Consider the following 288,358-nt stretch of genomic DNA (forward strand, 5'->3'; position numbering starts at 1 on the left):
TGGATTAAGTTGGATATATTACATTTAGGAATTATTTTTTTATATTAGGGGAGAGTTTATGATAAACTTGTCTACAAGTCTACATTTATTTCTCATGTACCTGAAGAATTTACACATTATACATGCACTAGGACCTTTTTCGGTTAAATTTTCAGTATTCAATGTGCCATTTTCAACTTACGAGACGAGTTTTTAACGTTAGGCCAAAAGAAGGGTGTATGGTACAGTGACGTTTGGTCGAAGCAATAATTTAGATAGAAATAGACCGATCACTCTGGATTAAGGTAATGTAATATATGTTTGTTAGGGTAAATACAGTTTTATTTTAAAATAACCTTTAGAGATATATTCGCTAATGCATGGAGATCAGAAAGGGCATTTTGAGCACAATCCAAAAGGATTAGAAGGCATTAAACGTACGCCCTGCATATAGTTTTATAATCAGGCCTAAATAAAAACCTCTGAATTTTAACAGAAAAAGGTCACGTGGGAAGAGAGCTCAAAGAAGTCAGCAGAGCTGCCAGATGCAGGGAACTGCCAAAAGCCTCCCTTACGAAGTAAAATTAAACGTTTACACTTTTTTAAAACTTCAGTTGTAAATGAGTCTTTCAATTTACAACTACAATAATTTCCTTAAACAAATTAAAGGGAAAGTCATTTTCGAAATCATATTTGATTATAAACTTATTTCCTTGGCATAAAGGAATAAATAAAAAGACCCCTCATTGATGCTATAACTTATGCACATATTTAGAACTTTAACATTTATATTTAGCTGTTTTTTGAGTTTAGTGGAAAGATTCCCTGTATTGCCAACATAAAATACCTGTAATTGCTTGTGGCCGATATTTTTCGAATCTCATATCGTCGCTGAAGTTACATTAAAAGGCTAAGAATTTAAATCAAATATGTTTCCAATAAAATATCGATTACATCTTCTACTTGATGCAACGATTCATGTGAATACACAATGAAGCAATTGGGTATTGTATGCGAAGTTGCGAGTAAATCGATTTTGATACAATTTGAAACATTTTATATAGGTAATAACATTAACTAGAATACTTTATTCCAATTGAAACTAAAAACATAATTTAATTTTAAAATTTTTATCACATGTTACAGTCTATGAAAAAGACAAACAATATTAATAATATAAATACAAATTCTTAAAATTTGAATCATCTCTCAAATGTAGGCCCGTGACAATTAGATTTGGCAAGTTTGAGATTAGTTTGAGGTTAGTTTTAATAGTTCACAGTTCGACAATAACTTGGGGAAATAACAACAGTTAGATAATATTATACCGTTACAGAAGTACTTTAGCAAATGCTCCAACTTAAGTACACCACTTTACTAGATGAAGGGGCGGTATCTGCTCTCCACTCAGTAGTTAAATTTACGCCCTTACATTACTTATTACATGCATTCTTTATGTACCATATATTTCACGGGTTTCAATTCATAATGCTTTACAAATACTTAATAGTGAATCTAGAAATAAATAGAAACAACATATTAGTTTACAGAGCAATTTTTGTCTTATAGTGGCAAATTCCAATAATATAAAATTTCCTAGAATTGTCAGTACTTTAGTATATTTAGTTTTTATTATTTATTTTACTAAATTATTATATTTAGTATTTTAGTATATATATATATATATATATATATATATATATATATTATATTAAATTATATTATTATATAATATTAAAATTAAATAAGGCTATTGCCATTTAATATAATATATATATACATTAATTGTATAAATGGCAATAGCCTTATTTAATTTTAATGTTAATTTTAATAAACATTGAATCGCAAAAAGTACTTGCTCCGCCGGGAGTCGAACCCGGATCTCTCACTTGCCGGGTGAATGTGCTACCATTACACCACAGAGCGCTTACTTTTTCCGATTCAATTATTTTCTATTTGGCCGTATCTGTCACATATGCTTTTTTAAATAAGTAAACTAACATATGATCGGAAGACCAAATACCTGTCAAACGAATTTATTTACATTATTTACATTGCGATTCAATGTTTATTAAAATTATATATATATATATAGTTATTTAGTATATTTATTTATTAACAACATATTTTATTTATATGCAATAAAAAATTTTTACTTTGTGTCAAGAGTGTACTTATATTATTATATCATATTAGTCATGTTACCATTGATATTGACATAAATGTGTGTCATGGAAATCGTTTATTTAAATTAATTTTCATTAAAGGAAGAAGTCTGTTCCATTTTGCGCTTAAAAGTTGAAAGGACAGCCCGTCTGCTGTTAATTCGTATGTGGGATAGTTCTAAATACGAAAATCATAAAGACTTAGAAATTCATACTTCATAATTATTCATGGAGAGTGAGGCCTTCTACCTCTTCGCCTATTCGTTGACACATTTGTTCAGTTCATACATTCTGACAGATATTGTATACTCCGTTGTATTGGTTTGCTAATACTAAATATTATAGAATAGAAAATGAATATAATATATAAATTATAAATCTAATATGTTTTATGAATGAGGGATAAATTCTCCATAGTTTTAAACACATCAAATCAGTTATCTAGAAGAAACATTATTTGCAAAATTGGTCAATTATTTTGTGTGACAAATAGAGTAACGTTTACATATACAAATAGGCACACAGAGAGACATTCGATATATCAAAACAAAATTATTAAAACTAAGTTTTACTTGTACACACCATAGCATAAAGACCCAAAATATGTCAAAATTTATAAAACTAAGATCACAATATTTTTTCAAAATATGGATGGAGAGAAATTAAATTATGTAGTCTTTAAACTTTAATAATATTTTCCATGTAATGGTCGGTAAATGATTAAAATAGACAAAATTACTTATTCTATGATTGTTCAGTATACCTTCCGTTGGTAAAGAATATACGAATATATAATATTTATAATCACGATTGTGGCTTTAACTCTTAACACATCTTACGAAAATTCATAAATGGTAATTCCCTCAGATTAGTTGTACGTTATTAATAAATACCAAGTACGTCACATGTACAGTTAAACCAATTGTAAACTTAATTAACTCTATAAAATTGTTACAAGACTCTCTGAACTACTGCACCAGAGGAATAATGCACGCCACAAACTTCCTGAGAGATGAACGTCACCTATAAAGTTAAACCAATTGTAAAGCTTGTAGTAGTGTAAAGTTAACTCTATATGATTACTGCAAAACTCGATGAACTACTGCAACAGAGGAATAACGCACACCTCAGACTTCCTGAGAGATGAATAGTTCTAGTGTTACTAAAGTACTTGGTAACTCTTGTTAACTTAGTTTAAAATAACAAAAAATCTTCATGTTTAGATCGTTCTTCGCCGTGAGATATTTGCAAAGTGTAATGTACCTCCTTTGAAGTGTTTAGAGATAAGATTTTCGTTACAGTTAAACTAAACAGAGTGTTGTATCCCCGCTCAACAGGTGTTTCAATGTTTCAGTCAACTGCAAATTAGTTTAAGAAATATATTTATTGTGTATTTAAGTTCTATCGATTGTTCAAAGTACCTCAATCAGAAAAAAGGTAACATTATAGGAAAAAAATTGCATCCATTCATGTCAGGACGGTATGTCAGTTAGATTCCTATGACAGTACTGCATTCACGTTTGAGTCAGCTTTTGATTAATTACTCGTTTAAAACTGAAAATTAGCCTTCTATTTTGAATAAACCCAGTTATAAATAGCCTTCTAATATAACATACTAGTGATGCGAGATAATCAACTATTATCTAATATAAATCTGTTCATACCTTTTGCAAAATATTCAAATGTATTTTGATGAGACTGATTTTCCTCCTGGAAACATAAACAGTACATATAGCGCAATCAATTATCCTGCATCTTCTGTTAAATGCATGTTTGTTCTACTGATACATCGTACACGCATATTTATAAACAGTACATATAGCGCAATCAATTATCCTGTATCTTTTATTAAATGCATGTTTGTTCTACTGATAAATCGTACACGCATATTTATAAACAGTACATATAGCACAATCAATTATCCTGCATCTTTTATTAAATGCATGTTTGTTCTACTGATACATCGTACACGCATACAATCGTACGCATATTTATAAACAGTACATATAGCACAATCAATTATCCTGCATCTTTTGTTAAATGCATGTTTGTTCTACTGATAAATCGTACACGCATATTTATAAACAGTACATATAGCGCAATCAATTATCCTGCATCTTTTGTTAAATGCATGTTTGTTCTACTGATAAATCGTACACGCATATTTATAATCATTATGTAGAACAAAGGTTAGTAGTAAATTTTTGAACGGAAACACGCATTGTGTAGCATTCCTTTGGTTGTACAGTGTTTTTCCAACTTTGAACAACTAATTGTGTTAATTGTTTCATGCATGTTACGCCAATCCTTATTAAACCTAATCAATTCCATATTACCTCTAACAATGCCAATGACATTTATGTTATTTATAGTTCATTGATATTATAATTTAAAACGATTTCTTTCTATTCATAATGTTTTTTCCATATTCGTTATAAATTTAAAATGCTATGACATCATAAAATCAGTTAAATTAAAAATATATTATCTTATTAAATTATTGGATGAAGGTATCTGTTAAAAAAGCTATAATTTTTATTAATATCCGCTTCATAAAAACCTAAAATGTTATAAATAAAATGGAATTAGAAAATAAATCTTCTCGTTTAACTTTATGATGTTAATATTAAATAAAACTTTTATAAACAAAACTCTTTTAAAATTTAAGGCTTAAATAAATGTGTTTAAAGATGACAGACAACACATATTAGTTACAATATTATTATATAATTATGAAAATTAAAACTTTGGAAAAGTTTTGACTTTTATGGAATTCAAATAAGTTTATTATACATAAAAAAAAATACTGTAGTATTTTAAACGGATTTTGAGATATTGACTAGATGTAAATCCATTCATGTCAATAAACCAAGAACACTTAAGAGGAATGCTGAATCAAGTTAAAACTTTGGTACATATATTGAACTGTTTAATATCTTGTGCACGTTTATGAGCCAGCTTAGTAGCATTGTTCTGGGACACATATGAGTTTTACTAACATTTTTTATATTCATTGTTTTATATGTCAAGAGTTTTCGAGATATTTAGGTACATGCAAAATCCATGAGGATAGGTTAATAATATTTCAGTTATCAAAAAAAATACCTTACGTACATCTTATGACTAAACCAAGATGTCCTTAATACAGTTTTCGGACTGATATTAAAATATACAGATTTAACTTGGTGCACAAGATAGCACGCAACGTGTTTATTTGTTATACCCAGTATTGACCAATAAAAAGTTTCAAGATGGTGGATTATTGTATCCCTGCAAAAATGATCACTCAACTACTTCTCAATATTACCCCTAAACTATAAATAAAAAAAAATATATTATGTATATATATATATATATATATATATATATATATATATATAAACTAATTTTAGTATTTTTAAATGTTTCAATGTTTCAAGATGACAAGAACTTAAAGATTGGAAAAGAAAATGGCTATATAACATCAACTAGCAGTTACACGCAGCTTCGCAAGTAACTTCCAATTGGAAAAAGGGACACATTGGACATATTCTTTTTAAATATCATTTTAAACACTCCTGAAATAAATGAAAGTCACTGAAAGATTTCAAATTTATAATCCATGTTTAATATCAGTGTAAAGAACAGAGTTTTAGTATCCTGAATTCGGATAAACATTTATAGGAGTAACCCATGAAATAACTCGAATTTACCTAAATAAGGCTTAATATTTCATTGGATATCTTAAAAAAATAGCATATTTGGATATATTCTGAAATAGCAGTCGAACAAATATTTAAGTAGTACACGACATTTTGGGATTAATTTTGAAAAAGATTAGTGCTATTAATAGATTTAAACAAAACGTACAGAGACAGTACTTACACATAGCTTGGTTGAGTTCGATAGATAATCCTATGGCAAACTGACTATTGGATCTTAAAAAAATTATATCTATTGCTGTAGTATGGGTAAACCAATAACCATTGTAACTTACCTGAATTAATTTTATTCAAGCTCAGATATTACTATAAAAGAATAATTTAAAATAGTTAAATAACTGCTTTATAAAGTAACCTTTTACTTTTTACGACTTAGGAGTTAGATACAGCTATGAGAAATGCTTTATGTTGTTAATTTTATAATTATTGTCAGGTATTCCATTACTTGATGATCAGTACAGATATTTGCTAAATTAATATGTTTTATCTTACTCCCGTGACAATAAACACGTATAAACACTTAATTAATTAAACTTACAATCTCCGGATCAAGACAAGATCTAGTGGGAGGAAGGGGTGTTTAATAATTTATACGCTTTGAATTACGAAATAAGTTTTTGATTTTTGTTGCCATTAATACTATCGTTTTAGCAAAGTTTTTTATGTTTCCAAACTAGAAAACATCGTTTTCTATGTGGTATAGTTTTTTTCTATTTTGATCCTATAGTTATGGGCTTCATATTTACAGCACAGAAAGAAATGAGTGCGCGTGTGTGTGTATTTGGTATTGTGTATCTTGTATGAAATAATAGTATAACGGTACAATCAGGTGGTTATTGGTGTAAGGAGTCACCAATACACCCATATGTTTTATGTCATATTAGATCTAGTGTTCCATGTAATGTACAGAATGATATTTATTATTACGAGAAGTCAACCCTGAGATTCCAGAGTCCAGTTTGATAATTCAGGAACAAATAAGTGTTTTGTAGAAAGAACGAAAATTGAGATGTACATTTATGATTGTTTAACTGAACAGAGCAATATTACATGTGAGCTGTGAGAGTAATGTTTTGGAAGCTTTTATTTTAATTTTATTTGGTGTGAAAAAGTAAAAAATAAATTTAGTATCTTGCTTTATTTAAGCAAAAATTGTTTTTACAGGGCTAGAGCAAATTATACATTACGTAACGTTAATGTTGCTGTTTGAGTGTTGCATCAACAACGGGTCAACTGGGCAACTAAGGAAGAATGTTGTTTAAGTGGTGATAGATTTCATATGTTGTTAATGGAAATTAATGCATGGCCAAGCGAAGAGTCTATTTCATAAAAAAGGTTTGCCATTGTTGGTTCCGACTTCCCTGATTGTACATAATATTATATAATATTCAATGCCTCACCTACCAAAGCGTAAATTTTCTCTGATAATTTATAGATGCTTATTCTCACTGAAATGATATTTAATTAAACATCTAATATTCAATCTCAGGTACTTTCAAGACAAAAATCCGTCTATTACTTTTGTGCATACATTTCTTTAGTAGTACTTTAATGAAAAACATAACATACTCGTATAACTCGTACTGATACTCCAGGAAAAGGGAAAGTTTATCTACCGTCCACATTTTGGCCACATAGAACATATTATTAAAGTTAAATCTTGAACGGTAGAAGCTGTTTGTTCATAACTCTCTTGCAGGTGCCCAGTTAATGTTTTCTCTTAGATTGTACAAGTTTCAGAGAGGATAAATGATTTATATAAATGAGGTGTGCTGAAGCCCGAAGGACTATTTCCGTTAGTTCAGATATCTGACGCTAGGGCTGCACCACGCCAAGCAAGTGACTGTACTTAATCTTCTTCCAAGGTATTCGAAAGCTTTCAAGAAAATTAACTTTTATCTGTTAACAGCTAATTAATAGTCATGCCTATGCTTTTACTACAGCTCATTTCCTTACACAGTTAGCAGCGCTACACTTCAAAAGCGGGCAGAATCCCAGACACTCGACACAAAAAGTGTCATCACCTCATCACTTGCTACATCATCAACGTACTGATTGAAATAAGATAAATATGATAGCCTGAGAGGAAGACTGTACCGCCTGTTACCCTCAAAAAGCGTCCGAGCTTTCAATTGTATCCTGCTCCAATTTTTACGGCACAATATGGGTTGTCTCTTGGGTAACTAGAATAATAAATTGTTTCAACCTGACAATTCCAATTTTATAAGTAGTTTATATTGTTACCATCTAAATTGAATATACGTTAGCTCTATTTTATATTATATAATTTGGATTTGGAAAAGTAATCTCCAAGTATGTAATAGAGATGTATCATTTATACAGAATATTAATATTAGTTTAAAGAAGTTTCAATTTGTAAAATGAGCAGTTATTGGACGTTTTGTCTAAAATAAAGTATCACTAGTAGCTAGATATGGTAAAAATATTAGTAAATGCAAAGTAATGATCTGATCATACTCAATTTACTACGCGTACACTACAAATCATATTGCTTAGAAGTCCTCTTTTCACATAACGATGAATCGAAAAGATTTTAACCGTACCACAGGAAATATCTTCCACTGGAACTAGACTACACCAGCTCTAAGTAGATCATTTTAAAGGATAATAATATATATTATTTATCTTAGGCGTTAAATTCAACCATGCACTAGATATATAATTAATTCGAAACATAAGTGATCTTTAAAGCACAAACCAGAAAAAAAAACACCAATATGCGACAACTAACTTTGTAAAGCCTGTCATGAAAAGAATGAACGTAGTCATAGTATTAGAGGATGCCTGGACAATAGTGGAGATATCAGTCCAAAAAAGGCATGTTTCCATTGTAGCACATATTGAGTACAAATTGCAGTAATCCTCTTGACCATCCATTGATTAAGAATAAGTAAAAATTCACTCATCGATTCGTAGTTAATGAATTGTAAATTGTTTATAAATTTGGCTGCTAAGTGCGATACTAATTGTTAATATTATATTTTTGATTAATAGACTTACATATAACAATCTCATTAGTGAAATACTTCTAGTTGCATTCTGAGTTGCGAATTAATGTTTCGTTCAAAATACTGCATACAGAAGTAATGAATGACGGATAAAGTTGTGTTGGCAACGAAATTACGTGGTGCATTGTAAGAAGAATTAATGAAAAACAACATCAAACAGTCTCACAGGAAATTCTATTACATTATGTTTTGTTGACTTCAACTTCAATCCTTTACAATGAAAGTTTTCCTCCTGACTTGTCTATTTACTAAGACAAGTCAATACAAGGTTTGGGATTTCCCAGAGGACAAGCGCCATCTTGAACCGGGAAGACTTTGTCTTGATCAAGTCAATTACAGTTCAAATCTCAAGCGTCAGAGGGTGGTGATGTTCTGTGGTAAGTTTCGCGGAGGGGGGAGAGGGAGAATCTTAACTTAACGTTCATGTTTTTGTCTCTCCTGACTTTATCTTGCCCTAAAACATCAGGTGACAGGTATGTTAATAGAATACCCCATCGGGAAAGAAACTTACTTATACTTTATATATATTTATATTTATTGAATTTATTGAAAATCAAATAATTTTACTGATAATTAATTTTATTGAATATTTGATATTTTTTTATATACAAATATTGACCACACTAAAGGCATGGAAGCTGTAAAACAATTTCTAAACAAAAGGTCTTAAAATTCTAAACAAAGCACTAATTTCATAATTTCTCTCATATATTTGTATTGTCTTCTAATTGTTTCAGATTTCGAAACAATTTGTACTTATAAAAGAAAGGCATAGCCATGGGTACTCGAATGGCCCCATAATATGCAAATCTTTTTATGGCGGAATTTGAACTACAGTTTCTACATTCTCAATCGTTTAAACCTTTATTCTGGACGAAATACACACACGATCTTTTAACCTTTTATATTTCATAAACGCATTGGAACTCCTTTTATAACAATTTACATTAAAGAAAGTTACTTTACAAAACTCAAACAAAAATTAATGTAAAACCTATTATACTAACACTTTTCAATATTTTGACTACAACAATTGCCATCCTGTATACGTAAAGAGATCAATGCCTAAAGGTCTGGCTACACGAGCAACAAAATTATGCAGCGAAAAGTGAAGGTTCTTAAAAATGACTGTAATGACATACCTAAATGCATTTTTAAAACGGGGATATTCTGAGAATCTATTGAAGGAAAATTTACAGTTCAATGAAAGTAACCATAATAATAATGGAAATAAAAAGAAAGATTATTATTACACAGAGAGTCTAAATTAATTACACAGTATCATACTGGTCTTTAAAAAATTACCAAAATTATTAAAGTAGCTTACAAAACTCTTAAAAATTCTCCATTGACAGATTCATTTCTAAAAAGTATTGTTTTTAAAAGTTGTCCTAGTTTAAAGGACATTCTATCAAAATGAAAATTACCTCCTGATTCTGATGTAGAATCTAAATTCAAGGGAGCACATAAAAGTAATAAATCAAGATGCATGGTATGTAATCAAATATAAGAGTCATCTGAATTCAAAAGAAATTCAATATAAAAATGTTTGAAAATTCTAGGGATTTGACATGTGATACGAAAAACTTAGTGTATCAAATGCAATGTAGCAAATGCCCGAAAGAATATTTTGGCTCTTCAACAAACTGTATAAGAATAAGAACGAAAGTTCACTGTTATGATTTCAAAAAAAAAAAATGATGAAACAACACCATTAGACATGCATGGCAAAATGCACAATCTTTTGAAAATGTATGTAAAGTAAAACCAATACGAACAATTATTAATCATTCAAATTCGTAAAAAATAAGAAATTTAGAATAAGGATGTCAAGTTGTCACAAAATCCAAATTTGTTTATGGATTGAATCTTCGATCAATTATTTCACTCTTCACGACTTTACAACCATAGTTTTACCATCTGCCTTGTGTTTAAAAAATATTATTTTTGTTTATTATTATTTATTTATTTGTTTGTGTTTTAGGTTTTTTGTTATGTCATGTGTTTAATTTTGTTAAATTTTACCTGATGAAGCGTAATACGAAATATATAACACATCAAAAGTAATATGTTGGCCTTACATATACATATAAACCGAGTAAATTTAGTCCTGATACGCCTGGATATATTCCGAATGTATTGAGATATTAATGTAAAACCTTCATCATACTTATTATATTAATATTTTGGAGTTTGTAAAGAGTAAAAAAATCACCACCCCTTAACAATTAGGGGATATCGCAGTAACTTTAAACTTTCAAACCGCAACCACTATCTTGTGACATTTCATTTTAAATGTCTATGCAATAGAAACACAAAACACCTGTACCCCGTTTCTATGGGCAAAAACTCAAAAATATAATAATCTGTAGGGACTCTATATTTATATACGAGTATTACAATCATGTCACCAGGAAAGAAGGTGTGAATGGCTCCGTTAGGTTGCTATTGCTAACCTACCCCATACCTGTAATAGCAGGTGGGATTTTAGCACCCACACTTTTATCTCTATGTCTAAGAATTAGAAAATTAGCATAGCGACGTGCCACTCCTTGACATCAATGGGTATTTACAGGGCATATCGATTGTTGCAGTACCCAGTACATGTTCAACTTGAATATATAAACTAGCCATACGCGAACCCTTTAAGTAAACACCTTAGAAGAAAAAGACAAAAAGGTAGTTTTAGAATGATTTTGTTACAAAACTTATCTATCTACAGGAAATGTATGATTAATAGGTTTTCAATTTCGGATTCGAGATTCTTAAATACATTGAATAATGTATATTGTCTTAAATAATTTACTATTGATTATATGGATTTAAAGACGGCCATTTATTTAGTTTTGTTATACTGAAAACAGTTATCATCCTATCAACAATCATGGGTAAAACCTAATAGAAACAAATATATCAAACGATGTATTAATCAAGTTATGAGACAATAATATGACCCGATATTTTTTTTGTGATTTTAATCTAATAATTTAAAAATACAACTTTAAAAATGGATGAATGATAAGAAGACATTTACGGTAGAAAAGGACTTTCAATAATTTTAAGAATTAAATGCCACATAAGTTGCTAAACTTATGTGAACCTATTACTCCATAAATTGGAACAATCTCGTTTATATGTGTCTGGTTGTATGCACGATATTTCAAAAACGACTTACATATAGGCACACCACAGTCAACATAGATGTGCATGTTATTCTGTGGGATTAGAGTGGGCGACAGCGAAACACATTAACTTGTTTTTTTCGGGTAACCATTAAGGTAACACGAATATGCAAATAAATCAATGTGTAAATAGACTAAGTACATCGTGATTAATGTGATAGGTACAACATCCGTGTTGCTGGTAATCTTCTTATATAGCTTGAGAGAGTTTAGAGTAAGGATTAATTCCAAATCGGTTAACAGAGATATGTAGCAGGGAAATCGAGTAACACGTGGAAACTTTAGGGAAACTGAGTAATGAGAATTCTAAACCACCTAAACCCCCCCCCCAATCATATTAAAGCAGCGGGTTTAAGGCTTTGAGCTCAGTGAGACCGAATTTAATCCCTGCTTAAGGGGGTTCGGTATGCCCTATCCTTCCCATGTTAATTTGGCCAATTTTATGTACCTTTTTCTCAGAAACCTTTAATGCTATCATCATCAAACTTTAGGACACTACTATTTAGACCTTTGTTCACATTTAGAGCGGAACAAAGTTTAAAAAAAGAAGTTTTTTATTTAATTTGTTGTAAATAGTTTTTTTAAAATAGATTTTTATAATGTCTTCCGCTCTAAATGTGAACAAAGGTCTAAATAGTAGTGTCCTAAAGTTTGATGATGATAGCATTAAAGGTTTCTGAGAAAAAGGTACATAAAATTGGCCAAATTAACATGGGAAGGATAGGGCATACCGAACCCCCTTAAGTTTACGTGGTTAATATATTTTGTAGTGTAACACCTACTAATACTCAGTAAAGGTTGTCACAAATTCCTGTATTTAACTGTTATTCAATTCGTGATTGTAGGAAAATGTACATATAACACAATTAAAATTTGTTGGATGTAATTAATTACAGAACATCGTTTAGGTAATTACTAAACATAGTCTGCTTATAATTAGTCCTGCATTTCGAATTCACTTTGATTAGTATACTGTATATATATTTTAGTAATGTTGATTTACAGGATCACCTGCTCGTTACATGATAGCAAATATAACAAAGAGTAGAGTTGAGGTAAGGGTTTTAAGAACGATGTTAAGTAAGGCTTGGAGGACAATTTTTTGTTATAAGCTGTGACATCATACTATATACTACGGTTACATTAAAATATGTTCATAGATTCCTGTTTGTCATCCCCACATCCTTGTTAAAAGCAAGAATACATTATTAAAACTGTTGTGCGTACTCAAAGTACGTATGCGTAAGTACGTATACGACTAGATAAAATACGTATATATAATCTTCTGTAAAAGTGACATTTTAATTCAATCTAAAAATAAACTGTGAACTCAACAGGTTTCAATAATTAATTGTATTACTTACAGTAAAATGACACGGAGCTACATAATAAGGCGTTTCCCTTAGGGTTTCATAAAGAATTCGTAATAAAGAAATGAAACTAGATTAAACTGTTAAATAGTTGAATTTTTAAATCTAAAACCACCGGTGTTTCGAATTCAGTTTAACTTACACTAGCGTAATATTTTTTGACATTTATAGATACTTCCACCGTATAGTTTATATTGTTTTGGATGAATACCTACCTAATTATCATTAATTATATTTTTCAGCGTGATTGTTATATTTTCAATATTTTTTTATATAAAAGAAAATATAGTCTTATTTCAAACAGGAGGCATTTTGTGATGCAATTTAAACGTTTCTCATATTATCTCATTTTTGAAAGGAGAATAAATAAATGAATGAATACAGTCTTTATTAATATCTCTGGATGGATATCTTATAAATGATGATTGCTAATTAAATTTATTAATTCATAAGGAATCATCAATTATACCTTGTAAATAAATTAATGTATCATTACTCTACATTTATTATAAGTTGAAAAATTTTGTTTTCCATCAGTGTTTATTGTCACAAACAAGCCTTCCTAATGTCTGCTCAAAGTATTTGTGCGAACTCAAACTACATCAATATCCTTTGTTAAAACATATAATCGACGAAAATGAACATCAAAACATTTTGTCGAACATGTCAAATGCATTGTTATAACTCTACAAATAAGTTCATAAAAGCGACATACATCATTAGGTTGAATTGTTTGTTCTTTTAATGTACACATCATTCTTCTTGTAATAATAAACTTTAATCAGTGTTCAGATTTTCTCTATTTTAGTAGCTCTAGTTTTTAAATCGTATCACTTACGTTTTATTACAAAATATTACTTTATTGAATTATGACTATACAAATAAGGTATTAAATTAATTCTTTATAAAGACTAATATATAAAAAATAGTTAAATCTGATTAGATACTTTTTAATAAAATGATTTTAAACTAAAATATAACTATTAATTATTATATTACTAACAAACTAAAAGACATTTACTACCCAAATACAATTTAAAACGGAAACAGTATGTGAGAAAAACAGAATGAAACAAGGTGTGCCCTTACAGATGTAAGGCAATATTATCCCAGTAAATTTCCAGCAGAAAGTAGCGAGTCGCTTTGAGTGTTGTTGCAGAGGTTCAGAGAGATAAGATTGGCTTCAGGAAAAGTAAACATCGCTTGTGACGTCAGAACTGATGGGATTGTGGTCTAAGCCCCGAGTGTTTTGTCGTGCCACCTGGCTTTTAAATTACGGCTCCAGACTTTAGGTCTCATTCACGTTAAGGTTTCATTGTATATGGTATATAAAGGTGCAAATTAAACATAAATAAAATTAAAATTATTTTTAAAGTTGTACTGAATTAAAATGATGAAAGTAGGCTAGTGGTTTAATAGTTTTTCTTGTAAAAAATAAAACTTATAATTTTTAAAACAGTTCATGATATAAATAGTGTACGTCGAAAGTTTTCGGGAATTGAACATTATTTATTTTTCTTAAGTCCTAATATACTTTTGGTAACTTTTTTGAGTATACAATTTTCAATAAAAACCTAATTAAAGCTGTTTGTTTTTAGACTTTTAACACCCTTTACATTTACTGCAAGATACATTTTAAACATTTTTTAACGATCTGTATCAAGAGACCTTAAATATAAGATACTACAAAACCACTTTTACATTTAAAATATTTACTAAAACAATCCCTCATACCTGAAATATACAACCTACAAATTTCTTAGTGGGTTCAACGTAATTTTATAATATTATTTGCCAAAATATAGGGGAGTACAGTTTAAATTTTAATTCTATATTTAAGTTTCATACCGCTACAATTAGTGGCCCAGACAGTCTGGTTCACTCAGTATACGTTTATTTGTGATTATTTCGAAAGATGTCATAAATTTTTCAATTTCTCTTCGGCATTTTTGTGTCGTAGTCTGAGTCGTAGGTTCAGTAAATTGAATTGAATAAGTTTCCCCATAAGTATTAAAAGCCTCAAGCATAATTTTACATATTTCGTTTTAACAATCATTTTGTATTACTATTAATTTAATTGGTTAACAAATTATTTTTCACATAGACGAGGCGTGCTGAGGTTCGGTTGTGTTAGATCTGTGGTTCGAAGTAAGAGCTGCGCCACGACCATTGCTTATGCGTGTTTGGTCTTATTTCATATTATGAAAGCTTTCTTAAAAGTCAACCACCTTTTATGTTAATAGTTAATGTATTTTCAGGCCGAGAGACGGCGCTAGCGTAGGTTCATTCAACTTCCACCGTCGGTAGAGCTGTACTTGGAAGGCGGAATATACCTTTGTGCTGACCAGAAAACAGGGATTTCTAACAGTACAATTAAAGGTAATACAAATATTTTATATGAGTACTAGCAGTCACTCACGGCTTCGCACGCAATTTCCTAGGCTTTGCAAGTGAATGAGTAATTCTGGTTACGACATAGCCAATAAATATGTCAAGAAGTGTATAATTATGTCCGTTGTATTTTACAGGGTATTAGTATTTTCTCCATGGTTTATTTTTCCTATATATACACAATTTTTAGAAGCCTACTTCTCTAAAAAGACAACTTATTCGGGTTTTATAAGTCTTTAATTTATATTACAAGTGCGATAGTAAGTAAGGGGTAAAATTCTCCCAATTTAGGGAGACCGCTACGCTAAAAAATGATATCCTTGCCACATTTTAGTATTGTGGCCCAGCGCTTAAAAGCAATCAGATATTCAATCTTAACAAAATTCTTGTTACTATTAGCCTACTTCTAGCTACAAGGATATGTAAATTTAGTGGATATATTCAATACAGATAAAAGTAAAAATTGATCATCAAATCAGAATTTTTATTATTTCTGTTGTTTGAAATATTTAATTTTGAGGCTTGGTACCAAAACTGAATGCTAGGGTAACAGTGCTCCCAGGATTAAATTAATAATTAATATTTTAAATAAATACCATTATTTATTAAATTTTAACATTACGTATAGCTCCGATTACCACAATATACAGATTATGCGTTCAAAACATTAATACATGCTACATAGGCTTTAAGATGCATAACGTGACAATCTTAACAACTCCTTTAGCAATATGCCATATAAGCGCTTGTTAGTATATAGCTAAACCCATATTATTTAGTGGCCGTCTTAAAATTAATAATAAATGGCAATAATCTGGCACAAATTAATAATTAGTACCTAGCAAAAAACAATACTGCCTGACTAGGCCGGTGCCACTGCTGCTGAAATAATCATGAAAGAACGGGGATTACACAGTTTGATGAAAAAAATAAAACGAACTTAGTTAGCTACTTAAAATACAACGAATCAATATTGTTTGTTTGCTGAATATTTCCAGAAGTAATGTCGCCGAAGTAAATTCAGGCTCCTTATATTGGACTGTGACAGAAAAATGATGTCCCAAAATTACACTTAGGTTGTCGCCCACCACAATTGGACGCGAACTCTCAAAGATTAGTCCCACGAATAAAACATTTTGTCAAAAAGAGAATATACTACCGTTATAAATCACTCCGATATTGGTATGTTTTGTTCTAAAAGTCTTTAAATTATTTAAAAATGTAGGTAATAACTTTATCCTTGAGTTCATCGCAGTACTGACCAATCACTGCATACTCATTTTTACTACAATTACGAATACTTTTTTACCTGGATATTTCCTTATTCTGTTCTCAACGAAGGGGTTGAAAAAGATATTGAAAAGATAAGTTACTAATATTATCAACCTTATTTCATGCATTAAACACTATTAATTTAAAAAATTGAAAATAATGGTTAAATTAACTATTCATAAACAAAATAAAAAAAAACTAATGACTGACTAATTGTATATATTATTTGTCATTTATATATATATATATATATATATATATAAATAATGTGTCAGTTGCAGATGTCACTGACACTGACTACGAAAGTTGGCCAAGAGTCTTAATTCCTTGATTCGCAATCTGTTTTAATTACAGCTGGCCTGACGCTCGAAATCTACATTGATCGTTAACAAAACACAACTTTCACTGATGTGTATTCCTCTTACTTTTAGTTAGAGCATATTGGTATATTATATATTTATAAATATATTAACAAAAATAGAAAAATAATGTTTTTAGTCTTATATTTTCACAGGATTTAATAATTGTGTTAAAATAAATACTAAGATTATTCTCATTTGAAGATATCAAAACTAAAACTTTCAGGTATATTTTGAATACAATATAATCCTATTGCTCATGTTTTTTTTGTATAATTTAAGGAAAATTTCCGCATAACTCCACCATATATTCCAATGTTAGATCACATTGGGTTATCGTATCGTGATCGTAGGGAGGCGCCACCTGAAGGAAAAATAAAGAAATCACTCGCGACATTACTTAAAATTAAACTTAGATCACGCAAGCGTTCATTAAAATTCTATATTTAAATACACACGTATGTATTTACCTAAGTAAATAACCTAATAACAAAATGTATGTAGGGTTATAATGACGTCACCTCGTGAAATCGCTTTCCGTGAGACAATCTTGAGAAGAACTTATTGTCATAATGACATTTAATTTTCACAGTATGCCATATGCAGTAGGATATTTCTAATTTTGACGTTTTAGTTCCTCGCAAGCAAACTCTTCCATAGTAGCATCTTGATAGTACCAAAATAGCATATTTTATTAAAAGTACCATTGCATTTTTATAATATATTTTATATTGATTTCCCTTAGCACACTGTGAAAAACACAGATTATTTCCCTTATTTTGTCCTCGTTTAGTACAAGACGTGTGTTTTAAAACTTTGAGTTGATACGAGTAGTGACTTATTCTATGTTAGTACAACGATTATGGAAGTTGACAAGCAATAAGTATACGTATTATAATAAATACATGTTTTATGAATATGCAGATTGATTTGAGGGCCGGCCTGAAAGGTAGTATAAGTACAGGTTTTAGAACCGATATATTACACAGTGCTCTTCCGTGTGTACTCTATTATATGTGTTTACGTCTCAGATTTTTTTTTATTTTGGATCAATTTGGGGGAAACTGAATTGAAAATAATAAAATATAATGTTAAATATTACCTTTATAAACATTAAACCTTTGCTGCTTGTGTTAGTTTTTATATTTTAGCAGTTGGCTGCACAACAATAAAATAAAGATTAATATTTTTCGTTTAAAACACAAATATTGTTCTAGTAGAACTGCACTATTATTCCGCTTTTTCACTTAACACAAGCGAAGGAATTCGTTCATCACTTACAGAACGACAGTGTATTCAAAAAAGGTATACTACAAGGAGGGGTAGTGGGCACTATTCTCAGTAATTTCATGTGGAAAAAGGGTGTTGGAAAATAATACTGCTTCCCCTCCCCTTACTGAAGATAAAAGGAACTGTGATTTACGGTCAATTAGTTTGTCTTCAAATGCCTAACAAGGAAATATTTCAATTAATCGTAAAAAAATAACTCTGTATTTTTATGTAGTTGGAAGGAAGAAAGTTTGATATTGTGACAAACGGGCCGTAAAAATCTCCCTTCGTCTGAAAATTTGAAAGAATTCTCCCTCCGAGAAGAGGTGGTATGGAGTGAGGAGTGGTCTGAGTGGACAGTGGGCAGCAGAACAGATCCACCGAGAACGTTCACGGGACGAGACGGAAGTAACAACGATGACGACACCCGGGAGGAGGCACGGCGGGACACCAACGGCCCTGGATTGGATAGCGATGCCGGTCAGCCGGGAGTGACTTTATCTTAATGTGTTCGAAAGTTTGTAAAGTTATGTTTTGTTTAGTGAAGTTAATAGAGAGGGCATCGTTCAACTCCACAAATGAATAAGTGAAAAGTAAACATTTATAAATTATTTTATTTCGTATCCCTTGCTACTACCTTCCCCCACCCGCGAAATAATTCTACTGAGAAGTACGTGACATCAAAATTAGCGTCACTAAGAAAACTTATCCAATATATGGTAAATTGGACTGTACCTCGAACAATTCCATTTACCATCTAACCCGTAGGGTTTGTCCCAAGGACTACATTGAGCAAACCTTTTGCGGGTAAGAATGTCCGGTCACCATTTTTCTATTAATCAAAAAGACGAAAAAACCAATAGCCTTACACGCTATTCACCTTAAGAAAAGCTTTGAGGATTGTTATAAACTCAAAGCTATAAGCAAAATTACACCTTGTGAAATAGCTCTCGGAATGATTTGAATTTAAGGAATAATGAATTGGCACAACAACATTTTATTAAAATCTAACCAACTATATGAACGTTGCATTCGCTATTGTTTTCCACTTTAATCCTTAGATTCTGATCTGCAAGTTTACTTAAATTCAAAGTTATATTATATTATGCTATTATTTTTTAAAAGTAACAACAAATCAAAATGTGTTTAAATGTCAAAGTTTAAATTAATTTAGAAAGTTTATTATCAGGTGTTTCTTCTTCCGTTAATTTATTTTATTCAGTGTATGTTTATAAAGTGTACGTGATAAAGTTGTAATTACAAGGAAATATTGTACAGAAAATAACTGGAGTTCTTTAAAACTGATCTAAGGGAATATCTAAGCCACTAGGCAACACACTTCAAGACGTTAAGAATTTTAATAAAACCTACTGGTAAAGAACAATCATCACTTTCATCATCACACACTTTACTCCATAGCTAAACAATGAAGTGTTCATCTGAGATTGTATATATATATTTAACATTAGGAGGAAATTTAAATCTAAATAACAGTCTAATAAATTTAAGAAAATTTTAAAACGCACATTAATAAATTTTTAAATCAAGGCAACCAGATGCGTTGCACCTAAGATGATTCTGTTTTCCTTCTTATATACATTTTTAGTTCTATGTAAACATTTACAAATATTCGAAATACAGCTGATTGGAATCTTGTTGTATATGGTGTTTATTTATTAAAATTCTTTTTTGGTTATGTTTTTAATTCTTGATTTGAGTTCTGTTTCTATGTTTTATTAATTCAGTGTGTTTTCGATGAAGGGGTTCTGGAAATTCGAAAATTAAACATGAACACTGGATTTTCTGTTTTGTTTATGCTTTAAACTATTTAAAGCGTATTGAAACCAAATGGTATTACAAGAGATATATACATATAAACTATACATTTTTGAGTTAAAACCACGATCAAATGTAACTAAGGGGAATTCAACCAACCCTCACGTCCTAACGTTAGACCGAGATCATCTTCACTACAAGACGCCAGTATAAAGTTTTAAGATACTATCATATAACCCTATGGTTATACTAAAATGTTGTCAGTAGGAACACAATATAAAGTTAGCGCAGTGTAATAGATTATCATCTTATCACTTTCTTCATTTAATTTACAAAGCCATTCTTCTATAGTCTATTATAACTGGCTACTTTGATGAAGACTTAATTGGACTATATGAAAGTTAATTAAGATAACTAAAGATTCGAGGGTTGATAGCAACCCTAGTACTGTTAATCGACAAAATTTTGTCCGTCAATGCCGCTTCTGTGGTGTTACCCGTCAACATTTTGTCGGTCAAACATTCCCTCGTATAATTACTTTTTACAATATACTCCGGTAACGTATCGATATAATTCATGCACCGTTGGATTTTTGAAGAAAAATGCTAGGAAAAAGATGACTTTTGTTCCTCATTGTATTATGGTTATGACGTAGCAAGCTTGTCATTTTGAACGTAAAAGAAAACGACGCAGTTTGTTGTGACCGCCATATTGCCGCTGTAGTTCTGTATCACTTTCGTGCCGAGCTGTGGATATTTGTAAGTTTTAATAGTTTTTTACACGCGTGTTTTAGTGTCGTATTTAATGTGTAGTGTGTTGTTTGATGTCGTTAGTAGTGTAAACATATATATTTTAGAATAAATCAATTTCTATTTACTGAAATATGTTTGAGAAATTACCGGCTTTGTGTAGGCTATGGCAAAATGACTTGGCTAAAATTCATTTCACATAGTTTGTTATTGTTTTCACTTACTAAACGTTATTTATAGCACTCTTTTAGCTCTGAAGTAACTATTTATTTTTGGTAAATAGATAGTTTTTACAATAAAATAAATATTTCCTGTAATTTCTTTGGTTATATATAATAACTGTTTGGGTTATTCTATAATTTTTCCATATATTTAGTTATATTTATAGTTTTCTAACTACAAAATATTTCCTATTACTTATAAACCATAAATTTATAAATTTTGATTTAGTACAAGCTTTAGAAACGATTTTATATTTTCTGAATGAAAATTTTGTGCAAAATTTTTGAATAATGGCAAAATGCAACGTTTTTTTACTTAAAAAAAAAACAATTTATGGTAATTATTTCATTAGTACTGTATATTCTATTTTATTCTAAGTAAGAAAATATGCAATATAACATGTATTCATAGATAAATGTATTACAAAAACTTGTTTTTAACCAAAGTTGTACCTGTAAACCTGATTAGTAGTATACTTTGGCCGTTTTCCTGGGACAAACGCACACCCGAGACCGGTTTCTGGGACAAACCGTGTGAGACCGAATCTGGGACAGAAAATTGTTAGAGAGCGACTAAGAGTGTGAGTACGGGTGGTCAGAACCGCGCCGCGCGAATCACCACGCATGTCATCGCTGTCCCGTCACAGACACCACGCGTTTTTATTTACCACAATTGTGAGTATGTATGTGTTTGTGATTTACTGATCAGATCTAAATAGAGGATGTTGTTTACATATGGGTTCCACCCGTTCTGGAGCAGTTGGTTGTTTTGTATCTTAGGCCCCCCCCCCCCCAGGGGTGGGGGGGGGGGGTCAAGTGTGATTGTGATCTGTTGAATCTTTCGTAAAACAAACCGCTCCGAAAGAGGTATGTAGTGTTGTTTTTCTTGAGGTGATTGAGATATTTTGTAGCCGTGTGTGTGGGTACATTAGGGGAAAAGGGAGTAGAGGATTGCTGTCTCCAAAATGTTTGTGAGAGTGAACATCATGATTGACAAGACTGTTGTTGACAATATTGCAGTGATACCTCGATGACTACATCAACGCCTCTGAGATTCGGTGGAGTCTTCGATGCAATTACATTTTCATTTGAGTTGATGAAAGTAAGACGATTCTTTTTGTAAGTTTGTTGCATCAGATTTTTCAAAACCTAAGAGATCACTAACGGTTTTATCCAAGTAGAATTTAATTGGAGAATTAATTGATATTTTGTCACCGGTATACTTATAGTAATAGATTACAGCGTTATTCTTCAAATCTTTCAAGTCACGTTTACACTGGAACGTCAAATTACGTTTATGGACGTCAAATTACGTTTATACTTAAACGTCAAATTACGTTTTATGAAACGTCAAATTACGTTTATACTTAAACGTCAAATTACGTTTTATGAACGTTAAATTACGTTTATACTTAAACGTCAAATTACGTTTATGAACGTTAAATTAACGTTTATACTTACTTAAACGTCAAATTACGTTTATGAACGTTAAATTACGTTTATACTTAAACGTCAAATTACGTTTATGAACTTAAATTACGTTTATACTTAAACGTCAAATTACGTTTATGAACGTTAAATTACGTTTTATGAACGTTAAATTACGTTTATGAACGTTAAATTACGTTTATACTTAAACGTCAAATTACGTTTAATGAACGTTAAATTACGTTTATGAACGTTAAATTACGTTTATACTTAAACGTCAAATTACGTTTATGAACGTTAAAATTACGTTCTATCACTTAAACGTCAAATTAACGGTTTATGAACGTTAAAATTACGTTTAATATACTGGTTATAACGTTTTACAACGAAGTATTATTCAACACTTAGTTTCCTTTTTAAATTGCACATGTATTTCCTTTTTTTGTGGTTTTTTAGCTGTTGTATTAATAGATATGAACCCATGAGGTGTTTTTCCAGCACTCAAAACAGAGAGCCTTCAAATTGGTTGAAAGTCATGTCAGAACCTACAAAGTCCTGGAAACACTCTCTTTGTATAGTAACTTGTTCATTGTAAAACAGACACAACAGATTAACATTGTTTCGTATGACCTGCATATCAACTCGACCATAGCTCTGACTCAGGTAGACACAAGAAATCCCTTTATGACGTCCCTCTAATGAAATAGTCTTTGATTTTAGTTTGCTCTTCTAGGAGGCAGTCATCAAATACCACAAGTGAGTTTGGTATTGCAGTCATCGATAGAAATGAGATCTTGACCAGGACGAATAGAAAAACGCTATTTGTCTTCTAAGGTTTTTTTTTCCTAATCTAACTGTATTGTTCACGCGCAGATCTACATATGCAGGTTGTTGTTCTAATTGAAAAACGACTGAAACACGTATAGATTCTTGAACGGAACTCCATCTTTGTTGTAAATGAAATTCAATAACAAGTTCGTTTTTACCACTCCCAGACGGTCCTACAATAAGACACCGTAACGGTCTAGGTAAAAATTGGTCTTCGAATTTATCTTTGCAATACACTTGAATTTCCATAGTATGTTCTCTTACATACATTTACAATTTAACAGTTTTCGCATATTCTATGAATGACCCCAATGCTAGGGTTCGGATATTGTCTTCGAGTACGAAACGCTTGTCGTCCTTTGATGAAAGTACCACTTTATTATGGTGTTCTACGCTGTAGAGATTGTGTGCTTGACTCCGAATTGTAATTCATCGTTTTGTAGTGCTCTGATGTTACTAAACAAACAGTCTTTATAGTTGCTAAAGGTAATTTCATTTTCAACTACAGCTTTTTTCACGCCCTTAGACCTCTTTATGAAATGGTTGTCTTCTATATTGCTCGCATACATCTTGAGATCGTAGTCCTACAAACTCTCGCATGATTCGACCCATTAAGTTCATCTTTCATTTTACCCAGAACTTTTTTGTTTACGTGGGGAAGCCCAATATTGGTTGGGGTTGGGGTATGTCACTTGTATCAAATAATCCAATTAAATGTTTCATGTCTTCATAGAAGTTTTTCGTTTTGATGTCATATATCAGGGAATCGGTATCGGTGTACACCATTTTTTATATTAGATCCATACTTCTCTTTCATTACATTGTAGTGGAAATCATACATCAGTGTCTTTGATATGTCTAGAATACTCATACCTACGTAAATAGGTTTATTTAACAAAAGTTTTTTCTTACTAAAATGTACAGCAACTAGTTTTTCTGTAAAGATGGTTCGACTCTTAAAGTTCGGTTTGCTAACCCATCTTTCCACTAATTTGGACTTAGTACCCAAACGAATGTCTAGCACGGTTTCTCATATTTTCCATAGTTTTTTCCAAAAACTGAGTTGTTCATAAGTTTGAAAAAGTATTCAGATTAATGTACGGTTGCAACCAATTGCTTTGACTGAAACTAAGAACTCTATGAACATGTTTTTAGTTTCATACCCAGACTCAAATAAAAGCTTTAAATTTTTGTAGTGTACGACATACTTTTCTTTGCTGTAGAGAGTTGTCAGAAGCTTTGCCATTTTTCGATCCTGGTGGGACTCTACGTTTCTGGAGCGAGAGGTAGATCAGAGTGATACGTCGTGTAGTTTCTTCAGGATATTCCAAATCAACTTTCTAATATGTAGCCTGTGGGTGAATCGTCACTAACTTTCATTACATCGATGTCTGTACTGCTCCACTGAAAGTTTGCATATGGTAGTTTTACAGACATTGCCCACCCATACAGGTTGTTTGCATCCAAGTACATGCATGAGGTAGTTATTTGGTTTCGATTTGTCGTAGTCTTTCATGTAGGGATTGTTTTGCCTTCGCATATCGATGAGAACACTGTGAAATACCACCACGAATACCCTTTTCAAACCATGAGTACCATATCGATGTCAGTCAATAGAGACAGTTCGACTTTTGTAATTTTTAGCATTGCGTTTCCAAGCCAACCCAGGTGCTGTGAAATACCATGCAGGATCTAATTTGTATGTATTGAGACATACATCCCTGAAGTTTTCCATAACATCTGCAAGCAGCAAGACATCGGTTTCGTTATATAGCATTGTATATTCTTTTCATGTTTATCTGAATGATAAAAAGGCGGGTCCATACATCGCACGCATGTTTGTAATCTTCATTTGTTATGTGTTGTTTATTCAGTCTATTGTAAAATTCTTCTTGACTAGGTAGTGATGTTTCACTATATTTTTCTATACTGTCCATGTAGTCGTAAGGGTACACTCCTTTTCGTAGCAATAAATTGAGGTCCTTACCATTGTAATATGTTGAGAGAATGTGTTTTGAATTGAGGACTAGTCAGATTCTTTGCCAACCTATCGAGACTTTGTGACATGAACTTGAATGAATCGATGAATCGTAGTTCAATTCCACCTTCCACACTGACCGTAAAGGAAATGTACCGCTCCTCGTTGTTGGGTATCAATGATATGCGATTTTCGAACTTACCAAACTCTTTAATGAATAGGTGAGTGTCGTAACCTGCTAAATTATGAATGAAAACAGGAATGAACCTAGGTTTTTTGAAATTGATGTTACACTTGTTGTGAGCTGCTCCTCTAAACAAACCCGTCAAATGGTTATGGTCTCTAACACGATCATCACCAAGATAATTTCCACAGATATGACACGTAGTTGTAGATTCAAACATTTCCTGTTGCTCTTTTGTCATCAACTGCATGGGGACAATTGCTTCACTCTTGTAAAGTTCATTAATCCTTATCGACTCCTCAATCAATGATTTTACAAATACATGTGCAGCATCGTCCTCCAAAGTATTTAATCGTGGTTTGGAAAAGCCGTCTTCTGACACCCCATACATACAGAAGGAAATGGCATTATGTTTCTGATATTTGATAGTGAACGACTGATGATTACCATTACAATCCACTTTACACGGTTGACATGTTGAAATAGGTGCTAGACAGCATTCAAAGTCTGCGTAATACACAAAGGGCACTCTCATTGAGCAATTGAAATCTTTAAATCTAATTACAGTTCCTGGCTCTGGTAGTTCCAATTTCACATGCATCGTGTGTGTTTACAGTCTTCTCTAAGCTTGATGAGTAAATCCTCCTCTCTCGTAAAGTGTTGCAAACACCTATTGCATATCCACATCTTATGTCCATTTCGTGAGATCTGTGAACTAACCAAACGGGGACATATCTTTGATCCAGCAGTAGTGAGTGTTTTGTTTTTTCTCTGATAAACAGTAGATTAACATGTTTTTCCATCTCGTTATCAGTTATTCTCAGCGGGAATATATCGAACTTGTCATCATAAGCATAGACATTAACAGAAATGCCACTAAGTCCTTTCAAACTTTGCTATATCATCAAGTTTCATGGGGCATTCGCAAGTTGCTAGTGCATGAAGCAGCTCTCGTTTGAAAGGTTCGTAATTGCTGATTCTTTCTGGATGAACCTTAACTGGATGTAAAGCTGCCAGAATAGACCACATAAAACATTTCTGATCTTCGTTTTTTTTTTACATTAATAACAGCCTTTTTGGGATTGAATCTGTTTTGGTAGAACCACATAGCTGGAATCCGTGAAAAGGAAACGATATCGGTTGACTCTTGATCTCCAAGTCTTTCACACTTTTTAGTGACCATTGAGAACCGTTTGCCTCAAACTCCTCCATCTCAACCAACATCTTAAGTTTTGCTGAGTTATAATAGTCCAGACAGAGACGTTGTCGAGTAAAAGAATTTCATTTTTCCGTTTTTAAAAAGTTCATGACTTGAGTCACCTCCACATCGTTTAATATTTTCTTGAATTCAGCATGATAAACCCATGTTTTACCTTAAGATTCTTTTCTTTTACAGCTTCCTGAAGTTTGTCAACAAACGAGTGGTTTTGCATATTCTCAAGAAACATTTTTGGATCTTTGATCCCACGTTTTTGTTCATAATCACATACGTTTTTCAATCTTCCCGTGAATGCCGACTGGACTTTCTGATATTTCATCAAGTATTGTCTGTGACTCCTCTGGAGTACGTACCTGGAACCAGATGAGGTGTTGAAGGTGATTCTGTTTCAGACAGAAGCTGTCTCTCTTCCATGGTAGGACTAAAATCGAATTCTCACTATTAATTGTACTAGTCGGTGTCTCACTAATTAATCTTTTTCACACCTGTAGTAATCTTTTGCGGTCTATTCGGTTTTCGGATCATCGCTTCAAGAGCTATATCGTTTGTATTGACCTTCCGTTACTTGTTTGACTTCCCTTGGTCGTTTTGGGTATTTCTTTACCAGCATGTTGATGTCTGGAGTAGGTGCCCGGCAGTCTTGGTGTCAGTCTCGTAATGGGTAATATTTCACTCCTGTATCGAGGACCTTCATGAAGTGCTGACAAACGGATATGACGTTTCGATTGTTTGTGACGGTTCCAGTTGGATGACTCTATTGGTGTTTCACATAATCCAACACATTTTACTTTTAGGAGCTGGTTTGATTTCCATCTTTTTCAGAACGTTCGTTAATATGTCATACCATGCTGGTTTTTGGCACATTTCTGAGATTTTTGGTGCCGAGCCATGTTGGAAACCGTTATTTTCCTTACTGCATTTTGGACATGGTTTCTTCTGGGGTTTTATTTGAGAGCACGTACATCGGTCGGACTAAGCACGTTGTATGTTGGACTCTCTGGGATAATGTAGTGGTGAATGGTATACAGGACTATATGGTAATATGCAGTGAATAGTCTGACTTAATCCGGAACTTCAAATGGTGGTGGACCAAGTATTGATATAATTTTTCGATGAATCGGGGTGTATCCTTTTTTACTGGTGGATTCAAACTTTGGAGCGTCAGCCTGTAGATGGACCAATTATAGCACTAATTTTGGAATAGAAATCTTGGAGTGTCTAACATAGGACAAATCAAAATCAGCAATCGCGTCTTGTTCTTCAGGTCTGAGATTTGAAATAGGACTCTGGCAATATAGACATATCAAAAATCAGCAATCACTCTTGTTCTTCAGGTCGGAGATTTGAATAGGACTCTGGCAACATAGACATATCAAAAATCAGCAATCACGTTCTGGAATTGATTGTCACTCACAGCATCAGCGTAGTTTTCCAACATAGACATATCAAAATCCGAGTTTGTCTATCTAACGTGGACATGCAATTTCTTTGTTTTTTTATGGCGGGACATGGAGGAGTTCCTGACTTCAACACCACACCTTGAACATACTTGTTTCATCGAAGGAGGTTTTTCATTGAATCCGTTGGAAGAAGCATAAGCTGGTGGATTTGGACGCTGACATACACTTCTTTGTTTTTTGGTGGCGGGGTAGGTTAGATGCAGTAACCTCTGCTCCACAATTCGGACATTTCTTCACTAATGATCTTAGAAGACCATCCGTAGCATTGGAGAAATGCTGTTTGCTTGCTAGCAGGAGAAAACGCCATTATTACAGAGCTGGCTACTCTCTTACTGTATGGACGATTGAACGATGGATAAGAATGAGGTATGGATACACTTCTTTGTTTTTTTGGTGGCGGGATAGGTTAGATGCAGTAACCTCTTCTCCACAATTCGGACATTTCTTGACTGATGATCTTCGAAGACCATCCGTAGCATTGAGAAATGCTGTTTGCTTGCTAGCAGGAGAAAACGCCATTATTATAGAGCTGGCTACTCTCTTATTGTATGGGCGATTGACGATGGAAAAGGATGAGGTATGGATTGGATTGAGAATAGGAAGAGGAGTAGGAAGAGGGTGGGTGTGTGGGATGAGTGGAAGGAAGGATGAGAGCATTATTAATACATTTGACTCTAAAAGGAGGAGGAGGAGTAGGAAGAGGGTGTGGGTGAGTGGGAGTGAGTGGAAGGAAGGATGAGAGCCTTACTAATACATTTGACTCTGAACTAGAACATAGTTTTTTGTTAACTCTTTTTCATAAAACGATCCTATTATTTCCTCACCAGACTGGTCTGCGATTTTTGTAGGTAACAGGGCAAGTTTTGTTGACAGCCACAATCCGAAAAATTTCTCTTGTCCAATTTCTGCGGTATTTATTTTCCCAAATACATCTTTCTTTTATAGTAATTCTTACGCGGTCTCCAACCGAAAGTCTGGGTCTGAATACTAGACATTCGTCCAGTGTTTGCGTACATGTTTCTTAAAGTTTGTTCATTGCTTGAATTCACTTCTGATGGTTCTCATCTTTATAGTGCTATGAAATTTACTGTTATATTGATGTAGAAGCTTCTGTAAATGTGACACCCATCTAAAAGAGTTTTGAATTTCAAAGTTCACTTTCATTTTTTCATTGAGAGTTCTATGGAAAACGCTCTATAATGGCACTTTTTTTCCTCATTTTCAGTATGGTATAAACTTTATTTGATTTTTGTGTGAAAACTCTCTAAATTCCTTATTAACAAATTCTCGTCCTTTATCCGTGTGAAGAAGGTTCGGGGGTTTGTGACCAACCAATTTCGCTCTTCTTAATAATTTTACCAAACGATTTAGTAACCTCTTGTGAGCTTTTTAGTTTTTTTTAATGGTTTGTGACCACGCATATTTTGAAAACGTATCAATTACATTAAGTATGTATCTGAATCCATCATTTTCCTTTGAAAACCTAATCATTACAACAAGGTCTGCAGCCCACAAATCATCAATACCCAAAGTTACAATTTTTCTCTTAGGTGAATCGCTTAACCACAGGTTTATGAACCTCTAATGCTCGAAGCAGGATTTCTTTCCGACTTTTCTGCTTCATTAATTCCTGATACTATCCACAATACACTTACATTTATACCAAACTAGTAATTTATAAGGTTGCGGTGTCTCGCGGGGCGCGGCGCGGTGACTGGACAGTGACGAGGCGCGTAAACGATTGTTTGTATACTTATAGAAACAACACGCGGTGTCTCACACGGCGCGGTGGTGGTGGTGACGGTTCAGCAGTCGCGCGGGCGCGGTGCTGTGACGAGGCGCGTGCCAATTGCTTGGTGGTGACGGTTCAGCAGTCGCGCGGCGCGGTGCTGACGAGGCGCGTGCCGATTGCCTGTATACTTACAGTAACAACGCGTGGTGTCTGCGCTGGTGGCGGGACAGGCGATGCCCATGCGTTGGTGATTCGCGCGCGGCGCGGTTCTGACTATCCGTACTCACACTCTTAGTCGCTCTCTAACAATTTTCTGTCCCAGATTCGGTCCTCACACACGGTTTTGTCCCAGATCCGGTCTCGGGTGCGTTGTCCCAGGAAACGGCCAAAGTATTACTACTCTGATTTTCAGAATTTATGCGCATCGCTGCTTTTTGTTCTATAGATTTATGATGCTTTCATAAATGTGTATAATTTTTATTTTTTTTCTGAAACTAGATCAAATTTGACACATAATGGCTATCTCACTTTTAAATATATCTCACTCTAACTTCATTTGCTATTTATGGTCCCCCCAAATTTAAGAAATATTTTTCGTAAATTTTATATTTGATTAAAAAAAGTGTTTATTAAAAAATTTTGTATGGTTAATTTTACAATATAGTATAATTCTACGTTTTAATCCTGAACAACAAATAATATATACTTTTATTTATATTGCTTTTATTTGTATATTTTTAATAATTAAAAAAAAACCTTGCGCGAAGCTCCAAAACAGGCCTGACACTACAGGATGAAATGACCGCCAGTTCTAGGGAAGTAATATTCTCTCACTTAAACTTTTAAGTTTAAAATAACACGTTTCTGATTTTACACGTTGAAAAATTGAGTTTATTTGCTTTAGAGTTATTTTACAGTTCGATGAGAAAGTTTCATGAACGTTCAATTAAGACTGAAAAAAAAACTCTTATTACATTATTTGAAACTTTTTATAAACAAATTTCCAATTAAAATTTCTCTACTATGAATTTTGAATATCTAGAGAAAAGTTCGTCTACGGTTTTTAGTTTAGCATAAATTGTATTTCTGTACATCGAAGATTTTTTTCTATGATTGTGTTTGTCCATCCATCGGGATTGGGTGAGTGTCATGGAAGCTTGTCACCCAAGGAGCTAGCAAAATACATCTTATGTAAGTATGGGGTTGTGTAAGTTTTTCTTTACGTCTATCCACAAAATACATTGAGAACGAAGTATATTATTTTGCATGTTACGTTTAGCGACGTCTCTTATTAGAGACGTGGCATACTCCAACCTAAATTCAGTATATCTTAATCATAAAATAATGATAAAATTTAGTAATCTATTGAAGGGTCCTCACATGAAATTGGGATTGTTTGTACACTGGCACACTTAACGTCCTTGAAGAAGGAATACATATTTTACATAATTAATTAAAGAAACAAGCATGTGCTACTTTTAAATAAATTTCAACCTATATCCCGACAATAAAGTACTAACAAGAGGCAACATGCTTTAAAACACACCTACCGGAAGTCCCTTATTATAAGAAAAGGAATAGACCTAATTAAAAATAGTCTAAACAGTTGGTTGTATACAATTCAAATTAAAGTTTACAATTAAAGTTTTAAAAACTTTAACTTCTAGTTGATAGCTTTGATGATGCAGAATGCAGTAAGCTAATACATGGATTTTATTTTAGTTTTCTTGATAGGTGGTGGGATAGTACAAAATACGTCATTAAAGAAACCCCCCTTGCGGTAGGACCATAAGTTTTAAAGATGATAAAGTTGTGCAAAGTAAAATGATAATAATATGTAACACTATTGAGTAAACTAGATCTGTATACAATTGAAATAACAAGTTGAAGCGGAGCTTGTCAGAAGGGTTTTTGAAGTAAATTTAGATGAATTTGTATTCATAATATTCATATTTAACATATATAAATGTTGCAAATGAAACACGAGTGGAGTAATAAGATACATGTAAGAAATATTTAATTAAATAATTACAATGTCTTTCCTCCGTCCCTGTTTTGTCTGATAATCCAAAATTCACAGAGTTAAGAGAGAATATACCGCTTAATTTTTGGATCCATTTGCATATTACATTTTAGTTCAATCCTTAAACAAAATATCTCCGTTCAATAAAAGCCCTCCAACATAGATTTCTATTCATAATTATAAAGAATTCTAATTTAATATAATTCTCCTCTCCTAATCCCTAAGCATGTGGGTCTTACGATTTACGTATAACAATCAAGTATCCGATAAAAAAATTTTTGTTATTGCTTTATCAAATTAGAAGAAGCTAGCAATCAACATTTAAGATACATTTATCAATAAGAAATATAATAAAGTTATAAAGTGTACTTATATTGGATGTGAGGTTTAATTTAGATGGTGCAAGCGCAAGCGAAAAAATAAATTGAAGTTTTTGATTATTAGTTTTATATCCTCATTTCTAGCGGGCCGATGAAACAATAAGCATTATCACACTGGGGGAAACCAATGTTATTCTTTGTAACCTTATCACTTGTTAGAGAAAACTTAATAAAAAATGAGGTTTTATGTTCGTCAAGTTGAGAAATCGAAAATTAAATGCCTTAAGTTTTCACTATTAATCTACTTTTGTCCCTCAATCTCATATTATTGGTTTCTTGATTTAACAAGGGAAATACCACTCAGTATAATAACAACATCTCACAGGAATAATCACTTACATAAAATATAACACACCGATCAATTACAATACTGTGTAAACACAGGATCAACACCAACCGCTCCGAACTCCGGTATTAAGCCTAGATTCAAATTACCAGTTTTTGTGTATATGTCTGAATGCTATGGATCTTGTAAATAAATTAACTCAACACGTTAATAAATACCACAAACGATTGTGATTAATTCGATCCAAATCTAAACCCTACAGGTCATGAGAACCAGATGTTTTATGCCGTGTTACTAATGTGACAGCTAGATGTAGAGGTAAACATTTGACCAAGTTTAAAACCTACCTCCATTATTAGCCATTTAAAATCTGTAACTAGGTCAAATGGTCCTTTATTGGTGTCCCGTTGTAGCGCCATTTTGAGCGTTAGCCCGATTAGCAGGAGTCTCTCTTTGGAAAATTCATTTAAAGAGTTATTCCCTTTCATAGGCCGTTCTTAAAAGATCGGTATCTAATTTAAACAGAAACCAAACTTCATTATATTTTGGTTTTGGATTTCTATCAGAGTAAAAGTGCTTCGCCGTTCACTCAATTCTGGAGCAGTACCTGTCTAACAAAACCAGCCTTACTTTAGGAAGAGTGGGGTTGGTAGAGTAATCCTCTCTGGGGATGATGTTGCCGACTCTAGACGCTGCCATATAAGAAGGATGGTGAAAACTGCTAACTAAACTTTCCAAACAATCAACATTTGAGAAATACAAACTGAGTTTCCACTACAATAAGCCTGACAATATTTGAGTAGAAATCTTTTTAGATTGCTCTAACTGTGCTTTAGAGATCTGTCCCTAAAAACGATTCTTATAATGAGCAACGCCAAGCTGGTTCAGTTGATCTAGAACAAAGTGTAGAATACCTCCTCAAACCAGAATACAACTTATATTTTGTAGCCGTAGGTGTATTGTTTTAAATTCCTAAGTGTTTAGATAGATGAGCTTTAAATTTCAGCTTTTTTCTTCTCACCGGTAATAGTTTTTAGGATCTCTCAACTCGACAAAATATGATATCAGATTCCAATTAGTCAATGTCCTAGTGGTGATAGCGTCCAGACCAATGCCATATAGACCGTCTGGCAATTGAGGGAGTAAGTGAGTAACCTGAAGCTGGATAACTCTAATCATTTCACATTTGATGTATAGTTTTTTTTTTTTAAATATATTGAAGTCTAGCATGCCAATTAGTTTTTGAGATGTGGTTTTAACACAGAATTATTTTGGGTTGTGAAATTAGAGAGATTAAAATAGGAAACCTGTAATTATATATTTTTTTTATTGTAACAGTTGAAAATGTTATATTGCCTAACTTGTTGAAATTTAAATATATTTTATTTGGGCCTTATTTAAAAATTATTTAATATGTTCACTGTTGATGCCACGACCCTGCCCTCACGTTAAACTTTAACAAACCCATTAAATCTCTAGATAGACTTTGTGTTTTTCTATGAATACAAATATTAAATAAAAAAAAAAATTATTTGGTGTATGCCCACACTAATAAATAATGACTTCCCTAATAATAGCTGAGTACTAAATGGCCTAAAGTTAAATTTGAAGATTGGATCTCTCCTAGACTAGACCATAACTCCAGACTATGGTGTAAATTTTTGGTTATGGAACAACATTTTTTATAACTGTAATAAAAATAGATTTATGGTGGTGGTTAAATTATAACACACCAATTTGCATAATATAGTTGCCAAATAACAACATTCTTTTATGTATATTTATTAATATTCTATAATGCAACATGAAAATTTGCAAAATGTATACAATTTTCACACAACTGCATAATATTGCCAAATACTCCAGTCTACATCTTATGTATCATTTTAACATACGCGGTTAGGTAAAACATTAGGATACACAGTTTGAAATCGGATCTATTAGATGCTGAAACTTATACCAGTAATCTTCATATGAATATAACGGTTTAACCTACTTCACGTGGAGTGGGCGGATCTCGTTATCTATCTTGTTAAAAAATGGTTTTAGATATGAAACTGTATTGTTTTATTTTTTTGTTGTTTAATTTTTATTTTGTTTTATTTAATGGTTTTTTTTGTTTTGTTTTATTTTTTTTTTTTTTTTCGTATATTAAAATACTTCTTACATCCACAATATTCCAGGGTCGTGATTTAAAATTAAAAGGTGTAATAAAAGTTTATGAACTCCTCCACGGTTTACAAATCGCAAAACATGGACACAAACATGATGCGTATGTTCTAATGGTCGGTGGTTTTATCGAGAGTCCAAAAAATCAAACCCAGGCCTTTTCTTTTATTTGGAAGTATCTCGTGTTTCTAAATTAAAATTTATAGAAAAGCTGAAATATTTGTATACCTACTAAAGTTTTAAATCCGAGAATTGGTAAGAAGACATTTTTTGTTTTGAAAATAAGATTTAATGTTGTGAATCACAAGCGGAGCCTAGTCTGTTTACCAACCCACTCACTCATGATTTAATTGACCATTGAATTTAATAGAGAATAACCATAAGCGTTCCATAAATGTACCTAAATAATTAGATACGGTTTAAATTAGACCAAAATTTTGACCGAAGAATTAGATTTAAACGTAATCCAAGTAAGGTAGAGTTGTTCAAAGAAGATTGAGTTTGAGAAGGTAGGTATCATCATGTTGAGAGAAAATTCCCATCCGTTGAAATATCTTAAATTACATTTAATAATTTTATCACTTTTCAAAAAAGAGCAAAAAAAAAATAAATACAGAAAGTGTGACGTCCAATCTGTAATTGGCGTGTCTTTCCTCACCCTCATAGGTAGTAAGCTTATATGGCTGAGTTCCCAAAAATATCAACCTTCAAATTTGCCTATATAAACTAATTTTTGTGTCGCCATTTTTATCAATAATTTTATACACTAAAAGGTTAAAAAAGTGCAATATGTAGTTCAACCTTAAATTCCTTTCAAAAATTTTTAAATTATTATTGTGCTAATTTCTCCCTGCCCCCTTGACAAATATATTAAAACTAATAATATGGCGGAGGCATTATTTAATAAAAATGCTCTTTTAATACTTTATATAATTTAATATCAATAAACAATTGGCTACATTAGGACGATATAAGCGTTGTTTAAAAATGATTAGAGCTTTAATACCACTTAGTTTACGTGAAAAGTTTAGATAATATTTAAAAATAGTCCGTTTCGATTTTAGCGTACAGGGGTGTATAACTACAAGGTTAGGATCCTTTTTGTATGTGTTTTATATTTCTTAATTAATTATCTATAAAAGAAAGTCACAATTCTTCACCAATAAATGTTTCTATAAGTTATCAACAGGAGGCCTCTCGACATCAAAGAGATTGCCATCATCAGGGTGGTAGATATGCAAAAATTATAAAACATAAATACCTTAAGCTGAGTAAAGAACTTAATACTAAATTTTTTATGTGGGTTTTATAAAAGCTAAAATGAAATTATAAGTAATAATTCTAGTATATTGAATAATAACTGTTTCTGGGTCAAACATATTTTTAGGGTTATATATATTTTTAAAGGTCATAAGGCTGTGAATTTTGTGAATCGGTTTATGAAATAATTCATTTGAGGTTTGAAATACTTTTTTTTCTTTATTGGTGTTGGATTAAGTAGATATATGTATTTTCATAATGTGGGTATCGAGGTTTCTGTCGTCCTTGGATTGATGGGACTTTGTTTTTTAATAATGCTTTAAAGGTTTATTAAAAGGTTGTGGTTTCTTTCAAATGCCATGTTTAATCAATAGCTGAATTTTTTCAAGTTTGTCATCGTATTTATATAAATTATCTTTCCGTGTGTTTTTTTTTGTTTTTTTTTTTTTTTATTTTTTTGTTTTTTTGTTTATTTTTTTTTTTCTTTTTTTTGTTTTTTTTTTTTTTTTTTTAGTTTGTTTTTTTTTTTTTTTTTATTTTATGTTTTTTTTTTTGTTTTTTTTTTTTTATTTGGTTATTTTTTTTTTACCCATTGAATACCTTTTTTTAATTGGTTTATATTTTTATAAAAGGTTAGGAGTCAGCACACCCGATACAAAACTTTTTGGAGTAAAATAGCTTCGCGCTTTGAGCTACCATATCATTCAAAATTTTAAAATCATATTGTTCATTTTTAAAATAAGCCACAATTAGGTTACCTAATGGTCACAGCGTTTAAAAAATTTGCCTTATTATCCGTTTACTGTAGTTCGTGTCAAACCAAATTACTTTCGTTGGTACCGGGTGGGAACGTCTATTATCAGTTTACATGGCCCTCAGACAACGTCTGTCAAATATGATGGAGATTGAACATAAAATTTATTAAAATTAGGATTTTTCCTAATATCATAAATAAAGAAATGAGTCTATGCAACAACTTCAAGTCCTATAGTGTCTAGTACTTCTCGCAGATTTTCGCAGTGGGGTATGGAAAAGAAGGTTAAACAGAAAATGTTTATTGTTGGCACCTCAAATATGAATTGGGTCTTTGCCCTACGGCAACTGCCCAATAATAATTATAAATATGATGTTTCGTAATGTCTAGTACATCGTCAAATAAAGAACGAACATTCATTTAAGGTGTGTGAACATGATTTTTGAACGGCCTTCAGGGGTTATTTACGACTAGAGACTGGTTTGAATTTTATCAATGTAAGTAAACATAAGCAGTCTTAATGACTGCCAAGCTAGATCCCCCCCCCCCACCCCCCCCCCCCCCCACCCCCCCCCCCCCCCACCCCCCCCCCCCCCCACCCCCCCCCCCCCCCACCCCCCCCCCCCCCCACCCCCCCATGCCAAGAATACGACCTGACTTAGGTCTGCTTGGTTAGCTAGTCCTACTGATACTGTACATGTGAAATATACAGCAATCAAATGGGTTTTGTAAAGTTAAAGCCAAAAAAATTATGTACTGATGATGAATGATTTTATGCGCCAGTTTTAAACTACAGCCAAATCTAAAAATGAGATATTTCCCAAAGAAAAATGGATACAAATACGTCGATTGAATGTCTTTTGCGCAATATTTAATAAAAATTGAATATTTTAAATAAAATGAATTCGAAACCAGCTCAAAGAGATAGATATTCTCATCAATGAAATCTAATCATCCACCTGCACAAAAAAGCAGCAACATTTAATTTCTATGTTTTTACATACTTTTGAATAACTACCACTCACAACAAAAAAACTAACAATAGAGAAATAAAATTTACATACCAAATTACGATTCACTGTATTAACTATGGTCGATGGTTATACTACACAATTGATTGAAAATATGGAAGAGAAAAAAAAAAAAAAAAAAAAAACGCATTGAAGAGAAGAATTAGAAAAAATAAGAAACAAAAAATATATATAAAAACAAATAAGATTAAACCTCTAGACACAAAACAAGATTTTATTTGCACAACATATCAGCACTTCTCACTTCTTTCATTTCCGAACCAATTATGCAAAATAAAAAAAAAAAACCAAAAATAAAACTGTTCACTCACAGAAATAAGCAACAAACTAATCACAAATTTTAGGAAACTCATAAAATGACCAAATTTCAAATGAAAATAAAATCTGGGAATTTATGGAATTGGATGCGAATGACGGACTGTTGACAAAAATTTTATATTTTGGACAAACCCAAAAAGGAAAATAAAAAACAAGATTTAAAATAGCATTTTATCGTAACGAAGAAATATAGGATGAGTTTTAACCCTATGTAGCCAACTCCTTCAAGAACAACTTTTACAAAAAAAAAACCCCAAATTGTCGGAAGGAAAGTATAGAAGGAGCAAGCAAAACTTCGCTTTTCATACTACACATCGAAGCTTAAGGAGGAAAGTAGGCCTAATTCCTAGCGCAGCCAAACTACTTTCAAGAACATTTTCGATACCCAATTGTCTGAAGGAAAGTAGAAAAGGAGCAGCAAAGTTTCCGGTTTTCGTACTACCACATCTAAGCTTAAAGAGGGAAAAGAGGCTCAATCCCTAACTGATAGCCAAACTTCCTTTCATAGTGAACAATTTTAAACCCAATTGCCTGAAGGAAAGAGTAGAAAAGGAGCAGCAAAGTTCGCTTTTACGTACTACACATCGAAGCTTAAGGAGGGAAGAGGCATTCTTAAGTAGCCCAACTCTTTCAAGAACAACTTTAAACCCAATTGCCCTGAAAGGAACGTAGAAAAGGAGCAGCAAAGTTCGCTTAATACGATTACTACACATCGATAGCTTAAGAGGAGGGAGAGGGCTTTACCCAACTCTTTCAAGAAACAAAACTTTAAACCGAATTTTGCCTAAAGGAAACGTAGAAAAGGAGCAGCACATTTCGCTTTCGTACTACACGTCGAGAGCTTCCAGCCAAAACATCTCTTCTAGAACTCCCACAATACAAGGGCAGACCCTCGCGTCACGATTGGAGGATGTTCCTGCTCCTCCTTGCTGCGCCAGATCTCAGAACGATTGGATATCGGACCTACACTGGTGCCCAATCAGATCAAGGTTATGGACTTATGTAAAAAACATCATCGATTTCTTTAGTCAATAAAACTGGACTTCTACCAATTTTATGTAGTGATCTATAAGATCTATCATGTACATAGGCCATCCCCTTCTCACCATTGAAATAGAGGAATCGGGCCTAGGAATATGGACAGAAAGGGTTTTTATAATATTATACTAAATCATCCAAAACTGGACTTAATGTTTTTGGAATTATAAAGACAGGACAGGAAATGCTTATGACTAACAGAAGTTTTCACCATAACCCCAACATTAAAATGCTGGCTGTACTATCAGATTCTATCCCTATAAGAGCAATGCTAAACTTAAACACTTATGCTCGTAATGGGTCGGAGTTTGGTTAGAACTTTCGGTACTTTATGAATTAAACGGAGGCTGACTCATTAACAATATTTAGCCAATTTTAGGGTGGGCAGTTACACAATATATACTAGACGATTAGATTGGGTTAGGTTGGGGGGTTAGTGTTAGGCTAGCATAGGATAGATGTTAGGTTAGAAACGCTATGTTTAGATTAGGTATGGTAGGTTAGGTGTTAGGTTAGGGTAAAGGTGGTTAGAGGTTTGTTTGTTAGTTTGGTTTTGTGTTAGTTAGGTTGTCAGAGGTGAAAAAAATCTGCTGGTAGCCAAGCACTGCATCGAATCAGGACTACAGAAACATCAATTAAAAAATCTAAAGTTAGTAAAAGAAGTAAAAAAACAATGAAATTAAATGCTTGGGAAACACTACACATAAACATAAATAAAGAAATACTCATAAACTATAAAGATGGCCCTATTAAAAATAATTTCAGTCTTCTTTCTCCTAAAATTTTATTCAAAAAATATACTGTAGACATAGATAATGTTTTTATAATGGCTGAAAATATTACCAAAATCTTTGTATATGAATATTTAAACGATACGGTATTTTAATTGTAATAATAAATATGTAAATATTTATTTGTGGAGTCGCCTGATGATGAAAACCTTTGGTTTCGAAAGGCCTCGTCCGAGAAAGATAAATATAATGGAAATATTGTTATTCTTTACATTTAGTAGGTATTTTAAAAGTTTTTTCCAATTGCTCCAAGGAAGGTCTTCAATTATCACAGAGATTATTGCCCTAAGAGATAAACAGTATGTCACTGCTTACCTTGTTTAAGGTCAAAATCACTCCAGGCATTAATCAGTCATGAGTAGGATTCATGTTCCCTAATTTTTTTATTAATCCTAAGTAGCTTTCTAGATAAATACAAAATTATCCTTTTATTTTGTAGAGGACGTTTTTCCTTTCGTTTTGTACACTTCGCTCATTAGTACAAGGAATTTAAGATTTCATATTTAATACTCTTTCATTAGGGGTATTGTTTATTACCAAAGTGAAAAAGGCAAAACTATTTATATTATAATCGAAGGGTTCTTTGCAACATTTTTATTATAATCGTAAATCAATAAAATATATTTGAAAGTCTAGGTCATAAAATAATCATGACATATTATCTAATAAACTAAGAAAGTTGGGCTCCCAACGAACTATGCATTCTTCTTATCGTATTAGGTAATACTAGCACTTCCTTGAGTTCAAAGGATGGCTTTATCAGTCAAAGGCTCATAAGGTTTTTTTTGTGTCAAAACTCAGAGGGTTTAGTCAGCTATATTTTTAGTATTCACTTGGAAACCTCAACAGCCAAACGATAACACATCGCTTTAAATGTCTAATACAAATGTCAATTTTTACAACTCTAAACGTCTAAAATTCCTATTAAGATATAAAAAAATTATTACTAGGTGTTCTAGTAATTAGGATAGAAAATTTTAAATCTATTATAACATATAATTTAATCTCCATGAAGTGAATGTACAATACAGTGTGTATAACAGGATAAAATATGTTTTATACACTTAGGCCAACTTAGAAGCTGAGTTACTAAAATTACTCGATGCATGCATAGTAAGGTACTAGGAGTTCTATATTTCCTATTTTGTGCGCATTACGTTACAACAAGAAACTTTAGAGTAAACAATAGTAAAAGTACAAGTAAAGTAAACAAAGATAGTATAGTAAAAGTAATGTAGACCGTGTTGCTTCTTTTCGCTAACCAAACTATGCTCTCAAAATCCCTTATTAGAATTATATACAATTTATCATTTGTTTTTAGCGAGTCATGGGTCACTCAAACTATGTATTCATTCTGCACCTTAAACTTTCCTATAGAGGTTCATATTTCGATAGGTTATTAATTTCAGTTAGGTCAATATGCCAAATTAACTGATATATTACAAACAATGATATTAAATGTATATAATACGTACCACTGCATATATTAAATTACTTTTTACGTTGAATAATGAAACACGAGATCGGTATTAATTAGTGTTATCCCAACAATCGGACAATACCCACCCGACATTGATACAATACCCACCCGACATTGATACAATACCTGTCAGGACAGGTGTTTCAATGATTTTACTGTTATTGTTTTTGGTCATCTGCTTTATGAACTGACATATTCCCATCCCTCATTCTTTTCCATTAATGGTTAATAAAGTGTAATTGGATTATTAATTTATAGCTACTTTTACTGTGTTAAACTTTAGTTTTTTATGCCTGATGTAATGAAGTTATATTTTGAAATTTACATTTATTTAATTAAAAACGAATTTCTACATACCAATATCATATTATGCGATATAAAAAGAATTAAAACTAGGTTGTGCCTTAACAAACAAACAATAATGAAAAGAACTTTTATTGAATCTAACTGAATTTTTTGAGCCATTTGGAAAACTGTAAGGAAATCTGATTAACCGTTACATACAAACCATATTCGCCAAGCTTTATGATACCGACTGAAAGGATATCGTCTTTTGTTGATGATCAGTTGCAAGTACATGTAAAATCTCTTCCATGATATGTAAAAAATTCATTGCATTTCATCGATCAAAATTTCCTCTATCAACAACCTAGCATTACCTGATGTCTCTATTTTAGTAACAGTGGATGTCAATTCCCTATACACTAACATCCCACATGAAGATGGAGTAAAAGCAGCAGAATATTTTTAACTTTCACGACCAAATAATACTAAACCTACAACACAATTTATTATAATATTAATCAGTATGATACTTACTATGAACAATTTTAAATTCAATAGCCAAAATTATATAAAAACTTCTGGTACTGCAATGGGAACTAGAATGGCCCCATCTTATGCAAGTCTATTTATGGGTTTATTTGAAAAAGAATTTTTAGATACACAACGCTTAATACCTTTGAAATGGCTACGTTATATAGATGATATTTTTTTCATCTGGTATCATGGAGTCGATTTATTAACACAATTTCTTAATGATCTTCAAGATTTCTCTTTTTTAAAATTTTCATGGATATATTCAAAATCTAAAGTCACGTTTCTAGATTTAGATGTTTTTATTAAATCTGGATTTCTCCAAACTAAATTTACACATAAAAGAGACTAACAGTATGAATTACCTACATTTCTCCAGCTGTCATCCAATGTACGTCAAAAAATCTATTCCAAAAAGCTTGTCAGTAAGAGCAATAAAACTATGCAGCAGCCAATCTGATTTCTTAAACTACATTGAAAAATTCTGTAAGACCTTAAAAGATTTGGATTACACCGAAAAAATTTAAAAAAATCAAATTAATAAACCAAAATGTCCAAAAAAATTCATATGATTATTCAAAAGAACCTAAATTTATTACTCAATTCTTCCCTGGTATACAAAAAAATTAATTCTATTATAAAAATTGGATTTAATTTACTTCAAAGTTCCCCTGAAACTTCAAATTTTATTTAAAAAGCACCTCGAGTAATTTTTAGAAGACCTCCAAATTTGAAAAACAAGCTTGTTAACACTCTAGTTCCAGAATCTATCAACTATACAAGAAATGGATGTGATCCATGTAAAAAACCACGATGTGGAACATGTAAGATTATGAGTTCTTTAAGTGAATTCAATAGCAGTAGTACTGGAAGGACCTATCCTATAATTGGCAAAATCGACTGTAATTCAAAAATGTAATATACCAAAATTAACCCCTATATATATATATATCACTTTAATGACAAAAAACTTTAGATTTCGAGAACACAAATCACATTTTCCTTTCGCCACCTAATATCCGCTTAATATATATGCTAGTCTCTTTGTCTCCAGCAGGAAACTATTTGTTATACAGTAGATACGTGATATTGAACATAATGCTGGCCCCCATTCACTGTCATACCTTACTGGGTATTATTACTACGCACATAATACCTGGACAAAAGAGACTGGACAATGGATTTACTTGGATATGAAGGTTCAGAGGATGGCAGTATGTATAGCAATATGGAGATACAACACTGTCGTTGAATTATCGTATACTCATACCCATTATACAATTATTATTCAATAGTTTACTATTACCTCATCCTATTTATTTTTAAGTGGTAAAATAACGTAGTGCTTTCATAAATAAAAGATTTTCACAATTTTCCCTGATAAAAAAAAATTATTTATTACTGGTTATTTCTGTATCTCTTAGAATATACTTCCATTTATTTTTAAATGCTTCAGAAAATCAATAAAATTAAAATAATTATTTTGATTTCCTCCAAGAACAAATAATTACATTTATTAACCGATCTATTCCGCACATATTTTTATATATAGTTTTGTACTCAACACAATTTGTATTAAGAGTAAAAATTGTGTTTCAAACTTTTATATAGTAAATACATTTTATATTATAGGGGTGTATATAATATAATAAGGAGGAGAAGTACCAATAACGTAACATAGTGATTTAATGTGTTATTCAACGGTTAAAAATCACAAAAAGATGTTAAATATTCACCTGAAACGAGGAGTAAATTTTAGTAAAGAGGAGTTTTTATCAATGCACTAAATCATATCATTATCAGCGGATATTTTATAAACATTTTTATTTTATACTTAAGAAGAAATTATTCCATAAGAATCTATGTGTATTTTGTGATTATTCAATACATTCATTATAAAAGTATTATTTTACTTTAATGAGGTGAAGTGAGATAAAGATACATGTTTAAATACTACCACGATTTCTTAAGAGGTCATTATCCTATCATATCATGCAAAATTGTTAAATCACGAGGAAGATTTTAATAACTAATACAAAACAGATACACGCAAAACCTAACTTTACATTTGTGACATAAGTGATTTTATTGGCAATGTAAATTATTTAATTATGCAGGCTGAAAAATATTATTACGATAACTCAAGGTACAAGGTCTTTTTTCAACACTTCTTTCAAATTGAATTTTAGTTTTGAACTGATTTATTAAAGTTATAACCTGATAAAAATAATAGATAAGTTCTATCAAGAAATGATAATGTTCCATGTAGATCGTCATTTCACCTCTAAAACAGTTGTGTATGCTATGAAATGTTATAAAAGATTTGTCTTTTTAATTTAAAAATAACGATTAAGAGCTTTTTCCCTCTTAAAGGGATTTTCTAACGAAGCGTTGAGTGAAAAGCGGCAACAATTTAATCACCACATTTGTGAGGCAAATTGGAGAGCCTGCTTGAAATGTTAATGTTTTGCTCGGACGGTGGAAGTGAAAAATTATTGTTATGGGATATTAATTACTACTAGCTTGTTTGAATTTATTGCTGCATTGTTTTCATAAGATTTTTTCGCATAATTATGTATGTGATTAAAACATTTTAGGTAATTTTTCGATTTACGGTTTTAATTGTAATACATTTTTATTTTAAAATTTCGTGTTACATTGATATAGCGTTCTTTATCAAATTAGAATTAGTATTTTAGTTGCTTCTATCAGACATTGAATTATTAATTATTATACTTTTATAATGTATTAGGACAATTATTTTATTAATTAGAAGCATACCCGAAACTTTCCTTATAGCTCATTATGCACAATACTGTTTTGTGGAGTATTTAATAAAAATGTACCTATTTAAAAGTCCTCATGATAAAATATTTGGTGTAATTTGTTGGATTTTATAAAATTTTCTTTGATCATGGTCGCCAGAAACCCAAAAACCATCATTATGTAGAATATATCACTCAAGACCTGATACACCTAAATATATCCCAAACGTATTGAGATATCGATGTATTATCTTCACCATAACCTATTAAAAACACTGTTTTTGGAATTTTTTTAGGATAAAAATGTTCCCTCCGCTTTTTGAAAGGTGGTTAGAGAGGGGTACCATTATACTTTAAAATATTGTGACATGTTGTTTGAAAGTTAAACTTGAAAGAAAAACAATGCCTTTGAAAAAACATCTCTGCGACGATCCTAGCAAAAGTTACATGCTAACTATCCCTTATATCTAATTGTGTAAATTAAGACCTGATACGCCTGGAAATATTTCAATCTAATTGAGATATCAATTTTTAACTTTCACTAGACTTATTAAAATTACCTTTTTACAGTTTAAAATGTAATTGAAAAAAATTCTAAAGTCACATTGAGTGACTCATTCTTGCTAGCGTGTACGTATATATATACAGATATAATAATAAAACACACACACACACACACACACACACACACACACACATTCCTATATATATATATATAATTTTAAATTTACAGATCAAAATTACCTACAAGTTAATGGTACTTTAGCAATGGGAACTAGGATGGCACCATCCTATGGAAACCTATTTATGGGTAAGCTCGAAGAAGATTTTCTAAAATCTCAGCCACACAAACCTCTTGTTTGGCTGAGATTTATAGATGATATTTTTGTGATCTGGGAACATGGTAAAACATTATTGAGAAAACGTTTTTTATAACAACTCAATTTATTTTCATTTTAAAAAATACAATTACATGGGAATTTTTCCTCTAAAACTGTAACCTTCTTGGACCTTGACATTTGTATACAACACGGCTATCTAAAGACAAAAAATTCATGTAAAGGAAACTAATACCATGCATTACCTACACTATAACAGTTGCCATCCTGTTCACATTAAAAAGTCCATAACAAAAAGCCTATCAATCCGAGTAAACCATTTATGTTCAAACAACTCGGGTTACCATCATTATATAGAAACATTATCTAAAGCTTTTACTGCTAGGAACTATTCCTACCAAGATTATTAGAAATCAAATTCACAAATCGAAAATAAATAACAACAGCAGCATGAACAAGAAAAATGTTATAATGATGATCCTAAATTTATTACGCAATATTTCCCGGGGCTAAATAAAACTAATAATATATTAAAGACGGCTTACAACATTTTAGAATCATCTCCCTTGACAAATAGTTTGTTTCTCAAAACCCCCGAAAATTATTTTCAGTAGAGCCCCTAATTCTGAAGAACCTTCTGGTAAGACCTAAATTATTGCCTAAAACCAAATTCCAAATTCAGATGCTGAAAACAAGTGTTTAGGTTGCCATTCTTGCGAAGACAAGCGTTGTGCTACATGCAAAATTCTAAATCCTTCTAAAACTATTACAAGTAGCACAACTAATAAAACATATCAAATTTCAAATAACATTAACTGTAAATCGAATAATGTAATCTATCAGTTGTCTTGCAAATTTAATCGCAAGTACTATATTGGTTTTAATGACAAATCCCTTACATAGTAGGATGAATAACCATCGGTATTCATCCAACAGAAAAGACGACAAAATTGGTTTCGCAACATGCATTGGCTCATAACGAAATATTTAATAATTGTTACACATTAAAAGGGATTTGTAAAGTACCAGAAGATTCTTCCAAAATTCAATTAGAACATTTAGAACAAGCATATCAATTAGTCACTAAGTCAAAATTAACTTTTGGATTAAATAAAGAAATAATCTGTTAAAAATAGTCTAAATTAATTTCGCAAATCTAAAACAATGTTTTGTCTATATTTTAATTTATTTATTTGATTTATTTATTTATTATGAATGTACCCTACAACATTTTTAATATTTAATTTAATTTTAAGATGTTAGAACGCCTTTTTATATTATTCATCTAAATTTTAATTTTAATATAAAGCCCTTTTTCGTATAATATACCAAGGCGTTTATAAAATTACACTATAAATCAGAATAGAACATTTCAGCTGATTCAAAAAATTTTATTCTTAGATTATATACATATTTTTATCCTTTTTTTAAACGAAAATATAGTCCGAAATATTAAAGGATTTATGTGAAGTCTTTTTCTTCTATTGTTTATATATATATATATATATATATATATATATATATATATATATATATATATATATATATTTAATTTATTTCAAACATTGAATCGCAAAAAGTACTTGCTCCTCCGAGTACTCGAACCCGGATCTCTGACTTGCCGGGTGATTGTGCTACTATTACACCATAGAGCCCTCACTTTTTTACGATTCAATTATTTTTTATTTGGCCGTTTCTTTTACATATGTGTTTAAATAACCAAACTTAAACATATGATCGGAAGATTAAATACCTGTCAAATGACTTCCATTTACATTCATTAAATTTGGTATAAATGGCAATAGCCGAATTTAATTTATTTCAATAAACATTGAATCGCAAAAAGTACTTGCTCCGCCGGGACTCAAACCCGGATCTCTCACTTGCCGGTTGAATGTGCTACCATTACACCACAGAGCCCTCACTTTTTACGATTCAATTATTTTTTATTTGGCCGTTTCTTTCACCATATATATTTTTGTAAATATATATATATATATATATATATATATATATATATATATATATATATATATATATATATATATATATATATATATATATATATAATGTATACATACAAAAAATATTTGATTGAAATAAAAGATTAAATACTAATTTTGAAACATATTTTTTCCACCCGTTCTGGAACCGTTCTCAGATATCTACATCTAGGTGTTTAAAATTACCGTTTCTTTTGTAATGGTTGTGAATGAAATACATGAGACTCTTATTTACACGTATTATCACTATTTAGTCTCTTTTTATTTTTTACTTTGTTAGTTTAAGGGCAAATATCCTTACATTTATGATAGTCGCTACTAAAATATCACCAGCTTGAGCTCCCGTGTAACAATTGCCTTACTCTGAGAAACTGTTGGCATTTATCTAAAATAAGGTGGCGGCCATAACTGTAACCGTTAGCCTTTACTATAATGGTACACGTGTCCTTGGATATGAGGATAAATAACATTATATGATATGAAACAAGTTATTTAGGTAAGGAAACAGTTAACTTTACTAAATAATTCCAATCTGAACAAGGTTAAACAGTAACAGTCCGAGCGTTAGTTAAATCTATTACTACCAGGACTAAAAAATTTCAGTTTGTCTCTCTACACGTCATCTCGTACACGTTTTTGAGGACTCCTATAACCTAAAATTAGTTATAAAATAATGTTTTCTATTACGAAATCTGCAAAACTGCATTACAAAATCCTATCAGGTGTAAATGTAAACTTATCAGATCCTAAATTAAAAATGGAGTCAATGAAACTTACTATTGGCATAAGAGGAATTAAATATTTGTGAATTTTTGGTATTCCACACAAATGTGGTTAGTGCCTTTGAATATTGAGGGCTTAATTTTACAATAAGATGTTTACCTAGTTCATATTAATGATTTCTTAGTGTTTGTTTTATAATTTTCTCAATTTTTAGTTTATCATTCTTATTTTATAGAATTATATTCATCGCAGTTAATTAATTTATAAGTTTTACTATCATACTTTTCCTTGTCCAGGATAACTATGTTTTTACCCTTATCTGCGGGAAGAATTACTATTGATTGATCATTTCTTAGCGATTTAAGAGCACTAATAACTGTAAAAACTAAGGTTAATTTTGGGTCTATGTTACTAAATTTAACATCTGTACTGTTTTAAATCACCCAAAAATCTAACAAATTACTTAAACAAACAACAGGAAACTATGAATGTAATATACCAAATTGACTTTGGATGCAAAAATACTTATATTGGATAAACAACAAGACCTATGGAAACGAGGTTAAAAACATATTAATAATTATAAAAAAGAAAGCATTGAAAAATGTAAATTAGTTGAACGTGGTATGAAAGAAAATCAGCATATAATATCTGAATCATCAAGTATAGTTTTAAAAGAATCTTCCTGGACTATTAGAAACAAAATTGAAAGTGCATGTATGACTGTTTTGAAAGATGGATGTATTTCTCAGACTTCTGTACATCTCAGTACATTTTTATACCATCAATCAAAAAGTACATTCAAAAATTATGAATTGCAAACCATACTTTTATACAAAATACTCTTATAAATTATTAGTTTTTTATATTTACACCATTGTAAAACTCAATTTTATCCTAACTCTTTCATCATATGTTTTTTTGTTTTATAAATTTTTTCTCTTGACTATAACAGATGATGTCTTAACCGGCGAAAGCGCTTTTAATAATAAATACAACTGTGTTAGGAAAAACAATGCCTTTTATATTAAAACCAAGTTACTTCCATCAAGTATGCATTACATAAAATTTTGAATTGTTGCTGTTTTTTGTCTGTATTAAAATGGCATTACAAAAACGTTCCGTTCAAACATTTATTCTTAGAACGTGCTTCAACCCAATTCATATGATTTGGGACCCTTTCTCGTGTTTTCTTTGTACTCTTTTATCCTTACGTTTTAGTGGTCTTTTTGTCTCGCCTATTTATTCCTTATTGCAACTACATTTTATACTGTAAACACAGTTTTTGGAATCCTGTGTGCCATTTTTTGGTTTAGTTTTTACGAGACTTTGTCTAAGAGTGTTGTGTGTTTTAAACGCGGTTCTAATGTTGTACTTTCTACCTACTCTTCTAATTTTTTCTGATAATCCCGGCACATAAGGGATTGACATAAACGCAAATTTATCACAATTCTGTTTTTCTGACTCAGGAATGATTCTTCTGGTTCTTTTTCCACTTATTTATTATTAATTGAGGGTATCCATTGCTTCTGAGATCCGATTCAATTTTCTTAAATTCTTCTTTTAGTCCATCTTTATCTGAGCACAAGCTCTTTGCTCTATCAAACAACGAGTAGGCTACTCCTTCTTTGACAGATTTTTGATGGTTGGATTGATAATTTAAATATTTTCCTGTGTGTGTTATCTTTCGAAAAACAGTTGTCTTAAGGACATTCCTATCTCTTAATACACACACATCCAAAAAGGGAAGCTTGTTTTGGACTTCCACTTCCATTGTGAGGTGGATGGAAGGAGAAATACTATTAATGTGATTCAAAAAAATTATTTAATTCCATGTCTCCATGAGAAAAAATAACAAAGGTATCATCCACATACCTCCACCAAATCTTCGGTTTGAACTGAGCTGAAGCCAAAGCTTTTCGCTCAAATTCCTCCATAACGATATTGGCGAAAATAGGAGACAGTGGAGAACCCATTGCCATCCCCTCATCTTGACGGTAAATCTTACCCTCTAACTCAAAATAATTGCATTGAGTGCATAGTTCTAACAGTTCCATAAATTACTGAATAATATTCCATCTATTGAATAATAAACGTTATTCAATAGATGACTAGCAACAGGTAAATAAATAGATATATAATTCAAAATTATAATCACAACAATCAGTAACAAATAAGACACCAGATGGTATACAGCGTTAATTGATCTTAATCTGAGACATCGCGGTCTCTCAACCTGTTCCACAGCTCAAGGCCTATCAGCATTCAGGAGAATGAAGCGGACCTACTTTCTGAAACTGGAGTATATGAAGTCCTGAAAAAACATATGGGTTGAAACCTTGTTACCCAGCCCCATAAGTGGAGAGATAGCTGCATAATGGTAGTTCGTCGGATGGGATCGGTTGGCAAAAAAACGCTTAGCTCCGTTTCCTAGAATAGATCTTATCTCCAGCGAGGCAATCGATATCTACAGATAGCAGCTTGTATAGGAGGCATAGGTTAATTATATTTTGTAACAACAAAGAACTAGTTACGCTATATGATTGTGTCTACAGTTAGAGAAGACACAGTATGAAACAACCAGAAACCTCTAACTTCCACACTGAGCCCTATTAGACCGTTTGCAAACTATACACGCTTTGACAGACATGAAGCGATTAAATTGCCATGTCGATGTGTTTTCTTAGCAGAAAAATGCGTAATATCTGACGTGACAAGAATATTTTATTTTGCAACTTCCGCTCTTTATTTTAGAAATATCTTCAATAAATTTTGTAAAATTTTGCGTCAGGTATCTTTACTTTAGTACTAAAATAAAAAACTAAAAGATGGTTTGAAATTGCTTAGATGATTTCATCACTAACCGTATGGACTTAATATTTTCCTCGACTGAGGTGTATACATTAAAAGGAATAAGTTGTATTGATAAAGGTAAAGGAAATGGTAAAGGAATAGTGTGTTGATAAGGATGTATCACATCCAAGCGCAAGGCTTCTGAATTTCATGTGATTTATAAAACTTATAAAAGTTCCAATATATCCAAAACTGATTGTTCCTCATATGTCTTAATATAACTCTATCACCACTTATACGACAAATAACAGAGATGCAAAAATTATTGTTCGAGTTATGTATTTGATTTTAGACATTTATTATAAATATGATTTCAGAAAACGTTTATGCTTGATAATCTATTCTAAAATTGGAAAATTTATGATTATTAAAAGTAATGAAATTAATATACTCTCCACCTAACTTTGGAGATCCAAATAATGAGGAGTATCTGGCTCAGAAATTCTAACTCAATTTTGAAACGAGCAAGCAGAAATAAGAATGGCCTCGGTTATGCCACTTATTCCTCGCTAATGAATCTTAAATTACAAATTACTGTCATCTTGTCATTAATGCTTGCCGAGCATAGAATTCTTCCTGATCGTATTATCTCAACACTAAATCTGTGTGCAGCTTTACCGAAAGCTTAACTACTGCTAAAAATTTTGGCGATGATTTAGTTGTAAGTTTAGGGGGGTAGATAGCGTAGTAGTAAATATGTGTTTCCTATTAAATTAAAAAATTGTATTTCAAATATTTTAGAATCGACAAAGTGTTTTGTAATTTATTAAGCTACTCTTTAACTTCATTATCATACAGAGTTAATTCAAGATCTGAATACTGTGATTTTTCTTAAATTTGCATATTACTTTATACCAAAAATAAAATCTATTGTCCTTTTGCCATTAAGTTGTTTACATACTTTATTTTTTATTATGTTTACTTTGCAATAAATAAAAGGTAGGTGTTGGTAAGTTGAGGAAAACATTTAAAAGTAAGACATGACAATTGACAACATAGATAGTCTAAACTAAAGGAACAATATGTGTATGAAGTTTGATTTCCCAGGACACATTTCACCCTGTCTATTATTTATCAACAGAAAACTGCTACGGTATATTTTACAAAATATATTGCGTTTTATTGCTAAATAAATATAATAAATACACACGTGTGTGGACTTACCCTTACAGACGAAAGCTTATTATTGGCAGTTTTAGATTAACGTTTAATGCTTTTCGCAAGGAGGCCAACACAATTAAAGAATTGTATTTGGAAAGCATAGTTTCGTGCGGTATGAACGGGAAAAACGAGATGTTAGTTACGACAACGGTTACGTATTTCAAAAATAGTAGGTATTTTTCTTTTTTACTTTCCATCAAATATACTTGGCTACAACTGAACTTTATGTTTAAAAGATGAGACGGAAGTAACTACAGACGACCAAAGAAGTACAACAAAACTTTGTTTCCGAAACTTTACTGAAGTAGTCTCATGTTTCCAATACACTATCTCTCTTGGGGTATATTTTCAATAGTAAAATAAATTTATTTTGCATCTTGAATTTTAATTCTTTTTATATAAATTTAGTAAAACTTTTAAGAATCGCACCGAGTGCAATAGTTTGTTTGGTTTCTTTAGTTTCCATTTTAAATTACTTTTAACATCTGGTATTGAGTTAGTTTTAAGAATGAAGTGCCCAACCAGCAATTACAATATTTAAATATATGTTTGAAGTGTTTCAAAATTTCTAAGTAACCATTCTCAAAATTAAATAATAATACTGGCAACTCGCAGAACTGGCACCTACATTTTGAATGCTGTCTTAGAAGGTACTATATCATAAAATTTTACTAGTGGAACCCGAAACAGGTTAAGAAATTTTCATTATTTTATATAGAAATTTAATAATATATTTATTTAGCCTTCACATTTAATATAGTAGCATTCAAGGAATGCGAATATTGAGGCAGAGGGGTGTTGTTTGAGTCTTTTTATTTATTTAAAAAAAACATTATTTTTCTTTAAACAGTACATATTTAATATTTCAATTAACAAATACATTATCTTGACCATTCCTTTTATGGAATAATTGTATTACGTTTCTTAAATTGTATGGGCCTTTTAAGGTTATATTTAACTTACGTGATTCACAACAATATATAATTCAGTCAGCGGCAATGTGAAGAACGCTTTCCGAACACATATTTAAATTATAAATAGTCCTTAGTATTCTAAAATCTGCATTCTTCCTGTAGTATTTGTAATAATTTTAGGTTTCTTAATAACATAATAATCTTAACGTTATACCACGTTATATTATTTAAATGTGTACTTCATAAACAACTTCCTTGTGTCCCTTCAAATAAAAAAATCTCAGATTGGGAATATTTTCAATAAATCTAATCTAGTTGTAGATTTAATAACATTTAGTTTCATAAAAAATGTGTGACATGCAAAAAAATACTTTTCACATAGCAAAATTTTAAAATATTTTTACTTGACTTGCTAAAAAATTGACTGCTAAGATTATCTGTTGGTGCTTTAAACTTAAACTTTTAGATATATGACGCAATAAATAATTACAACCTTAACATTTTCAAACAGATTTTTTCATTCTTTACTAATGCCGTATGTAGCAAGAACAAAATTAGGAATAATTTGGTAGCATTCAACCAGAGTAGACGGTACACACAATGAATATACGCACTATTTTATAAGTTATACAAGCCTTGTTTTAAAGCCCAGTTCCTTGTATAAATGGACTAGGTTACACTATGATATTATGACAAACATTTATATGAGATTATTAAAAAAATAATTTTTCGTTGATCATTCATTATACTACGAATACATTTTGTCAAATACAGAGCCTCAAAATGTGATAGATGTTTTAAAGGCAGACTCGCAACCTTTATTTTGGGAGTTTTCCTTTATTCTGGAGTTGAAATCAAACCGGTAAAAAATTACGCGACAGAATGAAGAATATCAATATATCTTGAACGAACGGCAAGGAGAGATATAGTGCAGAGCGAATGGAATGGCGAGGAAAGGAATTTACGAATGAATGAAGGATGGATGATGGTAAAACAATTTATCGCGAATGTAAGGGTGATGGTTGGGTGGTAGGTGAACAATTCAGAGAATGAAGGTAAGAGGAATGTAAACAATGTTGGTGCTTTTGAGGAGATTGACATTAAATCAAGACTGGGGTTGCACATTTTATATATGCTTTTTGAATAATTTAATTTATTTATTTATGGAATATTTGTATATCCTGTACATTTTATATGGGCATAGATCGTCCTAAATTCTGTAAAATTGCAATGTGGACTACGTTTGCTAAGAAAACTTTATAACAATTTCATGTATGTTTCTGGAATTTTAATAATTGTATTGACTGGACTTAAAACTGTTGTAAACGAAATGCTAAACTCAGATGACTCAATTATTAAAGCATACTCACTCCTTTCTCACATATTTTTATAGACAAGCAATATATAAGTACAAGTTTTATAACCTACCTTTATAAGTTGCTTTAATACCGTACATACATTTTCATTGCGCTTATTAATACTTTGTATATAAATTAAATCAGTGATAGATACTAAAAGTGTATTATTGGACATCCATAAAGCTTTTACAAGCCAACTAAAAAAAATAATCCATTTGATTAACTAAGTAATCACTTAATTTAGTACAATGAAAAAATTTGACTATTTACCTGACCACATACTAGTTTCTAACACGAAACAGAAAAAAAACTAAATTCTAAAGTTACTTTTAGTCTCCTAATGTACGTATAACTTACATATTGGTTCCACAATTCAACCACAAACATTGATCATACAACCGATCAGTAAAAAATATACAAAACAGTTTTCCTTGTATAACCATGAGCGTATAGGAAAAATATTTTCCCAGATTCTGAAAATGTATTTTTAATTTTTTCCTCATTTATTAAATCGCATTATATAGGCATACAACAAATTTCAACCTATAAAAACTGGCAATGCTTAAATTTAAATTTAAAATAGTCAAATAAAATATTGCGTCATTCTAGGTAATTATTGACTTTTATAAAGTTTTTAATGTGATATTTTGGTATATATATATATATATATATATATATATATATATATATATATATATATATATATATATATATATATATATATATATATATATATATTAATAAGGGTCAAGAATAGCACCTGGTAATACTGGTAGAGTTCTGAGCTGGCATTAAGGACATTCAACCCAAGCCAAAAAGGTCGATTTTTTACCAATGTCTAACTGTACTAACTTTGATATTTACTATTTGGAATCTCAGTATATTGTTTTTTACCTGATATGCGCATAAAAATTATGCTTGCCTATTTTGCAGCCGCCCATTCTGGAATCACAGTTATGAATGAAGACAGTGAAGAAAGTAACTTTCACAGAAGGCAACACAAGAGAGCAATTTTTCTTGAATGTCTATTGAAGTGGACAATACATACAGCAAACCTGACTACAACCTTCAAACCAGTGACAGCGATGATAATGATCAGTAAAGGTACATTATCAACATCAGTAAAGTTAATTTTGATGTCAAACTCCTGTTTGTATTGTTGTTAATTTAGTCTTTTTTGCTATAAATTGACTGGATGAACTTCTTCTGTAGAAAATTATACATTTCACTTTCAAGTTGTCCCAAATATTATTTCCATTGATTTCTTTCAGAAATATAAAATTTTGAAAAACAGAAGAAAAATACGAGTTAAAACATCACTTTAAGGAAATTTAAACAGGAAAACCCACCATAAAACCAACCTATTGTCAAAATATAGAGTAAAGAAACATTTAAAACTGATCCTATCGCTCTGCACGAACCGTCTTACATACTAATGGACTCTGCGGATTGGAGTTACGAAAGGTTTGTTGAGGAACATCATGACGTTGACATTCTCTTTAGTAGGTTTTGATACAAAAGTGCATCTTGATAGTCTTATAGAAATATAAACTCTGATTTATATAATGTGTGGAAGATCTATTCTAGGCTGAAGTTTATATGTTTAAGAAAATAGTATTTGTGTGAATAATATAGGAAAAAAACATTTTCTAAGCGACCTATTTTTTTGGTCAGTTCAGATCATTGTAAGAATTAATAAATACATTTTACATGACTATTATACTATATAAGGGGAAAATATAAAACAAATTTTCAAACGGACTTTCAAACGATGTTAATGCGTTAAACATACATTTGCTTTACATTTATACAGTCCTTGCCTTTATTATAGAAAATATGATAATAACTGAAGGGATTGCTAAAAGTTTATCGTGAAGTACAAAATATTTATCCGTACATACTCAGAATAAATAATAATTCATTTAAGTAGTTTCAAATCTCATAAAGTAATGAAAGGTTCATTAAAGATACTTGTTAATAAAGTGATCCATTACCTGTTCCGCTTCACAAACTCTAATAATGAAACATGATGTCTTCTACAAGTACATGTACCTTGTAACTTGAGCGTGAATTCAGCAAAACTTCGTATATAGCAACTATGTAATTAAGACCTGTAACTGTATAATATTGGCTTAGTATTTATAAATAAAACACATTTGATGAAGAATTTGTAGGTCCAAAAATAACTAATGGCCAAATTATGGAATTGTTTCTATGAATATATCAAATAACTTAAATTTTAATAACTATTAAAAAAGAAGTTAAAAAAATAAAAACTACATAAAGGATTTTCCGAATTTAAACCATTTTAAAATGAAAAGTGGGTTTGTTTGCAACATATTGTCACAGACAGCTTATTGCACTTGTACAAATACAAACAATTTGAAAACTCTGGAGCATTGTAGATATTGTGATATTAAGGCCACGCACTAAAATAAGGCCGGAGGCGGCTAGCCTATACTCCAACCACTCGAGACCTACGTCCTCATGTTTCTGTTTCAGATGAAGCACAGATAGGCTAATGGGCTCCTAGTTATTGCGTTTACCTTCGTTAATTCTGAAGTGACGTATTGTTTTTTATCTTGGTTCATGTGCTCTGAAATTGCTTGGTCCATTCTCTCCAGTCTGATATTCATTGCCGTTTGTGATGTATCGCTTATTATTTATTATCGCATTTGGAGGAGGGAGTACTTCATTGGCACGCACTTCAGTATTTTACTATCTTAGAACATTTTTTACTACTGAGTAATAGGATGGATTTCAATTTTTGAAAATTATATTTTTTGTAACAAATAACGATGAGAAGTGTTCGAAATTGTATATACTTTTAAACTATCCATCGTAAATAACAAAATTTTGAACAAAAAATATATGTTTGTCATTTTTTACAGACTCGAGTAAAAATCAGTGGATGTATATCTGTACAGGAAACATACCTGGAGATGTTGCAATTGAATTGACTATTGTAAAATGTAGAGTTGTGTTCTTAAACGGTATTTATACGAGATATTAAAACATTAGCCACTAAGAAGGGTAATTCGCTGACCGTTTAGCGCAGTCCGTCCGTAGTTTACAGCGTTAGTATATTTGTTTATTTGTGTGTGTCCATCTAAATGTATGAAAGCTTACGAATGGGTTAACTTAAGCGGGTAAAAAATTCACTAATAAACTAAAAAAAATTATTTTTTTCTACAGATAATTGGCGCTTTTTGTTCTAATTCTTTGTTTGCTGTGGGATGCATAACGCGTAGACCCGCTGTTTATAAAATTAGCAAAAATGCTTACTAGTTAAGAGAACACCTTAATAAGTATTAAATGCATAACGTACAACTTATTAAAGGGTAATAAAAATTAATTGTATATTGTTTAATAAACATTTTAATATAATATTCATATAGATCGAAACACACTCAAATTTTATTCACATTATTGGACAATAACAAATAATAATTTGCATGTAAATTGCTAAATAAATTAATACGTAAATTTGATGTACTTTTATGTTTGAACGAAATAATTTTATTTTATTTAAATTGATGCACTTATAGCAGCTTTATTTAATAATATAAATAACTCACATTTACTTGCAGCGGAATGTAAAATATGAATAAATGTTTAATCTATGAGAATAATGATAATTTATAATTTTATTGAATGGTAATTTTAGAATATTGGAAACTTCCAGAGATTAAATATTAACATATCGCTAAGACTATATATTCTCTATCAACCAACTTAGTTGAATTTTGGAAAAGAAGAAATTTGAACTTTCATAGAAAGATTTCATATGCGAAACTTGTTATAACATTTTATTTCTTACATTACAATGACTAAGCACATTAATTTTGTTTCATTAATAACTCAGTTATTATTTATAAGACCTGTTGAACAGGTATGTATGATAGAAAAATCATCAGTCTACATGAACATTCAATCATATATTTTTATGACTTTTGATACATTTAAAAAACAACTGTCTTCATATCCTTATTTCGTATAACTTGCAAGCTCGTGATACGTAGGTAAAACATATAATATATAGGGAGTAATAAGAACATACTTATCAACTGTAGTCTAAGTTGTGAAAGACATATTAGCAATTCTAATATGTAAATGAATGAACAGGACCTCTATTGAAAGTGTCGATGTTGGTCATGCAAACTGTTGAAGGCTTCTACCCAATGGGATTGTGGGAAGGTGAATTCATTATAGAAACTACTTATGAATCCAAAAATATTGGATCATTTTTTTTATTTGGCAAAGTAAATTTAAAAATTTTTTCTGTACATCTGTCTGTCTACCCGCAGGTTACCTCATGCAAAAACCGTAATAGACCTTAAGTTTTTCATGTAACCTCAGAGAAGAATGTAACTCATGACATTTGATGTTGCAAACTCTTAACTTTTCAATTTGCAAGTTAAAAATGTGAAGTAGTTCCTTCTCACCTACCGAAAACAATATATATATATATATATATTATATATATATATATATATATATATATATATATATTGTATCCGACAAGACACAATATGGACTTTATTCAGAACATGTTATTGGAAAAAGATACAAAGCTTTTTTTGAATAATGGGCCTGTAAACCATAGTGATAGCTAAAAAACCCACACTCATGTGGGGGACTGTGTTTTAAACTTGAAGTGTTTTGCACCGCCAGCTCCTCTCTTTTTGCGGGAAATCCTTTTTCTTCTTTTTGCTGGTAGGTGCTCGTTGCTGTTCCGTTGGCTGTTCCATCTACTTCTTCTGCTTCTCCTATGCATAGAGTTGATTGCTGGTTAAGTAATAACAGTTACTGTCCAGAGTCTCGCCGCCTGGAACATGAACCAGTCGCAAGAGGACTTGACATGATCAAATTGTCTCCATCGCTTTTGTGTACTGTGGATAAAAAATATTCACTTATCTCGTAGGCCCAATGGTATCGCCGCTTCATCTCCGCCAGTGATTATGGAGATAACGGCTGCACTGAACGGCTGCGCTGTGCCAACGAGGGTACGGCCTTCTTTGGGAGGTCAATAGTGGATGTCATGGGAGTAGAAACGACACATACAGCAGAAGTGGAATTAAAGCGGCTTCCAGGGGGAAGTAGCCGGGAGACACTAAACCACTGCTGGAATAACAGCAGGCGTCCTTGATGTAGAAGCTGCAAACTAATAGCACTAGCTGCAATCTGAAAAGATGTCTGAGGAATTGAGTCTCCCGGTAGATGCATTGCTACTAGACGGTAGAGTGGGAATATGAGAGGTACCGGCCTCCCGGTGTTGATCACTTCGGCGCTGAAGGTTGCTCCTCCAGGTGGTGGCCCTAATAGGCCACACAGCCGCTTGCGAAACCGAAACTGCGGGGCCTCGGCGAGGACAGAGATGTGTAGCCACTGTCCGACAGAAAGCGCCGTCTGAGGTTTCCAAAACATTTTTTTTTAATTGGGTCCTCACAAGAGACCGTCACAGTCCGGTAATCGGTGATGGTTGAGACTAGGAGAGGGTGTTATAGCGATGGTAAAATTTATGGAGGAATGGTCGCTGCAGGATACGTTTTGGGGGGGCACCAAACTAGTAAAAATTTTCTCGAGGATCAAAATAGCCAAGATTTATGCAAAGTATACACTTTTATCTTAGCCAAAAGGCCGATAATACTATTTTTAAGAATCAAAGGTAATACAGCGAAATAAGTACGTATTGTATTACCAAATGTTTATTAACCAGAATTTTAATTTAATTGCATACTTCAACTACAATAAGAAATTAATAACTGGTAATATACATATAAAACATTGTCTATTCCAGTTTTATTTATTTACTGGTCATTTTTGCCACGTTATTTACGGTTAATGATGTATATTATTATTATGAATTATCTACGTATTGCATTACTCCTTAATGTAAATAATTAAAATATTACTATCATAATTATACGGAAATGGAACAAACAATTCTTAAACATAATGACTGTTTGAAGATTATTAATTACTTTACGTAAAAGGAAACACTTAACAGCTCAAAATACAATTATCTCGAGGAAAGTGTTTAAAATAATGTTCGTAAAAGAATCTCAGGTTTTATTTATAACTTAAAAGGTAGGTGTTGATAAACGTTGGCAGCTTCCCTTTCAGAGTCATGTCATTTATTTAATGCACTCTCCCTTATATTAACACCGGTATTCACCTCTGCTTTCATGTTATATTTTGGTCTTCTCAATCCGTCTCTGATGAAAAATATTAGTAAATGCGTTAAATCGTGGAATCATAATTAATTACCTGAACCCAAAAAGAAATAAAATAATATTGATCGAAAATTTACCACATTAGTATACACAATTAATACTGCTGAAAATGTTGTTTTAGCGTTTTTCTAATTTAAAAGTATTATTTAATTTCCCTACATGAAACTTCTCAAATGTTTGGAAATGAATTTAAGAGGGAATGTGAAAGGTATGTATTCAATCAATATTGTAAAGACTTCGTCAAATGATTAGACTATTGCGAATGTTAGTGGAATTAATTAAAACCTATTGACTTAGCATGTTTCAGAAAGAATAAGTGATACCTCAATAGTGTGTAGGGTATGAATATAAAAGCGGGTATAACTCACACAACTCAGATCAGTTCACTTTGCGCCAATCAATCACAGTAATTACTCCTGAAGTTGTTATGCTTTCACATGTTGTGAAACAACAATCTGCTGTGCCTGTGAACTTTGAACTACTGTCACCACGCCTGAACAGTTTACGAACTAGACTTATTGCTCTAGTAAATCAATTTCAGTGTTCACAATACTGGGAATGAGAGGGTTAAAATAATGAAACATCATATTATATGTACTGATTACATCACACCAAGGAACTATGAGGGAATGTACTACTGATAAGTACACAAATCAATCATCGATTGTTACTACTGATACGTACACAAAATCAATCACCGATTGTTACTACTGATAAGTACATGAATCAATCAACGTTTGTTACTACTGATAAGTAAGCATACCTGAAAGATTTATAACCATAGCTTGAATAATATAAGAGCCAATTGGCTTTTGTATGTATATATTTTTACATACTCGTATTTATTACAAATATTTATAATAACAAAAATTAATAATTATAATTTATTATTAATTATTAATTAATTATTATTAATTTATTTAATAATATTTATAATATTTTATAATAATTTATAATATTTATAATTTTTAAATATGGGAAATGTATACTTTTAAAGTCTTAATAATACGAATCCAAAATATCTTTATAAGTTTTAAATTATTATTGATGATTGAAAACTAATGATTTAAGTTCTTGATTGTTTGATATTCTAAAATGTGTAATATAAAAGCAACTAGGAATAGTTTGCATATTATATTTAAAATGCATATGTACAAAATTCAAAATAATTGAAATGTAATAAGTAACGGCACTGGGGTGTAATGGTACCACATTCACCCGTAAGTGAGAGATCTGGATTCGAGTCCCGGCGGAGCAAGTACTATTTGTGATTGAATGTTTATTGAAATTAAATTACGCTATTGCCACTTACACAAATTTAATGAATCTATATACATTCATTAAATTTGTATATAATTTTACATATATATATATATATATTATATATATATATATATATATATATATATTATATATATATGTGTGTGTGTGTGTGTGTGTGTGTGTGTGTGTGTGTATAGCAAAATTCAAGACGTTTAAATTTTTTTAGTCCCACAAATCAAGATCGTTTCGTTAAAGCCGGCTCTCAAGCCCATTTTTTCAAGGATGGAAAATTTGCATGTGTAAACACTGAACCGCTACATCGCAGATCATGAATTTTATATTTTATTGTATGCAAAAAAAAGCAGCCTATTTCACTGTGGAAACGGTTACTTCAATTTTTGAGTATCAAGTTCTACATACAACTAAGTATAATACGCTTGTATTTTGGTTTATGTACTGTGCAATTACAAAAAATGCCTACATGTGTACCGATCGATGCACAAAACCAACCATTTATCGAGGCAGCTGTTAACAAAATTAGTGGGGCATTATTTCAGGACTATTTTTGTAAAACACATTGGAGCATTGAGATGTATGTTCACCAAGTTTATACTTGCATAATATCAATGACTCCAATAGTTTTAAACTGGATAAGCAATAAAGGCCTATAATGTGTTTTGTTGCAATAAATGTTGTGTCACATAACTGTTGTTAGTAGTTCGTTATTGTGAGTAAACGTATTCTAACCCACATTATTTAGGTTGTTAAAAAGCTGTTCATAATCAAAATTATGGTTGCTACAAACATCGTAAAGTAGAAGATAATGATTTACTGAGAACACTTTTTCCAGGTCACACTTCTTGTAGTTTGGCGCAAATTACCACGATTTATCAATATCATTAGCATCCATGGGCAAAATATATCATATGGTGTATGATTGGGAACTTCCGGTAGGATAATATATAGAAAATGAGAAGTGGTTGTCTCAACAGACGACGAAAAGACAAAATCTAGAATAACTCAGCTTTGATTGGGGTCAGTATTAATTTGTTTAAGTGAGAAAGAGTAGGCTGACTCCTGAATACTACGAGCAGAGGAGGTAAACTAGCAACATTATCTGTGAGCAATTAGTTGATGCAACAGCCACGTAGAGAGCTAAACAGAAATCTTAAACAAAGTTGTGGTGGTTGACCGAGAGGAATTTCACGACCATCTGTTAAGAGGACAAAGATACTTTCATTACCGAGGGAATCAGTTTGAAGGCCATTGGCAGGATAACCTTTCTTCGTAGCAGTGAGGTACTCACCCGCTGTGCTCTACACCAGTTTCGCCGAAACAATCGTTCCAAAACACATTGAAGTTTGAGGCACCAACATTGAGTTTTCACGATATGTGTGCGTTACTTGGCAGTTAAGTCACGGGAAATAGTGAAATCGGCCATGGAGCTCTCAGTTTTAGTGATATCTTCCTTTCAGAACATTTTGAAGAAAGCAACCGCCTCCTCTTTTCAGGACAGTATTAGTTCGATAGGACGAGGAAAAGAGCCAGAAGGTTTGCCAATGCGGAAAAAGCTGCCATGTGTAAAACTGAGTGCAATAACATTAAAAATTATGGTAAACTTATCAAAATGTACTTTTTTCAGTCGGTTTTGAGGGTGCTAGAGCACATCGGGTATTTTTATCGACAATCATATTTGGAAATCGGTTGCCCCGATCATAAACTTTCCTCGAACCAGAAGTCCAAAACACGTGCAAGCAATACGAAATTGCGTGCAAAACCTCGGGTAACTGTCAGTTGCTAAGTAAATAGGAGCAGTTTTATTTGTGAAATTAGGTTTTGAAAATTAAGTTATATTAAAATAAAAATAAATTTTTAAGTAATGATAATTATGGTAATATATTCCTTTTATAGAATCTCACAGTCTTCTGAAAACTTCCAGTCGTTAAATATTAACATCTTACTAAGAGAGTCTTCGCTACCAACCAACTTTTTGCATGGAAGTCTACTTCAATTTTAATAAAAGATTTTCTTATGCAAATCTTTCTACAAAGTCTCTATTTTTATATCACCCCCCCCCCCCCCCACCCCAAGAATATATATATATATATATATATATATATATATATATATATATATATATATAATTTCAATAAAAATTGGAATCCCAAAAAGTACTTGCTCCGCCGGGAGTCGAACCCGGATCTCTCACTTGCCGGGTGAATGTGCTACCATTACGTTAATTATTTGGCACTTGGTATGTACGGTTTTAAATGTAGCTAAAACCTACCAAATTACTAATTTACGCCCCATAGATCACGCCAAATCCGTATATAAACCCAGTTGTCAATATGCCTCCTTCATTGGAAATGGCGAGAGAAGAATAAAAGGACGAATAAGGTCAATAAGGTTAAATTGGACCAAAAAGATAAATTTTTTCCAACTGGTGACAACATTGAAAAAAATGTTTAGTGGTAATTTGAAGCGTAGTTTTAATTGTAAGACCGACCACTTGTGGATTTCGACTTTGAATAGTGTTGAAGATGTGTTTAAAAACACTGCGAGGATGGTAATTTATTGTAACCTACATTGGTGTTAAATACTGTGACCGGTGGATGTTTGATTTTGAGTAAAAATATTAAAATAAACAAATGGTTTGACTATTACAAATTTTTTTATGAAAATTAAAATTAATATGTTTGTTTAGTGCAAAAATTAACATAAATTAAATAGTGAACATGATTTTGCAGGCGGTTTATATTATTGAAGCTGTAATAAGTTTGCAAAAAAGTAAATATTATAATTTAGTAAATTTATTTGCATATGTACAAATCGAATTTAAATTCAAATCCTTCAGCTTTGTGTTTGGTACATATTAGATTACCAAAACCTACTTGTTATACGTTTATTAATATACAACGTGTATCAAAATGAATGACCTGATTTTAAAACTCAATATCTATTGCAAAAAATTTACTACAAAAATAATATTTATTGCAAACAACTCACAAAATCTTAAACGTTTAAGGTATGTTATTACAAATGTTCTATATGTCCGCCAGCAAGCAGCAAGAACAACATCCAGACGATAGCTAAATTCCTCATAAACCTTTACACAAACGTATTTGCGTTCACACACCTTATTGCGACAGTTATTCTGTTCTTTTAGTTCTTCGATGTCATGAGTTAGAGGGGGAACAAACACTTTTGCCTTCACATATCCCCACAAGAAAAAGTCGCATGGGCTCAGGTCTGGTGATAGGGCTTACGCATTCACATTAAACGTAATTTATCTTTAACGATAGTAACGATTTATTTTAGTGTACGGTTTTCTAAACCATCATATCAACAATTAACAACAACCAGCAATCACAGGTGAAACATAATATACACAATATGCAAACATTGTTGGTTTATTAAGTTATGAGATTATAATATGACTCGATTTTTCATATTTTAGGAATAGAATCCATTAATTTGATAATTCCAATTTGGTAAAATGGATGAATGCTAAGAAGACGTCCCCTGCTTGCGAGAGGGGACTTGCAAACATTCAACGATTTTAATATTTTTAATTCCGTATAAAAACATTATCTAAACGTTTATGAAGCCTATTTATCATTCAAAATATTGAAACGATCTCATTTATATATGTCTGTCTGTACGCTTGATATTTCTATTAAACGAACTTACCTACAGGTAAAACACAGGAAACATAGCATTCAATGATATGCATCTTAATCCATCGGATTTGAGTAAATGTCAATGAGACTTCTCAATTTGACTTTTTTCAGGTGGCTATTACGGCAACAGAATTTTTTTTAGAACAAATAAATCTATAAATGAAGTGAGAGTACAGCAAGTAGTAGTGTGATAGGTACAACATCCATGTTGCTGGTAATCTTCTTATATAGCTTGAGAGAGTTTAGAGTTAGGATTAATTCCAAATCAGTTACACAGTGATGTTTAGCCGGGGGGAAGCGAGCAAACATGTGGAAACTATAGAGAATCTGAGTAATGACTAGGTTTGGTAGTTAAATGAGAATTCTAAACCACCTTCCTCCCCCCCTCAATCAAGTTAAAACAGCGGGTTTAAGGCTTTGAGTTCAGTGAGACCGAATTTAATCCCTGCTTAAGTTTACGTGGTTAATATATTTTGTAGAGTAACACCCTACTAGTACTCAGTAAAAGCTTGTCACAAAATTCCTGTATTTCACTGTTATTCAATTCGTTATTCTAGGAAAATGTACATATAACGCAATTACAATTTGTTGTATGTGATTCATTACAGAACATCGCTTAGGTAATTACTAAACATAGTCTGTTTATAAGTTAGTCCTGCATTTCGAATTCACTTTGATTAGTCCCATACATATAACAGACGCATGTGTAACTCACTGACTGACTGACATATAATGATACTAATTCTAACATAGTTCTAGAAGTGCTGGAAACGTGACATTTTGCACGCACGTCGCTAGTATCTTCAAAACTGCGGGAAAAGTCTGAAATCTTTGTACTTTTGAACTCGTCAAAAAAATTCCCGAATGGACCCCAGTTTTGCCCTTGCAGGCTTTCCTTTGAAGCCCGATAGCGGGCGAACCGTTAGAGCTTCAATCTGACGAAAAAAATTTAGTGGGGAATGAAGTGGTCTACAAGAAAGGTCCAGTGACGTTTGATCTATCTCCGTCGTTTTGGCCACAAAACGCGATAAAGTGAAACTTTTTTGAAAATTTCGCCGAAAAGTTTACCTTTTTTGGCTTGATAGCGGAATAAACGGTTCGTCCTAGCTAAAAAAAAAAAAATTTAATATATTTAGTAAATTGCGTGATCTACAAAAATATTTCAGTAAACATTTTGCCCTATCCTCAACGGTTTGGCCACATAACGCGTTTTAAAGTATTGATTTTTTAAGTTTTACGTGATATTATGTTTTATGGCCTTTATTGTGAACGAACCCTTTACTATAGTACGTAATAAAAATTTTATTTTAATACAAAATTAGGCTTTATACAAAAAAGGTCCAGTGAGGTTTTGCTCTACCTCCATCGGTTTGGGTAATAAATGTCAATATTTTGTAATTTTGACGTGATTATTTTGTTACAGGAGTCCATCGCGGTTGACCCAATTATGCTAGCTCAAATATCAAAACATTTATACATAGCTATCGACTGGATCTACAAAAAAGGTTTAGTAGCTTATTGCTGTATATATTACCGTAAGCCTGTTATACGCTCTCAAAGGCAAATATGTTTTGTGAATTGGTAATTATAGGGGTATTGATTGTTATGACTAACATTTGTGCAATTTGTTATGAGTTCCAGATTGAGTTTGTATTATTAAGTAAAACGAGTGACTAGTAAAACGCGTACTAGAGCACATCATTAATTGGCTGAGCGTTAGCGAAGTTCAATAGTAGATAGGGAAAGAGTGAATTTTATTTATGATCACAAACACAACACTCTCCAAGAGGCACAAGTGTGGCTTAACCCCCGGTATCATTAAACCCTCCTCCCGGAATTTCCTGGTATGACCAGATAATCCCCTGAGTAAATTAAACCCCCGAAAAATTTATAAAAACAGCCCAGTGCAGTGCAGCTTAAATCTGATGGCATAATTATTAAATTAAATTTCCTACAAGAAAGGTCCAATCACTTTTTGTCGTATCTCTAACGGTTAAGCAGCTAAATGCCCTTTAAGCCAAAATTATGATTAAAACTTGAAAATTTAATAAAAACTGGTCAAATTTAATTCAGAATTCTGCTTATCCCCGAATTTGGCCAACACAAAAAAGAGGGCCTGGGGGGCGTAAGCCCAGCGAGCCGAAGGTGCAAAACGCGTTTTAACATACAATAATGATTTTTATTTTACAGAAATATTAATTTTATTCCAGAAAAATCCCGATTGCGACCGGACGATCACCAATAGCTCAAATTTATTTTCCAGTGTCCTGTTAGAAAATGAGGAGATATACGAAACAAAAAAGGCCCTTTGCACGTTTCCCGTATCTTTTACAGTTGGTTTACGGAAATGGAAATTTTGTAGGATAGGTAGAAAAAATGATAGTAGGTAGGGACAGAATAACCTTTAGTTAGTAGAAAATAGCGGCTAAACTAGAGGGTTAATAAAAAATCTAAGGTCAAAACACTTAAAACAAATTATCTTTCCTACATAAATTGTCCAGTCTTTTTTTCAAATCTTCAAAGGTTAAGCGACAAAACGTCCTGAAAGTTAAACGTTTGTTTAACCTTGTAAAATTCAGTCTATCCCTATCTACTATATTTGAAGATTGTGTCTGGTTGGCTCTGTACAGGACGTAACAGAGTACCTTAGGCCGTGTGGAACAGAGGCTGATCTATTCGTACATTCGTAGATAGGGATGGAGAAAGTTTCGAATACAAAACATTCTGAAGGCTTTGAATTATTTGAACAATACTTAATTAAATAAATCAGTTTTATGAACAGATTGAAGGAACAGCAATGGGAAACCCTTTATCACGTTTCATTGCAAACATTTTCCTGGCTCATTTTGAATTAAACGCAAAACAAAATATGACGTATTTCCCCAGAGTGAGGTTACGTTATTTTGATGATACTTTCGCCATATTTAATAAGAACAGAGATCTTCAAAATTTAATTATCCAATTAAATTCATTTTATCCGACTATTAAATTTACTTATGAAATTGAAACAAATTCATCATTGCCATTTTTAGACGTATTATTAAAAAAATCAAAAGAAGAATTTATTAAAAACATCAAGAACTTCAAAAAGCGAACAAGAAGAAAAACGAAACTGGCAATCCCTGGGTTATGGTCCATTTTATATAGAAATTATAAAAGTATTCAGAAAAAATTGTTGACATAAACATAACATTTTGCACAAATATTTTAAACAATCTAATTGGAAATCCAAAAGAAAAAAATGTAAATGAAAATAAAAGTGGAATTTACAAAATTAACTGTGAAGACTGTGATAAGATTTACATTGGTCAGACAAAAATAACCATTTAAAAAAAAGATTTAAAGAATACGAAAGATATTACAACTTCGGACAAACTAAAAAATCAGCCTGGAAAAAGTTACCTCCCAAGTACGTTCACTGGTTATAGCCAAACATGCATTGGAAACAAATCACACTTTTAAAAATGTCACATTATTAAAACAAGTCCGTAAGCAAGAAGAACTTGACGGTTATGAAACATTACACATAACAAAACCTAAAGATAAAATATTGAACAATGGTTTCGGACCGATTCAAAATTCACCTTCCTTTAAAATATAACAGCATTATTTTTGACCCAAACTTTTATACATATAATAATATTTATTTTATTTTACTTTAAATTAAACAAATCGTTTATTATCTGATAATTATTTTGAGTGTTAAATATTTATATTATTCAAATTGTTGTTTCACACCTAACGATGGCAACTTTGATGCTGAAAGGCTTCGTGTATAAAAATAAATTTATTGGAGAATTGTGACTTTTCGTTCATCAATTATTACAAAGTACTACTTAATTAGTCTTCCAAGTTAATGTTTTTCTAGTAACTCTTTTGATTATTGATTTGTTCACGGTACTGACTATGTCGTTTTGTTGCGTTGCTAAGGGCTCTTTCCATCAAGGGAACGAGAAGTTGTTTCCGACGAGCAAAAACTCTAAGTGCACTACGATTTCTGCTTGTGCCCTTGCCTGGAAGACTCTAAGATTGGAATTTTCCACCGCGGCCATCGATAGGATTCTTATAACTGGCGATTCTATTTATAATACATTGCGGAGTGAGAATCGTATGGGTGGAAACCGGTACTTGTGACCTGATGAACTTCCTACCGATTGTCTCATTCATGAACAGTCCGTATCCGTTGAAGAAAATTCCTTTGTGCACGACGCTCTGTATCTTCTGACAGTGGGAGATATGGGCGACTGTATTTTATCTCTGTCCAAGGGTTTGATGGCCGAGGATTTTGAAAACACAGTGTTTCTCTTCACTGGACAAACAGTTACAGTTGCTTTTTGGCGTTCTCATGAAAAGCTGTACCTGTTTGATCCTCATCCGGTGCATGAGGAGAAAATTTATGATCTGGCTAACGAGAACAATAACGTGGCGTGGCTCTTTCAGTGCGAGAGTTATCCTGCACTCGCCTCGTTATTGTTGTGTAACGCTGCTCTTGACGGAGCGATTAGACAGTTCACTATAACTCGGATGAGTTTTTACCAACCACAGGCATGCATCAAAATTGAACATATCCAATCTGATTCTCCGACTTTTGACATCCTACCAAGAATATGAAATACACAACCCAGAGAAAAACACACTTACACTTATGATGATCCCAAACTTAAACAGAGCCCTAGAGTGATTCTGTCTCCATTTAAATGTATAATGGAACGTAAAGCAATTGGGAGGCCTAAAAAGGTACGTTGTGGACGCCCTAAAAGTCTTACAACATCAAGATTCGAGTAAGTGAGAGACGCTAAAAAGAGACACGTTCAACGGAACCCAATAATCTGCCGTGACGCAGTTTGCCGATATATTGAACAGCATCCTGAAGTCCAAAGGGAGGCTTACTGGAGTAACAGTTAATATAATCCTGAGGCCCATAGAACTGCTGTTCTTCGTTACAGCCAAAATCATCCTGAGGTGCACAGAGATGCTGTCCGCCGTTACGATCAACAGCACCCCAAAATACACAGACATGCCGTACAACGTTATAGCAAACATCACCCTCACGTGAGCAGGGAAGCGTTACGAGGAACGAAATGTTGGCGCATGTCTGAATAGGGTTCAGTATTTTTGCTTGAGGAATCCTAGACTGAGTGACCTCCGGCACCTGCCTATCTCACTGGCCCGACTTTGCATTGCCAACTGACCAATGGCGCATTGGAATGGTTTATTACTTTTAAATGTAAACTCCTACAAACTAAAGAAAACTAGTCTCTGGGATGATGACGTTTACATGTGCCCTCACTGCCAAGCACCTCTGTTTGATGAAGAAGAGGATAGAAGGAAATGGTGTTGCGGCGAGGGGGCCTACAATGTTACAAAGTTGCCCCCTCTAAATACACCATTCTATTCCAACCGCCGCTTCCTCGACAGAGCGAGGGCCCTACAATGACCTATGTGCCCTGTACAAAGACGCGGAACAGTCACCACACTCGCGAGGCCCGAAGATAAACGAACGCAACGGCAGCTGCCGTCCGTGCTTTTACAACAACGGGTGCGATCTGCCGGAATTCCCAAGAGCACAGAAAGATCTTTCCTCCGAATGACTCATTGCGGTTCATGAGATCTCGAGTGTGAGCGGTCAAGGATCTCGAAGATGTAGCGATGGGGATATCGGAGCCTTGTCAAAGACGATGAGCTGTGCGGCTCCGATCAGTTCCGCGCGCTGGGATCCGTTGGTTATGTTCTAAACGCCAGTTCCGTTGCCGAGATCGAGCGGAAGCCGAAACATGCTAAGCACGGCGTGCACTTCTATACCTATTTGCCTGTCACCAAGAACATTGCAATGAGTAGCTCGACTTGTCAACTGGAATTCCAGGTGTGCATTGATCGAGGGCTAATTACTCAATCACCGAAATTCACGAACATGTGGATTTAATGAATACAAGTGATTAGTAATGGCGTCAGTTATGTTAGCATCCAGCGATCTACCCATGGCTATGTTCCTGCGATCTTCGCCGTCGTCGATATACAGGCAGCACTGGTTTACGAATTGGACGTCACCGCCCGCAGTAAAAGACCTTTGGCCGGGGGCGTCCAAGCTGCTATGTTTTTTGTAGTTTTATGAATAAAGAAAATAAAGTTGATCTGAAAAAAAAAACTGTCCAAAAGAATCGTAAATCAAGAAACTAAGATAAAGTGTCATTTGCACAGCAGGGGTTAACTTGACCAGATGTTTATTACTGTGTTCTAAATTGAGGCAGAAGATATATCGCAGATTCATTAACGTGTATTAAAAAAAATAGTTTTCCACAGATCACTTAGTATAAGAGATATTGTCTTGTAAGGCTATTGCAGTTTCAAAAACTATGTAAGTATGAGCATATATAGATTGATATTGTATACAACCGTTATTGAGACTTTCCTAGAGATTCACGTATATCTAATTATTGAATAACATGTGCATAGTTGTAATAAGGTTTAATCTTAATAACTTTAGGTGAGAAAACGTATCCGTACGTTGGTTAGCGGATGATGTATTTAATTTTACACGAGGTTGGCAGCGTATTAGGAATTTGTGACTAAAATTATTCTATTTGACCGTTGGTAAAAAAACGAATAGAATATAAATTTAGTATCCTCTATCTATTATCGTTACAGTTAAGCAGGCAAATATAAAATAAATATAATGAATAAATTAGAAGTAAGGCAATGTCGAGAAAGCTGGAAATAATAGATGGTTTATCATGGCTCGCCTCAAGTTAAAAATATGGGTAGTTAAAGAGAAATATATAGACCGTCGTAATAAAGAAATCAGATGAATAACAATTTGAGGCAAAAAGTTTGTTTTTGCACCGTGGTTGTCCAATGCTTCTTACAATAGTGTATAGCATGGTCTCAATACGGAGAAGCCGAATAATACTTCAAAAGATTTAAAAAAATCGGTGGTTAAAGTTGATACCTTTTTGTGGAACAATTTCGTTAGTAATTATATATATTTACTGGCCCGTAATTGTGTATTAATTGATATTAAAAGTTATTATACATTTGATTGCGTGTTAGTTCTCCAACGGTTTCAATTTTTCGTGGTTTATTCAGTCTCATTGAGCCCATATATTATTACCACATTAACTAATATTTTCCTCGCATAACGTGTGCTAGTTCGGAGATTTAGCGGTACATTCGAGTGTACTTGTGTCAAATAGTTATTTGCTAGCAACTTATAATCGATAAAACTGTTGTTTGCCCGTTATTTTGCCAATGCTTGAAATGTAAACATGACGTATCCAGTCTCGCCACGGGGAGGCCGGCAAACGCAGAGACCATATATTTACAGTGAACTTATTTACAGCGACGAGGAGTTTTGTTTTGGCAGGCCCTCTAGCCTACTGCTTTATCAATCAGAACGGGGAGTTTTATATATTTACATATTTACGGAAAACTTATTTACACCGCCGAGGAGTTTTGATCTGGCAGGTCCCCTAGCCTACTCCCAGAGTAAATCCCAACGGGGAGTTTTGTTTCAGCAGGCCCCCTAGCCTACTGCCAGTGTCAATCACAACGGGGAATTTTGTTTCGACAGGCCCCTTGGCCTATTACCTAGTCAATCACGACGGGTAGTTTTGTTTGGGCAGGTTCCCCAGCCTAATGCCTAGTCAAACACGACGGGGAGTTTTGTTTGGGCAGTTCCCCTAACCTACTGCCTAGTCAATCACGACGGGGAGTTTTGTTTGGGCAGTTCCCCTAGCCTACTGCCTAGACAATCACGACGGGGAGTTTTGTTTTGAGCAGGTCCCCTAGGCCTACTGCCAATGTCAATCAGGTTTACTAAAGAAGTTCGCTGTTACACGATGTTCTTCGCGTAGGCGACTTCATCGCATCAATCAATCAATCAAAGAGAACTTTATTCATATACATCGAGTACAGAATATGTGTCAATATGTATGTAAAAATTTTATCTAGCTTAAAACATAGATCAAGATAAAAATGTCATGTCCAGTTTAAAAATTCCTCGATGGAGTAAAACGTCCTGTCAGCAAGCCATGCACTGAGATTCCTCTTCAACGCTGACTCTCTTGTTATACTCTTGAGGTGTCTTGGTAGGAGATTGTAAAATTTTGCACCTGCATAAGATGGCTTCTTGGTAGTCATGGTGAGTCGATGAGGTTGTAAGGCGAAGTCTGTCACATTGCGGGTTCCATATGAATGAATTTCGCCCAGTCTATTGTAATCAGTGTTAAATACATGTAGAATGGTTTGTTGTATGTAAAGAGCCACCACTGTCTGAATTCCAAGGTCTTTGAAAGCACTTCTGCACGAGTCAAGATGATTTAGACCTGCCAATATTCTTACCGCTTTCTTTTGAAGTTTTAGAACTTTAGTCATATTTCCTATACTTGACCCTCCGCATATTATCAAACCATACCTCACAACAGACTCAAATAGGGCAAAATAAGCGACCCTGGCCGTTGACAGATCTGCAACAGACCTTATTCCTTTTACAACATACAGGGCAGTACTCAGTTTCCTGAACACCATGTCCACATGAGGGGTCCAGGACAGATGTTGGTCAATGATCACTCCTAGGTATTTGGTCTCGTCCTCTACTTCCACCATTGGCAACCCCTCGGTTAAGTTTGCAGCTCTTGTAAACAGGATTTGTTTAGTTTTGCTGTCATTTAGTGCAAGATCGTTCTCTTGACAATATTGTTTTGCCATATTGAAAGCAATGAAGGCCTGACAATCTAAATCATTAGGGCCTTTTTCAGCAGGTATAAGAGCTGTGTCATCAGCGTACATTGTGGTGTGGGCTTGCTCCTTTAGGTAATCTGGGAGGTCATTTGTTACCAATACATACAATACTGGACCCAGTACTGAGCCTTGAGGGACCCCTCTTGTTATATTGAGGGGTTTTGACCTAGCATGGTAAACTGTGTTATTAGCTGTATATTTCAGCTCTACTAGTTGAGTCCTGTTCTTCAAATAACTATTAAACCAGTTTATTGCATTGCCTTGGATTCCTAAAGTCATCAGCTTAGTAAGAAGTAAATTATGTCCCAGTGTGTCGAAAGCTTTACTTAGATCCAAGAAAATAGCAGATACTATTTTTCCAGTTTCAATTTGGTCAATTACATCTAATTGATTCATTATATTATTTTATATTTGCCTGCTTAACTGTAACGATAATAGATAGAGGATACTAAATTTATATTCTATTCGTTTTTTACCAACGGTCAAATAGAATAATTTTAGTCACAAATTCCTAATACGCTGCCAACCTCGTGTAGTAAAATTAAATACATCATCCGCTAACCAACGTACGGATACGTTTTCTCACCTAAAGTTATTAAGATTAAACCTTATTACAACTATGCACATGTTATTCAATAATTAGATATACGTGAATCTCTAGGAAAGTCTCAATAACGGTTGTATACAATATCAATCTATATATGCTCATACTTACATAGTTTTTGAAACTACAATAGACTTACAAGACAATATCTCTTATACTAAGTGATCTGTGGAAAACTATTTTTTTTAATACACGTTAATGAATCTGCGATATATCTTCTGCCTCAATTTAGAACACCAGTAATAAACATCTGGTCAAGTTAACCCCTGCTGTGCAAATGACACTTTATCTTAGTTTCTTGATTTACGATTCTTTTGGACAGTTTTTTTTTTCAGATCAACTTTATTTTCTTTATTCATAAAACTACAAAAAACATAGCAAAACCTTGTCCCTTTGTTGCCTTAATCGGTGTTAACCCTTGAATCTAAGTACCCGCACGATATCTCGAAAACTGATTGACCTGTGGAAATGAAATTTTTGTACGTTGTTTACTCCCAAGATAACTATGACATAATCGTATCAAAAACAATTAAGGAAAAAAAGATTATTATTTCTTTTAAAAGATCGCCCATATTCCTCATCGAATGCTCAGATCTAACCTGTTCCCAAAATACGCTTATCCTCGAATTTGCTAACACCCTACTTAGGAGACTGAAAGCGTAGCCCCCAGCGAGCCGAAGGCGAGTTTTTATTAAAGTTATATATGACAATGTAAATTTTGAATTATTTTTGTTCTGTTAAAAGTTTTTGAAAGAGAATTACTCGTATATATGTTTTTCTTTGCCAAATGTGCATCAATATAACTTGATTTTATAGATAAGATACTATTTGAGTTTTGTTACTTATTATGATTTATATTATCTATGCTTTCTGAAATTATTGGTTTATTGTCTAATAATGTATCACATGAGAGGTTGCTATCTGAAGGTATTTAATGATAAAATGCTTTCTTCTGAAGGGCATGCACCCCTGGTGGGGATGACGCTTTGTGAATCTATCAAAAGGTTTGTCTTAATGACCTATAAATATCACTGAAGTTTAATTGTTGTATCTGGATTTATTCAAATATTAACACACTAGCTGTTACCCACGGTTTTGCACGCAATTTTTAGAACCGAAGACCTTGTAAAAAGCAATTATGATGTAATATGATGGGATTCCTACAAACATTTCAAAACGTAAGTGGGCATACATCAGGTAAACATTATTTAAGTTCGGGGTAAATAGTATCAGAGTTTAACTTAACTATTATATCATGTTTGGCACGTGTAGGAGCATTCCTTATTCTAATTAATTATATACATAACGTCACAGCTGAATCTGCCTTGTAATCCCGATCAAGAAAACACAAATCTCGGATCACACAGGTCTCGGTAACTTACTTTGGTCAAAAAGCGTATATTTCCAGTCCTTGTCATATATTTTAGGTATAAGATATTTCCAGTACCATAGTAGAGTTTGCATTGCTGTTCTGACGAAAAAACAAAATATATACTTACATAGGACCGAGATGCCTAATTCGGTTAAAAAGTGCCTACTTAAAACCGTTTAAATTCACTTACCTACTATGTCATAGGTTAGGTTGCCATATTGCCTCGATTAAAATACTATATACTTTCGATTATATGGTACTCGGAAATCTATTTAGGTCAAAAAATCGTGTTGGCATAGTTGAGTTTGCTAGGACTGAAAAGCCTATTACGACCTAGGGGGAAGTCCTACCTACTTCTTATGTACTTCCGCTATATGGGGGAAATCCTTATTAAGGTTATGCAACATTCCAAAATAATCGTTATTAAAATTTTGCGTTACAATTGTATTTTGGACTGTAGCCAGGGAAAGAATGAATCGTTAAGGTATGTTAGTATTCATTTCTCTGCTTTTCCGTAAGTCAAGGTTAAAATGTAAAATGTAATATCATAATGTCAAGGAAGCCCACCAGTTTAAAGTAAATTTTGTGAAAACATTCATAACTACAAAGATACAACAAGAAAACAACCGTGAACAATCATTTAGGTTAGTTTCGTAACAGTATTTAATGCATTAGATGATTTTAAATCGTCACTGGCGCAATCAGGAGTAAAATTTATATATTAATGTTTTATTTAATATCTGCATAACACTACCGATCAAGCACCGTTTACTTATTATTGATAAATTTCAAATTTAAACAGATGTTTCAGAAAGTTTTTCGGACTATAGCGGTCAAAAGCTGTCAAATTACATTTCGTTCTTATCATAACATTCGAATGTAAACAAACTAATTTTTCAATTTTAATTTGACTTTATTTAATGAAATGAATATGATATGAGTGGTAAAAAGCACTGTAAATGTTAATTCAGACCAAAAGCTATACCTGTTCCAAATTTCAGCACAATCTGTAGAGCACTTTCAGCGTGATTCGAAGACAAACCTCCAAACATCCAAATATCCAAACATTAAAACTTTCGCATTTATAATATTAGTGGGATGTAGTTTAACCTATAATTCAACCTAAATTAGTAATGATTAAATTATTTATTGTTATAAATTTTGTACAGCTTGGAGTATTTTCATAATAGTGATTTGCATAATAGTGTTACACAAATATCTATCTATTAGTATCTCAATTAGTTTCCCGCTGATTTACACGCCTAAGAGGAAAAAGGCCACTTTTTATCTTTTTTTAAATTTTGTTGAGTAAAATCGATTTATGGGATTTAGTAAAATTATAAAATATAAGTGTTTGTTCTACTTTAGATCTAAATAGCCACAAATGGGATAGTGTATACTGCATAGTGAAGAGTAAGTGGCTTTATTTTATTTTTCAACAGAATGTGCTTTGTCATGGACAGTTAAGTCGAGAACGTAATTGACACTTTTAGGCTGATTTTAACCCTCGCGTTAATCGAAATGCATACACAAAGAACTCCGACTTCTCAACATCAGCTACAATGGAAAAACTGCTTTAAAAAATGCCACTAAAATCCGAAACAAAGAGTGATATAATACTCAAATTTATAATAGGTCAAATTTTATTATAAATAAAAGAAAAAAAAGTAGTTTTGTAATTTTTGAAATTATTAAATGGTTACAGAATTTATTTTTACCCGACTGGATGGCAATGACAACGGTGAGCACACAGGCAATTGATGAGTCACATTGATAACGATACACAACCGAGTGTAAATCTAGCTCTCCTGCACTGTCGCATAAAGTATTAAATAATTATAAGGGAGGACATACCGAACAACAACAAAAGTGAAGAAGGGATAGAAGGTCAACAATAACAAGGGACAATAAGTCTATATACTTCTTCGCCATCTAACAATAGCAACCGATCCTTCACGCGTTTTTTAAACCAGTTAAGATAATTAGTTTATATCGATCCTTTAGTCTGTCTTTACAAAATGTATAGAATTGGGATCACGGTTCACAAGCCGTTACAGTAAATTGGATAAGAAGTATAAGGCAGAAGTGGCTGAAGATTTCTTGGATTTCTATTGAATTTTAACGATTACTTGAGACAGAAATGAAATTTTTAACTGCTTTTATAAAGGCATTTTACGTAAATTAAACTTTTTAATTCTCATTACAATAGATGTCTTAATCTATGCACAACTAAATGAGACGGACGCGAAGCGTACTATTGCGGACTGTTGGACATTACAAAATACTTTAACACAATTTAATTACAGTTTTAATGCAAATAGTCAAAGTAAGTTTGCAAAACTCAGTACTATTTTTTTTTTACGTATATGTGATGCAATACCATAAAGGAGGGTGTACATATACGAACATGTAAAATTTAGCTATCACAATTGAAGAATAATCGCTTTAATATATCTTAAATAAACTAAAAACTCGGTGTATATTGAGACGACAAAGCAGATAAACTTTAATATTATGCTCAACTGGATGTCTTTATATAGTAAGACGTGTAGAGGTCTAAAGATTTTTCCTCTAACATTTAAATGGGAAACTTTCGGAGAACTTCTAGAAAAAGCACTATTTGTTTTTTTCCTTATCCCTTTTACGCGGAGAGTACCAGAGCCCATCGAACAGCTCCCGGAAAAACAGAAAACTGACAGTTCAATATTTTTCATAGTAATGGATGCTAGCTGTACTTGTATATTCTATATGATAGATCGAGAGTATTGTTTAACAAAACATGGAAGCAACATAAGAAATGAAAATATATATGCCTTCATAATGTAGAATTCGTTCAGCTATATAAATAAAACATTATATGAACGTTTTCGCTGCATATAACCTTTCTTTACAAGTTCATTAAGATCATAGAACAAATAATAGTTTTTTATATATATAGGTTATATTGTACATTAATAACTGTATGATGAAATATATTTGTTTAAAAAAAGGATTTGAATAAACAATTACTTACATATATGTATTTCATTGATGTTGAGTGACAACATATTTATAAATTTCCATATTTATAATGGACATTTCTCGATTTTCATAGTCTGTGAACTGTAAATTATGTGTGTACATAATTAATTTGACAAGCCATTCTAAGATAAAATTATTAGAAAATTTATATAAATTTTACTTGATTGTAGAGATAAGATTCTATTCAAGTACTAATAATTTTTTTTAGATTTATCTCAAAAAGTGGTTGTATTGTATTTATTTAAGAGTGCTTGAAACGTCCGTAATTTTATTCCTAGTCCGTTGTTAAACTGATAGACTCTTATTTTATTCAATTAATGTTTAGGTCTTTAAATTAGTAGGAAATTAATAAAGTTAAACATCTCTTTATTGTGCATTAGCTAATACTTCTTGGGTTTTTTGTTTTATTATGTATCACATAAGAGGTTGCTATTTGAAGGTATTGAATGAGACATTGTGCCCTCCCGAAGGGGATGTATCCCGGGTGGTGATGACACTTTGTGAATCTATCAGAAGGTTTGCCTTCATGAACTGTAAATATCACTGAAGTTTCATTTTTGTATCTCGATTTATTAAAATATTAAGAAATGCTGGGGATTTATTAATGCTCATAAATTAGTATACATTGAATTCTGTTTCTTTATGAGTTTTACAGCGTGGGTTATTGTTATAATAGTGATTTGTACATTGTGTTTACACGATGAGAAAGTAGTATCTCAAGAAGTTTCCAAGTAACTGGTGGATGATGGAATGCTCGCAGAAATGGTCAAAGACCGCCATTAAAACACAATATATAACATAAGTACCCGCTCTCGTCATGCTCAGAAGCAACGACATCATCAATGGAGAGAGAGACGTGATAAAGCTCTAGAATAGCTGAGTAATTTTTAATATCTAAACCTGTAATGTTCATATTGAACGTTTTGTATCTAATTTAATTTATTGTTTTCAAAAAAACTATTTGTTAACTTTATTTAAGTAATATATAAATATTATTAAATATAATTGTTATCTATACTTTAGATCTGAATAGCCAATAATGGATTATTGCATACTGCAGATTAAAGGTCAAGTGCCTTTATGGTCAATAGAATATGCCTTAACATGGACAGTTATTTGGAGAACATGAGTGACATTTTTAGGCTGATCTTAACACAAATTTTACATCGTAATGAAAATACGACCATTATGTGGATGGGTATTGTATATTTACACGCGGTTAAAATAAATTTGTGGGAAGTTTAAGGCAGAAGTGTTTCAAGATGCCTCGGATTTCTATGAAACTTTGACGATTATTTCAGACTGAAAGAACAATTAATTAAATACCGGTGTGTGAACTCTGAGTAAAGTAACAGTGACAGAAGTTGCAATGTATGCACTGTACAGATTTTAAAGGAAAAGCGTTTATAAATAAGTGAACAGTGTTATTACTATGGATCATACTGACACCTAGGATCTGTATGCTACAGATCGGAACAGAAAAGCTTGTTATTTCGAAAGATAAGTGTTGACTTTTGTGAAAACTGTTTACACATTGATAGTATATACGGATGCAGAGTATTGAAATGGGAACTGAAAAACGTGTATAAATGTTTGTTTATATTTATAAATTAAAGACAGAAGCATATTATCAAGGAATTTTTTAACGAAACACGCCTTTACTGCCAGATATACACGAAACAAAAACAAAATACAAGCATAGCATGCAAACTAAAAATATAATCTATTAAAAACATTTTAAGAGGAAAATTTATACTTGTTGTAACAGAAGTGCTGCCTGGACTTTAGATTCTATAACAGATTCCAAAGAAAACTGGGATTCCCAGGACAATCTCTTTTTTCATTTTAAGTTTTTACTCACTTAAGGAAACCGCCCATGTATCCAACCTTAAAGATCGATGAGAATGTACCTTTACAAGGAACCATAGACCGTTTAAGCTCCTGATTCTGTCGGTATTTGTTACAATCTTTTCTACAGAAAAAGATTAAGAAGGACTTTAAGCTGACTATTACGAGGTAGAGGGTTACAGAGATAGATGGATAGCAATACAGGTAAATAATAATTGCATTAAACCCTCAAATTGGAATTAAGGCTCGGCTAAGATTCGGACCATATATCAGTTAGTTCACACATTTATTGCTATAAACACCTGTACCATTTTCCTGTCAAACCTGAGTAAATGTGATTGTATTTTAAAGTTTATATCGGCTTTTGATTTCAATTCATGAGGATACAAGAGAACGAGTGTATTTTTTATGAAATTTTAAATTTTTATCTAAATAACTTAAATATCTTCGTTAATCAGTCTTGAACAATGACAAATTTTAAGATGGAGGCCACTATCACTGACACAAAATATATAACTCAGCTCAATACCAACGTAGAGCCAATACTGTACATTTTTACATATAGTAGTACGTAATATAAACAATTTATAGAATATAATTTCGATATTTCGTTAGGTTTCAAGAGGGCGCACATTCAAAATTTGGGACAGGAATGGTTTTATATATATATATATATATATATATATATATATATATATATATATATATGAAATTTTTTATCCATTATAGTCTATTATTACCATCGGGTAAATTGTCGCTGCTCATATGAACAATTATAATGTACATCTCATAATACTTCTAATCTATTTTTAAACATTTTAAGGATATCTAATTTGTATTATAGAGGAAATAAAAATATAGTTTTCTACTTACTGTTAATACAAATTCTGAATAAATAAAAGTTTACGAAGGAAGTTCGTAAATTCAAAGCGATCAAGTTTGCAGCAAAGACACTTTTAATAGAATAATTACCACTAAAGGCAAACTTCGTGCACAGCAATTATGTAATTAAGATCTATAACTATATGAAGGAGTAGCTTTTTATAAGATGTTCCCTGAACTTTTTTAGGTCTTTAAATCTAAAAGGCCATGGCATATGCTATCCGAACATAGCAAGAAAACGGCTTCATTTAGGGTTCAATAATTTGTATATCATACCCTTTAATTTTAATTAGCATGGAAGATAGGCAATGAACTTTATTTATAAATTGGTTTTAATGTTATAAAAATGATTTTAAATAGAAACATGAGTGTATCACAGCGTAATGTCACCTCCAGCTCGTTGGTCATGTTCAAACAATATGAAACAGTGCAGCATTGTTGAGAGGTCAGACCATAGAACTTGACATTTTTACTGACGTAGTCCAAACATCTCTTTATATAACTGTGGGTTATTCAGTTTTTCCACTGCACAACAAAAAATCTGTAAACACTAAAGGATGTTATATAATCTCTAGGAACAAATATTTAAAAACTAATGCATAACATAACAAACTTCGTGTACAGCAATTATATAATTAAGACCTAGAATGAAGAACCATATGAAGAACTAGAATTGTATAAGACGTTCCCCCCGAAATTTTTGCTGACGTAGTCCAAAACATCTCTTTACAACAGTGGGTTATTCAATATTTCCACTGCACAAACAAAAATCCGTTAAGATTATTAATAATGATTTATATATGTAACAATAAACAATTTGTTGCGATATGGCACGCAAATTATACTCGTGTTTATGATAAAATAATACATGATTATAAAAATATGACTACAGTGCAGAGATTTTAATGCTTTAGTTTCAGGCAAATATTTCGGAGAGGGATACATGCTGATTGGTGCAATAAAACTCATATACGAGTATGTTGTATACGAAAAAACTATATTTTATTAAAAATAACAATATAAAGATAAATCTACTACGAAATCCCATCGAACATAAGAAAATTTTTCGAAAAAAATTCTCACAAAGGATGACATTTACGATATCCATTATCTGTACGGCTATCCCGACACATCCCCTAAGACTACTACTACGACCACCACAACTTCGCGTACGCCACGAACTCAACCGTTACTACCACCACCGGATGGCCGATATTTGGCTGACGACCTTTGTGATAAAAAATCTCTCTTACAAATGGTTTTCTAAGTGAAAACAAAAATACTTTCATGTTTCACAACAAGAAGGTATGGAGGAAATAGATTGCGAGCCGTCACAGTTCCATCGGTCCAAAATAAAAACGCGGTTGTTGCCGTTTCTGCAAACGTTTTGCAAACGTCAAAGCCTAACGGTGATATATTTTTGTTCACCAGAAAAAAAAAGTATTTTATCCTATACGCAAGTTTTATTTTACTTCTATATATATACTCAAGCTGTTCTAGGGTTTCCTGACTTTGAAAGACAACTCGGGTGATTGACAATTTTTAAGCGTCTCCGACAAAGTTCTGTACGAAATTTTGTGAAAACGATTGTAGTGTGCAGCAGTCTATACTAATGAGCTTCATTAGATCCTAATGGTACGCAGGCAAAAATTTATCCGTATACAAATACGTATATTTCATTTAAAGCTGATTAGGTACATTTTAACGTTTATATGTTTTGGTAAAACACTGCCTCGGCTCTCAGGCTAGCTCTTCAAGTATAGCAGATTGAAGTTTATAATAAGCTATATCGAATAGAGAGATACTGTAATGTCCACAGGGTAGAGTCAAGATGCCTCGTCTAGAATTTCAATGTCGGCTAGAATGTTTGTATGTCAACAGAACAATGTTATTCTGTTCAACGCTATATAAATCGTGTTTGAAGCTTCATATCATATTCATAGAACCGTGTTGAATACCTCTGTTGAATAGCCACTGTTTTATTCATCGAAAGTCAGGTCTTTCTCAATGGTTAGCTTCTTAATGCCTTTAGAATTTTTAGACACACCGCTTTTCAGTTCTGGAGGCGTACATTTTTGACTGGATCCCGGTGTACTCGTAGATTATTCTTCCGTTGAACTCATCTTTCATACTGACTTACACTTTCTTATTGACTTTGGGCATTTTGTAACGGTTAGTTTGAGGGTAATCGCTAGTCTCAAAAGTTGAATCATGTTTTTGACGTCATCGTACTTGCCGACCGTATGGATATAGTACGTGAGCGAGTCAGTGACCGTGTATATTGGAAATCGTACATTAATTTCTTGCGAACGTACAGAATGCTCATGCCAATCTAGATGGTTCTCGCTTTGCACATGTAGAGAGTCGCCAAATGTTCTATTAAAATCGTTCTGCTCTTAAAATTGTGTTAAACAGTCCACTTGTCAACCAGCTCATCTTTCTTAGCCAGTCGGATGTTTACCCTGATCGTATAATATTTGCAATCGTTTTACCAAAGAAACCGCTATTTATGAGCTTGAACAAATCTTTCTCAACCTCGTTCCTGACATTAGTAAGCATTCGGATGTTAAATTCCATGTAATGCTTCATCCAGGCGTATTGACTGAAGCTTCTACATCTTCTAACATCTTTATATTTTTCATTCCAAACGATAAATAGTCTTTTGAAATATTCGTAGTGGCCATCGTGGTTTTATTTATCAAACAAATTTGTCAGGGATCTCTTTTCTTTTAATCCAGACGCTACTTGACGTCCAGGTGATAGAGGAAATTCAAATTGCAGGTCATGCAGTTGTTTATGATATTCCAAGTCGATTGTAGCCAGTGTGTGAATCGTCTGAAACTTTTGTAACGTCGATTTCGGTTTGCACAAATTAAAGTTCCTGTATAGCATAGATTGGCTCATGTCCCAGCCATAAAGATTACTAGCGTACAAATCGTTTGGAATACGTTAGATAGGTTGTTGCTCTCCATGGAAATTATCCATGTAAGCGTTATTGGCTGCGGCGTGACAGTTAGACACTCAAACACGTAGCCACGAATGCCCTTGTTGGTTATCAGGATCATGTAATCACTGAAGAGATTGAGTTTATTGTCGGTTGTCTTTACCATCGCACTCCACGCAAGTCCAGGAGTCATGCACCATGCCGTGTCAAACAGGTATGTTTCTATAAAAATGTAACGAAATTTTTTCATTACACAAGAAGCAGTACGTCCGTTTATTGTACAGAAATGTGAAATAATTCATGCTTTGAACGTAGGATCCCAGTATCTAAGTATTCCTGAAAGTATTCCAAACGTTAACTTCATATTCGTAATCCTCGGGCTTTACGTGAGTATCGCTTAGCTTATCTTAAGCCTTTCTGAGCGGGCTGGGATGAAATTTTAAATTTATCTACTCGTCCAACTAATTGTAAGTGAAGACGCCTTTTTTCAACAACAATTCTAATTTTCCAGTTTGGTTACATTTTAAAGTGTTTATGAACTGATGGTTGGCTAGCTTGTCATGAATGCTTGCCACGAATATTAATGTGTCCAAGAACTATAGTTTCACTGTGCCTTCAACAGTAACAGTGTTGAATATAATCTCGATAATCTTGATGGTTTCGTTTTTGGTTCGAACATCTTTGTAAACATGTGAGTGTACTACTCAATCAGGTTACGACTTTAAACTGGAAGGAATTGCAGTTAAAGTTGAGGTTACACGAGTTGTGCGACTTATCTCTGATTATTCTTGTTAGTTGACCTTGATGGCTTAATTCGTAATCCTTACGATGTAAGTTATTTTTACATATGTGACACTTGTGAACGTTGGTTATTGTTTTATAAATCTTCTTGTGTCAGTTCCACAGGTATGTCAGCATTGCTAGCGTACAACGGATCTGGCGGTCAAACTATCTACAAAGATTTTTTTCGCATTAGTTCCGGAATATTTTTCGGTGATTTGTACTCACCGTCACAATACACAATGTAGTACAAAGAACTAAGAGTTTCATGTTTCTGTTATTTTTCGGTGTATAAATCCTGTTTTTTGCTTGGATCATGTTTCCGACTGCTAGCTACAAGAATCAGCTTACACTCAAATTCACCGTACACTGAAAACCAAACTCATCGATTGCTTAAAATCCTTAAATTGTATGATGAAACCTTCTTTTTCTCAGAAACTTCACCACCTCTTGTTCTTTACAGTCTTCTTATTGTATTGTACTAGGCTTTCCGTGCCAAAGTGAAAGCAGTGCTCGCCAGATATTAGCCTTATGCTTCGAAATTTGTTGGACTCACACATCGGCTAAAATGTTTTATGAAACAGTAGAAAGTGATATTTTTATTTGTAGCACACATTTCAACGTGCCTATCATTCTATTCTAGTGTAATGTACAACGTGTGGGCGACAAGTATACTATCATAAGAGCACTCGTTAATGGATATTCTTTAACGCTTCTCAAAGATCTTGACGTTGTTCAGAATAATGGGAAAGACTATACTATCGAAATGTACATCTATCTCGTGCTCAAATGTTTGGTATACGCATTCGCTTAGACAGCCCACGGGATGCAGTGCGGAGAGAACAGATCATACGCGAAAGTTTTAGTCAATGTTTCTTACTTTTACTACATAGGTACAATATACGTATGTAGTTCCATGTAAATTAACTCCTGAATAGTTTGTAACCGTTGATTCTTAATTACAGATCCTTTGGCGTAAAATTCGTCTATTTCAGCAAACGTTCGGTAATGTACAGGTATGTAGCGGCGAGGATAAAAGTGTTTGCAGTCTTGAATTCATCTATTACAAATAAAGTTTTTATAACTATCCGGTGTCATAAACTCGGCTTCAAACACAAGGTTGACCTTGATTATGCGTTCTGCGACGTTCTGTGCGATTTTAAGAGAGATCGGTTCTCTGAGTCGTTCTATTAAACGCAGTATTTTTTATTTCATGCAATGATAGTTTTCAACGACGTAGGTTTTCATGCCACTCTTGAGTGATTTTTCCACCTCTTTAGTCTCGTCATCGATTGCGTGTCCAATGGTACACGTGCTACTTATCGGCTCGTGGAATGATACTTTCAGACGAGGGTTTAAAACGTTACCCGAAGATGATACGTAATAATCCTTACGATTTAAGGGAACACGCTCTATATGGGAATACTTATACATCTGACGATTCTAGTTAGACATGGTTGTAACTCGTAGGCAATATGGACACGGTTTCTTAGGTTCATCAGCTTTTTCGATATACCCCACATATTCACATAGCGAGAAATGTTGGAAGCAGTTATTAATTTTCTTGCAGTATGCCCATTATTATTTATCATCCGTGATAGGAAGTGGTACTTGCATATGACAGTCATCTCCACTCGCTATCTTACATTTTAACAGCGTTTCGAGGCCGTGCCTGTGTACACATTGGACACCATTGCACTACACACATCACAAGCAGCATTGTCATATTATTTTGAACTATCCATTATCATCAACTCGGTCTACCTAGTAACCCGGCACTAAATCAAACTCTATACACTATTAGTGATAGAAGTATGGATCGCGGATACAATGTACTCTAACAACAGCATACGGTATACTCGTCGGTGAACATATTTTTATACAGTAACTTCGTGCTTCCACTTGTTGCGCGCTACGGACACTACTGGCTCATAGCATTGTGCAACTCGCTAAGACTACCTATTGTTGATGTGTCGTGTGTGATGTGATGTGTGGATTGAGGCGAAGTAAGGAAGATTTAGTTTTTAATACCTAAGAAGGACATCATCTACATAATGTTTCGTTTGAAATTGGGTGATTTCATTAATATTATGTTTGGTTTGGTAAAGACAATTTTCAATCAATCGTAAGTTATAAATATTTAATATTTTGAAGCAAAATTTAATTGATGTCTATTTAATCTGTGTCCTTTACAATCTAGCTTTTACAGCACCGCATTCAGTCGTTCCAGTTGTTCATCGCATATCGCTCGTTCAACGATGATATTGTAAAAAATGCGTTTACTCCATTTAGCCCATGCAGAATCATCGTAATATTGATGATCGGAAATTCAAATCTCAAATAAAATAAAATCAATACCGTGCTCTGCTCATCATTTTTCACTTGAAGGTAAGCATTTATGATATCTATTCTGCAGAAACACTTTCCATAATTAATTTCTGGACATATATGTTTATATATATATATATATATATATATATATATATATATATATATATATACATCAACATAGTAGCTTGAACATCATCATATTGAATGAGCTGGTTCAGGTAAACCTTATAATAAACGTCGATACGTAAATCTCCTGTCTAATGTACTACTGGTACTATTGGGGCTTCTATTCTGAACGCTAAACTGCAGTAACGATATCGATCGATCGATTTCTTTTCAATTTTCTCCGTGAGACTATAGAAAACTTGTTGAAGTATAATGAAAACTGATTTCGCACCCTCTACCAGCCTAAAATTTCCAAAGTCTTTTAAGGTATTGCCTCTAGGACAAACTAAACCCATATTTTTGCAACCTCTCAAGTTCATAAAAGAAGTGGTATTTGCATTAGAAAATCAGACAAAATGGTTGGCTGTAGGATTAAAAAAGAGATTTTGAGCAATAATAAAGTTCCCAGGGACAATACCTTAAAAATAGTCGAAGGGACTTTTGAAAACACCATATATTGAAGCTGTATAGTCGTCACGTCTCACTCGTTTGACTCTCTCCCACAGTGTGTAGTTTACTTGTTATTGCTCTCTCTTTACTCTTTTTTAAATATATTTAAAATGTAGTGTTTGAGGCGTTTGTCCCACATAGCCCCACTTTCTAAACACTTGAGTTATCAGTTCATCGACATCAATACTGCAGAGTTGTTTTGTCTCAGACTGGTTTTTCAACAAGAGCCGGAAAATAAGTACAAAACGTTTCTTGCCATGCTTGTCAGATCTTGTAGCAAGCGCTTGCTAGCCGGGATAGGCTTTGTCTGTGAACGCACACGCTTGATTACAATGTGGAGTTTTTCTCACGCCGGTTGTAGCTTGCAAACGCTTGCCAACAAGCACTTGTAACCAGCTCTCTTTGTGAACGCACCTAAAATACAATTAAATTATCACTGGTATTATACTATATACATTTTTAATGCTCCCCCCCCCCCCACCCCCCCCCCCCCCCACCCCCCCCCCCCCCCACCCCCCCCCCCCCCCACCCCCCCCCCCCCCCACCCCCCCCCCCCCCCACCCCCCCAAATACTTATTCCTAAATCCGCTTAAGGATTCTCTAAACTGTAGTAAAACTACTGTTAAAAGTGGTGTTGTTTACTTTGTATCATGCACGTAGAGATGTTCTATAACTATTACAACTGGTTTGCACAGCAAAAAGAAGTAATTATTTGAACATTAAATAGACTTTCCATCGCCCACAGAGTTCTACTCATGAGGAAGAAAACATTACGTCTTCTACGCAGTGGACACCAGTTGTAACAATGTATTATGGTTTTTAGGACTAATTTATTCTGTATTCCACAATCAATTATAAAGTATTTCTTATTTCTAGGTGGTGTGCGAATAAACTGTAGCGGCTTCTTCGAGCGTATTCAACTTCATATTTTGCTATGTTACACTAATGACATAATACCTAGCACTGCGCTGAAAAAAATGGTATCTTGACATTAGGAAAGTTTCCAGTACGTAGTAAATTACGCTGCCTTCGACCAAAAGATTATTCAAGAAATCAATAACTAGTAGATACACTATAAAAAGGTTCCACAACGACTATTTAAAAATTTTGTTCATGACATCAAAAGAGAAAAAAAGCAAGAAATCACACTAACCAGAAAGTTTTCCATTTTAATTTAATCTATTTATATGTTCATATGTGTCAGTTGTAAAATTTATTCCTTTTCGTAAAAGTAGATTAAACTACTACACTGACGTCAGGTACAGACTGTATATTTAACACACCTATAATCATCAAATCTAACAGTTTTATATAATTTTTGTTTAAAATTGTGCCAGTTTCCTAATTTCAATATATATAATATTTATTGAAAAAACTAAGATGATTATTTAATACCCAATAAAAATTGGTATTACTTACTAATGCTATGAGTTTATTATATATTTACCTTAAATATGCGTTAATGTGCCGTATTAAAAAAACCATTGACGCGAATTTTTTTAAAACCTCTTATGAATTGACTGGAGGGAATATTTTAAAACGTAGTTGTTAAATAAGGTGATTGAATCGGAAAAGTAAAAATGTGTAAATAGATTGTATAAAGTCAAAACAAACTCGAAATACTAATTTGAAACTTTCATTTAATAAATGTTAAACTAAAAAAAACAAAATTCTGTAATAGGAAATATTTTTTTTTTTTTTTTCAAAAGCTTTATTTCTGGTTCAATTACTACAAGTAAATAATTATACACAGAAGTTTTGAATCATAGAGAGACAGAAGAACATAGAAATATTAACATTAGTGGGTGTTTGCTCCAATGGAGGACACCCTATAACATAATACAGTTAACAGAAAATAAACAATAAAATTTAGTACTTGACACAAACAATGTAAGTTTCAAATTATAATAAAATGGTCTTGAAGCAAGACGTGCTTTCAGTCTTCTGTTGACAGTTCTTTGGCCAATGTTTAAAATGGACAGCACCTGTTGATTGGTCCAGAGTTTTCTAGAAATGTAGCACTTAGTTTTTCGGATGTAGTCACAGATGGTCGGAATTTCTAATTCATTTATGAATCTGTCGGTTTCTAACAAACCATGGAGAATTTGTTGCTATTCTCAAAAACTTGTTTTGGAATACTTGAAGTTTGTTCATTTTTGATTTATGGAGGCAAGGACCCCCCCAAACTGGACAAGCATAAGTTAAGAGGGGTCTGAATTATTCCTTGGTAGATTAAAAGAGCGCATTTAAGTTTAAAGAGATGATCTTCTATTGATAATTGGGTACATTTGTGCCAATCTTGTGTTTGCTTGATTTAATTTTGAATTTATGTGCTGTTTATAAGTAAGTTTAGAGTCTAATAAGACACCCAAATATTTAACAGTTCTGTCATTTTCATTCCATGGTATTGATGTTATCTTGAATTTCTATATTCCTTAAGGGATTGAATTTTCTTAGCGAAAATATTTTCGCTTCACATTTTAGAGGGTTAAGTGCGATTTTCCAATTAACGAACCAATCCAACAGTAGGTCTGTATCAGTCTGAAGCATGTCTAACTTGCTGTGTCAATGTCTTGATGTTGGGAAATTCAAAGGCAGTGTCATCAGCGAAAAGAGCAAGCGTAGAATGAGCTGAGGAATGGAGTAGGTCATGCCCCATGAACATATTAAAACAGGATAGGTCCTATAAATTTGAGCCTTGTGGCACACCAGCCCGGATCTGTCGAAACAGTGGAATGAGTAGAATTTATTTTTTTACTGAAAAAAGTCCGGTTTTCTAAAAATGATTCGATGATGTTTTGCAAGTAATTTTGGAAGTCCAGTTTGAAATAGCTTATACAGAAGGCCTTTGTGCCATACTTTGTCAAAAGGCCTGAGCAACATCCAGAAACAAAAGCAGCCAGAGTGTCTTTTATTTTCAAACACCTTGCACTATTGTTTGTGTTAACCTCGCAAGTTTGCTGCGTAGTAGAATGTTTTGCCCTAAAACCGAATTGGTGGGGAGGAATACATTGAGCATCTTCAATGAATCTGCATAGTCTCTTCTGTATTAGCTTTTCAAATACTTTTGCCAGAGTGGGTAGTAGGCTGATGGGTCTGTAACTAGAGGGATTTCTAACAGGCTTACCGGGCTTGTGGATAACAATAACTTCAGCATGTTTCCAGGATTTAGGAAAGTAACCAACGTGTAGGCATGCATTAAATAAAGTTTTTAATAGCTGATGGGCTGTTGGCGGGAGTTCCTTTAATATTAAGTTTGTTATCAAGTCATACCCAGGAGCTTTCCTCAACGGTAGGTATTGGATAACATTTCTAATTTCAGATGTTGAGATATACTGAGTGGGAAGCTCAGCAGATAAGATTGTGCTATTTAAAAAACCTGTTGACTTCATCTTCAGTTTGCAAATTAACAGTAGGGTTAGGGGAAAAAGGCATTTTCAAAATAATTCGCAAAAACCTCACATTTTTCAGAGTCACTCTGGTACGTCTCCTGGCCTTGTTGAAGGGGAGGGATCGTAGAAGGCGTTCTGAGAATTCTTTTGGTTGCCAGCCACATTGAACTATCGCCTGGGTTTATTTCACTCAAATATTTCTGATAGTCATTAATTTTGAAAATATCTAATTCTGATTTTATTTTCCTGATGAGCCTGTTAAGCTGCATGCGATCTTCTGGATGCCTGTGTCTCTGCCACCGTCTCCTAAAAAACATGTTTTTCTTTAATTAAATTAAGAATTCTTTGCGGAGGGCGATTAGGACCAAACATGGTTTGTGATTGTTTTGCGACTGCTTTTTTAACCGAATTTTTAATCAGCTCAGTGAATTGTAGTACACAGTTGTCAATATCTTCGAAAGACTGTAAACAATTCGGCAAGATAATATTAGTTTCTAATTCGTTATGAAATACAGCCCAGTCAACTTTACCATTTATTAGTTTCAATGGAGGATTGGTAAAATCGGGTTTAATTGAAAAAGTTACAATTACTGGTAAGTGGTCAGACGTTAACTCGCATAAGGTTTGCTGTACTATCGGTTCATTGAAATTATTAAACAAAACAATATCTAATATGTCAGGTTGCTGGTTTCTCTGCCACGGATAAAATGTTGGTTCTACAGGAGCAGATATATTAATAGTTGTACGCATCAAGTAGTCATTCAATTTATTACCCTTTGGGTTATTAGTGCGACATCCCCATAAAGTGTTTTTACTGTTTAGATCTCCCATTAAAATAGTAGGACTATTATTATAGAGAATCCTATTAAAATCTTCATCAACAAAACGTTTGTTAGGAGGTAAGTATGCTGATACTAATGAAAAGTTGAGTCCATTTTGTAAAATTATTTTTTATGGAAACAGCTTCTAAACTTTGTAACTGGGGAGCAAGAAATTCGTGGTGTTTTATGTTTCTTTTGATCAAAATTGCGACACCCCCAGAGGCATGAGGAGCCACTCGGTCCTGTCTGTAAATAGAATAGCCACTTATTTTAAATTTATCATTGGGCAGGAAGTGAGTTTCAGTGACACATGCAGCATCTATATTATGTCTTACTAGGAAATCTGTAAAGAGATGTTTTTTGTCTTTCAAGCCATTGGCATTCCAATTGAGAACAATTAAGTTTTTTAAAGAGAGTTGGGGCCTGATTGTTAGTCACGGGCATTTTTAAAGAAAGAAGCAATAACCTGCTGAATAACCTTTTTCAACTGGGGTATGAGTATTTTTACTACATTGCTTATTATTTCGTCAAGACCTGAGATGTTACCTGCTTCCAGAGATTGTGGATCCTCTACGGAGTTTGCAGTTGAAGGAATGTACGACGGATGAGCCACCTCAGCATAGCTGGGGGAGTTCATATTCAACGGAGATCGAGGTGTGGAGATGATTTTGGTTGAGTTTTCCTAGGTTCATTGAGTTTTCGGGTCGTGTCGTTGTAACTTGTGGACGAGATTCTTGGTCGTTCCCTATGGAGGATTTCTTGCGACCGGTCAATTTCTGCTTGATGCCCTGGTAGTATTTACACCTCCTGTAATTTGAAGTATGTTCCTCGCCGCAGTTAACACACACTGGTTTGGTTTCTTTACTGACCGGGCAGTCTGAATAGAGATGGGATCCCGAGCACCGCACACAGCGAGGGTCCAGTTTGCAGAAGTTTTTTGTGTGACCAAAGTCTTGGCATCTCAGACACTGTGGGATGTTTTTTGACTTCCTTTTAATTTCCACTTTAAACTATGGCGTGAAACAATTGTTCAAGGTTCATAATATCACGACCACTTTCCGAATTCTCCAGCTCTACAAAACAGAGTGGCATTGGACTTTTGTTTTTGTTGAACAATCTTGATACTTTAATGGTCGGGTAACCCATGTCACATAACTCTTGATTGATTTCTTCGTCAGTTAGAGAGTAGGGAACATTACGAATGATCACTTTCAAGGTTTTTGTCCTGGGAAGGTTTAAACGTGAAAAACTTTACTTGATTTGTTTCATAAAAGTTAGTTAGTTTCCTGTAGTCATTTATTTCTGTTAGGTTTATCTTGATCGATTTAGCTTTGATTTCAGTTGTGAAACTTGATATTACATTACACTTAATATCTTTTATTATTTCTTGGTGGTTATTTACGTCACGCAAAAATATTGGTGGGATCTTAGATCGTGATTTATTTTTCTTTATATCATCAGGAGATCCTTGTTCCATTTCATGTCCTTGTTGTGAGGAAGGAAGACAGTAGCTATGATCTGCAACATTGGTAATGGGTTTGGTTCAAGTATCTTGAATCGGTTTTTTGAATGAATCTCACTCACATCGAGGTAGTACTTCTTAGGAGGTGGAGAAGCATTTGCAGTTTTAGTAATATGTCGCTTTTTTGGATTCACGAAGTCGTTGTTGTTATCGGGAAGAGGAACAGTTAGCATTTCATTCATGTCTAACGTCGAACTTTGTCCGAGCGGGAACAATTCATTAGCCTGGCTGGCTGTCATAGCGGTAGGAGTAGGTTTAAAAACATTTTAGGTTAAGCCTTTGTTTACAATATTTGAATTGAACATCAAATTTCTTGTGTGAACGAATCTTGTGAATTAATCAAACAAATACAATCTAAACACGGTTAAAAAGTTAAAAACAATAATTACAAACACTTAAATAAAACTTTTGAACAAACAATTCGAAAAAAATAGCGGACTAGAAAACACTAGGTAAAACTGTTTTGTCAGTCAGCTGAAGATCTCTAGGAAAATATTAAAACAGTATTTGTTTAGAAAAAATATTATGATGAATCAGCTGACAATTCTCACATGTCTTTAAATATGCTCTAAATAATAGTCCTAACTTGAGATCTTCAGCTATTCTAGAACACTAATCTCTATTTGGTCAAGATTTTGCGTCAATGTGAAAGCATATTTATCTTCAGATTATTTGAGGATATTGAAGGTCTTTTTGTATTATTATCATCTTATTGGTATAAAATCTGCAAGCTTTAAACTCGCACTATGTATTGAAACTAACATATTGATCGTGTTGTCTGTACATTCAATTAAGAGTGGATGTCAGATACGTTTGTTATATTTTGATAGAACTAGAGTCGTTTTATTGTTTATGAAGTTGAAAACATGTCAAATCCTCCTGATATTGTTTATTGTTCTGTTCCTACGGTAAACCAATATTCAATTGAGAGTAGACGTCACCATCACGAAGATGTCATTGACTGGTTGTTGTGATTAGATTGAATTGGTTGTTTGAAATTAACCATTAGACAAAAATGCTTGCTAGTGTGTGACTCTCATAAACACGGACAAAATATAAATATATAATGTGCCAATTTACAATTTGTTATAGAAATATTTTGTGATTTATAATTTGATTTGCAACACTATATAAATCTATATTTTCTTACTTTCACCTTTCGTGACTGATTTGATAACACATGTCCTGTGACAATTCTGTATTTTTATAGGCAGCGTTAAAAACATGACAAATTATTATGACAACCATTTTAGTGGTATACATAAAATATAGGGTTTTCTTCGATTAGGATGGAATTTATTATTTATATAAACAAATAGCTGTAAAAAACCTGAAAAAACGACAAAGCGGAGTGTCGAAGGGCCTCTCATAACGTAAAGAAAGGAGTAGTTTGATCAAAGGCAAGCAATGTTCCAAATTTAAAGTGTGAAGAGTTATTTCAAGTATGACCAAACAGTAAGACAGCCAGACATATTGCTCTTTGACCTTATGAACTTCAATTCTGTAGGATGTTTTCTTAGCACTGAAAGAAAGGACGGACAAAAACTTAATTTCATAGCGACTTGCTACGTTTTTCTTAATTGCAGGTTAAAGGAAGTTGTCTTTCTTTCATTTTAGTTACGACATCGATACCGAGACTGAGTTAAGAGCTGTCTGGTAAACTTTCATTAAGTTAGCATTTAGTTTATTATGGCAACACAAAGTCAGTAAACCCTCTCGCCATCTTCATCTAATTTATAAATTGTTAATCTCCGCTATCAAGGGTAAGCGAAACCAAAGTCACGTCTTAACTAAACTGAATGGGCCACTATTATATCAACCGAGGATACTAGTGTACAAAAAATGCAACCTACCAAGACCGAAACCAGTGGTATTGAAAACCAAGAGTTCATACATTTTACATAGTCCACAATAATATTACAGTTGAAAAACTCAGAACAGTGTCAAAGCCCGAAGGGATTACCCAGATTACCAGTATTTTAAAAACAGGATACATATTTATCGAAATGGATATATCCTACATAAAACGTTAAGGTTTATATTCTACTTTGTACAAGTGTATGTGGTATATACTCGTAAATATATACTTTTTACATTATTTATTGATATATAAAGACTGTTGTACCTCTTAAAATAAGTAAAATACATAGAAGGGACTTAACGTATTAAATTATTTTCTTTGATAAGTAATTAAAACAATAAATATTTATGACCTTAAATTTTAAAAAATAAATAAAACTAAACATTATTAAATAAAATGTTTGAATGATAAATAAAGAAATATTGGAGTTATATTTTTTACGGTTGACGTTTCACAATTCATTTAATGTATTTTTAAACAACTCAAGCCATCAGTGGCCTTAAGTTATTAGTATATTCTACACATAAATTATAATTTGAATAAACGGTCTGAACTAAACCATAGATTAAAATAAATAAATAAGAATCTAGACGATCAATAAAAATGTACATTTTAAAACCGGATAAAATTTTAGTTTAATTATTTTGTTATGAACAATTAAAGATACCTTAAGTTTGTTTTTGCAATGAGATACATTATAGTCTTTAAGGCATATGGCGAGTTTATTGTACAAAATTAATGCAAAATTATGAAATTATCCTCCTCACTTCAAATCTGACTTTTTAAAACTTTTGCCTATGGAAATGGTATGTTATGCTAGTTTTTTTATCATCATCTAAGTTTTTCCAAATATAAAGACTAGTCCATACATTCAATGGCAATAATATTAAACGGTCAGATTATTCAGTACTCTCCAAAGAAACTGTTATAAATAGCGAGTGGAAAATTCGAATATTGGCAGTTAAACTACAAGTCTTTAAATAGTGAATATCATTATATTACGTTTGTTAACAACGAAGTAAATTAAATGGCAGATAAAATTTTAGTTTAATTATTTTGTTATGAACAATTAAAGATACCTTAAGTTTGTTTTTGCAATGAGATACAATATAGTCTTTAAGGCATATGGCGAGTTTATTGTACAAATTAATGCAAAATTATGAAATATCCTCCTCACTTCAAATCTGACTTTTTAAAACTTTTGCCTATGGAAATGGTATGTTATGCTAGTTTTTTTTATCATCATCTAAGTTTTTCCAAATATAAAGACTAGTCCATACATTCAATGGCAATAATATTAAACGGTCAGATTATTCAGTACTCTCCAAAGAAACTGTTATAAATAGCGAGTGGAAAATTCGAATATTGGCAGTTAAACTACAAGTCTTTAAATAGTGAATATCATTATATTACGTTTGTTAACAACGAAGTAATTGAATGGCAGCTTTGAATATATAGTATAACTAGCAGTGTATTCATTTTCTATCACATTCTAAACATTGCTGATATAATAAATTGATAGTCGTTTCTTCGTGAGCCTTTTGGGCGCATTATGAAGGTATGTAAACATATTTCCTGCCTCTTCTTTCGTGGTTTTTGCTTGGTGTTTATAAGTTATTCTAAACAATTAATTTATATGGATGAATTTCGATACACTAATTAGGTTATAAAGAACTAAATTCGGTCTGTTAAAATTAATTTTCTGTAAAATAAGATATTTCCAGTATTATTGAGGAGTGTGCCTTCAAGAAAATATATCAACGAAAAACCAATTTCGATCGTACAGCGTCTTCTTTCGGCTCTGTTAATTTACCTTCGATATAATCAAATTCGATTACCTTATGTGCAAATATTCACGGATTTGTACAATGAGGTTGTTTTCATAATAGCGTTTAATATTATTTTCATTGCATTAGATAGTTTATTTAATCATTGGTGCAATCGAAATTTAAAATTAGGGAATGACGTCTTCTCTGCAAGCTGCATTACACTACTGATCAAGTACTTTACTATTAAAATGTTCTAAATTTAAATGTAAACAAATGTTTCAGGTTCTTTGATGAACTTCAGCTGAAAGTACTAACAGCTGTTAAATATTAGTTCGCTTTGTATTACGTGTCGTAGCGCAGTCTGTCGCATCCAATATAAAAACACTCCAACATCAAAAACAATGTATAATTAAAAAATTAATTAAATAAACTGTTTAAATTGGACCAAATTTTGAATCGAAACCATTCTCGGATTCCATTGAAAACACACACAAAATGTCATCAAAATCGGTCCAGTCGTTTTAGGAGGAGTTCAGTCACATACACACGAACACAAGACATATGTATATATATATATATATATATATATACATACAGATTTTACGAATAAAATTATTTTATTATTATTTTAAAGTTGTTTTAATTAAAGACACATCAATTTTAAAATACAATACTGAATTGGAACATTTACATACTTCGGCTATTTCAGTTTGGAACAACGTTCAAAAATTACGTGACGGCTTCAATTATTTTTTTTTATTCACGTTAATCTCCTCCTTACCAAATACCAGCTAAAAACCACGGTAATGTGATTCTGTCGCGCCTTCTTGGTCACACCGAACATAATCGACTCTCGTTACTTTTTAACTTTCCAATAATGAAATTGTGCTGGCTTTTCCTTCTTCCTAAGGGACATGACTTGAGATTAGTGCCCTAAACTTTTTCCTCATAAATCTCAACAAAAAGTGGCCCGTACACCAACCTTACCCATCATAAATATCTGTCACTCCAGAAGCAGCGCAAAAGTCGTTATAGGACTAGGAGCTATGTTCTAAGATTTTTACCCTAAGAGAAAAAAAATCCACTGATATAAATTATATATTTTACTGTGCCTGTGTAAGGTCCGATTAAATTTTTAAAATATTGAGAGTTTCAATCTAATTTCATTGCTCTTTACTTTACTTTAAAATGCCCAATTTAAAATTAAAACTTTTATTACCTAACTATAGTCTTTGAAACTGTACTAAATTCGATTATTAAAAAATATATCATACGGCTTTAAGTTTCTATGTACGTATAATGAGCGTATAGACTTACTATACATCATATGCAACCAAGCAGAATGCAATCGTAATTTAAAACAAGAGATAAACATACATAAGATCAAAAATATTAAGCATGTATCAACGTAAAATATTTAAAATGAAATATGTTCCGAAGTCATGTTTAGTGAAACGTAAATAACCACTTGAGTGCCCAATGTTTCTTCCATAAATAGCAGTGCTTTATTGTAGTCACGGAGGTTTGAATATAACCAAACAACCAATTATTACTCACACTGTACATGTTTTGACACTTATATATTGATATGCATTGTTTAGTAATGCACATAAGCTTTTTACTGCCTGAATTTTTAGAGGCTAATCTGATTGTTTTTAATGAAATTACTAATCAAACAGGGATAAAATTAGGAATTTTTAGTAAGTCTCAAACAATCCGCTATTTCCAAGTTAAAAGAAATTTTCTAATTTGATTACGGTGTGTCTCTTAGTACGAATTGTATAATCGATTTAATCGTACTTTCGGAAGACCAGAAGAATTAAAATTACTGACATAGTTCAGTAATAGATACATCTATTGCATACAGGGTGACAATTAAGTCTGGAACCTCTTTTTTAATTTTTGAACCACAATAGAAAGAAATACCAAAGTTCACACGTGCTTACTGGTGATAGTGACGCACACATCTGCCCAATTACTAACCGGATAATCCCGGTTGGGTGTACGGGGACGGTCCACAAGGAGTCAGACAAAAATCTTAAATAGCAGCATAGTTCAAGTTTGGTATCACATTAACGGTCTTACTTAGCAGAGTATAATGCCGTAAACTGGACTTAAAAAAGTGGATTCATTCAGTAGTTATAGCTGTTTGAATTTTAATACAATTGAACAATGTAAATTATTAAGTATTACAAAGTAAACACCAATTTTTAAGTACCTGTGATCAAAGTAAGTGTTCAAAATGTTCCCCTCCCATCGTCTGGCAATGTCCTAGGTGGTTTTAAAAGCCATCCACTGCATTTTGAAGGTAGTCACGAGGAATATCTTGAGTTTCTTGGACTATGAGATTTCTTAGGTGCGCCAATATCTCGAGGCTTAGTACGATAAACTTTATCTTTGAGGTATCTCCAAAGAAAAAAAATCCAGCGGAGATAAATCAGGGGAAACGAGCAGGCCACTCTACTGCGCCACGTCTTCCATTCCATCTGTGAGGGAATATTGTATCCAAGTATTCTCTAACAAGGAGAGCAAAGTGTGGTGGGGCGCCATCTTGTTGGAAATAAATTCTTTGAAATTGTCGACCAAGAGCAGCTTGTAGTGCAGGAATTATCTCATTTTGGAGCATTGCTAGATACGAGTCACCATTTAAATTACCATTGATAAATAATGGGCCCACAATTTGATTTCCTATAATACCTACCCAAAACATTAAGTTTCTGTGGATGCTGTGTATGACTCTCTTCTTTCCAGTGCGGATTGCTGTTGTCCTAATACCGAAAATCATATCTATTGACACTGCCATTCAACATAAATGTTGCCTCATCAGAAAATAAAATATCATTCAAAAGGATTTGTTTTCGGTCAATTCTATCCATCATTACTTCACAAAGTTCGAGCCGCCGATCGAAGTCGTCTTCGTTCAGTTCCTGAATCAGATGTACTCGGTACGCCTTGAAAGCTGCCTTTTTTCATACTTTTCTGACTGACTCACGAAACATTACATGAAGTTTCTGCAGCAGATCTAACTGATTCATTTGGATTTTCGACGAAATACTGAAGAACATCTAATGATGCGGCTTCACCCGTCAGTGTTGTTGGTCTTCCAGTTCTGACACGGTCGTTAACGCTACCAGTCTCTACAAAACGGACCACTGTCTTTATTACTGTGGAATTAGAGATAGGATATCTCTCTGGAAAAGTATCATTGAATAAATTTTTAACTGCTTCATATGATCTTTTATTATCTCCCCACCCACGCATCATTAAACTAGTTATCCTTTCACGCTCACTAAGTGACATCACGGTAAATAAACAAATTAATAACCAATTTTAAAACTTGTTAATGACTGAAAATTATTCCATCTGCATAACTAAACCCACTGAAAGCTTCAGTGCAACTGAACTGTTACCTTCCTAACAAAATACAGATAACAACGGTTGCAGTCAAAGTTCACTTGGGGGTCAAATTTTCACTCTTTGGGAAAGCCCAAAGGGCAACTTTCACATTCTAACATTCTAAGTTGTGTTATTGGTAATAATTATTGATTCCTGGCTTCGATTACTACATTGTCAGATGATGGGAGGGGAACATTTTGAACACTTACTTTGATCACAGGTACTTAAAAATTGGTTTTTTACTTGTAATAGTTAATAATTTAACAATTGTTCCATAGTTTTAAAGTTCGAACAGCTATAAGTACTGAATGAATCCACCTTTTGAAATCCGGTTTGCGGAATTGTACTCTGCTAATTGAGACCTTTAATTTGATACCAAACTTGACCTATGCTGGTATTTAAGAGTTTTGTCTGACTCCTTGTGGATCGTCCCCCAAAGGGATTATCCAGTCGGTAATTGGGCAGATGTGTGCGTCACTATGACCAGTAAGCACGTGTGAACTTTGGTATTTTTTTATATTGTGGTTTAAAAATTAAAAAAGAGGTTCCAGACTTAATTTTCACCCTATATGCAATGGTATGGAACGGTAATATTATAAATTATAACTATATTTACAATATTATAAAACCTACACGGTAGATTTAGTGTTAAAAATGAACGGCATTCACGGTACTTGTATTATGAGTCACGAGGCCGCGGCTCTGTAATCGAAAAGTCAAGGATTCAAATCCTGGGAAGGTGAATGAACATTGTCAAATGGTTTTTAACCATGTTTTACTGAAATTCGTATATTAGATGACTAGAATGATTTATTAAATTCCACCTGTCGTAGTAAAAAAGCTTATTAAATATTCGTTTAAGAAAATTCGAAATTATTATATTTGTCTTAAGAGTAACTATGATAGCAACGATAAAATGGTAGATAACCCTTTACTTTCCGTATAGATGAAAATATAAATAGATTCAAAATAGTCTCAATACTAATAATTAAATAATATAGTACCTACAAATAATGATGATCCAAAAGGTCTTACTTCACCGGGAGTTGAACCATACTGTCATAATTCTTAAGTGAAAATGCTAATCCGTCACAACTTCGACCTAAAAGAAATTACCAAATACATACAATTAATAAAAACAGAAGTGAGGATTTGTGATTTAGTCGTTGTAGTTCTCGCTTGGAGATGAAAGAATAGATTAGAATGCTAGTGTATGTATCGTCTATACATAAAATAAAAGAGGAACGAAACATGTTGGAGTAATATGCGAAATGTGCTTGAATGACTTAAAGCTCATTGCAATAACTGAAAAAGGCCAAGGTGGTGTTTCAGAATATAACTTATGTATGTTATATCCTCCGTTAATCTATATTAAAGGGTGTTAAGAATTAACTTTCCAGACGAAGAAATTTGAGCACTCAGCCTGTTTCAATTAAGATATTATAGTATTTTTTAATTACTGGAAGTAAAGTTTCTTTGGTGTTAAACATTGTAAATTCTTTAATGATTTAAATATCTTCTTCTACGCTTCAAGCTATTTCATAATCTAATTCTGATTGTATAACACTGTAGTGTGGTGACTTACTACATGAAAATTCTTATGAATTTGAAATCAGTGATATATGAGCACAAGCATAAAGGAATGTTACACGAATACCAAACAAAATAATATAAGCCTCTACAAAAGATTTTTCGACAGATATGTAGCATCTGCTACTTTTTTTGTTTACCGGTGGTCGGTCTGATATCTGTTCCGAGGCCCTTTTTCGAAACTTGGCTACAATTGCTAAGTGTCTACCTTCATTTCTGGATATTTCTGTATACTCTCTGCATTTCTTATTTTCTGTAAATTATTCTGGGATGGGGTTTTCTCGTTCTCTTTACTTGGCAGCTACGATAGAGTGGACAGGTGAAGAAACATTAGCGTAGGCAGAGAACTTACTTTCTTTAAAATTAGCTGCCTTGCTTTCTAAACGTTCCGGCGCGGTGCAGTGATTTTCAGTATTGTTTCCTTGCCTTCCTAAAAGGTCCATGTACCTCTTAATTTGTGTTCGATGGCACAATACTTACCGAATTCTGTAATTACAGACAGATAAATTATCACAAATATGCTTCCAGTATACTTTGTACAGGAATTAACGGAAATGTAAAAATGTTTATAACAAATACTAATTGGATAATGTGTGCTTCCTCGTTTGAAGGAAAGATATCTTATTTTACCAGGCGGAGTAAGGGCTAACAAGATCTCTGGCACACCTAACCTGAATACCAACGACTTAAAAGTGACTTCCGAACCAACACCAATGGCCGAGCAGGACAAGATCGCTCATTGGTCACCTATTGAAGCAGCTGTTACGTTCGACGTTATAAACCTATAAATTTATTACTTAAAATATTGTACATAGAAACTATAATAAAAATCGTTAAAAATGTTTGTACGTCTCTAGCAATAAGATACAATTGAAGCGTGTTAGCAAACATGTGATTTTATATCGATGGCGTTTGTTTTCAATGGCAGTGGTATTTTCATTGGTTGGTCGTTAGTAAGGTCTATACCCCAAAGGGCTGGAATTTCTGCCCTCTGCCCTCTTCTGGAATACTCTGTTTAATTTCTGCCCTCATTATATCATGAGGAAGAACTCAAATTTAGCTTTTACCCTTTGGATTGGGGTAAATTTCATGTTTTATTAAATCTCATTTGAAGAACTAGCATGCTGATAAAATATCTATATCTATAAATGACAATTCAAAATTAATGACTTAATGAAAGGTATTATACTTATACAAAATTAAACGAGTAAATGTATAAGCACAATCACCCTAGATAAAGACTCAATCTCTAAAAATCACTCATAAACTACTTGAATTTACAGCTTAATTAACGTTTCGCTCACAAACAGATCCTCATATTGCCTCTTCTAGGGACTGTTAACCCCGGAAATTGTAATCTGCAAATCTCTTTCATATTCAAACAGATGTTGTTTTTCATTGTGCATATAAATGTACTTGTGTTTTTAAAATTGTTAGAACATTCTGAACATTTTTTTAGATACTAAAAAGATTTGTTTAAAATTGTCAATAGTTTATTTCTTTATATGAATTTATAAGGATACTACTAAGATCACCACAGTAAATGTGGTTTAACCTGTACAAATACAAACAGCATGTAAAACCCTGGTATCACTACATAAAAATAAAAAATAGTCTTAAGTATATGTAAAATTGTAGGAAGAAACAAACTACTCAATATAATGTGGTATTTTAAAAATTGTTTCTATTTAATTGTCCGCAGGAGCATATTTTCATTTACAATGTAAATAATAACTAGCTCGGTAAGGAGTGTATGAACGGAAGTTAGTTAAGCTAACTAACTGTAAGGAAGGAGTGTAGCACTGAAGATATACAGATATTTAATAGTACTGGTACTTCTGAACAGGAATTACATCAATTCTAACACTCGCATTCCAATTCTATATTCAAATACAAGCTCTGGAAATTTGAATCACAAAGATCCTATATTATTTGAATGGACACATTTTGTTATAAATTGCATATTATTTTGATATTCTATACAAAATTATCTTTCCAATAAAGTTTCTAGACAACTTGGAGCCAGGCCATAATCGGTCCAAGAGGAAATTTTCATTATCGTTCAAGCTAATGCACCGTTACCGCTCATTGCAGTTAAACAAAAATCTTTATGAATTCTTTGGTGATCTGTAGTTAGTTATAATATTAATTTTATAAGTTTCACAAATAGTGACATCATTATTTATAAGAGTTTACTTATTTTATTTATTAAGTTTTGTAATATAGAATATTATTAAGCTTTGTGAAATATATTAATTTATAAGAGCATATAATACAACTTATGCATTTATTGATTTTTATACTAAAAGTTAATTTGTCTGGTAGAGGAAACATGAAAAAGAAAGATTTTAAATATGAGATATGCTATTCCTATTTAAATTTAAAAGATAATTAGCTTTAACATAGAAGTCAAGATTTATCTTGAGAAACAAGTTAATCGACCTATTAATATAAAGTTATAATTTTCAATATTCTAAATGTTATTTATATAGTATAGATATTGCCTCTCGCCAAAGCAATTAAAATGTGTTGCTTTTATGATTAAAACTTATTGCCTGGGATTTAGCGAAACCTGTCTCTAGAGATAGTGAAAAATGCCGTTTCTGTCTGTCTACGTATCTACACGATATGTAGAAAATTAACTGAGGTATATAGACTTCGTATTTTGCATTATAATACAATTATATATAGGTAAGATTGAGTTCGATGATGGTATATGTCACTCTAAGGGATTAGTCTGAGCATTAGCGAATATTTTTTTATTTTTTTAATGGGTAATTATAATTATATTAGCAATGGAAAAACAGCAGTGATAATGAATTTGTTAACAAAATAAGTTCAGTCATAGGAGATTTAAACATAGGAAAATGTTCCTTTTTTGTGTATATAGTTTTTAAATTAGATGAAATGTTATAAACTGAAATTACAATGATAAAGGTTAGTACCAATATGTTATATCAATGCAATCTGTCGTTCTATTACCATCCCAAGCTCACTGGAAATGTTATATGAACACTGCTTTTAAATTTAACCTAATGACCATCAGTGAATGTATCGTGTAACAAGATTATTAAGAAAGGTCTTATTGATAGTTTTAAGATTGTTTCATTATTACATAGAGGGTATTTAATTTTTACTTTACTTTTTTATAGTAAAAGTATATCCAATTCATCTGGCAGAGCGTCATTTTTGGGTAATTTTCTTATCTTTATGATTTTTTTGTATGTCCATCTCTACATTATTGAAATCAGATATGGATTTTACATATTTCTATATGTGAAGTTAAGCCCCGGAATTTTCAATTAAACTTATAACAATATTAAATTATTCGGCTCGTCCTCTTAATCCAAAATATATACGTTTTTAGGGAATAAAAAAAAATATTGACAGTAAAAATGGAAAGAACATGCTGTGGTTTTAAATGTAAATTTTTATTCTTGTTATCTATAATTTTAGCGTTCTCAGCATCCGATAGCTTATCTCAGTTTTCTGTGGTCATAACAGCTTAATACAGCACCAAATAACGTCTGATGCAGTAAAATTAACTGCCTTATGGGAAACAATTTTGTCCATTACTCTACTTCGGTATATTAAAAACGAAAAAACAATTAGTTTTGAACGTCATTTACATGTTTGCGTGTGAGTTATGGTTCCATTAATTTCAAATTTATTTTTATTCATACCAGTAACAAATTTGCGTTATTAACCTATTATAAGAGTCCACCTAAAATCCAATGTAATGTTGAAGGGATTTAAAATTTCAAATAATCAATTTTCAAACGTCAAACATGGAAACTACTTTTTTGTAAGATAATAGAAGGTTTGGTTAAGGGAATTTATAGTTTTTTTTTCAAGTGGCGCTTCCTAGCTAGCAGTAATTGCCAAAGGCATTAGAGATCAGATTATCTCCAATTTGATTTTTTTATTCATAAGTACTATTGTCGGATTTACTATTAATATCAAATCACATGTTTTATTATCAGCTGATTGTTAGTTGAGAATTGTTACATTTTGAGCTTGTCTAAATTTATTAATTAAATGTTTGTTGTTGAAAAAGAATTTATTTTAGTAATGCATTATTGGCGATAATGAGGAGAAAGCATGATTAATACAAAGATAAAAGTGAGACTTATGACTCATTTTAAATAAAAAGTGGAACAGTTTACATGTGGAGGATTTGATGAATCAACAACTGGGAAGATTATGAAGCCCACTTTCTGTTACTGTGTAAGTTAAAAGGTGTAGGTGGTGATTTTCACAGAGCATAACAAGCTAGAATGAACCTCTTGCTATCTTATATAGGACCTGAACAGTTGATAAAATTCAAATTTTCTACTTCCATTGAAAATGTTTTAGGCTTCCTCGCATGAGGTTTTTGGCGGGTTTAGGTCAGTATATAAGACTAAAAAAGCCATTTTTGCAGAAAGGGTAGAATTCGAAAATGATATTAGAAAAAATGGGGAAAGTTTTTTACATTTTGTTGTACAAATAATATTGCAAATAATGGAGTATTTTTTATGAATGAAGGAACATATTTGCTGGGGGAGTAAACTTTCCTAGATTTGAAATGGAAATACGACATTGCTAACCTAAGATTATAAAAGAAGATGGTATGCCATTGTAATCTGGTGATTTGTTGGAATTGGCAGTTACAATCAAATTAGCACTTCACGAAATAGACAAGGGAATGGCAAGTGAACTAATAGATGCAGGAAAATTTAGTAAAAAATATATGTTAAAAACTATTAAACATGAACAGTATGTGTAAAAATGTACACTGCATCATGGATATGGAAAATATTTGACAAAACAACAAAAATGTTTCATTTGGGAGAACATTTGATATATTTCTAGAGTTTAAAAGTTTAAAAAAGTAAGTCGAATAAATAAGAACTCGGAAGGAGATGCCAGCGAGGTAAAAGTTCGGAAATTTATAATGAATGAGGTTACAGAGAAAAAAGTAAAATCACTAAAGCACAGATTCATTTAAAACGTAATCATGTAGCATTAAACATGCAATTCGAGTATGATGCACGAGCTTCGATGATAGGTAAACTACATTGGGTCACCTGGCCTAGATAAATCTAATTCTGGGTATATGGAACAATGTAGGCTATTCGATATTCTTGATGAATGTAATAATACAGTCACAATATGCCATAAGACTCGCAAATTGAAAAAATGTGTAGTTAACGGAAATGAAAAACCTGTATTTGGGTTACCATGGATGCTGTTTTTCGATATGGAACTTCTCCTAGATGTGGTTATTACTAAATTTAAATGTGCAGGAAGTGCAAAACAAGAAAATAATAAAACTAGAGTTCAAGAGATTATTAAGGAATTTAATTATATATTTTCAAAAGGCTTATGAAGAATTAAAGGATACCAAGCAAAAATCCACGGAAAGGATGACGGAAAGGACCTAAGCATTTTTCAGCCCTCAGAGATCCTTTTCCTATGAAAAGCAGAATTGAAAATGAACTATCACTACTTGCTAAGGAAGGAGTCGTAAAATAAGTGAACTTTGTCGATACGCCTATATCATGAACCACTCCAACAGTTAACGCAGAGATGAATGAGGGTTCTGTGCGGGTATGTGGACATTTCCGCGTTACATTGAATCCAAATTAAATATCAGAGATTGCTCTTATCCCAACTTTTGAAGAACTCCCCAGTAAAATTGAAGGGAATAAAGAATTTTCCATCGCAGATTTACGAGATGCTTACGTCCAGAAGGAAGTTGCAGGGGAACACAAAAAATGTCCAGTAATAGCCAACCACAATGGATACTAAAGGTGCACAGGGTTACCTTTCGGCGTGTTATCAACTAAAGGTACTTTTCAGTGGTACATGGAAAAGCTTTTAAACGGTTTAAACTAGGTATGAGTTTTGCTATGCGACATCATGGTGACAAGAAATGACAGGAATGAACATAATAGGAATTTTAGTGAAGTGTTACAAGAATGTAAGAGGTTGGTTTAAAAGCAAAGTCGAGTAAGTCTGTAACTTATTTAGGACATAAAATCGACAAAAAAGGTATAAATCGAACAGAAGAAAAGATACAGTCAATACGAGACACTCTGTCACCGACAAATATTAAGCAGCTAAGATCGTTCTTGGAGTCTATACATTTCTATAAGAATTCATTCCAGGACTTAATGCTATTTGCAGTTATCTATGTAAGTAAGCTAACAGAAACAAACCCAATGTGGGGATGAACCGAAAGAGAGGAAGAGATCTTTAAGACTGTAAAAAACAATATTGTCCAAGGAATATACGGTGGTACCATATGATAAATTGAAACCCTTGGTAATGGTCTGCGATGCCTCGAAAAATGGCCTTGGATTTGTACTTATGAACATATATGAAAATGGAGATGAAACACCGATTGCCTTTGCAAGTCGTACTCTTATACCTACTGAAAAACAATATTCTAACATTGATAGAGAAGTTTTGGCTATTATATTTGGTGTTAGGAAAAATAATCAATACGTCTGCGGTCGGAAATTCACACTAGTGGCAGACCACAAGCCACTACAACAAATCTTTGGAAATTCACGAGCTCTTCCGGAAGTTGTAAACAATCATTTTGTGAGATAGGCTATTGAACTAAATCAATACAAATATAAAACTGAGTATAGGAGCAACTGAAGGGGAAGAAAATGTATGTGCAGATGTTTTCTTCATGCTTCCAATTGAAGAAAAACAACCAAAGGAGACCTATGATAAGTTCTTAAACATGAATAACGTTAATTCTATAATGTGCTTTGAAATTTTAAAACAACAAATACCAAAGTATAAGCAATTGAAAGTGCTGAGAAATTATGTGAGGAGAACCCCTTGGCCCTCTGTTGCCCCTGAATGTTTAAAACCATAGAAACAAAATATAGATGAATTAATAGCCAAAGATGATATCTTACTGTGGTCCGGAAGAATCGTTGTTCCAAAATGTATGACGGCTGATATTTTGAAGGCTTTGCACTCAGGACATCCTGGTATTGCAGTTATGTGATCGGTTGCACGGTACTATGTGTGGTGGCCTAAAATTGATCACTATACTGAGATGTTCGTTAAAAGACGCACTCCTTCATAATAGAATCGAGATAACATAAAAAGAGGTACCATTTTATCCTTGGAATGTACCAGAAAAGATTTGGGAAAGAGTAGACATTGACCTAGCCTGACCAGTCAATGGCTCCATGTGGGAATGTAGGTATTGATGCTCTCTCTAAGTGGGCAGAAGTTGACTGCTTGAAGACGACAATATCAACAGCAGTCATACACCGATTACGAACATGGTTCAGTAAATACGGACTACCAAATTAAATAGTCAATGATAATGGACCCCAGTTTGTTTCAAATGAGATTGACATTTTTTCTAAAGATTTTCAATACACCATATTAAAAATACTCCTTACAATCTAAAAAATAGTGGACTTGTAGAACAACATATCAGAATTTTGGAAAGGAGATACTACTCGACGAAAAATTAGCTAAAAAAATTCCCCTCATAAAACCACCGGAAGGCTTCATCTGAAATGTTCCCAGATGTATTGTATGACAGATGTATTGCAGAATTCCCCCGGTATTTGACAGTATGAAACCTAATATGAAAAGTAAAATTGAAGCAAAACTCTGGAGAAATCAACCACGGGATACTCAAAAAGAGCCTAGAGTCATTGAAGAAGTGGGAATAAAGAAAGAACATGGCAGCGTTTAGTCGGCTTGAGTTGTGAGAAAAGGAAATGGTTTATACTCCTACGAAGTTCTTACTGGTGGAAATGTAAAAAGGACGCATTCAGACTAACTGAGAAAACTTGTGGATACCGTGGGTGAAAAACGGGCAACAATCCGATATTAATGGCGATGACAATTATTAAGGGGAGAAAAGTGTAGGATTGCTATTGAAGTCAAACCACATGTTTTATTATTACCTGATTTTTTAGTTCAGAATGTTTAAAATTTGTTTATGTTTTGTCTAAATTGATGAATTAAATGTTTTTAGTCAAAACATAAGTTATTTTATTACTACATTAACTACTTTGAGTGATGTTTGAATTATGTAGCCATTAGTGTGGGGCATCGAAGGCATGAGGCATTTGTATCAGACTGAAATTTTATCCTCAGAAGATTAAATTAAGTAACACGTTTTATATTTACAACCAAATTCCCCTGATTTCAGCATCACTGCTATTTTACCAGCCAAAATTTTTGACTGGTATTAACTGCATTAAACTGACGTCAAAATTTGTTAATACAACCGCCATAAGAAGTTGGGTCATGGTCTCAAGATGAACTAGTGACGCCCAGCACAGATGTAGAACAAGGAAATGTTAATCTTCCGAGAAATGTAGTCCCGCTTTAAATATTCTATAACTTCTGTAGTTGTTATTTTAACCCCTTGAAACCTTATATGTTTACTCAGTAGGAACATTGAATTAGGGTAAAAATACGAAACACGTATGTAGCCACTTGCAAACGTAAAATGTACATGTACCGACATTTTTCATACATCCTCAGCCTAGCCTGTTTATAAAGCGACACGTGTTGTGGTTTAATTCTTCCTTATTAAAACTAGTAGCTAATTGATCAGTAGTTCAAGACGTTAACTACGGCAGATACACAAGTGCGTACTACATGATTAAGACACTGAAGATCACTCAGTATAAAGCTAAAGTAAAGCTGTAATTATACATATTATATAATTTAAATAATCTCATATTATCCTTAAACTTAATATAATTGCATTTGTTAGAAAGACAATATATGAACAATCATCAATAATAATGTGCTCCTGACATAATCCTTTTAATCTATTTTGCATACTTATGCAATACATTTAAAATATACATTTTAGATTATTTTGATGTATTTATATCTTGGAAAAGGTCTTCAATCGTTCCAACGTGTTTTATATAACTTGTTACATAGTTCTCAATACTTATTTAAGCCCAAGAGGTATTCAAATTAATATTTGCACAAAGGAGGTTATTACAGAATCCAGATTAAATCCTTTGTAAAAAAATCTCTTTACAAAATACAAACGCACAATTATTGGACCTTGGCAAACGACTGAAGAAAATAAATCGTTTCCCTGATTTGATACTTTTCAAATCAAAAAGGTATAAATTTTAATTTATTAAATCAATTGCGCCCGTTTTTGTTTACTAAGTGTTACAGAATATAAACCACAATATATTGCGTGAAATACAGACCTTTAAGCAATTTATTTTGGAAAAAATATAATTGTATTCATACATATTTTGGTTTTGTAAATATTTCAAAAATTTTACTATTTTAAATATTGCAACTCACATTTAAAAATATTTGTTATTTTTGTTCGCTGATAAATATATTAAAATAATAAAAACATTAATTAACTTAAATATTGTGGTATATTTCACTTCGCTTTGCATTTGGCTGAATGTACGTTTTTAAGAAAATCATAACTGTAGAAACATTTAAAATTAGAACACAATTTCTCTAGTTTTATTTAATTTTTGCAATCCCAGTAGAATGCAGACACAAGCTAACTGAACGTAAATAAATCATCGTTTTTAAGAGACGTTTATGTTTCTTGAAATATGTTTCACCACATCTCAATATAGCTTCCAAAAATCGTTTAAACCTCCTGTATGTGACACAAGAGTTATGGTATGCAATTTTAAAAAGAGAGTCTGAGACATATGCAATGTAGAAGTAAACTTTCGTTTTACTGGAGTTTTCTCATAGTCTGAACGGGTTACCAATGCTACAAGTTGGATATCCAGTTTTTGTCAGAGTTGACACTCGAATTACAACAAAGTTAGGAGACTCAAATCCACGTTAGTACAAAGTTCCAAGCTTGACTTGAACTATTTTTTATGGTTTCAGAAACCAATATGTTTATTTTTCACGTAGAATATCAATATAAAAATATGGATTTATATCAATATAAAAGTGAAGTTTATTTTACGTTGACAAATGCAGGATATACTGTAACTTATTTTTATCGTTAGAATTTATAACGACCTGGTATGATTTGTTTATTTGAACCTAGTTTGCAATTGACGTGTTAAGTTACTTATTTACCTGGTGATGAGATAAGATTGAAACGTAGTGTGTTGCTGATTTTTCTGCATCACTGAACAATGGCAAATGTCCGGATATAATCCTATTGACTTAATCATTCAATTACCTCTTATTCTTTTTATTGTGTATATTATGTCACCGTCTTGAAATGTGCTGAACGCTTGGTGTTTATGTATTTATCTATCTATATATACATATATATATATATATGTGTGTGTGTGTGTGTGTGTGTGTATACTTATGCAAAAATTAAATGCGCAGAGGCTTCATTACACAATAAAAGAAAAAGACTTCACATAAATCCTTTAAAATTTCGACTAATATTTTCGTTGTCAAAAAGGATACAAAAAGTGTATATAAACAAAGAATTTAAATAAAAACATGTACATTTTTAGAATCAGCTGAAATGTTCTATTCTGATTTACAGTATAACTTTTTTAACTCTTTGGTATATTATAATAAAATGGATTTATATTAAAATGTTGATTAATAATATACAAAAGGGCGTTATAACAGCTTAAATTAAATTAAATATTAACAATATTATGTTGCTTTGTAGTTGTACATTCATAAAAAGTAAAATAATTTAAATATAGACAATACATTGTTTTAGATTTGCTAGATTAACTTAGATTATTTTAAACAGATCATTATTTATTTAATCCTAAGTTAAAAGGTAATTTTGACTTAGTGAATAATTTATATGCTTGTTCTAAATTTTCTAATTGAATTTTGGAAGAATCTTCTGCTACTTTACAAATCCCATTTTATGTGTACCAGTTATTAAATATTTCCTTTGAGCCAATGCATGTTGTGAAACTAATTTTTCGCCTTTTCTGTTGGATGTAGACCGATGGTTATTCATCCTAATATGTAAGGGATTTGTCGTTAAACCAATATAGTCCTTGGGACAAAATCTGCATGACAACTTATAGATTACATTCTTCGATTTACAATTAATTTTATTTGAAATTTGATATGTTATATTAGTTGTACAAGTAGTAAAAGTTTTAGAGGGATTTAGAATTTTGCATCTAGCACAACGCTTGTCTTCCCAAGAATGGCAAACTAAAACCTTTTTATCAGCATGTGAATTTTGAATTTTGTTAGGCAATAATTTAGGTATTATCAGAAGGTTCTTTAGATGGCTTTAGGGGCTTTACTAAAAATAATTCTCGGGGGTTTTGAAAACAAACTATTTGTCAAGGGGGATGATTCTAAAATGTTGTAGGCCGTTTTTAATATATTGTTAGTTTTATGTAGCCCCTGGAAATATTGGGTGATAAATTTTGGATCATCCTTGGTAGGGTAGTTCCTAGCAGTAAAAGCTTTAGGTAATGTTTCTATATTTTAATGGTAATCCGAGTCGTTTGTACATAGATGTTTTGCTCGGATTGATAGGCTTTTTGGTATGGACGTTTCAATGTGAACAGGATGGCAACTTTTATAGTGAAGGTAATGCATGGTATTAGTTTCCTTTACATGAATTATTGTCTTTAGATAGCCGTGTTGTATACAAATGTCTAAGTCCAAAAAGGTTACAGTTTTAGAAGAAAAATGTCAAGTTACGTAGACGAACCTTTCGAAAAATATATAGTTATCGCCATACTTTTCGTGTATTTCACTTAATTTTACAAATACTTGTCCATAGCATTATTTCTTTTGCCCTTTATTTCTTTACTCTCACTATTCCTTAATGTTCGTATAATAATTTTCATATGTTATGAGAATGTAATTTTTCCATCTCATACATAGCATATCACTTTCTTTATGATGATACATTAATCCATCTAATGCGATATAGGAATGTTATCTAATCTGCTGCTAGGCCTATTACAATTTTCAATGTTACCTAACTCGTACACTTTCCGTATGTTTATGTTATTATGCTGTATCAACGAATGCTTTATTAATATTCCACTGCATTCTATTCTACATTAAAATATAAATTCCTATAGTATACGTATTGAAGACACACCATGTTATACTTAAGAACTGTGAATTGCCATAGTATTGTTCGACAACTATTATAAGAAAGATTCTAGAGACTTTCAAACTAAAGTAAATATTCTCCTCTAGGTGCAAGGGAGAATACTATTGACTGAATTGGCGTCAAACTAGCACTAAAGTTTCCCTTTGAAACATTAACCTTCGTTCCGTTTCCACCAGGTCCTTCCACACTCCGTGGTGTCATTCCTTTTCTTACCGTTAAGAATTCATTGTTGTACATATTTATAGTTGAACACACAATTTTTGTTCTATAAGTTGTAAGTTATATTTGTAATTAAAATAAAACCTGGGACAACAGTTGCGATAATGTTCAACCAATAGCTTTATTTATTAATTTTTAAGACATGTTTGCTTTGTAAGCGATATTTAAAAGAAATTATAAAACAAAGTTTTGACCAAATTTGTATAATACTTCCAAGTTAAAGCTATAACCATGAGAGACTCTATAAACGTATCTTATTTGAAACAAAATAAGTTACCTTTGTTTCACAATAAACCTGTACGTATCCTGTATATATTTCCATGTACCATCCTGACTGTAGTAGTCCTATTAGTGTGACGTACTAACTATATATTTCCTAGTAAATTATTCAATCACATCACAAAATCCCTGTTAACTTTGTTTTCAAGAACAAAATATATATTCCTAATGTATCAATATACTATACAGTTAAAAAGTTTACTCTATCAATTAGCTTTCACAAACACATCTACTCATTTTAAACTTGTACAGTAGATTTATTATATAGTGTACTACAAGGCAACAAGTGATAGAAAATAAATTGTCACTTCTAGTAATTAATCTGGATTTTTGTGGTTAAAATAGAATTGGTATATGATGATTGTTTAACGTCTTATGGAGTAATAATACTCTATTTACGTGATATGACTATATAAAAAATTGTATCCACGTCATTGACGGTAACTGTTATTAACTTTAAGCACAGGATAACGATGTACACCATGTAAGTCTAAGCAGGTTTAGGTCTCCTATAAACGGGCTCAAAGCTACCCTCAAACCCAAGACTTCTGACAGTAGCAGCGGTGGAACGGGGTGGAGGTTCTCATTAGCTTATCCTGAGTACACACTCTTTGTTTTCCTTACAGTTTCTACATATTTGATTTTCTTGTTTCAATAACAAGCTATTTTTAATAATTCCGAAACACTAAATAACATGTCAGTGTTACATTACCAAACGAGTTCTCACTACAGAATTTTGGGGTGCACTACATATACTATGATTGAATATAATTAAGTAGGACTCGCTCTCAATTCTAATATTCTACAAAATATGACTGATAATACGTTTGATCATACCAATATGATGACATCATATTCTTAAAGGTATAACTATTTAAGACGTAACTGTCCACGAGTAGAAAGCAAATTTCTGAAGATATTTGTTTACTAGACGTTTTGTATAATAAAGTGCCTTAGGTATCATTTCTTAATTATTTGATTTTGTTTGCAACTATCAACGGTCATCAGTTTAATTTTAAAAAATAAGGACAAAATTACATTCCTGGTCCAGGTTTGGTCAATATGCAATATTTTTCATTATTCCCTGTTTTAGAAATTTTTAATTGTATCCAATATATTATTTTCCTTATATATCATTTCATAATTTAGTTATTATATAAATCTTATTATATAAAAATATAATATTGCCACTTTTTATGTTTTTGTGTGTGTGTTTTATTTAACATTGTAAAAACTAATAGACCGATTGTACTAAACTTTAAATAGATAATTTAAAGGTCCGTAAATAACGTCTATATTTATTCATATATTGAAAACTTTCAGATTATGTCACTATTTCGCTGGTTTCTAAATCACTTTTCTGGCTTTCTGGAAGGTAGTAAATGTTCAATTTAACCACCTCTCAAAATCGAGAATAAAACTTATAATAATTTGTACGCGTTTAAACAGTTAAAGTCACTTTTCATCTGTCAAATTCATCCACACTTTAAATTATCAAGTTTCGTGTAGTATATATCTGGGTTTCCTATTTTTGGGATTGTAATTAACGACAGGAAAATTCCATCATTTACAACCTCACAGGGATGATAACTGATAAGCTAAGGACTTTAACTTTATTCTTCCTTTCAACTTAAGATTTGTCCACAAAGAACAAATATACTGAATTATTATTGAATTGGTGAAAGCTATTCCATGAAATATTCGAGGGAAGTTTAAGAAATTTCAAATTCACCTGTTAATAACAGTTTCACTATCCGACTTCAGAGCCCTTTAAAATAAATCTAAAACCGACCAAGTAATGAAGTATTGTTGTCTGTCTTCTCCCATCAAAGCTTGTTAAGCTATACGTAGAGTAGCGCAGTTGTACCTTAGAAATATTAAAGAGATATATTATTCTCTATTACGTGTTAAATTAAAATGCTATATATTAAAAGTTCTATTAAAACATTGCCAGACAAAGAAATAAATAATTAAATTGTAGAATACGTGTTTGATTTTTAACTAATTTATTGGGACAAAGGAGCGAATAATTTTGTTCGAAATTTATAAAGGTCAACAACCCTGTGCATTTGTACTTTATAACGAGATTTCAGACAAAGAATTTCATTGGGATTCTTTTGGCATTCTTCTTGCGGCAGGATGCTACATTACATTTTGCCTAATCTAGTAAGAATTTTGCTCGGCTTTGAACTCATTAGTATATATTATGTTTTACACTTACAGGTTGCATTTACAATAAAGGTATCTGTTAATGCATTGCAACATACATGTGACATGCATTTAACTATTTAATACTAATAAAGTTACATCCAATGATTAAATAGATGTTATCTAATTGATATATTAAATTGATTATATCACATATAAATTGTCGATTTTTGTATACAACACAATATATTTGGAATAATAGTTAACAGGGAAAAAGTAAATTTAACTATTTATAATACACTGCTTATGGGAAATTATAAACTGTTTTTTGAGTCGCCTAATTCAACAACTATAAGCATCGGTCCACCCGTAACACACAAATATATACACTTCTTAGGGAATTTCGTGTTATTTGTTACAAATCATTGCAATTTATTCTTTAATATTATTCCTTACAGGATCTCCTAGAGGCTGGAAAGTCTCAGAATTTGGAAACGGTTATGACTTTTAGAGATTTTACGTTTATTTTGATTATTTTTTTAACCTAAAATATGAGAAAAAACCTTCACGTAGCCCTCAAATGATTTTTTCTACCAGGTTGACAGGGTATACAGGATGGGTACATTTGCGGACCGCCTCTGTTTTAAGATCCCTTAAAAGAGTAACTGGCACTATCTCAGTAATGCCCTCAGAAGAAAGGGAAACTCAGTCAGTTCCAGCTTCTTCCCATTAAAGGGGCAAGGGTGATCAAGGAGGACAATAATCGCTTATGTGTAGAGGCTGCACAAACAATTAGCATTAGTGGAGTCCCACCAACTCAAACAGTGATCCTTCGAATTAAACTACACCTATTGACCAACCCATTTAACACAAATATTTAGACATTCTTTTACTTATGTGATAATTGTTTGTCTAGATTTAGGTACTCATGGGTTATTACTGTGCCCGGAAAGGTTCTACTGTTCGATATAAATGAACCAGAAGTAAACCTTCCAGAGGATGGAAGCTTACGGAGATTACTTTTCCGAAAAGGTTAAAAAATTTAGGTAGTTATATTTTAATTATCTAGAAACATATAATTGAAATATGAGAATTATAAAGGTCTTTTATTTCCGCTAAAACATAACACTGCCATTGAATTGCATTCAATAATAGTATTATTAAAAGTTATTATCAATCAGAGTGCAAATTTTAAAAATTTGGTTTGATTTTTATGATTCTGAATAATACAAGACGTTATTAGAATTGATTTAATTAAAATTTGATGTATTCTGTTGCCTCAGAGCTTACTATAGGCAGAGAAAAGCAACGAACTTGTGCCTATAAATAACGTGATTGACTATAACATCATTAAAATCAATATTTGTTCAATAAAAGATTTTCTATGTATGATTTAATTAAGCAAAAAATTAGTGGTATCAAGAAATGACTGAGATATGCAGAAGCCAAGTAAAATGAACTCCAAGAAGGAAAATTCGGAAGTTTGGAGCTAATTGTAAGATAGTTTGAATAAGCAATTGATAAGAGAAGGTAGGTTGTGCAAATAAATAAGTTATAAACGCGACACTGGTGCGAGCTACACTGGTCGCTTGCTTAGTGCATTGACCCCCTCCCCACTCCCACGCATCCACGACAAATTCTCATACTGTCATCAGTTATTAGTTGTCTGTCAGAGGTGGCACACGATTCCTCTGAAGGGCTGAAGCAGCTTTCCTTGTGCTTTGAGGAGCAATACAAGTTGTCACTTCGGTCAAACAACAAGTTTGTTATTTCTCTAATGTAGCACTTAATGTTGCAAATCTGATCGAATTATTGAATGAAAAAACAATCCATTTCCTCAATGTCAAAAAGCGAGATTGTAACGTCCATCAAGAATCATTATGCTTCTTACGCGGAGATACGGGAATGCGATAACCTTGATAATATTTATGGTTATATTTATGGTGGCAAGTAGAGTATATTTATTAATTTATGTAATTGAAAACTACAATACTTGAATCGTAATTGCATATTGTATAATATATTTCCAATAATATCATGTTGCACGGGGATTCGAAATTTTATAGCTTACATTGTGTAAAGCAAAAAAGTTTGTCATATAGACTTGGGCAGTCAATTTCTTATAGTAGCATTTAGAATTTAAAGTATTTTACCAGCATTATAAATAGTTATGAATTATTTTATCTTGTGTAGTGCTCATGTATAATTGTTCAGTTTTACCTCGTAGTAGCATATTTCAGCTGGTAGGAGCCAGTTACAAAAAATGCAGTTTGCAAATTTAAAGAAGCAAAGGTGTACTGCAGAAGGGTTTTGAAGTTCGGCTGGAGTGGTGCCAGCTAATTCCATCCCAGTGGTGGTGATAAAATATAAATTGCCCAATGTATTACGTTTGCCATTGGTATTCAGGCTATTATCATTGGCTAAGCTGATGTCGTTTGGAGATCTTAAAATAAAACGCACTGCCATTTGAGAGTATAAAGAGCCCTCTGATATGTTTGGGAACTGTCATTACATCGTTGAGGTTTTCACCTTATTTTGACGACGACGTGACGTCAGAAATCTACTAAAAAACGTTTAGGACAATACGCTTGGTTGGGTTATTTTGGTAACATTTTAATCGTTCAAACAATTCAATCTCTCGCATTTGACTCACAATATTGGATTGTATTATTGAAACATTTATTTCGATCATATGATAAAAGAATATTCAACAAAATATTTCATTCTACTATATTTGGGTGCTTTTTTAGTTAGTCTTGTTGAAAACGTTAGGATAGTAAAGTTTTTATTACATTTTTGGATTTAGGAATGTTATTTATTCGTACAAAGTTTAATGTCAGCTGAATTATACTCTCAAGTGACTAACTAGAACATACGTATTTTTCCGAATCGTCCAAGGAACGTTATTACTATAACATCCCAACTTGGTGTTTTAACGTATGATTCAGTAACCACTGGTCTAGAACGAATCGAGATAAATAGGTATATAAACAGCTGTGCGTTGTTGGACAGCTTAGCTTATGTTGACAGTGTTGCGATAGCAATATTTTATAATTTTGTCTTTTTTCGAAGTTGTATTGAATAAATGTCGTTACTAATTTAAATTCTGGCTTATGGAAATCTTTGGTTTAGGAACGACGATAAGAATTGGCGACCGTGAAAGGACTGAAAATATTTACGTTATTTTCGCTAAGCAAGAGAATATTAATTTTGAAAATATGGTGCAATTTGAACGCAAAAATGGAATCACGCTGAACAGATCAGAAAAAGGTAACTCTCACTTGTTTTTTTTAAAAACAATAATCACAGATAAAATAAAATAAGTTGATTTGACGAGAGTTTATACGGACATTTAATATTATAAACAATACATTATTTTTCAAGAAAATACTCTCAACAATCACTAATATTTCAGCAGAGATTTGCCTTAAAGTATTGACGTAGCTTACCTCTAACAGTTGCCACAAAGTAGAGAGTTGCCTACTGGAGATCGAAAAACTGGACCGATTATTAGATTTAAAGTGGATTTTGAAAATAATGCCATCTATCCAGATGAATCCTACATTCCAAACGATGTAAGCAATACAGCAATACCGGATAAACTTATAAAAATGCAAGAGGCTGTTCACACCCAACTAATAATCAATCACAATCGTCTCGTACTAAACTGGGAGAAATTCGAGCACAAATAGAATCCCAATCAGATGGTTTGTTATACAAAATCTATAATGAGTTTGAATCTCAATATGCGTTATATTATATTGTTATAATATTATGTTAGAGACTATATTGTTGGACTACGTATGCCTAAAAATATAGTGAATGAGATGATAGACAAGATAGAATCATTAGAAATAACAGTTACCGAAGTGAATGAACAGACCTAAAAAAACAAATGCGATGAAAGACTATTTGGACAAAAATAAGTATAAAAGATATATGTATCCACTACTATTATTTTAAAATAGAATTCCAAATTCTAAAAGATCAAAATCTGACCATTTGGAATGTCAGTAGATCAAAAAGGTCATAATGGAAAGTCTACCAGATATCATGGATAGCTTGAGCAATACCAAATTGTCGTTGAGTAGGGTGGGTCCGAAAAAATGCATAACAATCTAGGTTGGAAGAGTTGCCTATTGCCTCAAGAGAAATAATTATAGAAAACTGTTGAAATTGGTTAACGTCTTCCGCTCACCTATCTCACTTAAATTTTGAGAAAAATGTATAAATAAAAAATGTTCGTGATTTTTGTTAGAAATTTAATTTTATAACAACTATTACACTCTAGTAATATGTGTCTCTTTTATATCAAGATCAATTATCAAAAAACTATATAAGATCGTTTAGTAAGTGATTTTTGCAGCGCAACATCATTGAAATTGTCAAGGATTACAAAATTACTATATAACTACTGCTCCATGGTTGGTTGTACAAAGGAATATTGCGCCAAATAAATTCAGTTATAAACGCGACACTGGTGCGAGCTACACTGGTCGCTTGCTTAGTGCATTGACCCCCTCCCCACTCCCACGCATCCACGACAAATTCTCATACTGTCATCAGTTATTAGTTGTCTGTCAGAGGTGGCACACGATTCCTCTGAAGGGCTGAAGCAGCTTTCCTTGTGCTTTGAGGAGCAATACAAGTTGTCACTTCGGTCAAACAACAAGTTTGTTATTTCTCTAATGTAGCACTTAATGTTGCAAATCTGATCGAATTATTGAATGAAAAAACAATCCATTTCCTCAATGTCAAAAAGCGAGATTGTAACGTCCATCAAGAATCATTATGCTTCTTACGCGGAGATACGGGAATGCGATAACCTTGATAAAGATAAGGAAATGTTTTAAAGTAGGCTAAATGAACTTAAAACTAAAGCCAAATCACTTTTAGACTGTGCTACTTGTAAATGCATTAGAACAGTGAATTATATGTGCAATAATGCCTCACATATTTATTAATGTGACATTGTTCTTGAATGTTCTTGAATTTGGTTTATGTAACTTCAAAGGAATTACCATATGGGGAAACCGGATCAAAAGTTACAAAAAAGTTAACGTTGAAACCTCAGAGGAATCATCGTGAATTAAATTAGTGCTGATTGCAAGCACTACGTCAAATCTCAAGTAGCAGATTCTTCAAAATAAATAGTGACAGTTTTACTGACGACGATTGTGAAGATGATGAATTTAAGCCATATTTATCAAACACAACAAAAACGGGCAGCGGCTCTCATTGGGTGTTCTCCAAGACTTTTGGATAATAACTGAAACTGACCCTTCGTTTTTCATTGATACAAGTAAAATAAGAAGAAGGAAGATTTTTGTTAGGAAAGAAATGATCTGTTAATTTAAACCTACTGGGTGAAATTAGGGTTTTTACTTCGATAGTAGAAAATATTATACTCTTCTTTGTAGTAAAAGTGAACAATAAGCGATTTCGCATAACTATCAAAGAGAAGTACCAGTCCAGGAACCTGTATTATTCTATATCAAGCATTTTTCTCACACCTGCAGTTCAGCAACAGACATAGGCCGCAGTATTATCACTCACACTTACAGGGTGTGATGGCACTGTGATTTAAACCACATGAAAGATTAGTGTTATCTAAAGACTCGAACATCATATTAGCCGTTTCCTACAGTGTAGTGTATGTCTCTTTCATTTTTATGAGCTGCCTTTATTACACTAATTCCAACACATGCAAGGCGACACTGCTGGATCCGAATCTTTTTGTAGAACAATTTATTGGGCTACAGCTAAATGGCTGCGAAACATTGCCTCCATTTGCTTTTAAACCATTGAGATTATCATTCCTGACATAGAAAGGAAACTACTAAGCGAAGGCCAACAATATTTGTTAGATATTTCAAAGGCAATACTTTCAGGGGCTGCTCAGAAGACTTGGCCAAACGAGACCCTGTCCCTTTGTTGCATTCCTGAATGCTTACTGCAGTCTGAACTCTGAGGCTTTTCAGCTTGAGCTGATAAATACTTCAGATCCATCAGACAGTTGAAAAGTCATACTCGTCTTCATTTTTAAATAATAAAAGGCTTTTTTGGTTTGAGATCAAGAACAGCAAGAATTTTACTTAAAGGTTCAGGAAAGTATCCATGAAAAGAAAATTCACCGTATTTAGGCTGATATTGAATTAATTTTATCTAGAAAGAGTAAATGTAAAAGTGTGAGATTTTTCTAATTTTGATTCCTCGCGCGATCGTCTGTTGTTTCCCCAACCAACCATAATAAGAAGTGGTATACGTTCACGTTCGTCAAGCGACATAGTGTAGTTGAAGAACTACAAGCAATACGATAAACTCTTTTATACTAAAGCGCACTGATAGAAAGGTTGGACAACACTACTGAAACAAGAAAACTAGAATAGCCTACTATGAATAAACTGGCTAATAGGAAAGTCCAAACTGCGACCCAAAGATAAGAGCTTTCTAATTGTTACTGTTATCAGGTTTTCCCCGTTATCAATATATTAGGACCAAATTTGTAACCCTTGAGGATAACTAACGTCATAATTCACTTCAGTACAAGCATAATGTAGTATTTAGGTGTAGTATTCGTTTAGTTACAGTTTTGCTTTACTGGGGTTATGGTTTCTAATAAAATGTAACCAAGTAAAACCTTTGAACAGCCGCCATTTTGTACTGGATCAATCTTTTTGAGTGCGGTTTGCGGCATTAAACTCTGCTAGATAAGCCCTTTAAAATTATGTGCATATTGACCTATGCTCCTATTTAAGATTTCCTTCTGACTCCTTGCGGGACGTCCCCATGATAATACAGAAAACTGATAGTTCCTTCAAAAAGTAGATTTTTAGGTGTAGTGTTGATGTACCAGATCTTGTTGATTTATCTGTTATCGCTCAGAAAATATTATACCTGTGCAGGACTTTATGTACACCCTGTATATATCACTGTACAATGATACAATGATATATTGTAACAGTGACCCAAGTATATGTCATACAGAAGACAAATTGGTTCATCCCACTGCAATAAAAAAAGAGAGATTTTATCAGTTAAATTCTCTTGTTGGACTTGCATGATCATAAAAATCATTCTTGTATATTTAAAATGTAAGTTCCATAAAACAATCAAGTCTATAGAGCAAGATGATCTGTAGATATTTGACCATATGAGAAATTCATCTTTTTATTTATTAAATTGGGTTTATTAGCAGTTTCTAAATAATAAAAGTTCCCGTGAATTAAGTAGGGCACTACAATCTAAGCGTAGCTGAAATCAAACCTTGTCACCAAAGTTTGTCATTGACTTTCCAGTAGATTTTTTTCCTTTTTACTACATTACACTTCTACATGAGTTACTAATTGAAAGTCTCATATGAAGGTTCTTAGCCTGATTGTATGAGTGTCTGTCTGTCTGCCTGTCTGCCCACATGATAACTCAAGAACAAACCGACACATGAAATTGAAAATTTTTAGGATGTTTTATTCCTACATAGACTACATTGAGATTTATGTTGACAATCATAAACAATATCTACGACCTTGTCGTTATTTTCTTCACTTAACAAAGCCTCCATGAGGTAGGTATTGATCAAATCTTTTGATTGAATTTTGGCGAGGTTTCTAGTACAGATAATTTTCCTTTTCATGCATTTACACATGTTCTCCATTTCTTTCAACTGACTGGCTATTAAATATGGATCTGTGTATGTTTAATGATTTACATCACACACACACACACACACACACACGCGCGCGCGCGCGCGCACGCACACACACAAGCACAAGTTTAAACACGAATGCAATTCAAACTCGACAATAATTAACCATGCAGAATGACGCCACATCACATGTAGCGTATCCTGCTTTGAAATGCTTGAAAATGAGGCTGTATGCAAAATAATATCACGTTAATAGCCACATTTAGGACTACATCACATAAAATTTCTAATCATTGTACCTGTGTATCTGCGACTTTTTCAAAACATCATAGTCATTCAAACAGCATATTTCCTATACATAAATTAAGTTCCTTGCAAAGTTTCCGTGCTATAGATCACTTCGATTTATAGATAAAAAGAGACAATAGACAGATTGAAATAGACTATATATTCTTAATTAATATTCTTAATGGATAAAATTATCAATGAATAGTATTTAATCATTCTATAAAATTTAAATAATTATTTATCCTTCTTGCCAACACATATTCCCTTACAAGATAGGTGTTGATGATCTAATAATGACGCTGTGAGTTGAAATTTATTAACGTAATATTCCTTCCTTATTCATGAGGCGTTTCTCCTCAAACACATATTAATGATGTAAACCATTAGGCCTAGGCAGAGATGCAGTCTCATGAGTATCAAAGAGAACCCCAAACCTCGGTCTTAACGATAACAGGCAGGGTGGATATTGTCATCAAATAATTACATCACTTCCGTCAGTGCTCTTGTTCCTTTGGGTATTCCACATGTTGCATGATTATTGTAATATTCTATTAAACTTTAATTAATATGGGGATTAATTACATACATTTCAAATTTAATTCAACGTTTACCGCAATAAAGATTTCTAATACGACACATGTATGAATAAGACTTGATTATCCACAATTTGCAGTGATTTCTTTAAATAATACAGGCTGTTATAATACAAGGTAGAAATACTCTACACAAAGCTTCAAAACATGATCGCATGAAAAGATTAAAATTTGTAGATAATTTAAATAGCGATCCTTTAGGTTGATAGACAGACAGTCAATTATACAAAACAGAAATTAACATTAAAGTGACGCATCAGAGAATTTATTCTTCTAGAAATAAATTTTCAATATTTTAATCTCTTGCGGATGTATTGGAATTAATTAAAAATGTGTTTAATCTGTTTTTGTATTCTCTTTTAAAACATATTTATGCAAAGACCAATTTAAACATATTTGATAATAATCATAAAATGCGATGCTATGACATCACCATAATTAAACTCAGATTTCCTTGTATAGAAATGAAGCTTCATACACAATTTTAAATTAATATTTGAGTTTGTTTTCGAGACATCGCGCAGACTACCGGAAAGGTAGACTAACAAATATATTATAATTAAATTTTTGTAGTCCCACGAATAATAGGTTAGCTAAAGCTTGACAAATAATACTAACTGTTTTTAACAAATAGTAATATAAACATGGGTTTTTAAACTTGAATCCTGGAATCTGGAGTGTATGTCATTCTGAAGACATCAAAAAAATTCTTTAACACTGCAACTCCCATGTGTATTATTTATATATGCAATTAAGTTTATGGGCGGCCCATGTGTATTTTTTTTTATACACAGTGAAATTATACTTTTAAAATGTTATAAATTTAAGTACCTACACAATATGTTCCAAGTGTCTTATTGTACTGGTAATGGGTACAGGAATATGTGAATACATGTAAAAATAGCCTAATGCCCACAGGGAGCTGTTTATGAAGTCTGTAAAAATATGATACACATGGGCCTGGGTAATAAAATCATGTACGCAAGATGGGACAAACAACCCCTAGAACCTGAATTTCTTTGTGCAATGTAGGAAAATAAGTAAACAATCTAATGTAAACACAAATGTATTTTTATAAGAGTAGTAAAAAACATTACAGCACAAAATTTATCTTCAAAAAAACAATTTGTAAAGGCCTACTGAGTATATTTGGGCACTGATTTATGAGTTTTGAAAAAACATTCCAAACACAGGTATTGACTGGAAAAACCATTGCATTTCGTTTTCACTTGTGCAGATTTCATCACGAATTGTATCCGAATCCATTATGAAAAAAAATAAAATAAGCACTAAGTTACACAAACCGCACTTCAACTAACCTCTTTCTGTCGTTCTGTTTGTAAACCAAAACATTAAAAGACTAGTGCTGCCCCTGGTGGCCAATCCCGGACCACTGCAACCAGTGGCAGTCTGGGCCCAGACCAACAAAAAGAGCCATTAGGTGTAATGATAGGTGTGCAGATAAGCTATACACAGCAGCAGAAACATGACCATTTCTTGTGTATAAATAAAATATACATGGGCTGAGTGAAAGTTATTGTGTGCATCAAATATATACATATGGTAGCGAACGCCTAAAATAATTAAAGCCACTTGGGCTGGAGGTAAAAGTACACTTTAAATGCCTGGTAGTCAAAGAGAATAAAGAAGTTCAAAACGAACTCTTCTGACATCAGAGATATCTAAATTGCGAAAGTTCTTTGTCTGGTTACACACCAACCACCCAGTGTAAACTTGATGAAGCGGTGTTCTTATTGTTTCTACTCATGCTCTCATCAGGGGCTCAATCTAATTTACAATGGTTACAGTTAGTTAACCAGTTAAAGCTCTTTTGTTGTTTAGTCGTAGGTTCTACATTCTAGCATTCACGTTTGTGAAAGTGTTAGATAGCAGACACTGCTGTAAGCAAAAGTTGAAGTGGAGCTAATCCACAACAGTACGATTGCGTATCGACATTCGCAATAATACGAAACTATTGCTACTGTGATATTAATCACTTCAATTTATAGTGTTTTAAGAATTTACAGTTATGTTTGGTTCCAATTAATTTAAGTTTCATTATTTTAATTTTTTGGGGAATTTGCATCCCAGGGCAAAATAAACAATAAACTGGAGATACAGATTTCGCTACTGACAACAGATTTGTAGATCGGCTCCTATTGGCCGGTTGACATGGTGTGGGCGTCTAGAAAAATATAGGGGGGGGCAGACTCCAACAGTTGTCACAACTTCTCTCAATCAAAGGCGCAATCATTATACTGCCAGAGCATCGGGAAACGAGCTGAAATCACTAAGAGCTGCTAGTGATCTCGTACTAATGTCATTCCTCCGTCTCTATCACGAGCAGAATGAAGAATCAGCCATTTCTATTAGACACTGAAGTATATGTGAGTGTGTCAAAAACTATGCTTTAGGGAAGAAGGTGGAGGAGCTTACAAGCTGTATGCTCTATGCAGCGAATACCACATCAATGTCTCATAGGGTTTCAGGACATTACATTTAAATTTAGGACTCACAAGAGTCCTTATGTGGTATTTCATAGTAGCTGATATAGCTAAACACATTATTGTTGTAGTAAACCATTTAACTCTATATCAATGCATCGATGGTGTTTTGAGGTGGCTGGATTTCTGCTTTACCTTTATCGACGACATTCTTGCGGCATCTCGCTTATCCGAGGTTGCTGTTCGAATGAATTTACTCCTTTTGCAATTTTATCAACTCCGCAAAGTGCATCATGGGGGCCGAATGTGTCAATCTTCTTGGGTGACTTGTTTCCGGAAATAAGTTAAACCCATTACACGAGAAGACGATCTAAATCGAAAACAGACCTACATAATTCAGACGTGTAATAGGAATGCTAAATGTTTATTGTATTTTCCTGTCCAAACCCTTTTTGTTACCCTATAAATTGGAATACAAATGTTAGTGCACATTTAGCCAGGACAGAGAAAGGAAATTAAGCATTTCAGGCAGTATTTAAGGGCGGTCTTAGTTAGGACCCATTTGATTCCGAAAACTCCTCTGGCCTCTGGCTATCGTTTGTGAGACAAACCTTGTGAGCGACCGAATAATATTATCAATTTGATCAGTAATACTTATTAGCCAATTTGACATTTAGATCTACTAATTATGAGCCCGACATAGTGAAATACATCATAGACATAAGAGAATATTAAATTTATATTACAAATCTTATCCGATTAAACACTTTAATTTATGATTTAGTATTTACACAAATACATAGAGACAGAGTGTTTATAATACTCATTCTTAAAAACCAATTACCCATCTCCAAGACATACATGCAAACCCAATGTAGAAACAAACAACGATAATATGTAACAATTAATTTTATATGAGAACAATTTCTTCATTGCTATCATTCATGTAGTTGGGAATAAGGCTTCTTTTATAACCATTTCACCTGTTTAGTTAATGTTAAGATCGTTTACAAACAATTTATTTATATTTCAATGTCTAGTAGTAGCCAATAGGATACGTTTAAAGATACCCTTAAGACCACCTTAAGCTAACTCTGTATTCGATTAGAACTACTATAAAATTATAAGTATAGTTAGTATTTTATAGCAACAAAATATATTTGGCTATACATTTACTAGGTATCTCCGTAAACATTACTGAACTTGATAACGAATTATTATTGTAAACAAACTTGGAATATTGAATAATTTGACGCTGATGATCAGAAACAAGAAAGAGTTACTTTATAAAACATATATTATGTAAACGCAGTCATGGGATTTATATACCCCTTGAAATACTTAAATAATACGAATAGTCCAAACAAGATAATGTTTTAGATGCTTGTTTCAGAAATCTTCACTTCTTACTATACATCATAACATTTATTTGCATCTGGAAACATTGAAAGTTTGATTACTACTTTACATAGCATCAGTCATATTCTACTAACGACAATGCTCCCGGATTAATGATATTAAACGTCATTAAAGGTTCAACTAAGGCGATTAGCAATTAGGATAAAACGACACAAATAATTCAACTCATTGACCGATAACTGCAATAGGTAATTGTAATTACATTAACATTTAAAATTTGTTTTAAATGTTATAAAACAGTACTTTTCCAGTATAGAGTATTTTTTGGACGGGTATTTCGAAAAATTATTGTTTTTATAATATGTGCAGTGTTCCAATATATATATATATATATATATACAGTATATATATATATATATATATATATATATATATATATATAAGTAGATAGTAATATGGGGTTCCTGGCGCACTTTCGGAGCCGACCGAAAAGCAATGTAAAATACTGTTCAATGTACCATAAAGGAAGCTGAGAAATAACACAGCAAATCTCAATGAAAAATTAACCGAATCTACAGTCGTTCGTCTCCAAAAGCGATCGGTACATTACTCTGTGGAATGAAAAATTAACCGAATCTGAGCTTCTACTTTCTTAAGCTGTGCTTTGTAAAATGTTGTCAAATCTGCTACGAATAAAGGATTTATCTTAATAAAATTTAATCAATTTAAAACATTTTACTAAAAAACATACTGTACTTTAATAAAAAACTTTTCTACTAAATAAACAACATGAACTCACCAAGCTGTCTTCAGTTTCTAGCATTTCAAAAACTTACAAAGAAAGACAATTTTAACGAGTTCAACGAATTACCAAAACATTTTAAAGAACAGTTGATACTTTCCTTAAATGATACAGAATTCAAAGAACTTGTAAAGTCTTTTGCAGAAAAAATGTCTAATGGAGTGTTTTACTATCGGCAAAAAACTAAAAAAGTAAGGGATTACATATTTAATATAATTACGAAAGATATTGAAAAGAAAGTAAAAAAATAAACAAACAGAGAGTTTTCATCGTTTTTTTATGACATTTTTCCCATATTATACGTCCTTTCAAGATAATCAAGACTTAATTGATGAATTTCTTAGGAATTTTTGTGAGTATCAAGATTTATCAACACAATTCATTAAAGAGCATTATAGAATTTTTCTTATAGAATATAGCCACATTTTGTGTGAAACAAAAGGTATTACTGTAGATAATATTCCATGTGATTCCTATGAAGAAAGACACCAACTATGGTTATCAAAACAGTACTATGACGTGGGAAGGGACTGCAAGTTTTAGAGTTAAGACTTTATTCTACAAAGTTAATTGTTATAATTTCTTTATCTTTTATAGTCTTCTTTCCAGTAACAATCAAGTGTAATTTTTCATTTTTGTTTAATTCTTTAATCTTTTTTTCATCCAAAACAGTCAAAAATCTGTTCGGCAAGTGTACTTTACACTCGGCAATTATTGTAAACCCGAATTTATCTTTCATTTTCTCCAAATTCAAGATTCTATGTTTCTTCCTTTCTTCCAATTCATTTAACTTCTTATACTCTTTGAATTTACATTCTCCAATATCATTTAACTCCTTCAATAACTCCATTTAAATAGAAAAAATTCAAAGTCAAAAAGTGCAAAACCATTTCTCGGTCGACCTTTTCTCCTCCCTCTGTCTCTTTCTCTCTCCCTCTCTTTTTATGCCTATGACACGATCACTTCTGCCGTTTATAGGCTAGGATCTATATTCAGGCTAGAGAGAGAGAGAAGAGCGAGATACGGATAGAGAAATGGTTCCGGAATACGATCTGAATACTTCTGAACTTGGTGTTTCTCCGCTATGGCCACTCGCATTGAAACAGTTCAGAAGTAAACTTCCTAACCGACCAAACCGAATTCGCGGACATATATACTCAGCAACACAATACAACAGCCCATCGAGAAGTAAAAATTTAAGAAATTAATTTAAAATATAATTTGAAAATTACAAGTAACAAAATGTACGCATATTTAAAATAGGTAAAATTATCTAACATTTTGAAAAAGAAAATGTTATAATAGTAAACGGGAACACAATTTTTATTCTTAAAAGAAATTCTGCATTACCGACATTTTAGTTCCGAAAGATTGCGCTGTGTGTATCAATGACAGTCGAGGTGTGCTACTACAGACCGACCATCACGATAATCGCTTCGCCTGCGTCATATCCGTAGTGATATCACGCCGTGAGAGGCGCAATCGTTGGTTTACAAGCACCATTTAGTTAAATAAATTTTTCTATCTAAATGGAGCGCGAAAAAATATCATGTCCGTTCTGCAAAAAAGAAATTTTAAGAAAAAAACTATGATCGCCATTATAATTCTAAAAGTCACAAAAAAAACAAGCAAATTTACGATAATGAACTAAATTATTTAAGACAATGGGCTAGAGAAAATAAAATTGCCGATCACGAAAACATGTTTAATATTGAGAAATTACGTGAATTAAAGAGAAATTTCAAAGTTGAAAAGAAAAATCTCGACCTATTAAATGATGAAAAACTTCATTCAATAGCTGAAAAGTTGGCTATCGGTACTAACGATAAAACCAAGTCTGAAATGATCGAGGAAATTGATAAAACTCTTAAAGTAAAATCCGAAAATATCATTGATGTAGAAGTTTTATCCTCAATACACGGTCTTTTCAAGCAATACATTTTAACAAACTTGAACGACAATTCCATGTCAATTTACAAATATCTTTCAATTATGCGGTCAGAAATTAAAAGTTTAATCGAGAAATTTCAAGAAAATGTTAAAAATATGAAGGGCTATCTCTCTTTGGAATGTGAATACGAACGAAACTTTAGTGAATGGTGAACCGCAAACATGTCTAATGTATTTTACTATCAAAGCAGACGAAATCTTTGACGTAAACGACTTTATTACTAAGCAATTTAATAAATTAACACATCGAGAACAAACGAATAATCCAAATAAAGGTTCCGGATGGACATTTAAAAGTTGTAAACAACTAGTTTTGAGCCTTAACAAACACGAAATGATGAATGCAGGATCATACATCGATTTACCAAAGAATATCAAAGATAAAAAAGCTTGTATAAATATAAAAAATAGAGATGATTTTTGCTTTATTTACTCAATAAGATGTGCTATTGAAAAACCAGAAAGAGACTGTGAACGTGTAAAGCAATACGAAAAATTTGTGAATGACGAAATATTTTCAGGTTTTGAGTATCCAATGTCTCTGAAAGATATACAAATATTTGAAAAACGAAGCTACAATTCCAAGTATAAGTATCCAACAATGTCTATCAATGTCTACAGTTTTGATGAAAATATTAACATTGTTCCGTTACAAATTTCTGAAAAATATGACGCTGAAACAAACATTGATTTATTGTATGTTAAACAAGATGATAAATCTCATTATGTTTTGATAACCGATTTAAATAAGCTTGTTTCTTCGCAGTTGTCTAAACATAAAGAAAGAAAATTTTTGTGTAGAAGATGTTTAAGCCATTTTTACAAATCTGGAGATTTAACAGATCACTTAGAAATTTGTAAAAATCATGAAGTTTGTAAGCCAATTATGCCATTTCCAGGTCAAACAACTAAATTTACTAATTATCAAAAGAAATTTAACCATCCGTACGTAATTTATATGGACTTTGAGAGCATATTAGAAAAAATTCCGACATGCAAGAACAATCCACAAAGATCGACTACAACCAAGATTCAGAGGCACATTCCTTATGGTTTTACTCTATATTTAGTGTCGAATGTGACCAATCGCATGTACAAACCGATATGTTATCGTGCCAAAAATGAAGAAGATTTGAAAAACGTCCCGACAAAATTGTTTGAAGAACTCAATAAATTATCGAAATACATAGCGAAGAAATATAATTTTAAGAACATGAAACCTATGAAATTGACAGAAGAAGAAGAAATTTCGTATCAAAATTCAAACGTTTGTCATATCTGTGAATGGTCTGCTTATGATGTTGGGTCAATTCAGTATGGTTTTACTCCTGATAGTTGGAAAGATAAGAGTTATAATAAAGTGAGAGATCATTGTCATTTAACCGGCAAGTTTCGAGGCGCAGCTCATGCATGTTGCAATCTAAATTTGAAATTTCCTCAGAATATTCCCGTTTTCTGCCACAATATGTCAAATTACGATACTCATTTGTACATAAAAGAATTGGCTAAACAATATGGAAATGTTGATTTGATTGCAAACACCGATGAAAAATATATAAATTATTCTGTAAATTCTGGATATGGCTATGAATTCGAAGGTGATAAGCCAAGAAAATTCATCAAGTTTTCGTTCGTAGACACGTTCAGATTCATGGCCTCGTCTATAGAAAAGTTAGCTAAAAATCTAAAGAAAGAAGACTTCAAACATACAAATCATTTTATACAAGATGGACTGAATGAGATAATAGAAATACAGCCAAATGACGACGACGAGATTTTTAAAATTCTATCTGGAAAAGGAATATTTCCCTATGAATTTATCGACAGTATTGAAAAACTTGATTACACAGAAGAATTGAGAATTCAAGATTTCTATTCACTTTTGACAGATGAGAGCATATCTGAGAAAGATTTTCAAAACTACTTAAATGTTTGGAACAAATTAAAAGAGAAAAATCTAGGAAATTACTCTGATCTCTATAACATTCAAGATGTTCTATTGCTCGCTGATATCTTTGAAAATTTTAGGAATATTTGTTTGAATTGCTATAAACTCGATCCGGCACACTATCTAACAGCTCCCAGTCTCGCATGGGACGCAATGTTAAAATTAACGAAGATAGAATTACAATTAATTAGTGATTATAATATGTATTTGATGATCGAAAAAGGTATTCGCGGAGGCATTTCTCAGTGTATTAAACGATATGTGAAAGCAAATAACAAATATTTAAAAGATTTTGATAAGACAAAGCCCGAAAACTATTTACTCTATCTCGATGCAAACAACCTTTATGGGTAATGGTCTTATGCAAAAACTGCCGTTTAGTGATATCAAGTGGATGGATCCTAAAACGTATACAAAAGAAGAGTGGCAAGAAACAATTTTAGAACTCACTTGGCGACGAAGATTATGGCTATATTCTCGAAGTCGATCTTGGATATCCAACAAATTTACACGAACATCACAAGGATTTACCTCTTGCTCCAGAACATTTTAAAAACAAACTTTGCACAACTCTACTGGATAAAACTGAATACGTTGTTCATTCGAGAAATTTGAAGTTCTATTTGGAACAAGGTATGATTTTGAAACATGTGAATAGAGTTATTGCATTCGATCAGAAGCCTTTTATGAAAGAATACATTGATTTTAACACAAACATGAGAACCAAAGCTACAAGCGACTTTGAAAAGGACTTTTATAAGCTGATGAACAACTCAGTTTTTGGAAAATCTATGGAAAATGTGAGAAACAGATGTGATATTAAGCTTGGAAAATGAGAAGAATTTTCAATGAAACAAGCTAAGAAAACAAATTTCTAATGCTTTAACATCTTTGACGACAACTGTATAGCGAGTCACATGTACAAACAAAAGGTTAAATTTAACAAACCGATTTACATAGGATTTTCAGTTCTCGACCTCTCAAAATTGCTAATGTACGAGTTTTATTACAACAAATTAAAGAAGTTTGATCCAGATTTGAATCTGTGTTACATGGATACAGACAGTTATTTTCTAGAATTGAAACGAGATCCTTTTAAAATTATTAAAGAAAATATAGATGACTTTGATACAAGTGATTATCCAAAAGATCATGAATGTTTCACTACTAAAAATAAGAAGGTAATAGGGAAATTCAAAGATGAGTTAAATAGCGAAGTTTTAGAAGAATTTTGTGGTTTAAGGTCTAAGATGTACTCGTACAAATATCTAGATAAAAACCCAGTTAGGTGTAAAGGAATTAAGAGAAGCGTTGTAAATAAAACAATAAATATCGAAAACTTGAAGAGATGTTTTGTTCGAAGATAAAGAAGAATTTAGGGAGATGACAGTCATCAAAAGTTATAAACATGAGTTGTACACTGTTACCATAATCAAGCTGGCACTGAACGCTAAAGATGATAAGAGAATTGTCCTAGAAAATAAGATCGATACAGTACCGTATGGCTATAAAAATGAAGCAAAATCTGATATATTAGACGAATTAAATAAACTTGGAAACTTTGATATGTAAATGGAAGATGATTTAATTCACTGTCACAAGTGTAAAAAGAAAACGAAAAATATAGATTCAAAAATCGTTCAAACTCAAAATGGATTGTATAGAATTGCTGCAAAATGTTCAAAATGTAAGACAAACAAGAGTAAGTTTATAAAGAATCCAAATCCAAAACCTGTTAAGCAAGAATTGAAGACTAAAGATGAGATAGAGATTGAAGCTCGAGAAATTCATGCACCAGTACGAAAAAAGTTTGAAAAGAGAAAAATTATAACATTAGGAATTGACGATTTATGGGCAGCAGATTTAGTTATAATGTCTAACTATTCAGATCAAAATGATGGATTTAAGTATATGTTAAATGTTATTGATACTTTCTCAAAATATGCTTGGTCAAGAGCTATCAAAAGAAAAAACGGCAAGGATATTTCAAAAGCTTTCGAAGATATAGTAAAAGATGCCATAAGGATCAATCACAAACCTCCTAACCTACTTCATACAGATAAGGGTTTAGAGTTTAAAAATAAAGAATTTAACGATGTTTTGAGGAAATACAACATTAAGATTTATCATACTGAAAACGAAGAGAAATCAAGTATTGTAGAGAGATATAACAGAACTCAAAATGAGAGAATGAAAGTAATTTTTGAGATTAATAAAAACTTTAAATGGATCGATATTCTTCAAAAAATCGTAAACAATTATAACGATACAGTTCACAGCACAATCAAAATGAAACCGAAAGACGTAGATAAGGATGCAGAAAAGGAGTTATTAGAGACCGTTTTCAAGTATGTTCCACCTGAAATTCACACGAAAAAAACTAAATTTAAAGTCAATGATCATGTAAGAATTGTTAGTAAAAAACAAACATTTTGAACAAATATAAGAACAATTGGTCAAGAGAAATCTTTGTGATTTATCAAATTAATAACACAGATCCTGTAACTTATAGTATAAAAGATTTAAATAATGAAGAAATAACCGGAAAGTTTTATGAATATGAATTGAAGAAGTCAAAACTGTAATATAAATTTTCTATATATAAATGGCGCATCAAAAGAAATGTACAAAGTGCAAAGAATTTAAAGATTTAAATGAATTTTATAAAGATAAAAATAGGAAAGATGGAATGCATTATAATTGCAAAGATTGTGAAAGGGAATATCATAAAATAGTTATATGATAAAATAGAAAAATTAACTTTGGAAGATAAAGAATGTCTTAAATGTAAAGAAACTAAACAAATTTCAGAGTTTAATAGTGATCACTATAGTAGAGATAAGAAAGACTCATATTGTAAAGATTGTGTAAAGAAGAATCACCATAGATTATATTATGAAGATACTCAATGTGAATGTGGAAGAACTATAAAATGGTTAAATAATTATCAAAAACATTTACAAACAAAATATCATAATTCAAGAGTTTAACATTTTCATCGTGTAATAATTTTTTCTATATAAATGGAGTCTCAAAAGAAATGTACAAAGTGTCAAGAAGAGAATAGAAAAGACTGTTATTGTAAGGAATTATACGTTAAAATGGACAAATTAACTTTAGAAGAAAAAAATTGTTACTTTTGTAAAGAAATTAAAAATATTTCTGAATTTAATAACTGGCAGTATAGTAAAGATAGAAAAGATGCTTTTTGCAAAGATTGTGCTAAAAAAATTTTCAGCGAAAGTTATAAAAACGAAATGCCTTGTGAATATGAAAAAAAGATTTTACAATGGTTACCTAGTTTATGCTAAACATTTACAATCAAAATATAATAAATCGAGAGTTTTTAGTAAAATTTTAGAAACATTTTCATCGTGTAATTTAGATATTCTATAAATCAGTCGAGATTCTGCCATATTTGTAGTAAAATGATTTCCGTTGTATAAAATATTCAAAGATTCTTTCATTTGGTTGTAGAGATTGATAGAATTTGGTTCGTCATCAATGAACAAAATCTCTAATTCAGGATAATTTATTTTTAGATGTTTTAATCGGTTTGGTATTTCTCGTTTCTGAGCTCTGATAACGTAATAAGGATATTCCCACATGTGATTCTTCTTAATTAACACAAAAACATGGTGTTTTTTCTTATCAAAATCTTTACATACCATATCTCTCTTCATTAATTCCATTCGCAATTCTTGATTCTCTATTTTCAATGATTTCATTTCGTCTTTAATTTGTAACTGTTTTATTTCATCTTTTAACTGCTTATTTTCGTTTTCAAGTTTGTACTCGCCATATTTTCTAATACTCGGTAAAACTTCTTCTAAAACCCAATTTTGAAACGTTTCTGCAATCTTCATTTTAGATTTCAGTATTAAAGAATATATGCCTGGTTCATTGATGAAAATAGTGTCTGGATGTAATTTTTGTAAGAGTCGCGATTCGATACCCTTGTCAGAATCTATGTTTTCAAAGCTTTTTTTTTGTATTTTTCTTTAACATGATCTATGATAGCTTGTCTCGTATTTTTAAATTCCAATATTTCTGCAACATCTTTAGCCTTAAACCAAATTTTCATTATTTTCGTCAACAATCGTGCAAATGTCTTTATTATTGAATGTAAGTTGATTGTTGAGTAGGTCTACAAACTGACTCCATTTAGATAGAAAAGAAATTTAACTAGTAATTTTTATTTCAGTATAAAGTCTAGATTCATTGATAAAAAACAGGGTCAGGATGAAGATTGTTAAGGGGCCATTCGAATAGCCCCTTGTTTTTTAAGTAAAAATATTGAATTTTGTCATCATCATCAACTCATTTTTATTCCTTTTTCAATCTTAAATATATTGTTGTTTTACTCTCATTATTTAATAGATTTCCTTCAGAGTCTTGAATAGTCAGAACGATTTTTTGAATTCTTTTAATATTTTTTCTAATTGGAATATAATCGATTTCATTTGGTTTTTCACTGATTTTTGATCCATAAGCAACATTTGGGAAAAAAGTGTACAAAATTTCCGATTCTTTGTGTAAATGTTCGGTATGATTTTCAAAAACTAGGTTCAACGAGATTGCAGTGCACTTCAATTACATCGAACGGTCTAAATTTTGGCGTTTTATTTTCCTAAATATACCTGATTTGGCTCAATAGTTTCTTGAACAAACCCTAACAAATCTACAATAATTGCTGAAAACATTATTCTTACTGGTGATTTTATTTGAATTTTATTATAATTTTTTTGCATTTCAAACTTGTTTTCGTCAAAGTTTAAAGATTTATCTGATTGTTTGAATGTTTTCAGATAATTTTTAAGGGAATTTTTTATTTGATCGAAAGTATAATATCCTTTGTTTTAAACCATAGTATTTTGTTATGTTCTTCTCACTAAATCCTATGCAATAAGGAGAACTTTCACTAATATTTATTACAAAATTGTCAGAATAAAAAACCGCTTAAACCGATAAAATAATTTGATTCTTCCTCTAAGTGTATAGGATGTTCCAAGTTTTAAAACTAATTTAGAGCTTTCTGAAGTCAACTTGAACAGCTTCATTTTCGCAAGCGTTGCTTCAAGATGAAAATCTTCTATTTAAATGGAGAAATTTTTAAAGCAAAAAGATCAGATAAAACTTCAAACGTTTGAAGAAAATAAGAAAGATCAACCAATCAGATTGTTAATTGTTGGTTCAAGTGGATGTGGAAAAACAACTTTATTATTGAATTTCATCTACAATAGGTTGATTCCTTATTCCAATTTGTACGTCTTTAGTAAATCTTTAGAAACAAGACGCCTATAAAAAATTACAAGAAAGATTTGAAAATATTGAGAAAAACTTAAACAAAAAAATATCACATTTTTATAATGCTTCTGAGGACATAGTTCCGTTAAGCGAATGTAAACCCAATTCGTTAATCGTTTTTGATGATTGTATTTTAGAAAATCAAGACGTTATTAAGGAATATTTCGTAATGTCCCGTCACAAAAAACATATCTTGTATCTATCTTTCTCAATGCTTTTCAAAGGTTGATAAACAAGTTATTAGAAATAATTTGAATATGTTGTGTGTTTTTAAGCAAGAGGATCACTATTCGAGAAAGATTTACAACAATTATGTGGGATCTGATATGAGTTTTAACCACTTTAATGAATTATGTGATAAAATTTGGAAGGAAGACTACGGATTTTTAACTATTAATCTAACTTTGAAGCCTAAAAATGGCAAATATTTGAATAAAATTTTCCAATATAAACGTGTGATAATCTAGTTGTTTTCATGTTTTTACGTTCACGTTCCACGTTTCACGTTCATGTTTCACGTTCATGTTTCACGTTCATGTTTCACGTTCACGTTTTACGTTCCACGTTTCGTGTTCTCGTTTTCGTGTTCACGTTTCCACGTTCCACGTTCACGTTTTACGTTCCGTGTTCTCGTTTCACGTTCATGTTTCACGTTTCACGTTTTACGTTCCACGTTTCGTGTTCTCGTTTTCGTGTTCACGTTTCCACGTTCCACGTTCACGTTTTACGTTCCGTGTTCTCGTTTCGTGTTCACGTTTCCACGTTCCACGTTCACGTTTTACGTTCCGTGTTCACGTTTCGTGTTCTCGTTTTTCACGTTTCGTGTTCACGTTTCCACGTTCCACGTTCACGTTTTACGTTCCGTGTTCACGTTTTTACGTTCCGTGTTCACGTTTCGTGTTCACGTTTTTACGTTCCACGTTCACGTTTCAAAATTTTCCTAAATAAATAGCGAACGTAACTTCTGAAGAAGCAAAAAAAAAAACTTGATCAAATAGAAAAGAAATTAATCACAGAATTTAAAGAACAGATTCGAATTGATGAAAAAGAACAAGAATTTATTCAAAAAATTAATCAACCTGTAACATCTGCAATAAAAAATGTTGAGGGCAAAATTGAAAATGTTTTAAGCGATAATCAAAATTTGATGAATTTGGTTCCAGTTGTACGACAATTTGCTGATATTTCGATACCAGAATCTGAGTTTGAATTGCCAAAATTACCATCTTCAACACCATTTAGACCTCGAATCATTGAAGACTCTACCATAGTTGAACCAATAAGTCCTGGAACAACGGATATAATAATTGGTGAAATTGGTAAAAAATTTCTTCCTAGAGCAAAGGATGATAAATTTGGTTTGTATTGGGACAGAAAAAAGAAAAGTTTTATGATTGGAAATTTGCCCGTGAATTTTGAGCATAATGATATCATTATTAATTAAAAAACATATGAAGGAACTCAAGGTTTATGGAGATTATTAACAGGCACTGATGTTCCAAAAGACGGTTTATATTCTGAAGAAGACTTGAAAAAGTATACTGAAATTTTATGGAAATCTGATTCAATTTACAAAAATAATGATCCATCAACTAAGAAACCAAAGTCAAGTAAAGGTAAAAAATATCTCAATTTGATTAAACCAATTTGGGAAAAACGAATCGAAGGATCAGGTGTGAGAAAATACAATGATAATAAGATTGAGTACAGATATATCGACGATTTGACAAAACTCGATGGAATTATTAATTATATTTATGCTCAAGAGAAGGCTGGAAACAACAATTTTTTGAACGAAAAGAAAGCGATTAAAGATTTTATTTCGAACAAACTTGATGAAATGATTGAAAAACCTGATGGAATTAAATATTTAAAACGAGTTTTGCCGGCAATAAGTTCATCTATGATTGAGGGTAGCGGACTTTTGAATGATTTTATCAACAATTTACCTTTTGAATTACACGTACCAACTTATCAGTATCTGGGGCCTGGCACAAAACTCGAAAAAAGACTAAAAAGAGGAGATCCTGGTATAAATAAATTAGATCAAGCTGCTATGGAACACGATATTTTTTATGCAAAACATAGAGACACAAATTCCAGACATATCGCAGATAAAGTTTTGCAAGATAAGGCAATGGATAGATTTTTATCAAAAGATGCTAGTTTAGGTGAAAGATTTGTTGCGCTTCCAACAGCTGGAGCAATGTTTTTGAAGAGAAAAACTAGGAATGGGAATCGAAGAGAACTTGAAATTTTAACTATATAAATGGAGGTGAATGTAAATTTCAGCAAAAATCAGAAAGAAAAAATAAAATCCGCTTTTAAGAAGAAAATACCCGTTAGTATTCAATTTAAAATAGATCAACTAAAAAATGGCGAAGATAAGATATTTTTAACAAATAGACAATACAATAAACTCGAAAAAACATAAGAAAAACAATAAAGGAACCAGAATAGAATTTTCTTATAATCAGTTGAAAGAACTCAAAAATGGTGGACTTTTGAAAGATTTATTAGATTTTGGAGAAAATATTCCAGTTGTTAAAAATGTTGTTCCTTATGTTCGTAAAGCTGCTCCAATCGTTAAAAAAAGATGTGATTCCTATTGTTCGAAACATTTTAAATTGGTTAGATAAAGAGTTGGAAGATGTTACAGGATCTGGATTAGATGAAAAAACTTTGAATTACGTGAAATCAAACATTAAAAAAAAATTTAAACCTTTAACATTCGGGGAATTGGAAGAAATCTGCAAAAATATTAAACATTTTAGAGGAATCTTCATGAGAGATACATTACCTGAAAAAGTTAAGAAATTTGAATGTGGAATTGTGAATTTAGACTCGATTATGGGAAGTGGAACGCATTGGATTTGTTATTATAAAAATGATAAGAATGCATGTTATTTGATTCGTATGTTAAAAATGTTGTTCCTTATGTTCGTAAAGCTGCTCCAATCGTTAAAAAAGATGTGATTTCCTATTGTTCGAAACATTTTAAATTGGTTAGATAAAGAGTTGGAAGATGTTACAGGATCTGGATTAGATGAAAAAACTTTGAATTACGTGAAATCAAACATTAAAAAAAAAATTTAAACCTTTAACATTCGGGGAATTGGAAGAAATCTGCAAAAATATTAAACATTTTAGAGGAATCTTCATGAGAGATACATTACCTGAAAAAGTTAAGAAATTTGAATGTGGAATTGTGAATTTAGACTCGATTATGGGAAGTGGAACGCATTGGATTTGTTATTATAAAAATGATAAGAATGCATGTTATTTTGATTCGTATGGAAGAATTGAGGACAAACCACCTATAGAATTGATCAAATATTTGAAAAAATCAAGCGTCTACTACAATGATTCTCAGATTCAAGACTATAAAGATCCCCCAATTTGCGGTCATTTATGTGTTTTTGTGTTGAATGAACTGAGTACTGGTAAAGATTTTAAAGAAGTTGTTAACAAATTATTGCTTAATAAATATGGATTCACAAAATATTTTTGACGTATTTGGAACACAAATTATTCAAAATATAGATAATAGTTTGAATTTTGATAGTTTGAGAAATGAGTTTGATAACAAGTTAGAAAATGTATTACAAAACCTTCCAGATTCAGATATGTTTGCTGTCGAGATTGAAGATTTTAAAGCAGAATATGATAACAAACTTGCAAATTTCATGAGTTCAAATGAAGTTGCTGATAAAATAAAAACATTGGAAAAAGAAGTTGATGATGGTGTAAAAAAATTATTTACCAATTTAATGTCTCACATCGAAAAAGCTTATGAAATTACTGAAGCAATCAAAGTTGAAAAGAATTATGTTAGTTTGGCTAATAAGAAAAGAATTGTCGGTGTTCGACCTGGTATTGACAAACATGATGTTGTTGTTAAAGAACAAATTTTAAAACCTCTAAAATTATCAGAAAACATCGATATTGTTGATTTACATGATCCGAATGTTAAAAATGCCTTAGATTTTTAAGGAAAAAGAATTAGCGGTGTTAGTAAAGGAATTAATCCATTTGATGTTGTTGTAATGATTCAATTAGAAGATCCTATTAAAATGTTTAATGAACTAAAACAAAATTATGAGAATCATAAACAGCATGTTAAAGATTTTACAACAGAAGTCTATGACAAGTTAGAAGCCAGAAATAGAAGATCAGTAGACGATGTTGGTGAAATTAATGAAAAAGTTATAAAACTTGCGCAAGACTTTAATACATATAAAAAAAATGTTAGTGAAACAGTTTTAAAACTTCAGGAAAATTTTTTAAACTTTTTAGAAAATTTTGGTACACGTTTCAATGAGAAAGTAACACATAATAATGAATTACTTAAAAGTATAGATGATCGGTACTCTTTATATCTCGATAAAGTAAATAAACTAGAAGAAAACTTTAATAAATTTAAAGAAGATGTCGATAAAACTTTTGAAAACATCGACAACAGATTTAATGGAGTAGGTGGTTACGATGACTAATTTTCCTTATATAAATGGCGCTCATATACTGTGTGAGGTGCAAAGAGAAAACTGCCACAAACGATATAAAATACTATGCAAACATTAACGGAGTTAAGAGAATATCTGGAAAATGTGCTGAATGTAACGCTAAAAAGAGCCAATTTATAAAAACTTGATTTTGAAATTTTTTCTTAATAAATAGAGATGGCGGGACATTACAGTGCTTTCGATCTTTTTATAATGCAACACGAAAGAGATTTGAAAAAAGAACATTGGGATGATATTTCTCAAAAATATGAATTATCCGAAGATATGATGAGATTATACGTAAACAAATTGAATTGGTATAACATTGCTAAATATCAAACTTTATCATCAGAGTTCATTCAAGAAAATATACATTATCAATTAAAAGATCATATGTCTGTTCTTTGTCTCTATCAACACTTGAGTATAAAGTTTTTGGATGAAAATAAAGATACAGTTGATTGGAACAATATTATAGATAGCGGTTACTATCCTGTGCAGATTTTATTGAAATATGTGACCGAGATCGCAAAATTTAAGGAAGAGAATCCTGAATATGACGAAGTAGATCATTAAAAATGACTCTAATCTTTTTAATTATTTTACTAAAATTTATATCTTTTCTTATAAAAACGTACATTAGATCGATGAAAAAATGATACATGATGTTTAAAATTTCTAAATTTTCTCTTATTAAATGGCGGACTACAGAAAATATGCTAGTGATATTGAAAGGGCGGAGTTTAAAAATTTCTATCCAATTAGTAAACAACATTTGAATGAACCGAATAAAAGAACTGAGTTTAATATTGATTTTGGAGATAACTTTTGCTCGTCTAACTTCCAGTTTTATATTTCTGGAACTTTAACAAAACAAGATGGTCAAGCATATCTTGGAACTGATAATGTTAGATTAATCGATAATTTTATACCGTTTTTATTTTCTAAGATTGAAGTAAGAAAACACAATAAATTGATAGAAGAAGTCGAAAACTGTGGCCAATTAAGCACAATTAAAGGAACTATTTCGTATTCAAAAAGTGATGTTATTTCTCAAACTTCTAATGGCTTTGAATCAGATTTTAAATTTGGTGTTTTTGAAGCAGCTGGAAATTTATCTCATTTTGGATTAGGATTTTTTGAAAATGTTACTATTCCGATCTATAAAGGAGGATTTTATCTAAGTTTTATAAGAGCAGAAGACGATGATGTGATTCTGAAGACTGCAACTGGAAATGTTATGCCTGTTGATGGAAAAATAACAATTACAGATTTTTTTTATTAGAGTTCCAATGATTGATTATAAAACCACGAGTAAAATTAGGTTGATTGATGAAATTACAAAAAGTCAAAACATTATGTTTAATTTTCTAGATTGGCAATGTATTGAGCAAAAAGGTATTTCCGGAACAACTTATTCGTTCGATATTACAAACATTTATAGAAATATCTTCAATCCCAAGTTCGTTATCATAGGTTTTCAAACAGATAGACAGAATAATCAAGAAAAAAATCCTTCAAAGTTTGATAGTTTGGATGTAAAAAATATCAGAGTAAAATTGAACGGTTCTTATTATCCAGATGAATTACAAAATTTAAACATTTCCGGAGGTCTTTTCAGAATCATGTATCAGATGTATCAAGATTTTAAGAAAGTTTACTGTAATAATAAGGAAATGTATTACAATCCTAAAGAATTTTTAGCGAATAGACCTATTTATGTCATTGATACAACAAAGAGTATGACAAATATTTCTGGTTCAAAGAACGATATAATTATCAACATGGATTTTCAAAAAGCTGTTACAAACGCGATTTGTTATGTGGTTGTGGTTTCTGAGAAATTTTTAGCCTATGATGTGATTAAGAACGATATTAGAGAAATTCAGTAAAAATCGCGTTATTCGTCGGATAGTTTTAAAACTTTACAGAATTGTTAAAGACATTGATAAAAGTATTCATTTTAAATTGCAGTAAAAAACTTTGAAAAATAGTGATGATATTAGGAAAAAAACTATTTCAAGGTCATGGACCGGAAGTGATGATTTTACAAAATACTTTAATATTTACTGAACCTATATACCAAATTTCATCAGAAAAGCTCCAATAGTTCTCTAGATATAAGAGTTTTAAATATAAGGGATGATTGGGGTAGATTTTGAACATTTTGTTATTTTCATGAAATTTTAAGTAGAACTCGCTTGTTTTTGAAGTTTCAGATTTTTCCGTTAAAATTTTTTATTTTTCTTTGAATATTAAGAAATAGGGGATGATTTCACCCTTATGGATAAGTTAAGTCGAAAGAGTTAAGTATTTACTATATGTGTACCAAATTTCATTAAAATCGGTTGAGTGGTTTTTTAACAACAAGGTTTGAAATAAATATTGATATTCACTTATTTAATATACATTGGAAACTATAACAGTTCTAATATCGATTGTAACCATCGATTTTTATTATCGATAAAACTTCGATATTCATAATCGTTTATCGCACGGAAAAAATTTTCATCATGGGCGTTGGCCACGTATAGTCAGTCATGCTTGATCCTCCTCTATTTTAACGAAATTTAACAAGATATATCATCAATTAGAAGATTCTAATGTATTTGCAAGTTGAAGAAAGAAGATATAGACTTTATATGAAGTAAGAAGATTGTGTGATGTTCTGTGTTTCTTGTTAAAAGTGAAGTGAAGTGTTCCACTGGGCGTTGCCATTCATAGTGTTATTATATTTTATAAGTTACTTTTATATTTGGGACTCGAAGAAAGACGTTACAAGAAGATTGTGAATTTGTGTAGACATTCTAAACTGTGATAAAACATTGTGTGAAAATAGTGATGTAAAGTGTTCATTTGTAATACAGAATTAAGTGTTTTTACAGTGATTTCATTGTCTCACACGGCGTGTGCAAAGCAAGGTCAAGCGTTAGTGACACAAACGCCTCTCACATGTTTCAATAAAATGAGATTCGAGGTCAAGCTTTAGTGGTACAAACGCTCACAGCAGACGTCACAAATCTACAGTTGATTGAAATAAAATATATGATACCTTTCTTCTTCTCCCATTCCCAATTTCTTAGAAGTTAAGTAGATATCGCAAAAACACGCACACTAACAACACTCATTTTGTATGTCTTTAACAATAATTGATGATGTTCATATTATTCTCTTTCATTCCTTCTAAAACTTCAAAAATATACTCTTTCGCTGATGAAAAATCCCGATTTCTCCCGTAATAATCTTTATAATCGTACACATAATATCCTAAATAGTTGTACAATAGAATGAAATTATTTCTATTTATCTCTGTTGTAGAAATGTAAACACAAAACATTTGCGCTGAAAAATTTATATCTCGGCAGACTTAGTTCCATAATCTCCATTTATAAAAAAATCTTTTTGTTTAAATGGAAGAGTATAATGCCAACTGTTACAAGTGTTCTAATAGAGGAGAAATTATCGATAAAAGATATTTAGTTTGTAGAGGTTGTAATTTAATTTTGTTAGAAAGACCTAAACCTAAGAAATTTCGAAATAAATTAACACATTTGAATAATCTGCTTATGAAATTACAATACGGAGACAAGAAGCAAACAAAATTTGTTACAGAATTTAGAAAACAGAATAAAAAATTTTTACTTATCTCTTGGAACCATTGACAAAATTATTTTCCTTTTCAAAGAATACATTAGGTTTGTAGGTATCGATACACACGTTTATTATGAGAAGATTTTACCTGGATTTTTTCATTATCTGGATGTTGAATTTGTCTACGATTTTAAGCCAGAAATCCTCGATGATTTTATAGTACATTTGGAGAAATTAAACGAAGAACCTCTTGAAAAGAATGCGGTTTTACTCACATTCTCCCCGACTTCTCGAGTGATTGTTAGCAAATTTCATTTTTTCCGTCTTTAAATTTTTTCTATTTAAATGGAGTTCTTGAAAGAGTTAAATGATATTGGAGAATGTAAGTTTAAAGAGTATAAGAAGTTAAATAAATTGGAAGAAAGGAAGAAACATAGAATCTTGAATTTGGAGAAAATGAAAGATAAATTCGGGTTTACAATAATTGCCGAGTTGGAAGATTGTAAAGTACACTTGCCGAACAGATTTTTGACTGTTTTGGATGAGAAAAAGATTAAAGAATTAAACAAAAATGAAAAATTACACTTGATTGTTACTGGAAAGAAGACTATAAAAGATAAAGAAATTATAACAATTAACTTTGTAGAATAAAGTCTTAACTCTAAAAACTTGCAGTCCCTCCCCACGTCATAGTACTGTTTTGATAACCATAGTTGGTGTCTTTCTTCATAGGAATCACATGGAATATTATCTACAGTAATACCTTTTGTTTCACACAAAATGTGGCTATATTCTATAAGAAAAATTCTATAATGCTCTTTAATGAATTGTGTTGATAAATTCTTGATACTCACAAAAATTCCTAAGAAATTCATCAATTAAGTCTTGATTATCTTGAAAGAACGTATAATATGGGAAAAATGTCATAAAAAAACGATGAAAACTCTCTGTTTGTTTATTTTTTACTTTCTTTTCAATATCTTTCGTAATTATATTAAATATGTAATCCCTTACTTTTTTAGTTTTTTGCCGATAGTAAAACACTCCATTAGACATTTTTTCTGCAAAAGACTTTACAAGTTCTTTGAATTCTGTATCATTTAAGGAAAGTATCAACTGTTCTTTAAAATGTTTTGGTAATTCGTTGAATTCATCTTTGTTGCACTGTTTTAATGCTAGAAACTGAAGAGAGCTTGGTGAGTTCATGTTGTTTATTTAGTAGAAAAGTTTTTTATTAAAGTACAGTATGTTTTTAGTAAAAATGTTTTAAATTGATTAAATTTTATTAAGATAAATCCTTTATTCGTAGCAGATTTGACAACATTTTACAAAGCACAGCTTAAGAAAGTAGAAGCTCAGATTCGGTTAATTTTTCATTCCACAGAGTAATGTACCGACCGCTTTTGGAGACGAACGACTGTAGATTCGGTTAATTTTTCATTGAGATTTGCTGTGTTATTTCTCAGCTTCCTTTATGGTACATTGAACAGTATTTTACATTGCTTTTCGGTCGGCTCCGAAAGTGCGCCAGGAAACCCCATATTACTATCTACTTATATATATATATATATATATATATATATATATATATATATATATATATATATATAACATCACATTGTCTATGAATATAAACTCACCCAATATATATGTATATATGTATATATATATATATATATATATATATATATATATATATATATATACATATATACATATATATTGGGTGAGTTATATTCATAGACAATGTGATGTTTTGGCTCACTCATTTGAAGTAGCTAAAATAACAGAGGCTCAGCCTTGTTGTCAGGGTCACATATCCAAATAACACCAATTCTGAACACTCCTAAATTTGACCGTATGAAATTGGACCTAAATTAATTAGGATGCTATTGTATTGAAATAATTTTAAAATGTATTATGTTTTTAATGGCGTTTTCATGGTAACGAAACAAATTATTGTCAGTTAAGAAATTAATTTTTTAAATGAATTTGGTATTTTAATATTCCATACAACTTGAAACCATTGAATTTGGCTGTGTTTTATTTAAGCGTATTACTTGCTGGGCTAAAAAAATTCCTGTTTTGCCTGCTATAGAGATATAAATATTTATTTTCTGTGTAATAGTTAGTTTCTATACGTTTTCGCAGGACATCGAGAATGAAATTTGATATAGGCTTAAAATTTTGCATTTAACTTCAGCGATGCCTGTTACGTGACGTATGGAATAGCATAAAACTATATGTACTTAAAGTTTATAAAATATGTAAGTACTGCTATTTTAAAAATGTATTGAAAGAGGAGAGAAAGAGAAATACGAGGTCTGAAACAACAAAAATAAACTTTTCTAATTATAAGAGGCTTATTTGCTCGAACAAAATAAAACAATTTAGATTGAAGTTCCGTTTGGGCTCACTCTAGATAAACTTTGTTATCAAAGTCTCAACGAAGATCCAATCGTTTAATTCTATGTTTCTAACAAGAAGTTGTTGGAATCGTCACTTAGAAAATTTGGCTTCTTTAGAAAATTGAAATATATAGAATTATTTGCCACTGTATTGTTTTGTTTTATTTTTATATTTAGCAGTGAATACCAAATAATATTCAAAACATAGCTTTCCTTCTTTTTGTACTTGATCTGTTAGTAATATGTTTATTAGTTTAGATTTAAATGGGAACATATGTTATCCATAAGCAAGTGGAAATATCTGATAAATCTAGATCAAATATCTAGATGTTTTCTATTATTTACAATAAAATAAAAATCACAATTAAAATTCTCCAACAATTTTAATTTTCTTAAACGTAGCCTTTCGATATCTAAGATTCCATCGTCTGGAAAATAGCTTTTTAATGAAAAGAGCTCCTCCTTCAATAATCTGTATAGATGGTATTTAATAAAAGTTGAATAAATGTAAATTTATAATGGTATCTATTTTCGTATTTTAATTTTCTTTAATTAATCATTAAAATTGCAATATATAAAAAATCTTTTATAATTTACTTGTGTTTAATTTTATTTTACAAGTATCTTCCCAAAAGACTAAAGCAAAATATTATTTTTTTAAATTTTAATAGTTACTCTCTAATTTTAATGTGTGTTATTATTTTGAGCAATTATATTCTACATTCTATAAATTGAATATATTTTATTATTACTTTTGCTGCTTCAGTACACAGTATTTACTAGAATAAAAATGGTGTAACATAAATTATTTCGCTGACCGTCTGAGATTTATACTTTTATATTATCAGTTGTAAAACTTATTTAAATCATTCTTCGTTCGTAATAAAACCTCATCCTGTATATTCATTTGAGTATTGCATTAGAAAATTTATGTCGTAAAGAGTTATTTTGATAGAAAAATAAAACCAAAAACACTTTTGATCATTGTTACTGAAATTATATGTTTTGGATCATAACACGAAACCTTTATGAAACAACAATGTATGTTTTAGTTGAGGAGGCATTGGCCACGCTGTACCATGTGATAGACATGTTTTATTGAAAATTTTAGTTTAAGACCCGTTTATGAGTACACCTTACCATACGTCGCGAGAAAGATGTCGCTGAGGTTGTGTTTACAATTTTAAGTATTTAGCTCGTTTAATTGATCAAATATCCTGCCGACAGACCAGACATACAATCAAAGAGAAAAAGCAATTTTATATCCCCCAGTGCATAAAGAAACTGCGGCTTACTGATGATAGGTTCTATTAACGCTCAGCTAAATCTCAGGGGTAAACATTCACCATTATAGAACTATGTATGGCTTGTGTAGAATTTAAGTTTTAGATAAGATATCTCACACATATTATTGTATTATTGTACGTAGTTTATATACAAATTATTGTACTCAGGGATTTTCTAGTTAACATAATTGTTAGATATGACATCAATATGTAATTGTTTTGCTAACGTTAAGCCCAATTATATCTGCCATTCATCATCATCGAAGTCGACTGAAAATTAATTTATCCAGTCCCTTGACCGCGTGACTTCGTTGCCACTCAGCGAGTCATTTTATAAATTTGAAATAGGTTTTAGAAAATCTACTCACAATAGCAATATCTATTACACATGTTTGGCCTATTACAACCAATAGTCCTTTACGAGTCCATTTGTGCTGGTGTTTTATACCAAAGAAAACAGTTAAATAAAAAAAACTAATGTATTCCGATTGCCAATGGGAGTTTCATTATCAGTTAACCACTCGGATTACGTTTGTACTATTCTTGTTCTGCCAAAAGCAATTGGATATCTGTTATCGTTTCTCATAACAGTAGTATTTATTCAGTTTTTGATTAACTGTCATTGCATTTCACGACCAAAATGTAACAACACACAACAGTACACATCATTCAATAATATGACATCTTCACTCATGATAATGCATAAAATAACTCCTTACATTGGTGACCTGCATAGGAATCCCATTTATTCCAATAGTTATAAATACTCATGAGTATGCAAACTTGCCTAAATGTGTAATATGCAGACACATGTACTCGTGTCCTTATCAATAAAACATTAAATTCTATACAAACTAAAGGGAATTTCAAACGCAAAGATATATAATATAGATATTTTTACATCTTGGCATATTAAAATAATCCTAGGTTTACAAGAAATTAGGCCACGAATATAGCTAAACGTGGTATAAACTTGTATAAGAAGGACAGCAAATAATTTGTAATATAAAAAAACGTGACATCTAAGAATATTACAAAACCAAACATGTGAGAACTGTTGTTGACATTAGATAAATGCAGCTTAATATCACCACAAAGCCACATTAAACTTACATGAGTAAGCAAATACATTAAGTTAACGAGCCACGTCCATGTTCATGCGCTTAGTGTTACATATGAACTATGAAATGTCTGTGGTGTAATATATCAAGTATATTTACTGGTGTATTACTCGTGTGGAAGCATCAGTATATTATGTGTTCCGACATTAATGCGGGTTATTTGTCAATACGTTCGAAAGTATTTACGTAGAATGAAGACTAAAGTTTTGACTGCTTTTAGCATTTAGATAAATTATTTTTATATAATTAAAAAGTTGAACAAAGGATAAATAGGTACTGTAATTCATTATTTTGTTGTCCTTGACATTGCAAGACACTGTATTTTATAACAAAATATTTTGATAAATAGAGATACTGACATCATTGTCTTAATCTAATAGTACTTGACGGTATACTCTTAGATCAGAAAAATTTCATGGTTATAAGTACAGATAAGAAGTGCAAAGATTTCAGGCAAGGTTTGAACACGCAGCATATATAATGCCAAAGTCTAAGACACTTCATAGAATCGTTTTCAGTATCAAAATCTACCCTATTCTATAGGAACAAAAACTATTTTGAGTGCTCGTCTAAGTTTTTCAGTTTCAATCTGAGGAGTAGGGCAAATTTTAAAATTCCTCGAGACGTAGTATTGTTTCCTTTAATTTAAAGTAGCTATTTTGGAATACGCATTAGACCAGCTTGTTACTGTTAAGAAACAAATGTATTTAATTTTATTATTAAAGATCACCAATAAGGTTGAATGGTAAATATGAATTAACAAGAATAAATGTATATAATTCAAAACTACAAACTAGTCTATATGTGGCATGTAATGGTTATCGAATTCTATAATTATTGACTAAAAAAAATTTACCAATCATTATATTTACGACTTGGATTATTGATTAAGTTCTATTGTAACTTTATAATTCCCTTTGAATAACGATTTGTGCCGCAAGCGCACGACTTATTCTATTTGAAAAATGCCGACGTGATCGCCGAGCGCACGGCACAGAGTTATGCTCAAGGATTCCACGCGCCTTGAGTTATGCTAACCATGCCGACGTGCACTCCAGGAGCACGTCTGGTTTTTCTGATTGCGTGATTATAATTTTCGGCCAAATGCCGAATTGTTTGTTTACAAGCTATTACGTATTTTGGAACAGAATTATATATTTTGATCATGTTTCCACGTTTTACAATAATAGTCATAATTCACTATTATTTTTATTTATAGCCTAATATTTTTTTAATTTTTAAAATATTTATATTACGAATAAATTACCTTTTTAGTGTGAATAACTTTTAGTATTTTTTGTTGTAACTATTTGAACCATTTACAAACATATCAAGTGTAAATAGACGTTGCTGTATATCAAATACAAACACACTGTTGAATGTGATGATAGTTGTACCAATTTTGCATGGTTTTGACAAAATTGTTATATATATATTTTTTTCATGGTAGGCGCTTACATTTTTGCATTTAAACATTTAAAATTTGACGTATAATAGGCCTAATATCCTAGTTGTTTACATACGCTTTTTGTAACCCACTTATATGGCCTCAAACTAACAAAATCATAAGTTATAAAAAATCCAAATTATATATATATATATATAATTGCTTTTTTGTCTCTTAACAACTTTAACCTTTTTGAGGCTGAAAATCTGTACTGTTGTATTCTATATACGTAAGAGGCTTCGTAAAGTTAACAAGGAAAACTTATTGAGTTGAGAAAAGTTTCGCTGACACTCATACATCACTTGTAATAGAAAAACTTGCAATTTTCACAATACAAATAATTTTATAAATACATAATAAATGGACACATACAGCCTAAACGGAGGATGGAAGTAAAAGGGCTCCTCGTGAAAGTAATAAATGTAATTCCGCTTTGAGACATAAGATAGGTTAATAAATCCACGCTCTTGTTTGAGTTGAAAATACCGTCAGTTTGCTCTTAGTCTCCTCTCAAATACAGTAAAGATTTCCCTTTTATACATTACATGGGGACATCCTTTATGTGATCGGTATTCACAATATTTCAATATGGGACGTTATATTTGTACATAGCAAATAACAATATTTAAAGTGAAAGGTTATGTATCCATTTAGATACGACATACTGAAGTAAGAACTCTTTTTAACTTGAGATTTTGTACATTGTTAAAGTAATATTTAGTAGCTATATAGTGAACTGACCTTAAAGTTCGTATTATAAAATTACAGGTAGTTTAATTCCTGCCTTGGATTAAAAAACAAATTATTAAATGAAAGACAGCTTAGTATCACAAGTACTTGTTATGCTCCTAACTATTGAATTATTTCTAACAGCTGGCGAAATAACATTAAATTAAGACGTTCCCTGTTGGGGAATTTAGACCTGCGGTTCTTTAACCTGGGGTCACGAATACTATTCATAAGATTCATTAAATTTTTAAAAGGGCTTTACAGCATTTTTCCCGAGAAGAGTATAGTACAATAAACTAAAACTACACTACCATTGAAGAACATAATAAAAGTTAAAGGTTTTTCTTGATTTCTCTTTTGAGCACAATAATCCTTACTCCATCCTCTCTTCCCTTGACGAATCTGAACCTCCTAGTGAGGTGGTAGGGGTAACTCCAAGATTAATTGGAGATTTTGGTAGTCCAATAAAATTGCACAACTCTCCTAGTCACCTTAAGAGACACAAGACTTCTAGGTCAAACAAATGTGCTAATAGTAGAACAAATGTAATCAGTACGGAAGTGTTAAGCTTAACACCAGAATATTGCGATGAGGAAAATGTCTCTCCTTCTGTTTCTGTAAGACTTCCAAGAAGGAAAATTAGGTTGTTAACCGACAGTCATGGTAAACTGCTAAATAACTTGTTACAAGAAAAATTTAATAGTGGTTCTGATGTACTTTCTTTTGTCATACCTGGTGCTAAGTTGGATCATGTTGTACATGATATGGATCATGTTGTACATGATATAGATGATGTATCTAGTGATTTATGTAAAAATGATTATTTGATAATTTTTGGTGGGACCAATGATGTAAACTCTGGACTCTGTAGTATTGAAGATTTATTAAACTCATTTATCAGATTATTGACATCGACTAGCAACACAAACGTGATTGTGGTTGGCCTTCCTTATAGACGGGATAGGCCTGATCTAAATAGTTTGATTTATAAGATTAATATGACCATTTTTCAAATCGTTTCACAGTTTGTTCATGCCCATTTCCTGTCACTCAGCTCAGTATTCAAGCCTCAACTTTACACCAAATTTGGCCTCCATCTTAACATTTCAGGGAAGAGGAGGATAGCTAGTCTCCTTTTTAACATGATGCCTGTTGATTGTAGCTTACAAACCTCTCCTATTCCTGTCTTAATTAACCGAGATCTCTCATATAACTATATGTCCGAATCACTCCCAATTATGTCGGATACAGTACCGAAATACACCTATCCTCTTAAGAATGACTTTTTTTTTAGGGCTGTTTGCCGAGAGTGGATAGTGTTTTAATGAATGGTAATTGTTCTTTGGTGGGCAGGCCTCTATTACGAAGTCTCCGAGTTATCCATCAGAATGTGCAGGGTGCCAAAGCAAAAATGCCTCAAATTGAAGTTTTACTTGATTTGTACTCCCCAGATTTACTTTGTATCTCTGAGCATTTTTTTTTAATAAAGCGGACCTAGACTCTTTCAGCATGCCTGGCTACTGTATTGCTTCGGGGTACTGTCGTTCTATCTTAAAAAGAGGAGGCGTTTGTATTTTAGTTAAGGAACTACTTAAGTTTTATGAAATTGATATTTCTGAGTTCTCAATTGAGGGTGTTTGTGCGTTGTGTGGTGTTAGAGTTGAGTCTGAAGCAAATAGTATTACTTTTATATGTGTCTATAGACCACCTAATCAGAGCATTTCTGAAATAAATGATTTTTTTCTATCGATTCAGCATTGCTTGGAAACCTGTATCCATCTTGTCAGATGGATTGTTTTGTCTGGTGATTTCAATATAGATTTTTCCATCATTAGTCAGTCATCTAAAATTTTTATCGATCTGATGAGTTCGTTCGGCTTGGTTAGCACAAGAGACACTTTCACTCGAGAATTTAATGGTTCCAGTTCACTCATTGACAACATATTTAGCAATATTCCAAAGAATATGTTTTCACCTCAGGTTCTAATTACTGGAATTTCCGATCATCATGCGCAAATTGGAGACATTGCCTCATTTGTTCGTTCAACCCACAATATTATTAAATTTACATTCAAGCGGTGCTTCACTGCGGACGGCATTCGGGTCTTGAGGAGTCTTCTGGAGGGTGAATCATGGGCATAAGCTTTTTGGAGCCGCTGATGTTGATGAAATGTTTGACTTATTTCTTGTAATTTTGTCATTTCATATTTATTGTGTTTTTCCTACAAAAAAGATTAAGTTTGGTACATGGGGCACTCAGATGAGGATTCCTTTGGACGAAGATCTAAAAAAACTTCATAATCGCCTTTTGTTTCTCTACTCGCTGTCTAAGCATCTTGACTCTTCTCATCCTTTGAGAGTTTCTTTTATTCAAACCAAAAAGGAGTTTAGGAATCACATCCATTCCGCCAAAGCGAAAAAAGTATTGACCTACATCAGCGGGGCTCAGAATAAACAGCGAGCTGCTTGGAATGTGGTTAAGGATCTCATTCCTGATAAGAAAGCTAATGCCTTCACACATATTACGTTTAATGACGAGAATGGCGATCTGATGAACAATCTTAGGATGATTTCAGAGAAATTCAACATCCATTTTGCAGAAATAAGCCAGAGTTTGAGAGATTCTGAGGGTAATTCTTCATTTGTTCCTCCAAAATCATTGTCTACATCGAGTATGAGTTCCTCTATATTTTTTGCTCCAACTGATAAGAATGAAATCATCTCAGTCGTAAAGTCCTTGAAAACAAGCAACTCATCAGGATCTGATGGAGTTTCATCCAGGATTTTGTTGAGCTCTATAGATATATTGGCTGATCCTCTTGCACAGATTGCGAACTCGTCATTTGAATCTGGGAAGTTCCCATCACACTTGAAGCTCTTAATTGTAAAACCTATATTTAAGAAAAAAAAGATGTCCAAATGAACTTAGCAATTACCGCCCCATTTCGATCCTTTCTACATTTTCAAAAGTTCTTGAAAGGCTTGTGCTAACCAGACTTTTCAATTACCTGTCTGTCAATGGAATTTTACATGACCATCAACTTGGCTTTCGTGAGGGATTGTCTACAGTCAATGCAATTTTTAGTCTTCTAACTGAGGTATCAAAACTCATTGGATAACAGGAATCACGTGTTTGGCCTATTTTTGGATCTTACGAAGGCTTTCGACGTTGCGCATCACAGGTTGTTGCTGAGAAAACTTGAAAACTTGGGTATTAGAGGGAAAGCTTTTGATTGGATTGCTTCTTATCTCCTGAACCGTAGACAGATTGTTGAAATTCCTTTTATTGATGATACAGGGTATTGAGAAAAACAATTTTCTGAGGAGCGACAAGTACGCACTGGAGTTCCCAAATGCTCCGTACTTGGTCCTTTATTATTTTTACTATTCATAAATGATATCCATCGAAGCGTGAAAGGTTCGAAGTTGTTTTTATTTGCTGATGATACCTCCTTGGTCATCTCCGGTTGCAATCGAGCCGAGCTTGAAATCCAAACCTTTGTTCGGGTCAGAAAAAAACAAACTAATCCTACCCTGCCATAAAACATCTTTTTTTTGAAAAACAAAAGTCTTTACTCCTGCATCCGCCTTTTTAACTCTTTGCCATCCTGCTTGAAAATTGTTGTGGACGATAGGGAATTTCAATATCGTCTGAAAAAACTTCTTATTTCGAGAGAATATTACAGTGTCCGGGAATACGTTGAGGATAATAAATTGTAGATCACTCCTGTTATATTGATTTGGTCTTGTTGTGTTTTATCTGTCAGTAGTGTATACTTTAAGTTAGGATATTATAATTTTCTTGACGAATGCCTATGCATGTTATGTTTTTGGCAATAAATGAATTGATTGATGGATTTAAAATACTTTCCTGTTGGGGAATTTAGACCTGCAGATCTCTAACCTGAGGGCACGAGTACTATTCATAAGATTCATTAATTTTTCAAAAGCGATTTACAGCATTATTCTCTAGAAAAGTATTGTGTATTAAATTAAAGCGACACTACCATTGAAGATCTTAATAAAAGTGAAATTTTTTTAAACGCCAGTTATTTTTTACTGAAATATTAAAATTCTATACTTTAGGTATGGTACTGTCTAAATATAACACGTTCACTACCAATTGTTCACAATCTGTGTTATGTGTGCCAACATTAGGCATAACACCGCTCGGTAGTCAAACTTTAAAACAGTTTTGACATCTTACAGCCTAGTAAAGCACCGTTAACTTCGAAAACCCGTTTAAAAACGAATGAAATTTCATTTTAGTGACCGTTGGTAGTTTCAAGTGCCTCCTTAAATTTTATTTTTAACTCCATGCCAAGTAAAGATATTCTTAAGGGAACCGTGTAAACAAAAAAATCGAAAAAATTGTCAATTTTCAGGTTATAATTTAAAATAATTCTACTCTTTTTCCTGTTTAAAATGATGTATAAATTATAAAAATATGATAAGTGTAAATGCTTGAATCAATTTTTTGAAGTTTGCTATACACTGAGAAATTTTCCATTGAGGAGAATCATTATGGTGTAAATATCAGCAAAATAAAGAAAAATATGACCATACTTCACATTTTTATCTGCCTGAAGCTATCATGGAGGTTGTAAAGCCTATATACAAGGATCTAGCTGCACCTGATTTACTAAAAAAATGCTTGTATGGAAAAAGCCAGAACCCCAATGAATCCTTCAACAATGTAGTATGGAACCGAATTCTGAAGAATACATTTGTTCAACTAAAACCACTTCAACTGGGAGCTTATGATGCAGTTAGTGCCTTCAACAAAGGAAACATCAGCAAGTGCTTGGTTCTGAATAATTTGAGCCTTCAAGTTGGAAAACACTCTGCAAAAGTATTCAAATCCTTTGATGACCAGCGCATATGGAGAGCGGATCGACTAAATGCAGAAATTAAAAAAAAGCCATACAGTCAAAATAACTATCTAAAAAGAAACTGGAGGAGTTGTATGCTGAGGAAGAGGGGCCAGACCAACCATCATTTGCATCTGGATCGTATTAAATAAATAGGAAATGTCAAAAATTCTCTTTGTTTTCTTTCTTTTGCGTTTTCCGAAAGTTTACTTTTTTATTATGTATGTACCTTTTTCTCAGCAACCATACAAGATATCAAGATCCAGTTTTTTTGTGTGTTTGTTATAGCCTTCTACATTTTTATAACTTTTGGTTGTTGTAAATTATACCTAATCATTTTTTACAAAATTAGAACATATTTTTTTAAATAATTTTGTTTACACTTACAAAAAAATTAACAAAACTCCTACTATGAACCAATTATTACAAAAAGTTATAAATGTGTACAAAAAGGTGTATAGTACATAGGGTAAAAATTTCAAGCACACATTTTTATAGTTTTTGAGAAAAAGGTACATAAAGTTGGCAAAATTAACATGGGAAGGGTAGAGGTTACGTGGTCCATTTAAAATAAACATATATTTTACTTTGCATATACTATTAGTTTAGCAATAAAATTTTGATATTAACCGATTCTTTCCTAAATTGACCTGTAACACAGTCTTGGAGAACAGTCACAGGAGCCATTGAAGAGACCTTTATGAGTGGTCCTTCTTCCTGTGAGGGAGATAATGGTGGCCCGTATCATGAAAGATTTCAATCCAAAAAAAATCATGTAACCTAATACCATATCTATGTTTTTAATCAAAATGTGTTTCAGTCACATTTGTATTCAGTGTCAAAATGTATTATTATTTTTTGCACAAACCGTCTTCTCCTCTGCATTAAAAATGGCCTAATTGATACCTATCAAAGAAGGCGATTCGGGTATCTCAAGAAAATATTCACAGTTTTGTACTTTCCCGTAAAAAGTAAAACTTTTAAAATGCTTTCTTCTCAAGATAAAAAGAATATTCATATTTTTGAAGTTATATAACATGAAAAGTTTGGGTCCAACAAATGCAAATAGACTATCAATGATAGTCAGTAACAGTTATTTTAGACTGACCTGCTCAGACACTTCCTATATTTCACTATTGGTTATAACACTATTTTCAGTGAAATGTTAGTCAGGTTTATTATTCGAATACTAAAATAAAAATTCCCTTCACAGACCTGAAAAACGGGGTTTCATGAATTATTTGATGAAAACTACTAGGAAAATATAACATGTAGATTATTCTTTAAATCAGTAAGAAAAATATCCTTTCTTCCAATCAGGTAAATCAAGGGTCTTTGTGTTGAAAATACTGGAAGCCTACACCTCCTGCTTGTTATCTTGGACACATTTCATTAAATATTTAACAAATTTTATGTAAATAACGTTTCATTATATGAACTAGTAAAAGAGCTATAATCTTAATAGTTTGCGACAAAATCAGTTTGAGCGCAGCGATTAAGCAACGCAACCAATAATCAACCTGAACAGATTATTTTTTTAGTCTGCCTATGACGCCCAACATTGACCTTTTTAATCTTCTGTGTATCTCCTACAGTTTACGAGATACTTTCAGTTTATATAGTTTGTAACACTCTGAGTAGTAATTATACTCACAGTTTTCACATTACAGAACATTAAAAGATATACCTCTTTAAACTGTGCTGTAGGTTTGACGAATGATAGGTATTGAAGATTTTGATTCTTAAAGTTTACGACAATTGTTAACACTACATTGTACTGTTATAGTTTTTACTGAGCAATTTTTAACACGCGAACTCTACAAAAACAGTAAATAAATTACCTGACAACAAAGAATGTCCGGGGTTCCCTGTAACCCTATTAACTGATACACCACTGACATGATACATGCATGCAAGAGGTACAATAACTTGGTTTCGTTGAACTGTATAATACAAAAATCAAACAGCATATAAATAGCTTTGTAAAAAAGTTACTCGTTTGAGATGCAATTTTAACGGCCACCATCTAGAAAGCCTAAGGTTTATCAAAACTTATGAAGCATAAATTATTAAGTACTAATTCAAATCATAACGTAACCTTCTCTGATCTAAAATATAATTTTAAACTATTTATTAGCAAAATCAGCTAGATATTTAATATTTGAGTGAAAAACGTTACTGTAACCATTAATTACAGCAATTAATAATCCGTATGCAGGGAATCGGTTACGATTTATTACAAACTAACAAGATTTTTAGTTACTTATAGTGACTCGCAAAGGACAGTTTACACATAGAAATCTTTCTTTGATTAATATCAAGTTTTTAAGGGACAATATGTCAACGAGTTATACCGATATGATGTGAATTAGGGAAAACTATTCAAAATCTACCTTATTAATTGTCAAGGATACTAAAGACCCTATTGAAAGTGTTGCGAGTGGAGCCTCTGCAGCAGGAAAAATTCAACCCGTATTTGATTTTTAAAAGCGGATATTACGCATACTGTTTCCAGAATTAATAAATTAATATATATTGTCGTATATTTTTTCCTGAATTAAATAAAGAATTATAATACTTCCTCCATAATTTTAAAGGAATAAAAAAAAAAAAAAATTTGAAACTCTCAGTGTCACAAAATCAAATTTTCATACTTTTTTTATTTTCTTCCCCATCTATTAGTGGGTAAATAAACTTACTTTCAGGGTTTTAATTGACCTATTGATCAAGATTACCTGTAACCGCAAGGGAACTTTGGGTATGCATTCGACATAACTTGCCGGTGAAATGTATGGTTACAGGTTTTCCGGTTCCTGCGGAAAGCTCGGAATGTTTACGGGTTCACTTTTCTTTGTGTTTCATTCGTTCTACATCCCACTGGCTAAAAGATTTAATTTTTTTTTTTTTAATTTAACTCCACGATATGAGTAATACGATTATTTTGCTGTTTCTAACCGAAGATAAAATATACCAATAAGAATTATTTTCTACGTCCTTAGCCCCAGAAACAATTGAAATAAAGTGTGTGTTGTTCCGACAGCAATAACATGAGTATAAACCTTGCCAACTTCTGCTTAGAATCACTTACGCGTTCTGACAGCAATATATACTTTTAAGAACTTACAATACACAAGATAAATCGGTATTCCCTCGACAATATCTGGTAGGAGATAAGGAATAAGGCTATGGGCACAACATACATCACTCACATAGTTCACTTATAAAACACGATACGAACTCACATAAGTTGATAGCCCAACATACACCAAAATTACTGGCAGGACATATTTCTAATTGAGTCATTTGACCGTTTCGTTACAGTTATTTATATTTTTAATGAAAGTATTAACAAGTTTGAATAAATTTGCAGAGTTTAAGAATGTATAAAAATATACAATGTAAATTGTTATTTAAGAGTTAAAATATTGATTTGTTCGGTAAAAAAACTACTTAACTACAAAATTTTAGGTCCTCTTCCATATAAAGGGGCAATGGGTAGTACTATCTTGCTACCAATTTATACCTAGATGTTATTATTGATATTCAGTGCCTGCTAACCTCCTCATGATGGATGTTACATAAGATATCGACAGGAGGCAGAACCTATTACCTGCCCTGAATATCCTGTCTTTCGGGAAGCAGTGCACAAGACCTTTTAGGACAATGTTTAACAAGACATTTCTTAATCGTTTAGTCCTAAGTTAAAAAGGAAAGTAATAGTATATTTATATTTGAATAAACAATAAAAGTACTTATTTATTTTACTTTTGTATTACAAACTGGTGAAAACTTTAACATGTTAAGTAATAATAGCCTAACACGTAATAATTAGAAACATATTGTATAAATTGTAAAATCTCGTGGCTATATGCAGTCTCTCGATTGATTTTTATCCAATAAAAAAATATTGAGAACTAAAAAACGCCATATAAACAAGGACACACATGGCCACTGCGTCATTTCCCGCAGCTGAACCTGAATGTATCCTTCCCATTCAACTTTCTGGTTCACTGCTCATGCCATTTATTTCACAGTAACCACAGTACAAGTATTTATTATATAAACTGTGTATTATCCTTGTCGTTTTTTACAATCTAATGTGTTAATTTCTAACCATGCATAGTTTCTATAATTTTAGTAATTCATGATTTTAAAACACGTATAGTATTGTACTAAACATAACAAACAATAAAGTAAATAATCTATGTTTTCTAAAATATTTGAAATTAGTTTGGTTTATAGAAGAGGGAATTATAATCTTAAAAAATATCTTATATTTAAGTTAGAAATTGTACTATACGATTTTTTTTAATACGCGTAGTTTTTAAACTTTTTAATCCATAAAAGCGATCAGTTTTCAAATGTACCTTATCTTAAAATTTTCTTACTTTCTCTCGAATACATTTAAATTTATTAGAGATATAATCTTATTCAAGCTAGACTAAATGTTAATTTAATATGTCTATGTTTTTAAATGTTGAAATCGAATGCTTTCAAACTATTAAATTAATAATAATACCTGTTGTATAAATGGAATGCATTGTGTTGTAACAGGAAAATAAATTGTGTCTAGTAAAAATAATTTAGGAAGATATTTTTTATGAGAATGGGAGTTTAGATTGGGGTGTTTTTATGAATATTTTAACATATTTTTGACAGTATAGAATACTTTAACTCTTAATTTTACATTTGGAAAGTGTAGAGCCACAGCAACAAAGAAGGGACTATTGATTTATCCTTTCATCGTTTTTTGTTGTTATTGCGTTTTTAGTAGGGAACGTCCAAATCAAAATATACTTACTTTTGATTGATATTCTATTGACCAATGTAATTTAAAATAACAGTTTTACTTACGTACAATTAAAGGTTTTATTTTTTTTTTCTAAATCCTGCAACAAAAAGTTATGAACTAAAATAAATATTAATATCCAAATAATATATGTTAATTCTGTCATAAATGTAATAGTAACGACCATATTTACACGGAGTCTTTTTAATACATTTGATTGAACTTGGATACTTAACTCTGTACAGGTAACCTATCGAACTAAAGCTTTCTAATTGCAACGTTGTAAAATGGAATGAATTGAGACGGTAGCGTTCACTTGGCCGGACACTTCACTACCTGCCTTCAAACACAAGGGTGGTTTTTATCTTGAAAGTCTGCCAATATCCTGAAAGAGAAGTCGGAACAATCGCAGGCGGTCGTTGCGGTGGTTGGTGGTTTGAGGGGTTGGACCTGAGAATTAAGTGACTGATTGTACTTAGCACACCAAATGAATAGTAATAATTTATGTTCTGTGTAACTAATATAGTCGAATAAAACTAGATGTAAAATTATGAATTCTTCAAACGCAATCACTAGACTATACTGAAATGACCAATCCTGTCCAAATTAATTGAAGGTTTTTCTCCAAATAACGTATTGGAAAAAACATCTATCCATTTAAGAAATCGTATGACAGGGCACATTTTTTTATGTTTTGCATCAAGATAAAGAAAATCATTATGATCAAATTGGCTAGAATATTATCAAGATAAAATTGAGGATTGTTTTACATTAAAAGGGATACACGAAATAACAATATCCTGATGTAGATTACAACATAATGAAATTAAAGTACGTGGAACAAGCTTATCACATCATGTTGAAGACAACAAAATCTATTTGGACTAAATTTAAGATAACATTTTAAATAAATTTTACAGATTTTTTTTTTGCCAGTATCATTCCCTCCTGTACAAAACTACTATTCCACCAAGATTAAAGAATAAAAATTTAACGTCGTATGGACTTTATCAAATGTTATGGGCAGTAGTCGCATTTATATTTTCTTGATTCTGGTTTGCTTTTTATAATTTTGCTAAGCAAAAAGGATTTTCCCGGACATTTGCCATCGTTCAGTGAAACAAGAAATCAGTAACACTACGTTTCGAGATCTGCAATCACCATCATTCAGAAGGAAAGTGAGTGCTCTGTGTGATGTTACCTAATGCTGGGGCATCGACTCTCATTTATAGTTTTTCTGTTAGTTATCAATAAAAATAGTTCCCTTTACACTGTTCACCTAATCTCTATTCTTGTTATTGTTACCTGATATGTTTTAAATGTTGTTAGTATATATAAGTATATATATATATTTTATATATAAATATATATATATATAGTTTATTTCTTAGTTATAATACAAACTCCCAGCCCTATACACGGGTGAATCAATCCCACTCTCTAGTTTATTCTACTGTTATCTTAGATTATTTACTGATGTTAGTCCTTAGACAATAGACAATAGACAATATTATTTATTTCCTTTAAGACATTTTAACAATGTAATTGGATACGTCAAATATACAAGAAGACAAACAGCATTTTTGAGATCATTAGGTTACTTATAATAAGATCTTACAATTTATAGAAAACTTATAGGCTATAGTATAAAAATAGTAATCAGTTGCCTAGCTAATTTCGGAAAAATTGTAGTCCTTGTACTCTGCCACAGTATAAAAGGCTTGGTCTTTAATCCAGTCTGATACAAAACATTTAAACTTGTTAAAAGGCAGATTTCTAATAGGCAATGGTAGTTTGTTATACAATATGAGCTGCTGATAAACATGACTATTTAAAGTTTTTGAGAGTCTTACATATGGAGTTATGAAGGTTGTTTCTATTTCTAGTTAAATGGTCATGATTAAAGTTTTTGAGCAGCAAAGGAGTCTATATTCTGTTTAACATGAAGCAAAGTACTTAAGATATATAAGGATGGAGCTGTGATAATTTTTTAATTTCTTAAAACTAGCCTTTCATGATTGTCTCAAGGTTAGGCAGTCCAGAACTCTAATGGCCTTTTTTTGCCATATGAAAACTTTAGAGGCATGACAAGCGTTGCCCCACAGGCGAATTCCATAGTTCATTTGTGAATGGAAAAGACCATAGTATACAATTAACAAACGTTTGTTGGCCTATAGATAATTTAAGTTTTCTTAGAAGAAAGACAATGCGGGATAGTTTTTTACACAAATTTAAAATGTGGGGTTTCCAGCTCAAGCTGTTGTCCAGTGTAAAAAGCCTAGTAATTTTACTTCGCTACTTACATTACTAGTAACAGGAACATCCCTGAGAGAAAAATAGATCAGTTCAGTTTTGCTATTATTGGTAACTAGATTATTAGAATCAAACCACCTTTTTGCATAAGTAAAGGCATTAGACAGGTTGTGTTTTACAATTTCAAAATCACTATCAGAACAGAGTAGAGTGGGTATCATCGGCATAGAGTACACAAAAAGTTGGAATGTTACAATATATATCATTAACAAAGATTAGATACAAAAAAGGTCCAAGAACGGAGCCTTGTGGGACACCAGCTATAACATCATCATACATCGAGCTGATGTCATCTACAACCACTTTTTGCTGCCGACCAGATAATAAGATTTGATCAAGTTTTAGTTCCTTTTTTTCTGATACCATAGAAATATAGCTTATCGTACAAAATATTTAAAAGACAGGCAGTCAAACGCCTTTGTCAAAATCTATCAAATTAGATGCAACTATGTGTCTATTTTCAAAACCATTAATAATATACTCTACAATTGCTTCCATAGCTAAAACTGTGTTGTGGTTTTTTTTATAGTTTTTCCTTGCTGTTTTTCCTTCAGAGTATTTTTATTAATTGCTGGTATTTCTTATTTTGATAAATCTCCTCATACTCTTAGTTTTATAGCTATAAACTGTTTAAATAGCCTTTACACTTTTTAGTTTTGTTACAGTTGTTGCCTATGTTGTTTGTTGGTCATGCCTCTTTATTGTATATTACTATTTACTCTCTGTCCTCTTAGCTCTTAGAAAACTTTAGTACATCTGTCCATATTTATTTTGTTATTTCTGTATAAAATTGGCGTTTGCCTTTGAAAATAAATTAATAAATAAATCTGATCTCTTGTTCGGGTAATACAACTAACCTAATACATAATTACAAACAGATTAAAATAAACAAATCATACCAAAAGCGTTGTGTGGCACGCCTAAGTCAGGAATCACAACCACCATGTTGTTTGCCAACTTCACTAACTCTAAAAATATGCGCTTAATAAAAAACTATACACAACACTACATCATTAAAACTGAAATACAGAATACAGGTCACAATACGTCTGCATTCGTCAACTAAACACCTACGACTGACCAGAGGGAACTAGCCAATGGCAATCGTCACGGCTCACAAAAACAAGATGGCGGAACAAAAATCCAAAAACGTTTTCAAATATTATTACAACCCAAGCACTACTTTCATTCGATAAGTTGATTATAACTTCAAACACTGGTAGTGCATTACAGTATTTTCCTTTAATGGCTAAGACATATAAGTCAATATTGACTGATACTCTGGAAAACTCAATATAGAAGCCAGGTGACACGACAAAACACTCGGTGGTTTAGACCCCAATCCCATCAGTTCTGACGTCACAAGCAATGTTTACTTTTCCTGAAGCCAATATTATCTTTCTGAGCCTCTGTCACAACATACAAAGCAATTGAAGACTTTCTATATGAATTTCCCAGAGTCTTCATTGTCACCAATCTTCGAAAATCGAAATTATTCTATTCTAATTTCTACATTTATAGTTTCCATTTAAATTTAAAATGAGGTTTTAACGTGTATTTAATCACTGCTTTTAATTCCCTGTTTTAAATCTTATAAACCAAAGATTTATTGAACTCAAAGAAATAAGCTTTAACTCGTTGGATTTTATCGTTACAAATACATAAAATACTTGATTTATCATTGTTTTTTTAATTATAATTCAAGAACTAAATCTGTAATAAAACGTTGGTAATAGAATTCGTACTATATATTACAAGTACAACGAAGAACATCCGAATAATATGTACAACAAAAACATGAAGGATAAACATGGAGTTCATGTTCTTTGCATGAACTCCATTATTATATAATAGTGGTTTCACATAATTTAATTATTAATACTTATTTTTTATCTTGTTACACTTGTTGGCCATCTTTAATTTTTTGTAATAGTGTAAAATGGTGTATGCCATTGGTAAATTAAATAAATAAATAAATAATGATTTTAAATAAATCATTAAAAGGAGAAAGCTGTGTGCTTCAATATTACATTTATTGTTACATGATGTACGTCATTTTTGTAAACCTAACTTCAGTTTATTAATAGAACCATGTATTTGGCACATTCAACAAAGATATACATCAAACAACTTTCGAGCCTACATCTCTAATTTATAACGTTGAGCTTTTAACGCACTAAACGTAGTTAAGAACATAATATATTGTAAGTAAAAGAAATTAGGTAGGCTACAAGTATACAAATAATAAAATAGATTACTATATAAAATATTTATATTAAATTTCCAGTCTGGTAAGAACTATAAAAACAGTACCACTTCCGAGAACCAAGTCAAAACGCATGTCGCAAACGTCAAGCAAGGAGCATAACTAGGGAGAAAATCAATATCGGTGCTTTCTGTATAAGCAGTTTTTAAATGTATCCAAACAATAAAATATTGTTGTTTCTAAATTACAAACTACATAATATATTATGAGTTAATGTGAGTAAGGAAATATTACGGCCAAAATCTTCTAATGAAACTATTGGGTAACAACGATCTAAATAAATTATATACAAATTATATAGCTATATAAATTTATTTCTTCAATAACGTTTACTCAGAATAAATATTTTAGCAGCAAGTAAGCTTAAGACTCTCTGATCAGGTCCTCGATTGATTTTGTTATCCATTCTCCGGAGAATATGACAGCTATAACTCAGTTACAGATTCTCGCCAAATCAGCTCACTCTTTCTCAGTTGTCACTTTAAATAACGTTTCATCCTACACAGATTTAAATTTAACTATTCTAACAAATTGATCTTTGTTATAAACACTACATTCTACTTGTTCTCTCATTCTTTTTTTATTTAACGCGTTTAATCCACCGAATTTATGATAAGGTGTGTTTTCCTATTTTTGGCAAACATATGCAAATCAATATACTAATAAATATTGGTTTCTAATCCCTTGATACAAATTTTAATCTGGTAGATATTATTCGGCAAGATATATACAGTGATTATTAAGTTGATGAAGTTTCTTTGGTCCCATTTGCCTACTTTACAATTAATTACATTGTAATTCATAAAAGAGTAGTCCGAATAAATTGTTTTAGTGACTTATAATAAGTTATTTTAAGGCCATGAAATATAAATGAAAAGTACATTACAAATGTATGTTTAAGCTTTAATATAATATTTGATCAAATAAGTCATGTTAAAATGTAACGTGGATGTTTAATAAATGGCAACTATATGAATACAATACGGTATAAGGTTTGTGTAAACACTTCGGCTTACTGATCTAGGAATTTGAAGTCTTAAAAGTGTCGACAATAGTATAAATCTATGTGATGATACATATTAAAATCCACATGGGATCGTATTATTATCCTAAATTTAGATACCTAGGATGTTATTATAAATGTTCAGAAGAAAAGAGAGCAGATACGTAACTGGTTAGATTCCAAATAAGGATTCGCTAAAGAAAGGTAGCGGAAATAACAAGGTACATTGCAGTTAAATGTTTGTTCAGATAGCTGTGTAAACACATTATTATTATAACAATTAAAATAAAGCCTCTTATAGAAAAATATACAGTAGAAAAATAGCATAGCGTTTACTATTATTTTATGTTGAATTTTAAAACCAAAATATTGAAGAGAATGATTAGAAATAATTTCTTTTCGTTTTGAAGTATGTAAATTCTGAATAATACATAAACTTTAGTAAATTATGACACATGCAGAAAACAATGTTATGAAATCCACTTTCAATTCTTAATAACACAGCATAGTTATTCTTCGGATAATTTGCACGAAGCATTAACTCAGTCTGAGGTGAGCGGTATTATTTAAACACATATAGTTTTGAGTGGACTTTTGGAAATGGCTAAATTTCTGTAATAAATCTAATAATATTTATTAATATTCCAATCAAAATTTCTTAAAATTATTTGAATTATAATTATATTACTATTAATATTTACATAGTATTATTTTATTACATATATTCCACAAATAAATTTATTTTTGAAAAAATAATATATATTCAAAAAGTTCTTCATCCCATTCGAGTTTGGGTTGCTTGGCCAATATAAGAAAAAGAAGAATGCAAATCCAAGGATTTTCTAAAGGATTATTTCGAATCAGCATTAACACCAAGTGCAAACACTACATTATTTAGGCTGATCTAATACTGAAACGCTAATAACGTACTATAATCACAATTATCATTTATAACGTTATAAGATGTAAGCGATCCTACGAGTACAACGTATACGACATTGCTCTAGTAGAGACAGAGAGAAACAGGTGGGCACTGAGTGTGGACTCACCATCCATAATTTACCAGACCAAGTCCGGAAACTTGCCCGCAGTTGTGTGTGTTTATTGAACTTTACCGGTTGAGCTTGTGTTTGAGCAGGAAATCTCAGAGAAACTTTCCACTTTCCGAGATTAGTCGATTTGATACCAAAACTCTACACGTTCATGTCTTGGAATCACCCACTTCAATTTTTCAACCCTTTTAATTCGCTTTCGAGAAATATTAACATAAATATTTTATTTTACGTTAAATAACATTATATTATCTAAATAACTGGTACTTTCATAACAAGAGAAAATTTCGGAATTTATTTTATACAATAACAAAATATTAAAATGTTACATGATTACAGAAATTATGTAAAAGACTGGTTTATTAGTTTTTATTTTACCAGGAATAATTAAAACTGTTTATTTTATCTAATGATCTGATATTTCGAGTTATGTTTTAATTGGGATTCCAAAACTTTTGCTATATAGAATTACTTTGTTATTTGAGTGTTAGCAAAGTTTGTGGAGTCAAGTCTGCAATATTTGCTTACTTTAAATCTGTCTGTGTGTATCGTCTATCAGTATGATATCAAAAAAAATAAATGAGCTGTAGACGAAAACACTGTATTCAGTTTCAGTCAATGAAAAATCAAATATTAAGAGTTTTAGTATTCGACCACACTGCCTTTAATATTTCCTTCAGTTATTTACTTTGAATTGTTTAGCTGCTTGGTTTATGTAATATTACATATTAAGACTAAACCAATTTCTATCATCTTGTTATTACCTTCGTAATATGAGACCAAAATAGATATTCAATCAACAGGTAATATATCCAAACGAAAATATTGTATTCTTGAAGTAATCTATACTGGATCACATTCTAGTATGCAGTAAAATAAAGGAGCCTGCTAGAACATTTTATGGATTAGTATGTGCTCCAGAATCATATATACAGAGTGAGTGTTATGTCCTGGCACCCCTGGATATAATTTAAACGGCCCGAGATATCTATTTAAAACCTTGACCCTACCTATTTATAACATTTTTTTTTTTATTTTTCAAGTTGTTGAAAATTTTGCCCCTCTTTTCTAAAGGGGGTGAAACTAAACATTTTAAAATACAAACCCCTATCATGTTACGATAAACAGGACAAGACAGTTAATGATTGAATGCTGTCTCAAGTTTTTACACACGTCTAGCACACTGTCAAACAGCCGAAGGTGAACAGTTTGAACACCTGCTACATTAAAAACAGGTAACTGTTTTTAGAATTTGCGTTAGTGTTTATTCATGTTACGATAAACAGGACAAGACAGTTACTGATTTTATTATTGTAATTTTGTCATAAAATCTGTTAAAATAAACGTAGAGACCTCTAGTTTGCATTATTGGATTTCTTTTTTTATTCCCTTTAAAATGAGAAAGAGGTTTGTATTTGAAAATTTTTAGTTGCCCCCCTTTACCCCCCTTTAGAAAAGGAGGGCAAAACTTTCAAAAGCTTGAAAAATTAAAAAAATATGTTATAATAGGTAGGGTCAAGGTTTCACATAGATATCTTGGGCCGTTTAAATTATACCCAGGTGTGTCAGGACATAAAACTCACTCTGTATATAGCTAGATATGTTGCTTGACAAGGGCTTGAGGAGCGTATCCCAAAAAATCCTGATAAGTTCTTAGTACAAAAATTTATCTTATAAGGGTCTTGGCTAAGTTTCCAGGCAATATTTGTTAAGCCTTTTCGTTTCAATATGACAGTCGTTTAAACTTTTAGTTAATACACGAACTCGTTGTTTATGTATCTAGAAAAAAACTCAAAACTGTCTGGAATGCTTATAAAATAAAAAAAGTCTAATAACAAAGTGTTTATATCAGACGGTTTTAATAAATTCATTAGTTTATTCTGTCACCAAGAAATAGTGATAGGATTTCTGAAAAAAGTTTCAAATTATTACAAAGTGAGACGTTTGTAATATTTAGACTACATTGGTTGGCGTTCTGGTAGGCTACTCTATTTCTTTCAATATGACCGCCATTTAAATTTATTATTAAAATTTAAAAAATCCGTTGTTTATGGACCTAAATTAAAGCAAATGCGTGGGAATATTAATAATATTAACTAAATATTTAGATTCAAGCTTCTTTTATATACAGATTTTTAGGATATTGAGTTCATGTTAATCCCTATAGAACGAATTATTAGTAATTTAGCTGTCAAAAAAAAATCTATCTACTTCTTACGACCGATCAAAAATATATGTTTAATTTGTAAACAAGAAATTTCATACTTATGAAACAAATCTTTCATCAGATTACAAAAACAGAGTTCAGATCAAACCTCTCTCTAAAAGAAGACAGTAAGTGTGTACTTATCATGCAGATCGGCACCGCTTCTGAGGTAAAGTTGAGTATCTTTCACTTTATGAAAAACTTTTCAGAGTTTACCTTCCTTTGAGTTCGAAATACATTGCTAATACTCTTGCGCAGTTCTCTGAAAACGTATGCAGTATTACTTCATACACTTTATAATAAACAAATTTGATAGAGTTATAGTATTCGTCCTTTTGATAAATTTGGTACACATATACAAGTTACATTGATTGTCATTAAACACTTGTTGTCTAAAGCTTTAAACGATTAACTGATTTATTTATTTTTAAGTCAGTTCTTCTCTTCATCTATCATAGCACTAACACAAAAACTTTTTGTGTAGGCAATTAGTAGATAATTTAATTCTCAGTTTACAGTTTTTTAGTTTAGGACACTAAATAGTAACTGTCAGTCATAAAAGTGTATCTTTAATCAGTGTCAGCTTTTTATTTATAAAGTAAACAACATTTTATAAAGAGTGGCTACTTTAGTTTCTTTAAATACATGTCTGTTTTTTTATGTATCAAGCAAAAGAAAATATATTATCTTAATATATAGAATATATATGTTATCTTATATTATTAATCTGATAATATTAAGATAATATTTAAGATTTAAGATATTGTGGTTTAAGATATGAGCTTTATATTATCTCAAACCCCTACAAAACAAGAGGCTGGAAATTAATTGTTTATTAAAAAATATTCTATCGATTAAAATAAAGCCCATGTTGTATGCTTGTACACTAAACATTTGATAAACATTGGATAGCTATAGTGAGAAGCGTAGATTCAATGTAAATGTTGAGTATAGCTGCAGATCAACATCTTATTTGTGCAGTGTCTGGAATCTCAGGCTGTTACAGACGTAACCCCCCTCAAATCCAGAGTAATGTTCGTCTAAAGTGGTCAAGAAAAGTGAGTTAGTTTTAGATTGTAATTCTATATTGATAAAAGTATATTACTAAATGATTTAATTGGATTTAATTGATAAGTGACTAAAATTTCAAAAAGACAGATAAGAGTGAGTAATGTTAGTAATTTACAGACAGGAGTTTCAAAACCGATGCCACTCATATACGTGGTTATTCTACACACACACACACACACACACACACACACACACACACACACACACACACACACACACACACACACACACACACACACACACACACACGCACGCACGCGCTAGCTGCACAGCTGACGTCGGATCCCCCGTACGGTCTCTGATAGGGTCGATTAAGTATACATATAGGTAGATGGGCAGTGGCTTCCCAGCTATATTTTAACAGCAGCATTTATCATCCATGGGGGCCTTGATTTTGACTTTGGTCTCAGTAGAGTTTTCCTTGTTTCCCAATCAATAAAATAAAAATACATAAACAGGTCTGAGAAACCTAGTTCTGTAAAAACAAAACAAAGACATGTTTTATAACAATCTATACATTTATATTAAAGGTTAGACAGTAACTTTGTGTTTTATGTCTGCGTAACAGTACTGGCCTCTATTTAATATGATAAAATTTACTAAAATGTAACTTTAATTATCTGTATTTTGTAGACTCTTCACATACCTAAACACTTCTCGTTCGAGTGAATTATTTTTCAATGCCAATACTGTGTTTGTACCTGTTCCCCGATCAAGGAAACATATATACATACACGGGTCTGAGAAGCCTAATTCGGCATTTTTGGCAGAATAATTTATTTCCAGTGTAAGTTATTTCTGTAAAGACAATGGAGTATCATTGATACTCTTATCAAGAATATATGGGTATAAAAGAAAAGAAAAACAACGTTTCTTAACTTTAATGGTTAATATTTCGTCAATTTTCAGTGACATTTCAAAAGCTTGTATACATAAAATATAAACAAATATAAGAGTAAAGTTATAAACACATTGCAAACAAAAAACACATATGGTATCGAAACAATTAAAATGAAACCTGTAACTTTTCCTAAACACAGAGATATATAAAAATGTTTGAATAATTAAATTAAACTAAATGTGTCTCTGATTTAATCCAAATAGTGATTTTCATTGAAGCGCCTTTATGTTTGCTTGATAACATTCTCTTAGCAATAATTTTGTGTATTCTTTATTTTAATAATTTTGATAATACTTCTTGATGCCAATAAGAGAGAGAGGCAATTTTCAAAGGTTTGATTGTGTTGCACATCATGTGCAGACACGGGTCTAAGTAAAATTTTGATGTCAAACATCGGCACATGATTGTTTCTCCTCAGCCTAAGAGATAAAGATGTTTATCCAATATAGTATTTACGGCAATGTCGACAGGATAATTTATAGATTACATTTACGGTGTTACATTTGATGTCTTCTGCAATTGAATATTTTTTCAGGGTAATGGAGGTTTTTTTACAGTGCTTGTGGATTGCATCATGTTGGATAATCCACAGCGTGTTTTATTGCGTAGATGGCATTTGTGTTTGAGATTTTTATTGATTGTCGTTATCTTTAATATATTTTGGAAGAAATAATAGATTTTTCAAATTTGGTGGTCTTTTGAAAATAATTCTAGGAGGTATATTTAAAGGTTCCTTTGTTTCAGGAAATTGCTCTAATATTTTGTAGGCGGTCTTCATAATTCCATTTACTCTGTGTAATCCAGGATGATACTGAGTTACAAATTTGCTATCTTTTTTCCACAACACTTAAAACATGGTTTTGCTTTTAAGAGTTAGCCTTTTCACTGTTAATCACTTTTGCAGGGTATCCTCTGTTAATAATGAATTTGATAATGTCATTATATAATTTTGGAAACCGATTACGTCCGTTCGTAGATTCTTAGCTCTTCGATAGCAAGACCCTTGTGGATAGATTTCTTTGCATACTGTGGATGACAGCTATCATAATGTATAAAACTTGTCGACAGGCAACTAAGTTGGGTTTTATAACAATCTATATAATATATATATATATATATATATATATAATAGGTATAAAAGATAACAAAACACGTTTTTTATATATAAAACTTGTCAAAAGGCAACTATGTTGGGTTTTTATAACAATCTTTATATATATATTGTTAAAGTTAGATTGTATATGTCTTTTATATATGCATAACAGTGGTCAAAAACAATGCATACTTAATGTTTACCAAAGAAAGTACAGTTGAAGCATAGACAATTTTATATATATTCTTACTTTGTGCTCAAGAGCGGTTGCAGTAAAGGTTGAAATATGAAGTGTTGTTACGATATGGTTCCACATACAAACAGCTGGTCATAGTGACCATCTCAGTCATTGAAAGTCATACAAGAGATCGCAAAATAAAAAATCTTCAAAGTTAATTAAATAAATAAAAGTATAGGTACATTTCACAAATCAACAAAGTATTAGTATAAAAATAAAACAAAAAGAAAGTCTTTGCCTTCGTTAGAGTTATATTCTATTATTACATTGATAAAGGTGACAGCTTTATTATGGGTTTCTTTATTTCTTTTAATGCTCTTTAAGATGGTTAATCTAGTGACGCCGTTACCATGAAGTGGCATGAGTGGACTATTGCCACTAATGTAATATATCTTTTTTATCTATCTCTATTGCCACCAACTCAAAGTTGGCTCTTCCTTTTGTCCAAATTTGAGTTGGTGCAGAAGCATCATGAATCGAGAAAGACTGATTAGTTTTTTTTTGTTGGCTTCTAATACGCTACGTAAAATTTTGTTTGGTTAAGAAGTATTAAGTAAAGACAAAATAATCAAATATATGTCAATTTTTATAATTCTGTTTAATGAAAACATTATTTTTAAATTTATAAATAAATTACGTATCACTCCCTCAAGCTCGTAACTCATAATGTAAAACTTCAAATTTCACAAATTTTATTAGGTACTAATAATTAGTACCTGTAATTGGAACATATACCTATGCTGGAGTAATTATTACTACAGCATAGGTATACTGTATGTTCCAATTTGAAGGAATATATACCTATTGTACTTTTTTTTCTATTTTCAGAGATGTTATCTTAAAGAATTATGGGTTTAACGAAAATAATAGTACCCATATTCAAAATCTACTATATCAGCTTCTTAAACCATATGGTTGGATTCAATGATATTCTATTTAGCTATTTAAATTTTAGCTACTAAAATATATAATAAATTTGTTATAGATAGTAACGGTACTTTACATATCGTACTTTGTCAATTTAATTTAAAAGAAGTTCTTTCAGAAGCACAATAAAAAATAAACAGAACTCTCTTAACTATGCTTTTTATTTCACACTCGATATCTTCAAAAGTTTTCCAGTTTTATACATCTGTTTATAAAGTATTTAATTAATTTACAGAGAGTGTATAGAATTTGATATTTACTAATAATTAATTAAATCCGTTAGAAGGAAAGTTTATACCTTGTTGAAAATATTTGTGAAGCTAATAAAACCAATTTACTTACCTGTTCTTCTATCCACACATCGTGTTAGTAGCGTGCCAGTATATTTGATTACCCAAAAACTTTTTCGGAGCCAGATAATGTATTTACAGCTTTTGTGACGTTTTTCTTTCAAAGTTCACAGCTTTAATCAAGTGCAGACTCAATCAGTTATTGCACCCATTTAATAGCTAAAGCAGCAGTAAATAATTTTCCGTATTTTTATTTATAAAATAAATAATTAAATGTCAAAAGAGGTTTATGTTGAATCCCTATACATTTTTAAATACATAAAATAAACAAATATTACATATTTTTATACTCCACGTTTAAATTAACCCTACTTCATAAAAGTGATTAAAGAAAACAATAAATTAATTTTTACTATTAAGCTTTTTTGTGTAGATCTAAAGGATAATGTGCAAATCCTTTCAATGTTTTAACTATCCACGTAGTGTTTTTAAAATGAAAGATTAACAAACATAAAAATATGAGTTTCATAACTTAACAATGTTTTGTTAATTTCGGCCTTCAAAAATATTATGAACAAAATACTCATTCTTATACCTTTATTAAATAATTATAACACCATTCAAATCAATATATATTTTTCAAAATGTTTTTGTAAGTATAGGAATATTATTTGGTATAATAATATCAATTAACAATTCTGCTTCAACTGAAAAGCTCCTAATAAACTGTTATAGTAGCTGCATAGTTAAGGTTCAAGTGGATTTAATTAGTTTCATTCCGTTCACCAGGTGAAGTACTAGATATAAAGTTGAAAACGGATGACGAATTTATGTGTTTCTGTTCCTGATCATAAATTAATATCAGTATCACTGCTTCAGCTGACAAACATATATTTATTCAAGACCTAAAGTTATCTTTTACGGTTGATAGCTGTTTTAATAAATTTTAATAAATGATATATGGTAAAAGGAACAACAGCTTTAAATTACTGAATAGTTAAAAAAGTACAGTACAGTTTTTCTATATTTAATTTAAATTTTCATCATCGAAAGAATTACTGAAAAAGGTAAATTATTCTTTTAACCTTATGGCTAACTAAAATTTTTGTATTTCGAAACTTCAAATATGCTAGAATTACGATATTTATTCAAAAAAGCATGAATTTATTTTTCCGCACGTAATGTGAATCCAACCTATTTAGTCGAGAGTATGTTTAAGTATAAATTCAGAAAAGCCCCTCGTATTTTGTCAAAATGTATGGTGTATGCTTGAATCAATGTGCATTGATTACTTTATATAACAATACATTCTATAACAAGGTCAAACTTGAGGTCAAGACTTTGAGTAAACGTGGGGCCTTTGGGTTGACATCCCTGCGGACAGTATCCTGCGTCAGAGTGCCATTTCCAAGAGAGCCTTTGATGATTACCATTTTACAATTTTGTGCGTTGTAGATAATAGGGGTAGAGTTTCAAACCAAAATTCAATTCTCCTTATTTATTTATCCAATTTGTATTGCGTATACAGAAAGACACAGATAAAGACAGAAATCTATAAACTAAACATTTAATTGAAAATTACATTTCGTAGGGGCTAATTCTATATAAATTAATAAGCTTTAATTATATAACCGTACATGTTACAATGAATAACTGTACAGTAACATGTCCTTCACGTCATTTGTTCACAATTAGACACATAGTTCACTTGAAAAGTCTTGGGAATAAATAAGTTCTATTGAATAACAACCATGTCATCAATATATGTTCACAATAATATTTAGATCAACTTCTCTACAGATAAAAGCAATATAAAAAGATCCGTCCAGGGAAAAGCTCACAAAATTAACTGTTAAGATTTTTATCTTCCAAATGTTACCTCAAAGTTAATGTAGAGAGGTTCCTAGTCTACATCAGGGCTTAGAAAAACACTCCTGTTGGAGGTCCTTTGGAATATACCATGGAGTAACGAGAAGAAATGAAATGCTTTCATATCGCGCAAAGAGATAGGATTGCGTGCAAATATTGGAATAATTTAAAAAAATCTGAAGTTTCTATGAGTATTTTACTAGGCTACATCAGGTTTCCAGAAGACGCTCTTAAATATGACATGACAGAGCGTTATAGAATACGATTCTGAGATCTTCCGTAGACCATAAAGTACATCATAGATGTTATTAAACAGATGCCAGGATACATTCATTGTGAGATTGTAAGAAATGTTTTCATTTTGGGTCAATTTGGTATTCTTATTGGAGCGGTAAAATGGGATTAAGAGTGTAATTTGTAAAAATCATATTATTTTTCTTTAGTTTTGTTTAAACACCTACATAAAAATTACTATAGAAATTCATTGAGTCACTACATGGAGAATAATACAAAATATCTTTCCTAGATACAGCTACCTTTGGATCGCCATTTTTATCTCATTTTATGGTATATCGTTGTTTATTGGAGAATTTATCTGGAAGCAATGAGATAGGATGGATTTCTCACACTGTAATATTGAAATCACTATATGTTATCTCGGTTACTTTAGGAAGCTTCCTAGGTTGCATCAATGGTTCCAAACCACCCTCCTCGAGGTATTATTTATATTTGACAGGGATAAAAATTACAAAATCATTAGCTAAAAATTACCTCTCTCCACTAATCACAATAACCAACCTTATATGTGCTAAGGAAAGTACTTTGTTTCATGGTAACTGTCTGAGTAATGCCGCGTTATGAACCAGTATAGATTTGATTATGGATAAATGAGGCTGGGTTGGTTGGATGGATGGGATTGGATGGATTGGATGGGATGGATATTGGAATTTTTTTAAATCATTAAATTGCTTAATAGGTTCCGCCCTATTTCATCTACAAACTTAAGACGCTAGGATAAAATAGTCGATTTAGTCTCACAATCTGTCAGTCCATGAAATAAATACAAAGGATTCCTTAATTCTTCAAGTAAACCAATGATTATTAAGCAAACAACACACGATAGTGTTGAATCAAATATTATCCCGCATATGTTCAACTAAAATTCATCTTAATCTAATAATTAAACGTAAATAATAAATATTATTGCGGTTTTTATATAAATATGTGTTTGAAATTCATCCCAAGAACAACAGAGCCAAAATGTTTCCGCTTCAACATCAATTATTATTTTAATGCAAGGTAGTGTTTACCTTTTACAATAGTTTGATCAATTACATAGTTCAATAAATTTACCAGCATACATTACCTGTACTATTTATTTTTTAATTTGATTAAAAATTTAAAATATTGTCCTAATGTAATAGGCATTTTATATCAAATTATAAAACAAATGTATGGCATTAAAACTAAATAGTTCATCCATGCTTTATGTTTAAAAGTTTTTTTAACAAACCTAAACTACTATGCAGAGGTCTATTTAACATTAAAGTAACCAAAAGGGAATGGTGGGTATCCGTTCGACGTACCTTGGTGTGAAATTTATTGTTAACAGGTTTCCGGTTTCTGCGGAGAGCTAATGATTGTTTATAAATTCACTTTTGTTTGTGTTTCATTCGCTCCATTTCTCACAGGGCAACTGGTTCAGGTTTTTTAAAATTTAATTGTGCATTTTTGCTGCTTTACAGGTAATCGATATTTTCTTGTATACAACTACTCTACAATCCTACGTTCTCTACGTTCTAACAATCCAGCGTGAATATTCACTTACGCATTCTGATATAAATATACTCTAATTGTATTTACAATACACAAATAAATTAATATTAGCTTAGTTAAATCTGTTAAAATATAAATACATTTGGATATTAACACAACATGTAGTGAACTTATAATACAAAAAAACAACATGCATCAGAAATGTTGGAGATCGAGCTTGTATTTATTGATTACCTATTATTAACTTAATCACTACATACAAACACACCAACCAATACTTAAAACGTTTATTTTTGTGAGGCCTTTGATAGAAATGCTATCTTCATCAGACATATCAGAAAATTAATGAAGAGTAAATTATTTAAAATAATAGTTAGACATATGTAATTTTTATATTGATTTTCCTGTGTAATTTATTTTTACTGTACACACTACTCAACACAGGAAAAATTAATATTGAAATCACATATGTCTAACTATTATTTTTTCAATAATTTACTTTTGTATTTACTTTTGCGATATTCTGATGAAAATAGCCTTGCTATTGAAAGGCCTCACAAAAATAAAAGTTTTAAGTTTTTAGTGTGTTATAAATGTAGTGATTAACGTACAGTAGGCCTACTTGACTGGCGTTACTGGCAAACATACTTCAGCGTCAGGTCACGTGACCGCTTCCGTTGTTTTTACTTATGTTAACAGAGTAACAGAACTTAGATGTCTGCATAAAATGCTTTAGGAATGAAAAGGAATTAGATTAATATAGATTTATTTGGAATTGAATAGTTAAAATATTTGTTTTAATAACATTTGGAGGCAAACCTGATTGACTATAAAATCCCAAACCCCTAGTAAAAAGTGTTATGAATGGTTTTTCTATCTTCTCATTCTTTGAAGATGTCATTTCTGATATAAAATGCCCACTATCCTCTTCATGGTGGATTTAACATGGATATTGCTAGGAGTTGGTACTTAATTTCAACGTAACCTATCCTGAATATCTTCTTATCACACAAGCAGTGCGCAGATCCTTTTAAGACAAGGTGACATTTCCTCATCTTCATGCCTTAAGTGGATAAAAGAACAAAAGTACAGTTTTACTAGGCACTAATTTGTTTTTGCAAGTATGATTGGGTTATTTATTTGTATATTGTAAACACTTGTATATTGTAAAACTGTTAAAAAGTATTAAAGCAACCTTAAAACTAGATTGTCCTATTCAAAATACTGATAACTAAGAAACGCTATTTGTATACATGTGCACACGATTATGAGCACTGCGTCATCTCTTGAACCTCAATCTCGTGTTTCCCTTCAGGTCGGCTTTCTGGTTTACTGAGAATTCACACAACATTTATTGTTTTAAATCTTTATAATGTCAAGAAAAATATTAAAATTAGTAATCTTACAACAATTATTTTTATCAAATATAGCTTAGGACCAAACATAATAAATAATTTGAAATGATTCAGGTTTTATAAGATATAGTACGGTGAATGCTCATAACCAAGAGCAACAGCGCAACACGTCACAAGCACCAGCAGGATGAACGGCGTTGATGCAGGTCGCCTGAAACTAAGAGAAAAAGGGTTATTATTTGTTCTGTCTATTAGTATTACACCATTGCTTAAGAGTGAAATGTTTTGATTTACTACAATATTTATATTTCTTTCTTTTTATTTACGTGTGTAGGATTTATATGTTATTTTGTTTTATTAATAAAATAAGTACTAATATATTTAATGATTAATTAATGAAGTTTTAATGAAAATTAACAGATCGTATTCATTGGATTTCTTTACTCAGTAAGAAATTTAAGTCCGATAATTTAAAATAAAATCGCAGAGCGTGTTGATAAGCTATAAAAATGACAACGGCTGGACCAATTCAACTAATGGTTTTATAAAATATTCGTTTAAATCCAAGGAACATTTGTTGTAGGAAAAGATAAATATTAGAAAATGTACTTAGATTATGTTTAAATCGGTAATAATTATGTTTTTGATCCAAATTGTATTAAGCGAAACAGCTGTCAATACATTTTGAAGTTCTACCAATTGGATGGAACACAATATTTATGTTTCATTATTTTTTAATTATGTATTGTATGTACTTTGATCAGAAATGTATTACAGATAGAACAAATATATTTTTTTAATATTGTATCGGTATCGAGTTTAAAACATGTAACAGATTGTTGACTTATGTAAAACATTGTTACAAACCCAAATTCCAGAACAAAGCTTTGAATTTTTTCCTATATTTTGCTCAAAAATGTTGTGTCTTTAACATTGGTATTTTGAACAGGGCCTTAAATATAAAACAGAAATAACCACTAACATGCCTCAACAGTCCATTTTTTCCCAGAGTAAATTCCCCGAAATAACAAGACTTCACAATGTTTGATAAGGAATTTACCCTTTTACTGAAAGTAAATACAATTTCCCCCTAGACCTTAATAGACTTCTCAGTCCTATTCATCTATGTATATTTTGCCTATTGGTACTACAAGCAAACTGTATTATCGCACTGAAAATTCCTTAGATCGAAAAGAAATTATAAGACCTGGTACCTTTTACTTTGTTACCAAAGTAGATTTCCGAGAACTACATACGCATTCGATAAAAAGTAGCCTTCCCAGACCTACGTTTAAACATGTATTTTCTTCGTCTCGAAAAAAAATAAAACACTAATAAGGCACTGGAAATATTTTAGCCTGAATTACATGAAAAGGGCTAGAAATAAACGCTTTTTTGATCGAATCAGGTCTCCATGACCTATTTATTTGTGTTTTATCGGAGAAAAAAGCAGACTGAAGTTGAAATATAATCATTTAGTAATATAAATGATTCTATACGTACAAAAAATTATATGAACTCATGTTAAACTCTGGCATTCTTAACCGCTGAACTCGATATTACATGTACGTAATGAATCCTAAAACAAAATTTTAATTCTTTAAGTTCTTTCTTGACAGACAAACATCAAGGAATATTTGCAGATTCTTGAGTGGTAGGCTTCCCTAATGCTCAGCCCTTGAGTATTTTGGTCGTTGATGTTAGTGTATAGTCACAGGACGTTACACCTTGTAGCGGATAACAAAGTACAATTGTTCTGAAACTGGTCACTCCCATGCTAAAAAAAAAATATTAATACTATGATTATAAAAAAAAAAAAAAAAAAATGAAAAATTCTTTATTTTTACAGGCAAAGTTAGGGCCGCATGGCCCTTTCTTCCACTTAACCTGTTGCAATGTAAAATTTAAAACATTAATAATAAATATTACCTAAGAATAAAACAAAACATAATAAAGATAATAAAATAAAGAAATAATTACATTTACACAAAGTAGTGAAATTAATGTAATATTTTAACGTGTAATAATTAAAATTTAACACATTAATAAATTAACCATCTCTACTATTCTTAAAACATAATATAAATTTATATTTTTAATATACAAATAAATTAAAGTATATATTGCTAAATGAACTTTTTCACACACAATCTCACATTCATCCCTCTGCCAGTGTCACGCGCCCACAGCATCTCAGACCGGAACTGCCCCGGCTAACCGTTCAAGATACATATCTTTCGGTTTCGCAACAAACCGGGAACTGCTATCGATGGAAGTAATTGTTTGGGGAAGGGCATTCCACAACCTACAAGCCATTACATGGAATGACTTATCAAACACTGCAGTCCTATGCTGAGGCATTCTCAAAATGTATGAGCCAGAGCGAGTGCTGCTTACACCTACATGAGATACAGATTTAAAATATTCAGAAAAATATCTTGGAAAACCAAATTTAAATATTGAATGAACTAGTTTTAAAATTTTGATGGATCTTTGATCTTTTAATTAAAACTCGGGATATGCAGCAAATTAAACTACCAAAAAGCTTGTGATACTCGAGCATCTTCCAATGGCATAGGAAGGGATTCCACCTTCCAATTCATTATCTAGTTTCAAATCTAGATTTGGTACTTTTATTTTCTAAAATTTCGTTATTAACTAAAGATAATTTTAAGGAATAACAGGACTTTGGTCATTTGATATCGTTGTATATTATAAAAATATAACTCAAAATTGCTTCTATGATTTGAATCCAATATCATAGTTAGCGTAAGCTCTAATGAAGTATGAAACAGCTGCTGAGTGCCAGATACTCGGGATGGATAAGAGTAAAATTATTTTTATAACCAAACGTCTTAATAGATTTAAGTTGAGTATTATATTTTACTTACTATCATTTCTAAGTAATAAAACACTCATAAACCCACAACAGCATTCCAAATCAAGGGTCGTGGGTACCACGACTAAAAACTCTAAGCAACTAAATTCACTGTTAAAAATACTGAGCCATTAGAGTAAATTTCTTTTTAAGTAAACAATCAAAATTAGGATTGATAATCACAACAATAATTTAATGTCCAATCTGTCCCAAGTATTTTTTTATTGTTAGCATATAATAACTAATCTATAGCCATTTAACTGATAATACACTTTTATATGTTAGTTTAATTCTATTAACAATCAAAAATTATTTTAAATTTTGGTTCCGCACTATACTGCTAAATAGATGATAGCCAAACTGATTTAACTTTATTCAAACATCGAAATATATATACATATATATATATATATTGACATCATCACAATTAGTGAAGAACTACATGAAAGTGTTACGCATTAAAATCATAACTACGAGCAATAAAGTGACGACATGAAATAATTGTTATCATTATCTACTCTTATTGCTCATATTAAAAATCCATAGCCATGGGATTTATTTCTGAGAATGCAGCTGAGTTTCTTTGTGGCCCTTATTAAGGATATACATATGGAAGTTTTAGTGCGTCTACTTCTGTTAAAAGCCAACTAAGTTGAGTTTTATAACAAACTTAAAGTAGTAGAAGTTAGATTTTAACTTTTTCTTTCATATCTGCATCACAGTGGTGACAAGCAATGAATACTTGATGTTTACCAAAACTTAGAGTAAAAGTATAATGTATTTAAAATATTTTCTTACCTTGTGCTCAACAGCGGTTGCAGGAAACTTTGAAATAAAAATTATTCTTAGTATTAAGCTTACTGGATTCTTTCGCACTATAAATGTAAACAAACAGAAAATAATCGTTACATTTGTTAAGCATATTTTTGTTCTGCTATTTACGTGATTGTTTTAATTCATATTTTTAAAGTTTAGCGACAAAGTGGGACTAAGCGCAACTGTATAGACAAGAAGAACGTAGCCCGAAGAGATTTTCTAAATATATATTCCATATATAAATCCTATATATTTTTAGAGTCCCTGATTAATGTAGAGCCCTTTTTATATTTAGAAACTATATACAGTATATAATTTGTTTGTAGAGTAATACAGAGTGTTATGTAGATTACTTCAGTCATTATTGCCATACACTTCGGTTGCAAAATTTACTACTTTCTAAGTAGGTCAAACAGAGTAAAGCGGCCACTGAAATTAAATGCCTTCTAACATAAATTATAGCAGTTGCTTTGCTAAATTTGACCTACTTCCAAAATTTTCAGATGTGTCTCTGAAGTAGAACACTGTGGCTGAGGTACTCAACTCAACAACTTGTATTGCACTCCAAACTATCTTAAGTTGTGCACGAATCTATTCTAAACTCTAGATGGAGTGCCAAAGAGCATGCATGAATGGATCATAATTTCAGCAGGTAAACTGGTTTTTATGTAAATGGTATAGAAGTTTTGTGATAACAAAGTAAGACTACACCAATCCTTGGGTTCGTAAGAGGCTGCGCCTCTTAAGGTTGAGTCCATGGGCAATATCTTAACAGCATGCTTGTGGTATGAGATTCATTACAAAGTTAATTCCTACATGAGGGCTGTTTATCTCCGGACAACACACGTCTTAACTTCAAAAATTGTGGGCAAAGCAGAACGTAACTGCTGGTATTCCTTAATAATGCGATCGCTGTGTCATTGTGATAGACATTATGAGCTTCAAACTATACATGTTTATAAATTAATTAAGTGAAAATTATTGTTGTTTTTTCTCATGTAGAATTACACATACAACTATATTAATTAAGTTATCGACTTATTTTTTCACACAAAGTTTTATATTTTCCGTTTACTGGTTAGAGCTAGAAAAAAACAATAGGTTTGTACTGCACATAGCAACGAAATTCTTGAAACCCAAACCATTCATGCTATCATATTTCCTCCCATCTAAATCTTTCTACTCTTGTGCCACTTAAGTTTATGTTTTATGACTCTTCAGTTTCAGTTCCACTAAGATCACGAAGAGTTTTTATGGCTGTACAAAAATTAAAACGTGTCATTGCATTCGAGGAAAACGCAACCCTTAAAAATCCATTACGAGGCACAGGTCTACGCTTGATTAATCTTGAAACCTGGACTTGATATGGTACTGTTGGTTACTAACTAGATACAAGGAAAGCTGATCTGAAATTAGGGACCATGTGTTTTGTTAACTGTGTAATATTAAGATTAAATATGCTTTTTTATTGTTAAAATTGTTTATACCTGTGGCAGACAGTAAGAGAGACACTTGAATAAAAGTATACGTAGTCGTTTTTAAGCGTCTGCAAAAAGTAGTAAGAATGTTAGAAAAATATTGAAACATAAAGTTATTGTATTATGATTTTATTGATTGCTTATATCATACTATTAACATTGATATTTGGAGTAAAACTATTTATTGTATATTATATTTTTAGTCAAGAATTAAACTACTCTAAGATTTGAAAATCACATAAATACGCAAACATCAATTAAACATGGTATTAGTGAGCCAGTCAAATCATTGAATTATATAAATTTGTATCTATTTCATTTATTTAATATTCTATAGATAAATGCAACGTAATACATTTCAGCTCAGCAAAACTACTATCCAGGAAATTAGAGGATACAAGGGAATATAACAAAATAATAACTATACGTTTTTGACATCTTTCGTCATAAGTAATACAAAATATTTTTTTCAGCAAGTATTAATTTTTATGAAAAAGTCGATTACCTTATTACCCTTATTCAGCTCCCATCATAGCTCATATGCCTGTCAAATTTCTTTATCATGTAGGAAAAGGAAGTTTTTCAATACAATACAAGTTTAACATTGCTGATAAAATTTGGCCAGAATACAGACAGAATTTTAACCTAAAGTAAGACTCAAAATTATAAATTCAAATGGTCATCAGGGTAACTTGCTTATGGATAAGAATATTTATTTTATAAATAACATAGACGTTTGTACTTTTTTCATTTTATAAAATAGTTAAATGTTACACTCATAGCTTTCGTAATCATTAGTAATCAAAATGCATATCAGCTATATTATGTTGAAATTAATTTAAAAAATAACTATTCAGTTTTATCATTTAGTTGCTAGTTAACTGAAATTTTATTCTAACAATGAAGTCAATACTATTTTTATAAACGCGCTTGTTCATAATATAGTAAAAGTCAATACAAAATGTGATAACACACTATGGAATGTCTAGAAGATAGTTTGGAAGTGTTTTAATTTGTAATAGCCACACAATAAATTTTCAGTATTATTTAATTAACATGCATAAGATATTTTATTTTAAAAGAATAATTCAATGATAATGTAGTTACTATGGTAAAGTAAAATATTAGAATGTAAAATTACTTTTAAAGCTCCTTGGACCTTAAGACTTTATAGCATCGCATCGGTTTTTTGTTATGTATTAAGCAATACATCCGGGTTGAAGCTATCAATAAAATAAAAAATGTATAGGAGTTATATTCTTATTTATGTATTATTTTGTTAAAGAATAAAAGCCTGATTTCTACTGTAAATTTGTAATTCAATTGCTAAAAAGTTTTAAAAAACTTTCAAAGCTCTCGTGTGAGTATTTTTTCAAAACATGAGATTATACTGCACAATATTGCTGCATCAAATACTGATAATTTTCTTTATACACAATCGTGGCTTTTATGCTTTGAGAACTTCAGTTCTCAAGTTAGAGAAGTTACACCCTTTTGATCACTATATATGCTATATATGCTCTATATGCTTCTTTATATGCTGGAGTAAAAAGAGGTCGTCGAATGTAAACTATCTTCCCTATGCAAATAAATAAAAATCAACTCCTACCAATACAATTTTACAAAATACTCTTACAATAACCATAATATAGTACAATACACACTGTTAAAAAAAACCCACTTTGTATTAGCTGTCTCACAGGTGTAATTAATTTTTAAATACTTTTTCGTGTTTTAGTAATTTTTAACCCGGGGGTATATAACTTAGCTTGTGACGTGTGCAGTTTATGGTGAGTTATGGTTATAAATAATGTAGAACTGATCACTCTACATTATATAAATTTCAATTCATCAATGTCGTAGCGCGCCGACATTGTACCAATTATACCAATGCCCGTACGTCACTCTTGCCTGTTCTGCATAAAAGAATAGCCCATTGAGTAACCTTTTATCTCCGGTGGACTGTTCACCGCACGACCGGACGACACGCTGCGGCAGGTGAACTTATAACAAACAGCTGGTGGATTGATTAGTGAGGAAGCTTGCGAGTGACTGGATTGCGTCGGTGCTGTGTGTGTCTACGAGCCCTTCAGCTTTGCTGGATTTTCGGGAGCCGACTAATAAATTGGCCAAGGTGAACTACTACCATATATTTTCCTTAGTTCTCGTCACTCTTACGTGAATTCAATATACTAATTTTAAAGTATAAAACACTACTCAAGATTATAGAATCACTCAACTGAGCCTTTGGAAAAACTGTTAGGGTTTGAATTAAACGTGTAAAGCTAAAACGTGGCATTTACCTTTAATAGTTAATAATCTTACCTAATAATTTGTTTAAAGTATTTGTTTCAAAACCAATTACGCTAACTATGTTGACAACATTTCTAAGAGAAAGAGGTAAACTTATAAATAGTACATATGTTGAGAATTAATGTCACAACTTGAACTGTTATAACTGCAATGTTTTAAATGTTTTAATCGAAGAAAATTAAATCTCTTTTATAGTAAAGTAAGTATTTAATTATATAAATACATACAAGTCGCATAAAATACAACCATGATTGACATATATTTTGTAACAGACCCGTGTACAGTCCTAATTTGATGTGTCACAGTTTCATGTTAGTACGATACAATAGTTTCAAACGTTTCTTCTTAATGTATCAATGTTTATTTGTAATAAAAGTCAAGGTAAATTATTACCTCAAGCTATTAATAATTAGTCTTTGATATCACATTAAATTTATAAATTCAATTTTGTTATTATACTGCCTATTATGTTAAATCATATTGTGTACATGTAGGGTACTTTAACTGTTTATTATTTTCGACAGTGTTTATTAGCCTTTGATATGAACAGTCAAGCTTACAATTCTCATGATTTTATAGCGAGAAGTTGCATAAATACAGGTGGATTCATTAACCTTAGAGTATTGTTGCTTAATCAGCTGGAGAGACATTCTAGCATAAGATCTTTCTTTGCTTCAAACGAACTAAAACCGAATGTGTTTATTTTTAAATGTTTTCATTGTTGTTTTTCATTTGTATGTAAATGTCCATTTCAATTGCTACTGAGAAACTGTTTTTATCTGATGTTCTCTGTTGGTTGAACATATTAATCAGGCTTTTTGGGATTTGGTATGGGTACACTTCTGGACTGCGCCCGGAGCCTGGTGGACTTATTGCCGAGCCGCTAGTGGGTACTCCAGCTTGCACTACCCTGACACTGGGATCTGCTCCTAGCCGTGCCGCCTTACACCTACCACTACCGCACCGCGGATCCGCTCTTCCGAGCCACGGTCTGGACCGGACGTAGTAGGCCTTTTGTGTTGTGACTCCCAGTTGGTGAGTACAGACTTGGATTATTTCACAGAGTGCTCTTATGGATTAGTGAGTCGGACGCGGACTGATGTCTAATTCTGGACCAGGAGCCTTTGTATTGTGGAAGGAGTCCTTTAAAATTTGGGTTCAACGCTACCCTCCAGACGTTTAACTGCACACCTTAGTGCATTATAGTGTATCTTTAGTATATTTACTTGTGTCGTCTATTATTTACATGTCTAGGCCATTTATTGCATGTGTTTATTGTATTTATTTATGTATGTTGAATGTTGTTTTGAGGAAGTGGAGCGCTCCCTACCATAAATAGAGTTCATTTAGCCATTTGTAATTCTCTCTAATAAGTGGTAACATTGTATCTTCGCTATATTTGTTGTTGATTATTTTCTGTCTAAAGCATTTACTTACTGTAAGGCTGGATTACTTGTGATAATGTCATACAATTCCTGCACATAAATAATTAGTTTAATTGCAAACATTTGAGTGTTTTGTTTCTTTTGTTCAGTCCTAGTAACTGGATTTAGATAACCTCGCATAAGTATTAGGGGTCTATATTTAACCTTATATTCAGAATATTTCAATACAACTATCTGTGTAGTCCAAAGGCCTGGTTGATAAAAAATAGCTTTAGTGTATGGTAGTAGGGAGCCTGATTGGTACGTTCCTTGGAGCAGGGGTACTGTTCCTTGTTGGAGCCCTGCCTGTTACCTGTCCTACAAACAAGGTGGCGCCCTTTCCCTCACCGAGCAACCTTAAAGAAGAAGAAGTACTAATCGTAGGTTACCCTTTACCCTTACGGCGCGCTGTCAAGGACCACCCCCTTTTTCCACTGAGTGATACCGGACATTTGCACAATTCCCCTAGGGGAGAACGTTGCAAAATGGCACTGCCAACGTGGGGCCTGGATTATTTGGAGTAATCTGAAGTAATAGTTATAACTGTACATTTTTTATTTGTCCTTCATACTTGTGTTTTTGTAAATATTAACTATTTATATGAACTTGAACTGTTGCTGCTGATATGATCGGTTTGCATTAGTGTTGCTTGGAATAAGTAGTTATTCACATTTCCTTAACAAAACAAAGTACCAAAAACCTAAATATCAAACAAACTTATTTCTCCTTTTCAGTTATGGAATAATTCTGACATTTGCTTTGAATTCTGTGTTTTGGTCATTGTTGTAGTTTATTTGGACAACATATCTCTATTTATTGTTGTTGTGACACTTATTGAGCGTACTCTTTCGAAATTTTAATTTTATACGCTCATGTTGGTTTTGTGACCTTTTAAGGGTGTTTATATTTTTGAGTTGGGAAACTTCTGAGTATTTCTGTTCCACTTTTGAATTTTGTATCTTATCTAAATATGAGTGCCTATCACCTGCCTAAAACAGAAGTTATCTATGAGCTGAAGATTAGGAATCTTCCCTCTGGAGGTACAGCCGGAGATTTGAGAAAACGACTTTCTCAGAGTTTAGCGTCGAATACGCCAATAGAGGAGGCTGTAGTTAATTCTTTGGATACGGATACAGAACTAGAGGAGTGTGAGGCAAAGTACCAGGATTTATCAGCACTTGTGAGTGACTATGAGGGGAATTATAACGATAATGAGTATCATCGTATTGTTGCACGCCTATGGCATTTATACCTTCGAGCTGATAGGATACCAGTGGGTGCGACGGCGGATGATGATCAGGAGCAGACCAAGCAGTGCTTAGTGGGTAAATGCAAGGGATTGTTGGACTCTTTCAAGGACTCTAAGTCTGCGGCTAAGGTGGATTCTCCTGACAACAAGACTCTATCAGCTAGCAATCCACAACCCCAGCCAGATTCAGATAAGCGGACGGATCCTCTCTTTGTCCCCACGAAAGTTCTAGCATTTTCTGGCTCAATCGTTTCACCAGAAGAGGAAAGAACACATGAAGAGGAAGGAAGACTTGGAAGAGAAAGAGAACGTCAAGACGGGATGCAGCTACAACATTTGAAAAGACAGCAAGATAACTGGATTCGCCAGGAAGAGATGAAGCTTCAAGAGGAACGAAGAAAACAGGAAGAGAAGTGGAAACAAGAAGAAAGAAGACTACAAGAAGAGAGACAACAGCAAGAGAGTAGATGGCAAAAAGAAGAGTGGAGGTTCAAGAAGACCGGAAGAAGCAGGAAAATCATTCTTCGATGGGAAGAGTTGTTCAAGACTGGCCCCGCCAAGACGATCTGCGATATTTAGAAGACAAAAGAGAAGGCTCACGCCCCAGATATGTACCTGTGTATAAGTGGGGCCTGAAATTCGACAACTCTGGTCCTAGCATCGCAGCCTTCTTGGAAAGGGTCGAGGAACTTCGTCGAGCCCGAGGAGTAACTCACCAAGAACTTTATGACTCGGCTGTCGATCTCTTTGCTGGCCCCGCGCTTGTATGGTATCGTGCAGCCGCTAACAGAATCCGGTCATGGCATCAACTAACGAAGGAACTGCGAGAAGTCTTTCAACCTGCTGATTACGATCTACGGCTTCATCAGGAGATATTCAATAGAGTACAAGGAGACAACGAACCCTTGGACCTCTACATCGCGGCTGTGGAAGGCCTGTATGGCAGACTTGCTGTCCCCGTTCCCGAGAGTACTCGTCTGGCCCAGATTTACTACAACCTCCATCCGCAGTTGCAGGATAGATTGGCTTTATTTAGCATCCAAACTCTAGATCAACTTCGATCCATGGGACGTCGAGCTGAAGCTGGACGGTTAAGCATGACGAGAAACAGATCTCAACGAAGTGAGGTTAACGCTTGAACCGGACCTTGCCTATCAAGATCCAAGTCGTCGCAGAGTAATCACCCAAGGACGAGTAGCTGACATCAAGGCATCACCACGACCAGATCGCGGAGAGGTATCTTGTTGGAATTGTGGAGAGAAAGGCCATCGTTTCCGATTTTGTCGCAAGACCAAGAAGAAGTTCTGTTTTGGCTGTGGCAAGGACAACATTTTGAAACGAGAGTGCCCTAAATGTACTCCAAAAAAACGAGTAGGGATGGGAGTCAGGAGCTCAGTGGGTATGCCTGTCTCCCAGTCTAGCGAGAATTCCCCCACTATAGACTATCTTTTGCATACTTTTCAGTCAGACCCTAGACCGTATTTAAAAGTTAGAGTGTTTGGTCGAGAGATTACTGCACTTCTAGACTCCAGTGCTTCCCAAACGTTTCTTGGAGAAAAAGGATTGTGGATTTTGGAAAAGTTCCCTACGCGCCTTAAGACTGCTTCTGGACGTTTTGTAGAGACTGCTGACTCTAACAGACACGAGGTCAAGGGATTTGTAGATCTGCCCATCTCTCTAAGGTGTAGAACCGAGAACTTGAGTGTATGTGTTGTTCCATCATTGCAGCAATCTTTGATATTGGGCATCGATTTTTGGGAGCGCATGCACATAGTAGCTGATATGCGTAATCGAAGATGGGAGTTTGCTCCAAGGGAGACGCCGTTCCTATGTAGCGCTATTGAAGGGATTACGTCTGAAGACCACTTGACCCCGGAAGAACGAGGAAAACTTCAAGACCTACTAGAAGAGCATTTTAAAAATGAACCATCTACGTTAGGTAGGACTGATCGTGTCAAGCACGTCATAGACACGGGAGACGCGCAACCCATCAAGCAACGATATTATAACGTATCCCCAGCTCGCCAAAAAAAATGATAAATGAGGAGTTGGACCGTATGTTGCAGCTGGGAGTCGTTGAACCGTCCCAAAGCGCTTGGTCATCGCCAATAATGTTGTTGGACAAGCTTGATGGTAGCAAGAGATTCGTGGTAGATTTTAGGGCAGTCAACGCCGTAAGCCGCAAGGATGCTTATCCCCTACCACAAGTTACCACCATTCTGGACCGACTCAGAGATGCTCGATTCTTGTCAAGTCTCGATATCAAAAGTGCCTATTGGCAGATAGAGCTGGAAGAAGCTAGCAAGGAGAAGACGGCTTTTGCGATCCCAGGTCGTGGCCTCTATCAATTTGTGACGATGCCCTTTGGACTGTGTGGAGCTCCCGCAACGTGGCAGCGTTTTGTGGACACCGTTTTGGGACCCGACCTCGAGCCGAACGTTTTTGTCTACTTAGACGATATTGTAGTAGTAACATCTACATTTGAGGCGCACCTTGGGATATTGTCGGAAATCTTTAGGAGAATCCGAGCAGCCAAACTCACTCTTAATAGGGAGAAGTGCAAGTTGTGTCGAGAAGAACTTAAGTACTTGGGCTACCTCGTCGGTGGTGATGGACTGAGGGTTGATCCCGATAAGATCAATGCGGTTGTGGAAATTCCCACCCCACGGAATCAAAAGGAAGTGAGACAATTTACGGGCATGGCGTCTTGGTATCGCCGTTTTATACCCAATTTCGCTCCTCGAATGCATCCGCTAACGTCACTTCTCAGGAGAAATACCAAGTTTGAATGGACTGAAAGAAGCAGAAAAGGCATTCCAGGACATAAAATCCTGCCTGATAACAGCCCCGATATTGTCTTGTCCAGATTTTGCTAAGTCCTTCACGATTTCCTGTGATGCCTCTGGCGTTGGGATAGGTGCGGTACTTAGCCAGGAGTACGAACATGGAGAAGGAGTCGTGGCCTACGCTAGCCGTACTTTGACCCGCCAAGAACAGAAGTATTCAGCCACGGAAAGAGAGTGTCTGGCGGTGATCTGGGCTGTTGAGAGGTTTCGGCCATATGTGGAAGGTACGAGGTTCACCGTGGTCACCGACCACTATAGCCTACTCTGGCTAAACAATCTGAAAGATCCGACTGGACGATTAGCACGCTGGGCCCTCAGACTCCAGCCTTACGACTTCCGTCTAGTCCACAGGAAAGGCCAGGACAACGTAGTGCCGGATCTACTATCGAGGACAACTCCACCTGACCTCCCCACTGAAGAGACCGTGTGGTGTGATGCCATCCATTTTCCCTCCAAACTTAAGGATCATTGGTATACCACCATGCTGCAGAACGTGTTAGCTAACCCAGAACAGTATAGCCAGTGGCGAACTGAGGATGGAAAGCTTTGGAAGAGAGTGACCACTTTGGAGCCTTCGCTACAAGATGATAATTGGAGATTGGTTATCCCGAAAGATCTTCGTTCTCAAACTCTAGCCGAATGTCACGATAAACCAACCGCTGGCCACCAGGGCGTTCTGAAAACCTACAAACGGATGCAGCAGCGTTATTACTGGCCCAAGATGCGGAAGGATGTGGCTACATACGTTGCTCGATGTGATGTCTGTCAGCGCATAAAATACGACCAACAACTCCCTGCTGGTGTGATGGGAACACAACGTGGTGTGAACGCTCCCTGGCTAATGATTGCTGCAGACTTAATAGGACCATTACCTCGGTCATTGAAGGTATTTAAGTATCTGTTAGTCATCACCGATACTTTCACTAAGTATTCTGTTTTGCGTCCCTTGCGAGCTGCTACAGCGAAGTTGGTCTCCAAACACTTAGAGGATGATATTTTCATGGTTTATGGCGTCCCGGCTTACATTATATGCGATAATGGCTCAGAATTCATCGGAAAGCCGATGACCAACCTTGCAAAACAGTATAACATCAAGATCCTTTTAAACGCCAGTCGCCATCCCCAAGCCAATCCGGCAGAGAGGGTGAATCGGGACATTGTTACTATGTTAAGGGCATACGTGAAAGACAACCACCGAGAATGGGACAAGTACATACCTAAGCTAGGATTTGCTCTTAGGACAGCGTACCACGAGACTACACAGTATTCGCCAGCGTTCCTGAACTTCGGGCGAGAACTCGCCACTGCTGGTGCAGGATTTGAGGTTCTTGAGGATGGCTCTGTGGTACCTTCTCCAGAAGATTCAAGGCATTATGGTGACAAGCTACAAGAGCTGAAGCACATTTATCAAGAGGTTGCTGATAGGTTAAAGAATGCCCATGGACGGAGAGCTCGTCGCTATAACCTTCGTAGAAGACCTGTACACTACCGAGTGGGTGATGTCGTCCTCAAAAGGAATTACCCACAGTCGGACGCAACAAAGTATTTCTCAGCGAAGCTAGCACCTAAATATGTAGGACCCTTTTTGGTGGCTGAGGAAGTATCTCCTTTGGTATACACCCTGGCTGATATGAAAGGTAAACGTATCGGGAAATGGCATGTGGCTGACCTCAAAAGGTTCATCAAGTGAAGAAAATTTGGGAAATTTTCTACAGGCAGGGGGGTATTTGTGACGTGTGCAGTTTATGGTGAGTTATGGTATAAATAATGTAGAACTGATCACTCTACATTATATAAATTTCAATTCATCAATGTCGTAGCGCGCCGACATTGTACCAATTATACCAATGCCCGTACGTCACTCTTGCCTGTTCTGCATAAAAGAATAGCCCATTGAGTAACCTTTTATCTCCGGTGGACTGTTCACCGCACGACCGGACGACACGCTGCGGCAGGTGAACTTATAACAAACAGCTGGTGGATTGATTAGTGAGGAAGCTTGCGAGTGACTGGATTGCGTCGGTGCTGTGTGTTTCTACGAGCCCTTCAGCTTTGCTGGATTTTCGGGAGCCGACTAATAAATTGGCCAAGGTGAACTACTACCATATATTTTCCTTAGTTCTCGTCACTCTTACGTGAATTCAATATACTAATTTTAAAGTTTAAAACACTACTCAAGATTATAGAATCACTCAACTGAGCCTTTGGAAAAACTGTTAGGGTTTGAATTGAACGTGTAAAGCTAAAACGTGGCATTTACCTTTAATAGTTAATAATCTTACCTAATAATTTGTTTAAAGTATTTGTTTCAAAACCAATTACGCTAACTATGTTGACAACATTTCTAAGAGAAAGAGGTAAACTTATAAATAGTACATATGTTGAGAATTAATGTCACAACTTGAACTGTTATAACTGCAATGTTTTAAATGTTTTAATCGAAGAAAATTAATCTCTTTTATAGTAAAGTAAGTATTTAATTATATAAATACATACAAGTCGCATAAAATACAACCATGATTGACATATATTTTGTAACAGACCGTGTACAGTCCTAATTTGATGTGTCACAGTTTCATGTTAGTACGATACAATAGTTTCAACGTTTCTTCTTAATGTATCAATGTTTATTTGTAATAAAAGTCAAGGTAAATTATTACCTCAAGCTATTAATAATTAGTCTTTGATATCACATTAAATTTATAAATTCAATTTTGTTATTATACTGCCTATTATGTTAAATCATATTGTGTACATGTAGGGTACTTTAACTGTTTATTATTTTCGACAGTGTTTATTAGCCTTTGATATGAACAGTCAAGCTTACAATTCTCATGATTTTATAGCGAGAAGTTGCATAAATACAGGTGGATTCATTAACCTTAGAGTATTGTTGCTTAATCAGCTGGAGAGACATTCTAGCATAAGATCTTTCTTTGCTTCAAACGAACTAAAACCGAATGTGTTTATTTTTAAATGTTTTCATTGTTGTTTTTTCATTTGTATGTAAATGTCCATTTCAATTGCTACTGAGAACTGTTTTTATCTGATGTTCTCTGTTGGTTGAACATATTAATCAGGGCTTTTTGGGATTTGGTATGGGTACACTTCTGGACTGCGCCCGGAGCCTGGTGGACTTATTGCCGAGCCGCTAGTGGGTACTCCAGCTTGCACTACCCTGACACTGGGATCTGCTCCTAGCCGTGCCGCCTTACACCTACCACTACCGCACCGCGGATCCGCTCTTCCGAGCCACGGTCTGGACCGGACGTAGTAGGCCTTTTGTGTTGTGACTCCCAGTTGGTGAGTACAGACTTGGATTATTTCACAGAGTGCTCTTATGGATTAGTGAGTCGGACGCGGACTGATGTCTAATTCTGGACCAGGAGCCTTTGTATTGTGGAAGGAGTCTTTAAAATTTGGTTCAACGCTACCCTCCAGACGTTAACTGCACACCTTAGTGCATTATAGTGTATCTTTAGTATATTTACTTGTGTCGTCTATTATTTACATGTCTAGGCCATTTATTGCATGTGTTTATTGTATTTATTTATGTATGTTGAATGTTGTTTTGAGGAAGTGGAGCGCTCCCTACCATAAATAGAGTTCATTTAGCCATTTGTAATTCTCTCTAATAAGTGGTAACATTGTATCTTCGCTATATTTGTTGTTGATTATTTTCTGTCTAAAGCATTTTACTTACTGTAAGGCTGGATTACTTGTGATAATGTCATACAATTCCTGCACATAAATAATTAGTTTAATTGCAAACATTTGAGTGTTTTGTTTCTTTTGTTCAGTCCTAGTAACTGGATTTAGATAACCTCGCATAAGTATTAGGGGTCTATATTTAACCTTATATTCAGAATATTTCAATACAACTATCTGTGTAGTCCAAAGGCCTGGTTGACAAAAAATAGCTTTAGTGTATGGTAGTAGGGAGCCTGATTGGTACTTTCCTTGGAGCAGGGGTACTGTTCCTTGTTGGAGCCCTGCCTGTTACCTGTCCTACAACAAGGTGGCGCCCTTTCCCTCACCGAGCAACCTTAAAGAAGAAGAAGTACTAATCGTAGGTTACCCTTTACCCTTACGGCGCGCTGTCAAGGACCACCCCCTTTCTCCACTGAGTGATACCGGACATTTGCACAATTCCCCTAGGGGAGAACGTTGCAAGCTGCTCATAGTACAAGAGTTATAACCAATGTGCTGCTTGTAAAGGAACTGATGTATCTCGTGTACAAGTACCTGGCCTGTTTGCCAACTTACCTAACTTGTACTGTTTATCTATTCCAGGAACACTGGTGCCGGTTGTTTAGTTTCGGTCCCTTCTTGATAACTTTTAATCTAATTGATATTTATGAATACATTTTTAATTACGGTACATACAGTATAGCAAATATAGATTGCACTTCATCAAATTAATATTGTCATGTATGTCTTTATTTTTTAAATGTAAAGTTACTAGTAACTTTTGTTAGGAAGAATTATTTTTTTTGTCACCGTCTAATATTGTATATTATATTACGTCTTGAAATAATATTAGGTACTCAACTATTGATAATTAATATTATAAACCATTTTATTATTGTACATGTAGATTTGATTGTATTAGTTATTATAGACAACTCATCCATCGATATAATTAAGGTCCGGATGAAAATGATCACAGGAAGTATCTTTTTTGGAGTGAGAGGTTCACGTAGTAAAACGTGGCGCAGCCCTAGCGTCAGACTTCAAAACTATCAGAAATGATCCCCAGGACATAACATCTCTTCCGCATGAATGACTTATCTCCTGCGTAACTAATGCAGCTAAAGCTTGTACTGCACTCCTAAAGCTATTTCGTTTTGGATGGAGATTTCCAGAAGAAAGAAAATAAATGAAGGCGTTTCATCAAATACATGTTGTCTTTGAAACTTGTTACTATTTCTCTCAGTATTTTTTTGGAATACACTATCAGTGGAACTCATTAGGTATAAGATTATTTTTCTTTAAATACCTCTAATAAAAGAAATTTTTTTTAAACTAATTGAAATAGACGGATTGAAATGTCCGTGTGCTGTGACTTCTGAAGCTATGTAACTGCCAAGGAATCATGATCACAAACAACGTCTCTCACTAAAACTAATGAAGGTGTGAATCAAGTTATCCGAGTTAACTGAACTCGTATCATCTTCACTTAACAAGATAAAGACAGTGAAACCCACAACTTTAAGGATATATAAATTTTAAATTTATGTTTATTTAACATTCATTTATGTGATTGACGGTTAGTTTTGGGTATTATTGTCTAAAATACTAATATTTGAAAAAAAAATATTATTTTATGTGTTTATTCTTTTCGGTACCTTATCATTTCAAACTTCACGAAAACTAGCTTGGATAGCGATACATTATTTCTTTGAGAAAATTTTCTATTGATATCTTAAAAATCCAATTTTGTGCTTTTTAATTATTAAATTTGTGTTGAAATTGGCTCTAGGCTTAAGGATTTCCGTTGCCCTATATAAACTCCTCCATCTTCGATCTATTAAGATAACTTTTGCATAAGTCCCGTCTCACAGTAGTAGATATAGAATTTAAATATTTCTAGGTAACAAACATTACGTATTACATATTATTTATATTAGGTTTTGAGTTAATATGGAGATCAACACACCTTTACCAGTCGTATGTATTTATCACGTAAATAGGCGTTCATGTCAATTGATTTATCATACTATTAAATATTACAAATTATTATATACGGTATACATTCTTTTCAATTATCATTGTAGCATGTTTATTTTTCCAGTTCTAGTTATTATCCGATAGTATTAAGTACATTCTCTGTTTCATATAAGAATATAAATATTCAAAAATTAAAATTATTTATCATATTGCAAAAAAATAAATGCTGTGCCTCTTTCTAATTTTTAAATAGGTATGAAAGAGTAAGGTAGAACGTACACTACGATACTAAAGCACAACCAGAAGGATTGATACTCTTTTAGATAATGCCATAAAAAATAAAACATAAAAGCCAAAGTTTAGTATTACATTTTCTGAATGTCTGTGGACTATTTAATTTCATTTGAATCTTGCTGAGGATAAATACAAAATAAAACTATTACTTAAAGAGTTATATTTTAATGAATATTTGATATCTATTAAAAAACTACTAAACCAATTTTTTGTTACATATATAATTAAAACTACTAAAACAACTTTAGTACCTAACGTAAAATAGGTCAATCACATACAGATTTTCCTCACACTTTAACACGGAGGTATATTTGGCAGCCAACAAGGGATTCAATCAATACCGAAACATGGCAGACTCAGTGAATGGAGATTGATTGGTCTATTATACGTGGATATACGTCTGCTAAGTGGATTGGAACTATATACGCCTAATATGGTTGGTATCACACATACAATACACAGGTATATAAATAGACGACATGTAATTAAAAACATATCCACTTTCATTAATAGCTATTGCAAATTTAAAAATAACTTAGTTAGGTTTGTTTCAATTTATTTAGAAATAGTTGCTCCAGGAATGTTTTACTAGTGCGATAAGCATGATAACTGCAGTTGTCCTATAAAAAATTGATAATCAGTCAAAAATATAGTTTCCTTTTTGTAGATTTTTTCTAATCCACAGGCCACAACTAGGTTTGTATGAACTTCTTACTCCTCCTCGAAAAATCTATTAATAATTTTAAACCCTCAGTCGAGTTTCTATTCTAATTGTATTATGTGAGTCACTTTTTAAATATTAGGAAATAATCCTTCTAATTACTATCATTCCATTTAGAAATAAGTCCCTCATTGCTGTGTACAGAAATGACCATTAGTGTTTGTAATTTGTTATGCATTAAATAGCACTTATCTAAAGTTACTCGTAGCTTTCTCCCGTTTTCCAATATTATAACATGTACGTCATATGCATTCAAAACCCATTTAAATGGCACAGTAAAAAATACTGATAATAAATTATGGTTAGTGGAAAATATTCCTTTCCTAATCCTAATCCATTTCAGAATAATTGGATTGTAGGTTCAAAGAGCAATGCTTTCATTCATGAAGACTAAGAGGTAATGATTTTTATTAGGACCTCATCACACATAATAGGTAAGAATGTTTTATCTGCTGTGTACTTAATAAAATTTAATCCAGAACCAACATTAGAAAAGTTTGCAAATTATCAACTTAGCTTTAAGGAAAGCCTATATACGGTATAGGTTACAGTCAGACTTGTTAGTTATAGAACATTCATTTGTAGGTGTATCATGTTTATATTATGACACGAGATTATCAGAGGCTATGCACTCGTGAATTATATCAACCTTCTTCTGGGCGAAGAATTATTATATTTGTTATATTATCAGTTTTAGATGCAGTAGGGAAGGTCAAATGATCAACTTGTAACCCAAAAATGTGTCCATCTTTAATTTACACATATGTTTGTATATTGGTTGCTACTAAGCATAAGTAAAGAGTTACAGATAGATGAATAAACAGATAAGTTAAGACTACATCTAGATAGATACATTATGCAGACTGGACATAGCATAGTAGACGTGAACAGACTCTCAACCTGAGAAACCCGCTCCTGTCCTGAATATACAGCCTTCGGAGATTTGGGTCTCATCATACTAATGTGAACCTTCTGTGACCAGATATTTTAAATATTTTAGCTTGTATAAGATAGTATTTATTTAGCACTTAGAAATGTTATTCTCATCAAATTATGAGATCCGTAAACTTTATTTTCCGTTACATATTTTTCAATATTAACGAAATACATTACTTTATAGTTACGTAGGATTTTATAGCTTAGGGATTGCTCATGTAAAAGCCACCATATTTAAGTTATTTAATTAATCATCATACTATAACGATAGCATAGTGGAATGAATATTATTAAATGATCAAGGGTTTAATAAACAACAGTTTTTTGTACTACAGGTGATTGTTTATTTATGGAGTTAAATAAAATTTACAGGCTTTCGGCTCGCTAGTGTGTATTTTTCTAAGTTCGGAAAGAAAAAAAGATTTGCTATAGGTAAGTCTGGAGATTATTTTTTCCGGGAGTTACAGTTATCCCGATTTTTTTAATATACTGGACTTTACCAAAGTTTATACTTTGATCTCGTTTTATGGCTTAACTTTTGGATTTACGACGAAAAGTGACTAGATCATTTATAGAAAATTTAAAACTCTTTATCAGTTTGTCTCAGATTTGAGCTTAGTCCTCTGGTTTAACCGTTATAGAACTTAGGATAAAATACCGCATCGGTCAGTAGGGAAATTGGGAATTTTTTTTTTAGTAATTTTAATAACTACGTTGCTTGCTAATAAGCATTTTCTAGTGGTCACTCTAACTAATCTGGTATTGTGCAAAATTTCAAGTTTCTCGTGTGATCACAAGTTTCAAGCTTGAGTTTATATAATATAAGTCAGAAGAACAGGGGTTTTAAGCTGAAGGTGTTTAGGTTACCTAAAGGTTACTTAAAAAAAGAAGATATTCTTAACAGGTAAATAAATTTATCTTGTTGCTTCATGTCACCTAAAAAATTGCATCAGGGAAAGTTCGGTTACCAGGAGTTTACGAATAAGGGCTTCTATCCTTTAGGGAATTGAATTAATTACGAGAATAATTATACCAGGCGAATGGGTTGATCAAAGCGATTGAGTTTAGTATACAGAACTATTTGCCACCAGAATAAGCTGATCAGAGGGGTTAATTTCCACAGGATATTCTCTAGACAGTATTTGTTATCCAAAGAATAAGTTTATCAGGGGGTGCATAGATCTTAGAAGATATATTTACATGCCCGCGAAGTTCCTGGTGGGTAGTTATTGTTACAAGTCACTTGTTTACGTAATAATATCAGCTCAATCCTAAAACGAGCTAATTGCACACATTTTACTCCTAAAATTGCCAATTCACTATAAAGATTTTTCCAACAAGAACATGTTCGAGGTTACAGAGAGATATACGACAAAAAGCCACCAGACTTTTATAACATTTTAGCTATAAACTAGGGTAAGAACGAAGTTTAACCGCTTTCGAATCGAGTAAGAAAAATTCTAAAATAAAAAATTGCAAAAATTTGAGTTTTCGAGAAAACCAACAAGAATAGAGCAGTAGATCGTTTTTAAGATAACATAACTTGTATGTATTAGAACATGTTTTTTAAATTAAGTAAACCTTTCGCCAACAATTTTTCCCAGGAACGAAATTCTCACGTAAACATTAAAACATTATTGCATTTAAAAGTTAGATTTAATCTAGCTTTAACGGTTTGCGCTTGATCCAGCTTCAAAGGAAGGCCTTCAAAGGTGAGAATTCTAAAAGTTTTAAAAGTTTCCTGTTTTATAGCCTTTTCCCGGAGTTTCAAGGTATAACAACCGCGCGTGACAAATCTTATGTCTCTAGCACTTTTTTGTTTGGTTAGAATTTGTATTCCCTATCAGGTAGCCAGTTACATATCCGGCTGTATATACTGAGTAGTCCAAAATAACCTGACACATTTCGAATTGATTATACACACAAAATTATTCTTAAAATTTATTAAAGTAGTCAACTTATGAGCGTACTTATTCAATTTTTATTTATGGAATATAATGACACGTAAATATTCCCAAATATCGTCACATATCTGTAATATTTCCTGAAAATTAGCCATTACTCAGCTTACCATAGACATTGGTATTGCAGCAACCCCATTTCTGATGTAGTTCTTTGAATCGGATATGATGTGATGTTTCGTGACAAAGAATTTGATCTTAAGGTACCCGCAAAACCAAAAATCGCAAGCAGTAAGATCTGAAGACCGGGCAGGCAATACGGCACCGCCAAAATTCTAAATGACATGGATATCTGTTGGTTAAGGGATCAGATTTGGCACTTCAGAGACAAATTTCAAATATAACGTACTCAAGAAACCAGCATAAATAAACACTGTCAGTTCATCTTGATTTTAAAACAGCATTTGGTACTCTATATAACCCAAAAAATTAAAAATTAATGCCATACGTGGTTACAGAGGATCTGAGTGCGGTGTAAAAGTGGCTAATTCAAAATAAACTTTTGATCAATATTTCAAACTCAAAATATCTATTTTTTTATGATACCAACGAGAAAGATTATGTAACAGATGATTTCACTTATTTTTTCATTCACCTCGTTGTATGTATAAGTGTGCCGGTTCCAACGTCGAAGTAGTAGATAGTGTGATATATTTGGATTTATACGTTGATAATTATTCGACATGGGACCACCACACCAACTGTCTGACGAAAGAACTAAGAAAAGTAAACGATTTTTTTTCTTAAGCAGGACATTAAAGATAAATATATGAAGCAACTACATTTTTCTTGGGTTGAGAGTTTATAATTATGTAGATTAATACATTATGGTTGAACATTTGAAAACCCATTCTCAAACCAATAATAATGGCACAGAGACACGCATTGCGCATAATGTTTAGTTTACGACAAACAAAACGGATCAGCTGCTTTAAAATATAAATATTATATTTTGACCAGCTATATAAGTTTTACTCGTTGAGACACGTAAATGAATATTTAGATCACCACAAAATCAAAATCTCGTATAGAATAAAACACATTTTCCACTTCTATCAGCTAGTAGTGCCTCTGTTTGGGGCACTTCCTTCAGGTGCCAGTTCTTCTACATGGGCCCATGAGGCCACTGCCAGTCTGCCTGTAGATATTGTGTCCTATTTTTATCTCTATAAACCCTCTTTCTAGACACTTCTGTCTAATTGATCCTATTTTTGTTTTTATTTAAAGTGTTTATAAAGTAGTTAATTTGTCTATACAGCGTTTAATGCCCTCCTTAGCGCATTCTTCAATCTGTAACTAAATATAGCCTTCAAAATCTGATTAACTCTTTATTTTATTCCTTAGTCCCAAATGATTCACCTGTATAGAAATGAATCCTTAATCTATTAACATATCAACTTCATGCAAAATTTTCTGATTACAATATAAAACATTGTTGCATTACGTATTAATGATTTTCTTAATATTTTTTTTTATTACATTTTTAATAATAAATGATTTGACTAAACTTTTTGTATAATTTGAATAAAATATAGATAAACCTTAAAGGGAATCATTCATTTGACAAGGACTAATAACTAAGCATCCGCTCCTTTGCGACATAATAATGAGTTACGCGAGCTCTGAAACCTCTTCTAAAAGAATAAATTAGGAAACCCTTGAGCTTTGTGGAAAGTAATTTTGCTTTAGGCTACTACGTGATGGGTCTTGAAGTAGATTAGCGTAGGCAGGTTTTTATAAAATTAAAGAAATTCGAAAGCGACCGTAAGAGTTGATTTACAGAAAGTAGTTTAATTAGTTCAAATTAAGTTAAGATTTATCTAGTTAATGTAAAATGACAAAAAGAAGTAGGCTTTAATGGGAAGGTAGATATATTCAGAATATTCTAGTAAGATAATATTACATTTCTTATGTATACTATATTTATTAGCAATATAAATCTCACGCAAAACTGTAGACAAAGAATTTTATGATTTTAAAAGGAGCGCATAGAAGTAAAATCCATACGTGTGATATTAAATATTATAGTTGACTTAAATATATACAGTGTAGAAATTATTTCATTTTTATATCAGTTAAAAGCTACCCATGAATGATGTTTTGATACAAATGTAACTTAATAAAATTAATTTTGTAAAAGTTCTAAATGGTCTCTAAATTATTTCTCGAAAGTTGAATTAATACAAGGTTCATATTTTAATGAAGATATATAAAGGGTGTTCACAAAATGGAATCACAAGCTTCTATGATAGATAGTATTCACCATCAAAAAATTAAAATGAAGCATAGGTATATAAATATCTTGTGTAGCCGCTAGCTGCAATTTTTATTTATCATAAAAAAATGTTTTCTCTGAAATTAGTTAAGCTAAAGAAACCAAATTTGGCATATATTTTTTAATGGATAAAAGAAGATTTTTTTTATAATTGTTAATTTTTTTAATATTACCTAAATTGTGTCCGTTGAATGTTTTTAAAGAAAAATAACAAAAAAACCCAGTGGTATAAAAAATTTTTAAAAACTAGTATTAAAAAAATTCCAAAATAACTTGTTTCAAGAAAAGTTTTGAATTCATAAGGGACAACGACCACGTTAAAATTACGTTTGCAAAAGCCGAGATCAACATAAAATTTAGCTTTATTGATAGGCATCATATATTTTACATAATAGTGACTTTTTCAACAATGCAAATGGTACTTTTTCAACGAAATCAGCCAACGCATAAGCGAACAAAACCACGTTATCCAGATAAGCTTGAATTATTCGGAAGCACCGAACATGTCACAGTTGAGAGGTACAGTTATTTGTTCGAAATATTTAAACTAGTCGTGCTCGCTTATGCGCTGATTAATTTCTTTGGAAGTTTACTGTTAAAATAGGTATAATAATTACAAAATAAACCATTTTATCAATCCATTATAGCGGTGTGTTCCTAATAAAGGGTTCTGGGATTAGTAAAAGTAAAACACGAATACTGTTTTTCAGTTTTTTCATAAACTTTGAACTACTTTGAAGAGTAATTAAACCGATTGATATTATATATATTTAACCTCACCTCGTGTTTTACTCCATTTCTGGGGTATTGACTCTGTTCCTGTCTATTTCACCGTTAGTTATTGGGGTTTTCAATACATCAGGAATTATTTATTTTTGGATAATTTTCGTTCTTATGCAAAGTAGCAAAGTTTACGTGCAACTTTTACAGTAACCCAACCAAGGATGGGTAAGGTTGGGAGCAATGGCCGCCTCCTTTTGAAATCCTGTAAGAAGCGATAACTGACACTGTCTCAATCAAGTTTCTTTGGAAGAAGCAGTTCCAATTTTTAATTTTTATTATTCCAATAAGGCAAGTAAATCAGTCTTGTGATTTTAAAAGATTAATATTATGTTACAAACTCATTTATGTAATTAAACACGCCATGATACATAAATAGGGTGCCTGCAGGGAGAGAATAGTTCTGAGAGCAAAGTTTACTGAGACGATCATGTGGGAAAAGCCGAGTTTGTATCTGCTCTTGTTGGTTTTGGAGATATATAACTGGAGCCTAATGAAGATATAGACACTGTTTGTTGTCCCCAAGACACAGAGTCTAAGTCGCAGTAGTAATATATTTTACCACATATTCTCTTACAAGTTGTGTGTTACAACAGAGATATTCTCTCATACCTGTTAAATGTACTATTATTTATACTATTTATGTATTTACAATTATGGCAAAAAAGAAAGTAAGAAATCAAACAAGAGAAACAAACATTATGAATAATACAGTAGATCAGCATGACACGTCGTGTGTGCTTAAGTGGAAGAAAAATAAAATTATCTTAAGGTTTTCGTTAAAATTTTCACGGAATTTTATTTATACCTTAAACGCAATTATTTTTTAAATAATTTTGTTTGTGTACATTGATAGCGTGACCGGCTAAAGGTTTTTCTAAATCGCTACGGACAATGTCAAATCGAAGCCCAGTATATGTAAAGGATTCGATGTTTGGCCGGTATACTGTTTTTTAAAGAAGTTACACTAAAACAGTTAAATAAGGTTTTTAGTGTGACAGTTGATAGTATATACTTGATTGCTTTTGAAATTAAATTTACTTGTAGACATGGTTTTGCAGGATCATTTTTAGAGGATCATTACAGACTAATACTTGTTCAAAATTGGTTGGCTTTTTGAATACAACACTTAGAGTTTCAAAATAAACTAAAATTAAACTAAAGACTTATTTTAAAGTAGAAACTATTCGGTGCTTTTATATAAATGAAGCTTCTTGCAAAATGTCAAAACAGTTGGCCAGTTCGTCCTCCAGATGTCCACACGGCAGTAAGAAAAATGGAAAGACAAAAAATTGGAATACAATTTTGTCTAACCCCTCGTACCTTTTCTGACACTCAGTCAATAATTGAGTTTATAGGTAATATTTTTTATAAAATATAGTAATATAAATATAAAAGTAAATCCAAGCTATTGTGTAATTTTGTATATATTGCTTTACACAGCAATATATGAAATATATTTCTGAGTAAAGCTCTTGCTTGCTACTCAGTAACATGGAACATGATAATAAGTAGCATTAAGCTCTATCAGGAGAGGAGTTGGTGGCAACATGAATAATCAAGTCAAGTATAGGGAAATTAATTGAATGTGATGGTGTAAATTGGCTTCCACTGGTGACTGACAACAATACAAGCTATAAACATAACAACCCCTGAGTTTATGAATAATCAGTTTTATACAGTGGGATTTAATTGTATAAAGGTGTCTCGATTTTCTTAACTGTGATTAATCAGTCACCCGATAAAATACTTAGTGTAGTTTTTTTCAGCACACAACTTATTAATACGGTCTCTTGTTTTATTTGAAGGACAACATTTGATATTTACTAGGTATATATGAAAATATGTTGAAATACATAATTTATAATAATGACAAAAACGATATCATATACTAGTGAAAATACCTGATTTTCATTGGATAACAATATTCTGCTTCAAGTAATCGTAGTATGCTATTATATGCATACTAGTAAAGTGCCAGAGTAAATATATTGCAATGCAACCGAGAAATTAATGTAATCTGGTATCAATATGTATTCTCTTCATGCAGAAATAAAAATAAATACAAAAAATTGTGAAACTCTTTATGAATTTTCGTATGTCTTTATCATACTTCTTCAGATAACAATTAATAGCTAGTGTATAAATAAAATTAAATAATTAAACTAACTAAATATAAACAAGAAAAAAGAACTGATATAGAATAATAAACAGTGGAAAATAGTTCAGATCAGATGGTTCATCAGAAATACCAAAGAGCACAAAAACTAATTTTATAAATTAACGAATGTTCAAACCTAAAGGAAATTCTGGTTTTAAAACAAGTTCATGAGCAGTTTGGTATCTTCTCAAATTAAAACCTATTTATAATTTCTTTGCCATGCAAAGGAACATTATTGAAGCCTTTTAATTTATAACTGTTTTAAATTTTGTCCTGATTATGTTCCCTGGAATGTACAGCGAGGGGCTTGTCATATCCATGAACAATACTGTAACGATGACCTGGTTTTGACAATATATTGTATATTACACAAATTACAATTTAGGTGATATATTATATTACTTGAATTACAATTAATATTTCCTTTAATTGGTTAAGTTTTATTGGTTATTTAACTGCTAACGTTTTGACTAGAGGACATAATTTTGCATGTACCACAACGTGGTTTTTGACCAGGTTTTACAACCATTAAAATTTTTCCCTCGATTTCTGTTTTAAAGATTGGTTTGGACTAGCATCTTTTTTAAGATTTGACGGTCTTCTAAAGGTGACCCTAGGTGGTTTTAAAAATGTATTTTTAGTTTCCGATGATGACTGTAGACTATGGAAAGCAGTTTTAACTATAGGGTTTATTTTGTTAAGTCTGGTAAAAAATTTGGTAGAAAATATAGTTTTATCTAGAGGAAAAGATTTGATGTAATTAAAATTTCTTGTCCTATTAATTTAATTTTTTACAAGTTTGTCAGGATGATTAAAGTTTTTGAATGAGTTTGTTAATTTGTTAATATAATTTGTGAAATCAGACCTTTGCTACAAAACTTCTTTGCTCGAATGGCTAAACTTTTCGGAATACTTTTGTTACAGGTGTACGATGGCAACTAGTATAAATTGAAGTATTTCATAGTGTTGGTATCTTTAACGTGAATTTTTGTTTTAAGAAACCCTTTTTCTAAAAACACATCAACTTCTAGGAAGGCAATGATTGTGTGGGAATACTTCCAAGTAAAATTTAATGTAAAAGTTTTGTTTAGGTAATATAGAAAATATTGAAGGAGATCTTCGCCATGTTACCATGAGATATATATACCGTTGGAATCATATTATAAATAATTTTGCTTCAGATATTTTTATTGGGATTATTTTATGATGTTTCAAGGTAATTCGTGTTCTTGTAAACAAGTAGCATTGCTATTGGCCTATCGTGAACTCGTAGCGAAAACAAGAATGTGTTTAGTCATGTTTTGTTGAATAGCCATCTTAAAGAATACAAAAATTCTTTAAGGTGCCACTGATAAGAGAAGTTTTATCACAACTTTCTATATGTAGGAATCTGTCAGCAAGGAATACAATATCAAATTTAACAGGCTGTAACCGATCGATGTTGATCAAAGTGAAGCATATTGAAAAATGTTTGATTCCAACACATGCAATAAATATAAGAGTGTCATATCAATTAGTTCATATTTTTGTTGACTTGAGTGTTTTCTTAACAACAAGTGATTGTTACGTTAAATAAATTCCATTTTTAATCTTCGTTTTACTGGTTTATCCAAAACTGACGTATTAACGCAAATTAGGGATTAACGGTTTAATCTTGTAGACTACTGTACGTTCAACCAGCATTTACTTAGTACCATCAGATCTGTACCTGGTTTTTTAAAGTTGCAAGGGTTAGCAAATTTATTTATAGACACCTGCTTTATTCGGCTGAAATTTAATCAAACTTGAATGTTTCTATACCGCCTTCTCTACCCATGTCTTAGTATTAATTCATGAATTACAAGATCCTGTTCCAATTCTGTAACTATGGAATTTTTTTAAAAAGTTTAAAGTTTGCACAATATTTAATGGCTAATTGTTAAAAAAATCTTTTCCCTTAAAGTGCTAGAGAAATTCTATTTCTGACTTTCAGACTTTGTCTATCTTTCCGCACCTTAAACTCGTAAATTAACTTATTTATACAACAAAATGTTGCGGAAAGCTTAATTTCTGTACAAGAAACATCGATTCTAGCGATAGTGTTGTTACTACACGAGATTTTTCTGAGCGGATTTAAAAAGTTTTACGTAGGCTTCATAATAATTTCATAGAATCAATTTTTTTTAAACATCGATTGAATTAATATGATTTTTAAAATATTTAATAATAATTCAGTTATATTTCGTCGTGCCCTTAGATACTACGTTGTATCAGTTTTTTTTTTACTTACAAGACCGAGTTTAAATATTGTTTTATATATGTCTATTTGATTCAGCTGTGCTTAAGAAACGCCTAGATTGTATTGCATACTGGAATCTTGAGATGAATTGAGCATAAAAATGGTATTTTTGAATGTTTAAGTTACCTCAAAATATCAATGAATATGTCTGAGGACCATGGGATTTCAGTGGTTTCCGTCAATTCATGGTCATGTTTTCCAGCAGACTTTCTCTTCTGTATACTTGGAGGCAATAAATAGTTATTTTATAAATTATCTGGCTGTCCACATCAAACTTAAAAAATATGACATGAGCAATAAACTTCACATTTTCTATGTAACATCGGTAAAGAGTTGTACTCCTACGTGGAGATGCATACTCCTACTTTTTTATCTAGTTGAATTACGTATTTGTCTGTTTTATAAATAATAATTCAACTTTGATATGCTATCCTCACTGCCCTAACTTCGTCTTAACTAACAACTAAATGCAATTATGCCTAAGTATTTAGTTTGTGTGACTCGTGTTACAAAGTATGGAGTTTCCGATTTTATATTAGTAGTAACTTTAGTAGCAATAGAGGACGGTGTAATAACTAGGTGTACTAAAATAATCCTACAAAAACTTACCAAAAATGTATTTTACGCGCTACAAAACACGTTAACCAATTTCGTACAGTACCATTTATCATGTGAGTTACAATTAATCAAACAACTAATTTGTCGTAGCATGGCACGTGGGAACAGACGGAGAGCGTTTACCTAATTAATGGCTGCAGTAATGTTGGACTGTGGGGTAATGTGGTGCCACTTACATAACAGTGAGTTATAGTTACTATGTAAACAACTACAAGTATAGTTGCGGTCTTAGCTCAAGTTACACTTTACACACTATAGATGTATGGATATAAATCAAGAGAGTTAAAGTTAAATTTACGACTAAAACATTTTCTGAGTTCCCATTAAAACGATGCAAATGATACACTTAAATCTTAAATGGTTTTTATAATAACTTTAGATCCTATTGTAAATATGGGCTTGTATTGGCTATTCTCAATAAGCCTAAATCAATACATTGACATTTCAAGAACCAATATTTATAGCTTTTTAGTTTTTGAGGCCTTTTGATAGCTATGCTAACTTCTTCGGACACATCATAATAGTAAAGATTAAAAAAACCAATGAAATATATTATAAATAAAGAATATATTTTTGTAAGTAGCAAAAGTGCATGAAATTAACTGTTGCTGTCTGTACTTAGAAGGGAAAGGATGCTCTAAAGTACTTTTGTATTCAGTAAAACATTACTTAACTGTCCTGATCTTTCCAAGTTGTCAAACAGCAAAACTTCTAGTCCGATATAATTTTTTTCAAGTCTAAAAATGAGAATTTTTCTTTTCTGTCTTCTAATTACAGTGCGTGCAATCTTTTTTAAAAAATATTTACTTCTGTAAAGCTTACAAAGTCATCTAAAACTACTTTGTGTATTAACTTCTCTCTGCAGGCAGGCTATTGTTATATGCAGTTAGTTTCTCCATTTATTATAAACTAAACATTATGGGTCAACATTATGTAAATTGCAATGGAGAATAAATGTGTTTGATTTAATTTCAATCAGAACATGCAAACATTCAAGTAACTCCTTAAAATAATTAAACTTTATCTCCAAGTATGTAAGTAAGGACAAAGAAGAATTAAAACGCCGCGGACATTCACCCACCTCTCACACAGAGTAATGTATACGTGAAAGACCACCTGACACCTCAAAATAAAGAACTTCTGGGGAAGGCTCGCCGGCTTAAGAGAGTGGGGAAGATCGTAGCCGGATTTTTCAAAGGAAAGGTCGTCATCAAAGCTACTGAGGGTGCCGAGGCTGTTCGCGGCACCATGATGGTGGATCTCAACAGGTTTGACAACAAGAGATAACCTTGCTTTGTGGTTCGCACTACATAAGTAAGCTTATATGCCTATAAATTTGTGTTTCTTTCGTTAGTATAATAATAACATTTTTTCTTTTCTTTTATTCCCTTTATATGTCATAAAGAAGATACTTTTAATTTTGATTTGTATTGTTTTACATAATATAAAAATTATATTTTCAGTTTTGGAATACACTTTTTTATTAGAGAAAATATTTTTCAATTTTCTCTCGATCTGTTATTGTATGAGGAAATGATAAATTAAGTATGACAATGTGATTGAGGTAATTAGTTTTTATTAGTATGTATGGTTTTGTATTTTTATTTCTATGAGAAAGTAAAGTTACTAATAGGTAAGAGAGGCTCAAATTTTATTTTACAGTTATCCTTTCATGAAATGATTCAGTATCGGTATTTTTCAGATTATAAATTTAGAATGTAACTAATTATTACTAATCAATTAAATCCTTTCTAAATTACAGGTTTGCAATATATTTTTTTGTAATTAATTACTACATTGAACAAATAAATGCAATTATTTTAGCAATATTATATTGATATTGCATGTTCTTTTGTGTTAAATTGTTAGCAACTTTTACAAAGCATACGCTTGTATACTGTGTACTCATCATAGGCCTAGGTGTAAAAAAATAAGAGTAATAATAAATAGTTTAAATACATTTAGTATTTGGTCTGACTTTCCATTATTTAATATCTTTATCATTTAACCAGAAACTATTTTATGATAAAACTGAATGTTCAGAATTCACAAACTTATAAATTGGTCTGTGTAAGACTGCAATGTTTATTAATTTGAAAGTCTTTAAAATGTAATAATCAAGCAATCTGTTTAATTTTCTGCTGAAATTAGCCATTTTTATTTAATTACATTGTAATAATATGGATTTATATAAATGCATCGTACTGAAGTAAAAATAAGTAACATTTTATATTCAATATTAAGTCCTAATTAAATATCTGTGTATGCCAGGGTACGTATATGCATTTATAAAATATACTTCTTATTAATTTCATATATTTTAACCGGCCGGGCGGGTGATTGGGCTTGAACGGCATAAATGGCTGAGAATGATGACAACTCTTTGTTTTTCCACAACAATTGTTTAGAACTGGAATCATATTTTGAATACAAAGATTTTCTTGTAAGTAGTAACTCTGTTGATAAACTTATAACATTCCATTACAATATCAGAAGTATTTCTAAAAATTTTCACAAACTTTAGATTTATTTAACGATCTTCCTTCGCTAGATATAATAATATTGAAAGAGTGTTGGTTGAGAGGGGATGAGAAGGGGTGGACCATTGACGGGTTTGACTTTGTACTTACTGATATGCAGGGTAACAAGGCCGATTGTGTAGTCGTTTAATGCAATAACCGGTTGTCAGATACAGATTTCTATATGCGGCACGTACGGCATAAAACTCCACTTTAATTTTTTTCATTACACTTTTTGTGAAACGTTCAACTTTTTATGGATTCTTTAGAACATTATCTTTACAGTTTGAATAAGGACGAAATAATTATCTTGGCTGGAGATTTCAACTTTGACTTGCTAGAAACAAACTCCCCTTATACTGACAGATACTTGAACTGTATTGTAGGTTCTGGTCTCGTTCATTGTATAGATACACCAACAAAGGTAACAAAAACTAGAAAATCATGCCTGGATCACTTTATTGTACGATATAACGACATGAACAACGTACAGGCAGCTGGGTTACAGACTGAGATAACTGATCACTATAGTACTGGTCTTACCATTACTTTTCCCGTTACAGCAGCATCGGTTATGACAAATACAGCTTTACAGACGATTAGAGAATCTGCACTCTTGTCCCGTAATATTGTTCATATTGACTGGAAGACGATTTTTCAGAACGAAAATGTAAACAGTTCTGCATACGACTTTTGTTACCAATTAAAAAGTCATCTAGAATGAATAGGCTTAAGCCTTGTATTACAAATGATCTAATGATAAATTGAACAAAAAAATTGAAAAACAGCCTTTTAATCTAAGTCTTAAAGATAATTATTGAACGTTAAGGCAATGTATTTCCAATTCTATCAAAAAGTCTAAGCGTATTTACTACAGGGCTAAATTAAACGAATGCCAAAATAATCGTACATTGTTTTGGGCTGTAATGAACGAATTGACAGGTAAAAAAAATAATAAGGGTTTATTTCCGGTAAAAAGGTATCTGCCTCATGTACCGAGTGTTACTCACGGAGTATGTAAAGAAGTCGCTAACGATTTCAACATGTTTTTGGTAGTGTTGGACATAACTTGGCAAGTGCAATTAACACCGGGGGTGCATTAAATATCGATTATGCAGATAACGGGCGGGACTCACTGTTCACGCTTCGGACTGTCACTGAACTGGACGTTATCAGACACATTACTGCACTACGTGGCGGATCTGCTCCTGGTTATGACGGTGTCCCAGCTTCTGCACTCAAAGACAATATTCATATTTTCTCCAAACGTTTTCTACACATTTTAAATCTTAGCTTGGCGTATGTTATATTTCCTGATAGTTTTAAGTTAGCTATAGTAATACCACTTCACAAGGTTAGCACATTTACGGAGAAAAATAACTATCGTCCCATTTCATTGTCAAGTGTGTTCTCCAAGGTGCTGGAGAGAATCGTCAAAGAGCAGTAAATTACTTTCAACACAACCATATTTTAGCGGAGTGTTAATACGGGTTTAGGGCTGATGAAAACATCTCAGACGTTCTCTTTGATATAAACAAAGAAATTTATCATGCATTATCAGATGATGTGAGGACTTTTTAATTTTTCTTGACCTAAAGACAGCATTTGATAGTGTAGATAGAAATAAATGACCTTGCAAATTATCAGCTATAGGTGTAACGGTTAATGCTCTTTCATGGTTTAGGAGCTACCTTGCGGACATACGGCAGTTTGTGTCTGTCTGAGGTGTAAATGGTGATGAGCTTCCTGTGGACTATGGTGTAGTTCAAGGAAGCACTCTGGGCCCTATATTATTTTTATATACATTAACAACATTTTAAAACTGCAGATTCATGGTAAAATATTTATTTTTGCTGACGTCACGCTAATTATTATCAAAGGTTCAAAATAAATCTTAAAATGACATCATGACAATTAAAAAATGGATGGACCAAAATGTTTTATCACTTAACGTTTCAAAATCTAAATTTATGCCCCTTTCTCTTACATCAAATTCAGATTACAACTTACACGATTTAATTATTCATAACTGTAATAATCACTATAACAATGTATGTGACTGTAATAAAATCTATGAAGTGTCGTCATACCAATATTTAGGTGTTTAGTTTGATTCTCGAATGATTTCCCGTATTTTGAGTTTTGATGAAACTAAAATAGTTTATTTTGCTTATGTGCAATCCCTTTTTTCTTATGGCATTCTAGCTTGGGGGGGTGCTTTTCCTTCACACAATTAAAGTTTATATATAGTTCATAAATCTATTCTAAAACCGGTTTTGGAAGTGTAGACGATATCCCTCTGATTTATTGTTTCAATAAACAGGAATTCTGCCTATTAAAACAATTTGTATTAAAGTCTTACTTATTCATATTTTAAAACATTTTTTAAATTTAATTTTAAAAATGTATTTTTAATTTTATTTTTAAGTCATTTTTTCTACAATACATCCACATTATTATACCACAAAATATGCAAATATAGTCGGAATTGGCACTATTCACCAACAAACATCATTTGCGACAGAAAACAGTTTTTATCTAGCACATAATATGTGCTAGATTTGATATAAAATATTATTTTATATCAAAATTATTCTAATAGTTTTAGAAATTTCAGTCTGTTCGATTCTCCCTCTCTTGAGGTTCTTATGAAAAATTTCAAGGAGTTTTTGATTCTCATAAGCAATGAGAGGGCCCAGTCACTTATCTCTGTTGACTACAGACGGACCCAGACTATCTGACAACTGACTGAAGAGATTGTCTCCTCTTCAAACTATAGATAGAAAAATCCATTTACTTAAGTAATTGTCCTATTTTTATTAATTTTTGTTCACTCAATATTTTTATTTGTTTTTTTTTCTACTTTCTCTACCATTGCTAATTATCAGAATTTCCAAGCCATATTCATACGTTATTCTGCTTCAGATGACATCTTTCAATTAAAACATTTTATAAAACAAATCTACACACTGCTCAAGATAAAATTCGAATCGTAAAAATTTCAACTCGAGTCTACGCACAGGCCATTAAGGCCCATGTAGGCTCTTTTCCCATCTTATTTTAAATAATTTAGAATTGATGTAGCAAATGTAATGCTGGTTTTACTAGGTATGCGTGTTTGTATGTGGAATATGTATGTATATTTCAATTTATCTCTTTATTCATTACATTGATTTAATAATAGTGACATAAGTCTTTTTTATATTATTTTAGCGTAATTAATTGATGTTAATTATTTTTAAGTGTAATACTAGAATACTTTTGTATATTTTATGTTAGTTAGATATACAAATGCTACATTTGTTATCATTTTCAATTTTCATTATAAAGATTTACTTTTGTCTTTCATTTTGTATGTGGAATTAAACTAGATTTGATTTGTTTCAAAGTGAAAAAAACACAATAATCTCTAAACATGCTTAAATTAAAATTATCAAAAAACTAATGACTCTATAGACAATAGACAAATGCTTTATTTAAAGAAACTTTACAATAATTTTATACATTCCAAGAGCTCACAGAGCTCGCGCGGAAATACTACTAACATAAGAAACAAAATTAATTACGACATACATTATTAGTTGTCAGCCAGTCTTGTAACAATTATTAGTTCGTAATTATATCAACACTTTTAACGTCTAACTTTTAACAAAGTAACAACATGCATTTTCTATGTTTAACAGAACAAGTATCTGAACAGTAAGTTCCGTGGCAAATTATTTAACTACAAATTTTCACAAATATATCAACAATAAATAAATAAACTAGTATTAAAAATCAACAATACATATTTAAAGCTACTTCTAATAAAAGCATCTGAAATAAATAAACAAATAAAAACCAACAATAATATACAGAAAACAACTACACATCAACAACAATATACAATAAATTCTAACAGAAATATCAACAATAAACCATATATAATTAAAAATCCAATAAATATATTTTTAATACGAACAAAGTTTAAAACGATTTACTAATTATGAAGTTTTGTCAATAAACAAAATATATAAGCTATGCTTCTGAGATGCAGACTAATACCAATACTATATATTTTCATTTTAAAACGAGGTTTCCCCTCATTTAAAATGTCGTTACCAAAGTGTACAATAATCTTATTGAAATTTCTTTTCCAACAAAACAAAACTGCCTTCTAAAAAATTCTTTTCTGAAATTGGGCGTTGAAATAGTAATGAATTGCGAAGTTCGCGTAGGAGCATTAAATTTTTTCAAGCTATATTTGCCAAAAAACTTATATGTATGCAACAAACCAGTCAACAAATACAACTGATCAATTGTAAGATAATCATTCTGCGAAAATAAATAAGACATACTCTCTGATTTTTTTATAAAATGGATAGTTCTTATTGCAAACCTTTGCATCATTACTATTGATTTTAATACTGTAGGGTAAGTCCCCCCATAATGAATGATGCCATAACGAGCTGTACTTTGGAACCAAGATCTGTAAAGGGAATTTAAATGCTCCTTCCTTAAAAAGTTCCTTATATAATATAAATCATAATTGGTTTTTTTGAGTTTTGATTCCAAGTACTCCACATGTTTATTCCACTTTAACTTGCTATCAATAAAAACGCCTAAATACATAACTGAGTCAACAAATCCAATATTTTCACATGCAAATTCATATAAGCATTGATGATTGTGACAGACTAATTAAAATTCTAACGTGAGATTATCCACATCGCATGAAGAACCAGTGAAAAAATACATGTAGATTTTGAATTATTTATCAAAAGCCTGTTTAATATTAACCAATTTGAAATAACCTCTAGATCTCTATTTATTTTAGCTTTAAGGGCCATAGCGGTTCACAGCTGAACACAAAATAGCTGTATCGTCTGCATAGGCAAATATGGAAGAATTCAATGGAACATTCAATAAACCATTGATATAGATCAAAAAGATTAACGGACCTGCCACCACACCATGAGCAACACCGTACCTAATGTGCAATAACTCACTATATGTATTGTTTATTTTGACTGTTTGTCTTCTGTTTTTGCAAAAGGATTCTAGTAATTTATATGCAAGGCCACCTATTCCATATCCCTTAATTTTCTTTAATAATATATCAATATCTACAACGTCAAACGCTTTATTAAAATCCATATATACAGCTAAAGTACACCTACTGCGATCAACTAATGATGCTATTTCAAATATATGTTCTTCAATTGCCAAATCAGAACCACGATTTGGCAAAAACCCATATTGCTGTGGTAAAAAAAATGCTTTGGTTTAAAAAATATTTTAAAAGCTCCTCCTTAATAAATACCTCAAATATTTTAGCAATAGTGTTTATAAGGGAGATTGGCCGATATGAGGAGGCATATCATCACCCGACAAAGGGGGTTCGGCTCAAATTTAGCAAAAAAAATAAACTTTTTAAAACAACCACAACTGCGTCCTTGAAGTTTGTGGGAAAGACACCCTGTTTCAATGATTTGTCATAAATGGCTGTAAGGACTGGTGCTTATATCAATATTATTCTTTATTGATGAAATATTTATACCATCAAGACCAGAACTTTTTGTATTTTTCATACTGGAGACTATCCTAAGCACATCGTTAATACCTATGGTGAACTTATCAAACTAAAAAACACTATCTAAATGACCCTCAATAAACATGTCACACCCAAAAGACTCATATCTTAAATTATTCACTATATTTACAAAATAAATGTTAAAATAATTGCTAATAAGAATCTCATTTTCATGAACAGGCAAAATTACATTGTTAACATTGACTTTGTACCGTTGGACGATAACACATGGGGGTGGTGACTTCTGAGGTCGTAGTAATAAATACTCGAATTGCAAAATTTACTTATAAGTTCAGTTTAATTATTAAAACTTTAAAACAAGCACCTCTTTTAGATGGTAAAGGAAAAGTATGTAATGCCACGTTGCTGCCATTTAGAATATAATAACTAAAAATGCATATCTTTCCAGGTATCATTTCTTTATACCAAGTCTATTTACAAATTTATTTTCTATATTTTATTTCCATTTAAACATTAGTTTAGAATTCACCAAACAATTAACTTCCCGGATTTTATTTTATCTTTTAAATTTGGCATTTGGCAGCAAGCGGTTTCTTAAGCTAGGGATGCTACAACATTTTTGTTATATACAGAACATGTCTTAATTTAATTTTAAATCCACAATATGAACCTTTTTATACATTCAAAACATTTTCAGTGAGTTGTACAATAATAGTTATTTTCTCATTACAATTGAATTTAAAAATAACATGAATCTCCATCAAGATCTAAAATTAATTTGCTATTAGTTATACACGGGTTTCATAATACAATGTCCCATTTTAAATTATCCAATACAATAAGTTTTACTTTCCAACAAAATTTAGAAATTTTTATCTTAGCATAACAGTAACCAAAACATTTTATTTCAGTGTTATTTGCAGCAAACATTCTATCATCTGATTTCATTAATTTAGAAACATTTGTATTCAACAATAGGCTATCATAAAATTCTCTACTCATTATATCTCTTGTAGCACCAGTATCTAATAAGCAGTTTGTTTTTACATTTTTACCCACTATAGCTTCAATAAAAGGCTTATTGTTTACACTGTCTAACATTTAGTCTTAAATTAGGTTTTCTATAGTTTAATTGACTCCAATTTTTAATTACCTTACCATAGACTCTCATAAAATAGTGTTTTTTCTTTTCTTACTGCCTTACTATTTATAAAATTATTATTCTTAGACTTCTGAAACCGGGGAGGGATATTTTTAGGTGTTGTGTGTAATACCACTCCCCTACCAACTAGTTTTTTGGATTCCTAAAACGGTTTTTTGCTAAGTGACCAGGCATATTACAATTGAAACATAACTTTGGGTTTTTGACAGTAGGCCTACTTTTTCTAAGACTTAAATTGTCCCTTAAGTCATTAAAGGTTATATTGTTACTAGCTATACACAATTTTTCCAAATCTGTAAAACAAATGGGATTGTTTTTAAAAATTAACTTATTTCTATCTGTAGGCTTAATACCTCTTTTTATACAAGTTACCAAGTCCTGTTCACTTATGTTACACAATAAAACTTGACTGAGCTCTTTGATATCATAGATGTATTCATACAGTGGCTCATCAAACCTTTGTGGCCTATAAACTAAATCTAGTCTAAGTCTTTCAATTAGGCCTACAGGGATAAAAGCACTAATTAATTCCCTATGTAGATAGTTGACATTTGGCATGACAGACTTACACTGTATTATTTTGGCTAAAAGTGGACCTTTTGCATAACATAGTAACAATGCTAAAATTTCATTGTCTGATAGGCTAGTTCAAAGTTTTCAAAAAGTTTATAAGCTCAGGTACTATTAAACCATTTGTTACTGTAAAATTTTGTAAATAACGTTCTACAGGGTTGTTTAACTTATTAAACATATTTAAACCAGACATAGGTTGACTAATACAATCATTGTTTGCATTATAAATAAGCATTATAGGCAAAGTGGGGATACTGGCAGTAGGCTGTGATATTGTTGGTACAGAAATAGGGCCTATTTGTTCTTTAACTGCCTGTTACATAGCATATTCTTATTCCAATGATTCATTTTAAACTGGCTTCTAACACTTTAAGCTGTTCTAGGTTCACTTTAGGTAGCAAGTTTTTAAGCCAACTGATGTTCAACATTTACTAGCCTACACTTTAAAGCTGATAAAGTTTCACTATGTACAGTACTTAGTTCTAGCTGGTTGTCTAAAAATAAAACGATTTATTAAATGTTTAAATTTTTCTTGAAATTTAATGATTTCTAATGGTGAACTATCACTCAATTCACTGCACCCATGTTATAATAAAATCACTTTTTCACTGAGAAGTTGTACTTCCTGATTGTGATCTATTTTTAATAGGCTACTTGCAATAGGTAAAATATTGTTTCTCATACACTGTATTAAGGACTTTCTAAGTTCATTTACTGTACTGTCACTATTTAATTTAATACCTCTAGATATCAGTTCAAATACCAACTCATCTTTAGACAAATATTCTATCTTAATGGCAGGCATTGTGGCGTTTTCACTCAGTTTCACCCAGTTGATGGCAGAGTAGGCACATCAATAGCAGAGTTGCGCAATAAATATGTGTACCGTTGGACGATAACAAATGGGGGTGGTGACTTCTGAGGTCGTAGTAATAAATACTCGAATTGCAAAGTTTACTTATAAGTTCAGTTTAATTATTAAAACTTACAAGCACCACTTTTAGATGGTAAAGGAAAAGTATGTAATGCCACGTTGCTGCCATTTAGAATATAATAACTAAAAATGCATATCTTCCAGGTGGACCTAAAATATCCAATGTTCTATGGAATTATGGCTACGATGTTCTATTTTATAAAACATAAGATTTTACTTCCCTTCGCAATGTGTAGACTCACAACCCGGGTGTCGGCGTCTTGGCACGAGACAATGGCGCTGTAGTCTAAGAAGGGTTATGTCTGGTCTGTGGTTACTAGACGATGAGTAGAAGTTAAGAAAGTGGTAGCCATCTACTCAAATAATATGTGCCCTGTGAGCCGTGAGACACGTGGGACACGTAAACTCGCGGACAAAGCGCGCGAGGTCTGCTCGGTCACATAGTTGGGCTGCTACGAAGGGTTAGAAGAACATATTCATACACGTGCCAATTAGGTAGTTACTCCGCCCAATAATTTAGTTCCAGAACATTAGATAAAAATAATATTAAATAATACTGGCTGACTAGGTTGTGAATTTTACATTATATGAAATTTAATTAACCAATTTACGGTACAACTTTTTTCATTTCATGCTTTCTTTCTTTCATTATGTCCCTTACAACAGACCAGAACTTTTTACTATCACCATTATTTCTCTCTATGTTGAACGCTCAAAATTTATCCTAATACAAATCATTACCTAAGGAAAGCCTGGTATTAAGTACAGGCCTTTTCTCTTACACCATTCGAATTTAATCACATTAACTTTGTAACTGATCCATTAGAATTTACAAGACACGTTTTTGTTAGATATTACATCAGTGTTTTCATTAATGTAATAAAATCGTAAGATGACGTGATATATAACACTTTTTACTATATCAAAATATGCGGAATTTTTTTTTATTTTCAAGACCATATAAGCAATCAGAAAACAATTAATCAAATGTATGTAATATATATTTTTACAGCTGCAACAAAAAAAATAATATAGTGAATAACTTTTTATATTATATCAGAAAGTTTACACATTCATGTCAGCTAGGTTATGTACCTTGAGACCGGGGTTTACAAGAGTTGAGAGTCTTGTACTCAAAGTGAGACGTTGTACATAACTTCCTACATATCAAATTAGCAACTTATTTGCTTGCAAGCAACGTATTTCAGTTTAAAAACGTAATTAACTAAGTATAAGATTAATTTTTACTTAATACTGTTAATACAAATACCTACCATGATGAAAACATTCATTAATGAAAACCGAAAGCATATTTATCAATGGGTCAAACATAAGTGGCATTTTCATAAAAATATTTTAAAGAAATAAGTTGGTTTTTCAAATCGCCTTCGTTGTATTACAACAAGTACTTTTTCCAAAATTCAAACTGACAAACGCATTTATTTAATAATGAATAGGGGGGAATCCCTTAAAAACAGTTTTAGAGGTATAATAACTAATTCGTATTAAGTGTACGTATGTAAACCTAAAAACGTTTTCGTAAACTATTATTTAGCATACAACAAAGGGTCAAGATGATTGATGCACCAATTATGTCACTGTATGTACCAAGCACACTGAAAACTAACGGCAAAAATACGTCTGTAGGCTACAAAGGAACGGTGAACGACTGATTAATATCCAATACTAGCACTTCCTGTGCAAATGTGATAAAATAATTTTTACATCTACCCTAATGATGGATTTACTACTCTTATAGTATATTTTGGACAGCAGTAGCCTATTTGATACTCCCAGATGTTTACACATAAAAATAATCACATATTCTATCATAGTTATATTACCTATATCTTTTACTGAAAGTAAATTAGATTGGGAAGATTTACAAAATGGATAATGCAATTAGGACAGGTCCGGTAGACATAGACTCAAAGTGACAGTATTGTGTCCAGTTATGACAGAGCGAGTTTTTGGGCCTTACTCCTTTGAAGTTAACGGGAGAAACACGACTACTGTGAAGTCAGCTTCTGAATAACTTTTATATTCCTTTACTGGAGGACATAAATATTGATTTAAGCAATACGGGGTTACTCCCCAACTTTGCAGACCTATCCATGTCTGCCCTTACAAATGATTTTGATGGTTTGTTTGATCTTAAGGCTTGGGGCTGAAATTGACCAGCTTGATCACCAGATCCATCCATTTATGACCTTTTTATATGGGGCTATTTGAATTTCAAGGTTTTTTCAAAGTCGTCAGAGAAATTTTTCATGAACCTAAGCAAAAGATTACATAGGATGTTCAGGCATTACCTCGAGAAAAGCTGAAACAAGTGTTCGGCTACTTACGTAGCCATCTTGAGGAATGTCAACGCTTTAAGATTGTATTTTAAAGAGTATAAGGTCATAGGATAATTTCTTTAGCTGTTAAAATTTCACTGTATTACCCATAGTATTTCATATTTGTTTCTATGTTATTTAGCTGTGACATACTAAAAGTATTAAATTTGTAGTGTGGCACACATTTGATTCTAACTGACTCAATTCTAATTTTTCTACATAAGACTAGAAAGGATAATTTAATCATTAATGTTAATTCACTATAGGCAATATTCTTTCACAAAAGCAATAACTCATAATGTTCCTAATATTATTATAATCATTATACAAACTTTTCATTTTATAAATAATACAGTTTTTGGCACGTATATAAACGTTACTTCATCATAATGATGCTCAGGTAATTCTTAGTTATTGTATATCAGGAAAGGTCATAGTTTTAACAGTTTTTTAAAGGTTTTACGGTAAAAGAGTGAGCTGTAATATCAAACAAATTAAGTTCTTAAGTTTAAGTAAAATTTATTGTCTGTCAATGATACTGGTGACTGTTCAATATTGTCACAGCTAGTTGCCTCTGCTAAGCTTATTGAATATACATTGTTATTAAAGTAAACTCAAACAACTGATCAACTGGAATCAAATTAGTTCTCCAACTGGACTACAATAACGGACAGTTCAGTTATTTAATATAATTAAACATTCATTGGGGTTTCAACGACCATTATCTATGTAATTACCTTTGATTTTTGAAGCAGGATGAATTTGAACATTAAATTAAATATGACTCTTCAATACAAAAGTCTCATAGAGTTTATTTACAGTATTAATTTTATTTTAATAGAGTATAATCCAGTTCATGAGGTTTTATGTTCGATTCCTGAACATATAATACAAGTATATATATATATATATATATATATATATATATATATATATATATATATATATATATATAATTTCAATAAACATTGAATCACAAAAAGTACTTGCTCCGCCGGGAGTCGAACCCGGATCTCTCACTTGCCGGGTGAATGTGCTACCATTACACCACAGAGCGCTTACTTTTTCCGATTCAATTATTTTGTATTTGGCCGTATCTGTCACATATGTGTTTAAATAAGCAAACTAACATATGATCGGAAGACCAAACACCTGTCAAACGACTTTTATTTACGTTAAATTGTATAAATGGCAATAGCCTTATTTAATTTCAATAAACATTGAATCACAAAAAGTACTTGCTCCGCCGGGAGTCGAACCCGGATCTCTCACTTGCCGGGTGAATGTGCTACCATTACACCACAGAGCGCTTACTTTTTCCGATTCAATTATTTTGTATTTGGCCGTATCTGTCACATATGTGTTTAAATAAGCAAACTAACATATGATCGGAAGACCAAACACCTGTCAAACGACTTTTATTTACGTTAAATTGTATAAATGGCAATAGCCTTATTTAATTTCAATAAACATTGAATCACAAAAAGTACTTGCTCCGCCGGGAGTCGAACCCGGATCTCTCACTTGCCGGGTGAATGTGCTACCATTACACCACAGAGCGCTTACTTTTTCCGATTCAATTATTTTGTATTTGGCCGTATCTGTCACATATGTTGTTTAAATAAGCAAACTAACATATGATCGGAAGACCAAACACCTGTCAAACGACTTTTATTTACGTTAAATTGTATAAATGGCAATAGCCTTATTTAATTTCAATAAACATTGAATCACAAAAAGTACTTGCTCCGCCGGAGTCGAACCCGGATCTCTCACTTGCCGGGTGAATGTGCTACCATTACACCACAGAGCGCTTACTTTTTCCGATTCAATTATTTTGTATTTGGCCGTATCTGTCACATATGTGTTTAAATAAGCAAACTAACATATGATCGGAAGACCAAAACACCTGTCAAACGACTTTTATTTACGTTAAATTGTATAAATGGCAATAGCCTTATTTAATTTCAATAAACATTGAATCACAAAAAGTACTTGCTCCGCCGGGAGTCGAACCCGGATCTCTCACTTGCCGGGTGAATGTGCTACCATTACACCACAGAGCGCTTACTTTTTCCGATTCAATTATTTTGTATTTGGCCGTATCTGTCACATATGTGTTTAAATAAGCAAACTAACATATGATCGGAAGACCAAACACCTGTCAAACGACTTTTATTTACGTTAAATTGTATAAATGGCAATAGCCTTATTTAATTTCAATAAACATTGAATCACAAAAAGTACTTGCTCCGCCGGGAGTCGAACCCGGATCTCTCACTTGCCGGGTGAATGTGCTACCATTACACCACAGAGCGCTTACTTTTTCCGATTCAATTATTTTGTATTTGGCCGTATCTGTCACATATGTGTTTAAATAAGCAAACTAACATATGATCGGAAGACCAAACACCTGTCAAACGACTTTTATTTACGTTAAATTGTATAAATGGCAATAGCCTTATTTAATTTCAATAAACATTGAATCACAAAAAGTACTTGCTCCGCCGGGAGTCGAACCCGGATCTCTCACTTGCCGGGTGAATGTGCTACCATTACACCACAGAGCGCTTACTTTTTCCGATTCAATTATTTTGTATTTGGCCGTATCTGTCACATATGTGTTTAAATAAGCAAACTAACATATGATCGGAAGACCAAACACCTGTCAAACGACTTTTATTTACGTTAAATTGTATAAATGGCAATAGCCTTATTTAATTTCAATAAACATTGAATCACAAAAAGTACTTGCTCCGCCGGGAGTCGAACCCGGATCTCTCACTTGCCGGGTGAATGTGCTACCATTACACCACAGAGCGCTTACTTTTTCCGATTCAATTATTTTGTATTTGGCCGTATCTGTCACATATGTGTTTAAATATATAAATATATATATATAATTTCAATAAACATTGAAAGAAATATTTATTCACTTCTATATTTTGGGGGATTTAATACCGTCGTACCCTACTGGAAAGTTTTAAATATAAATTAATACATAATAACAAAATTATAAAACGAAACACTAGAATCTAAATACATAAATGTAGACACAGTACATACAATTTGATAAAGTACAGGTGATGTTAAATTTTTATAATTTAATATTGATCGAACAGTTTATTTTTGTAAAGGATGGAATATTACTTGTACTTTTCACACATAAAAAGTTTTACAAAGTTATCTGATATTGAGACCAATTGGTTTTTTGTCTTTAATATGATTTTATGAGCTAGATCGATGGGCTACAATTTTCATCTGTTGTATTTTTTCATCTGTTGTAATTTCATCCGGACATAGTAGTATTTGGTGTACCCATTTTAATGTAAAACATTCCTCAATTTTGTTTTGCATGTGTTCTAAAATTGCCAATGGTTTTTCCTTATCGTGTTGGAAAATATCAAACCTATGCTCTGCCATACGAATTCTTAAATTTTTGTAAGTTTTGGTAATATATTGTTTGGAGCAAACTTGCAATTAATTTCGTATATTTTACTTTTATTATTACAGACGATGTTGCCACTCAGAGGTTAGGCCATTCCAGTATTACTGATCTTGAATTCTTCTGAAGAATTCATGTACTCACCATGTTCTACAAAGTGGTTTTTATACGGTAACATCAATTTCTATTAACATAAATTTTGGAACTTGTGTGTTAACCAGCTTAACTAATCTAGAGGTTTTATAAAAATGACTCTTGGTGATTTTTAAACAAGGTTTGAAGTTTCCGGCGAAATTTGAAGTAATTTAAATAAAATTTTGATAGTAGAATTAATTTTGTGTGGACCAGGGAAGAGTAATACATTTAGTTTTCTTGAATAATCATATTTTTTTTGTTACATTTTGATTTTTAATTAGATGTTTTATAATTTTTTTATGGTAATTTAAATCTTTCAATGTTTTACCTTATTTCTCAATGCAGTTTATGAAATCAGATTGGCTGCTGCATAGTTTCTTCGCCCTTACTGACAATAATGTTTTGGAATAATTGATTTTTCTATATACATTTGGTAGTACCTGGAGACATCTGGGTAATCCATAGTGTTATAAATCTAATTATGTATCATCCCTTACTTACTTACTCATTGCTATTCCTCGGACTTCCCGAAATGTGATAAAGTAAAATATTTGGCAAGCCTGTGTCTAATAGCTAACATATAAAAACTAAATTATAAATTATTTTATTAAAGATCAATCAAAGGGAGCACAATGAGATTGTATTCCCTAGAATAAAAATGTGTATCTGAACTCCCCGATGTCACATAAATATGAAATGTTATAAAAAGCATCATACTCTCAAAGAAAAACAAACAATATCTTTCCTACAGATTGACACCCATCAACCACTCTTAGATGTTGAAATTGGGTTTCTACATTAAAGGAACTATGTAATTAATTTTTCTATTATTATAACTGCTAAAATTAACACACGTGTGTCATAACTTACAAAGAAAAAGATAATCATATTCACCATCCTACAATAGGGTTTGAACATAATTTAGTAGTATAAATGCTACCTTATTGTTTTTTCCAGATGTCCTGCAATGATTAAATTGTTCACACCTGTGCCTTAAACTTTTAAAAATGCAGTATCGTATGCAAAATAACTATCCACGCAATACCGAACAATACATAACTCCACGCAATTTCGCACGGAATAACAGGAGCGGCATACGCATACTTTTAAATAGCATCATAAACACTTGGTTTTTTTCTCTGGAAAATATCCAAACCTCTTGATCTATTTAAGTATTATTGGGTTTTAAGTTTAAATACTGTATTTGAGTGCCGTGAAATTTGTGAGTAAATAGTTTTTATAATTTAATAAATAAAAACAAATATAACCAGATTTCTATAAGAGCATACATATTTCAGTAAACACATCGAAAAATTTCAATTACATTTGATATTTGTCAGGCCACTTTGAACAAATCCTTAAGTGTAAGTCCGAAGGTTTTTTGTCAAAATACTTATATTGTTATGGTACCTTACGACAATAATAACATTCCAGTCTAAGCTGTTTCCGATGCAGTAGTATCTTTTTTCATAGTTGGCCCGTTCAACAAAGTTTATACAGAACAATCTAAAAAGCCATTTTAATTTTTCACGTAATACACAAAGATTCATTATTTCATGAAATTTCGCATTGATTAACAGGAGCAGAATATGTATACAATTTTAAATAGAATAATTAACTCTTAAATTGATATTATTCTTTGGAAAATATCAAAACCTCGGGTTCTACTTGGGTATTATTGGGTTTTAAGATTAAATATAAAATATGGTATATTAGTGGCGTGATTTCTGAGCATAAACAAATTTCGACAATTTCAGTAACATTTGATATTTGCCAGGCCACTGGGAATAAATCCGTAAGTGTAAGTCCGTAGTTGTTTTAGTCAAAATAGTTATGATGTATCATTATAGGCACCTTATAACAATTTTGAGTTGGAAGTATAATGTAGCTGAATGTATTATATATTATGTATGTAATATATTATTTCAGTGTTCGTGTTTAAGAAGTGAAATAGCAAAGTAAAATCATAACTGGCACTTGTAAAGGGTTTTTCATGTGGAAACACTTCTGTTTCGAATGATTACATTCCAGTGTAAGCTATTTGCAATGCAGTATCATTTGCATGGTTGCCCCGATCATGTTCTCTAGATTAACATTGTGTACTACGATCATACCATTGTTTGGTGTTTGTGTTAATTAGATACTGCGCCACTAGGTAGTAAAAGTGCTATAGTATAATCTGACAGTGTGAAGTGTACTATAAATCATTTTTTTATTTACGAGCACGAGCACAAAAAATATCCTTTATATCATCTGCCCAACATTTATAGTACATTTTATATGAACGTAACCTGTCTTACTACAATTTATCCTAGAACGCGGAGAAGGGTAATATTACACGCCCGATGAAAGATTTTAAGAAAGTAAAGTCTTTGTTCTTAAGTGATGATATCTATTGTATCTTCCATTGTATGTAGTCCTTAAACGTTTTTAGCCATTGCTAATTATTTTGACATTTAAATTTACTGATGCAACTTTTGAGGTAATGGTTTTGGCCATTATATTGTAGACAGATGTTGGCAATTTGTTAGATCCAAGCAGTTGGCACAATGTTATAAGAGAGCTGGAGCTTTTAAGAATTGAATACCACAGACGATAAACGTGTATGATGGCTGGACTAATTAGTCCAGGAAATTAATTAATTTCCTCACCATTTGATTACAATGAAATATCAGAAGCTATTTAAACAATAGCAAATATTATTAATAACCTAGCAAAAATAATAATTTTACAGAAAAAATATACTTATAAGATTTCAATTAGCTTTTATAGTTAAGCATAAAAGAAACAAATTTACTTAATTTAAAGTTCTTAGTTTAATATAAAGTAACCAACTAATTTCTGTAACAGAATAACTAAATATTAAATTTAATTATAGTAATTGAAAAATCTAAATAGAAGATCTTGCGAACTTAATAAAGAGATAAATAGTTTCGTACAGGAAGCTATCTGATCACTTGTATTTGTATGGCGATCTAAAAAGTACACCCAGAGAAATTATCATGTCAATGATATTTGAATTTATAAGTAGGTTGCCATCGATACCTTAGAGATTCTGTTCCATTCCAAATGTTATTACTATAGTATCATTTAAAACTCAAGCGTCTGTTACAGACAACCCAACAGTTGGAGAGTTTTTAAGTTTTTAGTAGATATACTAGATTTGATTGAGTCCTTCCTTAATAACACTTTACTATAAGTATTTTGTTATATTTTAGTTAAGACACATGGTGCATTTTAATGTTTGACAAATTTATGAGTATTTGCTTCGCATTATTAATTTTTATTTCTCTGCCTATATTTCACTGTGATAATAATATTAGTTTGTTTATAGTCTGTATTTCGATGCAAAGTTGTTGATTTTGCATTCAACACAACCGCAGACATCAACCGGCACCATAGGTATTAAACTGTAAAGTAAATTTAATAAAAAAATTAAACAAAACAGTAACATCCACCTTTTAAGAGTAATGTAATTATAAAACCCCATTAATATGTAAAGGAATCGGAAATATCTGGTAATTGGCCTGTCACAGTTCAAATAAATAAAATTTTCTTAATTCAAATATCAAGGATTATTACAATAAATAGAAGCAATTGTAAGTGAAACTTTCTTTAATCAGATTCCATAAGATTTGGTCTTGAATCAAAGAGTGCTTCGTGCAAAACCATTTAAATGTAAATGTAATAGGTTTTACTATAAGAGTGCTTAACTCTCAAAATATTTTTTACCCAAGCGTACTAAAGGGTGGATTAAATTTAACCTAAATATACCTTATTCGTCTATCTTACACTCTGAGATCCTCATCCGTTAGGTTACCATCCATCTACTGGAAAAAATTCCAATTATTCTGAATAATCTGACCCACTTTACACTCTACTGTTTCAATGTCAAATAAATAATGTATTGGTTGTTTAATTACAATGAAATAACCATCACTACATAAATTGTAACAGTTAAAAAATTTCAAAAAATATCAGGCAAAGGCCTGCACAACTGATTTGCAAAAGTTTTCTTTTTATATAAATAATTAATGAATGAATCATCACAAATAAATATTACAGATCAAAATATTGCATGAGAGTAGCAAAAGAATATATGCTTTAAATATTGAACAGGTCAAATTTGCTGTGTAAACAATTGCTTTCTGCAAATCAACCTTTCAGATGTAAACGTTACTACTATAACTGGAAGAGCTCAAAATTAAAGCGGAAGATATAAAGGACTAGTAGTTATGCTAATTGCCACACGCAAGGCTGTAAACTCCAAGACATTATTAGTAAAGCAAACCAATATAATATGCTTATTTTTATTTAAACATGAGTATTCTCGTGGTGCTGTAGTTAATTTTATAGGTCAGATATTGATGAAATAAAGAGAGGATTACATATTCTCTCTCTCACAAGGTATACTTTGTTCCTAGAAAACGCATATTTTTAGAAGTTTGGTGTGCTCAGCTTGTCCACGGGAAGGCAATTGGGCATGGAATAATGACGGTAGAGAAGCGGCTTTTCCTATCAGTAAATAAAAATAAAAACAATACTTAAGTCGTTCTAATAATATAAAAATCTCCCTTAGTTTCCCTCATAATACATACTACCTTATTAAAATAAAGAAACCCCCAAACAGGCTACCCAGAGTGTTTAAATTTATTCAACATGTTAACATAATTTTTTGAAGGTATTTAGGAACTTTCCTGTGATTATTTGTGTTTGTGGCCAAGGGAAACAAACTTGTAATAAAAAGCACAAGTCAGAAAAGCTTAGTGATTCTCTAAACTATAATTTTAAATCTGTATGTATGTGTTCATTACAACCTATTTTTTATTTTAGAAATAATTACAGATAGAAAATAAAAATTTTCCACAATTATTGTATTGCATTCTAAAATCAAAGACAAATTATAATTGTGGACGAAAGCCTCACAAAAAAACGTATATTATTGGGATGTTTGTTTTAGATTATAAAATAATGAGTTTCCAATAATAATTACAAACATTTTAACAACTAGTACATCAAAATTGGTCAGTAAATAACGTAGTATATAAGCTTTCTAACTATTTTAATGCACAGATCTTAATGAGGGAAAAAAATTTTAAACAATAAAAATTATGCCGTTCAATCCAATGGTTAAAAGGTTACATCCACATTATTTCGTCACCATTTTTATATGCCTGTCAAAATATATTTAATTAAATTTATAACATTATTAAATTCAGTAAACACATGAATTATTATATTTATTTAAAATTTATTAAACTTTATCCACTTTAATTGTGTGCCAACTTTAAAGATTTTAATATGTAAATTTATTTTAATATTTTTCTTTGATTTTGAAAAGTGAATACAATCATTATGCCAAAAATATACATTTATTCTTACAATTGTATGAAAAATTGTAATATTGTTATATAATATTATTATCTTATTTATAAGCTTCCAACCAAAGAGGCCACTAAAAGATAGGTAAACCTTTACATACTCTTTTTCAACACTAAACACGTTGTAAATTATTTTAAAATTTATTGAAACCGTCTTCGTTACATATTATTGAGTAAACGAAGGATGTTTTGTGTGGTTTTATGATGGCATCTATCTCTATATCCGGGTCAAAGTTTACGGTTATGGTCTATACTGTAGATTTATGCCGCCAGTTTCTCAGAGTTAAGCCGTTAGCACATTGTTAGGCGAGGGCTTGGGCTCGTGAGGATAGAGTACAGCGGGAGTTAAGTGCTCGATTTTGCTAAACTAATAGAGCCTTACATTAGCTCTTCATAGTTTGATAGCTTGTAAAAAATTAAACTTTGTATTAATAACACTAAATTTATTAAAATATTAAAGGGTTTCAAAATATTTAAGTGGACTGAAATTAAAATTATGCCAAGTCTATAATAACATCCACCAACCTTTACATTATATTACAGGATAACATGAACTCTTTCAATTTTGTGAATGACAATATCTAACTTTACAGCACTCACAATATGGTTTTAAGAAGTTCATCTCGCATGAAACAATAATAACGAAAGGACCAATTCCTGTCCACCTTCCCTTTTATTTCCGCCATCTTGTTCTAGCCAGCCGTGACGATCACCATTGGCTAGACCCTCTGGTCAGTCGTAGGTGGTTAGTAGATGAGTGAAGACGTATTGTGACCTGTATTCCGTAGTTCAGTTTTAATGATTAGTGTTTTGTATAGTTTTTTTTTATTAAGTGCATGTTTATAGAGTTAGTGAATATGACAAACAACATGTAGGTTGTAATTCCTGACTAAGGCGTGCCACAGCGCTTTGGTGAGATTTGTTTATTTTGACCTAGTTTGTAGTTATGTATTAGGTTAGTTCTTTACCTGAAGAAGAGATCAGATTGCAGATCTCGAAACGTAGTGTTACTGATTTCTTGTTTCACTGAACGATGGCAAATGTCCGGAAAAATCCTGTTTCCTTCACAATCCTTACATCGTCAAAAATAACCTTTAAACAAAGTAATTAAGTAAGTATAAGATTAATCTTCACTTCATACTGTTATTACAAATAGCTATCATGATGAAAACATTCATTAATGAAAACCGAAAGCATACTTATCATTGTGTCAAACATAAATGGAATTTTCATAAAACTATTTTAAAGTAACAAGTTGGATCTTCAAATCGCCTTCGTTGTATTAGAACAAGTACTTTGCCCAAAATTCAAACTGATAAACTCATTTATTTAATAATGAATAGGGGGGAATCCTTCAAAAACAGTTTTTAGAGGTGTAATAACTAATTCGTATTAAGTGTACGTATGTAAACCTAAAAACGTGTACGTAAACTATTCTTTAGCATACAACAAAGGGTCAAGATGATTGTTGCACCAATTATGTCACTGTATGTACCAAGCACACTGAAAACTAACGGCAAAAATACGTCTGTAGGCTACAAAGGAACGGTGAACGACTGATTAATATCCAATACTAGCACTTCCTGTGCAAATGTGATAAATCATTTTTACATCTACCCTAATGTAGGATTTACTACTCCTATTGCATAGTTTGGACAGTAGTAGCTTATGTGCTACTCCCAGACGTTTACACATAAAAATAATCACATATTCTATTATAATTATATTACAAATATCGTTTTATGCAACTACATTAGATTAGGACTGTATTAAAAAATTAGTTGGTGCAATTAGTTATGGTCCAGTAAGGATGCTCGAGTTTCGTCGTTAACAGTTTGGCATTTGTTCAAAATCAACAAAGGTCCCTGCCAAACAAACAATGCATAGATCCTGCTCCAGTTCTGCATTTGTATACATGCCACTAGTCAAGATTGTAGATGGAAAAACACTAATTGACATGTTCATTACAGCAACGCTACCAGTACACTTCATTATTAAATCAAATCTCATTAGATTCCACCTGAAAAGCACACTGTATACCTACCCAGATTTTAGTTTTTAAACCTTTAGAAGGTCATTTATTTCACAATAGTTATTCATATTAATTCAACTTCACGGTCTATTGCCGATGATCTGGTATAAATTTATTAAGTTTAGTGTCTCCATGGGGTATGACGACAAAGTGATGACGAGAAAAGCCATTCTTTTATTTCCACGAGATCCTTGGTTGGAACTGATTATATCCCAGGGTTTTATGGGAGTATATCTCTTGTCATTCTCTCATCTTCACGGTAGAGTTTACCCATTAGTTTGAAATATTTACATTCGATGCATAACTCGACAGTTCCATGATTTTGGGGATAGGCAGTTTTTTCTCATGTCTCGAAGTCTTACAAAGTGCTGACGTTGATTTTCTTATTTTTATCCCACTGGTGATTGTGTTGTTGTAAAAAAGACTATAATTATTTTCTAGTCACTGAACTTTAAAGCTTTTGGGTATGCGTAATGACTTTTCTTTTTATTATATTTCAAATTTTCTTGTCTGTTTTTAACTAACCAACTATATTTCGTACATATTAGCCTGAAGAAGAGAATAGATTTAAATCCTCGAAATGCAGTAGGAAATAAAAAAAATGGACGAAACTCAATTATCCCTTCAAACTTTAAACAAAAGAAAACTGTTTAGTAATAATTTGATTATAGAGATTACCTCCCCAAGAATTGAGTTTAAGTAAATATAATAAAATGTATAGTTTACATCCTATATTGTCTAAACTATATGCATCCTTTTATAAATCCAGTTTACATCTATTTCTAATTTATTAGTTGTTGAGTTTTGTAAATGTATATATGCATATATTGTAAACTTCCTCTTATATGGTATCGTTACATAGATGATATTTTGTTGAACATTTTTGAGCAAGGAATTTATGTAGCAAAGAGTCTGATTTCACGAATTATATTAACAAATTAACAAACACATTCAAAAATTTAAATTATCGCGACAAACTTGTAAAAACCCATATTAATAGGACAACAAATTTTAATTACAACAAACCTTTTCCTCTAGATAAACCCAAGTTTACTACCAAATTATACCCCGGGGTAAAAAAATAAACCCTATAATTAAAACTGCTTTTCCATATTCTACAGTAATCATCGGGAACTAAAGTTATATTTTCAAAATCACAGAAGGTCATCTTTAGAAGACCATAAATTCTTAAAAATATGCTAGTCCAAACCAATCTTAAACACAAAAATCGAGAGAAACTTTTTAACGGTTGTAAACCCTGTCAAAAACCACGTTGTATTATGTGCAAAATTGTGTCCTCTAGTAAAATTTTAGTAGTAACAAAACCAATAGAACGTATCCGATTAAAGGAAAAATCTATTTTAATTTAAGTAATATAATATATCAGCTAAATTGTAATTTTTTAAATAAACAATATATTGGCTAAACCTCTAACCCTCTTCGTATGAGAATGACAGGTCACCGTTACAGTATTGTTCATGGAGATGACAAGCCCCTCGCTGTACATTACAGGGAACATAATCAGGACAAAATTGAAAACTGTTACAAATTAAAAGGCATCAATAATGTTCCTTTGTATGCCAACGAAAATATAAATTGGTTAAATTTAAAAAGAACCGAAACTGCTCATCAACTTGTTTTAATATCAAAATTTCCTTTAGGTGTGAACAAAAATTTTTTACTCTTTGATATGAAACATCACTTTGAGGTATTTTCCCCTGTTTATTATTATTATATTTCAGTTCTTTTTATTGTTTATATTTAGTTAGTTTTAATTTTAAATTTTCTAAATATTTATACACTATTTGTTATCTGAAGAAGTATGCTGACATACGAAAATTCATATAAAGAGTTTACCTATATTTGGTTTTTTATTTTTACCTTAAGAGAATACATATAAATCTATATATTCTAAAAATTCTTTGATACAAAGGAAATTTACAGAATGTTTCTATACTATCAAGAAATTCTCATCAGAATAATATTAAATACTACTCCAATAGTACTCGGTAAACATTGAATACTTTGTGAGCATATGGATTATTTGAATATGTCTGTGAAATATTGCACCATAAATTCTATAGGACTTTCAATAAGAGATATACACAAGCCAAGTTTATTGTTGTGATCGACTAAGCCCAATGTTTGATATACGCCCTGGGATTATTGGATACCGATTCTGTAGCATATAACTTACAACGAGTTGTCACTTTTAATATTTATTTTATGACAAGTTAAATAATAGTTTTATAAAATCCTGGTATGATGATCAAGCTTAACAGGTCAGAAATTTATAAAAATAAATTGCAAATTAGCAAGAGACTTTACAATGGTCCATTTCAACTAGTGCAATGAGTTGCATGAACCAAAGCCAACACAATATGTCGGTTGTACGGTAAATAAAATAAAGGAGTACGGCATATGCCATCTGTCGTTAAGCTTCGAAGAGGTTGTATGCTAACTTTATAGTATTCAGAAACATTCAGTTCTTAAATTAAGGGTATTCTAAAACCTGTTCGCACGCCGAAAAATACGGAAAGAGTGAGACCTGCTGTTACTCACAGTCCAAAGCAGTCGGCCTGGAAGCACGCGTTGGCAATTGGGCTTTCAAACAGGTCCCTGCTGAGTATTTTGCACCATAACCTCATTTTCGTCTTTACAACATTCAAATTGTTTCAAGGACTTAAAGATCCAAACTATGGCAAAAGAGTTGTGTTCTTTGATAAACTAATGACATTAAAATATGGGTTGCCTAGTTTTCCTAACCTATTGATTATGTCTTATGAAGCACATTTTGACCTTTCTGGCCATGTTACCGAACATAAATTTCGTTACTGGAGTACTCATAAACCCCAGAGAGCTTCACCACAAGCTGTTACTAGACTCAAAGTGTGCAGTTACGACAGAGCGAGGTTTTGGACCTTACTCCTTTGAAGTTAACGGGAGAAAGACGGTTACTGTGAAGTCAGCGCGGTATTTTAAATAAATGTTATATTACATTAATAGGCTCTTGATATCGATTTCAGCAATATATGTCTACAACCAAAACTGCAGACCTATCCATGATCGCCCTTACAAATTATTTTCATGGTCGTTTGAACTCAAGATTTGGGGCTGAAATTGGTCATCTTGGTCACCAGATCTTTCGATTTGGGATTTTTTTCTTTGGGACTACTTTAAAGTTTAAGGATTTTCAAACTTAGAGTAATTTGTGTGAACTGGTGCAAAAGGTTGCAGAGGATGTTCAGGCAGTTCGTCGAGAAATGCTGAAACAAGTTTTCGGCGGCGGATGTGGTCTTCTTGAGGAACGTAAACGGGTTCAAGATTGTCGTTTAAAAGATATAAGGATATAGATAATTTATTACCATGTAAAATTTCATAGTATTACCGATAGTATTAAATACTTGTTTGTATGTTATTTAGCAGTAAAAATATTAAAAGTATTTAACTTTGTGGTTTGAAACCGGTTGTGGTTCTCATTGACTCACTCTGAACTATATTAAGCTCCTTGTTTATTATTATTATTTCTTTATACGACTCGAAAGGAAAATCACATTATTACTGATATTTTACTAAAATCAATAATCTTAAACAAAAGAAATCCATTAATAAGCAATAATGTCCTTAATATTATTATTAACAGTATATTTTCAGGTAAACATTACAGTTTCTGGGCGTACATAAACGTATTTTTATTATAATGAAACTCAGATAATTCTTAATTATTTTATAAACGGATACTTAATGAAAATAAATTTTTATGGTAAAATAGTGAGCAGTAATAGCTATGAAATAAAGTTCTTAGGGAGTGTTATCGAACTGTCAAATTATAATGGTGACTGTTCGATATTGTTCCAGCTAGTTACTTCTGTTAAGCTTATAGAATATACTCATACATTGTTATGAAATTAAATTCAAACTATTGATCTACTGGATTCCCAATTGGTTTTCCAACTAGATTAAAATAACAGACGGTTCGGTTGTTTAATATAACGAAACACTCATCCGGATTTCAACGACCAATATCAAATTATTAGTATTTAGGAGCATAATAAATTTGGACATTCTTTAAATATGACTCTTCAATAAAAAAGGCTCACATTGTTTATTTAAAGTATTCCTTTTATTTTAATAGAGTGCAATCCAGTAAATGAGGTTTTATGTTCGATTCCTGAAAAAAGAAACATATATTCACTTCTATATTTCGGGAGATTATTGCCCCCTTCAGGAAGTTTTAAATATAAATTAAGACATAATAAAAAAATTATCAAACCTAAACAAGAATCAAGAAAACATAAATGTAAAAACTGTGCATAAAATTGGATAATGTATAGCTTGTTTTAAATTTTTATATTTTAATCTTGGTAGAACAGTTGATTTTTGTAAAGGATGAAATGATACTTTTAATTTTTAACAAAATTAGAATGTATAAAAATTATTTTAAAAGTTATCTGAAATTGTAACTAATTGGATGTTCTGTCTTCAACATGATTTAATGAGCTTAATCCATGAACTTTAATTTTAAATAATTTAGTCCTGTATAAACTGTAATTTTTATCCGAACATGGTAGTATTTTGTGTATTCCTTTTAATATAAAATATTCCTCAATTTTGTTTTTGCTTATAACCTCAACAATATTTTTCCGAAGGTTTTCTTTACCGTGACGGAAAATATCCAACCTATGCCCTGTCATACGAATTCTTAAATTGTTGGAAGTTTTGGCTAATATATTGTTTGGAGCAAACTTGCAATTGATTTGGTATATTAGACTTTTATTATTACAGTCGATGTCGCCAATTATAGGACACGTCAATCCAGTATTACTGCTCGTGAATTCTCTTGTAGAATTCAATACTAAGTGTTCCACAAAGTTTTTTTGTACACCGATCACATCCATTTGTAGTAGAGTAAATAGATTTTTGAACACTTGTGTTAACCAGCTTAGCAAATTTAGAGGTTAACTTCTAAAAAGTACTATAGATGATTTTGAAATAAATTTGGAAGTTTTAGGCGAAATTTGGAGTAAAATAAAACCAATTTTTATAATGGAATTAATTTTGTGTTGACCAGGAAAGAATTGAGTATTAAATTTAACTTTTTTGGATTAATTATATAATATTTTTACATTTTGGTTTTCAATTTTATTTTCGATAATTATTTCAGGAAAATGTTTTGGAATTGATTTTTCTACATATATTTGGCACCTGGAGAAATCTAGGTAATCCAAAGTGTTATAATCTAATTATGTATCACACCTTACTTACTTATTCATTGCTTTCCTCGAACTTCCCAAAATGTGATAAAGTCAAATATTTAGCACGCGTGTTTCTAATGGCTAACATATAAAACTTAATTATAAATTATTTTATTGATGTTCAATGAGATTGTATCCCCTAGAAGAATAATGTGTATCTGAACTCCCCGATGTCACATAAATATGAAATGTTATAAAGAAGCCTCATACTCTCAAAGAAAAACACAACAATATCTTTCCTAACGATCTACCACTCATCAACCACTCTAAGGTGTTGAAATTAGGTTTCGACACTAAAGAAAACTATTTAATTGATTTTTATATTAATATAAATGTTAAAATAAACACACGTGTCTCATAACTTACGAAGGAAAAAAATTTTCACCATCGTTTCAATATGGGTTGAACATATTTTAGTACTAGAAATGCTAATATATTGTTTTTACATATATATGGCTGAAATAATTAATTTCCTCACTATTTGATTTCAATTAAATATCCGAAACTATTAAACAATAGCAAATATTATTAAAAACCTAGCAAAAATAGTAAATTTACAGAAAAAATATACTTATAAGATTTCTTTTAGCTATTATAATTAAACATAAAAAACAAATATACTGTACTTAATTTAAAATTCTTAGTTAATATAAAGTAACCAACTAATTTCTGTAACAGAATAACTACATGTTCGATTTAATTATAGTAATTGAAAAATCTAATGATTATAGTAAAACTCTAAATAGGAGATCTTGCGAATTTAAGTAAATAGTTACGTACAGGAACCTATTCTGGTCACTTGTATTTGTACGGCGATCCAAAAAGTACACCCAGAGAAATTATCATGTCAATGATATTTGAATTTATAAGTAGGTAGCCATCGATACCTTAGACATTCTGTTCCATTCCAAATGTTATTACTATAGTATCATTTAAAACCCAAATATCTGTTACAGATAACCCAAAAATTGGAGAGTTTTTAAGTTTTTAGTAGATATACTAGATTTGATTGAGTCCTTCCTTAATAACACTTTACTATCAGTATTTTGTTATATTTTAGTTAACATACATGGTGCATTTTAATGTTTGACAAATTTATTTGTATTTGCTTCGCATTATTAAGTTTTATTTCTCTGCCTATATTTCACTATGATAATAATATTAGTTTGTTTATAGTCTGTATTTCGATGCAAAGTTATTGATTTTGCATTCAACACAACCGCAGACATCAACCGGCATTACAGGTATTAAAATGTAAAGTAAGTTTAATAAAAAATTAAACAAAACAGAAACATCCACCTTTTAAGAGTAATGTAATTATAAAACCCCATTAATATGTAAAGGAATCGGAAATATCTGGTAATTGACCTGTCACAGTTTAAATAAATAAAATTTTCTTAATTCAAATATCAAGGATTATTACAATAAATAGAAGCAGTTGTAAGTGAAACTTTCTTTAATCAGATTCTATAAGATTTGGTCTTGAATCACAGAGTGCTTCGTGCAAAACCATTTAAAGGCATAATAGGTTTACTATAAGAGTGCTTAACTCTCAAAATATTTGTTACCTAAGCGCCGTACTAAAGGGTGGATTAAATTTAACCTAAATATACCTTATTCGTCTATCTTACACTCTGAGATCCTCATCCCTTAGGTTACCATCCATCTAGTGTCATCTATAGCACACTACACTTAAGACAGGACGAGTTTGTGTAATCTTCTTAAAAAATTCCAATTATTCTGAATAATCTGACCCACTTTACACTCTACTGTTTCAATGTCAAATAAATAATGTATTGGTTGTTTAATTACAAGGAAATAACTATCACTATATAAATTCTAACAGTTAAAAAAATTTCAAAAATATCAGGCAATGGCTTGCTCAACTGATTTGCAAAAGTTTTCTTTTTATATAAATAATTAATGAATGAATCATCACAAATAAATATTACAGATCAAAACAGGTTTTGAGAAAATTGCATGAGAGTAGCAAAAGAATATATGCTTTAAATATTGAACGGGTCACATTTGCTGTGTGAACATCGCTTACTGCAAATCAACCTTTCAGATATAAACGTTACTACTATAACTGGAAGAGCTCAACAGTAAAGAGGAAGATATAAAGGACTAGTAGTTATGCTAATTGCCACACGCAAGGCTGTGTACTCCAAGACATTATTAGTAAGGCAAAACCAATATAATATGCTTATTGTTATTTAAACATGAGTATTCTCGTGGTGCTGTAATTAATTTTATAAGTCAGATATTGATGAAATACAGAGAGGATTACATATTCTCTCTCACAAGGTATATTTTTGTTCCTAGAAAACACATATTTTTAGAAGTCCGGTGTGCTCAGCTTGTCCACGGAAAGGCAATTGGGCATGGAATAGTGACGATATAGAAGCGGCTTTTCCTATCAGTAAATAAAAATCAAAACAATACTTAAGTCGTTTCTAATAATATAAAAATCTCCCTTAGTTTCCCTCATAATACATACTATCTTATTAAAAGAAAGAAACCCCCAAACAGGCTACCCAGAGTGTTTAAATTTATTTCAACATGTTAACATAATTTTTTTGAAGGAATTTAGGAACTTTCCTGTGATTATTTGTGTTTGTGGCCAAGGGAAACAAAACTTGTAATAAAAAGCATAAGTCAAAAAAGCTTAGTGATTCACTTAAACTATAATATTTTAAATCTGTATGTATGTGTTCATTACAACCTATTTTTAATTTTAGAAATAAGTACAGATAGAAAATAAAAATTTCCCACAATTATTGTTATTGCATTCTAAAATCAAAGACAAATTATAATTGTGGACGAAAGACTCACAAAAAAACGTATATTATTGGGATGTTTGTTTTAGATTATAAAATAATGAGTTTCCAATAATAAATACAAACATTTTAAAAACTAGCACATAACAATTGGTCAGTAAATAACGTAGTATATAAGCTTTCTAACTATTTTAATGCACAGATCGTAATGATGTAAAGATCATTTAAACAATAAAAATTATGCCGTTCAATCCAATGGTTAAAAGGTTACATCCACATTATTTCGTCACCATTTTTATATGCCTGTCAAAAATTTGTAATTAAATTTCTAAAATTATTAAATTCAGTAAACACATGAAATTAATATATTAATTTAACATTTATTAGAATGTATCCATTTTAATTTTTTAACTAGAAAGATTATAATATGTTAATTTATTGTAATATTTTTCTTTAATTTAGGATAGTGAATACAATCATTATGCCAAAAATATACATTTATTCTTACAATTGTATGAAAAATTGTAATATTGTTATATAATAATATTATCTTATTTATAAGCTTCCAACCGAAAAGACCACTACAAGAAAGGTAAACCTGTACTTACTCTTTTTTAACACTAAATACGTTGTAAATTATTTTAAAATTGATTGAACCGTCTTCGTTTACATATTATTGAGTAAAAGAAGGATGTTTTTGTGTGGTTTATGATGGCATTTATCTCTATATCCGGGTCAAAGTTTACGGTTATGGTCTCTACTGTAGATTTATTGCCGCCAGTTTCTCAGAGTTAAGCCGTTAGCAACATTGTTAGGCGAGGGCTTGGGCTCGTGAGGATAGAGTTCAGCGGGAGTTAAGTGCTTAGATTTTGCTAAACTAATAGAGCCTTACATTAGCTCTTTCATAGTTGGATAGATTTGTAAAAAATTAAGCGTTGTATTAATAACACTAAATTTTATTAAAATATTAAAGGGTTTAAAAATATTGAAGTGGACTGAAATTAAAATTATGCAAAGTCTATAATAACATCCACCAACCTTTTACATTATATTTCAGGATAACATGTACTCTTTCAATGTTATGAATGACAATATCTAGCTTTACAGCACTCAACATTCAAGACTTTGAAGACTAAAATATATTTTTAATTTGTAACAAAAACTGCACAAAATGTTGATTAAAGAAGAAGGATTTTTATTTTTAACACTAACTATAACACCGGAAGAAGGAAGATTAAAATGCTATGGGGTTGTGTTTCTGTCAAACGTGGAACAAAATTCGCAAAGTCTTATAACTGATACATGCCTCTTGAACGAAGGGCAGCTAAACACTTAAGCAAATTTACTTTTCAATAAAATACTTGAATACCTGCTTACAATACGTTTATTTAACTATTGATTTAATATAAATTGTGCTTAGAAATAGGAAGTAATAATTGTGTGTGACTATGTTGAAAATGAATGTTTGGAGAATGAATACATATGTACTGAAAATTGGTAAAACCATGTGAAAATTAAAGTTTTAGCATAGAAGCATAAGTGGACCTAAAAATTGCGCTATAGAATGGTGATTCTTCAGCGAAGATGCGGTTTAGAAATCAACCGGGATAATGTTTTTCCATGTATATTCATGACATATTTAAACTCCTAAAGAGAACAATGAGGTTTTTAATAGACTTACTCAAAAACTTAGAAATCAGAAAAAACGTAAAGAATATAATTGTAATATTTTTTCAGTATAAGAAATCCTGTATATAATAGATTATTTACAATATAAATACCTGTGCCCAATAAAATAAAGAAATCAACCTTATATAAATACAAAATAAAACAAATTTATATATGAGGGAAAAATGTTTGTAATATTTACTTTACATCGTCAAAAAAAGTGTAATTTCTTTTTAAATTTTCTTTATAGTAATTCCTAGTCAATAGTTTACCCAGAATAAATTTAGTAGAATATTTACACCGGATGAAATAATTTTATGACGATATTTTATTTAAGTATAAGGAGAGAACTGTGTCAAAATAAATACAATGTTTATAAAAATATTTATATTCTTTATCATGCATTTCTGTAGTATATAGGTTTTAAAAAATGCAAAACAAAGGAACAAACTACTAATTTCTTGCGTATAGAACTACGGGAAATGTACTTACTAATCTTATAACGTACCCTCAATAAATTAGTTCTACAGCGATTACGAAGATGAGATTCGCATCCTGGCTTATGAGGTCAAAGGAGCCATGTATAGGTTTACTTCAAAGGACTTTAACGCTTTGAAAATGATAAATTATGAAAGTAATTTAGATATTTTCCCGGAGTTTTACTGTCAAATAATCTTCTTACCTTAACCTTTTTGAACAGCTTAACCCAGTTCGTTTATATTGAACCCCAACATTTCAATTTCTATGTATTCAGTAAAAAGGTATTTCGGTAAAGCATAGTCTTACCTTAAAGTTGTAAACATTTTATATACGTTCATTATGTAATGACCTCCATGCCTGCAATATATGAGTAAGAATACATCTTTATCTGTCAGTTTCCTAACAAGTACAAGATCACGTTACTCCAAGTGTCGTGTAACAGGATTCGCTGAAGTTTTATAGCTTAGTTTATTATTATTTTTATACAAATCTTATTAGGCCACAAGTTGAAATACTTACAAACATGTAACATTAAAAACTTAAGTTATGGTTATAACAGCTAGCTAACAACTATTTTAGCAGTGACCCTTTAGCAAATCTATTTCCATCAGAAAATAAATATTCATGGTACAATAATATATAACTAAAATATATTTGGTTCTGAAGGGTTCCTCTTTTTAAAAGGGTTTTAGATGAAAAGGAATAGATAGTACAAATACGTTTTTTAACCTTTATAAAAGCAATTTCAAAAAGTAAATGCGTTACTGCAAGGAATGAATATCATTTCCCAAATCATAAATTCACTATTTTTCACCTTTTACTCGTATATTTTCGGTTGCAGAAAAGATAGTTGGGAATTAAATGTCACTTTAAATTTAATTAATTGATTGAGCTATTTATAGACTACTTTTTAAATTGTTGTGATTATTACATATAAAAATTTAATAGCTGTTCCTTAACTATTATTAATCCTGAAAATACTCAGTAGAAAATAAAATTCTATATTTATATAAACACAATGTTGATGGCGTTGTAAAAATCCTTATTATTCTGTAGTTTTTAGTACCTTTGTTAGGTAGTTTTTTAACTCCTGCAAATTGCGTGTTAGGCTGAACAAAGAACGCAAACTCATGTGGTTACAATAACGTGTTTGGGTAAAACTTCCCTAAAATTGTATTTTAACCGGTTTAAACATTTTCATTGAGTAAATACCTGTTTATAGAGTGGTTGTATATCTCCTTATCCAAGGAAAGATACTCTTATCAAAGTTTATGATTGCGGTTATAGCAGCCATATTGTAGATAGATAGATGACTCTCCAGATAACTCCTTAATTAACGTATATTACACACTACAACTTGCATACAGCAGACAAGAGTTTTATGTGATTTTTATAAGAGTATTTGATTTAATGTATGTTTTTGATAGTAAATTATTGCTTTTTTTCTATAAAATACAGAAATATATATAATTTGAAAAATATTTGTATGAATAAAAACACAATTATCGGCATTTAGATACAGTGAAATTGTCTTGTTAAATGTGTAACTTTGCCAGAATTGATAAGCCTTAAAGATTCTAAAAAATTAATAATTAAAGAGTAAGATTCAACCCAAGAACCATTAAATTTTAGAATGAAATATATTATTGTAACATAATTTTTACATGGCAACATTAATTTGAAAACTCTACAAATGTTTCTTATTCAAAATATCCATTACAATTTTACTACGAAATTCGCATAAGCCAGTAGTATTGGAAATATCTCCATATCTATTATTTTCCACTGCCGCCCCTCGACGAAAAATTAACATTTAAGTGGACTCTTCAATTTGCCTCGCAAATATGACGATTGAATTTCTGCCGCTTTAAATAAACGATGAGTTGAAAACTACCTCTTGAATAAAGAGCCCTTAACTCGTTATTTCAAAATATTGAGATAAAGTCTCAATAGTACATTATTAAAATATTTTATTAAGTATAATATTTAATAGGTACCATTTATTCATAGTAAAACATATATACCTAAGTGTTATATTAATTCAAACAAACTCTCCAATAACATAAAGTTTTTTATTTTTGTGAGGCCTTTCGTACTCAATGAGTACATCTTCGGACTCACACAACTGAATGAAAGTAATAATAACAATAGTAACATAAAACATTGTTATAGAATATTACCTCTTTGTATTTTTTAATGACATATGTTTTTTTTTAGTACAAAATTGTTATTATTACTTTCATTCAGTTGTGTGAGTCACGTCCGAAGATGTAGTCATTGAGTACGAAAGGCCTCACAAAAATAAAAAACTTTATGTTATTGGAGAGTTTGTTTGAATTAATATATCATTTCCAATAAGGCAAGAGCTTCAAGAATGTACCTAAGTGTTCTTCATCAAGTGAATAAATTCCATCACGTTGGTGAAAAGTTATGAATTTCAAAAAACTTGACATACACATAATTAGCAGGTTTTCCTTAACACTAACTCTAAAATAACTTTTTTTTCAAGGGTGGACATTTTATACGATTATTTTTGTTTTTATCAGTTTAGTGGATGCATTTTATGTTTACGGTGTGTTGGTGATGAATAATGTGATATTAAAAATTTTGAGGCAGTATAAAATTACATTTTTTCGAGTAGAATTACAAAGTAAGTTTTAAGCTAGTTGGGTGTGTTTTACCACATAACCTGTATTTCTGTCAAAACAGTAACGTAGGGCGTTCACTAATTATATTAAGGTATATTCTACGCCTCAGCTTGTTTAATATCATATTGAAACAATTTTTACTAATGCATCTTCACTATGTCAATTTATTAATACATATATTTCACTATACGAAACGTAACTTCCATTTACAACTAGTTTTTTTTGAAAAAGATCGTATCCAAGACAATTTCTTTTTAATCGACCCCACTATAAATAAGACCTGTTTTCAGATCCGAAAAAGTTAACTCTAAGCTACAGTAAAATATTCTTGAGTAATTTTTTATAACCCTGAGCTTTGATTTAAAATGGCTCTCCATACAATGAATTTGTAGAATACGTTTGGAACATCTAAGTTTATTGAACAGTAGGGTATTTTACTGAAACGTTCGTTTGGTAGAATCTTAAACTTCTGTGCGATTAAATATAAACGGTATCGTGTTTTAAGTTGCGTAATAATCTTTGTAGACAAAACATTTTGACTAAGGAAACATAAAATATTTTAGTTTTATAATATCACCCAATATTTTTTAAAAGCAATTGAAGAGCACATGATTACTTTATATGGTTAAAGCTGACGCAAAATTCATTCTTGGATCTCAGTATTTAAGCTATACAAAATATTGTACCTAAAAAGATTTTACACGGTCAGAAAAATGTATGGAAACCCTACCTTCCTTCTTACTAGACGTTATTTAATATTAAAACGAGATATATCTCTCATAAAGGATTATTTTTCATTTAACTCGTTTTGTATTAGTTCTGAGCTTTCCTTGAAATGATTGTATCATATATCAAGAACATTATTAATCATGCAGATGAAAAAAGTGTAATTTTAACACTTTTAAATAATAAAAGCTTATATGTTATATTTTAATGCTTTTAAATCAAACAATACCTTTAAATATAAGCTAAGTGATAGTATTGTTGCAGATTCAGGACAACATTTGTTGGATCCTTAAAATAATATCGTAGAAATATTAGTTTCTGTAATTCCGAATGGTATAATAAATGAGTATTTTGTTTTATTTAGTTTTTTATAATCAGCTGAATCACGACGACTATCTATATTTTAAATCTCAATAATTAACTAATTCAGATTTAAATGATGACCGAAAATTACTAAACTATACCTGCAGTAATAAATAATTATTGATTGTAAAATTATTAGGTATATATTCTTTGAAAGAAATGCTCATTAGTAGGTATAATAAATCTTTTTTATCCTCTTTTTTAAGCCTCAGCTTTTAAGATATGACGGCTTCATTGAACACTAGCTATTTTCATGTTTATTCCTGATGGGCCCTCCCCGGGATTTGAACCTGTGATCTCTCAGTTAGGAGAGCCGAGACTATATCCATTAGTCTACGGAGGAGGGACAATATTAAATCTTATAATGATCCTACCTTTTCTGCTTATTCTCTACCTACCACGTGCTGTGATGTGAACCTTCTTACTCGTATATTAACAACTAAAGCCATTTTGGTCGATAATATGCCTGGTAACGATAACCTTAAGGTTTTACAATGGATGAGACTCAATATTGTAGTAATATCACGTACCTCCTGAATTAAACATAAAGTATTTATTTATTACAAAAGGTGGATCTACCTGTGCAACTTTTATTAAATATATACATATAATTGAAAATAAACTGTGCAATTTTAACTATGATCTAGGTTTTAAACAGTATGGATGATTTTTTACAAATTTCACATGTTACATTCTAATAATTTTTTAACGTGAATTTCAATTTTACATATAAGCAGTGTAGCAGAAGGCTTGAAATTCTAATGTGAAGATTGATAGGTTTTGCACTGGCCTTCAGAAAGAAATAATTATTTGGTTAAATATGTGTAAATATTTTGTCCAAAAATGTTATAAAACATGAATAATTACTGAATTTATTTGTAAATATAACTTTTTCAAGTCAATAATATTGTTTTTTTTAATTAATAGAAACACATTTATTTATCCTATCTAAAATAATTACAAACAGTCATATTCATGCGTCGTAACAAATAACTTGTATACAAATATAGAGCGACTGAGAAAGAAAGAGGCAGGCAGCCGACAATGACCTTGTATTGCCGCTAAAACCTCTCCCCCCACCAAGCAGCCGAGCCATTCCGGCACACCCTTCCCACAAATTACTGCCACCAAACTACTTCACTCAATAAACTACAGAACTGATTGCAAATTTAAATTTTTTTAGAGTACAACTGGGTGGGATGTGGAATAAAATATTCATGACATATTCTAAGGCAAAGTAAATTATAAATTTCATCTACATCAATTCAATAGGTATGATCGAGTATGAAACAACCTATCAACTTCAGTTCAGTACGCCGAGTGGAGAGCGACTCAGTAAACAAAGAGGCAACCGACAATGACCTTCATTCAGTTGCCGCTAAAGCCCCTCCCCCCCCAAGCAGCTCAAGCCCACACGGCACCCCCACCCCAACCATACTGCCGCCAAACTACTTATATTATGTTCCTGATTAGCTGGAATAGCTGACAACTGCAAACAATAAGGATATTCATAAACATGATTATGCGTATATACACGCATTTTGACGCTTGGCCAAAATAAGTGTATGGGTAAATATACGCATATGACCCCCGGGAAATGTTAAGTTAGGCGTATATAACCGTCATTGACCCGGGAAGGGTTTTAAAATATAGCCGCCAAGTATAACATGTATTATAACATATTATATATAAACATTTCATATCACAAAAATGTGTGAGATTTTTATTTTGACAATTTCATTTTATTATTGAACCAAGAACTATAGCATTCCAAAGTTTTGAAATTTCCATAATTAGAAAACTTTTGAAATGTATGTTATACTACAATAAGAATAAAAACAGAACGGCGTTATTTTAGTGACCTATTTGTATAATGTTTCAAGAACATATATAAATTTTAATGTAATTAATAAGTTATGGTCTTGAAAAAAATGAATAATACTTTCCTGATTGCCACTATATTCCACATTGTAAAAACGGTGGCAACATTTTGAAACTATACCTTGCAATTTTTTATGCTGAAAGATAGTAATGTCATATTTGATATTATAAATTTTCCTGTATATTTCGTTTTTTTTTAATAGTAATTACAGTACTTACATCATATTTAAGTTCGAATAAAATAAAATCAAAGTTATTCTTTAACTATAAACTTTGTAATTATATTTTCTATTATTCTTTTACAAACTAATATTATGTTATACCCACAATTATCCAATAATTTTAAATTTTCTCACACTAGTAATTACAATTTATTTTAATAATACAAAAACTGTTTCTTTTATGTTGGTTAGAACATGACTTGTTAGTAACTTAACTTATTAGAACAGTGTTATATTTTTAGGTAAAATTTAGATATTGCAAGCTTGTTTGGATTTAATTCAGAATAAAAATTAAAAGATATTTAGGATTGAATCCTCTGAACAAATTGTTAAGAAACTCATTATAACCGAGACCTGGAATCAGAGAAGTAGCTTCTTACAAAGAAAACTCTAGTCCTAGTATTCAAAAGAGGGGGTTTCTTTAAATAAAACTTCTACTAGGCCCTAGAGTGTTTTTGTATTTATATTGTTAACCTCGTTTTATAATCTAATATATTACCTTTAACAAATATTTTTTGGTATTGTCTTATCTGTATACAATAAAAATTTATATATGCTAAAATGCTATGCAGTTTACTATATGAATTACCACTAACAGATAACTCAGTAATAAATAAAGCTATGTTAATTGAATGCTTATATAAAGCCAAGAAATCAAGAAGATTATCGATTATAATATAATGATGAATATACTATTGAAACAATAGTAATATTAAAACGCCATACAATTTGAACAGGGGACTGCGGTATTAAATTGTGCATTTATTTAACATTTAATTAATATTTCTTTAAGTCGTTTTGATAAACAACGTTTAATCAAAACGAGCATTTGGAAAGAAAAAATTAACTCCCACTTGTAATATTTCAATACAAATAAATAATACTATTTTTTATCAATATAAAGATTTCACGGAACACTTTAAAACTTTCTAAAGTGATGGCACTGGCTCATATACTTAGTAGCTGCCAATTGACAAATGAACCAACAGGGTCTTTATAAATAATTTCAGAAGGAATTTAATGTTGGTATTGAAATAACTTCACCACGACTGACTTTTCTAGGTTTATTATATAATTAAGTGTGGTGTAGATTGTTTGAAACTTACCATCAATGGTTTAAAATATGATCGATACCTACATTTGCACATACAGTGGAGAATATTTAGGTGATCTTCTTATTTTTTCAGGATCTATATGTTCTCTATTTATACTTGGATTATCATCCTCATGCGAAAATTACCTAGTAAAGATACAGATTAAAGGTTATTTTTGTTAGAGTAAAAAGTTGAGAGATGTTTAAATCAAGTTTCTATGAAATGCAATTTTAAAAATATTAAGTGTTCATTGAAATTTAAAAACAGGATTGCATGTATACGTGCGTATTTAATAGATATGTATGGTTGTATACGTACAAGTTTTCAAACTATTACTTATCTACAAATACATTTCGTTTACTTAATACTTATAAAAATTATGACATCAATAAACATTATTCGGGGCCAGGAATTGTGATCAATGCAGATGTTTTCTTCAAAGAGCTTTAGAGCTTAAGACTTCAAAGCATTTACATATATTATGGCTGACTCTCCCTATTTTAGGATTACATTGCTCAACAGTTGTCCCCAGGGTCATGGTTTTCCATATTCATAGACTGGCCTTTCTTGACAAGGGTGTTGTCTATCGCGCTCCACAGCTGTGCATTGTGTTGCCACGCGATTTCGAGACAACCGAGAGCAGTAAATATTTACTCAGAAAATTAAAAATCTTTTTTAGGCAGATAAATTTGATTATTTTGTGGATGAGTTCCTGATTATATGTAACTGATTCACGTGATTAGTAATTTTTTTATAACTATGATTATTTATAATTCTAGAGATAACGTGGCTATAGTAAGAAGGGCTACTTCGAATTTTGAGTTTAGCTCTATTTTGTAGTTGCATTGCTTAGTTAATATACTACACATTTATTTAACCACCATAGCCACGTTATTTGTCGAAAACTCGGTTAATCCACCGTGCTTAGATAGAGATCGTGTCAGGAACATCGTAGTGCATACAATACTATACACCTGATGAGGTATTGAAATTACTTGTTTCATAGATTACACTGTAATATTTAATTTGGGTGTCTCCGGTATCAACACTTTTAAATGAAATTGTTTTGCACTTCTTCGCACTATTAGGAAGTTAAACTCAATTTTTTTAAAATTTTTGTCATTGTTTTTATAAGGAATATTATATTATAAAGGTAATATGCTGAATTAACGAAAACTTACAAAACTTTACTTAAAAAAATACATACATATTATACTCTGTTAGTCCTTAGTACTGTTTATTTGCAATAGATGAAAGGTTCTTGGTCATACTAAACAAAGTAGGATTATGCTACACTAAGTATGTCATAATAGTTTTCACTGAGATTCAATGAAAAATCTGAAGTCCATAGCTCATTTTATTACTACCAGTTTTCCGGCAAAGAAATTCCTATATATCGCAACAAACAAAAGAGAAATTTCGTCAGCCTAATGAATAGTATGCTGCTACAACGCTTAGGCAAATTTCTTAGTTCAACATAATATAAGATGTAAATCATTCTTATATACTTTAATTAAGTTTCATACAAAACCTAATGTTTACAAATCTTTCGATAGACATCCTGCCACAAAATACATTAAACTTTTTTTATATTTAATTTGGTTTCATAGTACTAATTAAATAATATATTTCCACAAACCGTCACGAAATTATGTTGTATGTGTTTGAATAATTAGGCTACATGTTTCAATTAAGTCACATGTTAATATTTCTAATAAATTTACTGAGTTATATTACAAAATTATTTATTCATTTATTATATTATCCTTGCCACCATAGTTAACCATAAATCCAATGTAAACATATTCGCTAACGCTCAGAATAACATTGTAAAGTAACATGCATCGTAATTGCATTCAGTGTGCCTCATACAAAAATGAAGCTTCGTGCACAATTTATTATTTTCGTTAGTAATTAATTTAGTTTTAATGTAATAAATAAAATCTCATATTATGAAAATTATATTGTATATATGTGTTTTTAATTAATTAAATTTAACTTTGAGAATATTACTTTATTTTCATAAACGTAGAATTATTAACCTATGCAAACTAATGTTAAACACAGTTCAACTAGATACCGGTAATATATTTCTCATTGTCTCATTGTCCGCTAATCATGATAGTGAGGAAAAGGAATCGGTTATTTCCAAATATGAATTAAACAAATTTGACTGTACAGTTACAGTAACACTGACACTGATGCAATGTTAGGTGGGTATTGTGTTAGGTGGATATTGTACGAGTTTTGGGACAAAACTAATTAACATAGAACTCGTATTGCATTATTTACGGTAAATGTAATTTAATATGTGACATTTTGCTGAATTTGCATATTTAACATAATTGAATATAATAGATCCGGGTCTCCTTTGTCATTAACCTGACTGGAATAATCTACCTTAAAAAATATACCAATATTTCGCACGTGAAAAGTATATGATGAATACGCCGTTTCAGAGAACAAATAATCACTTAATACAGCTCATATGTGGTTTAGAGAGAGAGAGAAAGAGAGAGAGAGAGAGAGAGAGAGAGAGAGAGAGAATGTCCCATTTTTTTCCTCGACTACAAGTCTAAAAATTGTGTAATTTATAAATACTGTTGTCTCTGTATACATAAATACAAAAACTATAAGATATAACAATATTCTATGTCATTCCTGAAAATGTTGATCATTACAGAAATTTTATTAGGTTATAAATACATCTTTCATTCTCGATATATCACTTCTCTGATGACGGAACAATGTGTAATATACTAAAACTGTCCTCGGTCTAGATGCAAACAGATCTTACATAACCCTTCTATTTTTTTTTACTTTATACAAATTATATTTTAAAATTTAAAAACTATTCAAAGACTGACATAAATTCATAGGTTTTTATGAAAGAGAAATATAGATCAATTTGATCAGTTGTTTTCGCAATAACTTCCATTACAATAGGTGATGACTTTAGAGGATGTCAGGTATTTTTAACATTCAGTGGAGTGCTCATTGACAATACTCCACTCCTCGCAAATTTCACGTTATTGTTTGGAACACTGTGAAACGTATTTCCTGAGTATTGGATCAATTTTTATTCAATTGTAACTCGTAAGCTCCGAGAGCGATGTACTGAACGTTACACCCATTACTTTGTGCACTGATATTTTATTTCATAGTACAATTTTAATGTAATACACCTGCATATTATCGTAAGCCCATGTAAAAAATAGAATGATCCTGAGTTGAATCGTAAACAATTAAACTTTGAAATTAAATGGTCAGATACAATCTGTACATTTATTAATATTATAATGCAGGAAGGTCTTATACACATGGAATAAAGGTTCAAAGTATAAAAATATCTTACAATGCCATGGGCATAATATTTGTCATTTGCTTCATACAAATTAGAAACACTATGTTAAAAACATAAAAGGAATCTAGAATGGTTTCGTGATATAAGGAACAGACATGAAAACTCGTAATATAATATATAAACTTTGTCGTTGTGTATACTTAGATAGACATAGGTTACACTATCTACCTCTTCCGCTGTCAATTATCGTCTGTCACCAACTACTGCATGACATCTGCTGGGTATTATTACGGTATACTTTTATCGTAACACTGCAATTAAATAACATTTTACGTAACAGCAGGGTTATTTTTTACAATAATACGTAGAAACAGGGTTAAAACGAAGAAACTAAAAACTTGCCCCAATGAGAGAGAATCTTATTAAAAATATTTTCATAACTTTAGAAAAACAAAATGTGCCGAAACTAGAGATCAGAGTCAAAAGTGATCTTTCTTATAAACATTTTATTGACATTTTCTTTTAAATATTTTTGAGTCTCTAAATGGGGACCAAAACATTAAAAGGTTGGTGTTTTACATATCACCTAGTATTTTATACAAATCCACAACAATGAATAATTTTATAACGAAGTTAGTAAATTTTACTCCACTTTTTGAAACTAACGGGGCGATGTTTACAAACGTAAATACATCTGGTTATTACGTTTGCATCTTTGCTAATAGGTGCTTAGCATTATGGAATATTGAGTGTCAGTGTTAACAATAAAATAAGCATACATATATTCCCTATCAAGTCTGCTTCATCGAATATTTTAGGGAGTATTTAATTTACTATAAAAAATTAAATTATAGCAATGGGGTCATTTAGCGGATGAATTTGGCCCTTCTTAAAAATGGCCACGAAGCCAATTTATATGGCTGTACATGTAATGTTTAAAGTTTTACATAATCTTTTGCTTGTATTCCTGCTTTATAAAACGGAATAAAGCCAGTTTATCATATTTTATTAATAGTTGAATAATTAATAATATTTTAATATTATGCTATTCTGATCGTATATTTTACTATTCTGTAATATCAACGCCAAACAAAAAAGATTTGCACTAAACTTTTTAAATATGTTTGATTTCTTATTCATTAATGTGGTACTATTCATTTATTATTGTAAAAAAACATAAAACGTAATGGATTCTATAAAATAAAACAGAGGCTGTATACACCTTTTGCACTATTGGGAGAATTTTTCTACATAAAATTGGCATAATTACTGGAGTTTAATGTCTTACTCTCTGAACATATTAATTAGCTCAGAAATATTTAAAGTGAAAGGAGTATAACTGGTTTCAATGATGGACAAGTGTATATTTTAAGTCAAGGACAGGAGTAATATTAATAATAACATTGCAAAATAGTAATAACACGCCACCAACCTGAGTTATATAACAATTATCAAATGTACATTTCCTAGATTTTTTGTAGTAATTCTGATTAGGGCAAACATACAGACCGCATTGTATCCGACAGTGAACTCAGCTAATGCTGCTGTTGACAAGTGCATTGTAATGTCTGGGGGTCACAGAATTGTACCGGTGTCTGGTGTTTGCATCCAAATTTTATGCACGCTGTTCGGTCCAAATACAATAAAAATCATAATTGAGATCAATGGCGTTTTCAATCTCTCGTTCAGTGTTAACATAAAACTACTTTCACAACTTTTTATATAATACTATAAAGATTCCGTAATTTATGGCATCGTCACTGTTGATATAAAGCATATTCCATTAATCATCATACCTATTATTATGTGAGTAGTAAATTTCAAGAAACCGTTTTCCCTGCTCACTAATCCAGATTTCCTAAACTATTTCTAATTGTCGAGGGCGATTGGATTTATTGGTTTTCATTGCTTTAGCAAAACTATCATTTGCTTGGTTCAAAAAATAAATATTAAAACTCCATTTTTTCAGCTGCTTCCTACGCACACGAAATTTTGCACAAGAACAGTACAGTCAAACAATTTTTATAATACATGGTTCATCCAAATTCCACCTTTTAAGTTCTAAGGATTTAGTTTTCAAAAAATCTTATCATCAGGAGCTGTTCTTGTGCATACACTACGGTTAAACAGACTTTTGGAAATCTAGTTCTATTATGATAATATTAATTCATTCATAATGATGTCGGTAAGATTTTAGGCTCCTTAGATAAAACATTTATGATACGATGGATATAATAATATACGCAATATACTTCAAAAATTTTTTAAAGTAAAAAGTTTAATTTAGTATATAGTTTATTGCTTTTATAATTGCATTGGAGTTAGTTATCCATATATTTTTCGGGCAGTTTCATAGCCTTTTCACGTTTATGAGCAATTATTTTTTGAGTGAATTATATTCCCAACGCCAATGTTGAGTTTGGTTTGCGCTAAGATCAGTAAAATCTGTCTAAATATGTACCGGTATACTTATAGTCAATGTTTTATTCATATCTTAGGACTTTTCTTTGAAATGGTTTTTTTTTCCTTTAATACTGGTCAAGATAATACATACACATATACAGGAGTGCGAGAACCGTATGTTAAAGAAAACGAAGATGCGTTTTATAAAAGTCTTTTAAAATGTACAGGAAAGGTTAGATAGTAACTTTGACTTTTATATCTAATGCTTAATACTTGCTTAACATCAACAGTTGCAAGTTTAATTTTTCCTATCCGGATGTTTTCTTAATGTGTGCTTAACAGCGGTTGCACAAAAAATTAAAATAAAAAATGTTATCATTATCAAGCGTACTTTATAAACTTCACTCTATAAATGTAAATAAATTTAAAACATTGTTTAAATTAAATTTAAAATATGGTAACGCTGTCATAAAGCAACGTTTGGACTAAACAGTTCTTTCATAATTTACTGATGTCTCCGCCTCTTGAAAGGTACAATATAATAACAAATACAATCGCATGTGACCTCAATCTCTAGACTCATGTCTCTTTCAGAAATCGCTATATAATGGTTATTTATTTAAGAAACAGGAAAGCAAAGAAAATGAATTCAAGATTTCCTGTACATAAAAAAGATGTTATGTATGTAATTATTGTAGCATAAACATTGTTAAACAAGTAACAGATTGTTTTATTTTAGTTAAGTTATTAGGGCAATACGATTGTTGATTACCACTTGATATTTAATAAATAATAATATAACTAAAAGTAACAAATAAAATTTATTATTTTATTACAATTTACTACTTCTTAAAACTTCCATTCTAGAAAACATTTTATTTAATTTCTAAACACATTTTATGTTATTTAACATGTTCTTATTATTCTCTGAACATACTTTTGATCTTTGAGTTTTCTTGCTACATTTGCCAAATTACTAATTATATTAAGAAAGTTTCTTCATAAGACAAGTTACCTCCTTTGATTATGCAAGGTACCTAACAGAATACCGTAGTTTCATAATGAAACAATACCCCTTTGGGAGAAAAGTGGTAGTATCTTTGTAGAGGAGGTAATATGTTTAATTTTGTATACAGTATTACACTTTGGGAAGATCCAATACTATAACTACTCCACTAGTATTCTTCTACAACCGTATATTTATGGTGATCGTTGGAAAATGTTTGAATGAAGTGGTGTATCTAGGATTATACGGAATATTCTGTGCAGTCCATAAAATTAATTTATAATAATCCATCTTTAGATATTTTAAATTATGCTAGTCTATAAGCATGAGATACAGAAATAGCTATGTATGTGGTATAGAACACTCACTCTAATGGTCTTAATTATTAAATACATGCTAGTGTGAATATGTTCAGTAGTTAATTAAGGAAAGAGTCAACTGTACTCATATCCACAACCGCTAACACCCTAATGAGATTTCAAGGCAGATCTCTTCTTCCTTCGGACTAGGAAGGATCTAGTCTTACCAAAAGAAGGTAGGAGACATATTGTCAAATAATGCAACGTCATTTTAATAGATCAAACATTTTGTGCTTCTTTCTAGAACCTAGTTTAATTGCAGATGTTTAGTAGTAAAGTAATATTTATAAAGTTAACGAACGCCAGTTACCCTAAAATATTGTGAATTATTTACCTTAAACCCTACTGTTTGTACAATTGTTCCATCTCTTACAATATAAATTAATAATAATTTATACATTTCTTTGAAAAACAATATTGTGTATATTGTTGCCTTCAACAAATAAATCACAACCAAATGCTTTAGAACAAGCTGTGGAACAATGTTAGTCAGATATTTATTAAACTCGTTAGCAACAGCATTTTAATTTCCACAAACTTGAACCAATGAATCATAATTAAAGTAAAAAAAGTAAAGAATGTCTTATTTTACCAGACAAAGATAGTGCTAAGAAGCCCTCTCTAACACTTAACCTGGGGACCAACGGCCTTAAAGGTGACTTCCAAACCACCACCATTGGCCGGGCAGGCGGGCCGCTTGCAAGGACAGGATCGCTCAGCGGTCACATATCCAAGCAGCGGCCACGCTCGACGTAGCTTGATCTGGTTATCTTGCGATAAACCGCCGTACCCACTACACTGCGCCATTGGCAAATAATAATAATTCTATCTATTGATATCTAATTTTTCTTAAATATTTGTTTAAATATCTTCCAGTATTTCTTAGACTCACTTTTACATTTTATCAACTAAATTTAAATAATAATTAAGTTTTTTATAAATTTATAATGTCTTCTTTAAAGAAAATTTGTTGAATGGAATTGGATTTAAAATTCTATTCAATTCAATATTATTATATTCGTCTGTTACTACACGTGGTGATACTCGTATTAATAACTAAACCGCATAAATACTGTAGGTATTTCCTTAATCAATAGTGATAGCCTTTATTATATATTTACTTCAAAACGTGTCATAGATGGTTTAAATTATAGTATATAATATGTATATATCATTTTTAAATAAAGTAAACGTACAAATGTTTAAACAACGAAAAGAAAACGACGAATTTATAAGTAATTATTAGAAGAAAAGTCACAATTGACAGAATGTTTATGTTTCCATTTAACTAATCTACAAATTATATACTAAGTTTTTTATATTTATGACAGTAGATAAAAATACAATGTATAATTACACTTAGTGAAAGTAAATGATAACTAAATACTATGTTAAACTTGTATCTTCTTATCCTAATCTAACCTACCCTTAGTAAAATGTTGAGTACTACATAATTGTATAATTATTTTAAAATAATTATCATTTATATCGGTATGTAGCCCAGATGAAACTAATTCAATAAAAAACATATTATCAAAAAAAATTGTATTAGTTTCCATAATTTAAATTTTTATTTAGCTAAGGCCTTAGTGGAAGAAATACCGCTCAAAAAGTTAAAGAAATTAATTTTCTGTCGATTTATTTATGTCTGTCTGTACGATTTCTCGAAAATAAACGAACCTATAGCCGTAACCTTTTATACGGAGCTTCATTTCTAAACTAGCAACATAGAATTCAATGGTGTATATAATTCCATGAGATCATTAGCAGCAAATAATTAATGAGAGTTTTAAATTGTTCTTATTGGTGACCACATTGTCAACACGAAAGTCATAGAGTACATAAGTTTGTAAACATGTGGAGTACAATAGTATAACATTTCAACATGACACGTCAAAAATAACTACAGCCGATAGGTCCTGAAGATGTCAGAAAGATTTGGCTGACATAATGTCTGTTATGTCTGCCAGAAGATGTACAAATGTATTTTGTGTATGATTCTAATTCTGTCAGCAAGTTATGTTAATTTTGAAATAAGTTAGGAACTTGAAGTGTTATCACTAGGCCTGTTAAGCAACTTACCATAGAGTAGCCTACTTTACGCTGTTTCTATATGGAGTTGGATTACAAATTTCAAAGATTTCCAAAAGTATTTTCGTTACCTTTTATTGAAGCCTCATTTTTTTGGTTCCTGTTTCCTTTACCAGGCTGAGGTTATTTTTTATTTAGATAAGCCAAATATAGTATTATTTTCATACTTTCCACATATTCAACAAAAAATATATGAAAATTTGTTTTATTTTAAAAACAATGAGGGTTTCATTGGAAAGCTGATTTTCATAATTTAGGTAGAGACAGGTTGTGTAAAGATCTAGATGTTAAATATAAAAAAACATGTTAAGGCATTTTTAGTTGCATTGTAAAATAAATTATTACCATGACTATATTTAATATACTGGATTCTCTTTACTTAATTTATAAACAAACACTCCCAGAACTATTGAATTTTATTTTATTGGGGCCTTATGTGTTGAAGGAAACATATTTATAATAAGACCCACATAACTGAAATAAAAGTGGTTAAAGTAATAATACAAATATTTATTACTTAAATAAAGACGTATGACAAAAAAAATATAAGAAGATAAAATTTTAAAGACCAGGAATTATGTCTAATGCATTTAAAAAACAATTAATATTCAATTACATAAAAGGCAGTAACGGTGAATTTAAAAAAAAGCTCAGGTTCATTATTTACTAAATCATGTTGGTTCTTCTATATAAATATCGTTCGTAAGCGTACAGGAATTTTGCGTTTTGAATTTGTTTTAATAATTTTAATTGTGAAAACAAGTTTTCCAGCATAAAGTGCATGTTTTGCCATGGCCGATATTTCCTCTTTTTGATCATTCAGACATGCTTTGTGTTCCTTGACTCTTTTTTATCTTTCTCTTTGTTTGGCCAATGTATTTTTAATTATATTTTGTCACAATTCATTTGATAAATTGCTGATTTTTTCATCATCGCCCATTCTATTCTATGGATTTCTTATTACATTTATAGTTGAAGTTAAGGATACATTAATTTTTAAATCATTTTTAAAGCTTTTAGTAATTTCTGTAGCTACCTATTTGTAAGAAACAGAAATCCATTTTCAGGTTCTTTGCAATTAGTCTGATATAGAGTTGTTCTCTAAATTCTTTCAATAATTTTATTTTTATTTGCTATAATTTTGTCAATCATTTCAGTTTTATAGGCAATAAATAATGCAATTTGTTTCATTTTGTTTACTTCTACATTATAATTTCCCGTAGATAAAGGGGTATGTATGGTCTCACAAAAATTAAGTTCAATAATTATTGGAGTGTTTGTTAGTAAATTTATTATTATGTTACAATAATAAGAAGCTGTTATAAAGAGATTCTATTTTGTTATATATTTACTAAACAATTCTTGTTGGATAACGATAACATAATTTAATGATATAAAATTTGCATCCTGCACAGTTTAAATTCCAGTATTGACTGTAACATAATGGTACTTTCTCGTACATGCTCGATTGAGATAAAATTTCAAACAATATACTAGATTTTTCTTGTATGGGAAATAAACAATTTGGCAATAGCCTGATATTGCAATGTTTTGTTCCTGCAGTAGATCAATATTCAATATCAGAGCAACCGTCACCAACATGACATACAATGATGCCACTGTCTAGTTTGTTTGATTACAGTGGAAACATCGGGAATCTCTTGTTATTGTTCTAAAAGATAAAATTTTTTCTAAAATGTAATCTGATACACTATGTTTTATTTTATAATATGAAACCCAAAGTAAATTGAACCGCTAACTGCAGAAAGGCATCAAGTCCAAATTAACCAACTTTTCAGGAGCGACAAAAAACCTTATAAATCCATATGTACATACATATATTTAAATATTTATTTTTTTATTCTATATGACTGACCTTTTAAAGATCATATTTTGAAATTGAGTCAATCAAATATTTTTTAAAGAGTTGATTATTAATTTTTTTTTACATAGGACATGTTTCCTTTCTGCGGTAAACTATTTTACAATTTTACAAATCATGGGGAAAAATCATTATACAAATCATTTTGTTAGATACATTTATTTTAATGATAAAAAATATCTTATATCTAGGAACACGTTGTATAACAAAGAAAATATTTTTACACTACAATATTTAAGTCATCGTCAGCGGTTGATGTGGTAGGCCATGACAGGATTTGGTCCCAAAAGTCAAATTTTTCTTCTGGAATGTATTTTTTTGTTTTTTTTCAGATCTTCCATTTTTTTAATGTTGATCGGAAGTACCGTAGCATAGGCTTTTTTTGTTGGAGCCCTGATCGGCATCTCTGCATTCCTCAATCTGAAGGAATCCGTTGCCAAGCCGGTAATGTTCATGTCACACTGCACCGTGTGAGGCGTCTCAGATGAAAAAGACATTACCCTGTATTTTGATATTGAAAATGTTATTTTTTGTCTTTTCGGTACATCTCTACCATAGGAATCGTCACTTAAGCTGGTCTTTTTGTAAAAACTCTGGCCACCATGCAGTGAAGTCAATAAAATCGTCAAAGTTCATTTTGATGACAGAGAATTTACCAGCGATTTTCGATGAACCAAGAATAAGAGCTTCGACTTCAGCTAAATCATAGTATCTTTCTTCTCTTCCCAATTTTCTTCTTACTATCCCAAAATCTCTATCATTCGGCATAAAACGAGTGGCCTCGGACTGGAAACACTAGTTTTACTTCATCAAAACCGTTTTATTTCACATAAATACATCATCATTCTTACCAGGGTGTGGTTTTTTGTTCTGTCCTGAACAGTTGTCCCCAAACAAATAAAGTTTTTTTACATCATTATCAATTTTGTGTTTGATGTACCAGTCCAATATTGTACAAACTTCGTTAGCTCCCTTACCTCCATTACCCTCGTGATAGATAACAGTTGTACATTCACCTGTTGAAAGATTATGCACACCAAAGACGTTAACAGTGAGCTGCCGGAAGTAATAGGTGTCTTGTACAGGAATGCAAGGTAGAGATACGTTAGCCATAAAATCAATACAGATCCCAACACTAGTCAACTCATTTTTGCACTTTTCCGTTGTTTCTTGCAACGAGGCATAAAATTTTTTAGCTCTACGTTTGTGTACCATTAACTCGGCGACAGCTACTCGCTTGGCATTCTCGTTTAAAAAAGGACTTTTTATTTTCAAGGTTAGTTCCTCGCAAGTTACAAAAGCATCTTTAACTGGTCGGTCAAAACCAATGTCAGGGTAGTTTTCATTAAAATAAGTCCAAAAGAACTTGTATGAGAGCCTTTTTTCACTTCCCAAAGTTGTTGTAAGAAAGTTTTGGTTTTTTTTTATGAACATATCATACATAATTTTCAAATTCAAGTTTGCTGAGAAGTACTGTTTATCTTTGCCTGTATAGTGATGGGTTTTTTGTTGGGAATGATTCAACATGGGCCCTTAATCGAGTCAGGACAGACCCGGGTATTGCATTTCCTGAAACGTTCTTTCCTCTGTTGTCAGTTGGGATTTCATTTACTTGCAACAAATGAGATAAACGGTAACACTGTTTAGGAGTGTATCCATAAGTTGTCATAAATCCATTTTTACATACCTTGGTGCGTTTGCCATTGTGTAGAATGTAATAGCTTACACTAAAAGCTTACGGCTTTTCAGATGATGACCCAGGCCTGGATCTTTCTCTTTCAACAGGACTAACTTCCATTAGAGATTGGATGAAAATGTCCTGTTCTACTTTGGTTGTCATATTATGTAGTTTTGAAAATATTTCTATCATATCTCCCTCCGAAAAGCTTTGAAGGCAGTTGGACTTGCAGCTGAAACAATAACAGGCTTAATAACAAGAGTATAATATTATGATGAATGTGTCAAAAATATAATAGGCCTAGGCCTACCATATTTTGAGGTTATGTTACCGTCGGGCCAATTTGATGTAATGATTAGGTTATCGTTCAAGACCACTAGGCTAATTTAAAATAAAACTAGAAGTGAAGAGATGTATCAACCAAACATTGTATGCTGCAAAATATAAACTATTGAACAAAACTATATTTACCTGCAAACATTGGAGCCTGGATTTTTTGAAGGTACAGTTTTGCCTTTCCAGTTTACATGCTCTTTGCCCTCTACCTTAGACTTTTTAATCACATTTCTTCTGTACTTTTCTTCATTCTTTACACCCTTCCTTCTTTTATTCGACTGTCCTTCTTCTTCTGAACTACTCATTTTATTTCAATGATGAGGCATTAAGTAATCAGTGAGACCGCACTAAATAATGTTATGAATAAACAAAGCACTATGATCGTTGTTTGACGCGACTCAGCTGACTGAACGTTAGTTATCGCGTCTGCCACGCGAGCGCTGACAGCCAGCTGGTTACTGCAGAAGGGGAACAAGTCCAGGACTAGTTCCCTTTCTGCAGTAAATAGGTTATTCGAGACGTCGCCATTGCAATAGCAATGCGCGGACATGTTTCCTTTCTGCTGTAAACGACGAGTCTTAAACCTAACAACAACTTTGAAGGAAAAACGGAAAACCCGTTAATTTGGACTTGATGCCTTTCTGCAGTTAGCGGTTCAATTGTACATTAAATATTTATTTTACTTTACTAATAAATCAAATAAACAATTTTACCCTGTCAACTTTCTCGGTTCATGAGTAGGGGTACTTTTTGATACAATATTAGACATTTTAAGTTATCATAACTCTTAGTTTACTGTGTACCTTAAATTTGTATGACTTTTCAGTTCATGCGACTGTATTATTTTAATGCTATATTAAAGTTCTATTTATATTTAAATTTAAATAGACCCAATAAATTAAGTAATATGATATTCATAATCTTACATCTTTAATAATATATTCAGTGAGAACACAGGCGAATCAGCTTAACCTAAGTGTTGTTTGGCAATTCATAAGGTTAAAACAACGTTTAAGATATGTCACATTGATAATATTAGTTTAAAGTTTAAAAGTATAATATTCATAGAAAGCCATCTTAAAACTTTATAACAGAATAGTTCGGTCGTTTCAGTAACCATTTGTAAATGCTCTTCCTTAATTATTCCCCCAATTCCTGCAATTCCCCTGAAATTGGTCAAGAGAAATGAGTTTCGGGAAGGATGTTCCAGTATTTAGCACCAATGTATGATGGTTGTTTCTCAAAATTATAGTTAGGCAATAGATAGGAAGGGTATACATTTTGGCTCCCTTTGTCTGATTGATGTCTTCTCCTCTCGTCAGATTTTGTTGTTTGCTAAATTAACTATACCAAGGATGAAAAAATGCAATAACACTAACGGTTTATATGTTAAATGGGCTCCTGCAAGAGTCCAATAGGCCTAGGTTAGAGAGAATGCGTATTGCCTTTTTATGGAGCATCACAGCTCTATAGAGTGTCCCTTTAGGTGAGCTTCCCTAAGTAGTGATTTGAAATGGGTTTCGAACAATGCAATGTACATAGTCTATTTAAAATTTGTTGGGACTGCCTCACCACCTTAGGATATCTGTCTTAGATTCTCATGATATATAGCATTAATTAGAGCTGGTATACAGGAGGATTATATATATATTTATATTTATTATATATATATATATATATATATATATATATATACTAGGTGGCGCAAAAAGGGTGGTCGGATTTGAACTGCGTTAGTACCAGTGGAAGGTGAGGAGGGGGACCACTGCCGGCCGTCTGCAAGTCGGCCATTACACCCAGTTTGCCACGAGATGGCGCAGTGGACGGTCGAGCATCGTGTTTTTGCTGTGGAACAGTTTTTCAGAAATAATGAATCTTTTATTATTGTGCAACGATTGTTTCGACAATGTGTTGGTGTAGCGCGTGATGAACCCTTTCCAGATCGCAGATCCATATCACGTTGAGTGACTGCATTCCGGACAATAGGGTCTGTCATGAGTGGTAAATCTACTGGGCGTCCACGTACGGCAGTTACTCCACAGAACATTGAGAATGTTAGAGCGTCAGTGCTTCACAGTCCACGTCGTTCCACCAGGCGTCGTGCTCAACTTTAGGCCTCAGCCGTCGTTCGTTGCAGCGCATTTTAAGCCGTGAGTTACAGCTTTACCCGTACAAAATTATGATCACGCAAAAGCTCTATGATCGTGATTTTGAGCAACGAAGACGATTTTGTGAAACAATTTTGGACATTTTGTACTGTAATAATGATGTTGTGCTTTTAATGTCAGATGATGCCCAATTTCCATTTAGACGGCTATGTCAACAAACAAAACTGTAGGTATTGGGCAGCAACTAAACCCAGAGAATTGCACCAAAAGCCTATTCATAGTGCTAAAGTAACAGTCTGGTGTGGAATGTCAAAATTGGGGATTGTTGGTCCTTATTTTTTTGAGGAGAACAACGCTACAGTCACTGTGAACTCGGAACGTTACGTTAACATGCTACGTAGCTTTTTGGGGCCGAAACTGCGAGAGTTACGTGTAAATCGAGATCGAATTTGGTTTCAACAGGACGGAGTCACGGCCCACACAGCCAATGACTCCATGTGTGTCTTAAGGCGGATGTTCCCCCACCACATCATCTCGCGTTTTGGAGATGTCCACTGGCCCGCTAGATCACCTGACCTCTCAGGCTGTGATTTTTTTCTTTGGGGATACCTAAAGTCAAAAGTCTTCGTAAATAAGCCCCGAAACTTAATTGATCTGAAGGACGCAATCAGTGCGGAAATTATGGCAATTCAAGAAGAAACTGTAGTGAAAGTGATGGAAAATTTCAAGGAAAGACTTGTGTTGGCATGACTGAGGAAGGACACCATCTTCCGGAAGTTATTTTCTGTACATGAATTTTGGAGGTTATTTCTTGTAATTGGGTGCCTGGGAGCATTTAGTTACGTAATTGAATACAATTAATTTGTAAAACTGATGGAGTTATAGTTATTTAAAATCCGACCATCCTTTTTGCGCTATATATACACGTACCTATATAGTCTCGTGTCTGATCTAATTACCCAAAACATGACCAATTGGTGAATACCTGAGTAGGGGAGTGGCAAATTATCTGTGGTGATATATATTGTTAATTAGGACACGTTGTCTCATGATTGATGTTGATAATAGGGACATAGAAACGATGAGTTAATCAATACAACCCTGGTGAGGAACAAAGAGTTCATTGTACAGTATGAACTAACTATAGTAATAGGGAGAGAAATGCTAGAACATATTGTTACACAATGTTATAACGTTTTAAAAGACGAAATTATCGGATTTTGTGTTCTTGGATTTCCAAGAACAAAAACACATGATGGAAGTAGATTTGAATTACTGAAAGTAGATAATGAATTTTTCAAACAAATATGGATTACTTCAGATATACTGTAGTACAATGTCCTAGTTATATCAAGTTTCGGGAGGAGGCCTTTCAATGTAAAACATGAGATAGCAAAAAATAAATAGTTCACTGGATGTAAATTTCCCATACTTTACTTAAGAGGTTGCTGAGAAACATTTGGCTGTTTCTGATTGCATTTCAATAGATGTTTCTGTTCTAGACATTTTGAGTCATCACTGAAGTGGTGATAAAGGATAAAGTACAGAGATTGTGAACTATATTTGGGGCCTTAAACGTAATCAGGGAATTTTTAACTGTTCATGTCACTGTTGCAAATAACGCTTCCCTTGCAAAAGCTTCTATAATAATTAGTAACACAACCAGGACAGGTTTGTACGCTATAAAGTGGTTTAATATAGATATACGATTTACCTCAGTCATGATAGTGAGAGTTTTACTTTTTAGAATAATTTTAAAATGGAATAAATGTTGTGTGTAGTGTGTGTACTAAAGCAGCAAAACGGAATGTATTGCTAATATTGAGATTATTCAAATTGACCTGAAACCTCAGTACGAAAGTTCATTTGTGTCGCATTTAGGCCAATTGAATAAAAAATGTAACAAATTGAAAAAAACTACAGTAAAGGAAAACAAATAGTTTATGAGTAGACTTTAAACAAATTGATTAATACAGGTTTGAATAGTTTACGTAATTCTGCAAGTAAAGGTATGTTCTTAAACATTACATTTGCAGGAAGATATTAACTTATGAGTATAAAGGGGAGTTAGTTTTCAAGGTAGTTGGATGTGTTACAACTTTCTAAGGGTTTACGGATCTTAAGTTATTGGCAGATTTAATTACAACCTGAGAATTAGTAATTCTTAGGTAGATTCAAACTCAGATGTAATAATGTAATGTCTTTGTTGGAAGATAATATCACACAAAACCCAGCTCCGGGAATTGCGGCTTTATTATTATGATGGCTCTAAATATTATTAAGTGCATGAATAATATTTTATTTTGGATAATTTTTTCAAGATTTTTTGCAAATAGGAAAATATACTCGGTTATTTTAAATTACAGGCATGGGATCCATAAAGATAATTACACTTTTAGGGGCTTAATAAATTTTGTAATGAATTGACCTAGTACTTACACTTATTTTAGGAAGCAAAAATTGTTTAAAGACATTCGGGAAAGAATATTTCCATGTTCAATTGTTCCACCAGGACACATTATTCGTTATTTTTATCTACAGAAGAACAATAAACATTATAAGTACAATAGTACAATAAATTCTGAAGTGTTAGGTATTCATCTGTTTAACGATTATATCTATAATTGGTATAATATTTTTCATCACCCTAAAACGTAGAGATCTGAAGGTCATAATTAGACAGTATGATTGCTAAGTATTGTGTCAACGAGGAAATGGAATGTTGGTGTCTTGGCTGTATCATTCTCTCCTATAGACGCAAAAAACGGAAGACGAATTCTGATTTGCATTTGAAAAGCCAATGACAATGTGGCGTGACAGAAAAAATGGAAAAATGGAAAATAGAAATTTATGCAGTTCGTATTTTATTAGTATTATTATTTTCTTAATTGAAAATTATTCCATTTGAAGCCATTGACGATGATGTGTAATCAGTAAAAGTGCAGGCCTAATGTGATGTGAGTGCATTGAGTAATTATCATGTCAATAAATCCTTTTTATTAGATATAAAGGTGAGGTTGTAAGGTACTCTTTGTCTACCATAACTAATCAACCTTAATTGAATGTATTTAGAACTTATGTTTGTCCATATGAATATTATTCAACAACTGATATATTTCAAAGAAGCTCATGAAAAAAATTTATTGAAGGATTTTTGAATTTGAATTCCCTATTATCAAATCATTTTTTACGACCCATAACATGTTCTAACTTTAACAGAATAAATGCAGTAGATGGCAGATAAACCTCACAAAAATACTATTAAGAATTAATGTGAATTCCTTAAACATAGTGGTAGGGCGCACCTTAAACTTTGTAGACCATTTGGGGATACTCCAAAAAATGTATTGGTGAAAAGTACCTATTTAAAAAGAGATTGAGAGAAACATCTAACTCAGGGATCATTCATTATAATGATCCATAGTACCGTTGGGGGTGGTTGATCTGATAGTAATTTTATTTCGAGAGAGGTGTAAGATTTTTGAGAGGTGCTCTGGTTTTTATGCTAAGGTTTTTTAATTAAAATAAAATTTTTGTTTTAAAATTTGTATATCATTGAATTAAATTTACTTTTGATAGTAAAAATATTTAAATAAGAGTTTTAACACTCATTGAATTATTGTCAAACAAGGAATAAAAACTGTTCATTCATTTATTTACATGGTGCCACAGTAGAATATGCTTGACATATATTTATTGTTATTGTAAAATACGAGGTATAGATACAAAAGTCCATTTCTATCTAAATACAGGTTTTTACTTATTTTATGACAGGAGCTCGAAATTTTCAATACATTATCGTAAACTAATGCAGGTGTAGTAAAACACTGCAGGTCATTTTCAACCTTGTGTTAGTTATAAAATATGAGATTGAATTTAATAGATGTACTACATAGACTGTTTGAAAAATGTATTTACACAAAGAATTGATTTGTCCAAACAAATATGTAACGTATGATGCATGTATTTTTATTAGAATACGTGTGAGCTCTGAAGAAACTTGACATAGTTTCCAGAAACAGTATGTATCAAATGAGTATTTTCCGTCATATATTTGCTTACAATTTATTAAATGTATACCAGAGGTTTGCAAACAGTATGAGGCTGAAAAGGGTCATGGGACAGTGATAAGGCAGGTCAGCTCCTGACGTGAAGGGAGGGATGTGTTTTCCTATTGTTTCGCTGTATTGTATATAGTGTATATTACATTTTCATAAGTATAAAATGAAAAGTACATTAATTATATCTTTTAGATATATTTATTAAATATCTGCAAATACTCAGTTCCTTTACAAATTAATTTATCCTGTAATTTTCTCTTAGCTATCACTTTTCTAAAGGCAGCCATAAAAATAATACAAGATAATTATGTTTGCAAAAGCACATTCAATTTTCCATGGAATGATATGAATCATTAACTCAATGTAACTTTTTTAAAATGAAGCTGCATTAAAATGTTTTAAGCCAAGTCTTGGTGTATTTATTTCCACCTCCTCGTGGGTAGACTTCGTTAAAAATCAACTATAAGACCTTTAGTAAAGTACCTTTTAATTAAATGTATACCATTATTATGTTAAAAAATTACTTCAAACTATATAAATTTTGTAGTATGCTTACATTTTTAGTTTGATGATATATACGTAAAAGCCAAAGAACTTTAACGTTGGATACAATAAATTGAGTAACACTCGAATTACTTCGTATTAGAGACTTGAAAATAAACATTTTAATCTTTTAGAAACATTAATAACAAAGTTGGTTTTGAGAAAGTTCACACTAACTTCCGTTTAAATTGTTTTACTTTACGTTCTAAATTGTTCGACAAAGGCCAATAAGCCTCTTTAAGTTGGAAAAACTCCTTTGTCATTTCCAGTTGCTTTCTTCTCTTAAACTTCACCAGCGACTTACAGTGCCTGCTTAGCTTTTAAGCTAACTAAAGTTTTGTTAAATTCTATTGAATTTATTCTATCCGAAATTATGAAATAACTTTCTAACAATAGATAAAACCATGTTTGTAGTTTGATGAACTCTAAATAGAATTTTCAACAGATGTTTTCCAATTTTGCCTTTAATGTTCAACATTTTAGGTTTACATCTATGTTTTCTTAATTCTTGTTTACGTTTTAGTTTTGTATTAATTTCTATTTAAAACTTCCTGAAGACGGGAGTATTACATTCCCCGAAATAAAAAATTGTTCTTTCGTTTTCTTCTATTAATCCATACATTCTTCAACAGACTCTAGTCAAATTCAAATAAATTATTGTTTATACAGCTGTCAATTGTAATGAGGTACTATCTTACGACATTTCAGACAGTACAATTACTGGGAGTAGGTATGAACAGGTTTTAAATGAAGAAGTCTTGCCTTATTTTACGGTCCCAGAAAATGTATCATCAATCATACAACAAGATGATGCTCCTCTCAGGTTCGCAAATCATGTCAAGCAATTACTTAATTACAACCTTCATGGCTGTTGGATTGGTCATGGAAGTTATATTTTAAATATATATAGATGAACATCCAAAATTTTAAAAAAATTTGTAATGTAGGTTATTATAGTGATTTTGATAACATCAAACCCAAAAAAACTAGAATGTATTTTTTCGCTACAAAGTCTGGAGGTATTTCAGACTTTTTTTTGTTGTGAGGGTTCCAATTAAGATTGTTTTGGCTAATAGTTTATTAAATAACGGAACACTTATATACCAATTATCTGTGGTTAGGTTTCTTCTCGAATTTTTTATTGGCTTTAATATTTGCACAGTAAAATCTTTGTCTGAATTTGAACAGACCCTCAGGATGATTACCGGCTTAAATTCCTAGTGAAATTCTTGCATCAGCCTACGCAAACAGTTTGACGCCATACTTGACCAGCTTGTTAGGGATGTATTTTTGGATTTGGCATCTGCCTCTAACAGTCTCAAGTTTCTCACCCAGAGTTACCATATGAAAAAGTGAATAGTACTTTTGAAATCATTTACTTACTAAGTACATATTTCTCTAACATGTGCAAGAATATCAACTTACATTCTTTTATTTCAGGATGCAATAGTATCAAAACATATAGCTTTAAAAGAAATTAAATCCCCGGGAGATCATTAAACAAAAAAGTAATTCAAAGCCTAACTCATTTCTTATACATAAATCTTTCAAGTTGACGTGTAAGCTTTTCTTCACACTATTTAAATATAAATAACCAATCACACCTTTTATTTCAGCTCAGTTACTTCAGTTACAGACGTTCCCTATAACGTATACTCGTATAATGAAAACTTTTTTCCTAGAATTTCAACAGTGAAATAAAGCTCAAAGGCTTGTATCGGTGTGTGTGAGAGCATTTTAACTCCTGGTGCATGCATTCCAGGTATAATGTTCCGAAAAAAACTAAAAAATGACTTAGCGGTTTCTTTGTCCACAATGTTGGTTAATTCTTTACAACGTAAAAGCGTGACTCATAGTCTATTTCAAAATCAACATTTGCTTGTTTTTCATCAACACTTTGTAACTTTTGCAATCTTTGTTATTTACTTCCACATTATCTCCTTCTTTAGAATCGCCCCCACCAAATTCTTCATCAGAATATTTATAACTAAAAATGTCAATCAATCAATGCTTATTACATGTCAATATTCACAGAGAAATAGCAACCGTCAATATCAAAGTAACAGAGCTAAAATTCTTTACGTTCTCACCACAATGGGATCACATTCAGACATAAAATCTTATTTACTAATCTTTCGAAAACCTCCCCGCCTGCCATATTGCCAAAGGAAGTATTAAAAATAACAGCAGTTATCTTTATGACATCATATATGATGCTTATTCACACAAAAAGACACAACTTTTAAAAAGAATGAGTGGCACTAAAACTTGCTTGGATTACACCTGATCCTTATATCAAAAGTGAGGTTATAGCTGTAAACTATAAATTAAAGTCAAGCCAACCCGTGAGACAGGCGAACTTCAACTAGGCTAGGAACGCAACAGCTACTAAACACAACGAGGAATAGGTGCCAACTGCTGGGAAGTTACGAACACAAATCTTTGCGGTGTTAAATGTGAATGTTGCAGGATCAAGGAAAATATAACAATAGCTGTAATATGATACTGCCGTTATTAGGAAATATTAAATTTTAATATCACGTTCTTTTTCCAAACATAATTCCAGAAATGCAGTTAATCTTCAAGAGAATAAGTATTATGTTGTTTAATTATCAGTGCAATTACATTTGATAATTTCACGTGAGAGGCAATATTTATTTCTGCCTGTATTATTTTTATGGACTATACTAGATAACTAATTGAATGTAAAGGAATATACGGTATGTTGTGTCATTTATAAACTGTTGCTATTTCTGTAGCGAGCTGTGTAATGTAACACACAAATCACGTAGCTCATACATGTTCTGACATGTCCACGCTATGTCAGCAACAAACACTAGACAAAACTTGTGACTACCCTTTCAACAATTTTACATGTTACACATTGCTGGAGGTCGCGTAGCTATGTTGTAAAATGTGGTATTGTAGTACATAATAGATTTATTCTAGGAATTTTAAAAAATTTCACTTTATGCAAATTGTTTACAAAAGTCTGTCACAAACCACTTTGAGTGAGTGTATTTATAATTTCAAACAAAATGTAACATACAAATTGTTCAAATAATCTTATTTAGACACTAGCTAACATTTTGTACATTTTATAAACAATTATCTCTGAAACTAAGAAAATTAATTATAGTTTAAGTTTTAATGGGTAAGAGAATGATTTAAAAAATTAATTATGTCCTTTTCTTTAATATTCACAAATTGACGAATGAAGCATAGTGTTAAAGTAAAAAAACCAATATATAAATTATAAAAGTGAATAAATTTCAACTATTTAATATTTGTATTAATATTCAATCAGTACTTGTTTCAACGAACAAACAAATGATACCTCTCAAGTGTTACATGTTTTGCGCTCCCGCCTTAAGCAAAAGTATCTTTAAATTGGTCGTGTTTGCTTATGCGTTGAAAGATGTTGAAAAAATACTGCCAAAATGGTTATATGGATTAAAAAGTCGATTTAACTTGCAAACTTCTTATAAATGATGTAAAACAGGTGATGCCTATCAAAAGGCAAAATGTTTTCTGCTCTCAGCCTGTGCAAGCCTACCTTGGTCGTGTTCGCTTATGCGTTTACGGATTTCGTGGAATCAAAGATCGTTGGAATATCATTGAAAATCCTTTATTTTTGAAACTTACATACTTGCTAGATATTTCTGCTAATTATATAATACTGTCAACATCTTATTTTATTAAGCAGGACTTTAAAGACAATATTACAAATTGGAGCTTGAGTCTCTGTAGTGAATGAACCAATATTAAGTGATTGAACCATATTTTCCATTAATATTGCAATCATATTTTAAAATTTCAAAATTAGATCAAACCTAATTGATTGCATAGATAATATAATATAGTTAAAGTAAGATTTAATAGTTTATCATATTACAGCAGACGCATCTTCCTTTGTGTTAGCATAGTGAATGGCCACTAAAACTCTCTTTAACGTTATTTTATTTCCAGACACGTGTTTCGGTATTAAACCATCATCAGTGTGAAAATAAAGCTCTAAATAAATTTTTTAACATCTAAATGCCTTACGGCTGACTTGGAATTACACTATTAAATAAATAAATAAATAATAAACAATGAACAACTAAATATACACATTTGGACTATATAATAAAAAGTTAAATTTACATTACAGTCTGTAATTTTGATTAGTATTCTGTATGTAATATAATCGATTTTTCAAAGTTTGGGTTGGTCTTATTGTTTACATTGCTATTTAAAATGTTGTGAGGATCTTTGTTAAAATTTAGACAGGTATTTAATTGTTATTTCGTGTTTGATTTTTCTCCTTTCCTTCCGATATCCAAAATCTCCATATACTTTTCAATATTTATGTAGTTACGGTAAGTTTTTAATAAGTGTTCAGCGAAATTTGATTTTATTTTAGGCATTTAATTTGATTTCAAATTTTGTATGTGTTATTTAAACCTTTTAATAAAGGTTCTGCCAATTTGCCCAATTTAATAGCGTTTACAGTCACTACAGTTAATTTTTTTACTCTCCAGATTATTTTTATAATTCTTGTCTATTTTCTTTTTGGTTTAATTAGGTTTCAATAAGGTTACATTAAGTGTAATATTTCTTGTTTGGTAACTGATAGAACATTTTTTTATTTTTAAAGGTTGTTCGAACAGCTTTGTTTATTTTAGTATTGAAAGGTACACAAGCACACACATATATTTCTGAATTTAATTATTAGGATTAGGTCGTATTATGTTGTTATTCTTGATTTTGTTGTCTACAATATATGGTTGATATTCATTTTTTTACATCCAGATAGTTTATTATTTTAATTTCTTTAGTTTTATTCTCATCACTCATTGGTATATTAAACATTATGTTTATTATTGACTGAAATACTACTATTTTATGTCTCCATGGATTGCTATTAGATGAGAAGAACTGTTTCGATTTTTTGTATAAATTTCAAATGAGTGAGATTTCATTAAGATTAGAAATGGTTATATAATGAAAGATTTTGACTTTATGGATTTCTTTTAAAAATTTAATTGTTGGCGATGTAGAAGTAAGGAACGTTAAAAACTGTTCTGCTTTATTCTCATCTCCGTTGAAAAGGCATAAGATATCTTCAACATTTTTAAACCAGTAAATTATTTTATCTTTAAATGGCTTGTTATCACTCATTATTTTGTTGTTTTTATATTATTTATGTACTAAAAGATAAATATAGGACGTAACCGTTATTTAAAAATTCAATATGTTCAAAAAGGTATAAACCATTTTTAAAAAACTGCACAGGTGTAAGTTCCAATTTGTTTAATGCTGGTTAATTTGCATTTTCATTCAAGAATTTCCTCTCTTCATACGTTGCTTGTTGAGATGAGGGGGGTTGGTGCGTACCACGCTTCGGAAGAATGTCGTATATTTATTTGCACCATTACTCTCCCGTAATGGTGCAAATAAATATATTCATTTATTTAAATTAATATGATTGGCTTCAAAGGGAGCTTACTTGCGGCTACCATCAGCAATGGTAATAGTAATGGGCAACCGTACTCTCTTATACATATTCCGGTATATTTACCCGCCTTATAATTACCTTCTCAAAATGCTAAACCTATTGGCATCATTTACGCAAAGCGCTTACGCTTAAAGTTAACGTTTGCAGTTTATAACTTTCTCTTTTTTCTCAATGGATTTAAAACAATACTAGATACGCATTAAAATAAATATAAACTATAACTTAGGTTGAAATAGAAGAATACTTATACTATCACATGTATTATTACCCAAAATAATTCACTATATACTATACCGTTTTATTGTTACAATGTTAATGTATATATGTATACTCTTGTTAGGATGTTTCATTTTTAAAGGAGTAACACTCACTTCTGTGACCAGCAAGGGTGCTATTGAACTATAATGTGGAAACATCATGAATATGGCAAGGAGTTTAGTCATGGAGATTAGAGTTTGGCGAACTGAAATGCCATTGATTCAATTTAAGCAACTCGTTTTTTTAATTCTACGACAGACAAGACACGAGATCGTTGTTTGTAAATGTTTTGTTTTAATTTAAAATTTCTAAAAATACTTCTAAAACCCTAAAATCGTGATTTTGTTAATCCATCTCTTTACTCAATAAAACAAGGAAAACCAAAGTTTGATACAAATGTTCCACTTTATGTTTGTATCTTGGTCCAACATAAGGAGGAATATGTCTATTAGTATTTCCTAAGTTAGTATTAACAGTCTGAACAAAATGACAGCCTGAACCCTGCTGATTTTAAAGTCTAAAAGATAAAGAGCATATAGTCATTACATTATGTTGGTTGGATCCTTTGATACTGGCTTATTTTTACTCGGGTCTTATGTTAAAATATTACCTCCATATCATATAAAACACAACACTGATTATAGTTATGATTTGATGGATATTTTCCACATTACATTGTCCAATAAAATGCTGCAAATCTAAATTAAAATTGCTAAAAATGCATGTTAGTGGAATCCTGTTGCTAACAGTGACTATCTAACCAGACTATTTCACTTAATCGGTAATAAAAAGCGAGAGAAGTAGGATATTAAAGGTTTATTAAGAAGTCTGTTGACCTGAAGCTGGTTATTTTTATGAAACACAAAGACACATACATGCTATCAGATATCGCAACTTTAGTTATCGTTTTGTTATTAAACTAAGTCTTCAAGATTCGCAAAATATAGTTACAAGCACATGGAAAGGGCAGTGGAATGGAGGATGAGAACTGTGCATTTCTATTCTGACTACACAAATTTCCAATCAGTAAATTAGATTTCATTATTACCATTTTTAATAGCTCTAAAAAGGAAATTTTTAATAATATTACTTCAAAGTTATATGGTTGAACTATGCTACTAAGCGTTGGCAGTATATTACTAAGAAGGATTTCCTCTGTAATCATAATTATCTCAATATTTTTATTGGTTCAGTGGTTATTAATTTGAGAATACATACTTTTTAAAAGTTCTTAAATAATGCACTGTCATAAAAGTAAATTTAAAGATGTACTTGTAGTTCTCTAATATAATGATGGTTTTCGGATTTTTTTAGTGCTTTTACGTAATTTTGACTATTATCGTGCGTTTAAATCAAATAAAAAGAAAATTCATTTTGTATCTATATATAAAATACTGTATTACAATGCAGAAACACAAGATAATGTATCAAGTCATTCTAAGCATTTTAATTTGATCGTGAGATATACTGAGATACTCAATGCTTGAGCCGTAACATTAGTCCTAATGTAATGCTTAAGCTGGTCTCATTAAATAAATTATTCACCAGTTCTATTGACAAAATGACAACTGGATTAATCAGGGGTTCGTTATCTTTATCAGATTAGCGCATTGTAGTAAGATCGTATTTATAGCATTATCCATAAACGCTACTTTAAATTGCGATAGATTAGACGAAGGACAACTTAAATTGTCTGTTGACAGAAATATTTGAAAATAAATAACATTTTACAAAAACTTGTCTGCAGAAGTAGCAGTATGAGAAAAACCACGAGGCACCACTCACACTGTGCTGCATTACCGATCACTGAGGAATCAACAGTTTGATTGTAACTTCCTAACGATGCTCCCTGATTACATGACGTACTTTCCTGCAGATATCTTTCAAACCTGTCTGATTTCAATGTTACTAGAGTTTCTAAATTTCGCTAAATAAATTACTTATAAGACAGATCTATGAGTCAATTACTAAAATTACAATCGTACTAGTATAACCGAACTAAAATATGTTTCTGTTTACACATATACATTATTTCAAAGGCACAATGTACGGCTTGGAAACATACAATTCTTCCAAAGACATAAAATAAATTAAAATTTTAAGATCCTTTCATTCATTCACCATTATTTTTATCCAAAAAAAATAATAAAAATACGTTGTCTCTTGAATTTTATTTTTTTAACAAAATATAATTTACTTGTCTTTAATTATAAAAATACAAACTTTAACTATGATTCATGAATTAATCACTTTAAATACCTGTAATTTAATGTTTCGTATTTATAGATTTAAAATTAAAAATTACTTTTTAAACATGAAAGTGAGTGCACCACCTAATACGTTGACTGCTGGCAAACGTCTTACGACGAAATGGGGCAAGATTATGTATATTTCTTGACTTAGAGAACAGAAAGTCTTCCACTTTATATTACTTTTTTGAAGAATCATTATTTTATACAAAAGAGTTAACTCCATTAAAAAGCACTACATTTTCAATTTATTAACTTTCGACACAATATGCAGAACGTTATATTTGCCAATTTTTGTTTTACAAATAAGCCGCATAAAATATACAAAGTAAAACCTCTTGTTTACACGCCTAACTCTATAAAAGAGTTCTTGTTAGGGATTTTTGGGCACAAGAACATGCATTCAAATATTGTTAAGAATATTTGATAGGGATATTAGTTTGCGATATTCACTGCATCTAAAATATAGCTTTTAAGATCTACTGGTGTCTTAGTTAATTTTAGTGTAATCTAGTTGAAACACTTATTGAGAGATGCTGAAGTCTGTCTGTATTAGGTATTTGAATTAGAGAGAGTGAGATATGCCGGAAAGAGAGATACCTTTATAAAACTAATTTTGCGTCACCAATGGCGCCTAGGAAACACTCTAAGCTCACTCGAAGCAGCTCTTGGTCACTAAAAGCACATATTATAAGCCAAGAGTCTTGTGGTCTCTCTAAAAATACCACAATCTTCCTTTTTGTTTTGTTTTGCAACAGTTAATGCAATAAAAATTCGTATTTTGCTGTCCGTGTGTGTGTGTGTGTGTGTGTGTGTGTGTGTGTGTGTGTGTGTGTGTGTGTATACGCGGATTGGCGTTCCTTGCTTCCATGGTAGTACTCTGTAACTCTGGCATTTCGAAATTACTTTCAACTGTGATTTAAAATATGTTATGTTATATCTGTCGTCGTAGACATCCATTGATCTCTCGGTCCGTGTAAGTAGGAAGAAACAGGTGACTCTCCATCAAAAACGTATTCTCATTACACGTGGTCATACTTTTTCATAACACATTTTTTACCTTTTACACAATCCTCAATAATGGCACTCTGAGCCAGACTAGACCTAGCGACTTACGGGACAAACACTTCTACATTTATTATTGTATAATTTATTTATCTCAAATAATATGAATGAACTTTGAAAGCTAATTATAAAATAGTCATAATACATAATACCTTCGGCAGTTAGAACAGTAATAAAGCAATTTTATTAGAGCTAAAAAAGAAGATTTTTAATAGTGGGAATATCCATATAAAGTAGAGCCTCACACTATAATATAAAAATTTTAAACCTGTACAGCAAAGATACGATATTATTCTGTTTCGTGAAGTGAATGAAACTGGCGCTCGAGTGTGAGCACAATTACATTGTAACGGTTGGTATACCTGTAGCACAAATCGTTCCTTCAGCTCTCGTGAAGTCGTGATAATAAATCCCAACAGCTGCGTGGTATCTCACTGAATTCTTGGTGTATATGCGTTAATTGTAAAAGATATTCTTACATCTAAATATGAAATAAGTCTTGGTTTCGTATTCTCATGCTACGCGGTGTGCTATGAGAAGCCAATCAATCCTATCAATCTTCTAAGATTTTTGATTTTATTAATTACTATCGTATATGTACTAATAATAAATGTCACGTTGTTACAAAATTTATTGTTTCAATTATAAATACTTTTAAGAAAACTCAATAGTTAAAATGTATAAAAATTTAATTAAAAAATATTTATAAAAATAACAATATATTTTACCAAATGTATAAAGTCCATGTTATATTCCAAAAATTACAGAAATACATTATTTTATTCCATTAAAGTACTTCTAATATGTTTGCAATTTTGAAGAATAGAACTAACTGCAGCAAAATAAAAATACAAGTATATTAAGCAAAATCTCAATTAAATAACACATAAACTGACTAGTTACTACTACTTGTTATTAATGTTATATAATAAATTACTATTTAACGACTTAAATCAATCTTCTTCTGAAGTATTGTTTCAAATATTAAAACAAAATAAAATATTTTAATATTAAAAAGAAAACTAATATAGATATGGTAAGGAGCACTCAAAAATTGAAAGTTTGCAAGTGAAAATTTTAAAAACAGAGATGTGTTTTCTCTATCGCCAGCATTTACCAATATATTTATGGTGTATTATATGGATAAGCGTGAACTTCTAGAATTCGTTGGAATCTTTTATGTTACCTTCCTCCATGGAGATACCGTAATAAATGAGAAAATCGGAGCTGTTCGGTTCCAAAGAATTGAATTTCTCCCTGCACTTACTTGCAAAACATGTATACTATATATTTTGAAAATGTAGCTGGAAAAAATTAAATCCCTATCACCAAATATTTTTCCAAATTAATAACACACGTCTCTTTATTGAAACTTTCAATAAATATGTCAAATATATGTAAAATACATTCAAATAAATAAAATAAATTCATTGGTTGTTGCCTCCTTTTTAAATTATAGAGCAAAGAAGTAAAGATCAGAAAAACGTAGACGAAAATACTTGGATTGAACCAAACTCAAAATAAAATATATTTATTTTACATGACTAACTTTATAAGAAATAAAAAAACATGAATGGTAAGAAAAATTCAAAGCAATATTCTAAGACTGTAATTTTTTATGGACAATAATTAAAGTATATTATTTGATTATTCTGAATATTTTAGATCAACCATGATTGGAATATAATTAAAATACAATTTTCCTAAAAACGAGTAGCCTCTTAAAATCCATACGAAAATAAGAGCGAAGGCTTAAAACTGTGTATATTATACTATAATTAGAGCGGAATATTTATTTTCATATTACGGATTATATCCATCATCAATAAAAGTAGATGAATATAACAATAACTCAAGAATGACATATTTATATAGTAGTACTGTCAAGTGAATGTAGTGTGATATTAATACTGTTAAAAGAATGTGGGATAGTTTTAGAGATAAGCGGGCCAACTTTCCCATACAAAGTGGATGTGACCAAACACTTGAAATACCTGACAGTAACAAAAGCGATAATAGGTGGATAACAACCGTTGGTGACTGAGCGCTCAGTGAATTGAGTAAGCTCTTTTTCTCTGGCTATTCCCCCTCATGACATAGGTGGTGGGTGGGTACTGTAAACCGTTCTGCACTTGTCTATTAAGTTCTGGAAATTTTAATATTCTGGAAGCATCAATGATGCTGTAAGGAGTTATAGCAACACAGCGTGTTGGGTCCTTCATGTGTGCAGTGGAAATTATTAATAATAAATCTTCATTGTGTTCACAATTTAAGCAAATTGTATACAATCGTCAATATACATGTATTAAAATGAATTAAACTAATGAAATAAATCAATTTAAATGCAAGTAATTTCAGTCATTAAAAAGTTTTCAGCTATGCTGATTACAATTTAGAACAGAACTAAAGGACTTGACCTATTTATTTCAATTAAATACAAATTTAATCCCAGCGGCTCATCATAAACTCTTCAACAGAGTAGAACACCCTCGACACCAATAGGTTTCTCAATCGAGCTTTGAATTTTTTAGGATCATTTACATTTTTTATCTCATCAGGGAACTTATTTATGAACCTTACGCCAACCTCGGATGGCAGACGTTCGAACGTGGCAGTTCTGTGCTGTTGAATACGGAAGTTGTCCCGGCCTCTAATCCCGTATTGGTGAACGTCCCTGCCTTGGACCAACTCACACTTCAATCGGCAGTACAGAGCAACCTCAAGGATATAGAGACAGGGCAAAGTCAGCAATTCAAGCTCCCTAAAGGAATTTTTACATGAATCTCTGAATTTCAAGTTTGAAATTAGTCGGACCGCTTTCATTGGAATTCTAAATACACTTTCAAATTTGTATTTAGAACAGCTGCCCCACAGTCACAGCCTGTATGTTATATGAGGATATACAAGGCCAAAACAGGCCGTTCTTAGTAAGTCCAAGCAGCAAAATTTGGAGAGATTTCGTAAAGCATAAATGCCCGAAGAAAACTTTCAAACAGATGCTTTCTCTGTGATCGTCCCATGTCAGGCCTCGATCAAGGCATATCCCTAGGAACTTGGTAGAATCATTTTCCTCTAGGAGGACATCATCCACTATCACAGCAACGCAATCCTCGGGCTCATATTGCCGAAGGAAAAAAATTTACACATTTGATTTGGAACTGTTTGCTCTCAGGTTCAATGTTGAGAAATACTGAATACATGAATTCAGTTCTAAAAAAGGATGGATTTCTAATTGGTTCTTTGTTTTAGCTTTGAAACAGAGCGTTGTATCGTCAGCGTATTGAACCATTTTACCTGTTAGAAGTGACGAATTCAACCCGTTGATGTACACAAGAAATAGTACTGGTTCAACAATGACAGATCCCTGCGGGACACCATAGGCCATTTTTACTTTTTCTGACAGGGAATTCGCAATCTGTAAACACTGGCACACACTGGCTCCTATCTCTGAGATAAGACGAAAACCATTCGTGCGGCAGACCTCGAACACCACATGTCTTCAATTGGCACAACAATGTCTCATGGTGTACAGAGTCGAATGCTTTGGACAGATCAAGGAATATTCTTAGCATATGTTCCCT

Source organism: Homalodisca vitripennis, chromosome 8 (genome assembly GCF_021130785.1).
Source record: "Homalodisca vitripennis isolate AUS2020 chromosome 8, UT_GWSS_2.1, whole genome shotgun sequence".
Lineage (NCBI taxonomy): Eukaryota > Metazoa > Arthropoda > Insecta > Hemiptera > Cicadellidae > Homalodisca > Homalodisca vitripennis.